General features: G+C 41.2%; 1 protein-coding gene and 1 long non-coding RNA gene across 3 annotated transcripts; both read left to right on the forward strand.

Moving 5' to 3' along the window:
• Nucleotides 1-656: 656 nt before the first annotated feature.
• dipk1c (divergent protein kinase domain 1C) lies at nucleotides 657-125493 on the forward strand. 2 transcript variants are annotated; one of them, XM_078162594.1, is made up of 10 exons: nucleotides 657-2135; nucleotides 8333-9214; nucleotides 9567-9793; nucleotides 99428-99631; nucleotides 99716-99769; nucleotides 100677-100852; nucleotides 109791-110091; nucleotides 116061-116225; nucleotides 121722-121796; nucleotides 123533-125493. In XM_078162594.1, exons 2-10 carry the CDS (start codon nucleotides 9208-9210, stop codon nucleotides 123749-123751), a joined length of 1428 nt encoding a protein of 475 aa, XP_078018720.1. In that variant the 5' UTR covers nucleotides 657-2135; nucleotides 8333-9207; the 3' UTR covers nucleotides 123752-125493. The 2 variants fall into 2 exon arrangements, with proteins under 2 accessions (XP_078018720.1, XP_033494672.2); XM_033638781.2 differs by lacking the exons at nucleotides 8333-9214; nucleotides 9567-9793 and having other exon boundaries at nucleotides 2015-2135.
• LOC144458877 (uncharacterized) lies at nucleotides 63106-64757 on the forward strand. Its single transcript, XR_013488248.1, has 2 exons — nucleotides 63106-63239; nucleotides 63878-64757. It is a non-coding gene; the product is annotated as an uncharacterized LOC144458877 (long non-coding RNA).
• Nucleotides 125494-288358: the final 162865 nt, after the last annotated feature.

A 288358-nucleotide genomic window follows, 5' to 3' on the forward strand; every position in this document is an offset into this window, starting at 1 on the left:
AAAGGTGGAAAGGGGGGAAGAAAAGGAAAGAAGGAAGAAAAGGAAAGTGAGATAAATGGGGTGAGAGCTTTTAATTTGGCGAGACTCTGCAAAGCTGCATGCGGGGACTGAACCTCAGCAGAGATTTGCTGCTGTGGTAACTGAGTAAAGAGGGGGAGGGGGGTTGGGGGGATGTAAAGAAAGGGAGAGAGAGAGAGAGAGAGAGAGAGAGAGAGGTACAGTAGCATGCAAATATAAGAGAGGGGTGAAGGGGAGGAGAGAGGGGGGAGTCGCTTCAGTTTGAGAGGAGGGACGCCGGAGGAGCCGCCTCCATTCTCCCTGAAGACACACACGCACGCACGCACGCAAGCAAGCATGCACGCCCGCACACACACACGTACACACACTTTCAGAGTTCGTAAGAGAGAAAGGAAAAAGCTGGAGTGTAGCAGACTAAAGAGAGGAAGGAAGAGGAATGGGGGCTGAACGAACAAGCCTGAGCATGACACACACTCTCTTGCACACACATAGACACCCACATGGATTCTCACACACACACACACACACACACACACACACACACACACATGCACACATACACTCTCCCTTTCTCTCTCTCTCTCTCTCTGTCTCTCTCTCTCTCTCTCTCTCTCTCTCTGTTCCACTGTTCCAGCCAGTTAGGCGGAGAGAGAGCTAGGCAGAAGCAGCAGCAGCAGGAGAAACCAGAGCCGCCAAAACACCAGACGTCTGCCTGAGCCGCTGGGGCTGCCTTACAGTCCTGGACCAGGGCTAACAGGACTTTTGTACAGTTTATTTCCAGGAGCATCTTTAGGGACTGAGACCTGCTCCTCCAGCTGCTGTCAACGCCACGTTTGGAATTCATGTGAGGAACCTGCAGACAGCAGAGTTACACACAGTTCCATCATTTATTTGTTACAAGGGGAAGAAGTTTAGTTTTCTGGAAAACATCTGCAGACCTTGTGACAATCCTTCAGCTACTTTAAGCAGGTTTCAAAGACTTAAACATCTGAGTTACTGCAACCAAAGGACCCACACACTGCCGGATTACAAACAGTTTAATGACCTTTTTTTTGGCACACTTGAAGAAGTTCTGGATTTTGCAAACTACCAACAATCATATAAGTGATTTCCATAGTTTTAAGTTGGAGTTGTGGAGCACCTTTTCATCACTTAACAGTCAACAGTTTTTTAAGGTTATGAAAGAGAAGTGATCTGAACACCTGCTGATAACTCTTTAGTTTGTTTCAGGAGCCGATCTGGAGTTCAATCCTGTTTTTTTTTTCCTAAGGAGCACTTCGAGGTAAAAAAAAAAGTGGTTTTCAAGAAAAATCAGACAACTAAAGGATGCACAAGTAGCAGGATTACAAACAGTTTTATCAATCTTCCTCACAAAGGAGGAAGGGAAGTTTAGTCATCCATTCACATTATTTAATGAGCTAAAAGGTCATCACTTTAAGGGAAAAAAAAACAGAATACTAACCGTGGTTCTATCCAGTTTTATTTTGCAAAGGAGGAAGTTTGGGTTTAAGGACATATTGCATTGTCTCATGGACTTTCTGCAGCCAGAATTTGTTAAACAGTGAGCAAAAATGTTACCTATTTGGAGTTATTTGTGTAAATTACTACTTCCAAGGAGAATCAAGTACCTTTCAAATTTCACCTGAAAAACCTAAAGGATACAAATTCCTTTAGGTTTTAACTTCACATTAAGAGAGAATTATAGTTTGTTCCTTTAGCTGGTAAGGACATAAACTTGACTGTTTGGGGTTTGATGTTTCGAGGACCTTTATGTGACTTAAAGTTTTTACCTTTAAGTAAGAACCCTTTGGATCCTGGTCTCTCCAGCATCCCGTGAGATTTCCACTGTCTGCTGAATCATCATCTAAGACTGCGAGGAGTTAACAGTAACTGTTAGAGTCCTGCAGTGGCTCATCAGACTCCCCTCTTTCATATTTCAGAGATGCAGGACGGCTCTAACAGCCGCCGCTGCAGCTCAAGGACTACGACTGTCTGCTGTAAATTTGTGAGAAGATAAAAGGTGACAGTGAGGAGGTGACTGCGGGATTTGGGGTTGTTCTGCACTCCCTCGTAAAGACGCTGTAAAGACCAGCTTCAAGAGCCACTAAAAGGAGTTGGTGAGTGAAACAAACTGCTAGATGCTTTCCTTAGCAGGAGGAGATCTGGAGGGTTTCAGGGGGATTTTGGCACCTGTTGCATCTGAGCGACTGTTGGCAGCTACTGTTTGACTTGACTCCTAACTCATCAGAGTTTATGATCATTTACAGTTGAAGCATGTTTTTTCCTCCTCCTTGCGTTTGCTCTGTCACATCTGTCACAATGAGAGAATAAAAGCATCAAATAGCAAATGCACACTGAAAGACAGAGTGAATCCTCGTTTAGGAGTTTTTGATCGTCACTTTGAAATAAACCAGACAGCTAACAAAACTTGTTCATCTGCTGAGGAAAAACTTAAGATTTTAGGATCTGAGAGACACATTTTGATTGTCACATTGGACTGTCTTCAGCTTAAATTTGTTGTAATTAATGAGGTAGTTGCAGTCCTCTATCTTCACGTAGTCTTCAGCAATTTCAGGCCAAGGACCCCTTAGCTGAAAGGGAGGCAGAGCAGGGATCCCCTGCTAAATATGGTATGTAAAACTAAGCTGCATATTAAACTGGGCCTACAATAATGTCTAGAGCGGCTTAAATTGGCATGTGTAATCATACCCTTTTATGGCGTATACAATACCATGCTATTAAAATAATAACTAGTCGTGGATTTATATATTTATACGAGGGTTGCAATGTTATACTGGTTTCAAGGTACATCGTTATATTAAATTTGACGGTTATTGTACCAAGTACATTTGCTTATCTACAATATTGAAAAAAAAAAAAAAAGGTTTCAAGTGTCAAATATAGTAGAAAAACATTTGTTTAACCAAAAATAACCCTTCCATTTTAATTCATTTAAGGGTCATCCTGCCAGATAATAATAGTAATACTTTTGTAATACCATGATACTATGAAACCACGATATTTTCTGAGATGGCTATTGTACTGAAAAAAATACCCTTACCCTTGCAAACCTAATTTATTTATCATGTTTGTTTCTGTGGATGGAAGTCTCTTGCTAGAAAAATTACAAAAGGATCCACTGTAGCTCACAAGAATGCCCATTTACTTAAAATAATAATACTACAGCTAATTAGCCAGTATGCTTAAATAGTACCTAACTCTTAGTTAACAAAACTTAAATCAAATTACCAAACAATGTTTTGGCGGCCCCCCAGTCACTCTGGGGACCCTCGAGGGGTTGCCAACCCCCTGGTGAAGACCCCGGCTGTAGACAAGTTTATATGCAACTAATGTGCAACAATGAATACGTTTTGAAGGAAACCTATTCTTGTTTTCTATCAACATGTCGATAAAATTATTTTCTGCCAAAGCATTGTTCATTTTGACAAGATTTCAAAATGTTTCGGTCTTCTTTGCTTACTGAAAATTATAGGTATTCAGTTTGTTTTTTTTAAGTCAAGTTTTAGTCAGTGTTTTAATTTTAGTCACTTTTTTTGGACATTTTTAGACCGTTTCATGATACTATAATGGGTATTTCTCCTGGCTGTAAAAAATTCAAGTAAGACATACCTTGAACTATTCAGTCATCTGGGAATGTGTTACTGACACACCGTCTTCTTTCATATCATATAAAAATGTATATTTCTATATATTATAATGAGGTCTCCTGCTAATTAGCATCATGTTTACTCAGTAGAACTTTGATTTAATAAATCAGCAGTTATAAATATGTGTGTAAACTGTGTCATTAAGGCAGACAAGCGGAGCATTATCTGGGAAACATCATAAATTCACCTTACATGGAGCTAAAATTTGTAGTGAATTATGTAGGCTAATGTCTTCTGGATGTGTTACTGTCTGTTTAAGTTAAAAGAAATCATATATCATTTTTTAGAAGTAGGCTAAATTTTACCACAGCAATAATTTAACTGAGATGTCAGTTCTAGTAAATTTTGCTCTTGATAGCCTGACACTCATTAATGGGTAGGCTAACTAAGAGGTTAATTTTAAAGAAGAAAAACACAAAATAATGTGTAAGACAAGAGGCCTTTCCTTTTCATCCGATGCTCCATTGATTCAGCGAGTATTAGCGCTAAGTGCTATCCATTTAGAGGTGGTAATATTTTTAATGTTTTGTGATGTAAATGTTTTGACTTCTATTTCATTTTCTGTCTGCTTTGCTGACAGAAAGCCAGCTAGATGTGTTAACATGCAAAAATCTAGGGTATGCACACTCTGGCATAAACTGGACCATTCGTAAATTCAGAGCACTCTCAGAGAGGTGCGGAGCACACTCTGGGCAGTCTGTTTGGGGAGATGAATGTGTGATTGAGTTAACTGTTAACTGTTAACTTATTTCAGTGGACGTTGTCAGATTGGATTTATAAACACATCCATAGATCCCACTGCCTAACCTCCAGTCTCCACTAGTAAGCTGACTACCTTGCATTGCTCACTGGCAGAACAGGAGCTAGCTAGCATCGCTGCTCATTTGCTGATGACTGTGGAAACATTGTGCTCACCCTCCAGTCTCCCCCAGCTAGCCCGTCAAGTGAGTGGCTTAATCTTGAGCTGCAAAACCCCTTTAGCATTAATGTTAGCAATGTTAGCTGTGCTGATGCTGCTAATCTTGCTAACAGAGCTAACAGTGATAGCTAACAATGCTAAAGGGGTTTTGTTGCTAAAAATTAAGCCACTTACTCACGTGACGTGAGGGTAGACTGGAAGGTGGCAATAATAGGGTCTTCCTTTTTTTTTTCAATGTGTTTTTAGTTAGATGCCTGAAATAAGGTCTGTGGTTAACACGAGACTTTCATGTTTTGTTCTACAACATAAAAATACATCAGTTATCACCCCAACATGAATTCTCAAGCTTTTATGTGTCTTTTAAAAGGCGGTTGCTAACAAGTGGTGTAATGAGACTCCATAATGTCACCATGCAGAACACAACTTTACAGCCTTATTATGGTGAAGACATTAAGTCATGTGACTGTGGTGTCGTTGTTTTATAGCCTAACATTAGCTTTTCACTTTTGATGATTGCATTTACACTTCAAAAATTATAAAAGTGGTGTTCATCTATGAAGATTATCTTGCTGAACAACATGTGTAAGCATCATAAAGTTTTGTTTGTCACAGAGCTTATTTCTGCAATAATTCGAAATCCAATCGAAAAATCCCATAGGGTTTTTGACAAAACTAGGGCAATGCTAACTTCCATGTCAATCTACAAAATAACCATTATCCCTGCAGCTCTCTGTGTTTCTGCAGCAACACCGTCCCTCTACCATGGGTTAGGACAGTGTTAAGAGCGATATGCGAATACCCACCTAAACAGAATCCAACTGTTTGATCTCGACTTTACTCGTCAGGGCATAATAAACAGTTGTTTTTGTTGCAAATATTTTCTTCATTTATGTTGTTACAATTTAGTCATGAAAGAAAAAATTGTGCCAAAATATGAAATCTTGCAAAACAATATCCGCTTGAATCAACTGCAGCATTATTTAACTATTTTATTGTTATTTTCACAAACACGCAGCAGTGGGTTAAGATAAAAAAAAGTCTGCAGGGTTTCTGGTGTCATGGTCCTCTGGTTTTAGTAAACACTACCCACCCCCCGACCTCCACCCTTTGTGCTTATAAATGTGCAGTTTCATTGACAAAATAAAGTTCCCTTTGAGTGTAATCCCGCCAGGAAAAGCAATTTACTAGAGACTGGGCTGCAACTACAGATGCCGCATGAATCAAACCTGTGAGATCATATAAATAGCAGCTAATATGTGGCTTTATCTCCTGGGACAAGAATGAGAACAGCTGCACTGCCTCTCCGCCACCCACATTCCCATCAACAAGAAACAAACGGATATTCTAAGAGGCAGGCAATGACCAACCTTCTGCTGGTTTTCTGTCCTTTAAGATTTGGAGAGATTCTGAAGGAGTCTCTGTGCGACAGGCGATGGCAACAAGAACTTCTGGCAAGTCTCTGTGTGTTTTCCAATGTGGTAATTGAGTTCTTTTCTCAGTTCATGGTTTGGATGCCTCAGTGAGAGGAGCCACAACCACATCAGGAACTTGTAATAAGGGCTAAATAATTGGACAGCAGAGTTTCTAGATGTGTCAGCCAAATTCTTTATAGCTGCAGAGGACAGAAAACAGAAACATCTCTCCACTGGGCTGATAAAGGCTACCAAAGTGGCTTGTTTGAGAATTAATTTTTTCTTTAGATTTAGAAACAGTAGACAGATAAAAACCAGAGAGAGTGACTGATGAGTTTTCTCTTAAAGTCTAAAGCTTAAATCCCACTGTGAGAAACCCTTAACTGACCCTGCAAATGTAAGAGATAATTAGCTTTTTATACAAGAACATCAGAGGAGAAATCAGACAGCTTTCAGACCCGTTGTCCTTGCCTGAACCCTTAATCAACTTTGGGAAAAAGACAAGTTTTATTAGTTTGGTTGCCTTCGACTTTCCACAGGCCCAATTCTAAATTGCTTTGAATAGGGAGGCAGTAAAGGTTAATTTATACTCCCTTTACGTAGGAAAATAGAAACGGAAAGGCCACTGCCCCCCTACTTCCATGCATCCCTTTCTGTTGGCATAGATAAAACCACTAGATGGCACTAAAGGGCAAAGTCAGAAGTTTCACATAACAAAAATGAGGTGATGGTGGAGGAGGTCGTAACATTGTTACCTTTTGTTGTGGTCTGCAATGCCAGTAAATGCATCACTACATGTGGACAGAGAATTCTTTTCATTTTGTTACCAATCCATTCCATTCCACCTAATTTATATTTGATATGATCTCTGATGGTACAGCTCTGTGTCGCCTGTATCTGTAAGCGTTTAGGAAACGTGCACAAATACAGACGAAATGAACAAAGAGTACAGACAGAAGGCTCTGTCCTTTTCTGTATCTAACGTACTTGTCGTCGTCCTCCACTTATCTGGGTCTGGGTCGCGGGGGCAGCTGCCTCAGCAAAGAAGCCCAGACAGTGCTCTCCCCAGCTACTTCTGTCAACTTTTCCGAGGGAACCCCGAGGCGTTCCCAGGCCCGCCGGGCGATGTAATCCTTCCAGCGTGTCCTGGGGCGGCCCCGAGGTCTCCTCCCGATTGGACATGCCCGAAACACCTCCCAAGGAAGGCATCTGGAAGGCATCCTTACTAGATGCCCGAACCACCTCAACTGGCTCCTCTCGATGTGGAGGAGCAGCGGCTCTACTCTGAGCTCCTCACCCTATCTCTAAGGCTGAGCCCAGCCGCTTGTACTCGCAATCTTGTTCTTTCGGTCACTACCCAGAGCTCGTGACCATAGGTGAGGGTTGGAACATAGATCAACCGGTAAATTGAGAGCTTCGCTTTCTGGCTAAGCTCCCTCGCGCCTGCATCACTGCTGACGCCGCCCCAGTCTGCCTGTCAGTCTCCTGCTCCATCCTACTCTCACTCATGAACAAGATCCCGACTTATACTCCTCCACCTGAGGCAGGACCCTGATCAGTCTGATCAGTCTGATCCCCATCACACCTCTGAATCCGGAACACCTGCATGCTATGTAAAAGCACACACAGAGGCACATTTATGTCGGTGGGGGGACTTTTTATTCATTAGATTAAAATGTGCTATATCGGGATAGGTATCGTTATCGGGATTTTGGTCATATCTCCCAGCCCTATAAGATGCCATAGGTTTATGCTAAAAATGTTTGTATGTTGTATTTGTTTAGAAAATGTGCTTAGTATAAGACAGTTGTTTTGTCGGTGAACCTTGTGAGCTGTAATTGAGACCATTTTTGGAACGTTACCTTTGTTAAAAGTTGCTGTTGTTCCCGGCTTCATATGAGTAGAGGAAAACTCCACTAGCTGCTCGGCTAATTCATGCAATGCAAAATGTCATAGGCTTATGTTAATAACGTTAGCATGTTGCATTGCAGAAAAGCCTCGACTAAGGCTGTGCGAAGTGATCAGAAATCACAGTTAGTTTCCCACAGTTCTGCAGGGGAAAGAATTTCAACGTTGTAAAACATCCTTTTACAATTTCAGAGCTTGAGTTGAGTTAAAAATTTACGCCAGAGTTTGGAAAGTTCATGAAAGAAAAACTTTGATCACCAAAGTTTCTCTGGATGTTAATTGCTGTTCCTCTTTGGGCTAAATCATTTGATGAATAATAATAATAATTATAAGAGTTTTGGATAATTATTTTTTAGAGAGCTGACTAAAGATCTAAAGCATTGACGTCTCTTTTTCTCTTGTCACAGATCTCTCTGTCAAACATCAAGGACGTCTTTTTCCACTGTTCAGAGATCAGAGCAGCAAAAAACTCCACTGACACCAACAAAGTATTTTTCTATTTTCTGACATCAATGAAACTTTTATGTGTCTAATTTTCCTCATTAGGTGCTCATTAAGGAAATCCTCTCCAATACCAGGGACATTTTCCAGCTTGCAGAGCTCCCCTTCTGAGGGATACTTTAAGTTTCCTTCTTTCTTTCTTCTGAGCTTGATGGCAAGACAACTACAGAAACTACAGATGCCATGAGGAGGTGGCGTGAAGACGGCGTAGCAGAAAAGTCTGCTGGGAGTGTGTAAAAGTGTGTGTGCATGCTGTAGATAATGTGCATGAGAGAGTGTGTGTGGTGCTCATGTACGTATCCGTGCATGTGTGTGTGCAGCTGACTGTGTATTTGAGTTGTACAAAAGGGCCCAGACGCCCACATCACACAGTGCGACAGCTACTCGGCTGCTTCTGAGTTATTTCCTGTTGCTCAATACTTGTTGACTCGCTGTGAGGAAAAATACATCAACCAGTCGGATATGAGAAGGAAAAATTTCAGCATGAACAAACAAAATTTTCAAATATTACTGGTGGGGAAACTGCAGAGCAAAGCTGGAGGTCGGACCAGTCGACTGGAACGTGCTGCTCTGATTGGATGATTACTGCTCTCTCTTTTTTGTTTCTTTTTTGTCCTGAACTATTTAGGCTTTTCTGTTTTGGCAACACATCAGTTGTCTTTTTGAGTTTTCACAGAGACACATCAACCAGGCCTTGATGATGTGGATATTTATCATTATTGAACTCAGATTCTTGGATCTTGGATTACAGCTGTTCCACCTTAACTGACTGCAGAGCATCATGGGAGGTAAGAAAAAAAAATCTGGTTCCTAACTGGTGTAGCAGAATATGATGACGATATAATTCTCTTTTTAAAAATTTACTTTTTTACATTTTAATTAATAAAACATGACAATTAATAATTAACAAATAGTAGTGTCAAAAGAAAATACAGTTTTAATCATCGACTCACTGAATGTGAGCTCAGAAGTATTTCTCCTCCTTTTTTTTTTACTACTTTTCTTGAAGCCATAGATTTTTTGGGGGGGGAGGGGGCAAACTTTTATTTCTCCACCAAACTTTTCAGAATCTGGTGCTCTGCAGTTAGTTGGACCACTTTTAGCACTATTCTGCAACTATTCAGAAGACTTTTTGTGCAGCCATGCTTCCTGGAGGACTGGTGTCAGGTGGAGGGGGTCGTGGCGGCAGCAGGCTGTGCCTGCTCCGGTGGCTGGGCCTCAGGCTGTGGTCCCGTCGAGGGACCCTGGTGTTTGCTCTGCTCTGGTTCGGCTCCTGGTTGTTCTTGAACGGCCTGGTCCTGGTCCACAGGAGTATCCTGTCCGACTACTGCACCGACGACAAGAGCAAGAGGATTCTGCAGAGGCTGGTGAGTGACATGGTTAGCTGTGTTTGATCATTATTATGTGCACTTTAGTCAAAGGATGATTCTGGAGATTATGGTCTTACAGCTCAACAAAAATCTATTAAGTCATTTTGTTATTAGAGAGTGAGACTGTCATTGTGGCTATACTTGTGGTGTGGAGTCTGTCTTCCTCTTGCGTTAGAATGATTTTCAAAACTACATATTTATAGTAGGGCTGTCAAACTATTAATTTTTAACTCACAAGAAATTGCAGAATTTTAGGAGATAATTGCAATTAATCACACTTTTTAATCACAGGTTTAAAATTCCATTATTTTGCAGCTCAAAACAGTTTTAAAGTTCATATCACCAAGGTAAAGCAAGTATTTTGATTGGGAATCAAATAAATTCATAGAAATTGACTTCATGATCTTGACTTTTAGATTTATTTATTTCAAATCAGCGCTGCACTGCTAAAACAGTGTGGTTGAAGAGACAAAATAACAGCATGCAATTAACCCTCTGAGAACCACATACTGTAGACCCATCTTTGTCTTTTTTTTGGGGAAAGACAGCGGATCTTCTGGGGGAGATAGCAGATCAAAAGTATATGCTATGTAGAAGTGGTATATATCACCTGAAAGCTGGAAACCTGATGCTTAATTTGAGATGCATCTCATCACTGTGTGTCAAGTTTTTGTAGTCATAAATCTGTATTAAACACTGCATGCAAAGAAGCGGATAGTTTGTGCCCTAAACTGCACGGGACTAACATAAAGTTGACATGTCTGTAAACCCATTTTAATTCTGATTTCTTGAGGTCAAAGGACCTCTGTGAAAATGACCATGCCGTTTTCGCTCACCAAAATTTAGCCTAAATGTGTTATTTAGCCCCCTCCCTGAGAAGCTAGCATGACATGGTTGGTACCGCTGGATTCCCTAAGTTTTCTAGTTTCATATGATATCTATATCATCACTCTAGCTTCAAATAGCAGCACACAATTAAAAAAAAAAATGTAAGCATTGTGGTTGAGTGATTAACGTGTTAACACTAAGTGAAGGTTGCATTTTCTTGTTGACTGTCTGATTGATGATTCATACAAATCTGTTATGACATAAATCCAGGTGATGACAGCCTGTTTGTTTAAAGGATGAATTATGATTTTTTTGACTCTTCGTATCTACGACTGCATCACTGCTAGATGAATGAGTTATGTGGGTGGATGTGTGTACATGTGTTGGTGACAGCTATGTATTTACACATCATCTTGTTGCTGGGTTAGTGAATTGGTTTATTGCTGATACAAACTGGATTACTGAGGAAATGCTCTGATGCTCTTTTCTTTTTTAAGAGAATTTCTGTGTCAAAGTTTCACCTTCCTTTGACCACCTACAGTGAATGTGTTTGCCTTCAGTCCTTCAGTCTCTGTTAAATAGGTTCATGCACTGTACAGAGAAAAGGGTTGGCTTTTGACGATTACCTATGCCATGAAAACAGAACCTTTCAATGTGTAATCATTATCTCCAGGGCTTTTTAATACTGTTAACAACTTTTTAAAGCGACAATGGAAAGAAAAGGTGAATGATATTAAGAAGTCATTAGAAAACCACATAGGTTTTAGTGTTTCAGTTACAGTTCACAGATGGTGAAATCATCCAGTCAGTTGTTTTGGCTGAACTGCAGCATGCAAGGCCAGCCCTATAAACACTAAAGTTTGTCCATGAGTGAGTGATGAAGTTACAGAGTGAATAATGATGAAAGTGTTGGTGTTCCCCCATTGGCTGTTGTTCTTTAAATATAAATAGGCACAGCTAGGCCTGTATTATTGTATTCCTCATTTTCCGTAGCCACTGCCATATAGCATGGTTGAATTTCCAAGCTTTAACTTAATGCTTCATTCACAAACTCTTGTCACAGAGTAGGAAAGCACATTGCTATTATCAGATGAGTGACAGTTTCATTCAGCTCATCCTCTGTAGCCACTGTAAGGTTAGCAAGCTAGCTGTGTTCAAAATAGCACTTTTGTATAAAAGAGAGGATCACTGCAACAGTTTTTTTTTTTTTTTTTTATGAGGAACGCCTGTGTATGTATGACACAAGCTTTAAATTTATTTAAACGTTGTTGACTATTATGTGGTACAGTGTCAGAACAAGTGCCACCACCGTGCTAGGGGTGTACGATCCATTGATCTGGATCAATATATATGTGTGTATGTATATATATATATATATATATATATATATATATATATATATATGTATATATATGTATATATATATTGATTCAGTGATCAACAATCCAATGTCATCAATGCAAAGTGAAAACATTGATCCATATCATCTCTAGGATACGCTTTATTTTTTTTAATTCACTGTCAAACAGCAGCAGGCAGATGGCAAACAGCCAAGAGAAAGGCGATGACGATAATGTTATTCAAATCAGCAGTGTGGAAATATTATCAATTACTGTGAAAATAGGGGTCAATAGACTAAGCACGTCATATGTAAACAATGCCACTATGAGAAAAAACATTACATAACGTTAGATGCCTGGCCAGCATCTCACTCCACTAACTTCTGACAGTAACATTAGCTGCTATGAGTAGAAGAAAACTCGGAGCGCCCGTCATGGGCAGCCCACTCTGACATCTCTCCACTTAGTGCATGTATAGGTCCAGTTTGTGCATGTGTGTGTTCGGACCTGTGTGTAACTGACAGAGTGAAAAAAAAAAAAATTTGAATTTCCCCTCGGGGATTAATAAAGTATATAAAATTTAAAAAAAAATAAATATATGTATCGATTGCAGGCCCCTCAATCTCATCGAATCAAAATTGTATCATGGCAGACTTTGTGATATCTGCAAGTACAGTTGTATAGTTGTCCAAAGAGTCGATATAATATCACATCATGATGAAACTAGTGATATATACCCCCACACTGTTCTGAGGAGAAACTAGAAATAAGACACTGATTAAAATTGAAATGAATATTAGATGGTAGAACGTCACAAAAGGTGCCGCCATAATGACTACATTGACCTTTTGGTAATTAGCACCGATAGGATGTTTTATAAACTTCACCATTAAAGGCATAACTTGGCTCTGATAATGGTAAATAGCTGTGCAGCCTCCACTGTCCTACAGAGATGGACAGCCTCGACCAAAGCTAAAGAGGGGGGTGTTGGGTTAAATGATCAGTGGGTAGAGCACCAGAGAAATCAGCTCCCTTCTGCTGTGTGACTGTGTCTGAGTGTACCAACTTCAGTTTAAGGCTGAGCACAACAGCAGGACCGGCACCGTATGCGAAAGTCATGGCAAAAGTCCTTGACTGAGTAGGCCTATATGCTGCCCCTTCCTGTTTCAACTTAGAAGTTGTCATTTCAAATGAAAAGCCCTCTAGCGTTTCATACATGGTCCAGCCTTATACTAGGTTTTTACCTTGTCTTGTTGGATTAAGTTCCTGTTTTGTACTGTAAACAGTATTGAAAACTCTGCCTGGTTATTTAAGGATTTGGTTTTTCAACATCAAGGCTTGTCAGTGCAATGTGACTGTCAGTTACCTACTTTTGTACTACTACTTTTCTCTGTAAATCCGCAGCAGGTTTAAAGTCTCTGTTAGCTGATTTTCTACCTGGAGGGAATACGGGAAGTCAATCTAAAAAACTGATTGACTAGAGGAATGTGAAATTACTGCAGTTTCCATTCACCACTGTCCTCCTCTCACCCGTGTTTTTAAAGATTTTCTTCAGTATATATATATGGTCTGGAGGACAAACCGCGGCTCCCATCAACTGTGTTTGTGAATCCTGCTGCCGTCCATCAGTCAGAAGCTTACAGTAAACAGGCAGGCGGGTGGAGATAAACGGCTAGAGGTCAATAGCTCTTAATGGCCTGCTGTCTTATCCACTGCAGCATCTGTTGGTGCACTGTGGGTAAACACTGATAACAACAGTGTTCGTTCTCACAGTCCTCACAGCCTCCACCCTTTCCTTCTCTCTGCCTCTTTGGATTTACCTATTCTCTTCTTCAGGTTCGTCTCTCTGGTTCCATTATATTGGCAAGTGAATTTTAAGCAAACTTTATAAATGTTGTGAAAAAATAAATCTGAGTGAGGCGCATTTCCATCAACCAGTTTGGACAGAATGAACATGATATCTCAAGAATGCCTTGAGGGAATTCCTTAAATTTGACACACATGTCCCCTTGAACTTAACGAACTGATTTGAATTTAGTGGTGAAAGGTCACTATAAACTTACAAAACATGTTTTTGTCCCAAACCTAAGAATTTCTATTCAAATTTTGACAATATTTCACACAAATGTCTAATAGGGTAAAATGATAACGTAATTAAAGGGCCAGTGTGTAATATTTGGCATGGTTTATTGTCAATCTGAATCTGAATCTGAATCTGAATATTCTACCCATTAATATGATTATACAAGTGTATGATCGCTATAAAATAAAATTCGTTTGGTTTTCGTAGCCTTATAATTATGCTTTTATATATATACAGTACAGGCCAAAAGTTTGGACACACCTTCTCATTCAATGCGTTTTCTTTATTTTCATGACTATTTACATTATAGATTCTCACTGAAGGCATCAAAACTATGAATGAATACATGTGGAGTTATGTACTTAACAAAAAAAGGTGAAATAACTGAAAACATGTTTTATATTCTAGTTTCTTCAAAATAGCCACCCTTTGCTCTGATTACTGCTTTGCACACTCTTGGCATTCTCTCCATGAGCTTCAAGAGGTAGTCACCTGAAATGGTTTCCACTTCACAGGTGTGCCTTATCAGGGTTAATTAGTGGAATTTCTTGCTTTATCAATGGGGTTGGGACCATCAGTTGTGTTGTGCAGAAGTCAGGTTAATACACAGCCGACAGCCCTATTGGATAACTGTTAAAATTCATATTATGGCAAGAACCAATCAGCTAACTAAAGAAAAACGAGTGGCCATCATTACTTTAAGAAATGAAGGTCAGTCAGTCCGGAAAATTGCAAAAACTTTAAATGTGTCCCCAAGTGGAGTCGCAAAAACCATCAAGCGCTACAACGAAACTGGCACACATGAGGACCGACCCAGGAAAGGAAGACCAAGAGTCACCTCTGCTTCTGAGGATAAGTTCATCCGAGTCACCAGCCTCAGAAATCGCAAGTTAACAGCAGCTCAGATCAGAGACCAGATGAATGCCACACAGAGTTCTAGCAGCAGACCCATCTCTAGAACAACTGTTAAGAGGAGACTGCGCCAATCAGGCCTTCATGGTCAAATAGCTGCTAGGAAACCACTGCTAAGGAGAGGCAACAAGCAGAAGAGATTTGTTTGGGCCAAGAAACACAAGGAATGGACATTAGACCAGTGGAAATCTGTGCTTTGGTCTGATGAGTCCAAATTTGAGATCTTTGGTTCCAACCGCCGTGTCTTTGTGAGACGCAGAAAAGGTGAACGGATGGATTCCACATGCCTGGTTCCCACTGTGAAGCATGGAGGAGGAGGTGTGATGGTGTGGGGGTGTTTTGCTGGTGACACTGTTGGGGATTTATTCAAAATTGAAGGCACACTGAACCAGCATGGCTACCACAGCATCCTGCAGCGACATGCCATCCCATCCGGTTTGCGTTTAGTTGGACGATCATTTATTTTTCAACAGGACAATGACCCCAAACACACCTCCGGGCTGTGTAAGGGCTATTTGACCAAGAAGGAGAGTGATGGAGTGCTGCGGCAGATGACCTGGCCTCCACAGTCACCGGACCTGAACCCAATCGAGATGGTTTGGGGTGAGCTGGACTGCAGAGTGAAGGCAAAGGGGCCAACAAGTGCTAAACACCTCTGGGAACTCCTTCAAGACTGTTGGAAAACCATTTCAGGTGACTACCTCTTGAAGCTCATGGAGAGAATGCCAAGAGTGTGCAAAGCAGTAATCAGAGCAAAGGGTGGCTATTTTGAAGAAACTAGAATATAAAACATGTTTTCAGTTATTTCACCTTTTTTTGTTAAGTACATAACTCCACATGTGTTCATTCATAGTTTTGATGCCTTCAGTGAGAATCTACAATGTAAATAGTCATGAAAATAAAGAAAACGCATTGAATGAGAAGGTGTGTCCAAACTTTTGGCCTGTACTGTATATATATAATCTGTTTTACCATTTCATATATAATGTTGCATTGTTGTGGCTGCACAGGTCTGTACGCCTCCTTCATTATGTGCAACAATCTAAAGATTTAAGTTGCACAAATATACAATTATCAACACACACAGTTTTCATTGGTCAAAAATGTATTTCTGCTAATATGATTATGAACAAAGCGGTCTGTTTTATACCAGTATTAAGTTAGTTTGACATTGGACATTCACATTCGTTTGACATTCAAAAGACAACAACAAACAACAATAATAAAATAAGTAATGATAATAATAAATACTAGTACTGTTAAAACAAATGATGATTAAGTTTGGCATAATGAAAGTACATCATGGCAGAGCAATTTTATTGGATGTCATTGTACTGTGTGAGGTGACAGGTGTTCAAAGTGACTCAGCCTACACACATGACAAAATGTGCTGTGGAAATGCTGTATCTAGATATTGATATTCAATGAACTAATCACTTGATTGACACATGATGTTAGCGTTGTGAAACTTATGAGAAGTGATGATGGTTGTCATCACCATAAGAGAGGAGAGAAAACAAGATGGCGGCACCGAGTGACGGCAGGTTCGCTGCTCTGAGAGAGTTTGGAGAAACTGAAGAAAATACGGACGATTTTAATAAAAGTATTCAAGAATCGATAGCTGATGCAGTTACCAAGGCAGTTGCTGACGGAACGAGTGCTTTGGCTGACGGATTGAGTAAGAAGAAGCCGACTACGTGCGGCACTCACAACACAAGGCAGTCAGCATCAAAGGAAGGTGCTGGCAAGGACCTAAGCGTGGGCGACTTAATTAAAGAAATCGTCCCGAAAGTTATAGATGCGCTGACTCCGTTAATAAGTTCCGTAGTGACGGCGGCTGTAAATGAATCTACTAAACTCGTGCTCCAAGAGTGGGGAAAACACATGGACATGATCAGAAGAGGACAAGAGTCAGCTGTGAAAGTAGCGACCAAAGCTGCGATGGAGATAAGTAAATTGAAGTTTGAGTGTGACAAAGTTGAGCAAACTACTCGCAAGACAAACATTATCATTAGAGGAATCCCGTTAACAAACGGTGAGAACACAAAGAAAGTAGTAGTTGATCTGGCAGCCGAGATGGGAGTGGAGATGAAAGAGCAGGACATCAGCGTAAGCTACCGTCTGCCAGGGAAACGTGGAAGAGTGCACAAGGCTGAAGATCAACACCGCAGCAGAAACATTTTTGTCAAGTTTGTCAGGTATGAAACCAAACTTCAAATCATGAGAAACAAAAAACGTCTAAGGAGTATTGATGGGAAAAACAGAGTCTTTATTGAGGAAGACCTTACGCCTTTGAGAGGAAAGATCCTGAGACAAGTGAGGATGGATCCAGAGATTAAAAGAGCCTGGATAATGGACGGTAACATCTGTTGCATCATTAAGGACAACGATCAAGATGTGAAGAAAACCATCTACTCCGGTGATGAGCTAATGTCCAAACTGGGATGGTCTGCAGAAAAAGCCCAAAGTGTCGGGATTTATGTAGACTTCCCCTAGGCTAGTGCTGACCCCTCACTATATGCAACTTGTATCAAGGATGTAACTTGTAAAAATTCTTCCGGTAGATTTAAGACTAAACAGGAGACAGATATCAAACTCCTTGGACTAAATGTGTGTGGATTACGTGCTAAATTTCAACTTGGGATTCTTAAAGAATACATTAAAGACTATGACTTTATTTGTTTAACAGAGACCAAAACAGATAATATCTGTAAATCAGACTGTGATGAATTTACTCCTTTAGTGCTAGAAAAGAAGAAATCAAGTTATAAGCATGGTGGTATACATGGGGTATGTCTATTAGTTAAAAATGAGTTTGCAAATTATGTTCAGGAGATAAAAGACACTACTTCTGACGCCATGCTGTGGACTAAAGTGGCCAAAGCAGCTTTTGGGTTTGAATTCATCTTGGGAACAGTTTATGTGCCACATGAAGGATCTATTTTTTTCAACAAGGACTATTTTGGAAATGTTTCCCAAGATATTTCATTTATGAACAGTAAATACAGTTTACCAATAGTGATGTTGGGTGATTTCAATTCGAGAACTGGTACTCCTTAAATGTAGGTGACGTAGGAATGAATATTAGAAATGGGCTGTCTTTTGATGGCGAAATGCTTTTAAACAGTGACATAAATGATTTTTCTTTGATGGATCTACAGAGGGTCAGTGAAGATTTAATGACTAATAATAACCGTCACAGCCTAATTGACTTATGTCAAAGTTCAGAGTTGAAGATTGTAAATGGAAGATTTGGGTCTGATAAAGGCATTGGGCGTTACACCTGTTTTAACTATAATGGTAACAGCGTTATTGACTATGCCATAGTGTCAGCTTGTTTGTTAGCACAGATTATTTATTTTTGTGTTGATCCCTTGGACAAATGTTTGTCAGATGTCCATTGCCCTATTAGTTTAACTATAAGAGCTAATAACTTGGGTACTCATAAGTGTGAAACTCTTACAGATACTGCTTATTATGATCCCGAAAAAGAGAATAGACACATGGCCCATTTAATGTTTAAACACTGATGGAAATCTGAGCTAAAAGCCACATACCAAGAATCCTTTAATTTAGAAGTTATAAAAATGTATGATTCAATGACTGATGCGATTAATATTTCCAATACAAATCTGGCTGAAATAAATAACATTAGTAAAGGTATATGTGACATTATGGTAGGTCCTGCTAAAAGTTTGGGTTTATGTAAGGCATATGGTCAGGATCTGTACAAATTTGGTAGAACGTCAAAAAAACTACAAAAGAGAAAACCCTGGTTTAATGCTGAATGTGTTGAGGCCCATAGAAAATATTTTAAATCCATGAATATATTTAAATTTAACCGCTCTGCTCAATGTAAAGTTGAAATAAAATGTATAGCTAGAAAGTATAAATCCATCATAAGGAAATGTTCAAAGCAGTTCTATGATTCTTTACATAGGAAACTTTGTGCACTTAAGAAATCTAATAGTAATGAATATTGGTCTATTCTAAATGCAGGTAAACCATCTGGAAGATTAGGAAATGTATCTATAGAAACCTTTGCTGAATATTTTAAGAAACTCAGCCAAAAATCGAGTGATAATTGTACACCAGAAGACCAGCAATTTGACCTCAGACAAGTCACCTCTACAAATGAATGCATAAATGATTTGTTTACTTTGGAAGAAATACAGCGAATGGTAAAAAATTAAAAAATAAAAAAGCAAATGGTATTGATGAAGTTATAAATGACTATATAAAGAACTCCCCTTTGGAAATGCTGAACATTTTAGTAAAATTCTTTAATTTGGTACTGATAACAGGTATAGTCCCCACTGACTGGTGTTTAGGAGTGATAAAACCATTATACAAAAACAAGGGACCAGTAGATGATCCTGAAAATTACAGAGGTATTACTTTATTTAGTTGTACTGGTAAGCTTTTTATGGCTGTAATAAATTATAGACTAACTGCTTATATAGAGTCTGAAAGAATTCTTGGAGAAGAGCAGGCAAGGTTTAGGAAAGGCTTTTCAACCCTTGACCATATTTTTGTTCTTCACTCACTGGCTGAATGGTACTTGTATAAGAAAAAAAGACTGTATTGTGCTTTTGTTGATTATAAAAAAGCGTTTGATTTGGTAGATAGGTCATCACTATGGTTTAAATTAGTTGCACTGGGTATAAACGGAAGACTATTAAATGTGATACATAATATTTATGAGAATGCCAAATCTTGTGTTAGAGCTGGTTATGATTTATCTGAACAATTTGTATGTAATGTAGAAGTGCGTCAGGGGGATAATTTATCACCGCTATTGTTTGTACTATATTTAAATGACTTTGAAAAATATGTGAGTCAATGGTACAACGGACTTCAACTTTTTTCAACTGAATGCCGCAATGTGATGAATGGTGAAATAGGAATATATTTGAAATTATATGTCCTGCTTTACGCTTTATACGATTGTACTGGCAGAGACTCCTTCAGAATTACAGGCCGCATTAAATGCAGTTGCTTCTTATTGTAAAAACTGGTATTTAACTGTCAACACAGACAAAACAAAGGTTGTTATTTTCTCTAGGGGGAAATTACGGATACTCCCAGAATTTAACTTTGGTTCAGATAAATTAGAAGTTACTTTTGAGTATGACTATCTTGGAACATTATTTAATTTTAATGGACAATTTGATAAAGCAATAGCTAAGTAAGTTAAACTAGCTAAAAGAGCTTTATTCTCCTTGGAAAACAGAGTTACTAGATTACAGTTACCTGTTGATATACAATGTGAGTTATTTGACCAGCTTATAGTGCCTATTCTTTTATATGGAAGTGAAGTCTGGGGATTTCATAAACTTGACCAAATTGAAATGCTTCACAGATCTTTCTTGAAACGTTTACTTAATGTTAATAAACGCACAGCAAATTGTATTATTTATGGAGAGTTTGGTCGAAATAGTTTAGATTTAAAGGTAAACATGAGAATGATTAACTTTTGGGTACATTTAATTAGTCATAATACAGCAAAAATCTCTTTGACTGTGTTTATTGTTTTCAAGATTTTGTATGATGACAGTATTTTTCAGTGTAAATGGATTTCCAAAGTTAAAAATATTCTTGATGATTGTGGTTTATCGTACTTATGACATGACGCTCGACGGATGAACCCTAAATATTTAAAATTAATGATTGAACGTAGATTATCTGATATGGAACTACAGAGATGGCATGAGAAATTACAAAGTAACCCTTTATGTGATAGTTATAAATTGTTTAAAACTGATTTCACTTTTGAACCTTATCTGATTATGTTAAGACCTGCCGAAAGAGTTTGTTTGTCTAAGTTTCGGTGTGGAAATCATAAGTTACCTATCTCTGAGCTCAGGTATGATCGTGAAAATGTCCCCCGGAAATGTACTCTTTGTTTGACTGGCAATCGAGGAGACGAATATCATTATGTACTTGTGTGTTCTTTTTTTGATAAAGAGAGAAGAGAGTTGGTCGGACAATTCTACAGAGCAAATCCGAATATTTATAAGTTTCAAAAGTTATTGTCATCTCGAAAAGTAAAGGTCTTGTCAAATTTGTTGAAATTTTTAAAGAAAATCTTGAATAGTTTCTCTTGATTTGCTTTGACTTGTATGTATGTACACAAATTCTGTTTTATTTATTTTGCTGTGCATTGGCTGCCGCCTGTTCTGATTTGTTAATGTTATTTTTTGTTGTCTGCCCCTTATACCCCAGGGAGGGGTCAAAAGGAATAAATGAAATGAAATGAAATAACAGGTTGGATTATTTCAAAAACAATATAAAGGATCTTCAAAGTGCAAAGTTTAAGTTTTTGAGTGTGGCATGTCATGTCATTGCTTACTGTGGCAGTGAATTACACTGAACAAAAATATAAATGCAACACTTTTGTTTTTGCTCCCATTTTTCATGAGCTGAACTCAAAGATCTAAAACATTTTCTATACATACAAAAGCCCATTTCTCACAAATATTGTTCACAAATCTGTCTAAATCTGTGTTAGTGAGCACGTCTCCTTTGCTGAGATAATCCATCCCACCTCACAAGTGTGGCATATCAAGATGCTGATTAGACAGCATGAATATTGCACAGGTGTGCCTTAGGCTGGCCACAATAAAAGGCCACTCTAAAATGTTCAGTTTTATCACACAGCACAATGCCACAGATGTCGCAAGTTTTGAGGGAGCATGCAATTGGCATGCTGACTGCAGGAATGTTCACCAGAGCTGTTGCCCGTGAATTTAATGTTCATTTCTCTACCATAAGCCGTCTCCAAAGGCGTTTCAGACAATTTGGCAGTACATCCAACCAGCCTCACAAACCATGTGTAACCACACCAGCCCAGGACCTCCACATCCAGCATGTTCACCTCCAAGATCATCTGAGACCAGCCACCCGGACAGCTGCTGCAACAATCGGTTTGCATAACCAAAGAATTTCTGCACAAACTGGCAGAAACCGTCTCAGGGAAGCTCATCTGCATGCTCGTCATCCTCATCGGGGTCTCGACCTGACTGCAGTTCGTTGTCGTAACTGACTTGAGTGGGCAAATGCTCACATTCGATGGCGTCTGGCATGTTGGAGAGGTGTTCTCTTCACAGATGAATCCCGGTTTTCACTGTTCAGGGCAGATGGCAGACAGCGTGTGTGGTGTCGTGTGGGTGAGCGGTTTGCTGATGTCAACGTTGTGGATCGAGTGGCCCATGGTGGGGTTATGGTATGGGCAGGCGTATGTTATGGACAACAAACACAGGTGCATTTTATTGATGGCATTTTGAATGCACAGAGATACCGTGACGAGATCCTGAGGCCCATTGTTGTGCCATTCATCCACGACCATCACCTCATGTTGCAGCATGATAATGCACGGCCCCATGTTGCAAGGATCTGTACACAATTCCTGGAAGCTGAAAACAACCCAGTTCTTGTATGGCCAGCATACTCACCGGACATGTCACCCATTGAGCATGTTTGGGATGCTCTGGATCAGCGTATACGACAGCTTGTTCCAGTTCCTGCCAATATCCAGCAACTTCGCACAACCATTGAAGAGGAGTGGACCAACATTCCACAGGCCACAATCAACAACCTGATCAACTCGATGCGAAGGAGATGTGTTGCACTGCCTGAGGCAAATGGTGGTCACACCAGATACTGACTGGTTTTCTGACCCCCCCAGACCCCCCCAATAAAGCAAAACTGCACATTTCAGAGTGGCCTTTTATTGTGGCCAGCCTAAGGCACACCTGTACAATATTCATGCTGTCTAATCAGCATCTTGATATGCCACACCTGTGAGGTGGGATGGATTATCTCGGCAAAGGAGAAGTGCTCACTAACACAGATTTAGATGTTTAGATGTTTTAGATCTTTGAGTTCAGCTCATGAAAAATGGGAGCAAAAACAAAAGTGTTGCGTTTATATTTTTGTTCAGTGTAATTATTATATGCAAAAGGAGGCGTCTGAGAGCTCTGGCTCGCCTACGCCTCCCATTTTGCATGTTGAGAAGCATGAGAGAGCTTGCAGACATGTTGCTGGTGGGTAAAGAGTGGCCAGCTTCATTTTTGGGCAATTTCAATAGTCACAGGTGCGCTCACATTTTGGTGCAGTACCTCAGCCAAGCCAGCAGATGGAGTGTTTTCCCACCAATCTTTAAGTATGTCTGAATGGACCCAACTTGTTTAGTAGGTAGGAGTAGTATCTAGTGGTAGTACGTAGTAGTAGTATGCAGTATGCCAGTGGGTCTTTTGGACGCAGCCCCCCTGTGAAGATGGGTGTCACCGAGGCTCTCTTTGTTTGAAGACAAAGAGCATGCAGAGGAAAAAGCCTTTAAATGTCCAGTGATTATTTTACCAAATGATAAATCATCTGTGGTCCTGTGAATCCCAACAACTTCAACAGTCTGCAACGTGACTGGTGTGCGGATGCATAACAGTGAGGTGGTAATTTTTTATTTTTTTTTATCCCTTTAACAAATGTTATGGGCGCATTTCAGTGTCATGATGAAATATGGCAACATGCAAACACTGTTGTTGTTAGAGTAAGCACTTAATCAAACTTCAAATTCAGAGAGAAATCCATTTTCCATCACACAGCATGTGACGTTACCCTCCCTCCTGATATTAAAGCTCTCACAGATCCAAAGTGGAAACTGATGAAATCCCAAATAAACTCAGAGATCCAAAGTCAACAAACTGTGCATGTGTGCTGAACTAACGCTCCTCCATCCATCACATTGTTTGAAATATTTCAGCTCTTGGAGGTTCAGAGAATGGCTCCACTAACATGCTGACAGAGACCAACAAGAAGTTTTGTGTTTCCAGAAGCTAATTTGGCTCATGAGAGGGCAGTAATGCAGGACAGATGCAGTTCTGCTGCATGAAGGACTTCTCCAAAAACCACCGCACAGCTTAGATTTCTGCAAATCTGTTAAAAAAAACACAGAGTTTTACAAAGCTGATGGGCAATCCTGCTGTCGAGTTACCAGATTATTATGCAGTCGCAGTTCAGGCTTGTCCTAACTGCTTCAGGTGTTGTAGTTACCTGAACAAAAGTCTGTCTTCTTTTCTTTCCATGGCCTCATTCCTCCATTCTCAAACCTTTCAGTCTGCCTTTGAAGCTGCAGATTAAACAGCAAGTGTGTTGAAACTCTATTTCAGCTCAGCACTTGAGGCTCTTTGGTGCAAACATGCCGAAGGTTGAGTGAAAGGTTTGACTCTGTTTGCATTTACCCACAAGGGATAAATCATGTGGAGATGGACAAAAGAGACATCTGAGGTGACGCAAAGACTTATTGAAACATTTCTTCCTATATTAAAAAAAAACATTTGAAGGAAACAGAGTGAAGTGAAGAGAAAGGCCATGAAATAAATGAGCAGGTAAACTCTCTGGTAGCGAGCCAGATACTCCTTGGGTTTTATGAGGACTGCGCAAGGATAATTGGCTTCATTTGGACTCAAATTCTGCAGGCATATCGTTGACTAAGATCTCTAATCTGAGCAACATGTTGAATGTGATGAGCTAACCTGTACTGGATCACTGTTTCCTGCAGCCCAGCACAAAATTCCCTGACAGCTAACATTTTTTCAATATAAACCTGAAATTTAAAGCCCCAGTTTTAATGTGAGAACTGGTTTACAGTCACACAAACACCAGTGGATTGTTCAGAGTCTAATAATGCATTCAGTGCTTCCAGACCTTTGTGTCAGCACCTGCATCTTCACTGATTCGTTGATTGGTGTTGTGCTCATTGACCCTTTTTCCCTCAGTAAGAGAAACAACTGACCAATCAGAGCTTTGTCATCTTCTTACATAGCTAGCCTGCTATGTAGATAGGCTATGCAACCCAATTGCTGAAATAAATATTGGCGTTATACCTTTCCTTCAAACCACATATAGATTATATTTGTATGTTATTACGTAGTAGATACATTGAAACTTATGGGCACAAAGGCCATAGGCCACAAACTCAGTCCATATACTACGTCACTTTAGAAACATTGATGTGATACTTATGAAACATAAAAATGTGATGTATCTGTAGTTTGCAAAAACATACAATACCAACATTTGTTTTGTCACTGTGCTGCGTTACATAATTGTACACTTTTACCTTTTAAGCTGAAATGAACAAATGCTTTGTTGCCTTTTCATCTTTACAAGATAACTTACTAGTAAGCAAGCTACAGAGTGGGAAACTGTGCCACTCAAAGGCTTCCATCAGCAGCTATTTCTAAGGCAGAATGTTTTTTTGCATGTTACTCAGGGATGCATAATTAACACACCTTAAATGTCTTTATGACAGCTTTGACCATCCCATTTGTTGTTAATGGCTTTCTTGAAGGACATGCAAATTACGAATATTCTGCTATTCACTTGGAGAGAAAAAGTGCCGGATCGACATTCCACACTTCACTCTGGTAGCACTACACCTATGTTAGCAGTGTCACACAATTTCTACCTCCATTGTCATAATTCCTCTATAACGGAGATTAAAGTAACTGCTTATACCCATAGTTGGGTATAAGCAGTAATCAAAGTAATCAAAAGTAATCAAAGTACTCTGTACTTTGTTTTCTTTTTGCAGTAATGAGTAACCTAACGCGTTAGTTTGCTGTTTGAGTAATCAAATACTTAAGTACATTTTCAAACAAGACATCAGTTACTTCTGTTACTTTTAGAACGCTGGTCCTTCAGCTCCGAAACAACAACGGCTGTCGTTTGGTTCTAATAACGGAAATAACGTTAAACCTATCAGTCTGAAAGAAGCCACAGAGCTTGTGGCTCGCTACGTGGTCGGAGAAATGCTGCCGTTGTCTACGGTGGAGTCTAAGTAGGTGGAGTAGGACTCGCTGACAGACATATTTCAGACTCAGGACTTGCATTATGCCTGGTACACGCTACACACTGGTACTCACCAATTATCCCCGGTCGTCTTTCACGGTGTGTGTGATGTCATCTGGTTATTCTTGTCCTATTTTTATTACTTTCACTATTATCTGAGTCAGAACTGTGTCTGTTCATGTGCCAGCCGACATGTTGTTGTAGTCACCTAAAAGCGTCAGCAGATGGCAGGAGCTACATTTGAAGCGCCATAAGTAAACTGTCAAGCTACTGTATCTTCCACAGGAAGTTCTGACAAATGTTTCAGAATAAAAGCCTATTTAGAAAATGGAGGGATTCTCTAGCCGAGGTTATAAGGGGCTTTTAATTTGAAACAAGTGTTGAGTTTGAAATGACGGTGCGATATGTTAACTTTATAAAGACAACGGAGCGGATAAAAAGTAAATATATAAACACACAGAGGGATTAATAAATAACGGACTGTCTATAATGTAGTTTGTTTCAAATGAAGCTGGGAGCCTCTGCAGTTGTGGTGAGTAAAAGCCCCGTCACTATTTGTTAATGTTATTACTTTATGTCTGACCGTGAGGATGTACCATTGTTTGCTAGCTTGATGCTAATGACAGTAACGTTAACTCAGCGGGCTGACAAAGTGCCTCTGCTGTTTCACACCATCATTTCCCCCTTTTACTCTGTGTGGTAACATCCCTAGAGGAAATATTAAAAATGCTGGGGTGTTGTTGTCATACAGTTGTCTACGGCAGCAGATCGTTCTGTGTTTCTACTGGTCAAAGTGACGGCTGTAATGGGAGAATTGGATCTCAGTGAAGGGCAAGTGGTCCATAACTTTAATTTTGGAGACAAAAAAATGTAGGCTTAGTGCCCTGTGGTCCATTGCCCAATAGGAAATGTAGAATACTCAAAAGTACTTTAAAAGTACTTTTCTCAGGGAGTAACATTGGAAGTACTTTTTAAAAGTAATTGAGTTACTTTACTCAGGGAGTAACGCAGTAAAGTAACTGGTTATTTTCTTTAAAAAAGTAACGCAGTAACATACTAAAGTAACCCTTATCCAACACTGCTTATACCACAGCTTCAGCTACAAATGGCAGGATGGCTACCTTGCTCTCTGCTGATTGGCTGAATATGATTTGGATTTTAATATGGGAGAGGATTGATTATGATGTTGTGTAGTAACATTGGTTTGGTGCAGATGGATCAGTTTATGAATCTCAAGGAAAACTGGTGTAAAATGTCCCAAAAATGCTGAGTATTTTGAATTTATATTGTAATTATGCTGGAATAAGTTTTAATTAAATGATCATTAAATAACAGTTGTGTATTATTACAGCTTGTGTCTTATAGCAGAGAGGTCAGTGTAGTTCATGATTAAATGACAGATACATTTATATCCAATGTGTGCAGGACTATGATGTCGTGGGACAAAGATAAAAATACACTCTTGGGAAACTCATTAATCTCAGAGACATGAACTCTGGGCTGTCAGCTGCTCCACATGAGGTCTCAATATGAAAACAAACAGTTTATTTTAGGCTGGGGCAGAGAAAATCGTCTGTGAAGTTGTAGATTTGTCTTATTGCCTAAATCAAACTCTGCTGTCTGCTGTAGAGTTCTTTGACCTCTCTGTCCATATTCTACAAAGAAATGCGTTTCCACTGATGTAACAGAGAACTTGTCATTCTAAAGATAAATTATTTATCACAAACACACCTTTCTTTCCTCCATTCCGTCCTGCAGAATAACCCACTAAAAGCTTTTTCCTTTGTTAGGAAACACATCAAAGAGGAGCTGTGTTCTCTCCCCTCATGTCAATATTACAACATCAAACAGAGTTATAATGTAAAATTCCCTCTCATGTCTTTCTCTATCCTGCATATGTCTTATTCATGTCTGAGAGACAGATATTGATTTTATATTGTTTTTGGAGCAAGAGCTATTCTTGCTGGTTGATTTAAATTTAATGAGCACAGAAAAGAACCACAGTTTGTCAGGGTAGCTAACAGCGTGAGCTTTGATCGTAAATAAAGAGCTCTGTTCACAATAGAAACTAAACCAGAAAAAAATATACACTGATTCTGAATTTATTTTAAAGCTCCAGTGTGTAGGATTGAGGGGGATATATTGGCAGAATGTATTATATGTGTGTTTTCTTTAGTGTATAATCACCTGAAAATAAGAATTGTTGTGTTTCCATTACCTTTGAATGAGCCGTTTATATCTACATAGGAAGCAGGTCCTTGTCTACGGAGGTCACCGTGTTGCTGCTCCACTAGAAGTTGACTGAAATGTAATGTTTTTTTGATGACTAAAACTGGACTAAAACGTTTGAGTTGTTGTCGACCAAAATGAGAGGAAAACTATGAGGGATAAAAATGACTAAAATGTGAGTAAAGCTAATTAGCATTTTTGTCCAAAAACTAACACTATGAGTAAATCTAAAAATAATCGCAAAAATTAACACTGATGCACAACTATTTACACTAAACTTTTGCTAAATTTCCAAATGATCCTTCTGTGAAGGAATTTGTTGTGCACACATGTGCTTGCTTGGATTGTATGACTGGATACAGCACGCTTAGATAATGCTGAACAGGAAGTTCCAGGAAGTTTTTTGGATGTTTTATAACCTTTTTTGCTGACTTTTTTTTTTGGCCATTTATCTATTTGCACTCATATGCTTTCATTTCTGTGCGCTGTGCTCCCCTTACAGATATAAAATGAAACTTTTCTGTATTAAAATATCTAATAGACCAATGTTACATATTTTGTTGAGTTATGTTCTTACATTATTCCAAACACTTCCAATACTAGTCAAACTCAGAGAAATCTGTCATTTTAATCAAGGACAGATTTCTGCAAATCTGTTAAAAAAACACAGAGCTTTACAAAGCTGATGGGCAATCCTGCTGTCGAGTTACCAGATTATTATGCGGTCGCAGTTCAGGCTTGTCCTAACTGCTTCAGGTGTTGTAGTTACCTGAACAAAAGTCTGTCTTCTTTTCTTCCTGTGGCCTCATTCCTCCATTCTTAAACCTTTCAGCCAACCATCTAGAGGACCCCAAAGCCTATGCTAGAGTTTTATTTGCCGATTTTACTTTGGCTTTTTACACAGTCCAACCCGACCTGATCATGCAGAAGTTAAAGCTATAGTTGGTAATGTTGGAGAGCTAGCAAGATTTGAAAGTGGCACCTCTTCTAAGCTCCACCGCGCTCCTCCCCCTCCTGTCAGTGCTCCATCCAAAGCCACGCCCCCACAAACTTTAACGCGCATCCTGTAGTACACTGACAGAGAAGCTAATGTTAGCATTGGGCTAATACGAGCTACAAAAGTAGCTAAGTTGGCTAATGTTACATATTTCATGAAAATAACAAATCCCCCCGAAGCAAAACAAATAATTACCTGTCTAACAGAAAGACAGCAACCTCTGCATCACTCTTCAGGCCCTTCAGCTCCCTCAGTTGTCTCCACCGTTCAAAAGCTGCAATGTTGGTTGACTCTGGTTTGTCTTCTCGCTTTATCCAAAGCCTTTTTTGTCGCAGCCTTTTCTTAGCCTGTTTAGCGGGGTGAGCCGTTACAACTAACGCTGGAAATGGTATTTTTGGCTGCATTTTCTCTGCCATTGTTCAGCAAACTTATTCTCCTGCTAACTCGGTATTTCTGCTGAGGAGTGTGCTGAATATTTCTGGCAACGGTGACACGTGATGAGTGCACGCAGGGAGGAGGGAGGGACAGAGGGGGGCTTGGGCAGAACGAGACATGAAGGCATCTGAGTGGTTCTTTCCACTCGCACCGAAAGGCAGGGATTGGTCAGAGTTTTCACAGGCCTGCAGCTGCCACAGCGGTTGGATGTTTTTCGTTCCTTTTTCTGAACACATTATGTACTGACTACTAGGGCTGTCAACGAATATTCTAAATTTGAATTTAAATTCAAATTTGAAAAAAAAAAATGGACCTTCGAATGTAAAAATTGATATTCGATTGTGGAGAGAACAAAAAAAAACACCACCGCAGCTGTCCTCTTTGCGAGTGGGCGTTGGCCTGGGCCGCTGCACTGAACGCGCTGGACAAGCGGTTCTGCTCCCAGCTGTTGTCTCCGTCACCTAGCTTGACACATCCGCTCGTGGCTCACACAGAAAGTAGACCAGAGCCGGCCACGGAGCCGCATGGCGCTTCGAGGCTCTTCGCAGCGCTTCCGTGAGCGGTGTGGCCTGACGGGTCAGAGAGGGGGGGCGAGCGAGAGGTCTGCGATTGTTTCTAACATTATGTTATAGATAATTGTTTTGTTGTGTTTTAATGTGTAGGTATGTAAATGTTTTCAAAGACGTTTATGTTGAAATAAAAATACCTACAAGTAGTTATGTTTCCTTGTATTAATACATATACAAGTATGTTTCCTTGTATTAGTTTGCCCTCTCGTGGACATAATGCGAAAAAAAAAAAATTGAATAGTTCGATCCTATGAGTTATTTTTAGAAGGAATATTCGAATGTCATTTTTGAGCAATTTTGACAGCCCTACTGACTACTATCAGGATGGAAGGACCATTTCACCCAGTATAACAAAAAGTGTTTCTGAACAGGATTACCAACTATAGCTTTAATCAACATGAAGGTGAACTCTTTTATCATTAATGGTTTTATTCTTTTTTAATGAATAGGACCCAACAAGTCAACTTTATTGACTATGCAAAGGCTTTCAACAGTGTGCACAGAGAGACTGTTTGGAAGCTATTAAGACATCATGGAGTGCCTATGAAGCTCGTGAACATCATCAAAAGCAGCTATGCAGGAATGACCTGCAGGGTCAGTCACGAAGGACAACTAACTAACCAGTTTGAAATCAAGACTGGGGTTAGACAGGGGTGCCTGCTATCCCCTTTCCCGTTTCTACTATCGACTGGATAATGAAGACCACAACTGAAGTAGGGTTGGGTACCGAAACTCAGTGCTTTTTGTACTTGGTACCGATTCACGTCGGTACTACCGAGTACCAATTCACTTAAAATGAATCGGTGCCAAATTTCGGTACCTTGGGTGGAGGCGGAGCGAGAGCGCATGACTCAGCAACAATGGCGACAAAAAAAAAAAGTGCAGACAAAAGTTAAAGAATAACTTCGGTATTTTTCAACCTGGGCTCTATTTCCCCATGTGTATGTGTGCGTATGATTCATGGGTACCACTCGTTCTAAAATTGGTTCAGTATTGAGGCGCGAAACGAGATAAAACGGTAACGGGGGCAAATGCGTCCTGTTTAAAATTGCTTTTTTTCGCCACTGACCGGTTCAGATCGCCAGTGCTATCTCTGTAGATAGCATATTGTAGCGGCCCTGGGGCAGTGGTTAGTGTGAATGAGTGGAGTCAGCTGTCAGTCAGTGTTGGAGCAGAGAGGGGGAGGGCGGCCCCGCTGGGTACTGTAAGTGAGTATGTGTGTATGAAGTGTGTGTGTTACGCTAGAAGAGTCAGAGTTTGGGACGGAGTCTTTTACGTGCTACCCCCTGGAGTGTTACTGGAGTTTTTGGAGTGCTCAAATAAACGGGCCTTTTTCCCAAACGCAAGAACAGAATGTCGCACAACACCCCGTACAGCTTTCATAGGCTTCCTTTGTCGGATGGTGAGTTAGTTGTGCTACAAATGGATAGTAACACTGCTCTCCAGACACTGCACCTTGCAGACCATCGGGTCTGCAGTGCTCACTTGTCCCAAGATGACTACTGCCAGCCAAAGAAGAGAAGACATCCAATCCCGAAACACCTCTTCCTCAAGAAAACGGCTGTCCCACGAGTAGAGAGAGCTACAGACACAGTGGAGCAAAGCTCGTGACATCACACAGCCCAGAGGTAAGGGAAAGGCTAGTATGCTATTTGCAGAGATAGCACTGGTAATCTGAACCGGTCAGTGGCGAAAAAACACACACTTCATACACACATACTCACTTACAGTACCCAGTGGGGCCGCCCTCCCCCTCTCTGCTCCAACACTGACTGACAGCTGACTCCACTCATAGCACTCATAGCACTGGCGATCTGAACTGGTCAGTGGCAAAAAAAACACTTTTAATGCGCATTTGCCCCCATTACCATTTTAGCTCGTTTCGCGGCGCCTGTTGCATCCGCCTCCCTCAATACTGAACCAATTTTAGAACAAGTTGTACCCATGAATCATACGCACACATACACATGGGGAAATAGGGCCCAGGTTGAAAAATACTGAAGTTGTCCTTTAAGGTGCAGCACTGTTCCTAAATGTTCTCAATAAAATGTTGAAACTGAGAAGTTTAGACTATGGGCCCGAACGACGCACAGTGCGTCCAAATTCACACCCGTTCTTCTCTGTGGATTTTCTCGTGCGTCATAGCGAGAAGCCATGCATATCAGACAGAGTCTCTGTCTCTTTCTGTCTCATTGTGTCATACGGATTACTGTTAATTTATCATTTTGATCTGTTCTGTACGACATCTATTGCACGTCTGTCCATCCTGGAAGAGGGATCCCTCCTCAGTTGCTCTTCCTGAGGTTTCTACCATTTTTTTCCCCATTAAAGGGTTTTTTGGTGAGTTTTTCCTTATCCACTGTGAGGGTCCAAAGGACAGAAGGATGTCGTATGCTGTAAAGCCCTCTGAGGCAAATTGTGATTTGTGATATTGGGCTTTATAAATAAAATTGATTGATTGATTGATTGATTGATTGATGTGAATGTTTGCCCCTCTGTGTAATTCAGTGAGATAGCCACTTTTAAGACCTGCTGTGATAACAACTATCTTGTATTAAACACAAAAAAAAACTAAAGAGATGATCCTCGACCTTAAGGGAATTGCTCATGACCCCTATGATCATTTATTACAGCGAAATTGAACAGATGTCCTCATACAAATACCTGGTACTAATGTTGGCTAATAATCTGAGCTGGAGTGTTCATGTCGACCACTTGTGTAACAGATAAGCACAGAGGCTCCACTTTTTTCGTAGGCTGCAGCTGTTTAGGGTCCGAACTGAGATCATGTTAACATTTTACAATGCCATATTAACAAGCATTATAAGAAATGGTATGGCAGTGTGGTTCGGCTCCCTTACAGTCCAGTGTAAGGCTAGGCTTCAAAAAATGGTGACAACAGCCAGGAAGTTAATGAGGAAACATGACCAACTCCAGTCTCTCCAGTTAGTATATGAGGGTGTAGTAGTCAGACAAGCCAAAAAAAATCCTGAGTGACCCCTCACATGTTCGTTTTTTTTTTGAAAATCTTTGTTCCTGCTGTACTGCATGGTTGTTTGCTGTGTGTCTTGTTTGTATATGTGCCCAAAACAAATTTCCCGTTTGGGACAATAAAGTTTCTCTTATCTTATCTTGAATTGACTGCAATGATGGTATTGCTGTGTCTGTTGTTACTGTTTTGACTGAGAGACTCCAAGCAACAGGAAATTACACATTGCACATTTAACACAATTTGAAAGAAAACTTTTCTGGGACTACAGACAGTCTGAGGAGCTAAATACAATATACACTTTATATAGTTTGTGGATGAACATTTATAGCATTTACCCCAGTTACATGATTGATGCAGATGATGCTGCATTTCTTTTGTGGAGCTCTTTATACTCTGGCTGCGGTAGTTTATTACAGCAGATATAATTTTTCTACTGTGCTGGCCGTGAATCTGCTGATCTTCATTCTTTTCTTTCAGTCCTACAGTTTAGGGTATTAAATGCTGGTGTAGCCCAACAAGCAGTCAACATGATGCATGATGTCTCTGATGTTCAGGGCTTCAGTCTGAAATAAACTGTGGTGTATGTAAGCTTTAGTTATTCATTGACTCACATCAGGTCAGTTAGCTCTGCACACATGTTTCTGTTGAAGCAGAAATGTGTATGTGATCCTCTGACTATTTATGGTTGACCGGCTGATCTGTTGCATGTTCTGACCCTGTCTCTACATGTCTCTGGCATTCCTCTGTGTATTTATGGCCTGACTGGTGCTACATTTTTTATGGCCCACCTCTGTTTTTAAATGTTGCTTTACAGGCACATACATGAGAGGAAACAGTAGGGTTATCTTCTCAGTCTCTGTGTGGCTCTGCTTTTCTTCAAGAATCTATCATGGTGCATTTATGACCTGTGAAATCTGGTCCTCTCAAACCCAAACTCCTCTCTGCAGGTGAAGAATTTGTCCATTAAAGCTGGAAAACCAAAAAACAAATCACGGTAAAGGAACACAAACTGACCTGAGACCTTTATCAACCTCTGAAACTCAACATTTACACAAGTTTTCTCCCAAAGACAGAAGCGTCTCTTCGGGTTGTTTGTCTGTGCCTCCTGTGTGCACATATGAGAACATGCATGATTTTTCTGAGAGAAGTCTGTGTGGTTTTCTTTTAAATTTGTATATATGTGTATACAACTTGTAAAACCATAACATGTGTCAGTCAGATTTCAAAGTGCTTCCCTTCTAATTTGTACAACCTGAGCAGGCGTCTGATGAACAACCGAACACACCTTTAGGTACGTGCAGGGCCTTTAAACTGATATATTATACTGCTGCTGCAATATCTGTAGGAACTAAAAACTCTCTGACACTAAAAATCTAATTTATTGCTTCTTTTTAAAGTGAACTAAACCGTGACAGGGAAGGTCAGGCCACACTTCATTACCTTTGTCACGCAGGTTGGAGGTTTGTAGAGAACCTGACACTTAAAACAAACATGCTGACATTTTACTGAGGTGGCAGCGACCTGACAAACCCATATGTGATCCTCTCTTTGTCCCCTCTGGCAGGAAGACTTCCTTCCTGTTTCTGAGGAACAACACAAACACAGTGCTTAGACGCTGGAGGTTGACAGAGCATAACCCTGCCGACGGGTTAACAAAAAAAATAAATAAATAAAATAAACTCCCTGATGAATTCAAAGTTTACACTAAGTTTCATGACCCTCAGACTGTTACAGAGTGACATGTCTTTACATGCACAAACAATCTTTGTGCAGCTGCAGAGAGCGAAGTTACTGAATTAATGTTAATTATCTGCAGCTCATCCAATCTGCTTCTGGCTTTCTATCTGTTCAGTGTGTTTTCCATTGCACTTTGCTAAAACAGAGTGAGAAGAGATAAAAGGTTAAAAGTATTTTGTTATCAAGGACTGTCTGAGCTCTTACCGAGGCAGAAGACAGAAAATGTACCATGGTGCAAATGGTATATAGAAGGATCAAATAAACACAGGACTTTGACCCAGGAGACCACTGTTCATGTCCCGTGTGAAACCATAAAGTCAACAGTGAGTTATTTTAAGTCAGCTAATGTTAATGTTGTGTCAGTTATGTAACAAGCATACCTACTTTAAAGCTGGTCACCTGAAGAATACCAGGAGCAAATGGCAGGAGTTGAGGTTTCATTAAAACTAAATTACGACTGGTGCGTTAGCTGCACGCCAAATTCAACAGACCACACAAACTGTCTGCTAAGTTACCATATGACTCTTTTTTTACAAGTAGCATTTAAATTAAATTTTTTAAACGGAGTTCCATGCAGTGCTCTCTCCTCATAAAACACGCCACTGGAGCTACATTACATCACTTTCAGCAAACTGAAAGTGAAACAGCATCACTGATCTTTTTTGACTGAAGACTGCGGTCTAACTCAGCTACAAACACAAAAACACAGAATCCGGCAGCACATTAGCATATCTTATACTAGTTAGCCTGTTTGAAACCATATCAACAACATTTTATCCTCTTCAGCTGTTCATCTGACTTGATCCAACACATTCTCATAGAACAGTTCGTATGATACTCTACGAATTTGCACCCCACGAATGACGTTGAGTTCTTGTACAGTTACGTAATTAACGTAAAGCTACTCAGGTTAAGTTAAGGAAAAAAAATACAGTGAGGACATACCTTAAAATGGCTCAAAGTTCACTCAAAGCTCACACAGCTCCAAACACCAGGGGTAAGTCTCGGGCAAAAGTCTGCTTTTTTGTGACTCATCCAGCACCCCAACCTGCCTCCTTACAAGCACTTGGGACTGCTTCCTTGTTTGCTGCTGTCACTACATTGGTCACATGATCACAGCCTTTCAAAGTAGAACAACAAACAAAAAATTTGTGACAACAGTCTGCTTTAGCAGTTTAAGTCAGTGGTTCCCAACCTTTTTCCTGAAGGGCTCCCTTTTCTTTCATTTCTTTGAGCAGATTATATCCAGTGAATATTACATTAGAGATGAGTTTTCATGATATTTTTAGGAACTTTTTATATGTCTGTATTATGTATTATTAAAATGCCTCTTTTTTAAAAAGAGTGTGCTCATCTGTGTGTGCGTGTGTGTGTGTGTGTGCGTGTGGGGGCACGCGCGTGCATGTGTGTGTGTGTGTGTGTGTGTGTGTGTGTGTGTGTGTGTGTGTGCATCGGTGCGGAACTCTGCCATCTTGGACCATCGTGTAGTCTGTCATGTCTGTCAGGACAATTCGCAGCACAATTTTATGACTACACAATCACCTCATCTGGCACAGTAACTGTCGGAACAGACAAAAATGTCGTGTAGGGTGAACCCAGCATAAGTTAGCTAACTGATTAGTAAGACAAACCAACAGAGCAACTGACTGGTAAAATACAAGATAAATTGACTGGCTAGCTCACGACGATGTGTATGATGTTTATGACAGTGAACCTGCGCAAGCTTGGAGGATGATGTATGACTTTCACAGTCTGAGCTGGGTCTGCGTAGCCTCGACGTGTAGTTACATTTTTGGGGAGGTGCACGTCAGGCTACGCCGGGGGCTACGGCGACGTAGCAACGTTGTTGATTTAACGCAGGACCATAAATCAGGCTTAACCACAGACACTTCTTTTGTTAATGCACTCAACTCAACACACAGGAACCACTGGAATGCATTTACAGCGCTACACACCGCATACAAAATTGACGTTAAAGTACTGTTACTCACTGTACTGTATGAGAGTCCGGTTTTGAGGTAGTGGTTCTCCAGCAGTGGCTGATGGATGGAGTAGTTGCTTCATCAGTGACTCTGATCTTGATAGATTTACACCATTTGCTGGATGTCTACTGTTGAGTCTGAGCAGATGTTAATGTCAGCAGCAGCTGTGAGCTGAATGGAGGATGAAGCTCAGGTAAATCCTGGATCTGTGTTCTTTCAGCTGATTCACAGCCGCAGGTCACAGCTTTGATTTCTGTCAGAGGAGAATGAAAAGATTTATTCAGAGTGAAATCTACAGAAAGACATGAACGTTGTGCTTGCTGAATGACTCTAACAGCAGGAGAGAAATATTCCATCCATTCAAAACAGGGATGGAGCAAAAACATGTGCAAGTTACAATTCCACTTCCTGTGATTTTTCTTTAAACTGCTCCAGAAAGGGTGGATATTATGATTGCCATATTATTCTTTACTGTTCATTATTTTATCCTATTAGACATTTGTGTGAAGTTTTGTCATATTAAGCATAGAATTCTAAAGTTATGGTCAAAAGCATGATTTTATGAGGTCAGAGTGACCCTCACTTTTGACCTTCTGACCACCAAATTTAAATACTTTAGTCCAAGTGTATGTTTGAGCCAAATGTGAGGAAATTCCTTCAAGGCTTTCTTAAGATATCGTGTTCACGAGAATGGAATGGATCCAAGGTCACAGAGACCTTTGACCTTTCAACCAAAATCTAATCAGTTCATTCTTTTGTCCAAGTGGACGTTTGTGCCAGATCTGAAATAATTCTCTGAAGGTGTTTTTTAGATTTTGTACGTTCACGAGAATGCGATTGAGGAGGTCGCAGTGACTTTACCCTTTCATCTTTGCCTACTAAATTTCAATCAGTTCATCCATGACTCAGAGTGGATGTCCATGCCAAATTTGAAGAAATTCCCTCAAGGTGTACTTGAGATTCTGCATTCACCAGAATAAGACAGTGGAGGTCACAGTGACCTTTACCTTTGACCAGCAAAATCTAAGTGGTTCACAGTTGAGTCCAAGTGGACGTTTTGGCCAAATTTGAAGAAATCTCCTTAAGGTATTCTTGAGATATCATGTTCATGAGAATGGGACGGACAACCTGAAAACATTATGCCTCTGGCCACAGCTATCACACTATCACACAAAAAAACACTCTGAACCAAGTTTACAGAAAAAAGAGAAAAGTAAAATTACAGCAGGAGTTCCAGATTCAGTTAACTTTGCAACACAAATTGTAACCAAAGAACAATAGCGACATAATAAATACAAGAATACCAACACTAGCAGACTCACACCAACATTGAATTGATCTATCAATTTTTGTCACACATGGAAAAGTCATTATTAATCTGGTGACAAGTTGCTTCTGGCCAAAAAAAAAAAATAAAGAAAAAAGAATAAAGTAGAAACTGAATGCATTAAAAAGGAAACTAAATGGGCCAGAGACACTGGTGTTGGCAGGTCCTGTCTTTCTCTCTCCTGCAGCCAAATCCTTAAATGTTTCTGTTCATAAATCAATGAAAGACCTCCAAAACTGATTTGTTATTCAGAAAATAACCGCTCATCAGTCTGCTCACATTTCCACCGCACTAAATCCTTTCTCCAAAATCACAACGCAGACACACACACACACACACACACACACACACACACACACACACATATCCCGTTTTTCTGTACTTGTGAGGACCCACATTCACATAATAGAAAAAGCCTCTAGGAGAACTGAACACCAACAAAGATGTCCACAACTTAAACTGGCCCTCACAATGCAGGCTGTTCTTATGCACTGTTTGTATGTTTTTCTATGACAAAAACTAGACTATTTTGTTTTCTTAAATCTAAATTATTATCAAGATTTAAACTAAAAAAAAAATCACATGATAAGGGCATAGTGAACACCCAAACACAAGCTCAGAGCCTTTAGGCCCCATGGCCACCAAAGCATTTTTCTCATGGCTGAAAATGTCAGGTGCTCCTCTGGAAATGCTCAGCTGGGAGCGTTTTGAGAGCGCTTTGGAGGCATGGCTACTTTTCAGCTGAGATGGTTGCATCCGGTTGCCATGATACGGAATATCCGCAGAAGTAAACATGTCTGCACAAGGCAGAGTAGTTGCTTTGGATGAGGGGAGAGAGGATGGATCCACCAGTCTGTGTGGGTTCATGAGAGGAAACATAATATAAATACAGTATATTAACAGATTTCTCCTCCATTGTTGTTGTCATTCAGCACTTGTACATATAAGATGTGATGGTTTGTCTCTCTTCCACTGTGACTGAATGGCTGAAGTGACAGTCAGTACATTTACATGACATCAAAGAAAATCGTTTTATTGTGTAGGCCAACTGAAACCAGACTTTTTAAATACATGTTAACATGCTATTCTGACTAAAATTGTACTAAACTGAATTTCCTAAAGTCAGACTAACACGCCCAGATAATGCCATTGCATGTGTACAGTCAGTTGGACCTAAACTAGCCTAGGTGCTCTGTGCATGCTCCACAGTTTCCACCCTGGGCTTTGACCTGGAAGTCAAATAGCATTAAATGCGTAACAGAAAAAGCAGAGTAACAACATGGAGTGATCTACATCCAGAGTTGTGCATTTTTAGATGGATTTAATGTACAGAGCTGTATAGTTCTCCACCATGGTACCAGTTTGCTGCTAGCTACCACTGGGTAACTCGTTTGTTGATTGTTTCATCTGTGAAGTAATAGGTCAACCGGAAAAAGGTCCAATACTAAAAAGCTGGAAGGGGGCATATCGCCACTTATCGTAGTAGAGTCAGGCATACTTCAGTCCGAAATCAAGTCCCCTCCCATACTTGTATACTGGGACATGGACAGTTCAATCAGGAGAGACAGAAGAGTGAAGTAAATATATAATTTTATACAGAATATGAGTGTACAGATTAACAGATGAGTTTTGCTGATTTAACAGAAGTCTTTGGGGCTTGGTCTCCAGAAGGAGATATTTTGTGATCAAGCGACATCTAAGCAGCGGCAAGATAAATCCCTCCATGGAGTCCAGACACTGGTGGTGGTGGTGCCTGCTGACTCTGAGGCTGCTGACTGCTTAGGCGTATGAGGCTGATGAATCCATAAAGAGTCAGTGGTGATGGGGAAGTGGACAGTGTGCATGACGGTAGCAAGAAAGACCTATGGCAGATAAACGACCATATTTAAAATGAGGAGCAGTAAAATGATAGGCTGACAGAGAAGGTGTGTCGCTGTGCTATTGGTTGATTGTGAATCAGGTGATGACTAAACTGACCTACCCAGACAATGTTACATAACAATAGTGAGTGAGCATACCTACAAAGAGTGCATGGCAGGGTGAGAAAGAAACTTGCAGCCTGAGCATGAAAAGTATTGTCTTCCTGACTGAACTTTCGCTAGAGCTTCATTAGTCCAATTAAATGGCCCAGTCGAGCTATAATCGTAGCTCGACTTAACTGTATATGTACTGAGTGACAAGTGCAGCGTTTCAGCGCCCATGCCCAGCATTTGTAGCGCAGCATAAATACCAGGTGCTCCCATTGCAAAGCATTATTAAAAATATGCTGGCCTCAGAAAAAAAACATTTTGGTGGACATGGCCCCTTACTCTGCTTAACAGCCTCATCCTGCATTAAAAAAGTCCACAGTTAAAACAGTCAAGGGGCTCATAGAACAATGGCCAAAAACTATATGACACAGATAGAGAATGGTATAAAAAGTTTCTAAATATGGCAAGAAAACTGATCTCTGATGGAATATTTTAAGAAAATAATTTGCTTAAATTTCATCCAAATCGTTCATTTCACACAATATTCCTGCAGTTATTGTGTTTATTATTTGGGTTAATTGTACTGTCCATTAGCTTCTTAAGCCCAGTTCAGACCAAAGGTTTGCGATGAGACGAGTTGAAACAGGCAACTACTTGCAATGCGTCGTTCTGCAACATTCTAAAAACTGGCCAGTTCACACCAATGTAACTAGATGAGACGGTGTATCATCTCTGTGCAACAACTCTCTGTACTTCTATTCTGTTTTCCAGCTTTTCAGGCGTATTTTGTGGCTGAATATAATTTGTATCTTCTTAAAATATGAATGAAGATAGTGATAGTGAGGCTACTGGCTACAGTTGCATTTGTAGTAGTAATGAAGCATTGAAAAACAGTTCAATTTGTTGAGGGCACAAAGGCCAAAAGCCAGGGCAACAAGGCCATAAAATAAAACAATGATTTTAAGTCCACGTCCATAATGAATTTAATTCAAGGTCTAAGGATGTATAACTATCTGTGAAATGAATAAATAAAACAAGCTCAAGCAAAAAACTATTGATTAATTCATGCATTTAATTATTTGCACAAAGGTCCAGTCCTATCCCAGATTGTCTCAGCTGCAAACACAAGCCAATAGGCCTGATGGTGGCGCTACAGCAAGCATCTAAAGTTTAAAACCTTGAAAATTCATAACAAATCAACCATATGTGGTACAGCTTCACAACTTTAACCAAAGTGTAGCCCCAATGCTGAATAATCTTTTGTACATTTAAACCTATTGTAAATTATAAAGTCCATTACTCTGTTTTTTTCAAAATCTGTAAAATTTATTAAAACTACTGCAGTTTTTAGCCGCATCTTCAAAGCTTTTTTAAAGGGACCTCTCCCTCTGTTGCTGGGACAACCAGTGCCACTCGGAGCGGTGCTCTGCATGGCTCCTCTGTTTTCTTCCGGCAACAAGCAAAGCTCTCACGAGGTGATGTCACAGCCCAGAGCAAGTGAAGGGTAAGGGAAACGTTTAGTATGCTATTCACAGAGATAGCACTGGCTATCTGAACCGGTCAGTGGCAAAAAAAAGCACTTTTAACGCGCAAACTTATAAGGGACGCATTTGCCCCCGTTACCGTTTTAGCTCGTTTCGCGGCTGCATCCGCCTCCCTCAATACTGAACCAATTTTAGAACGAGTTGTACCCATGAATCATACGCACACATACACATGGGGAAATAGGGCCCAGGTTGAAAAATACCGAAGTTATCCTTTAAACACTGGGACAATGTTGTAGCAATATTCCTATCTTATTCATTTGCTAATTTATCACACTGTCTTACCTCAGCTCTGACGACTTTTTCACTCTCTTCAGCCTCAAACCCAACATCACAGCCTCGCGGACGCAAACACACGGGGTTGGGGTACAAGGGCATAAGTCCAAATTGCGAGGGCACGAGGGCCATGAGGCCATTCCTGCCCTGCACACTATCAGTCAATGAGAATGTGTGTGTGTGTGGGGAGCATAAGCACTTACAGCAAGCAGCAGTGACCCACCGTCTGACACTGACACCACTGCAACTTTTTTCTGCAACTTACTGAAACGGTTTCATCTTGTCGGAAGTCTTTGGTCTGAGCTGGGCTTAACTATTTTGATATTATAACAAGAACACCTCCAGAGAAACTGTTCAGCTCTCTCTCTGTTTTGTTCTTTATGAGCTAGTTACAGCCCCTCAGGGATGTTGTCAGTCCTGCATGACCTTGGAATTTTGTCCAATCCTTGCAGTTTTCCCACAAGGAATCAGAGTCAGTTCTTTGTTTGTGGTTGTGAAGATGGTTGCAACATAAACATCTCAGATTTGCCAACAAAAATTTCTGCTAAAGACTGTGCAAGGCAACTCCCTGATGTTCTAGACAAACATGGGGATAAACTGTTTAAACTGATAAACATTTCTACCACAAAATACACTGAACAGAATGTCTGAAACATGTGAAAAACATACAAATCACCATGAAAGAGGCTGATCCATTCCACATGCTGAAAGAAGAGTTTAAATATGCAGGATAGCGGTACCATTAGTGTTGTAAACCACAAACTCATAAAAGAGTGGTTTTTAGTCTCACTGGAACAAGTTGCAATTATTTTTAATTAATGAAAAAATAATTGCAGCTATTTTTCACTGCAAAAAAAACAACAACAAACAAACATCAACAACAACAACAACAAGAAAAAAAACAAAAACAACAACTAATAAAAACATTGCATCATCATTTTAGGGCACCTCCCAACCCCCAGCCCTCAAGTCTTGGAGGGACTGAATAACAAGAGCACAGCAAGCCAAGTACCTGAGTGTGTGATGATGGAATGATGTTTTATTTTAATAGCCCATAATTATGATTCAACTTTTTTTAATGTGTCGTTATCTAAACAAAAAACATTTTAGTGCATTCTTCAAACTTTTACTTTAACTACTAAAAGTACATTTTGCAAATTGCATACTTTTACTATAGTAAGGTTTTAAATGCGGGACTTTTACAAGTAAAGGAGTATTATTGGCTATTCCTTTAAGACAACAAAACACCCCCTGAATTCAGCACTTGAGTTGTTGTGTTTAAATGGGTTATACTGTTGTATTCTTTATTTGTCAATCTGCACAATCACAGACAACTGGCAGTTGAAATGCAGCCTCGGCATATCCCTCTTTTAACACAACACAAGTGCAATTAAGGGGGTTAGCACAGGGCCAGCCATGTTAAGGTGCCCCTAGAACAGTGGTGGGTTCAGTACCTTGCTCAAGGGCACCTCAGCAGTACCCAGGACGCAAACTGGCACCTCTCTGGCTGCTAGTCCATATTTCATACTTGGTCGTGAACCATACACACACACACACACACACACACACTCTTCACCTCAGACGATTTACATCCCGTCCAGACAAATTTATCACAGCTACATTTCCTCTATTTAATTACAGCAGCATCGATCACTGTCCTCTCCTGTAATATCTGCACTTCACTCTGCGTTTCTGAGGCACCATCAGTCTTAACGTGACTTGTGATAATTAAAGTGTCAGCTGACGTGACAACTCTCTGCTCTGTTAGCAGCTGCTGGAGCAGGAAATGACTGTTTAACCTTCAGTTAACATCGCGGCAGGAGTTTAATCAGCTCCACTCTCCATTAGGTTTCTTAGTCTCAGGTGATGAGTTTGAGTTTTAGAAATTATCTCAGCATTTGAGTTCATCCTCACTTCAACCAAGCCACCCTCACTGTTTTTAGTCCAGCTGTATTATTTTATCATCTGTATTTATGTATCTGTATTTTATTAAGCCCTGACCTGCAGGCCCCTGACTCACTGAGCTCACAATCAGCAAGAAGTCTTTGGACCATAATTGAACATCACTGACTATTTGAGTTGGGTTAGTGTGCTGTCTTTAAAAAGTTAAGTGAATAATTCAAATAAGTTAGTGGCTGAATAAGTTAAATAAGTTAGTTAAAAAAAGGGTTAAAAAACTAAAAGCAAGCTATTTTCTGTTGGATTTTGAAAACAGCGTCAGAGTGAGCACTCTGTGCTCTGGTTAGTTTTTAGTAACAGCATCAGAGTGAGCGCTCTTACTGATCAGGTGTATTACATCATGTTAAAGCATTTGGGGAAAGGAGCATTAGTGAAGTTGCTGCATCTTTATAACAGAGTGTGGGAGGAGGGAAGGTTACCAGGAGCCTGGAAAGAAGCAGTAGTGATTCCGATAAGAAAACCTGGCAAGGATCCATCCAAACCCACTAGTTACAGGCCAATAGCGTTGACATCAAATATATGCAAGATAATGGAAAGGATGATAACGAAAAGGTTGTCATATGAACTTGAGAAGAGACAAGTTATCAGAGTGGTTTCAGGAAAGGCAGGAATACCATGGACTCGGTGATAAGGTTAGAATCTGAAATAAGGAAGGCCCAGGCAAATAAAGAATCAGATATTGCAGTGTTTTTTGATGTTAAAAAGGCTATGACATGATGTGGAAGGAGGGGTTGTTAATCAGAATACACAAGATGGGTGTCGATGGGAGAGTTTTCAACTGGATAAAGGATTTTCTATTTGGAAGGAAAATCCAAGTATGCATTGGGTCAGAATTGTCAAATCAGTATACAGTTGGAAATGGTACACCTCAAGGGAGTGTGATAAGCCTCTTTATTATCATGATCAATGATGTATTTTCAAAAGTGCCGGCATATATAGGCAGATCACTTTTTGCAGATGATGGGGCCTTGTGGAAAAGAGGAAGGAACATGGAGCATGCAATAAGGAAAGTTCAAGGTGCAATTGATGAGGTGGTGGAGTGGGGGTATGATTGGGGGTGCAGGTTCTCAGTGGAAAAAACACAAACAGTATTTTTCACCAGGGAAAGAACTGAGGAAGGGATGAAGCTGGAGATGTATGGAAAAGCTTTAAGAAGGGTTAGAACGTTTAAATTTCTGGGAGTTCTTTTTGATTCACGGCTAACATGGGCAGATCATATCAGGAGAATAGAAGGAAAATGCAAAAAAGTAATAAATGTGATGAGATGTTTGACTGGAAGGGAATGGGGGGCAAGCTGCTCAGCACTGAAAAGGCTATATGTAGCATTGATGAGGTCTGTGGTTGACTACGGCAGTGTAGCATATGGGTCAGCAGCTAAGTCTCTCTTGAGGAAGTTGGATGTGATTCAGGCACAGGCTCTGAGAGTGTGTAGTGGGGCTATTAAGACTTCACCAGTACCTACCCTACAGGTAGAATTGGGTGAAATGCCTCTAGAAGTAAGAAGGATGCAACTGATGACTAATTACTGGGCTAATTTGCAGGGGCACAATGAATCTCATCCCACGAAAGGAGTTTTGCAGGAGTGCTGGGAGAATGGGAGGAGCCAGAGGCAAAACTTTGCTCGAGTAGCGAATGACGTGGCAAAAGAATTTGGAGTTTTCAATTTGAATATAAGCCCGACAGTGGTTTATCCAGAGGTGGCTCCATGGATGCTTGTGTGGCCTGAGATTGACTGATATTTGTTAGAGGCTAAAAGGAAGGAAAAAGGTATAATTGATTTGGTGAGTGCATTCAGATTTCATGTAACGAAAGAATATAGTGATTTTACACAGATTTACACAGATGGTGCTAAACAACCTGAGACAGAAGTGACAGGATTTGGGGTGGCAGTACCAGCAAAAGGAATTGGAATCAATAGAGGGACATCTAATAATGGTGGGTGGAGAAAGCTGGTCTGGATAAGGCGTTGATATTCAGATTCATCTTCAGTACTAGCAAGCTTAAGGTCTTTCCATTCAAACAGCCGTCAAGACATACTGGGCTCTAGTTTCGCAGACCGGGCGAGGCGGGGGCGCAGCGCACCTGCGCTTCGCCAACTGGGTGTGGCCAAGCGGATTTTGCAAGTTTGGCACACCGTGCGCCTGGCGCAGCTACTCCTCTTTTCCACCTCCGTCCCTCCTACCTGCGCAAGTCGGAAAGAAGGAGGAGAGAAGGCGTGGAGTGGGTTTTACACACATCACACCAATCAAATGAGCCCCTCTCCTCGCCCTTAAATGCACCGCGCAAAGGCGTAATGAGAGTTTACTCAATTCGCCATGGCAGAAGAGAGCAGCAGCGTCAGACAGCCAAACTTCTCCCAGGAGGAAACTGATGTTTTGGTCCGGGAGGTCCAAGCTCGCAGTGTCCGAATATACGGAACTGCGAGCAGACCTCCACGGGCTGATGATGCAAAGGTAGCCTGGGAGGAGGTCACCACAATTGTAAATCAATGTTGCGTCTCCCTCGTGCGCGCGCGCTCTCTCTTTCTCTCTCGCAGTCTCACTCTGCTTCTTTTCTACTGACTTTTCTGAGATGACAGATGCTGAATATGTACTCCCTATCTGATGCTGTGGCTGTTTGTGGTTGGCTGAGAGGGATGTGAACTCCTTTTTTGCAGCTGTGTTAATCAAATCAGGTTGGGTTTCCATTACGCGTGCCAAACGTGCCAAACGGTGCCAATCCCCTTTGATCTGACATCAGATGTGACGGGACAGTCGATATAGAGATACATTTATGTGCTGATTGCAGATAGTTGCATTGCATAGTGTTTTTTTGGGTATTTATTGCATTGTTAATGTGCCTGATATTCTGGAAACCTGCCTGTGAGGTTTTGGTGACGTGTGTGCACTGTCTGCCGGTCAGCCAAACTTTGGCTTACACCGACTGTGCTCCCCCTGCGCTGACAGTAGACCTGGTTTCAGCTGGCGAGCTTTTAGCGCACCTTTGGCGAAGCCTTTTGGCAAGAAACTGTCACTGCGCCAAGCTGGATCTGTCGACACCTCCCCCTGCTGTGCCGCCACACCCATCTCAGCACACCTCGGTCTGCCAAACTACCAAACTGAGCGTGCCTCGGGTTGCGCTGCTTGAAACTAGCTCTGCGCGGGGTCCGCCACCCTGCGCCACCCTGCGCTGCGCCGGGAAACTAGAGCCCACTGTATTCAGTCCTTCAGTCAATTACAAGAATAGTTAATCAGGGAGGTCAGGTAAAGTTTCTGTGGGTTCCAGCGCATGTAGGGGTGAGGGGGAATGAGAGGGCGGATGAGTTGGCTAAGAGGGCTTTAAAGAAAGAAATGTAGACATGCAGCTCAGTATCAGCAAAGCAGAAGTTAAATGTGCAATCTGGGAAAAGACCAATCTAATGTGGCAAGAAAGGTGGGATAGAGAGGAGAAAGGGAGGCATCTTTATCAAATCCAAAAGAGTGTTAGAGGTGGAAGGATGAGCAGTGGACACAGGAGAAAGGAGATGTGTTGACAAGGTTAAGGTTGGGGCATAGTGCATTAAATAAAATGTTGAAACTGATAGGGAAGCACCAGACAGGCCTGAGTGAGGGGTGTCCGGAGGAGGAGTCAGTGGAGCACGTACGTTCTTAAGGGATACAGGTGTTCATTATAGAATCTGATGCATAAGCAGGGGTAGAAGAATAGGGTGGCTGTTGTTGACATGGGTGTGGGGAGTTTATAGTAGGATAAGGTTGTTGTTGTTGTTGTTGTTGTTGTTGTTTTTTTTAATATATCATGTGTATAATATTGTTTTGGATCTGGTCAGGTAAAGGAATAAGACTGTAAGTCTACTGTTTGGTCCACACTCCGGAACAGAAGGTGGCGGTAATGCACCAATAAGCTGGATGCCAACCACCGTTAAACAAAAAGAAGAAGAAGAAGAAGAAGAGCGCTCTTACTGCTCTGTTCTCTGTCAACTTATCTGTGTTTTTGCTCTGTTTGCTTGCCAGCGTAGCCTCTATTCAGTCGAGCACAGACAGTCAAGGACAGCTGATTTCGTGAATTTGCTGTTTTTCTAATACACTTCTGCCTTGAAGATTATTTGTCTGTAAGTACTATGTGTGCACAAGCATAAACCATCTTTATGGAAGGTCATGAACTTGTCTGTTGGTTGTTGTTATATTGCAGTTAGCTTGCAGTGGTAGCTTTTCGCAGTTAGCTTGTGACAGTAGCTAATTTTTTTTTCCTTATCCACTGTGAGGGTCCAAAGGACAGAGGGTTATATGCTGTAAAGCCCTCTGAGGCAAATTGTTATTTGTGATATTGGGCTTTATAAATAAAATTGATTGATTGATTGATTGACTTTGATAGGCTATGTGAATTTGCTGTTAAGTTTCTCACTGACAGCCAGTGAGGATGCCTCTTTCGTCTGCTCCTAATCCATAATGTAGCCGTATTGGTGCAACTTTGGTTATCTTGAGAGACTCAAGGCCTTAATGCACACAGTCAGTCTATTTTTTCATATGTGTTTTTTAATCCGTCACCCCCCCCCCCCCCCCCCAAAAAAGTTACTCAGAGAAACCTTGCAGACTTAATCCGATACACTTTTTTGTTCTGTTCATGCGGTCCCCATCCTCGTCCTCATCATCATCATCCACCTGAAAATTGTTATCTGACTTGCTAAAAGAAGGCTATCTGAGTTATGAAAGGAAAATGTGCAACCTATTCCTTTCGATCAGCAGCAGTGATAGCAAGACAACAGTCTGCTGGCAGCACCTAATGAAGAGGAGGAAAAAGAAATGTGGACAGAGGAGCAGCAGCAGGCTGGTAACAGCAGAGTAATGTCACAGGGCAGGGGCAAGAAGAGGTCGCTGCCCTCCACTGGGGGAGGTAATGGGGTTGGTCCACATGAAAATTTGCCAGTGCCGAATTTTGTTCCAAGTCCAACACTGGATCAGGTGATGATAGCAGTAAAAACACTGAATAAAGCAGATTAACATTAAACATTAATGTTCCTCTTATGCTGTTCCATTTGGCGGAGACTGGCTGCTAGCACAGCATCTGCTAATGTGTGCTCACCTTTTTCTGATCCAGACATTCAGGGGGATTTAAGTAAGAACTTACTTATCACAGAGGTCTCTTCTCTCTTCTTCAAAACAGACCAGGGCCCGTATTCACAAAGATTCTCAGAGTCCTCTCAGAGAGCTCCTAACTTAGCCTAAAAATTCCTAGCAAGGAATCTTAGCTTAAGAGTGATTCAGGAAGTTTCTGAGAGCAACTCTGAGCAAGGAGGGAACAGAAACTTTTATCTTAGTGAGGAGGTGTGGTTGACCCCGTTGCTAGGTATGACGCAGTCTTCTAAAAGCTGTGATTGGTTGTTACAAAAAGGAAAAAAGAAAAAAAACAAATGCGCTCCTAGTAATGAATGGACAGTGAAATCAACCATCATAGAACTTAGACTGTATTAAGAAATGTGTAATCGTGAAAATAATTTTATGTCATGATGATGAAACTCAGCAAAATTAAATTAATTGTTACACAGCTTCAAAATGTTTGAACGTACCTCATTCACATGCTGACTATTATATTGATTTGTTTATTGTTATGTTTACTCGCCATGCTGGTAATTTTACTACTTAATCTATTTGATATTGATGGTGGACGCAGACTCAGCTGTCAGCAATTACTGTGATTGCTGGCCTCCTTGTAAAAAGCGGTTTGATTTGGCAGAATGACCAAAACAACAAATGAAATGGAGAAAAAAAGAACGAGAAAGCCGAACTGGACAGAAGAGCAGTGCTTGCTGTTGGCGCAGCTTGTGGAGGAGAACAAAGGAGTTTTAAGAGGGAAATTTGGTCCCGGGATCACAGCACAAGGGAAGAGGTAGACTTGGGAGCACATTGCCCGACAAATCAATGCGTCGTTCCCTCTCCTTTTACGCACAAGCGATGAGTTTGAGAAGCGCTGGTACGTGCTGCAATCCAAAGCGGGCATTATTGCATTACTATGCTGGGTGGGAAAAGTAAGCTCATCCCTGATGAGGTCAACCACAAACATTATCCCTGCACGATCAAGCCAGTAGCGTCTTATTAAATCACTGTCGTTCAATATACGGAGAATATCTCTCCTTCCTCTCTGTCTTTCCGCCATCTTCTCTGTCTAAGACACTCTTAGGCTTCTTAAAAGTCCTCCTCCCTCCTCTTAACAGTTTTTCACCTTAGGAGCTCTCTTAAGGCCTAAGATGCTTTGCGAATAACTTTTATCTTACCAAGGGAAAATTCTAAGAAAAATCTTAGAATTCCTCGAATTCTAAGATTTTTCTTAGAATGAAGTCACTAAGAGCTACTTTTAGTCTTAGGATTCTTTGTGAATACGGGCCCAGGTGTTTTAAACTGGTAAAAACACAGAATAAAGCACACTGAAAAATCAGTGTTTCTCTGACCCTCTCATTGTGGAGGGTAATCATCAATGGTCTTATTTCGAGCCAGGGTTTAGTTTGTCAGTTCCAGATTGCTGTAGAAACATGGCTGTGCAACATGGCAATCTCCATAAACAAGGACCTGCTCACATGTAGATATAAATGGCTCATTCTAAGGAAACAAAAAACACAATGATTCTTATTTTCAGGTGATTATACACTAAAAAAAAATCATATGTGTTACGTTTCATTTCTGTTAATATATCCCCCTAAATACTACACACTGGAGCTTAAAGCACTTGAGTAAAAGTATATCATGACATTCTATGGCTCAGCAGTGGCCACGGACAGCTCTGAAATATTCACAGGTTGTCGGTAGTTTAAAGGCACTCTAACTGGATCTCATTGTGATCTCTGTTCTGCAGCTGAACAGTTTCAGCTTCACCATCACTGTGTCAGGCCGTTGCTGCAGCTTCTGTCAAACACTGACCCCTCCACCTGCTTGCTCGCTGTCATTTCTTCCAATAAAACAGCTGAGTGCTGAAAAATCTGTCATCTCCCAACTCCTGCTGCTTGTCAAACTGCTGCTTGTTGCCAAGCAACAACAGAAATTTAGACTGGAGTGCACACCTTCTGCTGAAGTAAAAATGAGTTATACATTTAGTGGCAGATTTTCAGCACAGGGGACAGAAAGACATATGAAGCCCCAAAGTGTTCACAAACGACTTCATGTATAGCTATTCATTTGTTTTTGAAGAAGTCAACATGAATCAAATCACAACTAAGACACAAGCAAACAACAGCGACAAAGTGTGCCATTTTGAATGGAACTTTTGTCAGACGCACTTTTACTTTTTACTCCTGTCATTTGCTTTGATTTGTGAAGTTGAAATGAAGATTTATCCTTAGCAGTGGTTGTTATGCTGTGGTGGGAGGCATTATGTTTTTGGGTTGTCTGTCCGCCCATACGTGCTATTCTTGTCAAGGTGACATCTCAAGAATTGAGATAGCGCACCATATTTTTACGTGAATGTCCTTTGACAAAACAGCAGTATTTGACTAGTTGAGATTACTTCTTTACAAATGGAGATGAAGTGGATTTATGAGGTTTTGCCAGTAGTTTAAGGATCCAATGGAGTGACCAGATTTAGTCACAAGCTCTTTCTAATACTTTTCACTGGTAAAAAAAAAAGTGTAAAACCACATACAGATGTAAAGGGTGACCAATAGCACTGATTTTTGAAAAACTAGAATTACTGCCTGGTAGTTGCCTTCACGAACCGGTCAAGTTTTAGGTACAGTTTATATCCATGTCTGTCCAGACTTAGACGTAGCAATGACAGTTGACAGTTCTTCAAATATGGATGTTACAGCAAAGAAGCTATATGAGGGTCCAAGGACAGGGGGATGTCATATGTTGTAAAGCCCTCCAAGGCAATTTGTGATGTGTGATATTGGACCTTATAAATAAAACGGAATTGAATTGAATATTCGAAAACACGAATGCTTCACATACATCTTCAACCCGCCAGCTCAGAAGATGTACACAGTCAGCACAGTTTCAAGATAACAGTCACCAAATTCAGTGTCTGACCAAATGTCTCCCCTTCTGTTTCTGAGATATGATGATGATGTAGAGAACATAAATTAGGGCGTCACATGGAGGGACCAATTATGTAGGGATCAACATTTCTAGGCGTCACACGGATGCACCAATTATGTTGGGAACAACAATATTAGGCCTCACCAAGGGGACACCATTAATGTTGTAAACTGGCTATCGTAAATAATTAATAATAATAATTAATAATTATGTTAAATAATGTGACTTAATTAACATTAAATCACCTCGTGGGGCATCATTCCTGGAAAGAGAAGATGATAGCGAGAGAGAGAGAGAGAGAGAGAGAGAGAGAGAGAGAAAGGCAAAGGCGGGTGTGGTGATCAAAGGGCTGTTTGGCCTACAAAACAAAATGGCTGATAACAGAGAACTACAAGATGGCCGAATCAAAGCTGGCTTCAGATTGGGAGAGGTCTTGTCTGACCGTCTGGTCAGGACAAACACAAAGGAAAAAAAGCGGGAACTTTGAGATGCCTGTTTGGGTGTAGCTCTGTTGAAAGCCTGTTTGCTAATGAGTCTATGTGGATGTGTCTGTGAACAGCATTAGTAAACTAAACACTTAGCTTTGGCGAAGCCAACTAACCAATGACCTAAGTGCAAACAATCACAACAATAACTCAATGACAGCATTAAATCACATACAACAAGTTACACAGTCTTGCTTAGCCTTTAAAGCTGTGATAAAGCTATGCCCAGTTGTTATGTTACCGATCCGTGAATGGATGGAAGAAAAAGTTATTTGGTGGTGTGCTGCTTTTGATAGCTGGCAGAAGAAGGATGGAAAGAGCTGTGAAGTTTTCTTGTGTCCTTGTTCCAAAGGTGAAACTCCAAGGAAGCTGGTCGCTCAGGGTCTTTGCAGAGTTAGACACTGTGTGCCAACTCACTTGGTTCTCCTTGTTGCTAGAAAGCTAGTTGCAAACCTTGCGCTTATAAATCTAACTTCTCTAGTTCAGGTTTAGAGAGTCTGTGATCAATTGCCCTCCCTTTAGTGGTTTGGGGCAATGGCTTCTGAGTTTGTCAGAGATGGTGTGTGCTGCTCGGCATCTCACGAGCAAGAGAACATCTGGGCTGGTCCAGGCCCAGCCGAAAAGAGGTGTGAACTGCTCGGTGCTCCAGAGTAAGAGAGCATCTGGGCTGGTCCAGGCCCAGCCGAAAAGAGGTGTGAACTGCTCTGCAGCTCCAGAGTAAGAGAGCATCAGGGCTGGTCCAGGCCCAGCCGGAAAGAGAGTCTGAAGGGAGCAGACCCTCTAAAGATGCCTGCGACATCACAGAGTCACATGTCACTGTAAAAGTCCTGTCCAATCAAGTTTTGAGACTTGTGTCTCACTGAGGTGTGAGGTGAGACATCCTGGAGATGAGTGTCAAATAGCTCTCTTTGTTTGAAGAACAAAGAGCATGCAGAGAAGAAAAGCCTTCACATGTCCAGTTTAGATTTTAACAAATGACAAATCATCTGTGCTCCTGTGAATCCCAACAATGAATAATGGCCAGAAAAGTGTTTCTGCAGAAAATATGATGTCACAATGATGTTGACCTTTGACCTTTTTGATATTAAATGTCACCACTTCATCATTTTATCCTATTAGACATTTGTGTAAAATTTTGTCATAACAAGCATATCAATTCTTGAGTTATGGCCAAAAGCATGTTTTGTGATGGTCACACTCACCTTTGATCACTAAGTTCTAATCAGTTCATCCTTGAGTGCAAGTGGATTTTTGTACCAAATTGGAGGAAACCCCTCAGGGACTTGAGATATTGCATTCACATGAATGAGATGGATGCAAGCATGGGTGCAGATCCTAGGGGGGGACGGGGGGGGACATATCTCCCCCCAATTTCTGAAAAACACAAATTGTCCCCCCCAATTCTAAATAGCCTAAATGATTGAAATTGAACAAATGTATTTTCCAACTCCACATTCCCAATTCTAAGATAAATGAAAATTGTGGAACAAATATTTTTATAAATATATTTTCCAACTCCACATTCCATCTCTAGCCTACTAGGCCTCCCTCCCTGCTCCGGCTCATTCATCTTCTAACCGCTTCATCCTCTTGAGGGTCGCAGGGGGGCTGGAGCCTATCCCAGCTGACATCGGGCGAGAGGCAGGGTACACCCTGGACAGGTCGCCAGACTATCGCAGGGCTGACACATAGAGACAAACAACCATTCACGCTCACATTCACACCTACGCACAATTTAGAGTTATCAATTAACCTAGTCCCCAATGTGCATGTCTTTGGACTGTGGGAGGAAGCCGGAGTGCCCGGAGAGAACCCACGCTGACACGGGGAGAACATGCAAACTCCGCACAGAAGGGCTCCCACGCCCGGGATCGAACCGGCAACCCTCTTGCTGTGAGGCGAGAGTGCTAACCACCACACCACCGTGCCACCCCTGCTCCAGCTCATATTCTGATAATCATCCATATCCACTGATGTCTACAGTAGTCCCATATACTGGGAGAAAGGGAAGATGATGAGGAGAATTGGGGTCTGTGAGAGGCGAGAGATGAGAACGTGAGTGGGCATAACATGCCTGAGACCCTGAAACTAGAAGTAGCATTAACTAACAGCGAAGCAGTGAAAAGGAGGGTGATGGCTGGCTACATGTACTATTGGCTGTTTAAAAGAAATAAACAGTAAAGGTAAGCATATGATTCTCTGTGTAGTGTTTTTTGAATGACTTGGTGATGGTGATGAGCGTCTATGAAATCGTTAAATATGCTGGCAATCTCAAGCGCTCTGTGGGCATGATTTGCATGCGTGCAATTAAAAAAAAATCACAACTGATTGTGTCCCCCCCAAACTTGTCATCAGATCTGCACCCATGGATGCAAGGTCATAGTAACCTTTGACACTGACCAATAAATTGTAATCAGTCTATCCCTGAGTCCAAGTGGATGTTTGTGCCAAATCTGAGGAAATTCTCTTGAGGTATTCTTTAAAAATTGCTTTCAAGAGAACTTTGGTGGACCAGTTCACAGTGATCTTTGACCGCCAAAGTCTAATCAATTTATCCTTATGTCTAAGTGGATGTTTGTGCCAAATCCAAAGAATTCCCTCAAAGCTTTCTTGACATATTGCAGTCAAAAGAATTAGATGCATATATTGGCTGAACAACCCAAAAAATAATGCCTCTGGCCATGACTATAGCTGGCATGAAAGCGTAAAAAAAAAAAGGTTTAAATAAAGAAATATGAGGTTTCTGCCCGACAGTGAGGATATGCAGATATCTGTAGAGATTAGGACAGACTAAACCAAACAACAGGCGTGATAGAGACCTGAATGCTGCAGGTGCACACGTTGTTTATTGACAGTTTTAAGTCAAGCAGTGCATCATATTTCATTAACTCACTGTTGCTGCAAAGTAAAAGTCTGACGAAGTAAAACTACTCCAGTAAAGTGAAGACAAAACTTTAAATTGGACTTATTACTGTACACAACTGGAGTACATGTACTCTCGTCTATTAGCTCCACTGCTCGCCACAGCTGAAGGAAAACTGTTATCAGTAGTTCAAATACCGTCATGGTTTCTTGATCTGTATTCAGCCATGTCTGTCGCACAGAGAGCAGAAGTAAAGGGAGGGAGAACAGAAGGTCAGAGAGGGACAGAGAGGACAGATAAGAAAAGAACAGAGACACTTAAAAGAGAGAGCAGCGGTGTTTGAGATGAGAGCTGCATACGAATGAGGAGGCCTGCAGGGTCACAACAAAGCTGCCCGAACAGCGTCAACAAGGCCTCGTCTCTGCTATTCTCTCTGAAGCCACTACTGACCCCAAAACAGTTTCTAAAGACGCTGGCTTCGAGCTGCACATTTAAACTGCAGCGCTGCTTCTGAAGTTCACACTTAGATCATGCCAGAAATTACCTACAATAACAAGGTTAAATCTACAGCTACTGGTTAAAGCTACACTGTGAAGAGTGAGGCTAGTATGGTACATTACAGTTTAATTAGAGTTTAGAACAAGCTGCCATTGAAGATGGCACACATGGTCATTATTCTTTTTTTTCTTTTTTTTAGATTGTATTGAATCTGGATCTTATTGAGTCCTTGACCTTTGATCTCTGACCACTTCAATCTAATTAGTTCACTGATGAGTCCAAGTGGGCGTGTGAGCCAAATTTGAAGGTATTCTCTCAAGACATTCTTGAGATATTGCACTCACAAGAATGGGAGGGAAGAATGGACAGCCTGAAAACATAATGCTTGAGGCCATGGCTATTGCCGGCATGGAGGCATATTTTTTCCGGCAAATAACTTCACAAGTTGAATATTATCTATTTTTCCATGTGCTTCTCTGGATATATAAAAGGCTGAATTCTTAGAGCTTCCACAGGAAATGTTGAGTCATGTTAGACTGCCTGTCTTCCTTCGGCTAATATTCCATTTACTGTCATATTACTGTATTTTGTAAAGCTCAGTCACATTTTGGAACGCTTAAAGTTTGTGTATTTTGTTTCTTTGTGTTTTCTTTGTCTGGGTATCATGAATATTTGCACCAAATTTTATGTCAGTCCATCAGATGGTTGTGGATATATTTCAGTCCGGACAAATTTTATGTTGTGACAACGCTGGGGTTAACGTGTGGCCAAGTTTAGGCACAAAAAACACTTGGTTGGAAAATATCATTTTTGGCTTTAAAGACCTGATTAGGTCACTGCAAACGCAGCTGTACATGTCCTAAACTCTCGTTAAAAAAAAATATCTGCATTTGTTGCTACAAACATGCCTGGACATGTCCCTAACCATCGCTAAAACATGGCTGGACTTGTCCTGAACTGTCACTACTTACACATGCTTTTGTCACTACAAACATGCCTGGAACTATTGCACACTCTCATTAATGAATACCTATTTTTGTTGCCACAAACACAGCCCTATGTCTTCAAAATATACTCACTTTTATCACTACAAACACAGCTAGACATGTCCCAAACTCTCATTAAAAAATATTTACTTTTATTGCTACAAACACAACTAAACATGTCCCAAACTCTTACTAAAAAACATGGCAGGACATGTCCCAAACTTTCATTAAAAAGTATACACTTTTATTGCCACAACTACAACTGTGTTGTCACAAACTTTTGTATAGTAGGCTACCTGCTTTTGTCACTACAAACAAGGCTTGACATGTCCTGAACACTCACTAAAAAGTACCTGCTTTTGTCGTTACAAACACAGCTGGAAATGTTCCAAACCCTCCCTAAAACGTACCCACCTTTTTTGCAACATCTCATTAGAAACACAGCTGAAAATATCAGAAATTCTGGTTAAAAAACACCTTCGTTCTGACTCTACAAACATGCCTGTAAATCTGCTGAACTCTCCCAAACTCTTGCCAAAAAGTACCTGCTTTTGCTGCTACAAGCATGGCTGAATACGTCCCATACTCATATTAAATGATACTCACTTTTGTTGCTATAAACACAGCTGGGAATGTCCAGACCTGTTATTAAAAACACCCCCATTTGTCTTTACAAACATGACAGGAAATTTCCCAAACTAGAAGTACCCACTTTTATCTTTATAGACATAAGAGATAAGATAAGATAAGATAAGATAAGATACACCTTTATTGATCCCACAATTGAGAAATTCCAGTGTTACAGCAGCAAGGGGAAAGAGTCAGATTAAAAATTTCAAAATTTAAAAATGTAAAACAAACTAGGCATGCAAAAAGAGTACAAAAATACAAGAAACAGCAATAATAATAATAATAATGATGAGCAGTGAATAAAAAGTGAGCAATGGATTAAAGTGAACATATTTAGTGCAAAGTTAATATTGTATGTGCAAATAACAACAACATGGGGGACAGTTATGCTTATTATGGTGTCCATAAAGTGTCCATAGTGTCCCTAAAGTGTCCATGGTGCAGTTTACTGTGAGCAGTGCTGGTTATGTAGCCTGACAGCAGCAGGCAGGAAGGACCTGCGATAGCATTCCTTCACACACTTTGGGTGAATCAATCACTGAAGGAGCTCTCCAGAGCTTTTATCGCCTCCTGCAGAGGATGGGAGTGATTAGTCCTCAGAGATGACAGCTTGGCTGTCATCCTCCTTTCTCCCACCACCTGCACAGAGTCCAAAGAGCATCCCACGACAGAGCTGGCCTTCTTGATCAGCTTGTCCAGTCTCTTCCTATCTGCAGCCGAGACGCTGCTGCCCCAGCAGACTACTCCGTAAAAGATGGCTGATGCCACCACAGTGTCAAAGAAGGTCTTCAGGAGCGCCCCCTGCACTCCAAAAGACCTGAGCCGCCTCAGCAGGTAGAGTCTGCTTTGGCCTTTCCTGTACAGTGCTGTTATGTGATCAGTCCAGTGCAGTTTATTGTTAAGATGAACACCCAGGTACTTATAAGATGTCACCATCTCAATGTCCTTTCCCTGGATGTTCACCGGTGTTGGGGGGAGGAGTCTGCGCCTGCGGAAATCCACCACCAGCTCTTCGGTTTTCCCCGCGTTGATCTGAAGGTGGTTCCTCAGACACCAGTCAACAAAGTCCTGGTTCAGTTCTCTGTACTCCCTGCCATTCCCATCTGTGATGAGGCCGACTATGGCAGAGTCATCAGAGAACTTCTGCAGATGACAGGTGGGGGTGTTGTATGAAAAGTCTGCAGTGTAGAGGGTGAAGAGGAACGGTGCCAGCACCGTCCCCTGCGGGGCCCCCGTACTGCAGACAACCAAGTCCGATACACAATCCTGGGTCCTGACATACTGCGGCCAGTCCGTGAGGTAGTCCAGGATCCAGGATGTGAGGTGATTAGCCACCCCTATGTAGTCCATAATGCATGATGTCATACTGTCAATGTCCTCCCCATGGGAATCGCTGAGTACGTCCCACACAGTGGCCTCAAAGCAGTCTTTCAGGGCCTCCTCGGCCTCCTCAGACCATCTTTTCACAGTGCGGGTGGTTGCTGGTTCTCTCTGCACCAGAGGTTTGTAGACAGGCAGAAGATGAACCAGGTTGTGATCAGCTTTTCCCAGGGGGGGCAGGGGGGATGAGTGGTATGCCTCCTTGGTGTTGGCATAAAATAAATCAGTGTTTTATTGTCTCTGGTGTGGCAGGAAACATACTGGGTGAAGGTGGGCAGGGTGGTGGATGGACAGGCGTGATTGAAGTCCCCAGAGATCAGAAGGAGGGCCTGAGTGTGCTGAGTTTGCAGCCTACTTGTAACAGAGTGGAGAATGTCACAAGCAGACTCAGCCTTTGCAGGTGGGGGTACATACACTGCTACCATAATGACATTAGAAAACTCCCTGGGTAGAAAATATGGTCTCATGCCAACAGCCAGCAGCTCAATGTCCCTGCAGCAATGCTGTTCCTTGATAGTGATGTGCCCAGAGTTACACCATCTATCATTCACAAACACAGTCAGCCCCCCTCCTTTCCTCTTACCGCTGTCCGCTGTCCGCTGTCCTGTCGTGTCTGATGAGTTGGAATCCATCCAGCGCGGTGATCGTGTCCGGTACTTCTGCGTTCAGCCATGTCTCGGTAAACACCAGCACGCTGCTCTGCCGGTACTCCCTCAGATGGCGAGTCAGCGCCGACAGCTCGTCCATGTTGTTGGGTAGCGATCTTATGTTCCCCATGACGACGGACAGGAGGACGGGTTTGTACCGTCTCCTCCAGCTCGCGGGGAATATCGTGCCTCTCCTCGGGCCGCACCGCGGTGTGTTGTAGCGCTAACAGCTGGTCCCGGGTGTAAACAATGGAGCCACGGCTGGGCACCAGATCCCCTCACACGATCATATCCAACGAAAAATGGGAGAAAGACCGCTATGAAGAGAGCGGTCTTCGCCTCCATAACAAAGCAAAACATAAGTGCTAGCTAGCTAAACTGAAAAAAAACTCAAAGTAAGAAAGTTAAAGAGAAAAAATAGAGAAAAAGCTCGGCGGTGAGCAGGAGCTGCTGTAACAGACGTCCGCACTGGGGGCGCCATCTTGAGTTATTTTTGTCAGGAGATGTCCCAAACTCTTGCTAAAAAGCACTCGCATTAACTGCTCCCAAACTCTCAAGCAGTGATTTCCTACTGTCTGCTACTTGGCAGCAAATTGAGTCATCCATCATCCATCATCCCCTCCTCCAAATTGTGAGAAACTCAGCTCACTTGTGATCTGAACTATGCCAATTCTTTATTCTGATAAGTGGGCTAAGCTGGAACAACATGATAGATAAGATATGCACTGAGGAATATAATTTTAACAATTTGTCAGTGACAATTCTCAGTCATCCAGGTCATGGTAATCGTAAGTGCTATATCGCATGCAACTGGTCTTGCTTGCGTTTCTTGAAGACGTTTTGCTTCTCATCCAAGAAGCTTCTTCAGTTTTAAATGACTGGTACGAAGTTGCAGGCTATACCCCCCCCCCACAGGGTTTATAGCCTGCAACTTCGTACCAGTCATTTAGAACTGAAGAAGCTTCGGTAACACTTCATAAGTCAGCCCGCGTTTTAGAGTGTACCTCTCGCCCACTTTCCCGGGAGTTAGCGTGTAACTCCCGGGAACTTACATGTACTTTCCCAGGAGTTAGAGCATAATTTCTCCCGGTCACTTACCACATACTTTCCCAGGAGTTAGAGTATCCCTTGCGGTCACATACTTTCCAGGGAGTTAGTGTATAACGACGCAGTCACTTGGCATATACTTCCACGGGAGTTAGAGTATCCCTCGCGGTCACTTAGCACATACTTTCCCGGGAGTTAGAGTATAACTCGTCACTTATGTAATTTCCCAAAACTTATGGTTTAATTTCCTTATATGAATCTGTATATGTATGTATGAAGTGCAACAAATGCTTTTGCCCTTTGCTCATGGCAGTTGATTCAGTCACTTTTATGTAGCCTATGTGTCATCAGGCAATTTCACCCACACTCCAGGGTTTTAATATTTATGTTTTGTTTACATTTCATTGAATGAGTTGGAATATGAATATGTCAAGAAATGGGTCTCTATTCTGCAAATTGCCTAATTAACGGGCAGGCTGGAGTACAAAGCAAACTTACCTCTCTCAAGTGCACATCTCTGGAAGTCTTGTAGTGCCATCTGAGGACGAAACACAAACAATACAGTAATGTAATAATATAGCCTATATATATCTTAAAATACACAATAATGAGTCATGACAAGTTATAAAATGTTTTTATTATTTAATTACACAGAAACCACATGGTACTGCTGTTCTCACATCTACAATGTACTTTCACCAAAACTTACAGGGAAACTAGGCAGTACTTTCCACCTAAGTATATACTAACAAAAGAGACTGGGCTGGATTATGAAGTTTGCACTGTTTGCCTGTCCTTAGTCTGAAAGTACTGGGTAATTTCCCCAAAACTTACAGGGAAACTAGGCAGTACTTTCCATCTAAGTATATACCAACAAGAGAGACTGGGCTGGATTATGAAGTTTGCACTGTTTGCCCATCCTTAGTCTGAAAGTACTGGGTAACTTCCCCAAAACTTACAGGGAAACTAGGCAGTACTTTCCACCTAAGTATATACCAACAAAAGAGACCGGGCTGGATTATGAAGTTTGCATTGTTTGCCTGTCCTTAGTCTGTAGCGTGGCACTCAGATGTTAACCTTTTAAAAACAGTTAGTTCAATGCTTTACAAGGTAACAATATTAAAAGAAAATAATACAAAGATGAATCAAAGTGTCCCTGACAAAAAATAACAGAGTTCCACTGGTTGTCTTATTCAAGTTCAGTTTTGTTCCTTCTGTTATAAACTGTTCAGTTTAGTTTTAATCCTTTATTGTGACAAATGCACTTTTTAAGTCACAAGTCAAGTGGAAAAGGTTGTTGTGATACTACTACCACACTGAAGTGTGATGCTCAAGTGATGGAGATAGAAGAATGGATGGGCTCCTGCAGATAATAGGTGATCTTGATCCAACTCCTTGGGTCAAGGCAGAGATCAGGTTCATAGGTGGTATGCCATCTCTCTCGTCAGGTAGAATCTCAAATCCACATGTAATTTTCCATGGGATCTCAAAAACCTCACCTGTGTAGAAACAGAGCTATTACTATTTTGCATCATCAACTTCAATTGTTTTATGGCCATAATCAATATCACATAAATACATCACAGTAACACAAAGTGAGCAGATGAATAACTTTTAACTGTATAGTTTTTCTCAGCATGGAATACTTTATCCTGTCTTTACATTTCACAACATGAATTATTAGCCTATTAATCCGTAACTTGTGATTATTAAGCATATTAATCAATTACAAATAATACGTATTTCCTTTGTACTACAAAGTTAATGTTTTTAACCATTTGTTTAACATTTTTCAACTGAACTATGAATAACAAAATCATGTATGCTATTAACACATATTTCGAAACTGTGGGCTACACCAGTACACACACTGTGTTATGCTTGACTATTCATCGTTAATAACATCCATAACCAACTGTAATAGTGCAAATGTATACAGTACACTACTAACACAAATACAAACGGCAACGACCTCGAGGCAAAACAACTGTAGCACTTTACTGTTAGGAGTAGGTCGCAACGCCAAGTTAGTGTGGTGTAACAGTTGGAGGGAAGCACACACTTTACATGGCGGCGGGCGCCGATGTCATCTGCAGCACGAGCTAACATCGCTACCTGCGTTAGCATTAACTCACCAAGACATCCATAAACGCGGTAAAACTCTCATCGCACAGGTCTTTGGTTCCTCCCTCACGTCTCCTGCGAGTATCTCGGAGCGTTAGCTTTGTGTTTACATCAACATTTCTCACCGTAGACATTGTGTAATTTCACTCGTTTCTCTTTGTCATCTGCTCGTGTCATTCCTGCGCCTATGAGTACAAGGTCCTCGCTGAGAGGTGGTACTTTCTACCTTTAACCAATGGGAAGTGTGCACCTCCCTGTTTGACCAATGACAGCTGGTCTAAGCACAGTGACCATGATTGACACCTTGTTTGATCAATAAGACTATGCCAGAGTGATGAAGTTAGATTGACAGGTAAAAACAAACAAACAAACAAACATTCAAGCAACTTGAAGACAACTGAGGGATGATACAGGAATATTGTAAGAAATAAACTCTACTTCTCTGTAAGTAGAAATAACGGTGTCAATCACGGTCACTGTGCTTAGACCAGTTGTCATTGGTCAAACAGGGAGGTGCACACTTCCCATTGATCATAGGTAGAAAGTCCAACCTCTCAGCGAGGAGCTTGTACTCATAGGCACTGGAATGACACGAGCAGACGACAAAGAGAAACGGGTGAAATTAGACAATGTCTACGGTGTGAAATGTTGATGTAAACACAAAGCTAACACTCCAAGATGCTCGCAGGAGACGTGAGGGAGGAACAGAGGACCTGTGCGATGGGAGTTTTACCGCGTTTATCAACGTCTTGGTGAGTTAATGCTAACGCAGGTATTGATGTTAGCTCATGCTGCAGATGATATTGGCGCCCGCCGCCATGTAAAGTGTGTGCTTCCCTCTAACTGTTACACCACACTAACTTGGCGTTGCAACCTACTCCTAACAGTAAAGTGCTACAGTTGTTTTGCCTCGAGGTCGTTGCCGTTTGTATTTGTGTTAGTAGTGTACTGTATACATTTGCACTATTACAGTTGGTTATGGATGTTATTAACGATGAATAGTCAAGCGTAACACAGTGTGTGTGTACAGGTGTAGCCCACAGTTTCGAAATATGTGTGTTAATAGCATACATGATTTTGTTATTCAGTTAAGTTGAAAAATGTTAAACAAATGGTTAAAAACATTAACTTTGTAGTACAAAGGAAATACGTATTATTTGTAATTGATTAATATGCTTAATAATCACAAGTTACGGATTAATAGGCTAATAATTCATGTTGTGAAATGTAAAGACAGGATAAAGTATTCCATGCTGAGAAAAACTGTATAGTTAAAAGTTATTCATCTGCTCACTTTGTGTTACTGTGATGTATTTATGTGATATTGATTATGGCCATAAAACAATTGAAGTTGATGATGCGAAATAGTAATAGCTCTGTTTCTACACAGGTGAGGTTTTTGAGATCCTATGGAAAATTACATGTGGATTTGAGATTCTACCTGACGAGAGAGATGGCGAGCCACCCATGAACCTGATCTCTGCCTTGACCCAAGGAGTTGGATCAAGATCACCTATTATCCGCAGGAGCCCATCCATTCTTCTATCTCCATCACTTGAGCATCACACTCCAGTGTGGTAGTAGTATCACAACGACCTTTTCCACTTGACTTGTGACTTAAAAAGTGCATTTGTCACAATAAAGGATTAAAACTAAACTGAACAGTTTATAACAGAAGGAACAAAACTGAACTTGAATAAGACAACCAGTGGAACTCTGTTATTTTTTGTCAGGGACACTTTGATTCATCTTTGTATTATTTTCTTTTAATATTGTTACCTTGTGAAGCATTGAACTAACTGTTCTTAAAGGGTTAACATCTGAGTGCCACGCTACAGACTAAGGACAGGCAAACAGTGCAAACTTCATAATCCAGCCCGGTCTCTTTTGTTGGTATATACTTAGGTGGAAAGTACTGCCTAGTTTCCCTGTAAGTTTTGGGGAAGTTACCCAGTACTTTCAGACTAAGGATGGGCAAACAGTGCAAACCTCATAATCCAGCCTGGTCTCTTTTGTTAGTATACACTTAGATGGAAAGTACTGCCTAGTTTCCCTGTAAATTTTGAGGAAATTACCCAGTACTTTCAGACTAAGGACAGGCAAACAATGCAAACTTCATAATCCAGCCCAGTCTCTTTTGTTAGTATATACTCAGGTGGAAAGTACTGCCTAGTTTCCCTGTAAGTTTTGGTGAAAGTACATTGTAGATGTGAGAACAGCACCTACCATGTGGTTTCTGTGTAATTAAATAATAAAAACATTTTATAACTTTCCATGACTCATTCTTGTGTATTTTAAGATATATGTAGGCTATATTATTACATTACTGTATTGTTTGTGTTTCGTCCTCAGATGGCACTACAAGACTTCCAGAGATGTGCACTTGAGAGAGGTAAGTTTGCTTTGTACTCCAGCCTGCCCGTTAATTAGGCAATTTGCAGAATGTAGACCCATTTCTTGACATATTCATATTCCAACTCATTCAATGAAATGTAAACAAAACATAAATATTAAAACCTGGAGTGTGGGTAAAATTGCCTGATGACACATAGGCTACATAAAAGTGACTGAATCAACTGCCATGAGCAAAGGGCAAAAGCATTTGTTTTTATTGCACTTCATACATGTACAGATTCATATAAGGAAATTAAACCATAAGTTTTGGGAAATTACATAAGTGACAAGTTATACTCTAACTCCCGGGAAAGTATGTGCTAAGTGACCATGAGGGATACTCTAACTCCTGGGGAAGTATATGCCAAGTGACCACGTCGTTATACACTAACTCCCTGGAAAGTATGTGGTAAGTGACCGGAAGGAGTTATACTCTAACTCCTGGGAAAGTATGTGCTAAGTGACCACGAGGGATACTCTAACTCCTGGGAAAGTATGTGGTAAGTGACTGGGAGGAATTATGCTCTAACTCCCGGGAAAGTACATGTAAGTTCCTGGGAGTTATACGCTAACTCCCGGGAAAGTGGGCGAGAGGTACACTCTAAAACACGGGTTGACTTATGAAGTGTTACCGAAGCTTCTTGGATGAGAGGCTAAACGTCTTCAAGAAACGCAAGCAAGTCTAGTTGCCTACGATATAGCACTTACAATTTTAACAATGTTACATAATGGAAATGAAAGAAAACTCAATGACCAATAAGAATCTGATATTTGATGCCAGCTTGTAATACTTGACAGTTTTGATACTCGGTACACCAGAGCCGTACTACCAGTGTTGTGTGTTTGTATATTTGCATGAACCTCGTAGATCAAAATCAGCTTGTGGGTTTTAAAGGATATGTTGCATGCCACCATCAGCTGAAACTCTGTTGTGAGTTAACCACAGAGCAGATACACATCATGCTCTCCTCAGAATCAGCCTATTGTCTGCAGTCACTGTAGGTATGTGTGTGTATTTGCATGCATCACGCTCTCTCACAGCTCCATCTCTGTGAGAATGAATGTGAGTTTTGACAGGATTTAAAGCCCGCAGCCAAAACACGACTTAGCACAAAGCAGCTTCAGCTCTCTAACTGCATCACTGTGTCAAACTATTATACGACTCATCAAATATTCAGTTGCGCTGTAGGACGCTAAAACTACGACCTGCAGCTGTGTGATGAGCAGCTGGTCTGTGTGAGACAGCTTTAACTTCTTACAGGAAGTCTTTTAAAACAGTCTATAAATGTTCCTGTCATTCCTGTTTTTAAAGCACTAAACCAGTGAAACCATCAACATTTTATATCACATTACCTTTCTGTGCATTTCTATAAGAAACAATCTGCAGAGACTTTAAGACGCATTTTCAAAGGTCTCAGTAGCCCCCTTTACACTGTCTGTTCAGGGTGGGAATATCACGCCATTATTTTGCCTTGCCGTGTGGTATATAAGGTACAATTGCGATATGGGGGATAGACTTGTCCCACCTTTAATCCACCACAAGAGGTAGTAACAGAGGGGGTGAGGGGGTCTGTGGGGTATCTGGTGGGGATGGAGGGGCTCTGTTTTTAACATGTAAAGCACTTTGTGCTACATTTTATTGTATGATAAGTCCTCTATAAATAAAGATTGATTGATTGATTGATAATACTCCAGAAATCCCGTCTTCATCCTGTTTATATTGCCATTGTACAAGATTTGATGCGCGTGCACACACACACACACACACACACACACACACACACACACACACACACACACTCACAATCAAACAATCTTTTCTTAATTTCTTAACAGAGATAGTGGCGTTTGGATTTGGTTGCGGCAGACGGACGGTAATTTGAAATGGAATGATGCCCACAGACAACAGACAGTACAAAACAGTAGTCGAACGCGCCACATCACCCCACAGCACAATGCTCTTATAGCCCTACGCTATCAAAAGCTGGCAAAATACTTTTTTTTTATGGCCTTGATATTAACCTATCATACTGTTGAGTTATCAAGGACACTTCCGTGTTTTTGTGTGTATACAGAAATGTTAAAGGTATCATTGAGGAAAACGAGGTTGACGTCATGTTGTTGAATCAGGGAATCTGTGTGTCCACCACGACAGTGGATCCTAATTGACTTTACATTGGCATTGTTTCCATGGTACCAGCACGTAATTTCAACCCATTAAGTGCTGCCAACACGGAATGCGGTCTTAAGAGGTAGTGGTCATTTCACATATTTCTGTGAGATCAGGTCCATTACATATGTTCTGCTCATCCATTCTGTACACAAGTTTTCTTTGTTTCTGAAGTTTAATTGGCAGCAGCATCCCAAAGTCACAGTTTGATTGTAATGTAATGTGTAATGTGTCGTATAAAAAGGTAAACATATATGGATGTTGACTAAATGAAGAAAACAGTATATCATAAAGACTACTACAGAGTACATACTGTAGAGTCATTCTACAGTTTTTTAGAGCTCAGTCACTGCTTAGAGAGGCTCATGATGTTCTTCTGTTAATCTGTAACTACGTAGGTGCTGGTAAGAAAAGTTGTTTTTACAGGTGACCAGGCTGTACATATATATATATATATATATATATACAGTACAGGCCAAAAGTTTGGACACACCTTCTCATTCAATGCGTTTTCTTTATTTTCATGACTATTTACATTGTAGATTCTCACTGAAGGCATCAAAACTATGAATGAACACATGTGGAGTTATGTACTTAACAAAAAAAGGTGAAATAACTGAAAACATGTTTTATATTCTAGTTTCTTCAAAATAGCCACCCTTTGCTCTGATTACTGCTTTGCACACTCTTGGCATTCTCTCCATGAGCTTCAGGAGGTAGTCACCTGAAATGGTTTTCCAACAGTCTTGAAGGAGTTCCCAGAGGTGTTTAGCACTTGTTGGCCCCTTTGCCTTCACTCTGCGGTCCAGCTCACCCCAAACCATCTCGATTGGGTTCAGGTCCGGTGACTGTGGAGGCCAGGTCATCTGCCGCAGCACTCCATCACTCTCCTTCTTGGTCAAATAGCCCTTACACAGCCTGGAGATGTGTTTGGGGTCATTGTCCTGGTGGAAAATAAATGATCGTCCAACTAAACGCAAACCAGATGGGATGGCATGTCGCTGCAGGATGCTGTGGTAGCCATGCTGGTTCAGTGTGCCTTCAATTTTGAATAAATCCCCAACAGTGTCACCAGCAAAACACCCCCACACCATCACACCTCCTCCTCCATGCTTCACAGTGGGAACCAGGCATGTGGAATCCATCCGTTCACCTTTTCTGCGTCTCACAAAGACACAGCGGTTGGAACCAAAGATCTCAAATTTGGACTCATCAGACCAAAGCACAGATTTCCACTGGTCTAATGTCCATTCCTTGTGTTTCTTGGCCCAAACAAATCTCTTCTGCTTGTTGCCTCTCCTTAGCAGTGGTTTCCTAGCAGCTATTTGACCATGAAGGCCTGATTCGCGCAGTCTCCTCTTAACAGTTGTTCTAGAGATGGGTCTGCTGCTAGAACTCTGTGTGGCATTCATCTGGTCTCTGATCTGAGCTGCTGTTAACTTGTGATTTCTGAGGCTGGTGACTCGGATGAACTTATCCTCAGAAGCAGAGGTGACTCTTGGTCTTCCTTTCCTGGGTCGGTCCTCATGTGTGCCAGTTTCGTTGTAGCGCTTGATGGTTTTTGCGACTCCACTTGGGGACACATTTAAAGTTTTTGCAATTTTCCGGACTGACTGACCTTCATTTCTTAAAGTGATGATGGCCACTCGTTTTTCTTTAGTTAGCTGATTGGTTCTTGCCATAATATGAATTTTAACAGTTGTCCAATAGGGCTGTCGGCTGTGTATTAACCTGACTTCTGCACAACACAACTCCACATGTGTTCATTCATAGTTTTGATGCCTTCAGTGAGAATCTACAATGTAAATAGTCATGAAAATAAAGAAAACGCATTGAATGAGAAGGTGTGTCCAAACTTTTGGCCTGTACTGTATATACATATATTTTATACATTTCTATATATATAAACAGTACATATATATATATATATATATATATATATGGTGCATCCTGGTCATGATTATTAACCCTTTGCAAACAGGTGTATTAAAAAAGTACTGTCGTTTACTGCCTTTGAATTAAGAACTGGTAACATCAAAGCTAAATAATGCTATGGTCTTTAATTATTTAGCCCTAGGGCCTGTTTAATACCGGTTTCGGGAAACATCACCTCTGGGCCTTTGTTAGCAGTAAAAATAAACAGACTGTAATGGAACAAGTCATACATTTTTTATGGTAATCTGTCTGTAGACGGAGCTCCCCTATCAGAGCACCCATGAAATTCTAAACTAAAAACTAGACTTACCACCCTGAGGTTGTATGCCTCCACGAACCAGTCAAGTTGCAGTTGCAGATTACATCCATGTCTGTGAAAACATGGATGCCTCTGCACCAGCTCACCAGTTGTTGTACCTCCTCTCTGTATGATGTTAAATTGTTATTGCTGATGAGGCCCACATCAGAAGATTAAATATGATACCTGATTACCAATCATCAGCAGATTTAATAATGTGATTGGAGTTTGTTTTGGTAGAGTAGTCATGAGTTAGCAGCGTGAACAGCAGTGGGCTGAGAACACAGCCTTGGGGGGTGCCTGTTGCGCAGTGTGATGGTGCCTGATGTCCTGTTGCCAGTGCACACTGACTGCATTCTCTGTGTCAGAAAGTCCAAAATCCAATTATGGAAAGTGAATAAATAGCATTCTGGCATAGGTGTTCTTGTTGTCCAGCTGAGACAGTACAGAATGCATGGTGTAGAAAATGGCGTCGTCTGTGGAGCCATTCGTGCAGTATGCAAATTGGAGAGGGTCCAGTGAAGATTTGCTATGTCCCATGACTAGCCGCTCAAAGCGCTTCATCATAATGGGAGTGAGTGCAATAGGGCAGTAGTCTTCGAGACATGTCACAATCTGCTTTTTTGGTACTGGAATGATGGTGACCTTTTTGAAGCCTGTGGGCACAATAGCCTGGATCAGGGAGATGTTGAAGATGTCTGATAGGACATCAGTTAGCTGGTTAGTGCAGTCTCTGAGCACACGGTGGTATGTTGTCTGGTCCTGAAGCTTTGTGTGGGTTTACTCTGGATAGGGTCCTCCTCTCCTCGCCTCAGTCCAGACAGAGTGTCTGCTGTCCAGGTAGTCACAGGTTCTTGCATGCCAGTGTGTCATTCTGGAATTCAAATCGTACATAGAAGCTTTTTAATGTGGCAGGGAGATGCACTTCACTGTTGTTAACCTGTTGAGTGGTTTTGTAGTCTGTTACGGTTTGAATGCCTTGCCACATATGCCTGGTGTCCTTAGTATCACAGAAGTGATTCTGGATCTTATGTGCATACTGGCATTTTGCTTGTCTGATGACCTGGGATAGCTCAGCTCTCGATGATCTGAGAGTCTCTCCATCCCCTGATCAGAAGGCAGCATCCTGTGCCCTCAGCAGTTTACTGACCTCAGCTGTAAACCATGGCTTCTGGTTGGCTCGTGCAGTTGCAGGCTTTAAACAAGTGATATTCTCAGTACACCTCTCTATGTATCCAGTCAGCATCTCTGGAGCATCCCAGAAGCGCCCAGGTCTATTTTTCAGTGACTGCACGTCCATAGCACGTCAAGCCACTTAGCTCAGAACGCACCAAACCGGAAAATTTCAAACTACAACACAATGCATGAACTACGGATTGTAAACTCTCATTTAAAAAAGAATCACATCACATCCTGTCGCACAAGTTGTCAGTCAGTGCGAGGGTCCGAGGAAAGATGGACGAGGAGGAACTCATAGTTGAAATGGAAACCATAGTATTTTGTATGACACCACACATCCTTGGTGCTTTTTATCGCGTGATATCACAGTTCCCAGGTGAGCTTGTGACTCTGCTACATGGCGCGGCGCTCCAGAAACACATCCAGTAGGCGAGGGTGCGCGCTGTCGGTCGCTCCAGATCCATGGCGCTGCGCAGCGCGGTGCAGATAGAGTATGTGGAAATTGCGGGTTAGTGTGGGCTGTTTGTTGCTCACTGATGCCACTGTAGAGCTCCCTTAGTACCTCATTAGCATTAGTGCTGGGAGGCATATACATTGCCACAACAGTAAAAGCGGTGAATTCCCTTGGTAAATAGAATGGCCTGCACCTCACCACTAAAAACTCCAGCTGCAGTGAACAAAGGGCAGGGACTGTCGTTGAATTCACACACCAGTATTTATTGATGTGAACACAAAGCCCACCACCGCGGGTCTTATTGGAGGTTGCGGGCAGAGTTGGGTATAATGCGTTACAAAGTAACGTGTTAGAGTACTTTGATTACTTTTTGCAGTAACAAGTTAGTTTGCTGTCTGAGTAATCAAATACTTTTAGAACGCTGGTCCTTCAGCTCCGAAAAAAGCAACAGCTGTCGTTTGGTTCTAATAACGGAGATAACGTTAAACCTATCAGTCTGAAAGAAGCCACAGAGCTTGTGGCTCGCTACGTGGTCGAGAAATGCTGCCGTTGTCTATACAGTGGAGTCTAAATAGGTGGAGCAGGACTCGCTGACAGACATATTTCAGACTCAGGACTTGCATTATGCCTGGTACATGCTACATGCTGGTACTCACCAATTATCCCCAGTCGTCTTTCACGGCATGTGTGATGTCATCGGGTTATTCTTGTCCTATTTTTATTTCACTATTATTTGAGTCAGAACTGTGTTCATGTGCCAGCCGACATGTTGTTGTAGTCACCTAAAAGCATCAGCAGATGGCAGGAGCTACATTTGAAGCGCCATACGTAAACTATCAAGCTATTGTATCTTCCACAGGAAGTTCTGACAAATGTTTCAGAATAAAAGCCTATTTAGAGGTTATAAGGGGCTTTTAATTTGAAACAAGTGTTGAGTTTGAAATGACGGTGCGATATGTTAACTTTACAAAGACAACGGAACGGATAAAAAGTAAATATATAAACACACAGAGGGATTAATAAATAACGGACCATCTATAATGTAGTTTGTTTCAAATGAAGCTGGTAGCCTCTGCAGTTGTGGTGAGTAAAAGCCCCGCCGCTATTTGTTAATGTTATTACTTTATGTCCGACTGTGAGGATGTACCATTGTTTGCTAGCTTGATGCTAATGACAGTAACGTTAACTCAGCGGGTTGACAAAGTGCCTCTGCTGTTTCACACCATCATTTCCCCCTTTTACTCTGTGTGGTAACATCCCTAGAGGAAATATTTAAAACGCTGGGGTGTTGTTGTCATACAGTTGTCTACGGCAGCAGATGGTTCTGTGTTTCTACTGGTCAAAGTGACGGCTGTGATGGGAGAATTGGATCTCAGTGAAGGGCAAGTGGTCCATAACTTTAATTTTGGAGACAAAAAAATGTACATTGCCCAATAGGAAATGTAGAATACTCAAAAGTACTTTAAAAGTGCTTGAGTTACTTTTCTCAGGGAGTAACGTTGGAAGTACTTTTAAAGTCATTGAGTTACTTTACTCAGGGAGTAACGCAGTAAAGTAACTGGTTACTTTTTTAAAAAGTAATGCAGTAACATACTTTGATTACTTTTAAAGTAACCCTTACCCAACACTGGTTGCAGGATTCCTGTTCATTCCAAACAGTGTTAGCCTATGTAGCTGGATCACGGTGTCCTGGATGTCATGCAGCCATGTTTCAGTGAAACGCACACAATCCCTGGTATCAGGCTGGGTGGTTAGTTTAAAGCTCAGGTAATCCAGTTTGTTGTTAAGATAGCAAACATTGGCTAGTGATGGACTAGGGGCTCATCCTACTCTCCAATGTGCTATGTGTGAGCTCAGTCCTGCGTGTTCTTTAATGAAGCAATAGGAGAAGATATTCGGTCTCAGTTAATGTAGTTTATTAAGCAGTAAAGGAATAAAATTACAGAGCTCTGGGTCTCAACTTCACGTCCCTGACGAACAACAAAGGTGTGTCAGTTCACGAAGTCTGACCTCCTGTCCTTTCCCTGACCCAGTATATTTGAGCGTAACAGAGTGTCATTGTGCACGCAAGGCGTTGTCCTCTTCTCATTGGCAGTTCCACTTCCTCCTTCACCACACCACGCCCCTGCCTCGTGTTAATCTGACTCCTTCCCGCTGGCGGTGGGGGCGTGGTTCCTGTTTTGAAAGACAAGAGAACAACACAACTCCCTACACGTGCTGTACCTTACTATCTGTACATCACTTTCTATTCTTTTTACCATATATGAAACTAATTATCTAAGCATTGCGGTATGTGCTCCTCAGACTTCATGTCTCTTTCTCTCCTGTACTTCTCCACTTCTGCAAAACAAACACATTCAGATCAGCTGAAATCATCTCAGTATTCTCATTGTTCACACATCTAAAACGTATATAGGCCTAGTGAAACACAACTTATAGTAAAACACATAAAATCATTCTATTCCCAACACTAGCAAGACTGATGAGAGCGCTGGTCGGCTGGGGTTAGCCTTTAGCCTAGCTAGGATCCTTGACCACTTGCCCCGCTTCCCCCTCCTTGCACACAGCTTACAGCACCTCCTCCCCCAGGCTGCTGTGACAGGCTCGAGGGTGGTGGTAACAGGGCCTTGCAGTAATCCTACACTCTGCAGGTCTTTTGCTAGCTCTGTCTATAGTTGTGTTTTATTCCCAGCCGGATGTGTAAAGGGTCTCATGATTGTATGTCAGATGTGTACAATCACAACTAACATTAACTCAAAAACTAGCACTGTTAACAGGACCTGGAGAAGCTGCTGCATCTGTGTGCACCGACATCCTCATGCATGACCTTATAGTAATAGAGCTTCAGGAGGTTTTAACTGGGAGTCGAATTATCCAGAGAGGTCTCCTCTTCTGCAAAACAAACAGACCACCTGATTTAAACTGCGGAAAAAAACTGAAAAAGCACTTTCATGTTGAAAAATGTTTCTTTTCGATGCTCTTGTCGTGGAAGGACTTCTAGCTACGGGTGGCCAACACAAAAATGTGAATGTACCTGTCTGGAGCCAGTGTTTGGTTTGTCCATTCTGGGTTACTGTAGAGACATGGCGGTGCAACATGGCAATCTCTGTAGACAAGGACCCGCTCCCTATGTACACATAAGCGGCTCACTCTACGGTAACAAAAACACAACGATTCTTATTTTCATTTGATTATACACAAAAAAATAATTATTATTTTCAGTTTCTGCTCATATATCCCTCTAAGTCCTACACACTGGACACTGAACACAAAAAAACTGCTAATATTGGGAAGCAGGACCTTCAGCAGCCTTTTCACAAGAAAGTACAGTTTCCAAAACAGTCACAGCTCACAGCTACATCACAACAATAAATGTGACAATTAAGAAGACAATTGACTGAAGAAATCAGTAGAAAATTCTGCATCTTGCTTTTCATAGAAATGAATGAACTGAATCCAGCTGCTGACTGGAGGAAAGAAAGTTCTGAAAACTGTCAGCAGTTTTTAATTGACTGTGAGTTATGCAAAACCACCTCAGTGTTCAGAGATGGTTAATTTTGAGTTTGATCAATGAGTTAATATCTTATTGGCATTTTATCTTGGTAGATAAACTTCTGAAACAACATCACTGGGCTCATAACTTTGCATGCACTACTTCTGTGAATATAAATCTACTAACATTTTGATTCTGCAGCTGTATTTTATTTCTATTTTCACTGCCAGAGAAACAGCCTTCAAACATGCTTCTTTAATCACTGTTATTATGCTTTTTTTTAACTCTAAATATGAACCCTGCAGGGAGAAATGGCAGCTGATAAATATCTGTGTGTGTGTTTGACTGCAGGTTTGTTGGCACTAGACAGTTTGGTTTTTATTGGATTTTTTTTACCATTTTGCACAGTGTGAGGAGTTTGTACCTTCAGGGACAAGATAAGCGTCCTGACACTCTGCGTCTCAGTATTATGCTGTTTCTGTTCAACCACAGTGCCTCTCAGAGCTCTTCACTGTGACGGTGTCAGGGCCCAGTGTCATGCTTTAACCAGGAGTCTGTTGGTTGAGCAACACAGTGATTGTTAACTCTGTTGCCACTAAATGGTTTGGAGCCTGCAGCAGAGGCAGCTTTAAAGGTGCAATATTCACCATCAGAAAATGAATTACAAAATAATAAGCTGCTGTAGGCTGTGGGAATTATCCAGGAAACTTTATTGGGGGGCAGCTCTCTACATTTTGAGGTCATGATCTTACATTTGGTAGGGGGAAGTTTCCTGTATTGATAAACCTGTTTTATGGGGAACACTCTCCTTTAAGAATGTAGCTGGTGAGTGCAACCTGGGGTCAGAGCTTCAATTTGGTATAAAAGTCTGTACATTCTGAAGGTTGTCAGAGAACATTTGGGTCTTCTCTCCATGCTGCACACATCAGAGACTTGAGTCCTCACATCGAATCCGTCATTTCTTCAGAGAGGAGAATTTCCCTCACAAGGCATAAATGTTGATTGTCATGAATTCTGTTTAACTTTCTAATCACATGGAAGGAGCTTAGTGTTTGTAGGTCTTTTATTGTTTATTTGGCAGCAACTCCTGTCCAAAGTGATGAATGTTTCCACTTCATCTGCTGGCAAATAAGAAAACTACCAAAGTTAAACTTCATTGGTTCTGTTGTGTAAATTGAAAGTGAAACGTTAAAGTTAGTTATAGATTGATGATGGGTATTTTAGGCCAAACATGATCTTTTCCCAACCATAACCAAGTGGTTTTGTGCCTAAACATAACCACACATTAACCACAAAGTTGTTGAAACTTAAAGCTTCAATGTATCAGCTACATCATAACAAATGTATTGTATCCTTGTGTGCAGGCAATGGCAGATTGGCCATCAGGAACGTTCGGGAAGAATCCCGATGGGCCGGTGGGGCCAGCCCAGTGGTCAAAGAAAGAAAGAAAAAAAATGACTAGTGAATGAATGTTAAGCTAGTTACTAGCTGTCAGTAGGCCTACTGCAATGCACGTCCCTCCCATGATGTTTGTTTGCTGTGAGATGTTCAGAGGGAAAGTAGGTGTCAGTCTTATGTTTTGGTGCTTGAGGAAGAGCGGCCTCTTCCAATACAAAAGAGGCCCTCGTTTTTCTTGAAATCTGATTGGCTCAGCCGCAGTCATCAGTCATTACTCATGGCAGACCAAGCTAGTTTGACCGTTAGTGCTAGCTACTGAGACAGGAAAAAGACAGAAAACATGGATAAAGCCAGTAAAAAAGAAAGGGTGGCGCGGAAAATACTCAAATAAAATTTTTAAAATCTTTACAAGAAGAGGCAGCAAAGTGCTCCAAAATAACCGACCTGTTTGGCCGCGGCGTTGGTCGATGGGCTAAGGCTGCTGGTGTTGCTAACGATGGAGATGGAGCTTGAGCCAACAGCGCCATAGCAGGGGCATTAACGTTAGCTAACGTTCGAGTGTGCAATGTGCAAGGTTGGTTCTGTGTTTCCCGGGTTCTATGTTGCCCGTTCAACCAAGCGGGATACATAGAACCCTTTTTGTGTAAGCGGGGAACATAGAACCTTTTTTGCAGGGTTAAGTGGGGAACATAGAACCCAGGAAACATAGAACCCTGGAAACATAGGGATGACCCCCTCTGTACATCATAAATTTTGTCATATTGAAGCGAGGCAGTAACTTATAAAAGCAACATTTAATTGAAGCCATTTTTCAACAACACTCATGCCATAGAACCACAGCAAAACACACCTCAAACATTTTCAGATGGGTTTAAACAACTGAACTGATTTTCTCTCAAAATAAGTTTCCCTGAAAGGAGCAGCACCTTAACACTGGCACAGGTAACAAACGTAACAAATTTCTGAAACACACATTTATTTATGTATGAATTCTGCCCTCCGCTCCTTTTGCAGAAAATGGTCTGTGACCCTGTCATACCAACTGCACACATACAACACAACTACAGCTTTGTGATTCAACAAACAAATAAACTAACTAACGACACTAAACAGGGTACAAACTCAATAACGTAACATTTATGTCTTTATTTACAGTGTGTGTTATGTGTGTACTGTACAAACAGTGAAAATGAGCTATATGGCTTATGGAAATAAGGAACTCCAGACAGCACTCTGTCAGAAGACTCCACTCGCAAATATCCGCATGGGACTGAGCTCGAAATGCAACAATGCCGGTGTGTATTTCCAAAGTGCTGTCAATCGCATCTCCTCCAATCATCATGCATACACCGAGCGTTCGCTCCCACCTACGGCTCCATTAGGTCCCAGAGAAGCTGAGCCTCCCTGGAAGTGACGATTTTGTCTCATTTATCCAATGACCGTCTCACTTTGAAAAAACCTGCTCAGGGCTGTCTCATAGGAATGCTTGGAGACTCCGTGTCCACCCTGCTGACATGAGAATGTACAAAACCCAAAACCAGTGAAGTTGGCACGTTATGTAAATCGTAGATAAAAACAGAATACAATGATTTGCAAATCCTTTTCAACCTATATTCAATTGAATACACTGCAAAGACAAGATGTTTAATGTTCAAACTGAGAAACTTTTTTTTTTTTTTTGCAAATAATCATTAACTTAGAATTTAAAGGCAGCAACACATTGCAAAAAAGTTGGCACAGGGGCCTTTTTACCACTGTGTTACATTGCCTTTCCTTTTAACGACACTCAGTAAACGTTTGGGAACTGAGGAGACCAATTTTTGAAGCTTTTCAGGTGGAACTCTTTCCCATTCTTGCTTGATGTACAGCTTAAGTTGTTCAACAGTCCGGGGTCTCCGTTGTCGTATTTTACGCTTCATAATGCGCCACACATTTTCAATGGGAGACAGGTCTGGACTACAGGCAGGCCAGTCTAGTACCCGCACTCTTTTACTATGGAGCCATGGAGCCATGCTGTTGTAACACGTGCAGAATGTGGCTTGGCATTGTCTTGCTGAAATAAGCAGGGGCGTCCATGAAAAAGACGTTGCTTGGATGGCAACATATGTTGCTCCAAAACCTGTATGTACCTTTCAGCATTAATGGTGCCTTCACATATGTGTAAGTTGCCCATGCCTTGGGCACTAATACACCCCCATACCATCACAGATGCTGGCTTTTGAACTTTGCGCCTATAACAGTCCGGATGGTTCTTTTCCTCTTTGGTCCGGAGGACACGACGTCCACAGTTTCCAAAAACAATTTGAAATGTGGACTCGTCAGACCACAGAACACTTTTCCACTTTGCATCAGTCCATCTTAGATGAGCTCGGGCCCAGCGAAGCCGGCGGCGTTTCTGGGTGCTGTTGATGAATGGCTTTCGCTTTGCATTGTAGAGTTTTAACTTGCACTTGCAGATGTAGCGACGAACTGTAGTTACTGACAGTGGTTTTCTGAAGTGTTCCTGAGCCCATGTGGTGATGTCCTTTACACACTGATGTCGGTTTTTGATGCAGTACCGCCTGAGGGATCGAAGGTCACGGGCATTCAATGTTGGTTTTCGGCCTTGTCGCTTACGTGCAGTGATTTCTCCAGATTCTCTGAACCTTTTGACGATATTACGGACCGTAGATGATGAAATCCCTAAATTTCTTGCAATAGCTCGTTGAGGAATGTTGTTCTTAAACTGTTCGACAATCAGCTCACGCATTTGTTCACTAAGTGGTGACCCTCGCCCCATCCTTGTTTGTGAATGACTGAGCATTTCAGGGAAGCTGCTTTTATACCCAATCATGGTACCCACCTGTTCCCAATTAGCCCGTTCACCTGTGGGATGTTCCAAATAAGTGTTTGATGAGCATTCCTCAACTTTCTCAGTCTTTTTTGCCACTTGTGCCAGCTTTTTTGAAACATGTTGCAGGCATCAAATTCCAAATGAGCTAATATTTGCAAAAAATTACAAAGTTTACCTGTTCGAACATTAAGTAACTTGTCTTTGCAGTGTATTCAATTGAATATAGGTTGAAAAGGATTTGCAAATCATTGTATTCTGTTTTTATTTACGGTTTACACAACGTGCCAACTTCACTGGTTTTGGGTTTTGTATGACAGAGAGGTTGCTTTTGAAAACTGGTGATAAACAGCTGACGTTTGAACATCATAATCATGATGTTAAAAGCATCCTAGCGCACGTTTGATGCAATGTAAATTCTTATTTTGATATAAATTCAATAGTGCATATTTGACCATTTCTTCTATGATATTTTAGGGGTTAGTTCAGCCTCCTTTGTTGTCTCAGTGCAATCGCCCCTGTGCTCCACCTTCATGTTCCAACACAATGAAACAGACTGAAGCCTGTGTGAGCTGCTGACAGTGCGGTCGCCCACTAACTGGCCTTGTTCAGTGTTCAGTGCTTCAGTGAGTCCACAGCTATAAAACAGCAGTCACCTGCTTGTTGGCTAGTTATGAAGGATAACAAGAGTTTATGTGTGTTTAGTGGAAGAGGGTATGTATTTATATGTGTATGTGTACATTAGCAGGGAAACAGTGATATGTAGCTTTGGACTCACCAGCTGTGTGATCAGCCTACACTTCCAGTGAACCGACCCTGAGGTCAACTGGTCCACCCACACTGTGTGTATGTATGTGTGTGCAGTCATGCAGCGGTGAATACAAGCCATTCAGCCCACACCTCATCCATCCCACAGCTTGTAAAAATCACACTATTGTTCTTGGAGCTCTGCAGCGGCTCTGCACAACAGGAACACTGCTGGAGTGTTGATCTACACTGCAGGCTTGTGGGCACACTGTACGTTACTGCACTTGACCTCTGACCTCCTGTCACCAGTGATAAATCACTTGCTGACGCCTGTTAAAGAACTGCTGATAATTTTCTCATTATTGAAACTTCTTGTTCTTTTGCCCTGAGTTTGTGTCATAAAGTTCACAGGTTGGGGTTGGCTACAGAACAGCAGCTCTATAGATGATTGGAGTTCAGTCAGTGTGTTGCTCAAAGACTCTTCAGCAGCTTTTTAGTGTAAGTGTAATGGCAGCATGAGTGCAGTGTTTCCAGTCCAGTCTCACTCTGTCTCAAAAATTGCTGCTTTGTCAATGGACTTTGGCTCTGATGCACAGAAGCACCTTTGCGCCAGCAGAATGGAGGTGGATGAGTCAAGCAGACTCCGGACTTTCACCTGGGAGGCCATTGTTTATTTCCCACGTGAAACCGAAATTCAGTGGCGTTACTTTAATAACAATGTAGTGTGCTAATATTAGCATGACATGTTAAACATGTCATGTCACACAACATGACATTTCATTATTTGCTTCACTTGTAGCCAAGTTGCGGCAAGACACACTTCCAAGAACCATAAAAGATAAGAGAAAAAACAAAAGCTGTCAGAAATACTTAAGCTGTTTGAAATAGACGAACATCATCAATGTGGCAGCAGAGGCAGAAACATCAGACACTACCTCTGGACCACCACAGAAGGATATTAGGAAAGATTTAATTATTCTGCCAAATTTTCTTAAACTTTATCTAACTTATTAGTGATTATTGAATTAAAATATTTTCCATGTAACCCTTCCATCCATGCACTGCATCCTGTTTCAGACTTACTATCACAAAGACATTAAAGTAGCATCTACTCTCTCTGTAGCTGTGTGTCTGCTGAGATATGAAGTTGATTAATTATCTAACTACTGTGAAAGAGAGCCAGTTCACCTCCTGGGCACTGCCGAGGTGCCCTTGAGCAAGGCACCGAACCCCCCAACCGCTTGGGGCACCTCACCAAGGGCAGCCCCCTCACTCTGACATCTCTCCACTTTGTCCATGTATAGGTCCTGTTTGTGCATGTGTGTGTCTTTCGGACTTGTGTGTAATTGACAAGCAAGAGTAAAAACATTGAATTTACCCTCAGGGGGATTAATAAAGTAAAATAAACTAACTAAACTAAACATAAACTACTTGAGTCACAGAAATTATAGTTCATATCCTTTGATATCAGCTTTTCTCCGTCTATATAGGCTACCGCAGCTTTTGAGGAATGAATCTACAATAGTAAAACCAGAAAAATTTAGCCTCTAAAAGTCATTTCAGTGACTCAAGGCCGCACCCAGTGTGCTTCAAATATCAGCATCAGTTGCTTTTCATTAAAAGAGAATCCTCCTTCAGATGCCATAAAATGCTTTGCTGCACCTCCAGAAAATATTTTTAATTTGCTCCAATAGTTCTAGTAAAACGCTTCAGGCTACTAATTCCTGAAAACCCTTCACAAACTCAGCAAGTTCAGACACAACGTTTTCTCTCCCCCTCTGCTGCTGTGCTGCTTGCTCACTTGGCCAGCTGAGGTCTCAAGCACACACAGGAATGTCATTAAGACTTTTTCATGTTCCTTGTGTGTTTGAGCTTTTACTTTATGGAATGTAACACTGAGAGCGGAACAACAAAGACCGCCTTTCACTGCAAACGAGACGGCTCAGCTTTCTCTGGCCACTCGCTGAAGAAAAACTCACATTGATGACTGAAGTTAAAGTATCAGTACATCACAGTACTGATAACAGATGTTAAAGTACTGCATTCACATTTTTACTGAAGTAGAATGAAGGATCAGCAGATAAAAGTACTCAGGTATCAGCTGTCAAAGTACTTTGGTTTCAAAAGAAGGGAATAAAGATGGGAGGACAAATGTAAGAAGGAAACAAAAGATGGGAACATGAAAGAAGGGAAAGAGAAATAATGATGGGACATAAGAGGAAGGGAAACAATGGGAGGAAGTCAGGAAAAAAGGTCAAAAGGAAGAATAACAGTAAAATTACAGAAGGCAAAAAACAAGGAAACTTGGAAGAAACAAAAAAGGAAGAGGTAAAGAGGCTGAAAGTAGGAGAGCAGAGACCAAGAAGAGAAGGGAAAACTAAAGGAAGATAGAAAAGAAAGAAATAGAAGGAAAAGGAGGGATGTGAGAAGGGGGTAAGAAAGAAGATGGGGGGGGGGGGGGGTTGGGGGGGATGGTAGAAACCTTAGGAAGAGCAATTGAGGAGGGATCCCTCTTCCAGGACGGACAGACTCGCAATAGATGTTGTATAGAACAGATCAACATAATAAATTAACAGTAATCCGTTGACAAAATGATACATAAAGAGAGAGAGATACAGAGAGAGATGCAGGACAGACGGTAATGATAATAGCTTACAACATTAATTTAAGCAATAATATTATAATAATAATTACGGCTATTGTGGTATGGTATGTTGTAGGTATATGTTGATATATGATAGTATATGTATGTGACAATAATCATATGTGTATAATGACAGTAGAAAAATGACTAATAATAAAAGCAGCAGTAGGAGGCATCAGGCAGGACCACGGCAGAAGCACAACCACACACGTCACACCATCCAGTTACCGCTGCGATATGAGTTAACCTGCGAGACAGTGGAGCACAAAGGCTCCAGGGAAGAAGCCAAGTTAGTGACATGCAGTAGAGATGCAGTAATAGGATATGAGTGTTGGCAAAGATGAGAGAGAGGAGAGAAAGTGATCGGTGTGGGGAGGTGTATTACAGGAGGTCCCCCGGCAGACTAGGCGTAGGTCAGTCTAACTAGGGGCTGGTCCAAGGCAAGCCTGAGTCAGCCCTAACTATAAGCTTTATCAAAAAGGAAGTCTTAAGTCTAGTCTTAAACACCCCATAATGACAATGTGATAAAAGTTTTTTTTAGATTTTTGCAAAGTTATTAAAAATAAAAAAACTAAGTAATCACATGTACGTAAGTATTCACAGCCTTTGCCATGAAGCTCAAAATTGAGCTCAGGTGCATCCTGTTTCCACTGATCATCCTTGAGATGTTTCTACAGCTTAACTGGAGTCCACCTGTGGTAAATTCAGTTGATTGGACATGATTTGGAAAGGCACACACCTGTCTATATAAGGTCCCACAGTTGACAGTGCATGTCAGAGCACAAACCAAGCATTAAGTCAAAGGAATTATCTGTACCTTTTTTCACGTTGTCATTATGGGGTGTTGTGTGTAGAATTTTGAGGAAAAAAAATGAATATAATCCATTTTGGAATAAGGCTGAAACATAACAAAATGTGGAAAAAGTGAAGCGCTGTGAATACTTTCCGGATGCACTGTAAATAAGATTTAAACCAGCTTTGTGCAGAACCTTTTAGACCAATTAAGTGATCCAGTCTCTGTAGCAGAATTTGATGGCCAATTGTGTCAAATGCCGCACTGAGATCTAATAAAACAAGTACAGACATGAGTCCTTTGCCTGAAACAATAAGAGGATCATTTGTAATTTTAACTAGAGCTGTCTCAGTGCTATGATGCACTCTAAATCCTGACTGAAATTCCTCAAATAAATTATCACGGAGAAAGTCACACAGCTGTTCTGTGACTACTTTCTCAAGATTAGAAATTGATCTATAGTTGGCTAACACCTCTGAATCCACGGTAGGAAAAGCTCATAAAATCATTACTTCTAAGGGCTAAAGGAATACAAGGCTCAATAGAGCTGTGACTCTCAGTCAGCCTGGCTACAGTGTTGAAAAGAAACCTGGGGTTGGGGGGTTATTTTCTTCTTCTATTAATGCTGAGTAATAGTTTGCTCTGGCATTGCGGAGGGCCCTCTTATACGTTTTGAGACTGTCTTCCCAGACTAAACGAGATTCTTCCAGTTTGGTTGATCGCCAATTCCTTTCAAATTTTCGCGATATTTGCTTTAATTTTCGGGTTTGAGAGTTGTACCAAGGAGCAAACTTTCTTTGCTTTGTTAACTTCTTTTTAAGAGGTGTTACAGAGTTGAGGGTTGTTTGCAGTGAGCCTACAGCGCTATCGACAAGATGATCAATTCGGAAGAGTTTAAAGTCGGTACAGGAAACCTCTGTTACAGAAGGACTATTAAATTTAACATCGATGAAATCATTTCCTTAAATTTTGCGACAGCATCTCATAAACACCTAGTATGGTAACTGTTGCTGAGTGGCATGTAATCGAGTAGAAAGCAGTCAAAAGTTATTAAATAATGTGATAGGGAAGGATTCTGCAGAAAGACTGTTAGGTTATCAATTTCAATCCCATACGTCAGAACTAGATCGAGGATGTGGTTAAAACAGTGAGTGGGTTTATGTACACCCTGACTGAAACCAATGGAGTCTAATGTGATAAACCCAGTAGCGAGGGAGTCATCATTATCAACATCAACATGAATGTTAAAATCACCTACAATAATTACTTTGTCTGACTTAAGAACTAAACTGGATAAAAACTGTGAGAATTCAGATACAAATTCAGAATACGGGCCAGGAGCACGGTACACTATAACAAATAAAAGTGGCTGTGAGGTTTTCCAGGTTGCATGTAAAAGACTAAGGGCCTGTCCAAATACCCACACTTCTCCTAGAAATACCCACTTGCACTTGGTTGTATGTGTTCACGTTTAGGCTAGTGGTGTCCCAAAACAGCAATGAGGTCGTGGAAGTGGTTTCCAACACTTAAAACCCTCCCTAGATTCCAAGGAAGCCCCGACCCACACTTACAACGAGGTGGAAGATGAAATACCTTGCAAAGTCAGCAACATCAGCAAGTTTTGGAAAATTTGTTACTGTATGATGTAAGCTATATAAACAACAGATGGTTGGACTAACGTAAACTCATCAGCAACTCGGTTGAACACAGCGTCAAAATATTTAAACAAATCGACTTACCCGAACAAAATCGTTCAGAACTAGAAGACGTCGTAGGCACCTACTGTTTTCAGCATTTCTTCTCCGTTGATTCATCAGATGGAGAAGAATAAACATAGCACACGCCACAACACAAGCTCTGGAGCCGGCATTTTCAAACCTGAATGACTAACGGTATCTTGCGTTGCTACTACGTGTGACATATGCCTGCACATTGGCCACACCGATTTGCATGAAGTGGTGTCTCATTTCTTAAGGAAAGATCTCTACCCTAATATTTCTCACTTCCCTCATCAAGGGTTATCTTGCAAATGAGGGCACTCAATACCAAGTGGAAGATTTAAGTGGTAGAAATGGGATTGGGCCTAAGAACAAGGCTTTCAAAGGAGTTGTAATCTATGTATAAAAAAGAAGAAGGACTGTCCTATTCGTAAACAGAGGTATCAAAATGTAAGAAAAGGTAGTCCAAACTAAGAGTCCGAGGCACTCTGGGGTAGTGTAAAAATCCTTTAATAAAACAGTGATGTCAATGCGTATACAAGTCTTCATCAGGATATGAAGATATGATTCATATCCTGATGAAGACTTGTCACAAATAGGACAGTCTGTCTTCTTTGTTATACATCAGTTTTTTCCTTGTCCACAAAGAGCACCTGTAGGTTTTTTTTTTTTATTCCTTTTATTCTGACCCAGGGCAGCACTCACTTTTTTGTTTTGGAGTTATAATCTAGTTTAGGTTTAGGGCTGATTAATAGACTAGAATTAAGAATGTCTGCAACTCCCTCCTCGGCCACTGGCTCAAGGAATGTGGGTATTATTGTGACTGGGAGGAGTAGATTCATTTAGACTGACATATTCATCTTGACACAGCCAGGTTTCAGTGAGGCTGAGTAAATCAATATGATTATGACCTGACATTTAACAGTCCACATTTAATTCTCCTGTTTTGTCTTTCTGTCACAGAAGAGGTTTTAATTTTTATTAGGTTTTTATGCACAACTCCACTTTGTGTAACTTAAGATTTAGATCATTTAGGCGATTGGGGGACAGACACCGTTTGTTTAACTCTGTGGGTGGGTAACTGCATTAGAAGCTCAAAGAAGCATGTAAGACAGCAACTCTGATTCCTGGTCTCAACTCTTGGTTGTCAGGGTTTTGAATTGCTAATAAACATGGCCAGGTTTCTAGATATGAGAGCAGCTCCATCCAAAGTGGGATGAATGCCGTCTCTCCTAATCAGACCAGTTTGAATGAAGGACAAAAGAAAGAGAAAGAAAGTAGGAACTAAAGACAGGAAGAAAGAAAAACAAAGGGCGGTAGTAGCTCAGTCCATAGGGACTTGGGTTTGGAACCGGAGGGTTGCCTGTTCAAGTCCCTGGCCGGACCAAAATATGGAGCGTGGACTGGTAGCTGGAGAGGTGCCATTTCACCTCCTGGGCACTGCTGAGGTGCCCTTGAGCAAGGCACCGAACCCCCCAACTGCTTGGAGCGCCTGTCATGGGCATCCCCACTCTGACATCTCTCCACTTTGTGCATGTATAGGTCCTGTTTGTGCATGTGTGTGTTCGGACCTGTGTGAAAAACAGAGTGAAAAAAATCCTTCTGGGATGAATAAAATTAAAATAAAATAAAATAATATATAAAAGAAAGTAGGGAAGAAAAACAAAAAAGAAAGGAAGGAAGAAAGAAAGGTAATAACGCAGAAAAGTAGAAAGAAAGTGAGAAATAACAAAGGAAAGACAGATGGAACGAATCGAAGATGAAGAAAATGGGGAAGTAAGAAAAACAGGAGGAAGGATGGTAAGAGAAACAAAACAACGAACAGCTGTATGTCTCATGTTGAATGTAAACTCTGAATTTGTTGATATCCTCTGGCTGAAGGGCAGAAAAACTTAAATGTCTCCTCCATGAAACACTGAAGTTAAAAAGATCTTATTAGACCACGGTGATGTGTAACTCCATATTTGTTCCCTCTGCGCTCACATTGGCAGACAGAGCAGAAGGTCATTAGCAGATCTTAATGTTTCAGTCTGGAGCTCATTTGTCTCTTTTGTCAGCTGGAGGAGAGTCAGCCAAATCAACACATCAGCAGCTCTGAAACACTGACATAATTAGGGACCAGATTCCGACGACAGCGGCAAAAACACCCTGCACAGAATCTATGCTGGTCATATGGACTGTTCATCAGATCCACAGACAGACAGACAGACAGACAGGCAGTATTTACTCTCAGCACTGGAAGCTTCCTAAACAGCCGCTGGGTGAATGTGAACATCTGCACACATGTAGACGAACAAACTAGGAGCTGGATCCTCCTAAATTTACATTTATACAGATCAATACGTCATAATGGGGCGGGCAGACAACACCCGAGCATACAAAACAACCCAACAAATGCAAACCTTTAACTTTAACTGATGATATTTAACTCCCTGATGAATCCGACGTAACACCTGGAACATAATTGGAGACAGCAAGCCGGCCTGTCTTATACTCAGACTTCCTTCTCAACCAGGATTACAGCCACAAGTTAAATTAGTACCCAATGTAACTAAAAATGTCACCTCTCCATATTAATTACTAGATACGATGAAATGTGCAGCTGACTACAACAACAAAATACTGCTCATATCAGCCACAGAAAACATTTCTCTCTACATCTTACATGAGAAAGATGATTATAAAGTAGGGATGTCATGATACCAAAAATTCAGTAGTCGGTGCCGATACCAGTAAAATTACATGATACTCGATACCAAAGTCCATACCACGGTAAAAAAAAAAAAAAAAAAGTACAAGAAATACTTTATTAAAATATTTGCATATAAAATAACATTTTCTTCAACAGATTGATATTACTTACATTTTTTCTTTTTCTCTTTTCCTCTTTACCTATTTTTTGTTGTAAAAAACATTGATCAACATCTGTAAGAAACTCAATAAACTATTTAAATGTTTACTATTTAAATGACGCTGACAGCATTTGAGCCAGCCACAAGAATGCGTGGAATTTCATTGGTTTCATTAATTGTTTGTCCTGTCCCAGTGCAAACTGTCCTGGTTGTTGAAATTAAACAAAATAACATGGATCATATCTGCATATTATGCTACTGATTTTAATTGGGATATTTTTGATGAACTGAATGACATTTAACGGAGTGTTGCGCGTCTCGAAGGCTGGGCTCATCGAAGACCACCGTAGTCTCTCCCAGGGGAGGGGCTGTGGGAGAGAGGGAGATGTCCGGAGTCCAGACAAAGCTCCACACGGGGCACGGACGGTTCAGAAGCAAGCTTGCAGATCTATTTTCTGGCCTAAAGTGCGGCCATGAGTGGTTTGGAATGTGGGCTTTAGCAAGCAGCCGTTCTCTCCTCTTTCTCATCACCCCCTCGTTCTGAATGTAGGCATGGGCTGTAACGCTATATGGCTTATACTGCCCCCATCAGTTCTGGAAGAGTCATAGCACCGATTCTTACGCTGGTATTGGTTCTTCCGTTTTGTTTTGTTTTTGTTTGTTTGTTTTTTTCAAAAAATTAGTATCGCCGGGTTTTTTTCATCATGGTATTGAAAAGTATCGCGAGTATCGGTTCTCATGACATCACTACTATAAAGTCAAGTCACTACCATAAAGCCATGTGGCTAAGTGACACCATGTACCCAGATTAGCTATTGAAGCTAGCATTAGTTAGCTGCCTTACTTTCTAACGTAAACCTGCAGTGTGTGGTTAGGTTTCGGCACAAAAACCATTTGGTTATAATTAGGAAAAGGTCATGTTTTGGCTTAAATTACCTGGTTTGGGGTATACCCTGCTAGAAAAGAAGCAATGTCTCAGTAAAAAACAGTCTTAAAAATCTGGATAAATACAATCGAGAGAAGCCTCTTTGTTACACATAACATTCCAACACAAAGACTTCTACAAAGTAAATACATGGAGAATCTTTATATAGCTTATGCACGCACACACATGCATGCAGATATCCTCAATACACACATTTCTCTCTCTCTCTCTCTCTCTCTCTCTCTCTCTCTCTCTCTCACTCACTCACACTCACACTCACACACACACACACACACACACACACACACACACACACACACACACAGAGCAGTAAGTGGAAGCTGATCCTCTCCAAGCAGCACTGTGGGAAAGTTTACAGGCTGCAGGGTCGAGGAAGGAGGAAGCAGCTGGAAAGAGTGATGTGATGCAAGACGGAGGAAATCCAGGGAATTAGAGCGGATATGCAACGGCTGCAGAGCTCTCGGCACAGAATCTGCAGATGTCCAAGTCAACAGGGAGGATTCCTCCTCTTAGAAAAAAGAGTCAGTGTTGTGAGTTCCCAATGGACCAGGAGCTTCAAGATGTATTTGAAGATATTTCAAGTTGAAGCAACAGAGCGGGTTTCAAATAGGCTTTCAAAGATATTGTTGCACAAGTAAACGTCACAATCATCAGTTTGAACCCTGAAAAGATCCAGTACAGAGATGTGAGTTGAAATGCAGACATAAAGTGGGCATCCAAGTTTAAAGCATGTCTAAAAACAATTGGTCCAGAGGTGTCTGTGTTTGTGTTTTTTAAGGGTGGGGGTTTAGCCAAAGATAAACCCATGCAGACTGAATATTTGGCTGGACCGCTGAATGTGAGGCCAGCTCTATAAATGCAAAAGTCTGTCCATGAGTGAGTGAGTGAGTGAGTGAGTGATGAAGTTACAGCATTGGTTAGAGTGATTGATGATGTGAATGTTAGAGTTTCCCCGTCAGCAATTGCTCTTTCGAAATGAATAGGTGCTGACCATACACTGGCGCTGATTTCACCCTCAGTGAAAACAAAGCTTTTATTTACTTTTATTTCACAGACAAGAAGCAATCAATTTTGAGGACAATAAAGCTCCCACAAAAGAGCAATTTAAGTTCTGTGTGGGATTTATCCTGGTTTCATGGGTAGAGGAAAACTCAGCTAGCTGCTAGGCCAATTAATGCAATGTAAAACCCATAGGCTTGTGCTAATGTTAGCATGTTATATTTGTGGAGAAAACAGGTCTAGTATAAAACAACTGTTTTGTTGATGGAACCTTGTGAGTTATAATTGAGCTGGATTTTGTAGTGTTACCTTTGTTAAATGTTGCTGTTGTTCCTGGTTTGGTATGAGTAGATCATATGAGTAGGAAAACTCTGCTAGCCGCTCGGCAATGCAATGCAAAAATGTCATGGATTGTGTTAGATTTAGTCTGTATCACCAGATGTAGCCTGTCATTGGCTGGTTATGTAGGCTGGCACTCTCCCTCTCTTCTGCTATCTGTGTGTAACAGTTTTCAATCCCCTTTGCTACAAAGAACAGCAACAACCTCCAAGCTAACAGCTTACATGCTGAAAATGGCACGTTTGATGATGATGATTTGGAAAGTTCAATAAGGCATGCCTGCTTTGTTCTTTCAGTTAATTGTTGTAAAGATCTTCAAGGAATAAAACAACTTATGAACGCAGCTCAGAAAAGTCCAGACTTCGTCTCAAAGGACTCTCATGCCCAATGTCCATTTGTTTTGTCCACATCTTTTAACTCCGGCAGCTCTAGTGACAGTGACTTCACTAATGTACTGATCCAATTTGTGGGGCCATTTTTATGACCATGCTTGCATCCCTGTGTGCAAATGTTCCACCAAAACAGGTTCACCTCTAACACTATTTTGCAAGAGCCCTGTGGCTGCATCCTGGACTTACTGCCTCCCAACATGAATGTGACTGCTTTAAAAAAATACACAGAAGTCAAAGCATTTTTTCCCTGGCTGTAGCAGAAAGATAATCAGTGATTCCAGACCTTTTTCTGGCGCTGACTGAGAGCTGTGAAGATCAGTGGCGGCTGTCTTTCAAACAGGGAAGACTCACTTTAAGTTTACATTATAAAATTTGTCATATTGTAGCGAGGCAGTAACTTATAAAAATAACATTTAATTGAAGGCATTTTTCAACCACACTCATGCCATAGAACCACAGCAAAACACACCTCAAAAATTTTCAGATGGGTTTAAACACCTGAACTGTACTGCACAAATGGTGAAAATGAGCTATATCGCTTATGGATATAAGGAACTCCGGACAGCACTCTATCATAAGACTCCACTCGCAAATATCTGCATAGGACTGATCTTGAAATGCAAAGCGCTGTCACAAAGTGGTTCAGCCTTTTAGAGAATTCCTCCAATCATCATGCATACACCGAGCGTCCTCTGCCGCCTAACACTCCATTAGGTCCCATGGAAGCTGAGCCTCCCTGGAAGTGATGATTTTGTCGCATTTATCCAATGACTGTCTCGCTTTGCTGCATGAAAAAAACCTGCTCAGGGCTGTCTCATAGGAATGCTTGGAGGCTCCACATTCACCGCGCTGACACGAGAATGTATGACAGGGAGGTCGCGTTTGAAAACTGGTGATAAACAGCTGACATTTGAACATCATAGTCATGATGTTAAATGCATCCTAGCGCACATTTAATGCAATGTAAATTCTTATTTTAATGTAAATTCAATAGTGCAATCGCCCCTGGTGAAGATATAGGTCTGGCTAAAAGCACCTCGAACAGTGGGTAATATCACAGCTCCTGAGAAAGCAGGTCCCTTCTTCTGTGCAGGTTGTTTTTTGCCTGATCTGCAAAAGCAAGTACAGCACTGTAAGCAAAAGTCCTTGACTCAGTGAATGCCGCCACTTCCTGTTTCAAATTAAAAGCACTCTAGGGTTTCATATATGGCCCAGCCATATTTTCAGTTTTGACCTAGTCTTGTTAAACCTTAATGATACGAATGGAAAGCAAAATGTTGCTCAGCTTTATCTGTATACAGTTTATGAAAATACACACACACATACACAGCAGTGGCTATCATTAACTGCGATGAGAGACAGCAGGAACTATTATAAACTCAAAAGGGAGGAGGGGGGACGGTAATTGCAGAGTCTCCTTTGACTCTCAGCACCTCTCCTCCCACTCTTGTCGAGTCCATCAACACACACACACACACACACACACACACACACACACACACACTCACAGCCTGAGACAAGAGAAAAACTTCCAGGTTTTATCTGAGGGAGGAGAATGACCCAATGAGAAACCAAAGTAGACACCAGACAGAGAAAGGTGGAGGAGACAGGTGGAACAGGAGGATAGATAGGGGACAGGTAAGCAGGAGAACAGGCAGAGGAAATGAGAGCAGGAGAAAAGGTAGAAGACAGGTGGAGAAGGAGGACAGGTGAGCGGGAGAACAGATAGAGGACGTGTGAGCAGAAAGAATGGTAGAGGACAGGTAGAGCAGGAGGTCAGGTAAAGAACAGGTGAGCTGGAGGACAGGTACGAGACTAGTGAGCAGGAGGACAGGTGAGCAGAAGAACAGGTAGAGGACAGGAGGACAGGTAATGGACAGGTGGTGCTAGAGGACAGGTGAACAGGAGGTCAGGTAGAGAACAGGTGAGCTGGAGGACAGGTACAGGACTAGTGAGCAGGAGGACAGGTACAAGACAGATGAGAAGGACAGGTAGAGGACAGGTAGTGGACAGGTGAGCAGGAAGACAGGTGGGCAGCATGAAAAGCATTTGCTGAAAAGGATTTTTGATTTGCACATAGCAGTTTTCTGCCTTCACCAAACTACATAAGAAATACAGTAGAATTAAGATACAATAACAGTTTGTATTAATTTCACTATTTGAAATATAAGTTTGATTGGTGATTTAAAAATTTCATCAAAAAGAACGATGATGATGATGATGATGATGATTTTGCAACTTCAGTTATAAAGCAGTAAATCTCAAACTTAAGGCTACAACAGGATTATGCTTTCAGGCAGGCTGTGACTATCAAACAGCATTAACAATAAATGTCTAAAGTGTCTTTGTAAACTGGCCAAGATTAAAGAAAGAAAAGAAATCTGTTGGTGTAATGTGTAAAATGTGGAAGCAGCTGATTGGACCCAGCTGGCAGAATCTTGTCAGTTTGAGAAATGCAGCACTTTGTAATGTTAACATTTGCTCTTTATCCAGATTTACACACCATCTGCAGGTGTTTACATCTCTGGAAACAGATGAAGGCCTGAATATCCACATTATCTAAACTCTTCTCTTCAACATGTTAACTGTGTGATGCTGAAAAGATGGAGGATCATCCATCATCAGTCTGCTTTCATCAGAGTCTCTGTTTCTTAGGCCAATTAACCCTGTCTGCATACCTGTCCCACTCTTATCTGCCTGCTCTTCTTCTCTTTCTCAGTGTACATTCACCTGTCTGTCCATCTGTCACACTTCCTGCCTCTTTAACCATGACTCATATTACCTCGTTGGCTCAGCCACTGATCTAGATTTAAATCCTGAGCTTTCCATAATGAGTTTTGAGTAAAACCAAGTCTTTATGATATGATATCTATTGTATATTTTCATATATTTAAAACAGCTGCACAGAGCACACACACTTTTGGTTTCTGTGATTTTCCCTTGAACCCACCCAATGCAGTGGAGTTAAAAAATGACATTTACTAAATTCAGTGTCTACTATCAAAAGGTCTAAAGGGCTTTACACACAGGATGTTTTTTTTCTTCAATTAATTTGCATGTCAAAATATTGCTCCAAACTTATTTTTTTCTATAGAAATTAGGTTGATTTTTCTGAGCTTTTGCACTGCAAAAGAAGGCATCAAACAATTTCAGCAGATGTCACAACAGATGTCACAAAGTATTAATAGTTTTGATACAAAATATTCACACATTTTTCTGCCATTAATTTGTCACTCTCCTGTTGTGGAACAATGTGTTGTCATGAAACGGTTTGTATGACATCTAACCAATTAGCGCCCCTGTGAGCAGGTTGAGTTTTGGTAAAGAATCATGGTTGTGCATCGTCACGTTACGTACCTAACATAAAGTCATGTACTTAGCACAAAGTTTTGCAAGTTAGGTTTAAGAAAAAAAAGTGTTCCATGTTGTCACATTACATAGACCTACTTAACATAAAGTTATGTAGGTCAGGTTTAGGAAAAGAAATATGGTTGGGCACTGTCACGCTACATACTTAACATTAAGTTAAATATGGTTTGGCTTAGGAAAGTTAAGTTGCATAGGCTAAGTTTAGAAAAAGAAACATCTCAGCTGTTGTCACACTACACACTTAACGTAAAGTTATGTGGATTAGGTGTAGAAAAGAAACATTGTTGGATGTAGTCATGTTATATACTTAACGTAAAGTTACTTCACAAAAAGTTATGTAGGTTAGGTTTAGGAAAAGAATCATGATTGGGCATCATCATATTACGTATCCAACTAAAAGTTATCTACTTAACACAAAGTCATGTAGGATATGTTTAGGAAAAGAAACGTTGTTCCACAGCATCATGTTACATACTTAACAGTAACTAATGTAACTCAGGTTTAGGAAAAGAAACATGGTTTGGCATTGTCACATTCCATACCGTAAAGTTGCGTAGGTTACGTTTAGAAAACTAAAGTTAAGTATGTTAGATTTAGCAAAGTAGAGTACATAGGTTAGGTTTAAAAAAGTAAAGTTACATGGTTTAGGTACAGGAAAAGAATTGTTGGCTATCATCACGTTATGTATTTATTGTAGGGTTAGGGGTGTTGGTTCGGTTTAGGAAAGTAGAGTTACAGAGTTGAGGTTTAGAAAAGGCTCATGGTTGGGCTTTGTCACATCATGCACATCATGCACGTTCAGTATGTAGGATCTCTTGCAATGAGTGGTGAGGTTCCAGATTGCGTAAAGGAGAACTACAGTAGCAAACACAAAAACACAACTACCTGAAATGACAGAAACTACTTTGAGAAAAAGTTATTTATGGTTTACTTTTAGTTTTTTGTTTGGCCCATGTTCCATCCACGAACATGAAGGGGGCGGGGTTTATACTGCAGCCAGCCAAGCCTCCAGGGGGCGATCAAGATGTTTTGGCTTCACTTCTGGGGAGCTGTCACGTTGACCATCTTTGATATATAAGTCTATGATTCAGCGCTAATGAAGAGCAACATGGTAGACTCCATAGAAGATGTCCTGTTCCCTATGTAAATATAAACAGCTCATTCTAAGGTAAAGAAAACTCAAAGATTATTATTATCAGCTAAATATAAACTAATGAAAACATAGTTATGAATATTATATATGACTTCTGCCAGTAGATTTCCCTAAATCCTACACACTGGACTTTTAGAGTTACATACAACATAAAGTCACATAGGTTAGGTATTGGAAAAGAAACATGGCTGGATGACAGTGCACCTTAATGTTTTGAAATGGTCATGGTTACTTTAGGTTTAGGCACCAAACTTTGTGAGGTTGTGGAAAAAATCATGGTATGGGTCAAAAGTATGTTTGTAAGTTAACTTACGTTACATACACAACTTAAGTACAATGTGTACATGTTGTGTGAATGAGTGAATGAATGAATGAATTATTAATTATTAATTAATTAATTTTTATTTCTGTCCTGTCCAAAGACCCATCCCTTATGGCATTATAAAACACCATAACAATTACTGACTGTATCACATTCACTTCCTATGGTTTGAAAGCTACACAGTGTAGACCAAAATAGATAAACAATTCCACATAGTGCCCACCTGGAAAACAGAATAAATACATCATCTATATGTACTTCTTGATCGTTTGTCCCAAGCTTTCTCTAAATATTCAGCAAGTGCAAATACCTTATAGTCAAAAATCCATTTTAGTCTCTCTACATCAGTCAACCACATCAAATCAATATTTTTACACCTATCAAATAACTTTTGGCGCAACTCATGATACAAGGGACAATAAAACACAAAATGGAACTCATTCTCAATGTCAATGTTACAATAAGTACAAATTCGTTCTTCTTCTGTGACTTCCCAGTAACGTCCAGTCTCAAGGTGCAGGGGCAAGATCCCAGAGTGGAGTTGGGTGCATAGTGATCTTTGTCTCTTAGACAATGGAGCATAAACATATTTTTCATTTCCATAAAAACTTTATATCATACAAAGAGTTCTTAATTTTGGTTTATATAGTATGTCCTGTGACCATTTACTCTGATATGTGTTAGACAAAACTTCCTTCACCAAGGAGATGTTTACAGTATACATTTTGATAAAGGTCAGATGCTCCAATTTCTCTAAATATATCGTCCATCTCACTTGCCCATGCACCCTTTACAGTCACATCTCAGTTGAATATTTTCCTAGCAACTGGACTCTCTGGCATTTTTAGTAATCTGTTCCATAGAGCTAGCATGCTATCTTTCCATCTCACTTTGCATGGCTCCCATCCCATATCTCCAGTTATTGCCAAGGCAGGGGTGAATTTATGGACTCCTAGAAAATACCGTACTGCTCTATTCTGTACCATTTCCCCTTTCACTCTTACCTTTGAGCTCCACACCCCTGCCATATAGTCCATAACAGGGCAAACACATGTATGAAATAATTTCGAGTAGGTAACATATCCCAGATCCCCCAGCTGTTTCGATTTTGCTATTACACCACCAAGTGCCCTACTAGCAGATTCAGCCAAGACAGGTGTTCCATGTTCAAAGTTTAAATGTTCATCCAAAATAAAACCCAAGTATTTATAATTTGCAGCATACTCCAACTTTTGATCTCCAAGATAAAACTGAAAATTGCTCCTTCTAATCCCTGTATGTCTGAAATGCATGATCTGAGTTTTACTGTAATTAACTGTGAGTCTCTGCACATTCTAACATTTTTTGCAGATCTTTTTCATTTTCAGCTACCAGGATTATATCATCTGCATACAGTAACATGTCCAATTCATTACTACTGTCATAATTTAGACCCAGTCCTAAATATTTTATTTCCTTAGCTAAATTGTTAATAAATATAGCAAACAGAGTGGGAGAAAGACAATCGCCTTGCTTGACCCCAGATGGTGTAGGGAACCAGCCTGAGCAGTATTCATTAACTTTAACACAGGCCTGAGGGTCTTTGTATAATGACTGTATGGCCCAGTAGAATTTTCCTCCTATTCCTTCTTCAAGAAGACGATAGACTAGTAGGTCTCTGTTGACAAAATCAAAAGCTTTTTGGAAATCTATATAACAAGCAAATGATGGTTTGTTTTGCATTATCCTACTTCTAACTACAGCGGTAATAGAGTATACATGATCAATACAGAATCTAGCCTTTCTGAAACCATTCTGCTCTTCCACTAAACAATTATTTTCTTCCAGATAGGCCATGAGCCTGTTGTTAAGGATGGAGGTATACAATTTATATGCAGTACTCAATAGACTAATGCCACAGTAATTTGAAGGTATCCTAGGGTCATTTTTCAAAGATTTCGGTATTGGGCTAACAATAGATTTGTACCATATTGAAGGAATAGTCCCATTTTCAATACAAAAATTCAATAAAAACATAGAAGAGCTTTGTAAACAAGGGACATTTCAGTATTTCATTTGTCAGTTCATCAAATCCTGAAGCTTTTCCAACTTTCAGGGTAGCAATAGCTTTCTTCACTTCCTCAACATTAATAGCTTTATTAAGAGCATTTTCATGAGTGATGGTATGAGGCAGTTGGTTCTCTAGCTGGAATTTGAGATGACAAATTGCGTCCAAGAAGGCTGAAACAAAACAATCACTCTTGATTCCCTGAAAACAAGTATGCAAAACACTTTTCCCATTCATGTAATACTTGTGAAATGTCTGAAGTTAATTGGCCCTTGATATCATATACTTCTAGTGGTATTTTACTCTGTCTTTTTGGCACAAGTTTATTAATACGCTGAGGATTGGATGCATGAGTTTCCTCCAGTTGCAAAATATAACCCGTATTGTATTATCTTTTTAAGTATCATAACCGTTTATCAAACAAATTTTGCCCCAACTTAAAATCAACTCTGTACTGTTCTTTCTATTCTTTTTCACCTTTATATTTTAAATAAATACGTTCTGCTTTACGCATTGCCTTCCACAAATCCCCTAACTCCTCATTCCAAAATGGTTTATTAGGCCTGTGAATTTTCTGAGGCGACTTTGGTCTTGTGACTGCTCCACCTAGCTCACTGTTTGTTGCCGCACAATGAATTCAAGAAATAACAGTGAGTGATCTGGGACTCAACAACTATCACTAATCAAATCATAGCATTGGCAGTCTGAAATAAGTTGAGATGAAGGTAATACTTTAAAGTTCAGACAAGTTTCTAGACAGTCAAAAGGTACAGCTATATAATCTACGACAGCCCTCCCTTTGGTTGAGACTGAGGTAAAGTTATTGCTAAGTGGGCTCAGCCATCCATTTAGAACACACATTTTAGAGTCCAGTAGAAATTCCAAGAAGGCCTCTCCATATAGCGGTTCACACAGTCATCAACTGCAGTACGTACAGGAATATTGTCCACTTCACTTCAATAATCTAACTGGTCACCAATACTACTGTTGAAGTCACTGCAAAAATAAACAGCGTCCAAATTTGAAAATAGGTAAACCTGGCTCAGTAAATGAGCAAAAAAAAAAAGAAGATACGTCCCTTCCCCAATGAGACAGTTAGGGTGGTAAATAGCATGAATAAAAAACTATAGTCTGAACGCCTATGTGTAAGACAGATCCCTATAATTCCATCCACTATTTTATCAACTATTTCTATTTCAAATTCACTGAAAAGATGGGATTTAACAAATGGGATTTAACAAATATCCCTATTTCTGTAAATTAGACATGTTCTCAGTATTTACTTTGGTTTCATATGGGACATGAACAGCGGCCTCCTGGGTCAAATTCCTGTGTTTGTTTGACTCTCTAGTGGCCGTACTGGATACGGCACCCCCTCACTACCCTGACTTTGTTCACTTTACTTCCTCTTTTGCTCCCGTCGTAATAAGTATGGCCACTAGAGGTCGCTGCCTAACAGTAAACGTAAATATGAGTCATGATAAGCTTCTTTACAGACGACCTAGGGCATCACCTTTGGGTAGAACATGTGTCTGCATTATCATATGTCCTGAAATTCGTTCTTCAAAGCACAGAGTGTGTAGTCAAAGGGTTAAAACATGCTTTACTGCAGATCTGAACCAACAGAGCTCATCTAGCAGGTGTTTGTGAAGCTGGAGGTGTGTGATGTCTTGGATTTTTGTCTCTGAGCTCCTTACTGACGGATGTTTGTGTTGGAATGTGGGCAGAGCGAGGATTAGCTGGGTAATCCCTGACCAGAACAACGCTAATCCTCAACCTCATCCCTCACACCTCTGGACACTGAGCTATTCAGATGCTACACAGGAGACATGGAGTGTGTTTCTGTAGTGTGTGCCCACTGAAAACTAGAATCCCTTCTGTTAGGTAAAGACAAAGACAAACAGTGTAAGAATAAAGGTCAGGATGAAGACAGATTTATGTACAGACAGATCCCGCTGTGTTATCATCTTATAAAAGAAGTGGTCATGCAACAGAGGCATTGGTTCAAAACAACAGACTTTATAGAATAATAGACGACGACACCGTGAAGTCACTCATTGGTTTGTGGACTCCCATTTTGCCACTTGAGGTTGGCATTTGGCCATCACAGTCTTGGATGTTTGGGTCCAGAAGTGAGCTAGCTAGCTTGGTTCGCATAATGCATCTACAGCTGTGGTTAAATGTGATAATGCTAATGCTAATGCTAATTTTCATTTGCGACAAACAGACCTAAAACTATTGAAATAAAATGCCAGAAAACTGCACGTCTGGTTCCTTAGAGCGTCTTTTAGTCAACCAAATGCTGAATAAGACTTTTTAGGTGACCAAAATGTTATAATGAACTTACACAAATTTGAAGTACACTGAAATAGTGACAGCTATGGCTACACCTATCCTCTGTGAATCTGGTTACATTACTTAATTGCGCTACACTTCTGCTCTATGTGTCCCCCCGCTCTACCGTACAGTGCCTGGAGTTTGGCGAGGGCTCGGTGACAGGGGACATGTGTGAGGACCTGTGTGTGCTTGGCCTGGTTGAGTACAAGCGCTGCCTCTACTATGAGAATGGGAAGAAGGTGATTGAAGCACGCTGGAGAGGAAACCCCGTCATCCTCAAGTCCAAACTGGAAAACTTTTCATCCTACGAACCACTGGGAATCCTGGACTATCAGGTAACATCTCTTGTTATTGATCCAGGGAGGCTCAACCTTGATCACAATACACTGAAAATGATTTACAGTAATTCCCTCTCACAGGACACAGCAGAGGAGCTCTCCCCGCTTGATGTGGTTTTCTACGCCACTCTTGAAGTAAGTCAGATCATTTGTTGATAATAAAGCTTCTTATCAGACAAAAACATGGCGGGAACCTGAAGTTGTACAAAGAATTTACACTAGCTGTGTTTCCATCAACACATTTTGAAGGATCACGTCAGAAGTACTGTATGGAGACTGCAATTTTTGTATAAAAATTAGTACTGTGCAAAAAATTTTGAACGCTTGCTTAAGGCGGTTTTTGTCTTGTCAAAAAAAAGTTGCCAGAAAACTGTTGGCATTTTATGTTTATGAAAGCCACAGATACATTTCATTTGTTTGTTATTATGTAGTGATTCATTCAAACTTGACATTTCAACAGTGCTGTGGTTAACGTGTGGTTAGGTTTAAGCACAAAACCCACTTGGTTATGGTTTGGAAAAGATCATGTTTTGGCCCAAAATACTTTTTGTGGCACCATCCCGGCAGAAAAGTGAGTGATATCTTGGTGAAAAACAACTTCTTTTTGGGGCACTATCCCAGCAGGAAATATGGCAGTATCTTGGTTAAAACAACCGCTTTTTGTGGCATTATCCTGGCAGGAACCACAGCGATGTCTTGGTAAAAAGCAACTTCTGTTCATGGCACTATCCTTTTGAAAAACAAAACAAAAACAAAACACGGGTTGCTATAAAGCACCCACATTTGGTGACTATAAAGCTTCTAAAAACAGCAATGACTTGGTTAAAAACAACCAGTGTTGTTGTTTGTTGATATGAACAGTGGTCTGCAGTGGTCTGCAGCTCTATAGAAGTGTGCCTAATTCCCTTTTTCTTTGTTGTGACATTTCAGAAACTTGTAATTTGCTTTGCATGACTGTAGATAGGACTGCTGATTTGCTGTGTGTAAAGTAACAAAATCACAACTTTTCTATGAGTGCATCCTCTTTTTCCTCTGATCTCAGATACGAAACTCTCTGGGGCTGGCTGAAGAGAATGAGGATGAAGAGGGAGGAGGAAGTAACAGCTCTCTGGCCAGACTTTGGGGGAAGAAGCTGAAAAACAGAGATAAGAGTTACTCCAGAGCAGAGCTGGCCTCACTCTGGTCTCTGCTGCAGCAGGAAGAGTATACCTTTCTCAGGTAAAAAACACAGGGAATAACTACCCCTCAAATATCCTGAAAGTATTTCACAGCTTTCAAATGTCAGTTTTCAGCAAGTGCTGAAAATTCTGGGGTCTGGTTTCGGGGATATAAGGTCTATGCTTCCGAGAAATTTGTTTGTATGAAAAGTGACAGAAATATTTGTGTGACACACACTGATTATTTTGTTATTTCCAGTTAAAGTTCGGTTTCTATTGAAATTATTTCAACAATGAAAAGCAAAGATGAAATATAATGAAATAAGGTATAAATTGTCCATAGGTTGCAATACAAAGTGGGAAAGAGTGCAAATAAAACTAGATTTAAACAATAAAAATTATCACTGATGTGCAAAAATTAGGCCATTATTTTCTTAAATCACTGAAATCAATGGGCCTATATTTGGGACAGGCATTTATATGGGACAGGCCTTTAATTTCTTTCACACAAAACTGTTTCTCAGCAAAGATCGGGAAATACAATCAAATTGTTTACTCAAACCAGTATGAATATTACTTGTTTAAAAATGAGGCTTTAGATAACATATCAATTATGAATCATTCACATAATCAAGCTCCGACAGACAGTGCATTAGAGAGACAGAGGGAGGGAGAGAGAGAGAGAGAGAGTTACAGCACTTGAGGTTTACAGCATGTAGCCGCACCGGGCTAGTAAAAGGAACTAGGCTTTTAACTGGGACTAGGCTAGGCTTGAAGTTTTACGATAAGTGTCATAAATATAATCAGTCTAAGTAGCAAAAATAGTTGATGTAAGTGATTTAACTTGCCTTATATGTGTGTAAATATTTGTAATATTTCATCCTCTGGAAAGCATGAAGCAACTCAGGAATCCCCACCTTGGTCTGACCACTGGATTTTTGGGCCTCTGCACGATTATAGCCGTGACTGGAGGCATTATGTTATGAGGCTGTCCATCCATTGGTCTCATCTAAAATGCAATAACTCAAGAACGCCTTGATGGCACAAATGTCCACTGGACTAAATGATGAACTGGTTAGATATTAGTGGTTAAAGGTCAAGGTCACTGTGACCTTGTGTCTGTCTTATTCTCGTGTTGGCCCAAACCTCCACTTGGACTCAAGAATGAACTGATTAGATTTTGGTGATCAAAGGTCACTGTGACCTCACAAAAATGTTTTTGGCAGTAACTCAAGAATTCTTACGCTAATTATGACAAAACCTCACACAAATGTCTAAAAGGATAAAATGACTAAGTGATCACATTTCATATCCAAAAGGTCAAAGGTCAGCTTCCCTGACATCATGATGTTTTCTGGCCATAATTTAATGCCATATCTCAGCAACAGAAAGGGAGGCATTTGGTCAGATACAGAATTGGTGACTCATCTCAAAACTGTGCTGACTGTACACATCTGTGCTGCAGAAGGGAAATGTATGTGAAGCATCCATGTTGAAGCCTCTTTGCAGCAGCATTGATATTCGAAGCATTATCTGCTGTCATGGCTACACATAAGTCTGGACAGTCATGGATGTAAACTGTTACTGCAACTTGACTGGTTCATAGATGCACACAACTGTGAGGCAGTAATTCTAGTTTAAATTTCTTGTGACGTGTCAATTTGGCCTCATGTTGGTGCTAAAAGTTTAAAAGGTTAGGATGACATCAAAATGATTAGGATATATCTTTGAGATCATAATAATTACAACTAGTCTAATGATAATTGGGCTGGGAGTTCTTTAAACAGGCTCACTATCATCATTTTTTTTAGTGTTTACCAAAAAGGAAAAAAAAAGCCATAAAACCATGTTTCTGCTATCTTCTTCCAAAAACTCAACTAAGTCAAGTAAGCTCATGTCATCCTTGAAAATGAGAAATTTTGTCTGCAGAGCTGGAGGACAAAAAGAGAAAGACGTCAGCTTGTTTTCAGGGCTCAGACAACCCACCAGGCTGGAAGCCAAAAATAAAAGCGGGGAGGCGAGGTGACCTGTGCTGCTGCTTATCTGGAGGCAGAGCTGCAGTGACACATGGAGTTCAGGATATAAAAAAAGAACAGTGTTTGTGTTTGTGTGTGTGTGTGTGTGTGTGTGTGAGAGAGAGAGAGAGAGAGAGAGAGAGAGAGAGAGAGAAAGAGAGGTACTTGGGAGGGTGTTTGGATGTAGGGATGGAAACAACAGAGAGGAGGGGGATAACACACTCCTGTGGATTTGTCTAACTAAAGGGTGTGATATTAGCTCATACACAGGCATGTTTCCTTGTTATCAGAATCAGAAACAGGTTTTGACACGCAAGGGATTTGCTTTGTGTTTGGTGCATTATGGTCACAAAAAAACTAAATAAGATAAACAAATAAATATATAACAATATAAACAACAATATAAACAAAATAAGAGAAAAGACCAAAGAAGTCCTGAAAAAGTCAAGAATCACAAACATGAAATAGAAATTTGCCATAAAAAATATGTAAGATATATCCCCACTGAAATGAGGCTTATGACCCTGCATCACTAGCTCACCCGCTAAGACAGCGGAATTTTTAACCTATGTACTACTTGCTCTGCCCAGCTGATTGAAAGGATGACTTTTGCAGCAATAGGCTACTATTTTAATTTAGCTGCTAACATAAAGTACTCTTTGCTGCAATTTTTTTTAGCATTTTTAACATTTACAAAGCTCTCCAAATGCCTTTACATGCTCTCCTAACACATATAAGAAAGTAAATGTATTTTTTTTTTTTAAGATTATTTTTGGGGGCTTTTTCACCTTTAATGGATAGGACAGAGTGAAATGGGGGGAGAGAGAGTGAGGAAATGGCATGCAGTAAAAGGTTGCAATCCAGATTCAAACCCATGACCGTTGTAGCGAGGCATCCCCTCTATATAAGGAGCACCAGCACTATCCACTATGCTACCAGCAATCCTAATTGTAAAGTTTAAAAGTTAAACTCTAACTACTTCACAACACACATGCCACCATACATGGAAATGAGGAATGCAAGACTTGAAATATTTCTTCTAGTTATGTAAGGTGGCTCCACCTTACATAACTAGGCTACTACTACCAGGAGGGCATCATTTGTCATTGTAGGTAGTAGTAGCCTAGTTATGTAAGGTGGCACCACCTACCGTACAGGAGTGGGACGACTACCAGCCCTTTTTTTTTTCCGAGTGAGAAATTGGAGGTGTGGCGTGTGAAAACAACCAATTGCGTGACTCTCAGGGCGAATGCGTGAGAGTTGGCAGCTTTGCTAATTAGCATTAAACACAAACTGCAGCTGAAGTCGATGTAACTGTCATTAGGTCTGAAGATATTTTGTCATAAACAAGTGGCAGTCTCTCAGGTTAAAATATGAAGCCAATGCTGAAGTGTCATAAACTGCTCCTCTAATGTCCACTTGAGGCTGGCTCCAAGAGCAAGTCATTCCCCATAGACCTCCATGTTAAAATGCCCAACTTTACAGCAGACATAAACATGTTTACAGCCTGGTACAAAAACACGTTTGGTCTCTATAGCTAAGTTCAACAACAAGGCTGAATTTTTATATAACTAACCCATTAGGTAACGTAACCATGGTGTAACCCTAGCTTTACAGTGTATAGGTGTATCTGTAGCTGTCACTATTTCAGTGTATTTTCATTCATGAAAGTTAATTGTAACATTGTGGTCACCTAAGAAAATCTTGCTCAGCATTTGGTTGCACTAAAAGTCCCTCTAAGGAGTTGTATGTTCAGTTTTTCAGCCACATTATTTTGTTTTTAATAGTTTTAGTCTGTGTCACTAGTGAAAATTAGCATCAGCATTATCTCAGGGAGCACTGTGGCGAGATATTACAGCATAACCATAGCTGTAAATGCACCGTGTTAACCAAGCTGGCAGCTAGCATTAGGGTTATCTCCACTCTCAACCCTCTTGTCCAAATATGGTTTCTTCTGGCTCCAAAAATCCAAGATGTTGACAACCAGAATGTCAAACATGAGCCTCTAAAATGGGAGTCCACAAACCTGTTGGTGATGTCACAGTGGCTACGTCCATTATTTTATACACAGGGTTCCTACAGCTTAAGGCAAGTTAGATTTAAGACTTCCTAAGACTTTTTTATTGCCTCTTGCAACAAATTTTTAGACCAATTTCACAATAGCCCAAAACTGAAGTAAAAAACATGAACCATCATCAGTAATGAAGGGCTACGGCCAATTTTGCCCAAACATTGTGACATAAAACGTAACCATTTTGATCAAGTTAAAAAATTCGATGATCTTCTTGGAATGCTGAAAAAAAAATTAAACCTTTTAGAGTGGAACACATGGAATACAATGAACATACTATATTACCAGACAAGTATCCATCTGGTTCGCCTTGAATAATGTTTGTTCATTCTGGTCACTGTATGTGGGCAACAACTAAAGCTTACAACCTCACACCTTAATACAAATTACATGTGAGCAAAATATTGATGTAGAAGTTTTTTACCTGCAACCAAAATATTTACTTTCATCCGGCATCAAAGTCCACACCCCATGTAGCAACATTTTTGCCATCTTTCCAAGTTGTTCCAACTTGAGGGAGCATTCACTTGAATTTTCCCAGTTGACAGCTAATTTTTCCAATTATTCTGACAACATTTGAATGCGCTATGCATTTTGACATCAGCCAGTCTGAAGCTCTCTGACTGGATGTTTTTCACTGCAGTGCTCCTTGAGAATTATAGTTGCCTTCACTCCAGTAGTGTTACAGACAGTCTTCTACTGCTCATGATCAGGACTGCTCTTGTGATGCTTTAGTGAAAACCACACGTTCTCATACCTAAATGACAGAAAAAGTCTTTGCCAAAAACAATGCTAATGACTGTTGTACTTAAGTTAACTTAAACACAGAAGTTAAAATGACTCTCTGTTGGCTTATGGATTTACTCTGGATACAAACAGTGGTCTCATTGGTTCAAGTCCTGTGTTTGTTTGAACCATCCATCCACCCCGATGCGCCATATGTCTGTGTATATGATGTCAAAGTTGGCACTTATGCACCAACACTTTCACAGACTTTCTGAGTTGTTGTTTGGACTTGAGGTGGCGCTCATGTGAATCTTCCAAGTTGGGAACAAATTTTTCCAATTATTCCGACACCACGTGAATGCTCTGTGCATTCTGACATTAGCCACTTGGCAACAAAATCTGAAGCTCAGATGTTTCTCACCACAGTGCTCCCTGAGTCTTATACTTGACTTCTCTCCAGTAGTGTTGTAGACACAGTCTTCGACTGTTCACCTTTAATCAGTATACCCAGAACAGTTTGATAATCAGGTAAACATGACCAGGATGTAAATTTGTGTTTCCTAAGATAGCAAAGCAATTACCCACCCCACTCTGTCTTACTCTGCCTCTGATAACCCCTTACCCTGACATTCTTACTTTAACCCTAACAGTCCCATTACCGCCAGGCTCTCTCTGCGAGGGATATCGGTATGCAGTGACTCTTGTTGGAGCACCCAGCTGCGCACAGCGAGTTAGATTTTTAGGGTGATTTTATCTTAGCCAATCCAGAATTTGTGTAAGGAGTTTTAAAAGTCCTTACCTTTTGTTTGGTGCGCCTGTCCCGCCGCGCAGGGAGGATACTCCTCCGAGTCACCACTGACTGCCGTCTTTCCTTCAGAGACGACTGTTCATGACGCCAATTATGTAAGGAAATTGCTCAACTTCAGCAAATACTGAAATGAAGAGACTCAGAGAACCACGGAACAAAGTTACAGCCAACGGGATTACTTTAATTGCAAAATACAACTCAGCACACTCAGGTTGTAGATCGTAACAGAGAACTGCAGAATACAGCAGAAACAGCCCTGCTTATCCAACTTTCAGATGCCTTTATACTGTTGAGTGTGGGCGTCTGTTCGTTTGTGTGCATGTGTGTGTGTCTATGTGTGTGTGTGCAGACAGGTCTGGGATTATGATCTCATTGTCCCAATAGGTTTGATTCCTTGGGAAACCTAAGTGTTTTCTGTTCCGTTTGATTTCCGAGAATTGGAACTGCGCACGAACCTCAATTTATCAAAACAACTCCTTTATCTGAGTTTCCCTAGCATTCCGAACGTCACTTAACTCAAAAACAACTTATAAGGATTCTTTCCTATTGCGAAACCTAACCTATCTGTTCCAACGGTCAGGTCACTCTGACCCAGAAATGTTCTGCCCCATTTGATTTTCCAGGACTTGTCTCGTCTCGTCTCGTCTCGTCTTGTCGTCCTCCGCTTATCCGGGTCCGGGTCGCGGTGTCAGCAGCCTCAGCAAAGAAGCCCAGACAGTCCTCTCCCCAGCCACCTCTGTCAGCTCTTCCGAGGGAACCCCGAGGCATTCCCAGGCCAGCCGGGCGATGTAATCCCTCCAGCGTGTCCTGGGGCGGCCCCGAGGTCTCCTCCCGGTTGGACATGCCCGAAATACCTCCCAAGGGAGGCGTCCGGGAGGCATCCTTACCAGATGCCCAAACCACCTCAACTGGCTCCTCTCGATGTGGAGGAGCAGCGGCTCTACTCCGAGTCCCTCCCGGATGTCTGAGCTCCTCACCCTATCTCTAAGGCTGAGCCCAGCCACCCTGCGAAGGAAACTCATTTCGGCCGCTTGTACTCGCGATCTCGTTCTTTCGGTCACTACCCAGAGCTCATGACCATAGGTGAGGGTTGGAACATAGATCAACCGGTAAATCGAGAGCTTCACTTTCTGGCTAAGCTCCCTTTTCACCACAATGGACCGGTCAAGCGTCCGCATCACTGCTGACGCCGCCCCAGTCCGCCTGTCAATCTCCCGCTCCATCCTACCCTCACTCATGAACAAGATCCCGAGGTACTTAAACTCCACCACCTGAGGCAGGACCTCCCCCCGACCTGGAGTGGGGAATCCACCCTTTTCCGGCTGAGGACCATGGCCTCAGACTTGGAGGTGCTGATTCTCATCCCAGCCGCTTCACACTCGGCTGCGAATCATCCCAGCGAGAGCTGGAGGTCACTGTTCGATGGAGCTAGGAGGACCACGTCATCCGCAAATAGCAGGGACGAGATCCTCCTGTCACCAAACCTGACACCCTCCACCCCTCGGCTGCGCCTAGAAATTCTGTCCATGAAAGTTATGAACAGAACCGGTGACAAAGGGCAGCCCTGGCAGAGTCCAACCCTCACCGGGAACAGGTCCGACTTACTGCCAGCCACGCAAACCAGACTCGTGCTCCTTCGGTACAGGGACTGGATGGCCCTTAGCAAAGGGCCACCAACCCCATACTCCTGGAGCACCCCCCACAGGATGCCCCTGGGGACACGGTCGTAAGCCTTCTCCAAATCCACAAAACACATGTGGATTGGTGGGGCAAACTCCCATGCCCCCTCCAGCACCCTGGCGAGAGTAAAGAGCTGGTCCACGGTTCCGCGTCCAGGACGAAAACCACATTGCTCCTCCTCAATCCGAGGTTCAACTATCGACCGGACCCTCTTCTCCAGCACCCTGGCGTAGACCTTACCGGGTAGGCTGAGGAGTGTGATCCCCCTGTAGTTGGAACACACCCTCTGGTCCCCTTTCTTGAAGATGGGGACCACCACCCCGGTCTGCCACTCCAGAGGCACTGCCCCCGATGTCCACGCAATGTTGCAGAGGCGTGTCAGCCAGGACAGCCCTACAACATCCAGAGCCTTGAGATATCCAGGGCGAATCTCGTCCACCCCCGGGGCCCCGCCGCCATGCAGTTCCTTCAGTACCTCGGCGACTTCTGCCCCCGAAATTGGACGACCCGCCCCTGAGACCCCCGGCTCTGTTTCCTCACTGGAATACGTGTTGGTGGGATTGAGGAGCTCCTCAAAGTATTCCTTCCACCACCCAACAATGTCCCCAGTTGACATCAGCAGCTCCCCGCCCCCACTGTAAACAGTGTGAGCAAGTTGCCGCCTCCCCCCCCTGAGGCGCCGGACGGTTTTCCAGAACCTCTTTGCAGCCGATTGATAGTCCTTCTCCATGGCCTCACCGAACTCCTCCCATGCCCGAGTTTTTGCCTCCGTGACTGCCACTGCTGCGCTCCGCTTGGCCCGCCGGTACCCGTCAGCTGCTTCTGGAGACCCACAGACCAACCATGCCCTGTAGGCCTCCTTCTTCAGCCTGACGGCTCCCCTCACCTCAGGACTTGACTACGCAATAACTACTCAATTTACCAAAACTCCTCTAAGGAGTCTTTCTTATTGCCATATCTGATATTTGATCAACTGCTTCCAAGACCTTGTGCAACTGACATTATTTTCACCTTTGATATAGAATGATACATTATCTGCCTCTACAGTCTACACCTGACCAATCCAACCAACAAACGCAACAAGTAATAACAAATGTTGGGGAGAGTAGAGCGGGTCATGCCTTCGTCATCCTAGGAAATACAAATTTGCAATCGGGACTGCTCTTACACGGCTTTATAACAGTCAGTAAAAAAACAACACATCCTCGTATCTGAACAGCAGACAAGCACGTTTGCCAGTGACTACCAAAATAGCATATATGAGAATTGGAGAGTACCAGTGACACAAGCAAGATATTGATTGAACTAGAGTTATGTCTAGTAACTACTATTTAACGTGAAATTGTTTGAGTTTGGTTAGGTTTAGGAAGTGATCATGGTTAGGGTTTAAATAAGTACGTTTGTGAGTATAAGTACGACTTACGGTTTCACTCAGGAGAACAGCAGTCTCCTGGGTGAAAGTCCTGCATTTGTTTGACCTATGTATCTACTCATGCAGACCTTGTCTCATTATACTACACCACCTGACTTCCTCCAGTTCTCTCATCATAATTATTATAGCCACTAGAGTTTACCCCCTAACAATAAACTTGAATATGAGTCATAAGATGTCTGCACTGACAACCTATACAGTGTTTTTTTGGGGATGGATGGTCTGGTAAAGTCTCTGATGTGTCTTATATATATTAATGTTCTCCAGAGTCCTGCAGGACCTCAGCACCCACGTTGCTAAGGTGCTGGGCTCCTGCGGTCATTTCTACGCAGTGGAGTACCTGTCTGCTGGGCACGCCTGGGACCAGAACATCTTCTCCCTGGAGGAGGTGGCTGTGTCTGGGCTGCAGGATCCCGGAGCCCGCGGGAGGTGGACTGCCAGGGAGATGGTGCACCACATCGCACTGAGTTTCCTGGACATGGTGTGGCACTTTGACAACGACTTCACCCACAAGCTGCATCTGTGTGACATCAAACCAGAGAACTTTGCCATTAGGAAGGACCTGACGGTGAGTTTTCAGCTGCGTTTAAATTCATAGCTTGGTGACCTTCTCCTCCAGAAACAACTCACAGTGAAAACAACCAAATGGCTTTAATGTTTCCTGAAAATGTAATGAACATTAACAGAATAAAAGCCAAGCAGGGAGCTGGAAGAAAAAGATAAAAGGGATGTTATTTAAAAAGCTATTAGAGAGAGTAGAGATGGAAATCAGAGAGCAGGCGGTAGATTACGTGAGATGTTTTTTCTTAGGGTTTTTCTTAGTCTACAGCAGAAAATGTGACCCTGCTGCTGGTAAAGAGAAGGTCATTATGCATCAACTGCACAGACACACACACACACACACACACACACACACACACACACACACGCACACACGCACACACCTAGGCAAGATGCCTGCTAAGCTGCAGACCATTGTTCAAGACCAACAAATGACAAAACCCATTGTTTTTAGTTGGTCATCGCTGCATTTCCATCAGCTATTTAGCCAAAAAGTAAAAAATGCAAGTGTTATTGAGGGACCTGTCACTCTTTTCCAGCAGCTTTCTAGACAATAAACAGATGTGTTTTTATAGACCTGTAGCTCTTGTACAGGAGGCTTTGTAACCTCCAAACATGAGTGCTTTTAGGGATTTGTTACTCTTTTTCCAGTGGCTTTTAAGGCACCAAATGTGGGTATTGTTTCGGGACACATAAATCCAAACATGGGTATTATTTTGGGACTTGTTGCTCTTTTTCTGGCTGCTTTTTAGGCACCAAATGTGTTCTTTAGGGACCTGTTGCTCTTTTCCAGCAACTTTTTGGGCACTAAATATGGGTGGTTTAAGGAATGAATGAATGAATGAATGAATGAATCAATAGTTTATTTCGGTTACAATATACAATACTTAAATTGTGTGCAATCAACTGACAAAACATTTACATACATGTTTGCACTACACATTTTCTCACAACAAAATTTAACAAGCTCTGCAACCGAAAAAGGAATAGGCTGAAGCTGAGGCTCATTTTTGCCTATCCTGTACAATCCATAAGATAACCCAGAATATCAGTAATACAAAGAAAAAAACACAACAAAATTTAGTCTAAATTCTTCTTCTTAATCATTTCACAATTCAATCAATTTTACATTGTAATCCTTAATTATTTTACCTTTCAATGTTTTTTTGAAACTCAACAGAGATCTACACAATTTCAACTCATCACTAACCCCATTCCATAATTTAACTCCCAAAAATGAAACACATCTGTATTTAACATTAGTTCTCACATTACTAATTTCAAAGACACTCAACCCTCTTAAATTATACTTTTTTTTCTCTTAATTTAAAAAATTGTTGAATACAGGTGGGAAGACTTTTATTCTTTACTCGAAATAGTATTTCTAATGTTTTCAAGTATACAATACCTAAGAATTTTAAGATGCGAGACTCTAAATAATTTGTTAGTGGTTTCACGATAGGAAGCTTTATTTATTTATTATTCTGATAACTCTTTTCTGGAGTTTAATTATAGGGTCTATATATGTTCTGTATGTATGTATTTGTATCAAGATTTGTCTTTTAATTCTCATTTAAAACAAATCTCACGGACTGCATTTTTTCATCTGCGTAATATTGCGAAAATTAGGCCTATCCTGATCCGAAAAGATGCAGAAAAATTGGTCCACGCTTTTGTTACCTCAAGGCTGGATTACTGTAACTCTCTATTATCAGGTAGCTCTAGTAAGTCCTTAAAAACTCTCCAGCTAATTCAGAATGCAGCAACACGTGTACTAACAGGAACTAAGAAACGAGATCATATTTCTCCTGTTTTAGCTTCGCTGCACTGGCTCCCTGTAAAATCCAGAATTGAATTTAAAATCCTACTGTTAACTTATAAAGCTCTAAATGGTCAAGCTCCATCATATCTTAGAGAGCTCATAGTGCCATATTATCCCACCAGAACACTGCGCTCTGAGAACGCAGGGTTACTCGTGGTCCCCAAAGTCTCCAAAAGTAGATCAGGAGCCAGAGCCTTCAGCTATCAGGCTCCTCTCCTGTGGAATCATCTTCCTGTTACGGTCCGGGAGGCAGACACCGTCTCCACATTTAAGACTAGACTTAAGACTTTCCTCTTTGATAAAGCTTATAGTTAGGGCTGGCTCAGGCTTGCCCTGTACCAGCCCCTAGTTAGGCTGACTTAGGCCTAGTCTGCCGGAGGACCCCCCTATAATACACCGGGCACCTTCTCTCCTTCTCTCTCTCTCTCTCTCTCTCTCTCTCTCGTATTCTATTACTGCATCTTGCTAACTCGGCCATTCTGGATGTCACTAACTCGGCTTCTTCTCCGAAGCCTTTGTGCTCCACTGTCTCTCAGATTAACTCATATGGCAGCGGTGCCTGGACAGCGTGACGTGTGTGGTTGTGCTGCTGCCGTGGTCCTGCCAGATGCCGCCTGCTGCTGCTGCCATCATTAGTCATTAGTCATACTTCTACTGTTATTATACACATGACTATTGTCACACATGTATACTGCCAGATATTAATACATACTTTCAACATATTGTACCACAGTAGCCAGAACTATAACTATAATATTATTACCTGCATCTCTCTCTCTCTCTCTCTCTCTCTCTGTCTCATTGTGTCATGCGGATTATTGTTAATTTATTATGCTGATCTGTTCTGTACGACATCTATTGCACGTCTGTCCGTCCTGGAAGAGGGATCCCTCCTCAGTTGCTCTTCCTGAGGTTTCTACCGTTTTTTTTCCCCGTTAAAGGGTTGTTTTGGGGAGTTTTTCCTTATCCGCTGCGAGGGTCATAAGGACAGAGGGATGTCGTATGCTGTAAAGCCCTGTGAGGCAAATTGTGATTTGTGATATTGGGCTTTATAAATAAAATTGATTTATTGATTGATTGATTTCCCCAAGCCTCAACACAATATGACATATATGGCATTATAAGTGAAAAATATAATATACGCAGACATTCCTTGTTCAACAAATCCCTAGTTTTATAAATAATACCAATAGATTTAGATAATTTCTGTTTAATATATTCTATATGTGGCTTCCAACTGAATTTATGATCTAAAATTACTCCCAAGAATTTAGTTTCATTAACTCTTTCAATTTCAACTCCATTTAGGATTAATTTCATTTCACAATTAGGCCCAACACCACCAAAGACCATAAATTTTGTTTTATTTTCATTTAATGATAACTTATTGATATCAAACCATTCTTTTAACATGATCAACTCCTTTTCTACAGTTGTCAGCAATTCTTTAATGTCTTGTCCTGAACAAAATAAATTTGTATCATCCGCAAATGTAATAAATTTCAACTTATTAAATACAGTACAAATATCATTCAAATAAAGTATAAATAACTTAGGTCCCAATACCGAACCTTGTGGAACACCACAAGTTACTTTTCTAAAATGTGATGCAGTATTATTAATTTTTACATACTGAAACCTATTAGGGATCCTTCACTCTTTTTCCAGTGGCTTTTAAGGCACCAAATGTGGGTGTTTTGTTGGGGACCTGTCGCTCTTTTCAAGGCAAATTTACCAAAATTACATGGGTTTTTTTGTTTGATTGTTCATTTGTTTTTTAGAGAGAGACCTAAAAGAAAAAAACATGTTTCGTATTTTTTTGGCCATAAACAGGTATGTTTTTACAGACCTGTAGCTCTTGTACCAGAGGCTTTGTAACCTCCATACATGGGTGGTTTTCGGGATATGTCACTCCTTTTTCAGTGGTTTTATAAGCACCAAACATGGGTGTATTTTAGAGACTCATCATTTTTTGCAGCACCTTTTTAGGCAGCAAATGTGGGTGTGTTTCTCTTTCTGCGGCTTTTTTGGGCCAAATGTGGGTATTTTTTTGGGACATGGTGCTCTTTTTTTCATGCTTTTTAGGCACCAAACATGTGATTTTAGGGACCTGTCACTCTTTTTCCAGCAGCTTTTTCGCCAAAACCTATTTGTGTTTTTAGGTACCCATTGTTCTTTTTCCAGCAGGAATAGTACTATGAAAAGCAGTTGTTTTCACAGAGATATTAATGCTTTTCCTACCAGGATTGTACTCCCAAAACAGGGTAATTTAAGCCAAAAACATGATCTTTTATAACCATGTGGTTTTTGTGTCTAAACCCAACCACATATTATCCACAGCATTGTTGAAAAGGAAAGTTTCAACGTATCTGCTACATAATAACGTACAAATGTAACATCTCCATGGTTTGCAGAAACATACAATGCCAAGATTTATTCTGTCTCCATCAATCAATCACATTATAATCAACCTTCTCAAACTGACATATTCATCCTTTAATATTCATCTGTAATATAAAATCAAAAGTTAAAGTTTGCCTATTTAAGTAAGGAGCCTGAGCCTCTTCCCTTCATGTGAAATTCAAAGCAGAGTTTAAATGCCTCACAAGCAGCGGTGAGAAAACAAAACAAATGTCAGCAGTTGTTTTCTCAGCATTATCAGATGGTTTTATGGTTTATGCAGCAGACTGAGCCAGACTGTCATTAATTCAACACCATGTCAGCTCTGTGCTGGGCTCCAGCCAACCATCACAACTGAATCTAAACTATTTTATCTATTAGACTTCTGGCTCAGGATTACAGGAAAATGAGCAGTCCAAGGCCAAAAGTGGCTCCAACAAATGTTGCTAGAGGCTCATTATTGCTCTTATACGAATAGCAGGATTTAGGTTTTCCCTACAAAAGTGTTGGCATGGAACAGATTTAACAACTCACAGCTTACAATGCCAACACTGTAAAATGCTGCATATAAAACAAGAACTGCCATCATGTTCAAATCAGCAGCTTCTATGTTCATTTAATGTGTTTTATAGGAAAATGTATGATTTAATGACTTTCCTGATAGTAGAAATCAGTAGAAACAGCTTCCACAAAGATGTGACTGTAATGAATAAAATGAGTAATTTCATCTTATTCATGGTGATCCTACTAACATGTATGGTGTGTGTATCTACAGTCTGATATATCTTCATCCTCCACAGTTGTAAAAACACACCAGTGAGTCACACTGTTGTTCCTCCATCACCATAAACACACACACTGAAGTTATTTTGACTCAATCCCACACATGCCATCCTGCTGACAAAAATACACACTAGAGCTCTAAATGTGGATTAATCCACCACAAAAAATAGTCCTTAACAACAACCATTTTTTTGCCCATTTGTTTTATAAAAACTACAGTGAGCAGCTGTTTGACGAAATCACTGATAAAAGTATATATTTGTGTTTTTAAAGATTTACATCTTCAGCGGGAACCAATGGGTTTGGGGCTGAGAGCCACAACAGAGCAGTCGCCAGAGAAAAATGTTGGCATTTTACATTTCTGCAAACCATGACCATACGTGATATTTTCAAGTTTCCACGTGTCATAGCAGCGTTTCAAAAGTGATGTAGCATATGAGCTAACTATGTCATCCGAAGGTGGAGGGGATGGTGGATGGTGCTATCACCTAGGTGAGATGTGGTGCAGACCACTGTTCAAGACCAACAAACAACAATGCCAGTTGTGTTTTGTGTTTTTCGCTGTGTTTCCAGCAGCGTCCTAGGTGTGGGTGTATTTAGCGACCTGTTTTTCCAGCTGGGATTTTTTTTTTTTTTTTTTTTTTTTTTACTTTATTAATCCCCCTGAGGGGAAATTAAATTTTTCACTCTTTTTGTCATTAACACACAGGTCCGAAAGAGGACCTATACAATACATGCACAAAGTGGAGAGATGTCAGAGTGAGGGGGCTGCCCTCGAAACTTCGTTGCTCTTCCTGCAGGGACTGTGCCCCCAAAACAAATCAAAGCAAATCATTATCTTTTTTGATTGTCGCTTTAATGAAATTTGTTTGTTTGCATCTTTGAATACTTTATGAATTATAAATGATAATAAAATTGACCAGGATGAACCTGAACACAGTTGAGGTTTTGTCTCTGTTTGTCTCCTGTAGGTGGTGGCGATTGACGTGGACATGGCATTCTTTGAGCCAAAGATGAGGGACATCCTAGACCAGAACTGCAGCAGCGATGATGACTGTAACTTCTTCGACTGCTCGTCCTGGTGCAACCTGAACAAACGCAGGTGCAGCCCCCGCCGTCGCAACAGCAACCTGCAGGTGAGACTGAGACCGACAGGTTTGTCCTGTGAGGTGGCACACTAAGAAACTGGTGTGTGGTAGGATATCATGGCAGAATGATCAAGCTTTCTGACTGATGTTTGTTGATGATGAAATGAAACAAACTCTGACTCTGAAACTCTGAGTCACAGTAAACAGCCCCCATAACATGACTTGATCATTTATGTTTTTTAGTTTTATTTAAAAAACTGTCAAACTTTTAAGAGTTACTAAAAATGATTACTCAGTCCAAGGCAGCACTGTTGTGGTTTATGTCTTGTATGAAATGACTTTATTAGTATTCAGTACATTAACATATTTTTATTTCTGGGATTTATATAAATTTCTATGTTGAGAGACAATGTTCACACAATAAATAAATGACTTAGTATTTTTAATCAAAATAATTCTATTATTGTAAAGAACATTTGTTTGAACTGTGGTCAAATATCTAATTATTATTTTAGGAAAGTGACTCAAAATTGTTATTAATTATTATTATTTCAGATCATTAGTTTAATTTAATTAATTAAAACTTAGAAAACCATTTTTTACTGTAATTGATCTGTTTTAAAAGTGTATTTATTGTTTAAATTCAGAGGCAGGTGTCTTTAAGAATTTGAAATAATCAAAACACACTGATGCAAACATCTTCGAAAAATAAAAACCTTTGAGATTTAAAAACACAAGAAAACAAAAGCTGCATAATTCGGATTTTAATTAATCAATTTTAGGATTTCTGTAATATCTTAGACTTTTAATATCTGCACTTTTGCCATTAGCACTAGAAATGCTGCACAAATATTTATTGTTTAAATAACGATTAATCTTATTTTGTCTGAATTAATTCCCAAACGTTCTTTTTTTTTTTTTTTTTGCTTTTTGCTTTTCTGTGTATTCAGTACACATCCTGTTAGAATCTTCTCTTTTATATCATTGGTAACCCATACAGAAGTGTTTTCTCCTGACAGAAAACTTAAACCGAGGCCTCAACACCCGCTTGCTGCCGTGCGTCCTCCTTGGCCCTAAAGAAGCTGCCTGATAAATGACAGGGTTGTGTTTTCTCAAGAATTCTGGGTAATCCATCTTTCAAAACATTTAATTATAGGTGTGGAGCAAAGCGGCGTGTGGAATGATAATTACTGATCTGAGAACGGGAGGTTTGAACCCACTGGTATATTCTGTTTAAATCCTGCATGCAGAAATATTTTATTAGAAATGTGCTTTTAATTCACATTTTTTTTCACACACTTTAAGAGTTGTATTTTCCTATTGAACATGTGTGAATGTTTTTCTGAAGGTTCAGTGTCCAGAGGAAATAAATTAATCTGTGAAATGTTGTTTGTTAAAATGTTAACATTATTACTATGAGCAGTACATATTGAAAGAGGTGATAAAATTGTTTAAATAACGATTAATCTTATTTTGTCTGAATTAATTCCCAAACGTTCTTTTTTTTTTTTTTTTTTTTTTTTTGCTTTTTGCTTTTCTGTGTATTCAGTACACATCCTGTTAGAATCTTCTCTTTTATATCATTGGTAACCCATACAGAAGTGTTTTCTCCTGACAGAAAACTTAAACCGAGGCCTCAACACCCGCTTGCTGCCGTGCGTCCTCCTTGGCCCTAAAGAAGCTGCCTGATAAATGACAGGGTTGTGTTTTCTCAAGAATTCTGGGTAATCCATCTTTCAAAACATTTAATTATAGGTGTGGAGCAAAGCGGCGTGTGGAATGATAATTACTGATCTGAGAACGGGAGGTTTGAACCCACTGATATATTCTGTTTAAATCCTGCATGCAGAAATATTTTATTAGAAATGTGCTTTTAATTCACATTTTTTTTCACACACTTTAAGAGTTGTATTTTCCTATTGAACATGTGTGAATGTTTTTCTTAAGGTTCAGTGTCCAGAGGAAATAAATTAATCTGTGAAATGTTGTTTGTTAAAATGTTAACATTATTACTATGAGCAGTACATATTGAAAGAGGTGATAAAAATAATTAACAGTTTATGTTACTATTTTATCTCGTCCTTGTTTTCAGTAAATTTCAGTGTTGACTGACCAATAAAACATTGTGGAAATAATCATTTAAAAGCACAAATTTGTTAAAGGTATAAAATCCCAATTTTAATAATAGAAAAGAAAAACCTTTATGAATAAATGTGAATGACTGTAATTAATCCAGACTCATTCACTTTATATCACAAAGATTGATCCCAAATGCTCCTTTTATTTATTTATTGCTTTCTGTATTGTATGTCTTTTAAATACTTCAAATATTAAAGAAAATGTTGATGTTCCCCTCACTGTTGGCACCGATGATATTAGAGATGCAACATCTGGGTCATCAGGAGGCAATGTGTACAGGTATTTCACTGTTTTTATTTTGCTTGATTTCATTTTTATGCACCTGCTGCTTTACACAATTCTTATATTCATTCTGTAAATACATAAACCTATAATCTAAACAATGTTTGTTTCTTCACAAATTACACTTCAAAGAATGCACAACATTTTGTAAATTTGTATTTTTATTCCAAAACATCTAAGATTAAAATTAAAAAGTCTGAATTTGTAAAAGCAGGAAACCATGATTTGGTTTTTGTCTTTTTTTCTTTCTCTCAGTACAGTTTACTTGTTAAAATTGTTCTGATCAGTGTCTGAATTTTTCTTTTTATGTTTAGCTTTGTTGTTTTGTTGCAGTTCTTATTATTCTAACTATTAGCTTGCATTAGGTGATACTGCAGAAACTGTTGAGAGGTTTTGTGTAAATAAAGTTAAAAACAACATTATCACATTTTAACATCTTGTATTTTTGGTAATTACCTGGAGCAAAAACTTTAGTTTCATGAAAGTTCATGATAGCAGAATGGCATTTTAGTCACATTATTATTGTAATTATTATTTTCATCATTATTATTATTATTAGTAGTAGTAGTAGCAGTAGTAGTAGTAGTACTATCATGGTGGCTGTAGCAGCATCACATTGAATATATGTTACCAATAAAATTATATGTTACACAATTATATGTTACATCACATTATTATAAGTTGCTTTCCTTTTCTTTAAGCAGGAGTTGTATTATTAGCAGTATTAATATGAAATTATTTCCATCTGTAGAGATGGGATTTAACTTATATAGTAATTTACTTATATTGTATATTTAAAGAAGGCATTTAGTCAGTGTAATTCTGAAAGCAACATAATGTCTCATCAAATTATTAAATAATTACATACATTATTGGGACTTTCCACTAATTCACATTGTATTCAGAATACTTTAATTTATACAATAACAAGAATACTACTACTACTACTACTATTACTACTACTAATAATAATAATGATAACAACCTATATTTTGCCTCCACATCAGCAGTAACTTGAAGCCATTTTGAAGCATCGGCCCGTCACACTTGGAAGAAGCATCAGGGACACAAAGCAGGACATCACCATCATCACCATGACAACGCCGGGACAGACTCTCATCACCCTGCCGACTCCTGTATCACATGTCATATGATAAGAGATACCTGCATTCATCAGAGGAGAATATGTGTGAATATGAGACGGATGGAAAATATTTTTGTGAGAGCAAAGACTTTGATGTGATGCACAAACATGAAAGCATCTGACGGAGGGGAGGAGCGAGAATGCAGACTCTAGGAATTTTTACTTCTTATACAAACCAGAAGAAAAACAGATCTGTAACAGTCGCTAGTCATAATTAAAGGCTGTTACAAAAAATAGAAATTAGAAAGAAAAAAAAAGAAAACTAGGAAAGAAAACAATTTTAAAAAGGGCAAGTGGGAAAAAATTTAGTAAGGACGGAGTTAAAGGAGTTAAAACAATCTACAGAAAACTGACAAGAGATGTTAAAATATATATGAACAGAAAAAATTAAAAATAGGAAAAATAACCAAAGATGAGAGGTGAGGAGAAAACACAAATTAGAGAAACTACAATTAAAAGAAGTTGAAATGCAAAAATGAAGAGAAAACATAAGAGATTATTGGAAAATAAAATTTAAAAGGTTCGAAAAAATATGTGATTTAAAGGAATAAAAGAATGAAATAAATCTAGGAGAGAAAAAAGGAGAGGAGAAAGAAAGTGTAAAAGAGAAAGAAGGAATGAAATATAGATGAAAAGCTAAAATAATTGAAGAGAAAAAATCAAAGAGAAGTAATCTAAATCCACAAAAAAAAATAATCTAAATAACCAGGATAAACAAATCTAGATAATCAAAGACAAAACAAAATGGTCGATAACAAAAATCCTAAATAACAAAAAAGGAAGTCAAAAAAATGTGCTGAATGGAGAAATGAAGAGTTGAGCAGGAAAAAAGATAAGATGGGAAAAGTGTAAAATGATGAACAAAGGACAGGGAGAACACAGAAGAAAGATGTTATGAGCAGACTAGACACTAGACAGAAGGTGCTGATGACACAGTGATGACACGCTGCTATCCGATTGGTCCACCTGAGACTCCACAGGTGTCTCCTGAGCACGACCTCTGACGACCCTGTCTGTCAATCGTCTCCTCACAGAAAGGAGCCATTGTCTTTTGAACTGTGTGTGATGACTGATTGATAATGAAAAGTGAGGCATCATCTGCATAATGACGTAGAAACAAAAAGCATTTAGGATCACTCAGCTTTTGTCTTTTCTTTTGTCTTCTTGCCCTCTTTACCTTTCCTTCCCTGCCCTCTTTCTCTAAATGTTCCTTTATTTTTCCACTTGGCTACTGTCCTCCTCTTTCCTCACCTCATTTCCTTTTCTCTTTTCCTTTCACTTTCATTCTTTCCCTTTTCCCCCGTCTCTGTCCTTTCTTTGCATTTTTATTTTCTCCCACATTTTTTGCCCCTCACTTCTTTTCATCTCTCATCTTTACTGTTGTCCTTCTCTTTCATTCCCACTCCTCTTCTTTATCCCCTATTTCTACCTCTTGTCCACTCGTCTCTTTGCTGTCCTTTATTTTCTCTTCACAGTATTTTCATACTTCACCATTTTCATGCTGCTTTCTACTTTTCTGTTCCCGTCTCGTCTCCTTCATCTCTTCTTTACTGCTTTATAACTTCCTTTCCCCTTGTCCTTGTCATTACCTACTAACTTTCCCTTTCATCTCCTCTCTCTTATCTTTTTCATTTCATCTAATCTTTTGTCTTTTATTATGTTTCCTCTTAACTTCCCCTCCTCTCTCCACTTGGTCTCATCTCGTTTGTTTTGCCTCTTTTCTTTTCTCTAACTTTCCTTTCATCGTCACCTTCATCCCTCCTTTTCTTTCCACTTTTCTTTTACTTTTTCTCATAATCCATAATTCTGCTATATTTTCGCTCCTCTCCTTTCCTCTCTCCTCTCTTCTCTGCTTCTTATCTTCCTTTTTTTCACTCCAAGCATCTTCACTCTTAGTCTTCCGATGATCTCATCTCTCTCCCTTCTTTTTCTTATCTTTACTCCACATCTTCACACCTTTCTTCTTCTTTTCTCTTCAGGTAATTTGTGAGAAGATCTTCAGGCCATGGTTTTCTCCCACACTGCTCGGGGCCAAAGCTGGTCTCCCTCTGCAGGTAGGATTGTTTTTTATTTACTTTTATATTTATATTATTTATTTACATTCATTTTTTGTACAGAGATTTATCTAAAATTATGCTTATAGTATTCATTAATATACTTTATTTTCTATCTTTATTTTTATTGTCTTTTTTTTTTTTTTAGATAAATGCAGCAGCAACACACTGAACCAATCATTATCTAATGTTCTCTATATTTATATTCATGTATATATTCAATCATCTTTGGTGGCTGGTCAAATGGAGACAATAAAAATGATTCAAATGTAAGACTTGCCATATATAAAAATATCTTTAAAGAACTTCTTGATATTTATTTTTACAGAATTAAATGAGCAACTTATTTCAGGCATGCTTCATCAGGCTTACTTATCGCCTTTTACTTTAAGTCAAGTCAGCTTTATTTCTACATCCTAAAATTCCAATTTTGTCTTAGAGGGATTCCCAACCAGCACAACATACTGTATGAAGGGTTCTGTTGTTAGACCTTCAACTCAGAAAACAGCCCAGTCACCAGAATAAAACATTGGCATTGTACATTTCTGCAAACCATGGATACAAATTTGTATGTTTCATAGCAGAGTTTCTAAAATGAAGTAGTATATGAGCTGACTTTGTCATCAGGAAGTGGAGAGGATGGTGGATGGTGTGACACCTTGGCGAGATACCTGTAAGACATGTGGGCGATGCCTGCCAAGCTGCAGACCACTGTTCAAGACCAACAAACAACAAAAATGGTTGTTTTTAGCATCCTATTTCCGCTTCTCCAGCAGCTTTTGTGCTACCAAATGCGGGTATTTTAAACCAACTGAGCTCAGTCCATAGGGACTTGGGTTGGGAACTGGAGGGTTGCTGGTTTGAGTCCCTCAAGTCCAAGTACGGTAGCTGGGGAGGTGCCAGTTCACCTCCCAGCCACTGCTAAGGTGCCCTTGAGCAAGGCACTGAACCCCCAACTGCTCAGGGTGCCTGTCCAAGGCAGCCCCCTCACCCTGACATCTCTCCATTTAATGCATGTATAGGTCCTGTCTGTGCATATGTGTGTATTTCGGGCCTGTGTGTATTTGAGAACAAAGTGAAAAAAATTTGTATTTCATCTCAGGGATTAATAAAGTTCTTCTTCTTTTTTTTCTTCTTCTTCCAAATCATGTGCTTTTCCTAACCATAACTAAGTGGTTTATGTGCCTAAACACACATTAACCACAGCGTTGTTAAAATATAAAGTTTAAACGTATCTGCTTAATAATATCAACTTACAAACGTAACATATTTGTGGTTTTCAGAAACGTACGATACAAACATATTTTCTGGTGACTGAGCTGCAGAAAAAGGAAAATCATCACAAAAAACTGGAACTGCAGGAAGACACGAAAGCAGGTATCACTCCTGCAGAGCAGAAAGACATGCATTAGATGTCATGTGAACAGAATAAAGTGAAATGACAAGAGCAATAGTGCAATATGAAGAAACAAAATGACAACAATAATAATGATAATAATACTTTTTATTTCACCTTTCATCTTTACCTTTCAAAAAACCCAAGGTCACCTTGCAGAGCATAAAATACTGATGTTAGGCTGACAAACTACAAACTTATTATATTAAATTCAAAAAAGTGTAGTGGGTTAGAGAGAAACTTTTAGCTGCTTTGATGCTAAAACAGTTTTTAGGTTTAAGAATTTCATGGGTCTTTTTCAGAAAATCCAAATTTAAAATCATCTTCTGTGTCTTTTCAGGTGGAGTTGCAGCGAGCGGTGCAGGAGTGTTCAGAAACAGATGGAGGTGTGGATGAGAAGGAGGAGGATGGAGGAGGAGGAGAGGCAGATCAGAGCAGGGACGTCCATCAGCGCCTCTTCAGCATCCTGACGCGCCTCCTCAAGGAAGGAGGGGCCTCGGGTGAGAGGACAAGGGTCTGGGAGGAGAAGGGCCACGTCCACACTGCACTCAACTTCTGAGGAGATGAAGTGGAGACTGTAAGGGACCTATGAATGGCCCTAGTGATAACAGGTCCCCACTAAAGGGAGAGCCTCAGACATACACATGTGCACTCTTTCTACAGGAGGAAAATCAGTTTCTTCTTTGGGAAGTTTTGAACAAAAAAAAGGTGGGGACAGAGATGTTGAAACACTCATCCTGGAAACTAATTACCCTCATGGAGAAAACACAGATGTTTGTTTACACATTTGCTGATAGAAAAGTATGAAATCAGAGCTGCAGTTTTAGCCACCAGCATGATGTTTCAATCCAGACTGATTTTTAACAAATATGGCCCATTTCTGTCATTATTACATTATATCTGGTCAAAACATGAACTATAAATATATACTATATAGCTAAAAGTATACGCTTGTCTATTTGGTTTGTTTCTTCTGGTTTTGGCCTCTTTGTTCCCCTAAAGGGAAATCTTAATGCTGAGGCAAACAACAATATTTTAGACAATAATGTTCTTCCATTCTGGGATGAGATGAACTGTGATTCAGACCTCATCACCAACACCAGTGTTGGAATTCATGTGTCTGAATGGGATCAAATCCTTGCAGCAGGTTCAACATCTGGTCGAAAGACTGAAACCAGGAGAGCGGAGGCTGGCATACTTTTGTGTACATCTTTGGGTAATATACACAAACCAGATTTTGCATCTCAGTTTCAACTGTTTCTTTATTGTCAATGTGCCTCCAGATTTTTTTCTGGATGTAAAAATGTTTAATAATGTTGTGATTGCAGAAAATCACATTGGATTTTGTCAACGTCTTGACCAGGACTGTAATGCTGAGTAAGTGAGCTCAGCAATGCCTTAAGTGTCACCTCATCAGAGGAACATTTTATGGATCCTCTCAGGGGTGAATTCACAGAGGATTTTTGCGGCTGCTGATAAAATCATGAATTGAGCAATGTAACCACTATCTGCCCCGTCTCGGGGTCTGATTCACCAAAGATATTACACTAATTATATTGCAGCACAAACACAGCCATAAAGTGTTTGCAGCTGACTGAAATTATCTAGGTGGTGAAGTATAAATGTTACCTTTGCAGAACAGGCAGAACAATGGCAGAGTGAAAAAAAGTGATCAATGTTCAGATGACGTGCTACAGGTGCAGAGGAATTTCTCAAAACTTTATGCAGGAATTTAAATGTGACAGAGAGAAACTGTATTTATGATTTGTTGTCTGTTAGTACGCTTCAGATCCGACCAACTCTCTTAAGACACTAAAAATTTTACTGTAACTGTGTGGCTGGTAGCGCTGATCTTTGTGAACTGGACTGTATTTGCAGTGAAGCTCACTTGCATAGAAAGGGGCCAATTTTGCACCAAATGTATGCATATTACCTGATTTAAATATGTGAAAATAAGCACAGGAGCATCAAGACACTGTTTGCTTGACAGCGCAGTTCTGGTGCATTTTGTCCTTTGTGGGTGCATTTGAAAATTACATGGTTTCCATTTGTGCAGGTTTAGCAGCTGTAAAAATTACAATATCCTTTGTGAATTCACCCATCAAAGTTTTTTCCTCCTTTATGTATCCTGTTAGTCTCAGTGAGATTTTTAAAAAAAATCTCTCGTTTGAAGAGAGACTGCAGTAAGAAAACAACTGTGTAGATAAATGTAAGCTGCAGACAAGCTGTAACAATGTACTAATTGTATTAACTACTAATTAATAAGTAAGTAAGTAAATAAATGACTAATAGCTGTCTTGGTCATTTTTAGGCTTTCAGTTTGGGTTTTTAAAAGTAGATAACTATTATTTGTTTGGTTGTAACCGCTGCAGTTTCAACAGTTTATTCAAAACTGTAGCAAACAACGTACCCCAAACTTACATATCTGTCATATTACAACATCATCTCATCGCTACTCATCATATACTGCCACTTAGGTAGGACCCCGGCATTACTATAATGACGCAGGGGCCAGAGCCTTTTTTGTTCTATCTTGACGCAGAAGGGGTCGGTGGTCAGATTTAGGCAACAATACTACTTGGTTATGGTTTGGGTAAGATAGCTGATGGCACTTAATGTTATCCAGCTTTGTGTGGCACAAATGCGGTGGTGAGAAGGGGTAGGCAGTGAGCTTTAGGCAGCAATACTACTTGGTTATGATTAGAAAACAATTGCAGATGTCACTAAAAACATACATGTCTTTAAATAGCGCAAACACGGCTATAAGTAGGTGATCAGCGGTTAGGTTTAGGCAAAAACACTGCTTGGTTATGGTCAGGGAAAGATACCAGATGTCGCTAAAAAAACTCCTGGCTTTGTGTGGCACAAATGCGGCAGTCAGTATGGGTCACCTGTTGGGTTTAGGCAAAAACACTACTTAGTTATGGTTAGGAAAAAAGTATGCATCACAGTAAAAAAACACCCAGCTTTGTGTGGTACAAATATGTCTGTGAGAAGGCATCGGTGGTTAGGTTTAGGCAACGCTACTTGGTTATGGTTATGGTTATGGAAAAGACTGCCGATGTTGCTTAAAAAAAAGCAAGCTTTGAGTGGCATGAATGCAGCTGGAAAGGCAGCAGTGTGTCGCTAAAAAAACATCCAGCTGTAATTGGCACAAGCGCTGCAACTGATGTTATTTGTTGGTCTCGAACACTTGCTCTCCTGGGTCAAAGTCCAGTGCTTGTTGGAATCACTATTATGACATCTGGGACGCTGTCCAAGCCATGTATTTTGAGGCAATGGGAGTGAGACCAGGCTGGATATTAATTGTGAGCAGAATTAATAATTCCTCCCTCAAGGTGTTCTTGAGATATTGTGTTTATGAGGAAGAGACTGACCGGGTCACACTGACTTTGCCCTTTGACCACCAACATCAAATCAGTTCATCACTGAGTCCAAGTGGACGTTTGTGCCAAATTTAAGGAAATTTTCATCATTGTATCCTATTAGTGTAAAATAATTTTGCCATAATTAGCAAATTATGAGTTATGGCCAAAAAAATGTTTTGTGAGGTCACAGTGACCTTCGACCCCCAAAATCGAATTAGTTCACAGTTGAGTAAATATTTGTGCAAAATTTTAAAAAATGTCCTCATGGTGTTCTTGAGATGTTGCGTTCACAAGAATAGGATGGACAGATACACCTACATTCATACATAGGTATAGACAGAAAACCCAAAAACATAATACCTCTGGCTATGTCTATCGGTGGTAGGGAAGCATAAAATTGGAATCTGTCACTAACATACATACCTAAAGTATGGCTGGGTGATTAATCAAATTCTATTTTTGATAACGACTTTGGCTCCAAATACTATAAAAACAAGATAGTTGAAATTAAATGATTATTTGGCGCATTCTGTTTTGTAATGATGGTCCTGTTTTGACTTGTGTTATGAATCCACCACTTTCATTTATTTATCTATTTTTTTTTTTACTTTTATTTTTTTATCAAATTATATTGAAAAGTTCAAATTAATCTGCTATCATAAAGTTTTCTCTTAAATTCAAGAAATGCATGATGTTTCCAAAGTCAATAAGTAATCATGTTGAATAATTCGGATCTTAAAGTTGACCAAAATAATCCTGTTTGTTTGTTTTTGTTTTTTTCCCAAAATTAAGCAGCCCTACTTACAAAGCCCTTTCGTTGCCCGACTGATTCATTTGTGTTTTGGTGTTCATGTCTGAGGTCAGACTGGATCACATGGATTCAGTCAGCTTTATTGCCATGATTTGTGAAGACTAACGGTCTCTCAGGTACCAGGCTTCTGTAAATAGAAATATTCATATGTAAAGCTGAGTTGAATAATAAAATGTGTGCTGATGTTCTACTGCGTGTCACCAAGAGTCCGGACCCACAGCTGGGGCCTGTATCACAAAGCAGGATTAATGTCTTAGCGAGGTAACTTCAGGGTTAACCCTGGGTTTTCGGTCTCACAAAGCCGGTTCAGTTCTTATCGGGGTAGATCACCATGGTAACTTACTCTGAACGGCTATCCTGCTCCGGAGCAGGGTAAGTTCAGGGTTGAATCTGATCCTATAAAAAGCACCACCCACTGGCCAATCAGCTGTTCGGAAAAAAATGACTCCGCTGACAGAAATGCAGCCCAGTCATGATGGGAAGTTTAATTCATTTGATTGATTTTGATTTGAAAGTTTATTTTGAACATTAAAAAAGAAAAGAAAGCAACAACAACAGACAATGAAAAGATTGTTCAAAAAGGAGTGGAAAGAAGTCAAAATTTCATCTCACCCCTTCATAAGAAAGAAACTGATCATTTGCGGACACTTAATATATTAGTGCCAACATTTTGTTTTGTTGGAGGAAATGATCCCTGTTAAAGATAATGGGCCTAACTGACAGCTTTGCTGCTGGAAATGTGGAAAGTAGCCTATCATGTCTACACTTCATGGTGTTTGAGGGATTTTCCTTTTTGTTTTTTAAAGAGGGAGACTAGGTATATTTTTGCACAGCTGTTAATTTCTAACACAGCTCAATATCAGGATGATTTTATTCAGACTATCAATTTGGTGTTGGTATGATTTAATTGTGGTGTCAGCTTTAAGCTTTATTGTAGCATATATAACGTTATGACAAAGAAGACCAATTTATCAGACGCAATGATGTTAGACGATAATTGTAATACACGCAATTCATCTGCGCAGCATTGATTTCATGGGATTCAAGGATGTGATCAGTGTCAGATGTACAGGTACAGGTACTGTAGCTACTTGAACCAGTGATGAGTAATTTAACCTACACATCATTTTATTTGCTACCTTGTTTTGTCTTGATTTTTCCCTCTCTCCTCCTCTATTTCTTCTTTCCTGACCCGTTTCTTTTTCTTCTCTATCATGTGATTTCATTGATGTTTTGACAGGGGAATTTCTTTGATAAGCTTTTAGTGGCTTCTAACCTCTCCGGTACTTTTCTTTTTTTAATCTTGTAAATTTTATACTGTCTGTTTTTAACATTATGTGCAAATAATCTAAACTAAAAAAACATTATTCATCCTGTTATGCGTTGCCACACGTTTCCTCCTCCTGCAGCTGCCACGGTGTTGGCCTTTTCTGTAATGTTGCTTTTCTTCTCCTCATATTTTAGTAGAATTAATCTCTGATCCTCACGAGAAATACTTTTTTCTCCCTCACATACGGCGCTCTGTGAGGACGCTCAGTGACGCTCAGTGACACTGCGCTTCTCCCATGATTGTGATTGGTCCGCTGCGTGCACGTTCACAGCTCTTGATAAAGCAACCCTGGGTTGAGTTACCGAGTTGATATCCAGCGTCGTGATACCGATTATCCTGATTGCCATTGTTAGGGTTAGTCAACCCAGGATAGGTTTGGGTAACCCAGGAAAGGTTGATCTTGCTTCGTGATACAGGCCCCTGCTGCATGTTTGTCATTAATATCTTCCAGAGGGATGCTGGGAAAAGGTAGACCGACTCTTTTCATTAAACCAAAAATTTGTTGATGATGGCGAGAAACTAAAAGGTTTTCAGATGAGAAACTCTAAGGTTTTTTTAATTTTAAGTTTTTCCTGCACAGTGTCAACAGAACTTCAACACAGCACTTAAAGCTGCAGACAGATCTGGTACCTCTGTGTTAACAGAGTGAGACTTGCCCCACCCGTCTGACATAATTCAAACATAGTTTTAGCTAACTAGCATATGTGTATGGAGAGATGGAATATGGGGAGAAAATGAGGAACCGTACACGATGGTAAACAAAACGTAACAAATTTATGCATATTAGAGTCATGTTACGTCAACAGCTACAAAAATAAATTCACTGTTACATTATAGGTTATATACAGAAGATTACTTTAACAATTACTTTCATCACACACACACAACTTTTTTCCTTAATTTTCAAGGATTTTACTGATTCCATGATTTTTCCAGGTTTTCCATGACCATGGAAAAACTATTTTCTCTGAAATCAAGTAGAGGTACTCTGCTACATTTATCTGAGAGTCTCAGTTACTGTACATATTAAGATTCTTCCACTTAAGACATATAAAGACTTTTTAAAATATGTTTCAGGGTTTCCCACACATTCATTTAATGAAGCTCAGCGTAAGTTCAATCAGGTAGACCTTTCTGTGCTCATTCATTCACAGTTCCCTCTCTCTCTCACTCCCACTACTTCCTCCAATCAGCTGCCTCCGGAAATGCACTCTTCTAGCTGTCCTTTCGTAATTAGCCACGACCTCCATCAGCCAATCAGGTTGTCACTACGAGATTTTAAATCTGTTCTCTCCTCTGGTGTTTTCAGCTGTCATTCTAAGCAGAATCGCCGCAGACAATTGCTTACCTTACCTTTTCCCTGCAGTCTCTTGTTGATTGTACAGCCTTGTGCGATTCCCCAGTAGCAGCGGAATCATCTCTCATTCATCAAGTCCTCCAGTTCAGGTTATTTCACCTGTTTATAAGCAGTGTTGGGTAAGGGTTACTTTAAAAGTAATCAAAGTATGTTACTGCATTACTTTCTAAAAAAGTAACCACTTACTTTACTGCGTTACTCTCTGAGTAAAGTAACTCAATTACTTTAAAAGTACTTCCAACATTACTCCCTGAGAAAAGTAACTCAAGCACTTTTAAAGTACTTTTGAGTATTCTACATTTCCTATTGGGCAATGGACCACAGGGCGCTAAGCCTACATTTTTTTGTCTCCAAAATTAAAGTTATGGACCACTTGCCCTTCACTGAGATCCAATTCTCCCATCACAGCCGTCACTTTGACCAGTAGAAACACAGAACGATCTGCTGCTGACAACTGTATGACAACAACACCCCAGCATTTTTAATATTTCCTCTAGGGATGTTACCACACAGAGTAAAAGGGGGAAATGATGGTGTGAAACAGCAGAGGCACTTTGTCAACCCGCTGAGTTAACGTTACTGTCATTAGCATCAAGCTAGCAAACAATGGTACATCCTCACGGTCGGACATAAAGTAATAACATTAACGAATAGCGGCGGGGCTTTTACTCACCACAACTGCAGAGGCTACCAGCTTCATTTGAAACAGACTACATTATAGATGGTCCGTTATTTATTAATCCCTCTGTGTGTTTATATATTTACTTTTTATCCGCTCCCGTTGTCTTTGTAAAGTTAACATATCGCATCGTCATTTCAAACTCAACACTTGTTTCAGATTAAAAGCCCCTTATAACCTCGGCTGAGAGAATCCCTCCATTTTCTAAATAGGCTTTTATTCTGAAACATTTGTCAGAACTTCCTGTGGAACATACAGTAGCTTGATAGTTTACATATGGCGTTTCAAATGTAGCTCCTGCCATCTGCTGACGCTTTTAGATGACCATTTAGCGACTTTTCAGACCCCTCTAGCGACTCTTTTTCAAAAAAGCGACTAGCAACAAATCTAGCGACTTTTTCTGATGTTATTGAAGACTTCAGGAGACTGTTGTGAGAGCACGTATCATTCTTATTCTTCCCAACGAGCAGCGGATGCTGTTGTGGGCTCCTCTCTCGCCCCAAAGCACTCACAGATGGCCCAGTCCTCCCTCCTAGCAGCAGTCAGAGCAGGAGACGTTAACCCCTCCACGTCCAGACTGCAAGTGAATCGCGCATGCGCGGAACCGCCGCTGGCTGATCCTGACCTGGTTTACAGTCAGGGCGGGATGTAAATGTAAAATTTTCTTTGTCTAATATAAATCACTGAAAGAAGGTTCATTTGTAGTTCTAAACATATTCAGGGTGTTTTTTTACTCAGTTTTTGTCTCTCCCACGACGTTATTCCTCTCTCCTACAGCAGCCATTACAATTACATGCATATGGACAATTATGCAAATTAGGTGATGACGTCATTTAGCGACTTCTAGCGACTTTTAGGACAGCCAATAGCTACTTTTCTTACTGAGGAGTTGGCAACAGTGATTAGCTGTGGCTTGCCATCTAACGTTAGCTTACAACAAAGGCTAACCTAACAATCTCACATTCAGTGTTAGTAAGAGACAAACCGTGTTAGGTTATTACCTGTCTTCTGGAACGTAATTGCGTCCATACAAATCTTGTCGAGCAGCACAAATACGATGTATCTGCCGTGTTTGGATGGCAATGAAGCCTCATAGAGCCAGGAGTAACAGCCGCACTAATACGTGGTCTGCCATTGTTGTTGTTGTTGTTCCTTCAAGCTTGGCACCAGTGGGAAAGCAACGATGTAACTGACGTATACAGTGACGCAATGACGTGGCACCCTAACCACCTCGAGCCGTGGAAAAGCAATTTGGTTTTCAGCTGGTTCGCAAGTAAGCCAACTGAGAACCAGCACCAGCACCAGCACCAGCTCAGCACCAGCACTGGAACTGCTTTGATGGAAAAGGGGTATGTTACCCCTTTTCCACACACTCAGTTTTTTTACTCAGTTTTTGTCTCTCCCACGACGTTATTCCTCTCTCCTACAGCAGCCATTACAATTACATGCATTTGGACAATTATGCAAATTAGGTGATGATGACTTTTAGGACAGCCAGTAGCTACTTTTCTTACTGAGGAGTTGGCAAGAGTGTAGATGACTATAACAACATTTCTGCTGGCACACGAACAGACACAGTTCTGACTCAAATAATAGTCAAAGTAATAAAAACAGGACAAGAATAACCCGATGACATTACACACGCCGTGAAAGACAACCAGGGATAATTGGTGAGTACCAGCGTGTAGCGTGTACCAGGCATAATGCAAGTCCTGAGTCTGAAATATGTCTGTCAGTGAGTCCTACTCCACCTATTTAGACTCCACCGTAGACAACGGCAGCATTTCTCCGACCACGTAGCGAGCCACAAGCTCCGTGGGTTCTTTCAGACTGATAGGTTTAATGTTATCTCCGTTATTAGAACCAAACGACAGCCGTTGCTGTTTCGGAGCTGAAGGACCAGCGTTCTAAAAGTAACGGAAGTAACTGATTTGGGATGGGAATTGATAGGATTTTATTGATATCAATGCCATTATCGATTCTGCTTATCGATCCGATTCTTTATCGATTCCCTTATCGATTCCTCCTGTGAATTAATGATATCACCTCCTGTTGTTTGTAACCCAAGACATCTGCTTTCATAATGTTTTATTATGAACCTTAAAGCCATGGTCTAGTTTAGAAAGACGATGAGAAAGATTTGAAAAAAAGCACACACCCCCCCTCCCCTCTGAGCTTGTGTCCCTCTCCCCTTGGAGCCTCCTAACGACACACCTCCTCCCGTATAGAAATGTTTCGACGTCGTCTAACCACACAAAAAACTAACGGCAGCTTTCACAGTCATAAACCATCATTGGCATACACTTATCTATGTCACAACAACAGCCACAATGAGTTGTCATTAATGTTACTCCTAGCTGGTGATCTAGAGATAAATCCCGGCCCACAGCCTGAGTGTGTCAACACCACACAGCTAGTGCAGCTAACTCAGGTGAGGCAGCTAACGCAGCTAGCCCAGCATATTATAACAACAAATGGCGTGCAAATCAACTCAACTGCCCTCATCTTACCATCCTTGGTGTTCCCATGAAATCCGACAACAGGAGCGGGGACGTGCCGAGGCTCCACAGCGGGCTAGCAGCTCCAGTGAGGCTAACAACAACAGCGTCCTGCCGCCATGTACCTGGAGCGGGGATGCGCAAGGCTCCACAGCGGGCTAGCAGCTCCAGGGAGGCTAACAACAACAGCGTCCTGCCGCCGTCTACCTGGAGCGGGGATGCACCGAAGTTCCACAGCGGGCGAGCAGCTCCAGTGAGGCTAACAACAACAGCGTCCTGCCGCCGTCTACCTGGAGTGGGGATGCACCGAAGTTCCACAGCGGGCTAGCAGCTCCAGTGAGGCTAACAACAACAGCGTCCTGCCGCCATGTACCTGGAGCGGGGATGCGCGAGGCTCCACAGTGGGCTAGCAGCTTCAGGGAGGCTATTAACAGCGTGAAGTGAAGCCACGGCTTTGACCGCTTCTGTCTCTCCGCCATTACGTCTTCTTTGTTGTTGAACGTGCTGCTGACTGACGAGCATTGATTCGGCGTAATGAAAAGAATCGATAAGGGAATTGTTAAGCATAAAGGCTAATGATGTCGATGAATTGAACCAGTTGGAACCGGTTCTTAACAGGAACCGGTTCTTGATTCCCATCCCTATAACTGATGTCTTGTTTGAAAATGTACTTAAGTATTTGATTACTCAAACAGCAAACTAACGCGTTAGGTTACTCGTTACTGCAAAAAGTAATCAAAGTACTCTAACACGTTACTTTCTTTCTCGAGCTCAGCGTCATGTACGGATTCAAGATGTGGGCCCAAGCTACACGTAACATGATTTGTTTCTCCGGGACACGTTGCATACATACACCCGGATTGCCACGCGCCGTCCCCCGTTACTCCGGCCAAGCTCCCCGCACACCTTGCTTCAGTCCCTGGACATGCTTCACCTCTGCCTCGTCATCGTCATCATCACCGCAGGCCTCCACATGTAGCGGCAACCACTCTCAGCCAGTCGGTCTCCACTCACAGCTGGCGTCCACCCCGAACCAGTGCTTCATTCTGTCTCCAGCCTCTCCAGCCCCGGGGCTCCCGAATCCCTCACAGCAAGAGAGCCGGTGTCCTGACAAATAGACCTACCACTCAGAATGACCTACCAACACGATGTGCGCATGTGCAGAGCAAAAAATAAAAATTCCAGAGGACACGCCCAAAATTTTAAACTATCCGGGATCTTCGCAGGTAGGAAATATCTATCAGAATGGACTGTTAACTCTATAAATGGTATTAAAAATATGGTAGCTCATTCTGTCAGGTAGGAAATATCTATCAGAATGGACTGTTACCTCTATAAATGGTATTAAAAATATGGTAGCTCATTCTGTCAGGTAGGAAATATCTATCAGAATGGACTGTTACCTCTATAAATGGTATTAAAAATATGGTAGCTCATTCTGTCAGGTAGGAAATATCTATCAGAATGGACTATTACCTCTATAAATGGTATTAAAAATATGGTAGCTCATTCTGTCAGGTAGGAAATATCTATCAGAATGGACTATTACCTCTATAAATTCTGATAGATATTTCCTACCTGACAGAATGAGCTACTCTACTTATAATTACATTTATATAGGCTGTATGTCTACTTCTTACAAATATCTGACCTAGAGAGTAGCTACTAAACAATGTTTTTGCCAGGGTAGGTCATTACGAGTGAGAGGCTTAGTTCATCCCACTCAGTGGGTAGCGCAAACTTTCAGAACACCGGCGGTTTAAGCCATCCGATCATCAGCCTCCCTCACTGGCTACGGTTACATGATGGCTTCTCATTCGGAATGAAATAAATCTGAATGAAATCATTCGGAATTAAAGTCTTTCCAGGTAGTTTACATGGGAAATATTCATTCCGAATGAGGGTTTACATGGGAGATCAGTTCAATCACCTTTGTTCAGGTCTGTGCAAGGTTTGTGCCAGGGAACGTTTCTGATTGGATAGGGGGCGGGGCGGATGTTACGTGTTTACGTTTGCCGGAAGAAAACACTGTAGTCCTCGCTCCGGATAACAAGATGTTTGATGACGCCGTTCTTAGTGCCTTTTTCGGGCATGTTTTGCTTATATTCTTGAAGCAGCAGTACGACAACAACCTTGTTCTGCTAATGCTTCATCTGTTGAGGAGGAGAAGGGAGGTAGAAGTTTGAAGAAGGGAGATAGAAGACCGTGCTGTGGCGAATGGAAACCGGTGAGTGCAACAAGTCCGACTGCTCTATCTCAGCCCGTTGCTATGCAGCCCGTTGCTATGCGCGCTATATACGTCATCGCGCCAGAAGGGCAAGGAAACGAGCATGCGCAGAAAGACCGGAATGAACTTAAAGAGGAATGAGTGTATACATGCACACAAAATTCTTTCATTCGGAATGACGAACGGAATAAACCACCCCCTTTAATCGGATTTAATTTTCAATTGGAATGACCATTTTTCAATCGGAATGACCGTTTACATGACCACTTTTAATCGGAATGGCCTTTCATTCCGATTAAAAGTGGAATTAAACTGTGCATGTAAACGTACTGACTGTTAAGCGTCTCATTTGATCAGCCTACTACTCCATTCAGTGCTGCAGACAATATTATCACTGCATCATTAATATGAAGTGATTTATTTAATTCTCCCGTCACCCTCGTTTAAATGGGAAAACAATTACCGTAATACTGTAATAGCAGCGGGCCTCGATTTTCGGCTCACTGGGTTTCATCAAAGCAAGCATATTGTAACGTCCCTCAATAACCACACGCCGAGACGTTAGCCGGTTTAGCTGGCGATTTATTTCTGATTGTAACACAGGCTACTGTGGGCTGTAGCCTCGCCAATACAACAAGAGCCTAACAGAAAAGTTCACTAGCCGCGCGAGGGCCACCGTCTTGTTTTCAGAGGAGAAACACACACCTACCCGCTCGCTGCAGCGTCTCACTCACGAGGCGCGTTCACAGACTCTCAGGAAAACCAGCACTTGAACTTAACATTGACAAACACTCGGAAATATCAGTACTTCAACTTAACAGTTCAGAATCTGGGCTAAATCTTCCTTATTTATAACACACATAACAATAACGTGGTCCAGTTAATTACACTATTAAGGAGGCACACTATGCCCTCCGTTCTCAATGGTATTCGCTTTAAGATAAGCAACTTTTCCTCTTCGTCTTCATTCATAAAAATAAATAAACTCGCGTGCATCATGCTGCTATCTTACCACACTTCCTGTATCATTTCTATCATAAGCCCTTCAGTAATTCTCCTGTGTGGGTTGTGCCTGTGACCTTGGGTGTCTTAGGCACCTCCAAATACAATGTATTATTATTTTTATTATCATTATATGCACAGTAATACAGAAGTAGCCATTGGCACATCTTGGGCTCCCTCCACCATGGTTGATTAACATGCACATTAAGAAAGGGGCAGTAAGCCTGCACCTGCAGGACTTTTATTTAGTGAGATTTATTTCACCTAGTAGTGACGATGTTTTGAACCACCATTCTGACACACTTTGTGGTCATGACAGCCGGGTCTCAATTATCTGGTTCGCTCTATTCTATTCTATTCTATTCTATTCTATTAAGAGGTCCTCGCAAGCAGCTCCTTCCTGGTGCCCCTCCAGGACGTTTTCTCGACCCTTGTGCTATTTTTTTAATTGCTATGTTTCCAGTCTGTCTACAGTTCAGTGGTATGCACACTGATCAGTTCCGGTAATCAGTTCCCAGTCGTAAATGGTCTAACGTAATTCGCTGTCTTTCACAATTATATCCTTCACAGATTCACCATTCACGATGTCATCCATGAATTGGGCCGGAACATCCCTCAATCCCCGTCATGCAGCAGTATGCAGGGCAGCCTCTAATCAGCCAGCTCTTTTCCTGTTTTCACGCACTTTAAGGACATGCATAGTGGTCGTCAACTTATTTGAGCTCAGCATGAAGCTGTGCGATTGCCCTCTCATGCACATGGCATCATTGCACCATGACGCTCCGTTCGTATTTAGCAGTGATCCAGAGCATCATTCGTCGACTGCCTGCAGGGAAATGTAGCCGGTCAGCATACACTCGAAGATGCCCATGCAATCTCTAATCCTTTTAGTGACACTCGTCCAGTTCAGTGGTAGGGCTTTTATCATAGGACCCATTACATCTAATTGGGCAATAATCTTGATCCACTTATTGTTGAGATAGATGCATCTAGCTTTGCACTTCCCAATCAGTTTGGTAGTTTGGTATCTATTAAGGCCGAGCAATATAGGGAGGAAGAAAATAAATTCATCTCTTTAAAAAATAAATAAATAAATAAATAAAATAATAATAAACAAATAAATAAATAATAATAATAATAATAACAATAACAATAAATAAAAATAATTAAATAAAAAGTGATCAAATAATATACACGGTCAGGGATCTTATCCTCTTTTGAAAACATGCAGCACTCCTCAAACACGCTGTCAGCAGTGGGCCCCTTGGAGTGCTACTAAGCATGTTTGGTTCAAGACACACCTGAAACACACATTGGTTATGGCTAAGTGGCGATGATTTCAAATGTAAGTACACAATCAGCTTCACTATCACTCGCAGCATTCTCAGACATAGCCGGTCTTTTCTGGACACAGGGATGAACCCGGTTAAAGAGTACCTGCCCGGACTGGACGCTCTAATACTAAAGCGAGCGCGCCCACATTTTCCCCACAAATGCATCATGCTAACGTTTTAGCCAAACTATGGCATTTTAAATTGCATAAAGTAGCCTTGCGGCTAGCAGACTCTCCCCTACTCACGCTAAACCAGGGCAATCAATTCAATTCAATTCAAATCAGAAACACCTAACTATATAAATTCTACCAAATAAAACCAGTAGCATGGCCACCTGACCTTTTCAAGCTGTTCTGGCCATTGGTGACCTTATGTCAATCATCATAATCCCAACTGCCATGATAATTGCCAGGGCAGAATTTTGAGCGGGTAGCAAGTACCCACTGGTTTTTGGGGGGAGCTAGGTATGGCTCCATTTTAGCTCTGATTCATAAATCAAATTTCTGCTCCCCAAATTCATTCATATAGTTGGTGGTGGTCTTCCGTAGTTTTCTCATCCGCTACCTTCAGTCAAATCCCAGTTATGGTTTGTCCTATTGCCCACCTTCAGATTCGATGGAGTCACAGCCATGCATCAGCCATTTGCCAATTCTGTTTGGTTATCATATTGCTATCGCATCATTGCTGACCTGAAATTTGCTCGTTGTTCAGTCCTATTTTCCTTGCATTTGTTTATATGTTTCCAATTCCGTCTGCCTCAGTTCGGTTAGGATGGCTGTCATTTATCACACGTTCCCTCAATACCCATGCTCTACGTGTTCTCATGCTGTTGCTCAGTCATCCTTGGCCCTCTAACTACATGCTGCATGCACGAACACCCGCTCATCCGCTAACTGCTCACCTATTGTTTTATAATCCTCAATCATACATCACCCATGAATATTCCATTTTGGTTATATAATCACAATTTCTATCTGCTGATTCTCTATCTGCTGGTCCTGGGACATAGTCTCTGTATTCATTTATTCAAGTTGGCCGTGAATTAATGCAATTTTAGTGGTTCATTTCCTTTCACCTTGTTCGCCTTCTAATGCTGCTTACTCATTTACATGGTCTTCGGGACGCAAATGCTCAATCAAGGTTCGTGGACCTCATGCTTTATGCACTAACAACCTCGGTCTTCAGACCTCATGCAATTGCTCTATCATGATCTGCAGGACCTCATCCTGTATGCACTAACAACCTTGGTCTGCAGACCTCATGCAAATGCTCTATCATGTTCTGTGGGACCTCACGCTGCGTGCTCTAACACCCCTGGTCTTCGGGTCCTCATGCCAATGCCCCATCATGGTTTGCGGGACCTCATGCTGCATGCTCTAACACCCCTGGTCTTCGGGACCTCATGCTGTATGCTCTGCCTCCCTTCATCTTCAGGACCTCATGCAAATGCCCCATTATGGCAGTGAGACCTCATGTTGTATGCCTCAACACCCTCGGTCTTCGGACCTCATGCAATGCCCCATCATGATCTGTGGACCTCATGCTGTATGCCTCAACACCCTCGGTCTTCGGACCTCATGCAAATGCCCTCATGGTCTGTGGGACCTCATGCAAATGTATGGAGCTTTATCCCTATCTTTATTCAAGAGAGTGGTCTATCAGTTTGAGAGCATTATTTATTGATTTCACGCTCAAAAACCCTGCCCTCGCACTCAAATAGCCTCTGCTTGCGCTTGGATCGAATCTGTTTCTGCTCAAACTGTGTGCTCGCACTCAGATACAATGTTGCTTGCACAGATTTCCTGCTCGAGCTTCAGCTTTTCTCCTCGCGCTCAAACTCTTTCTGTGCCCTCACAGAATTTCTGCTCTCAGATTTCTGCCCTGCGCTTGGATTTTTTTGTGTAACAACCCTGTCAAAATCCCCCAGCCAATAGAATGCCAGATTTACTGTTGACCAATGAAATGATCCCTGCCTCCTTGTGGGCGCGCTCGCTTTAGTATTAGAGCGTCCCGTCCGGACGGTTACTCTTTAACCGGGTTCATCCACTCCCACCCTCCAGGGCTTTATTAAATGTTCTTCCCTTGCTTTCTTTACCACTTTTGGAATAAAGGGACTGTTAATTTACATATGTGCGCCATATATATACAGTACAGGCCAAAAGTTTGGACACACCTTCTCCTTCAATGCGTTTTCTTTATTTTCATGACTATTTACATTGTAGATTCTCACTGAAGGCATCAAAACTATGAATGAACACGTGGAGTTATGTACTTAACAAAAAAAGGTGAAATAACTGAAAACATGTTTTATATTCTAGTTTCTTCAAAATAGCTACCCTTTGCTCTGATTACTGCTTTGCACACTCTTGGCATTCTCTCCATGAGCTTCAAGAGGTAGTCACCTGAAATGGTTTCCACTTCACAGGTGTGCCTTATCAGGGTTAATTAGTGGAATTTCTTGCTTTATCAATGGGGTTGGGACCATCAGTTGTGTTGTGCAGAAGTCAGGTTAATACACAGCCGACAGCCCTATTGGACAACTGTTAAAATTCATATTATGGCAAGAACCAATCAGCTAACTAAAGAAAAACGAGTGGCCATCATTACTTTAAGAAATGAAGGTCAGTCAGTCCGGAAAATTGCAAAAACTTTAAATGTGTCCCCAAACCATCAAGCGCTGCAACCAAACTGGCACACATGAGGACCGACCCAGGAAAGAAAGACCAAGAGTCATCTCTGCTTCTGAGGATAAGTTCATCCGAGTCACCAGCCTCAGAAATCGCAAGTTAACAGCAGCTCAGATCAGAGACCAGATGAATGCCACACAGAGTTCTAGCAGCAGACCCATCTCTAGAACAACTGTTAAGAGGAGACTGCGTGAATCAGGCCTTCATGGTCAAATAGCTGCTAGGAAACCACTGCTAAGGAGAGGCAACAAGCAGAAGAGATTTGTTTGGGCCAAGAAACACAAGGAATGGACAGTAGCTGATTGGTTCTTGCCATAATATGAATTTTAACAGTTGTCCAATAGGGCTGTCGGCTGTGTATTAACCTGACTTCTGCACAACACAACTGATGGTCCCAACCCCATTGATAAAGCAAGAAATTCCACTAATTAACCCTGATAAGGCACACCTGTGAAGTGGAAACCATTTCAGGTGACTACCTCTTGAAGCTCATGGAGAGAATGCCAAGAGTGTGCAAAGCAGTAATCAGAGCAAAGGGTGGCTATTTTGAAGAAACTAGAATATAAAACATGTTTTCAGTTATTTCACCTTTTTTTGTTAAGTACATAACTCCACGTGTTCATTCATAGTTTTGATGCCTTCAGTGAGAATCTACAATGTAAATAGTCATGAAAATAAAGAAAACGCATTGAATGAGAAGGTGTGTCCAAACTTTTGGCCTGTACTGTATATATATACTGTATATGTATGTATTATACAACAGTTAGTTCCGACTGAGTAATTTGATTTGATTGGATGAGAGGCATTCCGTGAGTGCTGATATAGAGTATAACATCACTGGGATATGTAACAGTAAAATAACTCCGCTCACAGGTGTTATAAATATAAATACAACCGTTAATTAACCAGCTGTCACACTGGTTACATTGACGCAAACCGACACTATAGCATTACACCAAGAAGATGGATATTTTCCCCCAAATTACATTTGAATTAAATTATGAGTGATCATCAGGAGAGGACGAGGAAAAGGAAAGCTAATTAGGACTCTTCTGTGCAGACTTCCAGGTGTGTTTGAATCCGTGTCAACATCCAGGTTTGCCAACATTTCATCAGCCGAACTGGATGAAGTTACACAATTGCAGATCAATGTAAATACAAAGTAGCTTGTGAGTTCCTGGCGTGTGTGCTGCATTGCCTGGCAACAGACCGGGGTAACTGTTTTTTTTTTTTTCCCGGAGCTACATAACATACTTAAATAATTTATTTCATCATCTTTTGTTAACATTTCCTTACTCAGCATTGCTGTTTAAGCTGTTGTTGAACTGTTGCATAAAAGCAATATCACACTCTAGGTCGTGACGTTATACAGTACAACGTCACTCCCTCTCGTGAGATATTGCTTATATATATAAATATATATATATTTAAGGGATAATGTATAGTGAGCCGGTGACTGTTGAAAAATAACTCCCAACAGGGGAAGAGGGTGGGAGTGGATGAACCCGGTTAAAGAGTATCTGCCCGGACTGGACGCTCTAATACTAAAGCGAGCGCACCCACAAGGAGGCAGGGATCATTTCATTGGTCAACAGTAAATCTGGCATTCTATTGGTTGGGGGATTTTGACAGGGTTGTTACACAAAAAATCCAAGCGCAGGGCAGAAATCTGAGAGCAGAAATTCTGTGAGCGCACAGAAACAGTTTGAGCGCGAGGAGAAAAGCTGAAGCTCGAGCAGGAAATCTGTGCAAGCAACACTGTATCTGAGTGCGAGCAACATGGTATCTGAGTGCAAGCACACAGTTTGAGCAGAAACAGATTCGATCCAAGCGCAAGCAGAGGCTATTTGAGTGCGAGGGCAGCGTGAAATCAATAATTAATGCTCTCAAACTGATAGACCACTCTCTTGAATAAAGATAGGGATAAAGCTCCATACAAATGCTCCATCATGGTCTGTGGGACCTCATGCCACATGCACCAACACCAAGGTCATTGGACCGCCTCTGAATGCTCATCTGTGCAACACTTAATTTTCTTTGGTCAGAGGGACCCACTTAATTTTGTCATATCGGACGTAATTTATGTTTGGTCGTCAGACCTTATTTTAATTTATCCATTTTATTTAAGTTGGTCTTCCAACCTTAATTTCTGTTTGGTCAAGAGACCTTTTATTTCGTTTCAGCCTTCCGACCTTTTATTTTGTTCTACTGATGGTCTTTAGGACTCCAGCTTGTGCACCCAGGTCTACAGGACCTCATGCTTGAAATACATGAAATAGTGCCAAAATGCTCGTCTGGATGGAAACTTAGTTTTAAAGCGCTGCTTTTAAAAATACCCGTGTATGTGTGGACTAGGCTTCAAATAGATGAGTAGATGTTCTGAAAAAGGCATAGCCTCATTTATAATATAATACTTGCTGGAGGTAAAATTATTATGGCAATACTTTTTATATTACAATGTCATTTATTTACCTTTATATGAGATAAAACACTTTCTGCACCGTGGTGAAGGATAACTAACAACGTACTCCTTACGAGCAACCGCTAAGGGACAGTTTGGGAAACACTCGTAGGAAAAGAAGCCCCTTAGCTAAGGTATATCTTAGAGACCTCCGTACAGCACTAAGGTACATCAAAACTGGGAAACGGGGCCCTGTAGAGTCCAAGTATATGGAAGAAACAAAGCAGCAGGATTTGAGTGTGGCTTCCCTTCAGCAGCAGCAGACATGTGTGTCTATTCCTTCTCCAGACCTATGCCTTCAGGCAGATCAAGTTTCAGTGTTCCTGTAGGAATGAAGAAGAAAACTGAGATGAAGCAGAAAATAGAGAAGAAGGAGCAGCAGGAGACTAAATGTAGTCACAACATGTCAGAGACAGCCTCCATCCACCTGGACTGAGAATTCAAAATATAAACTAAAGCTTCTATTTAACAGTAACACATATAGATGGGAGAAATCTAACATCCACTCAGCTCCAAACAACTCTCTGTGGGCCTCAGAGGGCCTCATTTGTTTGGAAACTATCAGTTCTGTCATAGTCTGTGCCTTTCCTTCATTCCTCACTTGTCAGCTGTTTTCCCCCTCCCCTTTGTTTCTTGTGGTTCCTTGTTTGTCTCTCTGTGTCTGGGTGTGGCTCATCAGTCCTGCTGCCAATCAACTCCTCTTGCCAATCTGCCTGCTCACCTGAAAGCCATCCACCAATCAACTCCAGCAGTACAAATACCCCGGCTCTGCAGTCCAGTCTCTGCCAGATCGTTCAGTCTGCCTTGCGGTACTAACCAGGGCCTACCTGTTGCTGATTGCTTTTTCCCTCATGGATTTTTTGCTGAAAACTTGTGTTTTTTTTTTCTGCCTCAGATCGACACTCACTGATTACCCGTGTGCCTGCCACTTCAGCCTACCACCTGCTTCCAGCCTTGCTCTGCCTGCCTGCCTGCCTGCCTGCCTGTCTGCCTCGCTCTGCCTGCCTGCTTCATATCCACATCCAGTAGTTACCCATTCGCCTGTCCTGTTTCTCCTGAGACCCAGCTTCAACCCAAGACATCCATTCCTGATTTTTTTTTTTTTGTGAATAAAACCACTCAAAACTGAACAGCTGTCTGGGTCTCACTTTTTGGTCCAGTTCTCTCCATTTCATACAATTCTGTATGATATGCCTGTATTTGTATTAAAATGAGACCATCAGATGTTTGCTGGACTTTTGTGATTTTTTTCATAGTTTTGTCGATGTTTCCATCAGTAAGAACAGAGCCAAGGAGACACTGGTTCCACAAATAATTTTCCTGACATTAACACTTGTTTTTATGCCATTTTTGATTTACACTTAAAAGAAATGGAAACACAGGAAATTTAAAGGTCCAGTGTGTAGGATTTAGGGGGGATATATTGGCAGAAATTGAAGATAATAAGTGTTTTCTTGAGTGTATAAGAAGATATACTTTATTAATCCCAAAGGGAAATTCATAATTTTTCACTATGTCATATACACACAGGCCCAAAATACACACACATGCACAAACAGGACTGCCCATGGACAGGCGTCCTGAGCAGTTGGGGGTTTGGTGCCTTCCTGGCCAGGAGGTGAACAGGTTCCTCTCCAGATGCCAGTCCACGCTCCAAGTTTGGTGCAGACGGGGGCTTTGGTTTGCAACCCTCCGGTTCCCAACCCAAGTCCCTATGGACTGAGTTACTGCCACCCCTCAGCAATCACCTGAAAATAAGAATCACTGTGTTTTCATAACCTTACAAAGAGCCGTTTATATCTACATAGGGAGCAGGTCCTCGTCTACGGAGATCACCATGTTGCACCACCATATTTCTACAATAGCCTCGAACAGACAAACCAAACACAAGCTCTAGACAGGGATATTCGCCATACCCCATTTTCTTGTTGGTCACAGTGGTTAGCAGCCCCTCTGCAATAAGCAGTGTCAGAAAAAACACTGCTTGTTCAATGTGAAACAGCTTTATTCAGTGTGTTTACTGGTTCAAATCACCTGGGGTCTCATTTATAAACATTGTGTACACACAAAATTTGCACACCTGTAGGGAAACTCTGACCAATGCATATGAACATTTTGGAGACAGGAGAATTTGGCGGCGCAGATGTGAAGGTGTTGAATTGAAGCCAAATTGTAGAATTTAATGTGTGAGACATCATTATGATGGCTGACAGAGGACAGGCAGCTGTCTATCAGGTCTGGGCTCTCTCTATTCAGGCTGGGGGCCGGGGTCACATGGAGGCAGTGTCTCTGCCTTCTGGGCCTGTTGGCGTCCTCAGTCCAAGCAGTCCCTTTGGCTCTCCTACACATGCGGCCGGTGCAGAGATGCATCCTGGGTCTGGGTTTGGGTCCCAGGAGTCACCTGGATACCATGGTGCTTGTAACCAGGCGGTTGCGGGTGGCTCCCCATTGGTGGGAGGACAGCAGGAATCTCGCCAAAGGCAGGGTGCTGGGTCCAGTAACACACCGTCAATTGGTGACGACAGATGCATCACTGACAGGCTGGGGTGCAGTGTTCAGGGGGAGTGGGGTCAGCGGTCACTGGAGTGGTCCTCAGATCACTTACAACATCAACATGTTGGAACTGTTGGCCATCCATCTCGCCCTGCGACATTTTCTGCCCTAACTTCAGGGTCAGCACGTGCTGGTGAAGACGGACAGTGTGACAGCAGCAGCTTATATCAATGGGCAAGGCAGGTTGGTTTCTTCTCACCTTTGCAAGCTGGCGCACCGCCTGTGGCTTTGGGCAGACCCCAGGGTTCTGTCCCTGAGAGCGGTCCATGTGCTGGTGGTGGAAAACCGAGTTGCGGATCTGCTGTCCAAAGGAGGTCCAAACCCAGGGGGGTGGAGACTACACCCTCAGGTGGTAATGGAGATTTGGCTCCGCTATGGACGTGCAAAGATCGACCTGTTCGCATCACAGGAGTTGACCCATTGCGTCCTCTTCTTCTCCCTGGGGGGAGACAATCCTCCCCATGGCCGAGCGTCCTTTTGTACGCCTTTCCCCTCTTTGTCCTTCTTCCATCCCTCCTATGAAGGGTATGGATGGAAGGACTGAGGCAGATTCTAGTGGCCCCATATTGGCCACACATGACCTGGTTCTCGTATCATGCTGGACGGTACTCTGTGGGAGCTCCCAGTACGTCGGGACCTGCTGTCCCAGGCTTGGGGGATTCTGGTTCATCCCTTTCCCCAGGGGCTCAGGTTGTGGGCATGGCCCCTGAGGGGTCTGCATTGTTAACTATGGGGTTATCTCCTTCAGTGGTCTGTACGCTGCAGGAGGCTTGTGCTCCATCTACAAGATGGCTCTACACGTACAGTTGGAGGGCCTTTGCAGCCTGTTGACCCAGTAACTTGCTCAGCCCCTACTATCCTGCAGTTCCTTCAGGGTCTTTTGGATGCCGGGAAGTCGCCTTCAACACTCAAGGGTATGGTGGTGGCGATTAAGGCAGCTCGGATGGAACGCTGCCAGTTGCCTGAAGAGGCAGACAAACTGGTTTCCCAGTTCCTTAAGGGTGCTAGGCAAAGTGATGGCCTGTGTTCCACACCGTCTCTCCCACCCTGGGATTTGGAGCTGGTCTTAAGGGCTCTTGAGGTACCTCTGTTTGAGCTGTTGGAGTCATTGGACCTAAAATGGTTGTCCTTTAAGTTTGCTCTTTTATTGGTGCTGGCAACAGCCAAGAGGGTGGGGGAGCTCCATGCTCTCTCTGTGCATGAGCATCTGTGCAGGCTCTTGCTAGAGGGGGCAGGGGTGGTCCTACGTCCAAACCTTGCTTTCCTTCCTAAGGTTCTGTCTCCTTCTCAGACGAGCCAAGACATGGTGGTACGGTCTCTCTTCTCTGACTCAACAGAGGAAGGTGATCGTAGGCACTCACTTGTGTGCCCAGTTAGGGCACTCAGGGTGTATTTGCAACGAACACGTTGCCATAGGCAGACAGATCAACTCTGTTTTAGGCCAGACCTCTGGGGTCGGCTGCTGTCCAAGGCCCGTCTTTCTCACTGGATTGTGGGAACTATCCAGCAGCCATATGTGGGGGCAGGGGTGCCCTTCCCATCTGGGGTGCAGGCACATTCAACCCGGGGCATGGCTACTTCTTGGGCGTCATGGCGTGGTGCAGCTACCTGGTCTGCCCCATCCACATTTGCAAGATTCTACCAGTTCAGTGTGGCTGCAGGCACATCGTTCGGTGAGCGGGTGCTTGGCTTGGCCCAGCGGTAGTGACATATTGTTTCCTTGTCAGGCCAGCCTGTGTGGCTTGCCTGAGAGGCCTCTTAATCAGGCCTCTGCATCTTGCGGGGCCGTGTAGCCTTGGTAGCGGCTGGCACCAGGGCTTGTGGCAACAGCATCTTGCGTCTTGCGGAGCTGGCTAGCCTGGGGTGTGTGTGTGTATATAGTGTACATTTGTATGTAGTTCATTGGGCACACAGTGTATTTTGTGGAGCACTTTGGTGGCAGGGGCGTCTCATTCGAAAGTTGCTGCTCTAACCCCTTGCGGTGTGTCTTACAGATCTCCAATAGAGATATATACAATATATCTCTGGGTGGAAAGGAAGCCTAGAATGATAGAGAATGGGAGGTTACATGTGTAACCCTGGTGCTCTGAGTGAAGAGGTTTCCCCTCCACCTCGAGGCTGCTCCAGGATTCGTTCCATCAGATCTAGATCACTGGGGGCGTGGTTGACAGGGGTTTATATAGGCTGTCAGCCACGACCACAGGTGGATTGTCTTAAAGAAATTATCCACGTCACCTGACCCAAGGGTTCAGGTCTCCAATAGAGATATACAATATATCTCTGGGTGGAAGGGAAGCCTCTTCACTCAGAGGACCAGGGTTACACATGCAACCTCACGTCTGGCTGATGGCTGGTGTTTATTGTGTGCTCTGGTCTGAGACAAACATTTTTAAATGGGACATTTGACCTCTGATGCTTTGTATCTCAGAGGGCCTTGATGAGAACATATACAAAGAAAATGTCCAATGAAATGCCTAAAAGTATCACTTTAAAGTGCAATAGCTGCAAGTACCATAAAGTGCAATAAGTACCATAAAGTGCAATAACTGCAAAAAACATGAAGTGCAATCAGTAAAATGTCACTTTCTTTTAGGTATTTTAAAGGTAACTCCAAAAATTGTATGTAAAGATTCACAATGTGGTTTATCACCCCAACCTGCAATGCTTCCATGTGCCAGTTACCATAACAGAATATACAAGCATGTAACCATACAAACTGGGCTCAGGCTCAACATTTGGAACAAGCCATTTCTTTAACTAGTTTTTCTTACTAGCCACCAAGTATTTCCTTCAAACCACAAGTTAAACAATGCAACTGGTTCAGAAACTTGCATGGAAACACTCGTGATAGAAGTTTGTTGTGCAAACTACTTTGGGAGACATCTTCAGGATGTCAAGCTCAAGAAAGAGCTTCTGAAACACTTTGAATGTGTATTTCAACTTTGGTGGGTAACTCAAGTTCATTGCATAGATAAAGCCCATGAGCAGAAGGCAAGCCTTTGCCACACTTTTACAATCATCAAGAACCTCTTTTCCCTCGATGATGATCGACACATGGGCAGGGGTGTGGCCTTCCTGTGCAGCATTTCCATGGATGACAAAGATCTTCAAGACATGATGAGCATGGTCATCTCTGATGGCTTCTTTACTGACATCCTGTCAAAAACATGTGAATCAGTGCTCAGAAGTCAATATACTATGGATATTTTCTTTAAAGGGAAATTTTGGTTGATTTCAACTCGACTCCTATCGTCCTAAATTTGTTTCAAGTGACTAGTGACATAGAAATAATAGTTAGCATGTTAGCTGTTAGCCTAGATACAGCCGGGGCGCATAGTAGCGTCAGACCTGTTAAAATGTAAGAGAATGGGCAACCTTCAAGTGCAAAGTTAGTCCACTAAACAAGCTTTTTTCCCCACAAAGACCGCCTCATATCGTTAGGATAAATGTCAGAGAACATATAGAAAATGACATGTAAACGTGTTGTCTTACCTTACCAGTGTGCTGCCATGTTTCTTTACCATCTAGCTCTGCTTTCCAAAGCGCGGCCGAAATATCGCGAGAACAAGCAGCGATCTCATAGCGTGCCTGAACAAGCAGCAACAGCTGGAAGGCAGAACCGGACAGTAGCCTGAAAATTTCATTCATTTATTTAATGAAAGATTTATAGAATAATGGCTGACTTTTTGCCAGACTTCGACTTTGTGGAGGAGGAATTTGATTTTGCAGAGTTTGATGGCCGCCCTTATTTATTTGAGCCAGAATACAATGACGAAGAGCTTCGTGAAACTGAAGAATGGAGGAGGAGGAGGGGAGAGAGAGAGAGAGAGAGAGAGAGAGAGAGAGAGAGGAGAAATGGCTGCTGCAAGGCTGCGTAGCTCTGGAGATTGGTGGTGTAACTATGAATGCTGTGCCCCAGTGCCCACAGAAGAGGAATGCCTCTGTTACAAGGAATGAGACCGGTTGCAGCCTTATTTTCAAGGTCTGGATGTGACCGAGGATGGGACACCTCCACCTGGAGTAACATTAGTATCCAGCTGGGCTTTATCTAGAGCTGGCGAGATATATTTTGGCCGCGCTTTGGAAAGCAGAGCTAAAGGGGTAAACAAACATGGCAGCACACCGGTAAGGTAAGACAACACGTTTACATGTCGTTTTCTATATGTTCTCTGACATTTATCCTAATGATATGAGGCGGTCTTTGTGGGAAAAAAAGCTTGTTTAGTGGACTAACTTTGCACTTGAAGGTATGCCCGTTCTCTTACGTTTTAACAGGTCTGACGCTACTATGCGCCCCGGCTGTATCTAGGCTAACGGCTAACATGCTAACTATTATTTCTATGTCACTAGTCACTTGAAACAAATTTAGGACGATAGGAGACGGGTTGAAATCAACCAAAATTTCCCTTTAAAGTTCCTGAATATGCAAGAGTTGATTCACTGGGTTGGCTAATTAAAATGGCCATTTAATACTTACACAATAATGCAACAGATATAAGATGCTCAGAGCAAGACATTGGTTAAATGCTGGGTAAGTATTTACACAAGTGCTGATTTTACTTAATTTACTTTTACATAGATAAAGACTAAGTTATTATGTAGTAAATTTCGTTTCACATCTTTCTCAGTTCAAGTTAAAGGATAACTTTGGTATTTTTCAACCTGGGCTGTATTTCCACATGTGTAGGTGTGCGTATGATTCATAGGTACAACTTGTTTTAAATTTGATTCAGTATTGAGGGAGGCGGATGCAGCCGGCAGCCGCGAGGCAGATATGGGGGCAAATGCGTCCCGTATAAGTTTGTGCATTAAAAGTGTTTTTTTTCACCACTGACCAGTTCAGATCGCCAGTGCTATCTCTGTAAATAGCATACTAAGCGTTTGCCTGACCCTTCACCTCCTCCCGGCTGTGACGTCATCTCGCGAGAGCTTTGCTTGTTGCCGGAAGAAAACAGGGTATGATATATACAAGGGCAAAGTATGCAACAGTAAATGTGCGTCTCAGAGACAATTCTAGGTATCAGTATTACATGCATAAAGACATATTAGTTATACTTACTGGATGGATAGTTGACCATTTGGTCCCTGTGGTTTTGGCCGCCTCCTCCAATTTATTTTGGGCACATGAAAAAAGGTATCCAGCACTGCCCTGTTGATCAGAGGGGGGAAATCCTCTAACGTAGTTACACAGCGTTTGGTAGTTTCTGTATCATCCCAGGACACATCGAGACCATGAATATTGAGGTCCCGTTGGAACACAGACATTCTTCCTCTGTGGGCATGGAGTCACAGCAACCACAGGAGCACCACCAGTCCTCAGAGATTCGCGTTCGTGCAACCGCTGCTTCACCCTCGTCTGCTCGTTGGCCCTCTCTCTCTCTATCCTCGTCTACGCTTCAATTTGTAGGAGCTCCTTGTCCGTATACTTGGGCTCAAATAAGTATGGGCGGCCATCGTAATATAAGGGCTCATCCTCATTCTCGAAATCGGGTAAATATGCAGCCATGATACCGATGCAATAAAACTCTCAACTGTACTCCAGGACAACCAGTGCCACTCTGAGCGGCGCTCAGCATGGCTCCTCTGTTTTCTTCCGGCAACAAGCAAAGCTCGCGCAAGATGACGTCACAGCCGGGAGGAGGTGAAGGGTCAGGGAAACGCTTAGTATGATATTTACAGAGATAGCACTGGCGATCTATAAAAGGAAATTGTGTAGGCTATTTGCAGGTGTACACAGTTTTATAAATCTGAATATTTTGCACACAGGAGAAGTTTTCTTTGTAAGATTATTCCAAAAAAAAGCCCTTTCTGAAAGAAATCTATTCATTTTAACCCAAAACACAACTTTTTTTCCCAACCTTATCCAAGAGAACTCTTTCTGGTAGAAAGCCCTTGAGGAAGTAGGGATACTATGCACTGTTTTATGAATGAGACTCCTGGTCTGTTTTTTTTTGGGGGGGGGGGCAGAAAGAGACCTCTCTGGATCATTTGGCTCTGACTAAAAACCTCTTTAGTCTGTTTGCTCTGGATGTCCAAAAGTCAAACCATCTTGTCTTAAATGCTTTATTATAGACAACTGGACTTGCTGCATTTTTGAAGACGTTTCGCCTCTCATCCAAGAAGCTTCTTTAGTTCTAAATGACTGGTACGGAGTTGCAGGCTATAAACTCTGTGTGGGAGTGAACCCTTACAGAGTCGTTGGGGTCACATGTGACCTCTTAGTTTCAGAGTCGTTATAGTCACAGTGTGAGTCGTTGACCCACCTGGCCATCATGTGTGTCGTTAGGGTCAGGTGGGGCCAGATCTTAATGGGTGTGAAGTCGTCTGGGGAGGGATCCCAAGACTGCATTGTAGGTGAGTGATAAGTGGTGTGGTAATCCACCTCCTCTGTTTAACGATGGTTGTTCCAGTTTGACGTAGATGGCTTCTTTCACGCCTCTTTCAAACCAAGATGTGCACATTGCTGTCCTCAAAAGAGTGTCCCTTCTCCTTTAGATGTAAGTGGACAGCTGAGCCTTGACCTGAGGAGCTGGCTCTCCTGTGCTGTGCCACATGTTTCTGGAGTGATTTTGTTTCACCAATGTACAAATCTGTGCGTTAATCTGAGTTTCTCAGATACTCCTGCGACATAAGGAATGATAATGTTGTTACATATTACATGTTACATGTCTCTTCCTCTCTGTCTGCTCTGGGTCTTTTAGAGGTTTTTGCAAAGGCCCAGTTAGGGTAGCCACAGGTTTTAAGTGCTTCCCTGATGTGTTTCTGTTCCTTCACCTTCCCCTCTGTCCTGGTGGGCATGTTTTCGGCCCAATGATTCAGTGTTCTGATGACTCCCAACTTGTGCTCCAGTGGGTGGTGAGGACAGGAACTTAAGACACGATAAAACTAAATCTATCTTCAGGGGAATTGCTGAACCTTCTTACTGTTTTTTTCTTAGTAATAGAGAGAGAAACCAAATGAGAACATGGAACAGAACAAGTCTGCAGGAGTTTGTGATTTCAGATCCTGTCTGAAGGACTGGGTGAGTTATAACCTTTAATGTCTCAGTGCTCGGTGTCTCTCTTCTCTTCTTCATCACAGCTCAGAGAGTTTATTGCTGCCGGTTCAGACTTAACACAGTGTGAAATTAGTTTCTAAAGAACAGAACTGACGTGCTGTTTTATCATCTTTTATCTCATCTTCTTAATTGAACTGGAGCAGTGGAGCTCAGACTGTGAACGAACCGGACTCCAGGATCAATTAATTACAAAGTCAGAGTTTAATAACACTGCAGCTCACTCAGTGGAAAACACTGCACAAAGACTTGGTAACAGATTTGACCAGAACATTGTGTTCTGTTCATTATCCACAGGAACAGGGACACTGCTGAATTATTTAAATTCCCTGTTTCAGTACAGTTAGGAGAAATCCATAGAGCTGTATCTCCAAAAATCTAAAAGTATCTGCATGCAGACAGAACCACTATAAAATTTGTGCTCTAATTTTGGTAGATCTTAATGTGTCAGTAAACAGTGAATCTTCATTATGAATCTTTTTTCTCAGAGATTGTGTGTGTATGAGGGGTCAACCGTATCAGCGAACACACACACACTGCATTCACTGCGTACTTGATACGTGTAAATTGCGTGTGCAACCATCACCGTGTACTTGCTTCATGTGCACTGCGCGTGCATTCACCGTGTACTTGTTACACATGCAATGCGCGTGCAATGCCTGCACACGCCTAGACGTGTGGTTATTAGACATGCGTGCGTAGACACGTCATGTAATCAGAGGGGTCAAAAGTGTCAGCTGTTGAAGCAACAACGCGTCGTGTTACGGACATGTGATACGTAGCATCGCTATGCTAACTAGCTTGCTATGCTAATCAGATGTGCGTGTGTAGACACGTCATGTAATCAGAGGGGTCAAAAGTGTCAGCTGTTTAAGCAACAACACGTCATGTTACAGACGTGTGACATGTAGCATCGCTATGCTAACTCTGCTAATCAGACGTGCGTGCGTAGACATGCATGTGTAGTGTATGTGTAGCGCTTGTAACGCACTGTGCACGCGTACTGATAAGACGTGTGAGCGCGTTGTGTGAGTGGAGTGCACAACGCCTGCGCATCATAGCGGGCGTGTGTGTAACACTCGTGTCTCCATAGTAACCCTATGTAAAATGTAGGCGTGCGCTCACGCGGTTTGATTAGATCTGATGTGTCCTAAGTAGGCGCAAGTGACGCGGTTTAGTGTGGTTGGGTGAAACGTTTGACCCCTCATAGTGTGTGTGTGTGTGTGTGTGTGTGTGTCTGTGTTTTCAGACTGTAGGAGTTTCTAAGTTGTGTCACATTACTAAGTATCTGCCATTTTTTGTGAGAGGCTGTGACTTTATTATCATGAATTTGTAGATTAGTACATGATGTTCTTATTTCTATTTATTTTAAATCCTAAGTACTCTGATATTTTACTGCAATGAAAGCACTAATACCACACTGTGGAAATACTCTGTCACAAGTTAAAGTCCTCCTTCAGCAAAAGTATGTAAGTATAATCAGTAAAATGTAGTTAAATTAGAAGTATCCCCTGTGACTGTTATACTGTCCTATATAATCTCATTAGATGATTCTCACTCATACAATAATGTGAAAGCAAGATTTTACTGTTGTAGTTGGTTGAGGTGGAGCTCATCTTGAACTAATTACTGATGATAATTTCATAATGGATTAATCCGCTGACTATTTTTTCCATTCATCGACTAATTTTTTGGATGTAAAAATATTGACAATAGTGAGAAGTGTTGGTCACAATGACACAGAGCCCAAAGTGACACCTTCACAATGTTTGATTTGTCCCACCAACAATTCAAACTTAAACATTGTTACTAATACAGTATAATGAATAAAATCATGATACCAACTTGACATTAATCAGGATGACATTACCAGAAGATGTCTTTGTCATAACAACTTGACATTAACAAGAAATGCACCTCTTTTTGTGTTCATGACAAGTTGACATAATGATTATTATTGTTATGACAAAGACATCTTCTGGTAATGTCATCCTGGTTAATGTCAAGTTGTCATCATAAGGACATCCCAAACAAATTTAATGTCAACTTGTCATGACAAAGACAACTTATGGTAATTGCACTTTAATTAATGTCAAGTTGTCATAATCAAGACAACCCAAACAATGTCAACTTGTCATTACAAAAACCGAATGACACCTAATGACAGCAGTCATAAACGTTTATGGCATGCACATAATGTTTATGACAAGTTCATGACAGTGTCATGTCATAGTTATGACAGTGTCATGTCACCCTTATGCCGATACCTTCGAGTAAAATGTTACCAAAATTTGTAAAGTAAAAAGTCCACTTCAACTTGCCATATTTCTCAAAACACAGAGACATCATGTGATAATAACATTCCTGTGTGAGTTGGCATCTTGGGGTTTGGGGTTGTATTTAGGTTTTCTGTTTTCTCCGCTCCTTGTTTCTGCCTCTTTTCCAGTCAAGAATTAAGAAGACTGCATTGGGGATTATAAATGACAGTTGTGATGGCAATCTGGATGCAGGTGGCTCCTCTGGCTACACAGTGTGGAGGCCTGTTCACAGAAAGAACTCAAATCAAGGTAATGAGAACATGCAGCAAGTGGTAAGGAACATTTTTCTAACTCTATCTTTATATCTTTCAACAGGATCAACAATTATCATGGTTACATATTTGAGATAATTTCACAAAGTTGGTCCACCAGAGTTTAAGACATGTTTCTGTTTCAGCTTCTTTTCTGAGTGACTCCCTCACAGTCTTTCCTCCTCTGCTGTCTACTCTGTCCACTTCAATTTTCCTCTGTCGTGCAACTAAACTGAAGTGATTTTGTTTATGTAGGAGGAGGTGTGGCTCCCAGCAGACCTCTCCTCCTGGGGATAATGAAGATCAGCTTCACTTGGCTCCTGCAGTGGCCGCTGGAAACATTAGATATCAAGAAATTAGATGCAGATGAAAAATACAGCAGTGATTTCCAAACCACGAAATCCTCTTTATTTGTTTTGAGCCAAACTGGCTTTAGTTTAGTTTGATTTCCACAGCAGTGAAGTCACGTGTTGAGGGTGCAAAAACAGGATGTGGAATGACTGAATTTCTGCAGTAATAGATAAAAACAGAATCAAATATCATTAATCACAACCAGAAATGTCAAAAATGTTTTAACCCTTTGAAAGCAGACATCCTGGTGACGGCTGCAAGAGATCGTTGTTTACATAATCCTGTTTATTCATCACTCTGAATTAAGAACTATAATAGCTAGAACATTCATTCTTTTGTTATTTCTTCTGTCTTCCCATCATGACCTTACATTACCTTACTTTATGTGCCATGCAAATGTGGTATTTCCCTGTAATTGTGCCAGAATTTCCCAGTAATGGCAAGAGATTGTTGCTTGCATAATCCTGTATACATAATCAATCTCAATAAAGCTATAACAGCTTGAGCATTCATTCTTTTTGCAGCAGAAAGCTAAGGCTTCTCTCTTCCTCGTCATCACATCATAACCTTACATTACCTTATGTGTGGTGAAAAAAAAGTATTTTGCTGTAATTACACCGGAATTTCCCTTTAAGGGCTGCAGGAGGTTGTTGTCTGCATAATCCTGTATATATCGATCTAAACTAAAAAAAAACAAAAACATAATAGCAAGAACATTCACTGTTTTTGCAGCAGAAAGCCGAGGCTTCTGCCTTCTGTGTCATTGTGTTGTATGGTTGTAATGACATCATGCAAAACCCCCCCAAAGGAATGAATGATGAATCTATCACAATAACTCTGAGCTCTGCTAATAAAAATGAACATATCTAAAAAAAAAAAAAGAAATAATATACATAGGTCAAATAACTAATGAAATGTTGAGAAATATTTTGTTTATCGTTCTACATTTTAATTTTTTTGGATCAATATGTTTTGTGTTTTTATTTTTCTAAAATCTGATGAAAACCCTGATTTTTGTATTATTTGATTCATGACACAATCATAATACTTTTATTAATTTTTTTTGTTGACTTACATAACTTGTTAGCTCAGGTTGTACAGACTGTAGGGATATGATGTATTTGAAGATACTCCCAAGAAATGACATCACAATAAGCAAAAATACCAATGCAGGCACTGTTGGACCATCTCCATTGCAGAATTCGAAGGGTTAAAGAGTCACCAAGTCTTCAAACTAAGAGAGGGTTGAACTCATTAAAAGCCAGTTTGCAAGCTTTTAAACACACAGTGACAGACAGCTCTGTAAATAAACCCAGAGGGTTGAAGTGAAACTGGCAGCATTTCATCACCATTAACAATCATGACAGGCTGAACTAACCCTGCAGCTGGGTGTTTTTATACAACAGTTACCAACACAACCAGATCATTTATCTCCTCTAAAAAAAACAGAGTGGGACTTGCAAGCATTCAACACATCTTTGATTCAGCCGATTTTTCTGGCTGAAAAAGCAGACATCATGCAGATCTTTAATGATCTCATCCTAGAGAAGAATAAAGAAAGATTTAATCTTAATGACCATCTTTTGGCAAACAGGAAGAATTCCAGCAACAGCGACTGAACTTGTCTCCTCCTGCATGGTGGGCTAAGAGTTTGGACTGGAAATCTCACAGTCCCATGGAGAAAGGGTTCACTGTCAGATACATTTGGCTCATTTCGTGCCATAATGCAACTAAATCTGAACTGACTCACAAAAAGCAGGAAACGCATTAATTGTTGATGTGAGACATTAAACTTTTTAGTGGAGATTCAGCTCATGAGAGAGCTCGTAAACAGAAATGCTGCTGTTGTAAAAGTATCCTGAGCTGTCTGTGTATCTCTGCACTGTAAGATATGTCCAACCTGAAGTCTTCACTTTAAATGCTAACTTTGGTATTTTTCAACCCCGTTTCCCCACGTTTTTGTGTTGAGGGGAACGGGAGAGAGCACTGCAACAGTCAAACAGGCTGTAATGTAACCACTCTGGGCATGTTTGCACCATCAGTTTACGTCCACTAAAAGTGTTTGAGTCTGACACTATTATTGAACAGATCCCTACAGAGAAAGACCTTTGGAAAATAGTAAGATCCTTTTTGTTTAACCAGAAACAGCCCCAATATTGCCATCACTAACTCCACCAGACGCCATTTAAATAAACAGTACTTTTATCATTGTAAAACACACTTAATTCAAAGTCAACAGTAACAAATTAAATCTTGCAGAAACCATCTTGGTTATTTTTCCACTGTTCCAATAACCACCAACTCTGGTTTGGTTGAAATAAACTCTTAATTCACCCAGTTAGATGTAAAAAACATATGCTGGCTCTATATGCACTATAATTAGAGTTTGATGAAGTGGGCAGTTGCGATTTTGGGTCTGTTTCTGGTTAAACAAAAAGCATCTTACTCCACTTTTGGTGGACATACACTGACAGTGGGAACATACCCCGAGTTGTTACATTGCAGCCTGTTTCACTGCTGCCAGCTGCAGGGCACTTGCTCAGTATGTCAAAACTTACTGTTTTATCCATTATTCACTCTGACAGAAAAACAAGGGAAAATAGAGTCCAGGTTGGAAAATACAGAAGTCACTCTCTAATCATCTGCTCAGTGTTTTAATGAGGTTGTGTTCAGGCTGCCATTTGTTCCTCACTTATTTTAATCAGACCACTGTATTGGTACGAGGGTTAAATTTTTTAATTTTTTTTTAGATATTTTTTGGGCATTTTTGCCTTTAATTGATAGGAAAGCTGAGTGTGAAAGGGTGAGAGAGAGAGAGAGGGAATGACATGCAGCAAAGGGCAACAGGCTGGAGTTGAACCCGGGCCGCTGTGGCAACATTGTTGTACATGGGGCTTCTGCTCTATCCACTAAGCCACCGATGCCCCGCGAGGGTTAAATATTGCAGGAACATTTAAGGTGGAAAGTTTTCAGGGGAATTCACTTGAAGTAACAGGGATAAAATGGAACGAACTGCTTATTTGCTCAGGCTGTATTTACCATGACATTTAGTATGCAGATAGAAACAAACCTTTCACCATCACGGGCAGGTACAACCCAACTTCAGATATGTCTAAACTTTCCATTTCAACAGTGCTTTGGTTAACATATTGTTATGTTTAGGCACAAAATCATATGGTAGTTATTCGTAAAAGATCATGTTTTGGCTTAAAATACCCATTTTTGGGGACACAATCCCAGCAGGAATAGTAGCAATGAAAAACAACCACTTGTCATGGCATTATGTCCAGGTAAAAAACAGCGATAGGTTACTACAAAACAGCCATGTTTGGTGCCTCAAAAACTGCTGGAAACACAACAAAGACATGCTAAATCACAACTGGTTTTGTTTTTTGTTGGTATTGAACAGTGATCTGCAGCTGATTGTAAACCCTAATAATAAATATGAAAAAAAAAAAATCAACAATTTCGTTGAGTTGAACTTTGACTTTTTTTAAAATCTAGGATCCAGCAGGATCCTCGTCTGATGTTGAGCCACCTCAAATGGCCCCCTTTTGATGTGAATGAGCAGCAGCAGCTCTTCTCGGAATGCCCAGTGAATGTCTTAGCTGCTCACCCTGTCTCTGAGGGTCCCAGCCTCCTAAGAAAACAAAGTAAGTCCCCTGCATGAAAGTCAAACGTGCTTTGTGCATCCACTACCTGGACCATGGCACTCTTACTTTCCACCTGTCTTTAAACATGACGCTCTACTTCCTGCACTTAAATTGGACATGAATTGTCCAATTCCTGCAAACCTGTCTGATATAAATGTAGTTTCTGCTGTAGAGATACTGGTCTGAGAAAGACACAGGATGACCTCACACAACTTTTGCTGTATTGCAACATCATCTGTAAACACACAAAATTGCCAATCAAATTTGTGCATGTGCCATTTCCTAGTTATTACCTGCTTGCATGAGCAGTGCGTAACGGCTACATTGCTAAACTGCTGTGGCTGGCACGTGTGCGGTGTTCACAAAGACACTGTTGCTGCTGCAGAGCTGACTGCTGCTGTAACTACTGTATTTCCACAATTAAAAGTTGGTACTCCATTCATTTATAGAGCTATGCAAGAGACTGCAATGTCAACAACACTGCCATGCAATTAGTTTACAATAAAAAGCCTTGTGTTAATAAAATGAAGGGATTTTGTCCACAGAAACATTATTAGGGGACTTTTATTTTGAAAGGAAAACAGGAAAGGCTGATCATCAAATAATCATCATTATGATCATCAAAAGACACATTCACAGTCTATTTTTGCTGAAAACTGCACACATGAGGGGCGTCGGTAGTGTAGTGGATAGTGCTGGCACTCCATGTATAGAAGCGATGACTCGCTGCAGCAGTCGCAGGCTCAACTCCGGTTTGCAACCCTTTGCTGCATGACAACCCCCACTCTCTCTCTCGCCCCATTTCACTCTGTCCTGTTCATTAAAGGAAAAAAAGCCCCAAAAAAATAATCTTTAAAAAAAAAAAAAAATGCACGCATCATGCGTGCTATTCTCTAGATGCTCAGCAGCTGTGCGGCACTGCTCACATGGACAGTGTGGCCCCAGTGAAAGCAACAGGCTGTACTGATATGCAGGATCACTGAAGCTGGATGAAACACAGATAAATGAGCTTCATCGAGGAGACGACAGATAAAACGATTGTCGCTATAATAACTATGTAAAGTAGAAGCAGCTGTGTGCTGTATGCTCTGGTGTCTGATAAACCGTCAGACTCTTTGCATGTTGGCAGCAGAAACATAGCATGAGGCCATTGTTGGAGAACTCAAATACCCAGAAGTCTGATGTCAAGTTTTTTTATGATCCTCCAAGAAGGTTTGTGGTGTTTTATATCACAAGAAACTAAGATCATTTACAGAGAATCTCTGAGTCTATAGAGTCCCAGTTTGTGGCAGATTTAAAGTCCTGTCTTCTTTTTCCTGCTCTGTGTCATGATGGAAATAAAACCAGTGGAAAGATGCCAGGCTGTGTTCCACACAGTGCCAGCAGAGCTTTGCATGATTTCCATGTAAATCATTTCCACAGAACTGATGTGGTTAGACCAGTTTGTCTCTGTTTCTTTCTTGGACGTTTTGGAAAATGTCTGAGTGGAATTAGTGCACATCAGGGACACATCAGGACCTCGTGCGCATTTCTGCACCACTGATGAGGCCTCAACAGAATAACTTACACAAATAAAGTCTCAATCTGCCAATTTTAGTTTTCTTTTTAAATATGAAATTCCCTCTCTGGGTTCGAACAGAGTTTCCCAGCTGAGCTAAGGTGAAGGGAAAGTGACACCAAGAGGGAGTTTAATGGAAAAAACAGAAGAACTTGATTTGTGTAACTCAGACTGCTGAAGCCTATTATCGTCAGCTGGACTTTAGAAGTCATTTACTGTGGATTTTGTATCCTGTCAAAAAGGGATACCTTCACAGCCAGCTTATATCAATCATTTGTGTAACTGCTGTTTCAAAGGGCTTAAAATGGACAGTTTATGTAGTTAGTTCTTTATTTTAGAAGTTTGTTTTGTTGTCCAAATAAATTTTCTCTAGCACATTGGTTCATTTTCAATCTGTCGGACTGTCTAATAGCATGTGCTTCTTGATCTGTAAGAGTACAGTGCTATACAGTACTTTTACAGTAACAGAAGGTGTGAGTACTTCAAGCACAGACTGGCCAGCAGGAAGTTCATTAATATTCCCAGTGAGCTGGTCTTGTGAAGGCCAGTCTTTTTTCCACAACGACAACATTACAAAACATTACAAACACTACAAAAAAACAGTTACAAACACTAACACTTTATTTTGAAAAGGATAACCTGGCTCTGGTGTGGAGTCCAGTGTGATCCAGCTGGATCAGACCACACCCTGAGCTGTATTGCCCTCTACCAATCACAGACCTGTACTGTGGCCTGATGGAGCTCAAACCAGAGTCGCCTCCACCTTCTAAGACCCAAACTTTCAAGGTGTGGGATTTGTCCTCTGATGAGCTGCTCCTGTCCATCCTGTTTGACATGGAGATCACATTTCAATCAATCAATCAATTTTATTTATAAAGCCCAATATCACAAATCACAATTTGCCTCACAGGGCTTTACAGCATACGACATCCCTCTGTCCTTTGGACCCTCACAGCGGATAAGGAAAAACTCCCCAAAAAAAAAAAAATGGTAGAAACCTCAGGAAGAGCAACTGAGGAGGGATCCCTCTTCCAGGACGGACAGATGTGCAATAGATGTCGTACGGAACAGATCAGCATAATAAATTAGCAGTAATCCGTATGACACAATGAGACAGAGAGAGAGACAGAGAGAGAGAGAGAGAGAGAGAGAGAGAGAGAGAGAGAGAGAGAGAGAGAGAGAGAGAGAGAGATGCAGGACAGACGGTAATGACAGTAGCTTACAACAACATTAATGAAAGTAATAATATTATAATTATAGTTCTGGCTACTGTGATACAATATGTTGAAAGTATATATTAATATCTGATAGTATACATATGTGACAATAATCATATGTGTATAATAACAGTAGAAGTATGACTAATGATGGCAGCAGCAGCAAGAGGCATCTGGCAGGACCACAGTAGCAGCACAACCACACACGTCACACTATCCAGGCACAGTGGAGCACAAAGGCTCCAGAGAAGAAGCCGAGTTAGTGACATCCAGAATGGCCGAGTTAGCAAGATGCAGTAATAGGATACGAGAGAGAGAGAGACAAGGAGAGAAGGTGCCTGGTGTATTATAGGGGGTCCTCCAGCAGACTAGGCCTAAGTCAGCCTAACTAGGGGCTGGTACAGGGCAAGCCTGAGCCAGCCCTAACTATAAGCTTTATCAAAGAGGAAAGTCTTAAGTCTAGTCTTAAATGTGGAGATGGTGTCTGCCTCCCGGACCTTAACAGGAAGATGATTCCACAGGAGAGGAGCCTGATAGCTGAAGGCTCTGGCTCCTGATCTACTTTTGGAGACTTTAGGGACCACGAGTAACCCTGCGTTCTCAGAGCGCAGAGTTCTGGTGGGATAATAAGGCACTATGAGCTCTCTAAGATATGACGGAGCTTGACCATTTAGAACTTTATAAGTTAACAGTAGGATTTTAAATTCAATTCTGAATTTTACAGGGAGCCAGTGCAGAGAAGCTAAAACAGGAGAAATATGATCTCGTTTCTTAGTTCCTGTTAGTACACGTGTTGCTGCATTCTGAATTAGCTGGAGAGTTTTTAAGGACTTACTAGAGCTACCTGATAATAGAGAGTTACAGTACTCCAGCCTTGAGGTAACAAAAGCATGGACCAATTTTTCTGCATCTTTTCGGGTCAAGATAGGCCCAATTTTTGCAATATTAAGCAGATGAAAAAATGCAGTCCGTGAGGTTTGTTTTAAATGAGAATTAAAAGACAAATCTTGATCAAATGTTACTCCAAGGTTTCTTACGGTAGTGCTAGAGGCCAGAGCAATGCCATCTAGAGACACTATGTCATCAGATAAAGAGTCTCTGAGTTGTTTCAGGCCAAGAACAATAACTTCAGTTTTGTCTGAATTTAACATCAGGAAATTGGTGCTCATCCAGGTTTTTATGTCTTTAAGGCAGTTATGGAGTTTAGTTAATTGATTACTTTCTTCTGGCTTCATAGATAAATACAACTGTGTATCATTGGCATAACAATGGAAATTTACAGAGTGATTTCTAATGATGTTACCTAAAGGAAGCATATATAGAGTAAATGGGATTGGTCCGAGTACAGAACCTTGCGGAACTCCAAAACAAACTTTAGTACGTAAGGATGATTCATTACGAACATGAACAAACTGAAAACGATCAGATAAGTAAGATTTAAACCAGCTTAGCGCAGAACCTTTTAGGCCAATTAAATGTTCCAGTCTCTGTAGCAGAATTTGATGGTCAGTAGTGTCAAACGCTGCACTAAGATCTAATAAAACAAGTACAGAGATGAGTCCTTTGTCTGAAGCAATCAGAAGGTCATTTGTAATTTTAACTAGTGCAGTCTCAGTGCTATGATGCACTCTAAATCCTGACTGAAATTCCTCAAATAAATTATTATCATGGAGAAAATCACTCAGCTGGTCTGTGACTACTTTCTCAAGGATCTTTGAAAGAAAGGGAAGATTAGATATTGGTCTATAGTTGGCTAGCACCTCTGGATCCAGGGTGGGCTTTTTTAGTAGAGGTTTAATTACAGCTACCTTAAAAGACTGTGGTACATAGCCTGTTAATAAGGATATATTGATCATATCCAATATATGAGTGTTAACTGAAGGTAAGACCTCCTTAAGTAGCCTAGTTGGGATGGGGTCTAAGAGACACGTTGGTGATTTAGATGAAGAAATCACTGCTTCTTGAAGAGAAATTGGGGAGAAGCAATCTAAATATATATTAGGTCTTACAGCTGTGTTTGAGGGCAGATAGGTACTATCTGAGGACAGGAGGTCATGAATTTTGCCTCTAATAGTTACAATTTTGTCATTAAAAAAGCTCATAAAATCATTACTGCTAAGGGTTAAAGGAATACAAGGCTCAATAGAGCTCTGACTCTCAGTCAGCCTGGCTACAGTGCTGAAAAGAAACCTGGGGTTGTTCTTGTTTTCTTCTATTAATGCTGAGTAATAGTTTCCTCTGGCATTGGGGAGGCCCCTCTTATACGTTTTGAGACTGTCTGCCCAGATTAAACGAGATTCTTCCAGTTTGGTTAATCGCCAATTCCTTTCAAATTTTTGCGATATTTGTTTTAACTTACGGGTTTGAGAGTTATACCAAGGAGCGAATTTTCTTTGCTTTGTTAACTTATTTTTAAGAGGAGCTACAGAGTCGAGTGTTGTTCACAGCGAGCCTACGGTGCTATCGACAAGATGATCAATTCGGGAGAGGTTAAATTCGGTACGGGAAACCTCTGTTACTGAAGGACATGGTATTGAATTTAACGACGGAGTAATCATTTCCTTAAATTTTGCGACAGCACTATCTGATAAACATCTAGTATAGTAACTGTTGCTGAGTGGCGTGTAATCGAGTAAAAAGAAATCAGAAGTAATCAGATAATGATCCGATAGTGAGGGATTCTGTGGAAAGACTGTTAGGTTATCAATTTCAATTCCATATGTCAGAACTAGATCGAGGGTATGGTTAAAACAATGAGTGGGATTATGTACACTCTGACTGAAGCCAGTGGAGTCTAGTAATGAGATAAACGCAGTAGCCAGGGAGTCATTATCAACATCGACATGAATGTTAAAATTGCCTACAATAATAACTTTATCTGATTTAAGAACTAAACTGGATAAAAACTCATTCAGATACAAATTCAGAATATGGGCCAGGAGCATGGTACACTATAACAAATAAAAGTGGCTGTGAGGTTTTCCAGGTCGGATGTAAAAGACTAAGAACAAGACTTTCAAATGAATTATAATCTAGTTTAGGTTTAGGGCTGATTAACGACTAGAGTTAAAAATGGCTGCAACTCCCCCTCCTCGGCCGCTGCCTTGAGGAATGTGGGTATTATTATGACTGGGAGGAGTGGATTCATTTAGACTAACATATTCATCTGGACACAGCCAGGTTTCAGTGAGACTGAGTAAATCAATATGATTATCTGAAATTAATTCGTTTACTAACACTGCTTTAGACGATAGAGACCTGGGGTCCGTTTCACAAAGCAGGTTTAGTGAAAACTCAGAGTCTGTTAACCCTGAAATGAGGGAAACTCTGAGTTTTCCGTTTCAAAAAGGGAGGTAACTCAAACCAGAGAAAGAGGGGTAACTCTAGCCTGTTTCAGAGAGAGAGGTAACTTAAGCTCTCGGTCAGTTACCGTAGTAACAGACTCTATGAACCTAACCTGGTCGGGACCAGGTTTTTCTCAATGAACCTCGAGTTTCTCTCTGTCTCCGCCCTCTTTCAGAGCCACACACTCCATTTGATTTCCTCATTCATTCAGTCAGCAGGCGAGTTTTGGCGTAGCCTAGTACTGCCGTCTGTCATTTAAAAAAATCATTTAAAAAATCAGAGACAGTATATTAGAAGTCCATTAGGCACAGTAGGTGGCGACTTTTTTCACTAACATGGCATGTCCTTTTGATAACGATCCCGTGGATGAAGGTGCAGCATTACTGCACAGAAAATTAAATATTTCCAGACAATTAGCCTATCTTTTTGAGCTGTACCGTTTCATGTCACAGTCCATCATCCACATACACAACCTAATCCGTCCTTACATTTGCAACATTACCAATCGTAGTCATCCTCTCACATCCCAGCAAATATTTTGTGTTGCGCTGCGTTTCTTTGCAAATGGAAGTTTTTTGTACAACGTCGGAGATGCTGAGCACTTGAGTAAGGCAACTGTATGCAGAGCGGTCAGAAAAGTGTACTCGTTTTACAGGCATCTGCCTTCTTTCTGTTGGCTGAGTAGAAGTCTGTGTTAGTTTAAATAGGCTTAATTAGCCTATTTAACAGAACATGATATAGATGAGAAGACATTTATGTGTGTGAAAACAGCATTATGTTGGGGATAAAACAACTGCACAGTCAAACAGCCACTTAATATTTAGCTACTTTACAATGTATAGCGTGATCAAAATGAGGCACCCCCATGAGATTATGCCGAGGTCTTACCTGTTTGAACAATGTTTTAATATTTCATCCTAAACTGCTGCCAAGTGCACTTCTCCCCCGCGGGATTGCACCTAAATGAAATAAATTAATAGGCTACCATTCAAGCAGTTTTCCCCTGTAATATTATTGTGATTGCAAAGGACTCCTTACCTAAACTTACGCATTGACCCGAGCAGCAATGTTCTCCCACGCCGTCTCCCTCTCTTTTGCAGCTGCAGCGTGTTTAAAACGTGTTTAAACTCGCCATATGAGCGCATTAAGATTTCTAATTCTAGTGGGGTGAAAAACGCAGCCCTCCTCTTCCCCGTTGCCATGATGACTCATCGAATCGGGGCTCCATTGATGCTGGCTTTTTATAGTTGTGGTGCACGCGCTTGACTCCAGGTGAAACTACTCCGGGTTGATTAAACTGATTCAAATCAGCTGTTCTGGAACCGGAAACTCAGAGTTTCCTATCTCAGAGTAGATCAACTCAGAGTTCAGGATTAGACTCAGAGTTTGTTGAACCTGCTTTGTGAAACTGACCCCTGATATTTAACAGTCCGCATTTAATTCTCCTGTTTTGTCTTTCTGTCACAGAAGAGGTTTTAATTTTTATGAGGTTGTTATGCACAACTCCTCTTTGTTTAATTTTGGATTTAAATAATTTAGGTGGTCGGGGGACAGACACTGTTCGTATAAAACCATGAAAACTATGGCTGGGTAACTGAACTAGAAGCTCAGAGAGGCGTATAGGACTGCGACTCTGAGTCCTGATCTCAACTCTGACCTTTGACCCCAGAAAGTACTTCCTGTTCTGTGGAGGCAGGGATGGAAACATTTTCCTCTTGTGTCTATGCAGCCAGAGTCTCAGTCAGGATAAATCCTTCCAGTCCGACAATGACGGAAACCAGGACTTAAAAGTACACAGCAACTTTTTGACATGTCCCTCAGTGTCAGTGGAGAGGACTCCCCTCCTTTCTGGGTCACATGACAAGATGGTTCATGTCAGTGAAGATTCTCAGTCATCCAGGTCATGGTAATCATAAGTGCTATATCATAGGCAACTGGACAGGCTTGCATTTCTTGAAGATGTTTTGCCTCTCATCCAAGATGCTTCTTCAGTTCTAAATGACTGGTACGGAGTTGCAGGCTTTAAACTCTGTGTGGGTGTGAACGCTTACAGAGTCGTTGGGGTCACATGTGAGCTCTTAGTTTCAGTGTCATTAAGGTCACAATGTGAGTCATTGACCCACCTGGCCATCATGTGTGTCGTTAGGGTCAGGTGGGGCCAGATCTTAATGGGTGTAAAGTCGTCTGGGGAGGGATCCCAAGATGAGTCGAACAGCAGGTATTGGTCCGTGTGTATAGGTTTTCTGTACACCTAAATGTTTAAGTATAGATAAAAAACATTGATAAAAAAGATGAACACCTAGAATAAAGAAGATGAAGTTCCTGATGTGTAGTTCCTTTTCATCCTCATTTAAAATTTGAAACAACAGAAAAACAAAAGATGTTTTTGCCCTACATGGATGATAATTTAATTTATTTCTGAATTATCCTTACAATCTCTACAGTCACACGGTTCTAATGTTATCAGCCCATTAAATGGCTCATTGGAAGCAAAACTCTTTAGGTATTATGGCCCACTCTACCTCCTGCATATATGTTTATTGTCAGGCAGTGAACTGTAGTGGCTGTAATACTTATGCAAGGAGGATGTCAGGTAGATGGATGGGTTAAACAAATACAAGACTATGACCCAACAGACTGGGGTTCGTGTCCCATGTGGAACCAAAGCTCAAAGTTGACTTTATGTAAGGTAAGTACAAACTTAGTTATTTTAACTCAAACCATTATCTTTCTGTAACCTAACCAAGAAGTTTGGTTGGTTGTACCTCACCAAACTGTGACTGTTTCAAAATGTTAACCACGATTAAAACATATGATACAAATAATATGCACCTTCTGGCCTACTGGTACAACCCAGTCACCAGATAAAATGTTGGACTCTATCTGCTGGTTTCTAACATGTGATCATGCAGCCATCTGGCTGCAGTGTTTTGCAGCTTCTCTGATCACAGAGCAGCAGAGTTCAAAGATTAGCTGTAGCCCGAAGGAGGCTCAGAAATGTAGGACAGAGGTACACTTGTGTGTGTGTGTGTGTGTGTGTGTGTGTGTGTGTGTGTGCGTGTGTGTGTGTGTGTGTGTGTGTATATCATGTACAGACCAACATTTACAGACAAGCTATGTAGAAGTAAATGTATCAGAAATACATCTATGAAAGCATGAGTGTGTTATCAAGCAGGCTTACTGGGCCAAGATCCTGGGGCCCAGAGGCTCAGGGGCCCCCAAAGCCAGAGCCTCTCTCTGTGTGGAAAAGGGGTAACATACCCCTTTTCCATCAAAGCAGTTCCAGTGCTGGTGCTGAGCTGGTGCTGGTGCTGGTGCTGGTTCTCAGTTGGCTTACTTGCGAACCAGCTGAAAACCAAATTGCTTTTCCACGGCTCGAGGTGGTTAGGGTGCCACGTCATTGCGTCACTGTATACGTCAGTTACATCGTTGCTTTCCCACTGGCGCCAAGCTTGAAGGAACAACAACAACAACAATGGCAGACCACGTATTAGTGCGGCTGTTACTCCTGGCTCCATGAGGCTTCATTGCCATCCAAACACAGCAGATACATCGTATTTGTGCTGCTCGACAAGATTTGTATGGACGCGATTACGTTCCAGAAGACAGGTAATAACCTAACACGGTTTGTCTCTTACTAACACTGAATGTGAGATTGTTAGGTTAGCCTTTGTTGTAAGCTAACGTTAGATGGCAAGCCACAGCTAATCACTGTTGCCAACTCCTCAGTAAGAAAAGTAGCTATTGGCTGTCCTAAAAGTCGCTAGAAGTCGCTAAATGACGTCATCACCTAATTTGCATAATTGTCCATATGCATGTAATTGTAATGGCTGCTGTAGGAGAGAGGAATAACGTCGTGGGAGAGACAAAAACTGAGTAAAAAAACACCCTGAATATGTTTAGAACTACAAATGAACCTTCTTTCAGTGATTTATATTAGACAAAGAAAATTTTACATTTACATCCCGCCCTGACTGTAAACCAGGTCGGGATCAGAGCAATATATGTATATATGTCTATGGATAGATCAGCCATGCGCAATTCACTTGCAGTCTGGACATGGAGGGGTTAACGTCTCCTGCTCTGACTGCAGGTGGGAGGGAGGACTGGGCCGTCTGTGAGTGATTTGGGGCGAGAGAGGAGCCAATGGCAGCATCAGCTGCTCGTTGAGAAGAATAAGAATGATACGTGCTCTCACAACAGAGTCTCCAGAAGTCTTCAATAACATCAGAAAAAGTCGCTAGATTTGTCGCTAGTCGCTTTTTTGAAAAAGAGTCGCTAGAGGGGTCTGAAAAGTTGCTAAATATAGCGACAAAGTCACTAAGTTGGCAACACTGCAGCTAATTCACAACGCAAATGTGTATGTGTACTTATTTAGACATCTGAGGGCTAGTTTATTGTAGTTTCAGCTGGACAAAAGAGGTTGCTTAGCTCTTTGAAATGAACTTTACTATTTGAAATGCATGTAAACAAAGTGTATGAAAATACAAGTCAGTGATTTATGTTTAACCTCATTTTCCTAACCCATATGCCTCACTAAGAACATTTGTCACTTAATTTTCTTGATAATTTTGGCTGCGTTCATATATATATGGCATCAATAGAACGTAATAAACTCAATAGAATGATATATTACACTTCAAATGTGCTGTACATTTCCTCATACATTAAGCACATTCACATGCTATGAATGCAGATCTGCAAGACCCTTTTTGTATCTGCACATACACACATTTATGTACAGACACTCATACGCATACATATTTATTTTTCAATACAAGCAAAACTTTATTAAGTGAGGCATAAGGGTTAAATAGCATGATGGATATTCATTTTAGTATTGATCACATACATTTTTGTCCTACCCCATGCAGAGCTGGCTCATGAAGCCCTTTGCGGACAGTGGCAGATAGACCCCTGAACAACACACTTACAACTACAGATTAAGCAGTGCACGGTCGTTTGTGGAAATGGCTTTAGGGAGACTGAAAGGACGGTGGAGGTGCCTCCTAAAAGGAAATTACTGCAAGCTTGACCTGAGCAAGAAAATGGCACTGACCTGCTGTGTTCTTCATAACATTTGTGAGGAACATGGTGACAATTTCACTGAGGAGCACCAGGACAGACAGGCCAACATTCAGCCTCCTCTTCAGGCATTACCAGAGCATGCCAACCAAGAAGGGGCTGACATTAGAGCTGCTGAGAGAGTGAACAATTGAAAATGCCATTCAAATGTTTGTTTTATTTAGTTCTGCTTGTGTATGCTGCACGTTTTGGCTGCTACTCTCCATTGTTTTTGCTGTTTTGTTGCTGCTTACCTGACTACTTTTACCTGTGTTTGCTGGACTACTTCATGTCACCAATATTGTTTCATCCTTCAGTTCAAGAAATGACTATGGCTGTCATGGTCTCATTTCTTTATAAACACAGTGACTGAAGACATCTTCATAAATGGGTAATCTGTTGAGTTCTTGACTAGTTTTTACTAGCTTTACTTGACCTTATTACACAGTTAAATTGTACATCATTAAGTGAAAACATACAGAAGCAGACATGTCTCTTTAGAAAACAAATTTATTTAAATACAAAAAGCAAGCTAATGATAAAAGTGATGAGTGTGCATTGAGTGTGCAAAACTAAAACTTCCCATGAAACAGAACTGCTCATTTCTGGGTTTGGGCCTCCATCACAGATACCATGCGCCCCATCAGTCCAAGAAATGCACTGGTGTCAGTCTCCAGCTTCTGCAGCCGGGCATCATTCTCTCCAGGAATTCCAGCTGCTCTGTGTTGCTGTCTCTCTTCCTCTTCCCTGTGTACAAGAATAGAAGAATCAGTTTAAAAGTTTTTTATTAAGTCATAAGTAGGTAAACACAGGTTCAGCAGTACAATGTAACAAACATGTCAGCTCAACAATCAGCACTAGTCTTACGACACAGTATACAGACCTCACACCATATGGAAATGAGGATGTGGGTATAAAAGTAACAGTGACGATTGTGCATAGTATTGCTGATTGGAGTATGTAGCTGCCCTGGTTCAATGGCAGCAGTCATGGGTGGTAGGGGACTGTGTATGAATGATTGTTCATTTATCACAGCACATACAGTACAGGCCAAAAGTTTGGACACACCTTCTCATTCAATGCGTTTTCTTTATTTTCATGACTATTTACATTGTAGATTCTCACTGAAGGCATCAAAACTATGAATGAACACATGTGGAGTTATGTACTTAACAAAAAAAGGTGAAATAACTGAAAACATGTTTTATATTCTAGTTTCTTCAAAATAGCCACCCTTTGCTCTGATTACTGCTTTGCACACTCTTGGCATTCTCTCCATGAGCTTCAAGAGGTAGTCACCTGAAATGGTTTTCCAACAGTCTTGAAGGAGTTCCCAGAGGTGTTTAGCACTTGTTGGCCCCTTTGCCTTCACTCTGCGGTCCAGCTCACCCCAAACCATCTCGACTGGGTTCAGGTCCGGTGACTGTGGAGGCCAGGTCATCTGCCGCAGCACTCCATCACTCTCCTTCTTGGTCAAATAGCCCTTACACAGCCTGGAGGTGTGTTTGGGGTCATTGTCCTGTTGAAAAATAAATGATCGTCCAACTAAACGCAAACCGGATGGGATGGTATGTCGCTGCAGGATGCTGTGGTAGCCATGCTGGTTCAGTGTGCCTTCAATTTTGAATAAATCCCCAACAGTGTCACCAGCAAAACACCCCCACACCATCACACCTCCTCCTCCATGCTTCACAGTGGGAACCAGGCATGTGGAATCCATCCGTTCACCTTTTCTGCGTCTCACAAAGACACAGCGGTTGGAACCAAAGATCTCAAATTTGGACTCATCAGACCAAAGCACAGATTTCCACTGGTCTAATGTCCATTCCTTGTGTTTCTTGGCCCAAACAAATCCCTTCTGCTTGTTGCCTCTCCTTAGCAGTGGTTTCCTAGCAGCTGTTTGACCATGAAGGCCTGATTCGCGCAGTCTCCTCTTAACAGTTGTTCTAGAGATGGGTCTGCTGCTAGAACTCTGTGTGGCATTCATCTGGTCTCTGATCTGAGCTGCTGTTAACTTGCGATTTCTGAGGCTGGTGACTCGGATGAACTTATCCTCAGAAGCAGAGGTGACTCTTGGGCTTCCTTTCCTGGGTCGGTCCTCATGTGTGCCAGTTTCGTTGTAGCGCTTGATGGTTTTTGCGACTCCACTTGGGGACACATTTAAAGTTTTTGCAATTTTCCGGACTGACTGACCTTCATTTCTTAAAGTAATGATGGCCACTCGTTTTTCTTTAGTTAGCTGATTGGTTCTTGCCATAATATGAATTTTAACAGTTGTCCAATAGGGCTGTCGGCTGTGTATTAACCTGACTTCTGCACAACACAACTGATGGTCCCAACCCCATTGATAAAGCAAGAAATTCCACTAATTAACCCTGATAAGGCACACCTGTGAAGTGGAAACCATTTCAGGTGACTACCTCTTGAAGCTCATGGAGAGAATGCCAAGAGTGTGCAAAGCAGTAATCAGAGCAAAGGGTGGCTATTTTGAAGAAACTAGAATATAAAACATGTTTTCAGTTATTTCACCTTTTTTTACATAACTCCACATGTGTTCATTCATAGTTTTGATGCCTTCAGTGAGAATCTACAATGTAAATAGTCATGAAAATAAAGAAAACGCATTGAATGAGAAGGTGTGTCCAAACTTTTGGCCTGTACTGTATTTATATTATCAAGTCATACTTTTAGGTATATCTCCATGTTTGCATAGTGTCTGGTGAGACAAACTACTGGATAAACAGCACAGCAACTCTTACCTGGTCTGGACTAGTCTGGTGTTGGCAAGCTGCAGTGGAGTGGTGACATTAGCTCCAAGTTAGCATTGTATTGTTCGATGGCAGGTAACTCTATAGACCACATGAAAAACAACTCTTTAAACAGTGACTCATCCACTACACATTACACAATGTTTAGTCAACTGGGAGTGGGGCTGGAAGGTGAGCCCATTGCCCAGTAAATCCTAAGGTTAGCTAATGTTACCACGGCTAACCTGTTGATCAGTTAACATTAACCCAAGCAGACATCACAAACAATAGCTGTGTCCCAATTCAGGGGATCCTAAATTGGGACACAGCTGTTATCTGAAGAAACTGGTAACACTAAACAACTGTATGCAAGGCGAAAATGTTCAAAAAGAAACTTACCAGGTTCCATTTGTGGCAGCGTTACGCTTTCGTCCACCATCGCCTCCAGCATTGCAGTGGCTGAGTTTAGAGCTCCGGTCACTTGGCACGCCGGTCTGTCGCCAAGGACCAAGTCCAGGACATTGAAATGCGGATTTCTCCTTGACTGCCCATTGCCACTTCGGCCAAGGTCCTTCTTTTGGTCCCGGTAATCTTTTTTTAACTTTTCAAGCTTGTTGCTTATCTGCTAGCTTCGCGCGGTCTCGTTTATTGTTGTTGGTTTCAATAACCCCGCCCGCTTCCCCGTGACGTATGTGGTTCGTTCTTCTAGTCCAGCAAAGAACTGGTGCCACTCTGGAACCCGTTTTTCTGGCCCAGAGCCAGTTCTTTTGTCTGTCAAAACAGGAAAACCGGTTCCAAATTAAGCACTGGAACTGCTTTGGTGGAAAAAGGGTATGTGTAGAGTCACTAGCCCCTTTTACACTGCCTGTTCAACATGCATCAGCACACCGAAGCAGAGAACAGGAGAGTCTCTGGTGTCTGCTGGATGCACACAAACAACAAACTGTTCAGTAATGTGCAGCAACACCACGAGGAAGTAAATAGGAGGTGATGTCAGAAGAGCAGATCTGATCTAATACCAGCTATACAAACAAGGAAAACCAATACACCTGTGAAGAGCTCAGTGTAGATGTGTCAGAACTGGCAAGGAGTTGAGAAACCAGCAGTGATAATGAGTGGATGCTGTGGTGCACACACAAAGGCAGAATAGGCAGCCACCTGACGCAGTAATCCTTATCTGCTGTGAGGGTCCAAAGGACAGAGGGATGTCGTATGCTGTATAGGCCTCTGAGGCAAATTGTGATTTGTGATATTAGGCTTTATAAATAAAATTGAATTGAATTGAATTTAAATTTACTAGGTTAACTGAGAGAGTGGCATGTATGGCAGGTCAGAAGTGCACACTGTGACAGTCTATATGCAAACTGTGAAAACAGAAGTGCATTTCAAAAACAGACTATGCATGTAACAGGCTTAAGTTGACACAGCATCTCAGAACATCAACAACCAAAACACTCAGGGTACACTGCATGTCATTTCTTGATGTGGAAAGTCCATGTTATGTGTGTGATCCACTGCCTGGAGATTTAAAAGAAACTAGAAACAGTTAGCAGCTAACTCAAAGAAGAAAAACAGCAGCTGAAAATGTCAACAGCTGCAGACCACTGTTCAAAACCAACAAAGAACAAAACTGGTTGGTTTTTAGCGAGTCATCACTGCAATTCCAGCATTTTTTTAGCCCCAAAAACCAGGTATTTTAAGCCAAAATGTGATCTTCTTTTAACCACAACCAAGTGGTTTTTGTGCCTTTAAGAAAACTGAAATTTAAAGTTTTGACAGATATAATAAATGTATGTTTGTATATCTATGTAATAAATGTAACATATCTGTGGTTAGCAGATATGTACAGTGCCAACATATTTTTCTGCAGATTGAGTTTAACTGAACACATGTCCGGATCTGTAGCACAAACTTTTCTCTTGTAATATTCATAAATGTTTGCAGACATCCTTCCTGTTTAAATTAGTTGAATGACTCAGAGGATGCACCACAGACATAAATGTATAAACTACAACTTATCATTGTGACTTTAATCATTGTCGGAGCCACGGTCAGGTGAGAAACTGTAAGTACTGATCTGGTTTGAGCCTGGTGGTTTATCTGCTGGTTCTCATGTGGAGCAATCTGGAAGTCACCACCAGAGAAAGTGTGCGTGTGGTTGAATGTAACCTGGATGTATTATTGAGCCGCCGACATGACCCAGAGGCCCTCATGTGTGCATGGATGTGTGGGAGTTCTCATGATCTCTGTAAACTGTTTCACATGTTCAGAGCTGAACTGATCACAGCTCCAGATATGATTTCACCCCACACATCGGTCACATCCGAGCATTTCTGATCCATTCGAGCAACTGATTGTGTTACTTTGACTGTAAAAAAAAAAAAAAACTCTTGGAGGCAGATTTTAAATCCTGGTTTGGAGTTTTGACTTCAAAATCAGTTTCCTACTATACTGCCTTTATGCTGAAACCCTGAGAGCTGCTGTCAGTATGCAGCTGAGGGGCGATTTCCTTTTTGGCAGGACACACACACCACACTGACACGTTAGCATGCAACATGCATGAACAGAAACATACGTCATTTTCTCTGTCTCTAATCTATTTTCCTGCAGCTGATTCAGGAAACTTGTTCTGCTGCGTGACTTCACCCTCAGTATGTGAACACACATCACTGATCATTTTTTCAAACTTTCCTTCTGCCATGAAAACTGGGGACCACTGGAATCCAGTCTGACCACAGTTACTGCTCTCTGTGAAGAAACTAATCATAAACTATCTTCTGCCACCTTTCATAGTAGGGCAGATAGTTTGAAAATAATCAAGTCAGAACAATAATTTTTGCACCTGTAGTAGTTTAAAGTGTAGGATGTCTCCTAAAATGAGTGACCAGAAATAATACTAAATAATAACCACACAAGCTACATATGATAAAAACATTTGGACTTTGTTCAGGCCAGTCATGAATGTGAAAATGAAACTAAGCATTTAAACTTATTACGATAACAAGCTTCTTTGGTACCATCCACAGGAAATTCAACCATATTTTAACTTTTCTACATTGCACCCTTGGAATAACAAGTCTGTGTCCAGTGTGTAGAGTTTAATGAGGGTTTATTATGGTAAAAACAACTATTGTGTGAGAAGCTTGAATTTTCAAAGGAATGCACAAAATGTGAATATTCATGACAGACTTTGTGGGAAAGTTTTAAATGCAAACTAGAATTACCATCCCCCGGTTGTATGCCTCTGTGAACCAGTCAAGTCTCACTTACAGTTTACATCCATGTCTGTGAAACATGGATGCTTCAAACACATCTTCCCCCCGACAGCACAGAAGATCTATATACAATCAGCGCAGTCTCAAGATTAGTGTCACCAATTCAGTATCTGACCAAATGTTTCCCCTTGTGTTCCTGAGATATGACATTGAATAGTGGCCAGAAAAGTGTTCTATGTAGATCATTTTGATGTCACTGTGAAGCTGACCTTTGACCTTTTGGATATAAAATGTCATCACTTCATCATTTTATTTTATTAGACATTTGTGGGAAGTTTTGTCATAATTAGCGTAAGAATTCTTGAGTTACAGCCAAAAACATGTTTTATGAGGTTGCAGTGACCTTAGACCTTTGACCACCAAATCCTAATAGTTTATTCTTCAGTCAAAGGTCCATCCTCAAGGTGTTCTTGAGATATCATGTTCACAAGAAGGGGACAAGCAAGGTCACAGTAACCTTGACCTTTGACCAACAGATTAAAATTAGTTCATCGCTGAGTCCAAGTGGACATTTGTGCCAAATTTGCAGAAATTCCCTCATGGTGTTCTTGAGATATTGCTTTAATGTGAATGGGATGGAGGAATCTCTGAAAACATAATGCCTCCAGTTATGGCTATCACCGGCTTGGTGGCATAAAAATTGTTAACAAATGTATTTTTGTTTCATCCCTGGTGTAAAAAGGCCTAAATGCAGCACATACTAGATCTACTCTTTCAGCTCTTACCTTTCACAATAAAAGCCTGAGACACTATGTAACTGCTTACCAGAGGGAACTTAAAAATCACTCAAAGTCACTTGGAACAAGTCTATTTTAATGTCTATTTCAATGTCTTTTTGCATTGCAGGCGAGTATTTTGTATTTTTGTGTTGGTCATACTCCCCAGTGTGCACAGGCCTTAACTTCTACAGTTACATGAACATTTGTATAGGCACATTCTGTACTATATATACAGCTACTGGTCATCACTATTTTGATGTGAAACCAGGTCCAGGTTTAAATTTCTAACCTAAAAATACAGAAAAATATTAAAAATGTTGAGATGAGAACAAAAATTAAAATAAGAACAAAACTTGCAGTTTGAGTTCTGTCTTCTGGTTAACACCTGATATAGATCTACCTAATCAGACCCTGTTCCTTCAAATTGTTTCTGAATAAATCTTCAAACCACCGATCAACAATGATGTCTCCAGATGTTTCCGCTGGGAGGTCTGCTCTGCTAAACATCTGGAATCAAATGATTAACAGACACCACAGGGCGTCCTGGTGCTAATAAAGACTTCCTCCTGAATAAATACAGTCTTCGGGTTGATGCTTTTTGATGGTTTTACAGATGTTTGCAGTTTGCAGCTGTAAAGAAGAATTTAGAACACTTAGCAGGCACCTCATAGATTCAGATACTTGTTTTATTTCCCCTTCATTTCTAATCAATCCAGATTTTTAAACTCATTAATGTCAGTCATCTGGTCCTTTAAAGTTCCCACAGTCCTTTGGAAGCCAGAGAAGCGTAGCGAGATGATTACCAGCAGGACTCCTGACCCTGACAGGTCAGAAGGTCAAACTAACCGTTGGTGTAACATTACAGTCACCCCAGGCTCCAGTTTACCTCAGTGACATGCGCTGATGCCTCGACACATTGGACAGAGTTGCATTTCACAACGCTGAACCCCTCCCAAGGACAGATAGAGAAGTTCTTCATTATAACTTTTTACATAAGAAATGCGAACTTTCTTAAATTAAAATTTAAGTTTTTAAATTAAAAAAAAAAGTGGATAAGTATAAAAAATTAAACATTGCCTTTTACCTCAATAAAGATAGTAAAGTCCTAACGTCCTCAAACAAGATAATAATAATAAAGTCCTAATGTCCTCAAACAAGACAATGGTAAAGTACAAACATCCCCAAACAAGACAATAATGAAATTCCAATGTCCTCACAGAGAGGATAATAAAGTCCAAAGATGACAGTAAAGTTCCAGTGTCCTCAGACAAGATGATAGTAAAGTCCCAACATCCTGAAACATGTACTAATAATAAAGTCCCAATGTCTTTAAATGAGACAATTGTAAAGTCCAAATGTCCTCAAACAAGTACTCCCTGATAAACAGCATCTTAGCTTGTTATTATCACTAACATTAGTTAAATCTGTATGTCAAATCAAACTACAAATGTTTTGGAATATAAACAAATTTGAATGTGTTATAACGTGCGGACAACGACTGTGTGCTCCTTGTGTCTTTATTTACATCAGCTGCCATTCATACACTGATCACAACTGACTCCACTTTACGGCAATGACGTCACGCTGTCGTAACTCCGCTATATTATGGCCTACGGCCGTATCCTACTATATCATTTGATCAGGGTTTGCACCCTCTCCACTTTTGATTCAGAATCATCTGCAGACTGATTTGGCAGAGATGGCACTCGTTTTTCCATGGATTGGTGTATTGTGCTTTTGCTACCACTAGGTGGCACAAAAGCATCCATGAATGAGGACAACAGGTCTAAGTTAAGAAGAATGAAGTATAAGGTGCAGCAACCCCAAAGTGTAATGTCCCCATATAAGGACGCAGGGTTGCAGGAGCAGTGGTTTAGTGGTAGTTGATGAGGTATGTGTACTACTTGGTAGATGGGTAGGTTATTGAGAAGGAAGCGAGTATACTCTCATATATTCCCGTGGCTTTTTGGCTGATAGGTGGGTATACTGTAAATAGCCAGAAAAAGAGGTGGGTATGCCCCATATACCTGCATATACCCTCCACTAAAGGCTAAATCTTATTTAGTATAAATACAGGTGTCTAGTTCTGAAAAAGCCCCCAACAATGCTTGGGCCAACTACACCAACTTACATCTGAAGAGTAAGGGCCACACCAGATCTAAACCAACTGATGTGACATTTTCAGGTATATTTACTTGCCAATTAATAAACTGTGGCTTAGCAGCTGGTTAGTATTTTAGCCTGCACACTGAAGTTTGCTGTGCACCTTTGAATGTTTGTGTGGTGGCTCTTTCAAACAGCTAAGGTGCAGGACATGATGTGTGTTCGTGTTTGTTAGTTAGATAAGAGGGAAAAAAGAGTGAAAATGAAGCCATTTACACAGATGGAGAATAAACAGTTTTCTCACCCCAGATAGCACACATACATCTGGCCGAAGTCGGCCCGATATATCAAGTTTAGATCGTTAAGACGTAGCAGGGAGAGTGTTTGCTCATTACCAATACGTCGCTGAGAAGTCGGCCTTTAATCGAAAATGACCACCACACGACATTCAAACAATCAATAAAAGAAGCTGCACTCAGTGGGCGCTCCTTCTATATTAATATTCATATGCTTCGTTAACTACAACCTTTATTCATTTAGGTCGGACCTTTTAAACTACAAACATTTCACCATCCAATGTGAGAAATCAGTGCTAACATTCAAAAATAGCTAACTGTTAACCTATTTCATGTGTAAGTGTGCACAATGAAGAGACAAAAGTCAATTTGAGAAACTTTATTTTCAAATTTCCACAAACAATATCTGATGGCCAGTCCACTTCTCCTGGCAGCCTGCAAGAGACAGAAAAGACAATAAGCACATACACTGAACAAAAATATAAACGCAACGCTTTTGTTTTTGCTCCCATTTTTCATGAGCTGAACTCAAAGATCTAAAACATTTTCTATACACACAAAAGACCATTTCTCACAAATATTGTTCACAAATCTGTCTAAATCTGTGTTAGTGAGCACTTCTCCTTTGCCAAGATAATCCATCCCACCTCACAGGTGTGGCATATCAAGATGCTGATTAGACAGCATGATTATTGCACAGGTGTGCCTTAGACTGGCCACAATAAAAGGCCACTCTAAAATGTTCAGTTTTATCACACAGCACAATGCCACAGATGTCGCAAGTTTTGAGGGAGCATGCAATTGGCATGCTGACTGCAGGAATGTCCACCAGAGCTGTTGCCCGTGAATTGTATGTTCATTTCTCTACCATAAGCCGTCTCCAAAGGCGTTTCAGACAATTTGGCAGTACATCCAACCGGCCTCACAACCGCAGACCACGTGTAACCACACCAGCCCAGGACCTCCGCATCCAGCATGTTCACCTCCAAGATCATCTGAGACCAGCCACCCAGACAGCTGCTGCAACAATCGGTTTGCATAACCAAAGAATTTCTGCACAAACTGTCAGAAACCGTCTCAGGGAAGCTCATCTGCATGCTTGTCGTCCTCATCGGGGTCTCGACCTGACTGCAGTTCGTCATCGTAACCGACTTGAGTGGGCAAATGCTCACATTTGATGGCGTCTGGCACGTTGGAGAGGTGTTCTCTTCATGGATGAATCCCGGTTTTCACTGTTCAGGGCAGATGGCAGACAGCGTGTGTGGCGTTGTGTGGGTGAGCGGTTTGCTGATGTCAACGTTGTGGATCGAGTGGCCCATGGTGGCGATGGGGTTATGGTATGGGCAGGCGTATATTATGGACAACGAACACAGGTGCATTTTATTGATGGCATTTTGAATGAGATACCGTGATGAGATCCTGAGGCCCATTGTTGTGCCATTCATCCACGACCATCACCTCATGTTGCAGCATGATAATGCATGGCCCCACGTTGCAAGGATCTGTACACAATTCCTGGAAGCTGAAAACATCCCAGTTCTTGCATGGCCAGCATACTCACCGGACATGTCACCCACTGAGCATGTTTGGGATGCTCTGGATCGGCGTATACGATGGCGTGTTCCAGTTCCTGCCAATATCCAGCAACTTCACACAGCCATTGAAGAGGAGTGGACCAACATTCCACAGCCCACAATCAACAACCTGATCAACTCGATGCGAAGGAGATGTGTTGCACTGCGTGAGGCAAATGGTGGTCACACCAGATACTGACTGGTTTTCTGACCCCCCCAGACCCCCTCCAATAAAGCAAAACTGCACATTTCAGAGTGGCCTTTTATTGTGGCCAGTCTAAGGCACACCTGTGCAATATTCATGCTGTCTAATCAGCATCTTGATATGCCACACCTGTGAGGTGGGATGGATTATCTCGGCAAAGGAGAAGTGCTCACTAACACAGATTTTAGACAGATTTGTGAACAATATTTGTGAGAAATGGTCTTTTGTGTGTATAGAAAATGTTTTAGATCTTTGAGTTCAGCTCATGAAAAATGGGAGCAAAAACAAAAGTGTTGCGTTTATATTTTTGTTCAGTGTAACTTCAAGAAACAAATCCCAACTTCACCACTGTATTTTTTTTTTTTTTAGCATTTTAGCTGTCTTTTAGCCAGATTGAAGGCTTTGGGTCTGTCACTCTGCTTAATTAAGTGTTGAAACTGTTAAATAGGGGAATCAGTTAACTCCGTTAACTGTTAACAGCAGCTCAACAATCAGTCCTTCATCTTGGAAAAACAGTGGTTTCAAAACTGCGCTATTACCTGTAGCCACCGGGTCAGTTTGCTTTGCAGAGGAGGAGACCTCGACTGATTAATTGTCCATAAAATCAACAAGAGAATAACATACTGAATGTATCCTTAAACTTCACTATTATGGCCCTATTTAGACAACAACGGTTTCTCTAAAAACGGAAAAGTCTGTCCTTTGCGTTTTAGAAAACGTTAGCGTTTATATGACGACGTTATTGAAACAATCTCCGTTCACACGGAGCCGCAACATCGAGTAAGGTAAAGCTGCGTTGGGCGGTGGGTGAGCGGGCCTTCCTGCCCCGCCCATCTGGGGTGTGTCTCTGGCTCTCTGGGGGTGCTGGCCATTGCCACCCTGGGTCCTTGGACCTGCATGGTGTCCCGCAGCCTCTGCGGCTCCCTGGGCGTGGGGTCTGGGCGCTCCTGAGGCCTTGGGGTGCCTTCCCCCGCTGGGCTGGGACATTGACCCTGGACCCTGGTGATGGTTCTCATAAACACATTGGGAGGGTTCAAATACACGCATGCATGTTCGATACTCAGCTCCGTGACGCATCGCAAAGAACCGATGGGATCATTCAAAAGGGGCTCAGTTGCTTCTCAAACCTACCACACTGCTCTGGCAACTCTTCTCCACAATCGGGCTTTCCTCCACCACCAGGACTCTCACATTTCTGGTGTTCAGTATAGACTTCTCTTTTGTTTGTTTTTTTGTTGTGTTTTTTTTTTTCGTCTTTTCTTTTATACATTTATTTGTTTATTTTTGGTAATCTGTATGGAGCACAACAACCTCAAGGCCACAATACATCAGCTACACTGCCTGTTTCTCCTCTGTTTTTTTTTTTTTTTCCTTCCTCTCCGCATGCACTGTCGCTATATAACTCAGGACTTAAGCACCTGTCCCTCAATCCCCCCTGCTTGTCCCTTACTTTCCCCTTGACACACTATGGTGTATCACGGCCCTCTCTGGCTCATAATTGGTGAGTACCAGCGTGTAGCGTGTACCAGGCATAATGCAAGTCCTGAGTCTGAAACATGTCTGTCAGCGAGTCCTAGGAAGTTAGGAAGTTTTTCCAATAAAGGCTGATAGGTTAGTCTCCAGGGAGGGTGGGTGACGGTCACAATTATGCACAGTATGGGTTTAAAATACTTGACTGCAAGACTAACAGTGCATCAATCTTCATAAAAAGCTTTCACCCTTTTGTGGTGCTAAGCTACGAAGACTAATGCAGACAGGTATAAAAAAAAAAAAACAAAAACAAAGAGTAAGGTAAAGCTGCAGTACCGGAGGCTGCAGTTTCAGGACCACAGTTTTAGGACTGTTTAATTTTCCAAGCGGAGGCTGCAACCTGAAGTTTATTTTCATTTTTTGCTATACCTACATACTACTTTCTTATTTAATAGTTATAATCAGTGTTGGGCAGTAACGCGTAATTTGATTGATGAAGCCCAGGTAACTATACATTATCATTGCCAGTCCTCTCCACTCCTCTCACCCAAACCTAAACACCCGTTCTGGGATACAGTGTCGGCCCACTTTGCCTGACCTCTGCGGTCCTCTCTGTTCCTCTCCCCCACACTTGAGCATCCGTCCAGGGAGGGCCGCGGAGGTCAGGCCGGGTGGGCCGACGCTGTGTATCCCAGAACGGGTGCTCAAGGGGAGTGAGAAGAGCGGAGAGGACCACGACGAGGTGGAGTTGCTACAGTAGATCTACACTTTGCTGGAGAAGCGTTGATAATTCAACAGGGGGAGCAGCACAAACAGAGCTCGGGGTTGTTGTTGTGATGGTCAACTTTCTCGCGTCTAGTGACTGGAACCGTAATGCGCATGTGCGAAAAGTCTCCGTTTTCAGAGGGACGGCATATTGCAAGTTTACATGACAATGGAGACAGTGCCATTTCAAAAAAATTGTACTCTGGAACCCGTTTTCAAAAGGCGCTGTCGTGTAAACGATCAGCCAAAACACAACTAAAGTTTACCGTTTTCAGTTGAAATCGTCCTATAAACGGGACCTATGAGTGGATCCCAAGTCTCGAACCCTGCCTGGGACCAGAGTTGGGTATAACGCGTTACAAAGTAACGCATTAGAGTACTTTGATTACTTTTTGCAGTAACGAGTAACCTAACGCGTTAGTTTGCTGTTTGAGAAATCAAATACTTAAGTACATTTTCAAACAAGACATCAGTTACTTCCGTTACTTTTAGAACGCTGGTCCTTCAGCTCCGAAACAGCAACGGCTGTCGTTTGGTTCTAATAACGGAGATAACATTAAACCTATCAGTCTGAAAGAAGCCACGGAGCTTGTGGCTCGCTACGTGGTCGGAGAAATGCTGCCGTTGTCTACAGTGGAGTCTAAATAGGTGGAGTAGGACTCGCTGACAGACATGTTTCAGACTCAGGGCTTGCATTATGCCTGGTACACGCTACACGCTGGTACTCACCAATTATCCCCGGTCGTCTTTCATGGCATGTGTGATGTCATTGGGTTATTCTGTTTTTATTACTTTCACTATTATTTGAGTCACTGCCAGAACTGTGTCTGTTCATGTCCCAGCCGACATGTTGTTGTAGTCACCTAAAAGCATCAGCAGATGGCAGGACCTACATTTGAAGCGCCATATGTAAACTGTCAAGCTACTGTATCTTCCACACGAAGTTCTGACAAATGTTTCAGAATAAAAGCCTATTTAGAAAATGGAGGGATTCTCTAGCCGAGGTTATAAGGGGCTTTTAATTTGAAACAAGTGTTGAGTTTGAAATGACGGTGCGATATGTTAACTTTACAAAGACAAAAGTAAAAAAAAAAGTAAATATATACACACACAGAAGGATTAATAAATAATGGACCGTCTATAATGTAGTTTGTTTCAAATGAAGCTGGGAGCCTCTGCAGTTGTGGTGAGTAAAAGCCCCGCCGCTATTTGTTAATGTTATTACTTTATGTCCGACCGTGAGGATGTACCATTGTTTGCTAGCTTGATGCTAATGACAGTAAGGTTAACTCAGAGGGTTGACAAAGTGCCTCTGCTGTTTCACATCATCATTTCCCCCTTTTACTCTGTGTGGTAACATCCCTAGAGGAAATATTAAAAATGCTGGGGTGCTGTTGTCATACAGTTGTCTACGGCAGCAGATCGTTCTGTGTTTCTACTGGTCAAAGTGGCGGCTGTGATGGGAGAACTGGATCTCAGTGAAGGGCAAGTGGTCCATAACTTTAATTTTGGAGACAAAAAATGTAGGCTTAGCGCCCTGTGGGCCATTGCCCAATAGGAAATGTAGAATACTCAAAAGTACTTTAAAAGTGCTTAAGTTACTTTTCTCAGGGAGTAACGTTGGAAGTACTTTTAAAGTAATTGAGTTACTTTACTCAGGGAGTAATGCAGTAAAGTAACTGGTTACTTTTTTACAAAAAGTAACGCAGTAACGTACTTTGATTACTTTTAAAGTAACTCTTAACCAACACTGCCTGGGACCATGGGTGGGAGCTCCAGGCACTTCCACTTTAACCCAAAACGAGTGCTCACGATAACCAGATAAGCAGTCAACTAGGGAAAATAAAATGAAAACACCACAGTTGTAGCCTGTTAGCTAACATGAGCTAAACTAGCTAACAGCTAACAAAAGATAACGTTAGCTGGTGGGGACCTGTGCTAAGCTATATACACCCAGTTGTGTCTCACCACTCACCAGGAACCTCTTTTAACGGTCACAGAATAAACAACAAAGCTATTTTCTGCCAATTTATTCCAATTAGCTTATCTGAAACCAACTGCGATGAGATGCTGCGACCTGCGAGCTCAGTTCCAAACAAAGACCTCGGAGATGAAATTCCGCCTTCCGTGGCGACTTCCGTATGTGGGCAGGTATGGGCCAACCCAAAGCCGACGTAACAGAGACGTTTGATAAGCTGGGACAAAAGAGTATTAAATTTAAAGATATCCGCCCATGTGGCCAACGCTTGTCAGACGTTAAATTATGGGAGCGATGTGTCATCCTTAGGCTGACATCGGCCAGATGTATGTGTGCTATCCGGGAAGATTAGTGTAAAAATATAGTGTCTTTGGTGTCTCAAAATTAGAGACTTTGATACTGGAGACAGCGGTCTGCATTGCAAGTTTGTGTCCTACCTCAGCCTGGTATACCTGAACTATACTGAAGTTGCCATGTGCAGATGTTGTTAAAAAAAAAGACTTTTAAAAGCATTGACATGGAATATAATTTTGCAAAATCAACATCCTTCTTTGGTGATACAGTAAAGTTGCCAACCTGCAGCAAATGGTATGCTTTGATCATAAATTAGATCTTTTCTGAACAACCTCTTGGCGCTACAGGCAATCCAACATGTGTGATATTATAAATGAAGAATACTGTAGAGGCTGTCTCAGGTTGTGCAGCATGACAAATGTCCTCAATTTTTCTCATCAGTCAGGTGGATGTAACAAATGTTTCCCAGTAAAGGTGATTAATTAAAAACCCTGCAGGAAGCTGAACTCTTCTGCTTGAGTTGTGATTAATTAAGAAGAGCAGCAGATGAAAGTTGCACCCTGAGGCTTCCTCCGGATCATCTGTGAAAAAACTCTGTGTGGACCAGAGGAACTACGTCTCTCAAATTTAACCCTTCACACCAAACAGGAAACACTGTTTTATTGGCAGAAAGCACATCATTGTCTGAGGTCTCTATACTTAACTCACATATAGAATTCAGTGTTCTGATGCAGGATGATACTTTCTAAAAAGAGAAGATGAAATTCAAATGATCTAAATTTATTCATATTTTAATACCACCAACAACATGCTGTCTGCCTATGACATGTAAGCTACAGCACAAATTTGTTTACTATGTCTCTCATTCCCTTGGGTGTAACTTCTGCACTCTCTTCTGACTACAGTGAAACACTGGGACTTCTGTTTCTGAAACCTCAACACTCTCTCATTCCCTGCAGTTAAAGCACTCATCAGCACTTTCTCATTACCTACTTTGTAACACAGCAACTCGTTCCCTACAGAGTCACAATAGCACTTCCTTGTTCCCTTGGTTGTAACACCGTCACTCTTAGAGTTGGGATCCGGATCTGGTTCTTTTTTGGAACCGGGTCCAAAGTTCCGGTTCCGGAACCGGTTCCATCACATTTGGCGTAACGGTTCCTGCAAACGGTTCCTAGATTGTACAAAAAAAAAATTTAAATAAATAAACCGTCACGTGCATTTCCATTAGAGTGCGGCACAGGCATATTTCTGTCCAAACCCGACCGAGTCCGACATTATCTAATCACTAAAGCACTGAGTTTGTGTCACACAGTTGTCGTGGTTACAGGCTATTTAACAGGCCGGGCGTGCGCCAGGTGCTCAACGGAGAGAGACCTCCGTGTTTGAGACGGGAGCGGGCAACGGGAGCGGGCGGCGGGAGGTCCGACGCTTCCAGCGAGGGGAGTGGTAGAAATATAACAAAATAAGATAAAATAGGAGACACCTATCTCCCTCTTTTATTTAATTTTCAGCGAATAATCAAGGCGGAGGCTGGCAGCGGGAGGTCCGCTTCCAGCGAGGGAAGAGGTAGAAACAAACTGCCAATGTGTGTCTGTGTGTGTTATGTTCAGGTGTTGTCAAGTAAATAACAGTGCCCAAGCATGAATGCATATAAGTATTTTGTATTACATTGTTGTGGTTAATTTTAATAGTGTTACTGTAGAAATCAGAGAATCACTTTTTGTTGTTATTTATTCTCAGGGAAATGATACAAGCTCTAAATCTGAAATACCCACCACACACAAATGTGTATTTTCATCTAATTGTACTTTGCAACAGTTAGAATAAAGTTTTTGTATTTGTATGATTGCATTTGTGTTTATTATATACTTGTTTAAGTATAGCAAGTATAATGAATATAATGTAGAAATCGGTAAGAGGAATCGGTAAGGAATTGGACCGTTAAGAAGGAATCGGTAAGGATTCAGAATTGTTAAAATCCTAACGAGTCCCAACCCTAGTCACTCTCTTGTTCCCACCAGAGTAACATCAGCATTCTCTTTTCCCCTACTTTGTAATGATGGCACTCTCTCTTCACATACACTGTAACATTGGAATTCTCTTGTCCACCATCGTCCCCTTTGTTGTAACATCGGCACTCTCTCGTCCCCCTACATTGTAATATCGGCACCCTCTCCACCCCTACATTGTAACATCGGCACTCTCTCATTCCCCATTGTCCCTTACTTTGTAACATCTGCATTCTCTTGTCCCCCATTGTCCCCTGTGTTGTAACATCGGCACTCTCTTGTCCCGTACATTGTAATATCAGCACCCTCTCCACCCCTACATTGTAACATCAGCACTCTCTCATCCCCCATTGTCCCTTATGTTGTACCATCGGCACTCTCTTGTCCCCAACTTTGTAAAAATGGCACTCTCTCTTCCCATACATTGTAACATCGGCATTATCTTGTCCCCCATCGTCCCCTGTGTTGTAACATTGGCGCGATCTCGTCCCCTGCATTGTAACATCGACACTCTCTCGTCCCCTACGTTGTAACATCAGCACCCTTTACTCCCCCACATTGTAACATCAGCACCCTTTACTCCCCCACATTGTAACATCAGCACCCTCTCCTCCCCTATGTTGTAACATTGGCCCTCTCTCATCCCCCCTCGTCCCCTATATGATCAAATTAACACTCTCTTGTCCCCTATGTTGTAACATCAGCACTTTCTCGTCCTCTATGTTGTAACATCGGAACTTTATTGTCCCCTGTGCTGTAACATTGGCACTCTCCTGTCACCTGTGTGGTAACATCGGCACTCTCTCGTCCCCCACGTTGTAACATCAGCATTCTCTCTTCCCTTACGTTGTAACACTGGCATTGTTTTGTCCTGTACATTGAAATATTGGCATTGTCTCATCCCCTATGTTGTAATATTGACCGTCTAGCTGAACAGAGAAGGAGCATGTCTGATTTTTTTTCCCCCAAAGACCTTCTTTCCTCCCTATTGATCATAAAAAAAACTATTTCCAAAAAAGGGGGAAAAAATTATTGTTGTTTTTTGTGCAAAGAGGGATTACCAACTGTTTTTCCCATGATATTTCCTTTTATTTTCCTGATTAGTGTTTTATCTTTTTGGATTCCCAAAATGGACGGAAAATTCATTTTTCATTCCTGCTCAGCCTAAAAGCATAAAAACACTCTGGCTTTGCTGTGAAACTCCACATAGTTAGGTCGGGTTGATATCAGAGCTGAAAAACATCACTGCCAAAGAAAATCCACAAAACAGAAAATGAAGTACTGAAATGTGCGTGTGTGTGTGTGTGTGTGTGTGTGTGTGTGTGTGACCTACATAATGTAGTATCTGACGCTCTTATTGGCCAGCAGCCGTCTTCGCATTCCAAACTGATGGATGTATGAAGGAAAGTGACCTCTTCCATCTGATAACACCACCTGCAGACATGTAACACTGCTGCTCACTGCACGCGCTCAGACTGAACCTTCTTATTTGTTTTTTCAAAGTCCTGATGTGCTTCGTATGTACAGAACTGAGGTTTTCTACGGAAGCGTATTGCATTCACTGGATAAAAAAAAATTAGACACCACGTCTTGTAATTACGAGATCCCGATCTCATAATTATGAGAAAAGATTGATCTCGTAAGTACGAGATAAGATAAAGAAAAAGTTCTTGTCACCTGTAAATCCTCGATAATCAGTGGGCAATGATGGCGCTATCGCAGTTAATCTGCTATTACTACCTTCTCAGTTGAGACAATGGGAAATACTGATGTTTCTTAAAAATGAGGATGGTATTAAGTATGTCAACACTGCGCAGGCATCTCAAGTCATTGGGATTGTTCAGACGGAAAGCCCAGTCTGATGTGTTGGATGTCGCTCTCTTTCTGCAGGAGCAGTTGAACCAAAACGGGATGCTTCATGGATACAAATTCATACATTTGAAATGCATCCAAGCTGGTTTGATAGTGACTCAGAGAACTGTGCGGCACCTGCTAAAAATCCTAGATCCTCAAGGAGTACAGCTGAGTCAATGGAACCGTCTAGTCGTAAAGAAACCAAGTTGTTAATTTACCCATAGACATATATGAATTTACTTCTTCATAAAATAAGATAAGATACGATAAAACTTTATTAATCCCACGCTTCGGAAATTCACAAGTCACAGCAGCTCAAAGCACAGACAGGAAAAGGAGGGTGAAAATGTAGCTTGAATAAAAGAAAATTAAAGATTAAAAAATATAAAATGTGTATACAGTATATGTATATATAAAAATGTACATTATATACTTTTATATATATATATATATATATATATATACACATAATGAATATAAATTAAAAAAAACCTTAGTAAAAGTAAGGCACTAAATTGAATTACTGTACATACACACAAGACTATTTACAATATATACACAGTATAATAAAGATATGGGATATAGTCAAGATGGCGCCGCCCGAGTGGCAGCTGGTTACAGTAGCTCTGACCCCCCTTCATGGATGTGCAGTATGTGGTTCTGAGCCAAGCAGTGGCCAATGTGGAACCTTTCCTGATCTCATAATTACGAGATCCTGTTGTCTCGTAATTATGAGATCTTTTCTCATAATTACGAGATAAGTTATCTAATTTTTTTCTATCCAGTGAATGCAATGCGCTTCCGTAGTTTTCTGACCTTCAGTCCACAGGAACAGAACCAGCTGGTGCTCAAAGGAGTTCTACCTACAAACCTTCAATATGCTAAAATAATTAAAGAAAGCTGAACGTCTCTGAAAAGTTTAGCTGTGAATACCTTTTCAGTTGTGCTTTAAACATCCTGAAAGAAAGAAGGTCACACTTTTTAGAAATTCAGTTCACTGAGTTTTTAAAATGTCACTTTTTTTGTTTTGTTTTGTTTTTTATTTGTGTATTTTTTTGTTTGTTTATTTTTTTACAGCCCGATAGGCTTATTTGCCATTCTGTGGAGACTTAGATGTACAGATTGTCACTATTTTCACATCTCTTAAATATGAAGCTACAAGCATCAGCCAGTTAGCTTAGCTTAGCACAAGGACTGGAAACAGAGGAAACAGCAAGCCTTCCTCTGTTTTAAGGTAAAAAAAAAAAAAAAAAAAATCTACCGAGCAGCTGCTCTACTGCTCACTTATTAACATGTTATATTCCACTGGTTAAATCCGACCAGCTGTTTCCAGTCTTTATGCTAAGATAAGCTAACTGGCTAGTTGGCTGCAGCTTCATATACCATAAAGACATGTGTAACATCAAAAGCCAGTTTTAGACTGCCCATTCACGGCACAAATATTCTGCCTGGAACGGGCAGCGGAGGTAGTAACAGTGCCAAATTGATGTCTGTGTAAAAGGGACAGCTGGCAGAGTAGGATCACAGACGGGATCGGTGTGACCTTTTGTAGTTGTGTTACGGGCAGAGGACGAGATCAGATGCCGTATAGCAGGGATGGAAAATGACTGTTATTGTTTATAACGTCACACCACTCATGACATCTTTTGCTTCCAGAACGCCAGTATACTATTGAGAATCACACACTGGAGTGGCATGATGCCACTGTTGTTTTGTTCTGTGTTAAACTAAAAACACAACATAAAGAAGGGACTTGGTATCGGCTCTATAGCACCATCTCTGTGTAAAAAGGGCTCATCTTAACATCTCACTCTCCGCTGAAAAGCGAATAGGATAAACATATTTCTCAAAATGACGAGCTTTTGCTTAAAAGCTTTGGCTTCACAACACGGACTTAGTTAACCTTTTAATACTGAAAAAACAACTTTTACAGAGGATGACTTTCATTGAGTTCTACATGGGCTATAAATACTGCTGACATTATGGGTAACTGGAACTGTTTCAGAATGTGTTGTTAGTGTTCAGGACCAGCCTGATTCAGCCTATATGTAATGTAATATAAGTAGGAGTCTAATAATCCACTGATTTTGTTCAATTTATGGATTCAATGACCAACAATCTAGTTTTACCCAGGCAAAGGGAAACCATCGATCCATCTCATCATCTTTAGGATATGCCTTTATTTTGAAATTCTGTGTCAGGCAGATGGCAAGCAGCCGAGAGACAGGCGAGAGACAGACTTCAATTATGACTAGTCAAAATGACGTTGTAGATATCTGCAACTGAATTATAGATATCTCCAATTCAGTTGCAGATATCCGCAACTACATTGGAGATATCTATAATGAGAAACCCCATTAATTATGGCAAAAGTAGTTTGAATCTTACTAGACAAAACTGAATTACAGATATCTTAAATTAGAGTTTTGACTAGTCAAAATCTAATTACAGATATCTGTAACTGTAGTTTTGACTAGTCAGAATGACGTCATAGATATCTTCAATTAAAATGCATACTAGTCACAATGACATTACGACTAGTCGAAATGGTGTTGATATCTATAATGGTAATTCCGGATAGTCAAACTTAGCAATTAAATGTTAAAACAGCTTGCCAAAGAGCAGTCCACTGGCACACAGCGATAATTGGTTTGGGACGGCCCTTAATATGGCGGAGCTCTGCGTGACCGCACAAACAGAGGGGGAGTGAATAAGGCGAGGGGATAGGGGCTGGTTTGGGATTGGGCCGTTGTGTTGTGTTCAAATGAATCCGGGCGAACATGACGGGCTTTAGGTTCCGGCCCCACAACAGCGTTCTGCTGACTCTGATTGGTTTACAGTGCTGCCAATCTCATTTTGGTAGGTATAGCCTCATTCTATTGGCTCTAATGAGTCAAATGAGGTGTCAATCACTAAACTCGACCAATCCGTTGCAGAGATAGAGCCTCCAAAGCAGAGCCCTTGAATAGAGAGTTGCGTCATCTCCGTTCACTCTAATGGGCCATTTTTTTCACAGCAATGGCGGTTCGCAGAGCCTCTCAATAGTTCCCGGAAGTAAGCAGCACATGCTAGCAGTACAATGGAGTTACAGCAGAAAAGACTGGCTGTGATGTACTTTTCTCATCTCTGTGTCAATGAAGAAATTGTGTATGCGTACCTCTCTCTCTAAACGATTGGAACCTCCCCACACAGCACCATGGTGGAAACTGTACAAGAGGACAACACAGAAGGAAGGGCACAGACAAACTGCTTTACATCCAAGTCACTTTCTGAGTTTATTAGAAATTAATTTGTTATAGTAAATAAGTACATAGTAAAAAGACAAAGATACATAAAATATATAAATCTATAAACTGCTGCTGCTGCTGCTGCTAGCCCAGTGACCCATTGTGCTGTCACTTAGCAGTCATTGGTAGTCACCTGTCGTCGGTCTCCTTCTGTCCCACTGAAAGTAATTAAGATAACATTAGTTATAAATCATTACAATCATTACATTATCAATAAATGTTAGGATGTGATTACTCTTGACAACCATACAAGACTAACGACAGAATTGAAAACATAATTTAAAGCAATAAAAGCAACATGCTGTTTCACCAAGATAAGGAAAGACTAACATATTTAAACAAGGCAGACAACAATATATGTTATATACACATTACACATAGTTAGGCCTATACTGTGTAATAATACATTTCTATCATATAATTATGCTATGTCATTAATATACATATACTGGCCTGTATACATATATAAATACATACTATCCTTATCCACATCCCTTATATTTAAACTGTGCAGTGTGTACATACTGTGTAATATTCCTGTGTGCAATATTTTGCCACTTCCTGTGGGATATCTATACATTTCTATATTTTCACAGTAAAAATACTACACATATGTGTATTACACTCATCATGTGCAGCTATTAATCATGAGCATACAGTATCTGTTTCAGTGAAAGGTGTATATGGATTTTCTATTATTTTCATTATGTCTAATTTGTATTTAAAAAATATTTTATCCTTTTTCTATTACCTCTGCTCTGAGCTCTGAGCTGCTGTAATGTGAATTTCCAAGGTTGGGATTAATAGAGTCTTACCTAACCGTAGTAAACTAACACTAATCCTCAAATATTAGCACATTTTACTTTAAAAAACAACATAAAGATGTAACTGTTTATGGCGTGCTAGACATATATTATAAATCAATGTAGTTATTGACAGCTACTTACCAAAAATCTGAGTTCTGTCTTTCAGTATTATGTATTTAAACGGCCCGCCAGTAACTTCCAGGAACTATCCGAGGTCTACATGAGTCACGTGACGCACAAACATTTTGGACTTCCGTTGTCGCAACTCTGTTATATTCTACGGCACTGCTCCAAAGCACAGAAGAGAAAATCTGCTTCACATTTAGATGGTGTGTGTGTGGTCAGTTTGGAGTGGGAAATACATGACAAAAACAAAACGACCAGTTGCATGTGTACAAGACTAAGTAAAACGCGGCAACAAGGTGCTGGCCACCAGTATTCACAAGAAATACACTTGTAATACAGAGTGGCCTGCTGCCTCATGCGTGTCAGATTCAAGCTAACATTAGAACCTAGAAGGGGTGGGGCCCCTACTAAGGGGCAGAGTGATAGATAGGGGGTTTCAGAGCTGCGGAGCTGCGCAGGTGCCTTCTTCTTCTTCTTCTTCTTTTCCACTGCCCTCCACTGGACAAAGTCTTTTTATATTCTCACATACAGCCCTGCTTCACGCAGGAACTGTAAGGCTTCTCTTGTAATCATCTGATGATTCTCACCCTGTCCAAAAATAGATTTAACAGAAAATGTCTCAACTCCCAGCTCTGACAACCCTTTATACAAAGAGCTCCTCTCTGTTCTATACAGCTGATATTCCAAAAAACATGTTTAATTGTTTCTGAACACCCACATTCACATAATCCATCTGGATGCTTCCCCATAATGTGCAGATAATGATTTAATCCACAATGCCCAAGCCTCAGTCTGCAGATTTTAACAGAATCACTTCGAGTTCCAAAACTATAACTGGCTTTTCTAACCAGGGGCTGTAAAGAAAAATAATACCTTCCGCTAGTCTCCTTTTCCCACAATTCCTGCCATTCTTTTTCAACACTCTTTGATTCTTTCTCTCAGTTCCACTCTTCCTAGAGATATATTTAAATCTATTACTTCTTTCTGCAGGGTTGCCTTTGCTATAGAATCTGCAATTTCATTTCTCTCAACTCCAGCATGTCCAGGAACCCAACAAAACTTGACTTCACACCCAGTCTTTCCAACTCGAAACAGAACAGACAATATTTCTTTAACAAGATCAGGCCGAGCTTTCGATTTACCTCCTCTTAAAGCCATCAGAGCAGCTGCTGAGTCAGAACAAATGAGAACTGATTTTGGTTTTATATTGTAAGGCAGATCACAAACGTTAAGTTTGACCCTCCATTATCCTGTCATAAGATGTGTTATGTGTTGCTAAATATAGCATGTTGATTGGTTAGTGAGAGTCACGTGAGCATGCATGAGAATGTAACGAGATTACCATGTTTTCAGTTTGTTATTGGATGTTGAACGGTGCTCACGGCTCACTGCATGGACAGCCTAGCTTGCTGTTCTGTGCCCGAGCTAGAGGCCACAACCCAACCTAAAAAGCTGTCATTGAGATGTATGTTCTGTACTTACCGGCTGAAGTCTAAAGTCTACAAACGAAGATTCCTTGTTGTGTGAAGTACTTTCCACCCACGCACAAAGGATTACAACTCATCAAAAGGTCCGAGCACAGCAATTGGTGTCAGAAGTGGGATTCCTGCAAAACTTTTCCAACCGTGAGTACATCCATCTGACAGAGAAGGGAGCTAGTGAAAGCTAATTAAAGCTAACGGATGCTAACCGGAGCTAACGGAAGCTAACTGGGGCTTGCATGAGCCAGCGAGTGATAACAGGAGCCACTGTCACAACACTGCTGCTTGCTAGCTGTGGTTTTCCATCATAGAGGACTGTTAATGTGCCCAAATCACCAAGCTAAACTGCGCACAGCACGATGAGGGCAACTACTGCCCTGCCGTCATGAACTCGTCAGCTGTGGAGCAACACCACCACCTGCAGGAGGTTACTAGTACATAACCCCAGGTACTGTGATAACAACAATAATAAAGCCAGAGCAAAGACTGTCATACATTAAAGACATTGCATGTCCATTATTGCACAGAAAAGAAGATAAGTTAAAAAAGAGACAATTACAAAAAAAAGAGAAGAAAATAAGGTGAATAATTAAAATAAATAGAATAGGACAAAAGAGACAAGAAAATAACATTCAAGAATGACTGAAGAAGGAGCTACAGCGGGCCCTTCTGAGCCTGATCGAACCCTGTCATGGTTGCAAGCTTTGTTGGATCACCAAAATCAAAGCCTGCAAGTGATGCTGGCTCCAGTCCTCCCACACATAACTGGAGGAAATTCAGCTGCACGGCAAGCCTTACCACCACCTGCTGTTTCCAGTGGAGATAGGGGTGAGATCTTACAGCGGCCTTCACAGGACAGGCATGATGCAGCACCTTTAGCCTCTTGGGAGATACCAGTAAGACCAAGAGATCGCGCTGGTGGGCCCTTTGCAGCTGACTTGGAAGTCATCAACAGGCGGGCCCACAGCCCTGGCCTCACCAGGAGGAGTGCCAATCCTAAACCTGATGTCAGACGGAGAGACAATAGAGAGACTGAGCGTGAAACCTCGCGTTTGGTGTCCTACCATGACGAGTAGAGGCTAAATAGCACAGTCCACAACAGTCAGCTGGCCATGCAGGAGGTGCATAGACCTAAACTTGCCATATTTGATGGAAATGATGACTGGGACTCTTTCTTGCTGCCATTTGAGCGCCAAGCTAGGAAGCATGGATGGACTGCTGCAGAAAGAGTGGACAGGCTGCATGAGTGTTTGAGAGGAGCAGCAATACGATATGTCTGCTCACTGCCAGAACGTACCAGGGAGGATTATGTTCTCTTGGTGGAGCAGCTCACTCAGCGTTTTGGTAGAAAAGACCCTCCTACCACAGTAAGGAGAAAGCTGGGGGAACTCAGACAAGGAAAGAGACATCTGCTGAATTTGCAGAAGAGGTGCGGCGCATTATTACGCTTGCATACCCAGGCGTGGATCTCCAGCTGCAAGACCAACTGGCAACTGATGCTTTCCTGAAGGGTCTAAGAAACCAAAAGGTGGCCTATGAAGTCATAAACAGAGATCCACACTCCCTTACAGAGGCTCAACAGCGTGTAGAGGCCCACGAACATAATTTCAGAGCCACCATGGGGCATGAAACTGAAACAAAGAACAGAGCCAGGCGTGTTTCTTGGGCCAGCGATGGGGACACCTGTGATGATGTCACTGCTACTGCTCGGAGGGTGCAGACCCCACAGTATGTGACTACAGATCAGTTCACTGCACTGACAGACCAAGTTAAGACCCTTGTTCATACAGTAGAGAAGCTACAGCTGCAGTTTGAACACTTCCAGTCCACCCATATGGAACACCAGCAGACTAGAGCAACAACACAACCTCCCTTCGGGCTGGAGAGGAAGCAGAGCTATCCTCAAATGCAGCCCAGCCGAATGCGCTCCCAGTCACCAAGCCCAACCCGTGGAGCAGTTGGCCCATGTTTCAAACGTGGAGAATCAGGACATTTCAGGAGGGACTGCATGAGGTCACCAAGTCCGATAAATGTATGTGACCATAGTGACAAAGACCTAGGCCAACGGTTGCAGTCGGGAGTAACACTAAATCGAGATAACCAACCACAAGGACTACAGATTGGCTGCACCAAAAACAAGGGCGAGAGTCTGCAGATTCCTGTGACTGTGAACGACATCCCTACACAGGCCGTGGTGGACACTGGGGCTCAGACCACTGTCATCTCTGAGGAGCTGTATCAGAGTCTCTCGGGGATCAGCCCGAACAACCTACCTGAGATGTACCTTCTCAGTGCAGGAGTAGGAGATGAAGGCAAAATGCGGGCTGAAGGTCACCTTTAAAATTGCATCCAAATTGATCGACTGGGATGTACATGTGGCCCCCATACGTGACTCTGTTCTCCTAGAATATGATCTGATGAAGGCTCACGATGTTGTTGTCTATGCCCGTGGCAAAGTTTTTATTGGCGACGAACTTGTACCTTCCAAGGTGGTAACAGATGGAACAGACTATTGTGTCGCCAGAGTGACCCTAGGAGAGACCACCACCATACCACCTACATCTGAGTGCGTGGTGTTGGGTGAGGTGGAGAACCCAAGGACAGGTGTTCCAGCTGTACTAAAGCCCTTGACCATCACAGAAGCTGTAGCCTCTGGAAGTGTTGCCGTCACCATGGAGAAGCGGGTGCCAGTCAGGCTATGCAACTTCTCTACCAGCAAAGCAGCGCTGCCAAAAGGAGCATGTCTTGGGCTCTTAGTTGAAGCTTATCGTGAGGAGCCATCATGCTCACCTGAGCAGAGTGCAGGGTTCTGCGTAGAGAAAGAATCAGAGAGTGCACCATCACTGAGGGTAGGAAGAGTAGCAACCATTTCTGATCTTCCTGACCATCTCCGAGGGTTGTTTGGTGCTACTAGTGAGGTGCTCAGTGAGGAGCAGCACCAGCATTTTCTCCAGCTGCTACTAACTTACCAATCTGTCTTTGCAAAGAGTGACTCTGAGCTGGGCTACATGTCAGCCATCACGCACAAGATTGACACAGGATCGGCCAAGCCTGTGCGCCAGCCAATGAGAAGGACACCCCTTGGTTTCCAAGGTGAAGAGGAAAAGCATTTTCAGGCCATGCTCAAAGCAGGTGTTATTACCCCATCTACATCAGCGTGGGCTGCTCCAGTTGTTTTAGTGCGCAAAAAGGATGGAGGAATGCGGTGGTGTGTGGATTACTGCTGCTTAAACAGCCTGAGAGCCAAGGATGCATATCGCTTGCCTAAGATTGAGGAATGTCTTGATGTTCTCGGAGGAGCTACTATGTTTTTGACACTCGACCTTCAGTCTGGCTATTGGCAAATAGCAGTGGATGACAAAGACCGCGAGAAGACAGCATTTATCACCAAATGGGGCCTCTATGAGTACATGCGCATGCCATTTGGGCTCTGCAACGCCCCAAGTACGTTTCAGAGGGCGATGGAGCTCGTCCTTAGGGGACTTCAGTGGGAAACGTTGCTAATCTATCTGGACGATATCATTGTCCTTGGCAGAGGAGTGGATGAAAGCCTGGATCGGCTCGCACAGGTCTTCAGCTGTCTCTATAGCTACGGGTTGAAGTTGAAACCCTCAAAGTGTCACTTGCTTCAAGAGGAAGTCCTCTTCTTGGGCCACATTGTGGGCAGCAACGGGATCCGTCCAAACCCCGCTCTGGTCAGGTATGTACAGCTCTGGAAGCCCCCTAGCAATGTGCAGGAACTGCAGGCTTTCCTTGGGCTGTGTAATTACTACTGCAAGTTTGTCCAAGCATTTGCAGAACTGGGAAGCCCACTCCACCACCTTCTAAAGAAGGGTGCCACATTCCTGTGGACAGATGAGCACCAGGATGCTTTTACTCAGCTAAAGGAAAAACTAACTACTGCCTCGAGCCACAGTGTTGGGGCTGTCTTGTTGCAACTGCAGTGGGGGGGGAGAGCGGGTTCTCACGTACGCTAGCAGCCACCTTACACCAGCTCAGCAGAGGTACTGTGTCACCAGACGTGAGTTGCTTGCTGTTGTGCGCTTCACCCGACAGTTCCGCCATTACCTTCTGGGCAGGAAATTCTTGCTGAGAACAGATCATGGCAGCCTCACCTGGCTTTCTCGGTTCAAGTGCCCAGAAAGTCAGTTAGCTTGCTGGTTGGAAGAGTTGAGCCAATACGACTTCAACACTGAGCATCGAGCAGGCCGCCAACACTCAAATGCTGATGCCATGTTTAGGCGAACCACAGAACCTTTAAATGAATGTGACTGCTACCAAGCTGGAAAAAACTTGTCCGACCTGCCATGTCAAGGATGCAAGTATTGCCAGAGACTTCATGAGCAGTGGGCGAGGTTTGAAGATGACGTGGATGATGTGCTGCCGCTAGCAGTGAGATGTATCCAGACTGATGGTGAGTGTTAACATTCGGCCGATGGAGACAGGTCAGTCACCTGCACCTGTGCTGGAGACTCCAGTAGTTAACTGGCTGCAGTCAATCAGCTCAGAAGAGCTAGCTGAACTCCAGAAAGCTGACCCTGTCCTCTCCTCTCTTCACATGTGGAAAGAGTCTGGGACACTTCCTACTAAAGATCAGGTGGCGCTGGAGAGTCCTGCAGTGAAGAAATTCTGGCTCTGCTGGCCCCAGGTCTTGTTGCGGCAAGGAGTTCTCTACTATTCTTGGGAGAGAGTAGGAGCCCAACGCCCAGCTCTGCTGCTACTAGTCCCAGCGTCCATGCAACAAGAGGTTCTGCAAGCTTGCCACGACCCTCCTCACTCTGGTCATCTGGGAGAGGCAAAGACCCTCAACCGCCTACGTCAGAGCTACCACTGGTATGGAATGGGTGAGGATATCCGTCTGTTCATAAAGAGATGTCAGCACTGCAATGCATGCAAAGCGAAAGGACCACTGAAGGGACTCAGTACTCCTGGAGGGGGTTAGTGTAAGGCAGATCACAAACGTTAAGTTTGACCCTCCATTACCCTGTCATAAGATGTGTTATGTGTTGCTAAATATAGCATGTTGATTGGTTAGTGAGAGTCACGTGAGCGTGCATGAGAACGTAACGAGATTACCATGTTTTCAGTTTGTTGTTGGATGTTGAACGGTGCTCACGACTCACTGCATGGACAGCCTAGCTTGCTGTTCTGTGCCCGAGCTAGAGGTCACAACCCAACCTAAAAGCGTGCCATTGAGATGTACAGTTAGGTCCATAATTATTTGGACAATGATACAGTTGTCGTCATTTTGGCTCTGTACACCACCACAATGGGTTTTAAATGAAACAATGAATACCTGCTTAAAGTGCAGACTCTCAGCTTTCATTTAAGGCTTTTTTCAAAAATGTAATATGAACCGTGTAGGAATAACAACCATTTCTTCACACAGTCCCCCAACTTTAAGGGCTCATAAGTATTTGGACAAACTAACATAATCATCAATTAAACAGTCAGTTTTAATACTTGGTTGCAAATCCTTTACAGTCAATGACTGCCTGAAGTGTTGGACACATAGGCATCATCAGATGCTGGGTTTCTTCCCTGGTGATGCTCTGCCAGCCCTTTACTGCAGCCGTCTGCACTTCCTGCTTGTGTTTTGGGTGTTTTGCCCTCAGTTTTGGCTTCAGCAAGAGAAACGCATGCTCAGTTGGATTCAGGTCAGATGATATGACTTGGCCGTTGCAGAACATTCCACTTCTTTGCCTTAAAAATGTCTTTTGGTTGCTTTTGCAGTATGCTTCAGGTCATTGTCCAACTGCACTGTGAAGCATCGTCCAATGAGTTTTGAAGCATTTGGTTGAATCTGAGCAGATAATGGTGCCCCAAACACTTCAGCTTTCATCCTGCTGCTCTTGTCAGCAGTCACATCATCAATAAATACAAGAGAACCAGTTCCACTGGCAGCCACACATGGCCATGACATAACAGTACCTCCACCATGCTTCACTGATAAGGTGGTGTGCGTTGGATCATGAGCAGTTCCTTCCCTTCTTCCTTCTCTTGTCTTCCCATCATTCTGGTAGTTGATCTTTGTTTTATCTGGCCATAGTATGCTGTTCCACAACTGTACAGGCTTTTTAGATGGTTTTTGACAAACTCTAATCTGGCCTTCCATTTTTAAGGCTAACCAATGGTTTGCATCTTGTGATAAACCCTCTGTATTTATTCTAGTGAAGTCTTGTCTTGCTTACAAGAGCAGCAGGATGAAAGCTGAAGTGTTTGGGGCACCATTATCTGCTCAGATTCAACCAAATGCTTCAAAACTCATTGGACGATGCTTCACAGTGCAGTTGGACATTGACCTGAAGCATACTGCAAAAGCAACCAAAGACATTTTTAAGGCAAAGAAGTGGAATGTTCTGCAATGGCCAAGTCATATCATCTGACCTGAATCCAATTGAACATGTGTTTCTCTTGCTGAAGCCAAAACTGAGGGCAAAACACCCAAAACACAAGCAGGAAGTGCAGACGGCTGCAGTAAAGGGCTGGCAGAGCATCACCAGGGAAGAAACCCAGCATCTGATGATGCCTATGTGTCCAACACTTCAGGCAGTCATTGACTGTAAAGGATTTGCAACCAAGTATTAAAACTGACTGTTTAATTAATGATTATGTTAGTTTGTCCAAATACTTATGAGCCCTTAAAGTTGGGGGACTGTGTGAAGAAATGGTTGTAATTCCTACACGGTTCATACTACATTTTTGAAAAAAGCCTTAAATGAAAGCTGAGAGTCTGCACTTTAAGCAGGTATTCATTGTTTCATTTAAAACCCATTGTGGTGGTGTACAGAGCCAAAATGACGACAACTGTATCATTGTCCAAATAATTATGGACCTGACTGTATGTTCTGTACTTACCGGCTGAAGTCCAGTAAAGTCTACAAACGAAGATTCCTTGTTGTGTGAAGTACTTTCCACCCACGCACAAAGGATTACAACTCATCAAAAGGTCTGAGCACAACAATATCCTCAGTCCACCACAGAGCCCAAAGAATCGCCAATAATTCTGTAGTGAAAACAGAACTTCCATCTGTGATACGCTGATCAAACTTGAGTCCCAGCTGAGCTACATACACCCCAAATCCTGCTTTCCCACTCTCTGGATCCTTAGAACCATCTGTGAAGATTTTCAAGTAATATTCCATAACGCTGTTAAAATATTGATCTATTTGTGGAGCTATCACAGTCTTACCTTTTTCTTGCAAAAAAGTGAGATCAACATCCGGCTCCCTGCGCAGGTGCCCTTGCACTGGGAGGTTTAAGATGGTTGTCATTGCAAATCTGCCACTGAATCACTGAAAATACTTTCGGGGCTAGAGTCAAAACATCTGGGGCTGAACATGAATACTTTATTTGCAGTATAAAAACAATCTAATGATATTAAAACCCTATGGGCCCTAGGCCTTTTTTGGGGTATTTTTACTGCCTTTACTTTTAAGCTCATATCAATCATTATAAAGGCTACATACACATGCTATATCTTGTTTTTTTTTCAGGACAATCTGGGCTATCCAGATTTGCCATCATTCCATGTCCTCCCAAGTGCCTGTATTTTATATTATTTTTTATATCAATGAAAAAACAAATCTGTGTTACTAAATTCTTACATTTTTACCTGCATCCCACCATAGCAAGTTGGAAGTAGACATATTCTGCCATATATGAAGAGGGGAGACTCTCTGGAATCTGGCAATATAAGAACCATGATGCTGGGACATTCTGGACACGCTGGTCTTGTCATACAATGTTTGATGGAGTGTCAACTGGACAATATAGAGATATTTGCATCTTGAAAGCTGGACTACAAATGTGGATAGACAGGGAGAAACACACGCAAGCCTAAGACGTGGTAAGATACGATATTCCTCAGATCTGTATAATGGATTGTAAAGAAATTTGTCAGGTTTTTATTTTGTAGACAATTGATCTGTATTTATAGCGTGATGGGATGACAGCACAATGATGTGTGTGGTATCACTGGAAAGCTCTGGTCCTGTGGTTTCATGTGATATAGGTGGCATTTCTGTGTGAGCCTGTATTCGCGAGTAATCCATCCAAGAGTAATGTGTGTGCAAAGCTGTATGAAAGCTCTGTTATTCGTGATTTTAGTGTAACTTTATCGTTGTTTTTCGCTGTGAAAACTGTGGTCTTGTCTGGAAAGCTAAGGTTCCGCTGTTTCATGTGATATGCGTGGCTTCTCGCTATGACGCACGGTCGCGGAGAAAATCCATAGAGAAGAACAGGTGTGAATTTGGACGCACTATGCGTCTGCTAACTTACCCTGCTCCTCTTTCTTTTTTTTCTTTTTTTTTCAACAGGAAAACGACAGTTTAATGACTGAGCGGCTGAGCCAATCACATTTCAATAGAAACAAGGATCAGCTCAAATTGGGAGGGGCCGCTCGTATCTCCCCTTAATATGCAAAATATTAGATTGACCCAGTCTGGCGTTCCACTCTGTGCAACCTGCGGCTGCAAGGGCAGGCTGCTGTGGTCAACCGTGGCTGCGTTTTATGGGGTAAAAAAAACGTTCCGACCACCGGCCGGTTCAGCCTAGAACAGACTGGCCGTTCGGGAATACTCCCGAACCTCCCTATGGCCAGTCCACCCCTGGTGACGCCACTGGACTCAATCATTTCCCTCAACAACATTCTCCAGCCACACATATCAAATCTGACCCACCGCAGACGTGCGCTCTCATCAGAGCAAATGTTGTGCATCACGCTACGCTTTTTTTGACAAAGGTAGCTTTTATATGATATTGGTGATGTTTTGCGGGCCTCTGCCTTCTTTCTGTTGGCTGAGTAGAACTCAAATGTTACTAAGCAGGATATTAGGCAAGAGGACATAAAAGTTGAGACAGCATTTTTGGGGGGATTAAATTACTAGTGGCCTACAGTACATAATGCAATGGCCACTGAATGAGAAGTTATCTAAGCTACTTTAAGCTACTGTTTGATAAATCAAATATGAATAAAACTAAAGAAACGTACAATCATGGCCAAGTCAAATATGCCTTGCCTGTTTGAATGATGTTTTTATATTTCATTATAAGCTGCTTCCAAATGCGTTTTTCCCCTGTGAGATTGCACCTAAATGAAAATCAGATTTTATCTAAAACCACTCCACCACTTTTTCATCTGCATGTTACGATTTTAATTAGGGCTAAGTGTGGTTAAATGTTACATTAATGGACTAGTGCATTCAAACGTATGCATTGACTCAGGCAGCAAATTTCTCCCATGCCACCTCTCTCTCCTTGGCAGCTTTAGTGTTACTTTTTTTTTTACAAAATATATGTTCATATTCGCTGTAGGCATTCATGAGCACCTCCAATTCCACAGGTGTAAAATAAGTTGATCGCTTTTTCTCTCCGGTTGCCATGGTGAATCGAGATATCGGGGCTCCATTGATGATGGCTTTTTATTGTGGTTGTGCAAGCAATTCACTCAAGGTGTACCTACTCAGAGTTGATTGAACTAATTAAAATCAGCTGTTCGGGAACCGGATACTCAGAGTTCCCCATCTCAGGGTAAGTCAACTCAGAGTTCAGGATTAGACTCAGAGGGCCAAATTCACAAAGAATGAACTGCGGTCACTGATAGCACCTTGAATTGCACTTCACTTGCACCCGCAGTTTGCTCCGTCTTAACGTCCTATTCACAAAGGATATTGCGCTAATGATATACCAACGCAAACACGCCCACAAAGTTTGGCAGCTGAGTGCAGTTTGCCCCTGATTTGCCCCTGATTGCAATTAGCCACATGGCTAAGTATAAATGCTGGCTTTGCGCCAAGAACACCGTGGCAGAACAATGGCAGACTTTGTTTGGCAAAGTAGTGAATACTGTATACCCTCATGTAGTGATGTCTGCTGGTGAGTCAGTCTAACAGTGTCGGATGGGTTGAGGCTGTGGATTTGACCAAGTTTGACCACTTTATCACTATTCCCTCTCACTTGTAGCTGTTTTTTCGTTATCTTTTGAATTTAATATGAATTATGGAACCGTTTTTGTTCACGTTTGTTTCCCCCGTTTCATAAAATAAATTATTGAAAGTTGCTCTTGAAGTGCGTGACAGAAGTGCGTTTTGAGAACGACCGCAGACTGTCACCTGTTCAACGCATCAATATCTTTGGATGCCATTAAAGTAATAATGATTATAATAATAATAATGTCAAAATATTATTTACAGACTGATTTAACAGACGATCACTGCTGCCACGATCACTGGAAAGTCTGGGCGAGAGGCTTCCACAGAGGAGTGCCCAGTTTGCACCAGCTTTCTAAAGACGTTATTTACTTCACTCAAACTGCGTGTGGCTATTAGCGCTGGTGTTAGTGAATTAGGCGTTGTTTATCAATGAGGCTCATTTACATAGAAAGGGGCAATTTTTGCGCCAAATATATGCATATTACCTCATTTAAATACGTGCAAATAACACCAGAGCACTGAGACGCAATCTGCTTGGCAGCGCAGTTAGTGGAGCATTTCAACCTCTGCGCATGCTTTGTGAATTAAACGATATCTGTTTGCTCCATTTTTACCGGTTTAGCGGCCGCAAAAGCCACTCAGTCCTTTTGTGAATTCGGCCCAGAGTTTGTTGAACCTCCTACCCGGAATACCCCTCTGACGTCAGTGTAATCAGCCGTGCAAACCTAACCTGTATTGTCATTGGGTTTTAACAAACTAACAGCCAATCCAAGCCATTCCCTCGATTAGGGGCGGGACAAGTGGCCCAGGGTAGTGTTGGGCCCCGCTCGATGAAAAACAGATGTACTGTTGTCCAGAGAACAGAGAGAAAGGCAGCATGTTGTGGAGAGCAAGTTTTATCTTCCAGGTCGACTTCTCGTGGTCCTGATAATAACTTGTTTGTAATCTGAATAAAGGTAAATAAGAATGTGTGCTTCCTTTTCTGTGCTGTAACTAATTGTTGTAGTAATAAGACATGGCGTGTGATGCTATTTAGCGGCCTGCTAGGTAGCTTAGCATACCATGTTAATGTGTTAATGATATCATACAGCTAGCGTAGCATTGTAATGCTTCCCAGTTAAAACAGACTTCATGTTAATTCGCCATGAAATAGTGTTTGGTATTGTGGCTCAACTGAGTTAATATGCTTAAAGGAGATGGATGCTGTGGAGAGAGAGAGGTCGGAGTGGTTTTCCCGGTCTTCCCAGTAGACAGACCCAGCTGTTTTCTTCCTGTGATTCTCCGCGGCTGTTTACTAACTGCTCAACTGTGAATGCCATTGCTCTTGTTACTGCTATCACTCTATTTCCGCTGCTATCCGCCAATAACAACTCATTTTGGATTTGTGAGTACTAACGTAACTGAACTAACTGAACTTGTCTGCACATGCTTTTTGTTTCTGCTCATTTGGAGTGAACAGGTGAAAAAGTGGTGGAGTGGTTTTGAATAAAACCTGATTTTCATGTAGGTACAATCTCACAGGCGAAAAACACACTTGAAAGCAGCTTAAAATGAAATATAAAAACATCATTCAAACAGGTAAGGCATATTTTACTTGGCCATGACTGTACCTTTCTTTAGTTATATTCATATTTGATTTATTAAACAAAGTAGCTTAAATAACCTGTCATTCAGTGGCTATGTCATTATGTACTGTAGGCCACCAATAACATATAAAAAGCTACGGTTCACAAAAAAAAAACATAGCGCGATGCACATTTGCTCTGATGAGAGCGCATGTCCGTAGAGTGTCAGATTTGATATGTGTGGCAGGTAAATGATTGAGCCTTATGAAAAAACAGTACCGATCAAACAGATATTCATTGGGGAACGACAGCACATCTAAACGGGGTCTAAAGATCCTCTCCCAGTGTAAAGCATTGTGAATTAATTCTGCCTCGATATCGATCAGATTTCCTACATATGGACAACCCATGTCTGTCTACCATTTTGCTTCAGGCTCGGCAGTAGGGAGGAGACAGGGTGAACTCAGGGTGTCTTATAGAAAACCTGCCAGCGAGCAGGTTAGGTTCACAGAGTCAGTTGCCATGGTGATTGACTCAGAGTTTGACTTACCTCTCTTTCTGGAACTGAAAACCCAGAGTTTCCCTCATTTCAGGGTTAACATACTCAGGGCCGGATCTACTAAAGGTTTGCGTGTATAAAAACGTGTGCAAACTCATTGCACGCACAAAAATTGTACAAACTGATTTACTAACAGTGCGCACTAAGGGTTGCGTCTTTCAAAGGTGCAAAATAGCGTATCTGCATCCAGTTAGTACATTTGCTGCAATGAATATGCAATATGGGGCGTTTACACGCAATTGTACGTGTGCTGGGAAGAGAAAATGTAAATATAGAAATTTAGCACACGCAACGTGATTTACCAAACCTGAAAGCAATTTTGCTCATAGAAACTGCGTCTATATTTAACTCTTTCCAAAGGGAGGTGCAAACGGTTTGTATGTGTAATTGCGCACACATGCTGCGGTTATTGTTGCAAGAAGGAGACATTGAAACGATGAAAGAAGACACAGAGAACGTAGCCTATGTTTCACCCTCGTATGAACATTTTTGGAATGAATGAGCAAACAATCACTCTGACGGGCAGTCTGACAGACCGTTTGTTTAATGGACCGTTTTCCTAAAAATGTGTCTTCTATGTTTTCTGAAGCCTATAAGTTACAAAAATGAAACACACTAGACTTATGAGCATTTATACCTCCGACCGTGGCAGTGACCGCTGCTGAAAATTATACATTTTGATACATACAGGTAGGCTATACATATTGCAAAACTCTGTAAAAGTACACCAAAGCATACATTTTTGTTTCCAAATATTTATTTGAAAACAAAACCATTCATACAGTCAATAAAAAAACATTTTGTTAATAATAAAAAACGAATGTAATCTCAACAGTGACCACGCCAGCCGGCGGGACTGCGGCTGAACCGCTTCCAATGTTCATTCATTCATTCATTCATTCATTCATTCATTCATTCTATCGCGTGTTCAATGTGTGTGTGTGTGTGTGTGTGTGTGTGTGTGTGTGTGTTGTTAGTATGTCAGAGAGGAGGAGTATCAATAAAAAAAAAGTTTCCACTAATTATTTTGGTGTTTATTTATTTTATTCTTAAGTTTTTTTTCTTAAAATGCGTAATATAACCAACAATATTGTAGACCAAACGTTAATCTAATTTATTATTGTAGAATGTATTTAGCAAAGCTATAAATCCAGATTAATTGTCTACAAAATATTAATTGTCTACAAAATAAAAACCTGACGAATTTCTTTACAATCCATCATACAGATCTTGTTATCAGTCACTTCATATAGTGAGGAATATCGTATCTTACCACGTCTTAGGCTTGCGTGTGTTTCTCCCTGTCTATCCACATTTGTAGTCCGGCTTTCAAGATGCAAATATCTCTATATTGTCCAACTGACACTCCATCAAACTTTGTATGACAAGACCAGCCACTTCACCTTTGTGCACCCAGACAACGGCAGCCTAATTATGCATGCATGACAGGGCCGTAGTCACCATATGGATTGAGGGGGACATGTTTCCCCCCCAGTGCCCAAAATGTCCCCCCAATATATAACTGAAACTGAAAAACAACAACAAACTTTGTTTACTGCAAACAAAGTGGCAAATATTATCTTGGAGGACATCGTTGCACTTGGTTGACTATTTTTCTATTATCTTAGATGTAAATATTGCATGTTTCTTTCAGATAAAACACATTTTTGACTTGTGAATGAGTCAATGGAATTTCTTGCAATAATGAAAAAATACTGGCAATCATGTCCGTCTGGCACAAACCACATGTTTTGGACAGCTGTGAAGTGACAGAATGTCTCAGCATCATGGTTCTTATATTGCCAGATTCCAGAGAGTCTCCCCTCTTCATATATGGCAGAATATGTCAACTTCCAACTTGCTATGGTGAGATACATGTAAACATGTAAGAATTTAGTAACACAGATTTGTTTTTTTCATTGATATAAAAATTAATATAAAATAAAGGCACATAGTAGGACATGGAATGATGGCAAATCTGGATAGTCCACATTGTCCTGAAAAAAAGATATAGCATGTGTATGTAACCTTTATAACAACTGTGATATGAGCTTAAAAGTAAAGGCAGTAAAAATACCCCAAAAACGCCTAGGGCCCATAGGGTTAAAGTTAAACATTTCTTCCAGAAAGGCCTTTCTAACAAAGAGATGCTAACTTATCCCATTTACTGTTTTTTTGTGTGTTAGTGGAGTCAATTTAAAGTAAACCTACTGCACTTAACTGGTTACAGTTATTTACAAATTTTACGTGTTGTTTTTATCTTTTATGGCCAAAAGCAAAAAAGAACTTTTGTTTGTTTGAAGTTTGTGTTGTTATGAGTCTGTTTCTGTTCTGTGACCAATCGACACATCTAAAGTTTAAACTAGTGTCTTGTTGTGTATTTCTAGACTGGTGACTGAGGTAAGCAGATTTTCTTAGAAGGTTTCTAAAATAATGTGTCTCAACAACGAAGTCAGAGTGAGAACTGAAGAATTCAGTATGGATAAAAAGTTTCTAATGAAAACACACACTGCAGACAGAAAGCACGACTGACAGATGATCTAATCTGATCTGTGTTTGTTTGATGTGCAGATCCTGCAGTTACAGATTTCATCTTTCAGGAAGGATGAAATGTCAGTTTAGATTTACCTCTCACCTTACAGAGTTTTCATCAGCACATAAACATCCTGAAACCAGGTCATTTAATAAGAAGAAGTCAGAGAGGGCATGTTGGAGGCTGGATGCACAAGGAGAAAAGGGTTTGTCTTCTGCCTTTTAATGGAGAAAATCTGATTTCGAACCAGCAACCTTCAGGTTTTTACACTCCTGTCATTTTGTCACCACTGAGGGAGAGTGTGTGACTGCAGGAAATCTTCCCTGCTGAGGAGAGATAAATTTAGCTATCATTTCATCACTTAACACAAGATGAAATGGATTATTTTTGCTCAAAGCCTCATCTGCAGATTAATGATGAGAAAGATGAATACCTCTGCGGTGAGGCAGACAAAGATTTCATGGGAAATATTCTGATTCTTTTCTCACCTGGACATGATGAATTATTGGGCCAGGAACAAAATGATCTACTGACTGATAAAAAAAAGTCCTCTCTGTGACCGAGGCAGCTTATAAGAAGCTGTTCTCTGAGTCCTCCATGTGTGTTGAGAGTTCCTCTTTTTTTGTAGTTCACAGATACAATATCTCATTTCTCTTAATGCTCATCTGATGGTGCCACTGGAGAGACAGTTTTTCTTGTAACATCTTGAGAAATCAATTCAAGGGTACTTCAGTATGTAGTTATGCACCCCTTTAAGTCACTAGGTGTGAGTCAAACTCCAAAAAGCTGGATCCTACATTTCCCACAATGCAACTGGATGCCATCTTACATTAGACCCTCTGTGCCTGGTAAATGCCAAGATCTGTCAAATTCCACAGCTTCAGTTTGCAACGTTTGCAATGCTTTAATTCCCCAAGCCCAAACCCTAATGACATCATCAGGGTTATTTTGTCACACCTCTTCAGAGCTGCTGAAGACATTATACAATGGTTTTCACAGGCTGAGTCATAAAAAATTATGTGTTAGCTTCCCCCTTTAGAGTTCCAGTTATCAAATTATATTGAGCAGAGCCATTTTAATGACAGCGCTTGCTTTTCCACGAGTAAATATTACAACAAAACAAGTTCACCCCCAACACCAAGACGACTGTGATTGGTTTAAAGAAATACAAACAGAGTGTTTTCTTCCCTAAACGCAGAAAGAGAAATGGTGTTTTCAGACATTTCAGCCTGTTCTCATTCCAAAGTCGTCAAATACGGCCACTTCGTCAGTGATTTCAGTGTCAGACAATGTTAAGTTAAATAGTTTTTATTTCCATGTTATTCCGAACTGTGCCAAACTAAAAATAAATTAATAAATATTTCTACTGCAGAACATTTTAAATTCACTGTGTTCAGACAAGATGTAATTTTCAACCTGTTCTAAACTCCATCCAATTCACGGAGTGTGGAAAGTTTCTGGAATGTTCCCACCCTAATCAGAGCTTATTCTGTGCGGAATGTTTTCTGAGAGCGCTGCTCGAGATAAAGAAAAAGGTTGATGAGAAGAAATGTTTGAAGATCAGACAAAAAAGCTGAGACCAGATTAAACAGCAGATCTGAGGAAGGAAGAGGAAGCCACAAAGTATTAAAACTGTTCTCACAGTCTGTACTGTTGTCAGTATATCAATCATCATACAGTATATATACTACAGATCTCTGGTCCTGTCACTGCATACACATTACAGTTATTATCTCAGACCAGAAGACACACATTTCCAATTAGTCTCATTAGTTATTTAATGTCCAACATGGTCATCATCCTACTTTAGTTCCATGATATTGTTCCCTCAGCCCATTATTCTGACATATAACATAATAACACTGAAAACTGTCCAACTGAACCAAAATCCCATCTGTCTGATAGGCCAGTCACCACAAGAAAATGTTGGCATTGTATGTTTCTGCAAACCAAAAACACCATACGTATCATATCAACATTTCTAAAGCATTGTATTATATGAGCTGACTTCATCATCAGGAGGTGGAGGGGATGGAATGACACTGAGGAGAGACACCTGCCAAGCTGCAGACCACTGTTCAAGACCAACAAACAACAAAAACGGTTGTTTTTCAGTGAGCCATTGCTGCATCTTCCAGAGGCTTTTTAGCTCCCAACTGTGTGACCTACTGCTGTTTCTTACCCCAGACAGCGCTGCGCTTCCTGCTGGGACTGTGCCACAAAAAGCGGTTGTTTTTAGCAAGAAATCGCTGTCTTTTCAGCCAGGATTGTGGCACAAAAAGCAGTTGATTTTTAGTGAGGCATTGCTGTGTTTCCTGCCAGGATTGTGCTACAAAAAGCATTTCCTGTTAGCAAGACACTGCTGAGTTTCCTGCTGGGATAGTGGCAAGAAAAGTGTCTCTTTTATCGCTGCATCTTTAGTAGCTTTTTAGCCCCCTGTCGAAGGTGTTTTAAACTGACCTATTGCTGTTTTTCCACTGTAGATAGTGCACCAAATAGTGGTTGTTGTTTAACCAAGACAACTGCATTTCCACCCAGGATTGTGCCACAGACACTGGGTATTTTAAGTTAAAATATGATCTTTTTCTAATCATAACCAAGTGGTTTTTGTGCCAAAACTTAACCATACATTAACCACAGCGTTGTTGAAACATAGAGTTTCAATGTGTCTGCGGTATAATAACTTAAAATTGTAACATATCCACGGTTTGCAGCGTACAATGCCAACATCTATTCTGGCGACTGGGTTGGTCCAACAGCCTGTTTTCCCCAAAACTATGCCCATTGTTTCGACAATACATACTCTCTCTGCAGTTAGAAAGATTCATGGTCTGCAATCACTCAACACTGCCTCATAATGTTTTACACCTTCCCAGTTGATAGGGAGCATCTGTATAGCAGGCTAAACATGGCTGTCAGAACTGGCATCCAGAAACCCAGGGATCCAATGATATCATTCTGCATAACAGTTAGCCATGTGCCTCTCTTTTAGAGAGTGTGTATTTTCCGAGCAATAGGCGTTTGCTTTCGGGATGACTGGCTGTAGGACAAATGGGCTTTTGGTCCAATGGGACATTTTTTTGGACTATTAGGGTTTGAGAGCTATGAGCCATCGGAACAATAGGGTGGCCCCCTTTCTTTATGGTGCATTTGCTAATTGGCACTAAATAAGTCTTAAAACAATTGAAAAATTCTATTTTTGAATATGTGGTTGAGGTGGAGTATTATGCATCATCTACAGTTCATTTCTGGAATCTGGTTTAATTTTTCTGTGCCCAAAACAGACGAAAAAACGAACTGTTCTCAGATGCTTCCTCTCCAGGAAACTCAGAAAACCAACAGAGAATCTCTTTGATATAATAAAAATCTTTTCAGTCTCAAATCCACAGAGAGGCTTTGATGTTATAAACTGAAATCTTTTTAGTAACTTTCTAACAGACAGTGACTTTAAATGAGAAGAATGGGGTGTTCCTCATTGTTTGTTTGGAATCTGATCTAGTTTGGTTTAAATGAGGCTGTGGACATTAATGGACTTCATCTATAAAAGCTAGTTTATAATTGTTTGTTTTGCTCCTGTTGTTTTATAGCTGTGTCGCTTTAAATTGAGCCCTATGCACGGTGGTCCCTGAGGACAAACATTGAGAAATATTACATCTAAAACATGAAGTGCAGCAAAAACCCAAACCTGCAAACAACTGCAACAGAAATGTGTTGCAGAAAACATTATAAGACCTCTTCTCTCCTCGTTTGTAGCAGCTTCTGGTCTCTAAAAAACATCCCTGTGAGATAAAGATTGCCGAGCAGAAATCAATACAAGGACTCACATGAATAATAAAGAGTTGAATGCTCATTAGTTGTGTTTCCCTGCTTCATCCTGCTGTGAAAACACTGTTAATAACTCAGTAAAACATGCAAACGTCAGTTAGCGCATGCATCTATTAAAATGCATTTTAATGAGTCTTTCTCTGCTTTAATTCCTGGAAGGCGAGCAGCGACAAAGTCAATCGATGTGATTGAATCCATTTTAAACAGGTTTAGCCTCAGATCCACAGGTCAGCCTTGCCACAATTAAACTTCTTCATCTTCATGCCAGACGCTTTGCAGGTCAAGGCCACAGGGTGGAGACCAGAGTGAGCACGCTCTGTTCATTCCTTTCTACAGGTATACATACTGGGAGCTGCCCAGTAAAACCACAGTGTGCTACCAGGAGTGTATTAGCATCAGCAGGATCTATGCATTACATCGCACAGCTGCAACAGCGGAGAAGCAACTTGTGTATTTCCAGTGTGTTGTAGCATGTCTGTGACAAACAGGGAATAGTAAAAAGAAATGCTTAATGATCCTTCCATTCTATAGGACACAAGACGTTCTGCCTCATTGTCATGAAAACTACGTTTCCACTTGCTGAAACACAAGTCGAAATGCCACATGGCACGAACACGAACACTCATACTTAACCTCCAAGCCCAATGTCAGCCTCCTGGGTTACAGCTAAAAGTGGTGACATCAATGTTGGTGATTCTAGCCTTGGTACTATCAAACATCACATTGAAAGCAAAGTCTGTACTATTAGCCACCCAAACTGAAGCTGAAAGATCAGATTCATCTGAGAAAGAAATCAAGACTTGACATTCATCATTAAATACAATTTATTTAACATCAAGCAAGTTAAAGTGGATTCTGATGCATTTTGTCCTTGAACTTGAATGATGCTCTAGCTGAGGATCCTGTGAACTTTTTATCATATTTTATTACAAGCTTTAAGGCAGCAAAAGCCATAGTTAAGTTTTGGAAAAGGTTGCAGTGATTGTAAAGCTCTAGTTAGTTAATTGACTTCAAAATAAGAAACATCAACAACAACTTTGAGTTATTGAATAAAAACATGTCTATACAATATTTTGAAACAGTAATGTCACTGTCTCGCTACGTTCGTGAGTGTCCCCCAGCACAAACACACAGATCCTCCGTCAGGTTTACAGACTTTTATTCCTGTCGTCTGCTCCGAACAACAATCATTACAACAAATAATAAACACGTGCTTGCAGCAGCCCAGCTCCTGCAGCACGTACTCTTCCGTACACTAACTGAAACAACGCACAGGCAGAATCTCCTTCTCTGTATAGAGAGCAGACGTCTCTCCCCAGGACCAGCACACTGTGCATAAAAAAGGGAGAAGGAGCAGTCAGATTAATCAGCTGTCCCAATCATCTCACCTGCCACTACTCTCCTGAGCCTCACTCCGACACCTCACTCTCTCTCTCTCTCTTGCAGCGGACTGCTAACCACACAGCCCTCCACAGACACCACATATTCCTGAAATGAATATGGTATGAATGTGGATCCTCAGATCGGGTATAGGGTGACCAGGTCACAATAAACCAAATGTGGGACAAGGAGTAGGTTTGTAAGGGACACTGTGGGACACCCGTCCCCAGCGCGAAGTTTAGTCATCAGAAACTAAATACATTCATCATAAACTATACAGAGTCTACTGTATATTAACACTGGACTGTTTTAATTACTGAAGTATTTAGCAACACAGAGACTTGTGGTCAGTGGGATTTGAGGATTCTTAAAATAACATCTGTAGCCTACAGATGTGAAGCCCTGACTGTATCTGACTGAGCCTTAATGAAAGCTGTTGTCTTGTATTTTTTTTCCTGAAAATATGAACCTTATAGTCAAGCACTGTTTATTTAGCCTGTGTAGTTGAGGGGACAGGTCAAAGTGATATGATGCTGATTTACAGGAGAATTCATATCAAATGGAGGATAAACCATGAACATAAACAACAGATCACCTGTAAAGCATTTTAATAAATTAATCTATCATAATTAAAACAACTGGAGACTGAAAACAAACTGATATATGGGTCTGATCACTTTTTTAATGAATGGACATCATTCCAGACAGGATGTAAGTTAGGGTGACCATATTTTGATTTCCAAAAAAGAGGACACTCGCCCTGGCCACGAGATAGCCTACTTAAATGACACTTGCAGTTTACTCAAAGATGCCTTATAATTTCAGTATATTTAAAGTTTATATGTATGGATAGAAAATTCAGTTATATTACAAAATGATATCTCTCAAAGACAGAAATTTAGATTAGCTGCTCAGAGGTTACTCAACTTGCTTTTATTATGCCTAAAATACTAATCTTTTTACAAGTTTCAATTGTACAAAAATAATATAGATGTAAAATAAATGTAAAATCTCTGGAATGAAATAATGATAGAAATAATGTCTCTTCTGTATTAGAAAAATCAACTTGTAAAATAATAGCTATCTTTTTAAGTCTTACTGGACAAATAAATAAATAAATAATATGAAATAATGTTCTAAATAATGTCTCTTCTGTATTAGAAAAATCAACTTGTAAAATAATAGCTATCTTTTTAAGTCTTACTGGACAAATAAATAAATAAATAATATGAAATAATGTTCTAAATAATACCTCTTCTGTATTAGAAAATCCAACTTTGAGGTCCCTGGCACCTTTATTAGACACAGAATCATATGTGCCAGCTTTGCACACGGTCCACTCAGCCTCCCATATATCCCGACCAGGTCGGGACGGTAAGTTGGTAAATTTTTTCTGCAGTTCATTTCTGAAGCTGCACTTGCGCTTCGGCATCTTGGAAGCTTAGAATAATGCTGCGCCGCGGGTGTCTGCTGCTTCCTCGTTGTGAGTGTTGGAGATCCGCTGATAAGGCAGCCTCTCGGGGATTATGCGCGCGCACACACACACGGACACCCCGGACAGGACGTGAAAAGTGGACATGTCCAGGCAAAAGAGGACGTTTGGTCAGTGTGTCTGTGACTTCCTGTAGCCTACGGACTGAAGGCTGCTGGAAACTGTCCGACTTGCCGCGGCTTTTTGTCACCGCCCTGCGCTGCGGCCGCCTGCTTTTGTCTACTTTCCAGGCGAGGCACAGTTCATCTCGAACGAGCCTATCGACACTCGCGCGGCACGAGTGTCATTAGCTAAGGAGTGTCACCTGCTGCTATCAAGGAGGTTGAAATAGTTGCTATATGGGGCGGGCCCTAGCGCCTAAACGCACGTGCGGCGCTACTATGACAATAAACCAATAAACAGAGAGCCTGCATGCAGCTTCTTCTCATTGGCCAGGGGGAATGCAAGCTCGGGTGACAACCAATCATGCGGGACATGTTCTCAATTTGCGTGGCACGTGAAAAGAGACAGAAATGCTGTGCAGTCGCGCACAATGCGGGACATCTGGTCACCCTAATCGGGTATCGGCGCCGATCACATTATTTTTACAAAATCTTAATCTGTAATAAAAGATCAGAGGAATGAAAACAACAACAATGGCCAGGTTTTTCATTTATGTTTTTTCATTGTTGCCTCCGCTTTCCAATGTATAAAGTGTGGTGATCCTATATATTTTATAAATATATCTTTTTTTTTTTTTTTTTTATAAGAAAGTCAGCTGATGGCTTGCTCACCTCCAGACACTGAGGTACCTCCAGATGCACCCACCGGTGCTCTCGCCAGTGGGATGGCTCAATCAGCTGAGCCCAGGTAGACCGGCCCCTACATTATGCCGCGCTGGCAGTATGGCAAGAGACGCAGGCGAGTGAGCCAGAAGTGAGTCAGAAGTCCTCTGCGTATTCGGCCTACCACGGCACTTTACACCACTCAAAGTCCGCGAAATAGGTGCGCTTCCCTGTGGAATATCATCCATCCAGCCACCGGCCTCACCTCAGATTCCCCGCCACAGATATCAAGTGATCCTAAGGAGCCTCCACGCCCAAAACAACACCGGAGCGTTACAGCATTCACCCACGGTCCCGTGAGTTGGCAAAAGCCGGGGTTTACCTTTCATTTCATCATTCCTTATTTGGAACCTTCGGGCCAGGTTGATTTATTGTTTTGAAACTGAACTGAGTCAGAGCAAACAGTGGATTTTCTTTACCTCCTTGTTTGCGGGAAAACCTGGGGTGGAGTTTTCTTTTGTTTAGCGAACTGTGTGGATTGAACTAAATTGAACTGTGATATGTTATTTGGAAATCCCAGAGTGGAGTTTTTTGTTTGAACTGGATTGAACTAGATTGAACTGACTGAACGGAACGGAACATTTCTTTTCTTTGGTGAAAAAAATATATACTTTCTTGAAATTGATTACTGTTGTATATGAATTTTTGTATAGTATAGTTTTTATTCTTTTGTTCTACAGAAACCAGGTAAAAACAATTTAATTTTGGTGTTAAGGGACTTGTTTTAAGGGTTTCATGGTTTCTTTGTGGGGTTTGACTGAGTAAAAGAAAAATTAAATACAAAAGATATAGGCCTATTTTGTTTGCTGAAGACAAGAAGAAGATATTGAATTCATTTACATTATGTGCTGCTGAACCACCGATAAGCTTTTTGGATACTATTTAAATAAAAAAACAACCTTATGGGACAACTTGGATGCATTCTTTTTTTTTTCTTTCTTTCTTTCTTTCTTAATGCTTTGCAAAGTATCGGATTAGACTCGGTTTCAAAATAAAGGACTCGAATGGGATCAGATGCAAAAAAAAAAAATGTGATCGGGACATCCCTAATGGTAATCTCAAATAATTTAGGCAAGTAAAAACAGAACTGAGACTTTCTTCTCAATGCTTTTAAATAACGCAAGTCATGATCATAAGCTTACATTTGACACACATTGCAAACAGTCTGGTACATCTCTTAAACTAAATCATGGGTCGACAACCTGCAGCTCTGGAGCCACATGCAGCTCTTTAGCCCCTCTTAAGCATCTCCCTGTGGCTTTGCCAAAAACATCATATAGAAATAATTAACTTATTTTTTTAACATTTGAATGATAATTTATCAGTGTCCATGTCATGATCCTCATCATGGCAGCCCCTCCCTCTCCCTCATGTGTGTGTGTGTCATTCCCTGTCTGTATTACTCCCCCTGTCTGTTCTGTGTGTGTGCATGTGGGCGTGGCTTCCTTCCACAGGCAGTGCCAGGTGAATCCACTCCAGTAATCAACCTCTCCATAAAGCCTCTGGATTCCTCCCTACTCGTCGCCAGATCGTTTCATCAGTCTGCGCGGTAGTTTGTATCCTGGCTCCTCTGTATTTTTGCCCTCGTGCTTTGTTAGCTTGTGTAGCTAATGCCTCTGTGTTTCTTCCGCCTCAACTCAGATTGCTGTGTTTGCCTCGTGATCTCGTGTGTGCTACTTCACTGCCTGCCTGTGGACCTTCCTGCCGCCGTCAGCTCTCCTGTGTTTCCCCTCGGAGTGAGTACGCTCGAGAAGATGGAACCTACTGCGCTGTGCCGCAGCACCGCCGCCATTACCACGTGGCGGACACCACACCACGGACACTCTCACTCTCCTCCTCACCGGTGCCTTCACCGAACACGTCGGGATCCTGGGACCACGCTCCACCCCTCCCCCTTGCACTAATCTGCACATTTGAACATTAAAGACTTGTTATTCACTGTGTACCTGTTTCCTGAGTCATGCTTTTGGGTCCAGGCTTTAAACCAAATCATAACAGAACGATCTGGCCATGTTGGACCCAGACGACTCAGACTCAGGTTCACCGGTGATGAATCTGAGACATGCTGTTTCATCCCAAGGGATAATGCTCGGACATCATGACCAGACGCTGCAGGAGATCATGGACTCCCTCTCCAATCTTATCTCCGGTCTCGCTCGAGTTGAGAACCAGCTGCAAACAAATAATCCACCTGTGTTTAATCTCTCCCCAGCAGTACCAGTTGGCACATTGCAACCCCGTGAACCGTACGTTCCTGCCCCTGAATGTTACGACGGAGCCTTAGGTGACTGTAAGTCTTTTCTTTTCCAGTGTTCCCTAGTGTTTGAGTTACAACCACAGACTTACAGTTCTGACAGATCCAAGATTGCCTATGTGTTGGGTTTGCTCACGGGGAGGGCTAGAGCCGGGGAACAGCCTTTTGGCATAATCCACTCACTGCTCAAGCTACTTTTGAACGGTTTTCCAACGAGATGATGTCTGTTTTTGACCATCCCATTACCAGTCATGACACCAGTAACCAACTGTTGAGCCTGTGCCAGGGTTCTCTTAGCGCAGCCAATTATTCAGTCGAGTTCCGTACTCTGGCGGCTGAACTTGGGTGGGATGACAAAGCACTCCAGAGCATTTTTTTGAGAGGACTTAATGAAACTGTTAAAGACTGTCTCGTGGGTAGGGCAGAGCCCAAGAGTTTACAGGAGCTAATCGCGTTAGCCATTAAAGTGGACAATAGGCTAAGAGAGCGACGCAGAGACAGAGCACAGGTTGTGAGATCCCCTGGTACTGCTGCTTCACCTATTGCTCCACGTTGGCCTGTTGAAACTACTCCTGCAACTAATAACCAGTCTGTTGCTCCCACAAGACAAGAGGAACCCATGCAGTTGGGTCATAACCGGCTAACCCCAGCCGAGCGCAGTCGGCGCTTCAAAGAGAGACTGTGTATCTACTGTGGACAGCCTGGACATCAACTCGCCGCATGCCCTCAACGTTTAAACCCAAGTCCTCACCAGTCGCAGCCGGGGTTCTGGTGAGTAGCACTGTGGTCCCTATGTTACCCCGTAAACGCATTAACATTGAAGCCTGTATTTTGCTAAACGGTGAAACCTTTAAACTGGAGGCTCTAGTTGATTCTGGCTCTGATTCCAATTTGCTTGATTCCCAGTTTGTTGAACAAACCCTGATTAATACTTTCCCCATTGACACACCTCTCGTGGCTAATGCATTAAATGGGGAGTTACTGGCTCACATCTCCCATCAAACAGAGACACTATCACTGTTGCTGGCCGGTAATCATCGAGAACAAATATCATGCCATCCTCTCATGCCCCTCTAGTACTCGGGTTACCCTGGCTCCAAAAACATAATCCAGTCATCGATTGGGCAGCCGGTAAAATTACAGGTTGGAGTTCATTCTGTCACACCTCATGTCTCAAGTCTGCTCTTCCTCCAAGCTCAAGTAAACCCAGTGCAACCCCACCAGAACCTCCGGACCTCTCCTCTGTACCATCCGTGTATCATGACCTGGCTGAGGTGTTCAGCAAACAGCGGGCTCAACCATTACCACCTCACAGACCTTACGACTGCGCCATTGAGCTGCTGCCCGGAGCCCCCCTTCCCACCAGCAGGCTCTACAACCTCTCCGCACCTGAGTGAGAAAGCATGGAAACCTACATAACAGACTCCCTGAACTCAGGTATCATACGACCTTCCTCTTCTCCACTGGGTGCCGGTTTCTTTTTTGTGGGAAAGAAAGATAAAACCCTGAGACCCTGCATTGATTATCGGGGCTTAAACATCACTGTCAAAAATAAATACCCATTACCCCACATTAACTCTGCGTTTGAACCTCTCCATGGTGCAACTATCTTCACGAAGCTGGACCTGCGTAACGCCTACCACCTGGTGCATATAAAAGAGGGTGATGAGTGGAAAACGGCATTCAACACACCCCTGGGACATTTCGAGTACCTTGTGATGCCATTTGGGATAACTAATGCTCCAGCCGTTTTCCAAGCATTAGTTAATGATGTTCTGAGAGACTTCCTGAATCATTCTGTGTTCGTTTATCTGGATGACGTTTTGATTTTCTCCCGCAACCTCGAGGAGCACATTGTGCATGTGCAACAGGTTCTGCAGAGGTTGCTGGAGAATAAGCTGTTTGTGAAGGGGGAGAAGTGTGAGTTTCATGTGACCTGTTTCCTTCCTGGGGTACATCCTGGAGAGCGGGCAGGTGAGACCAGATCCCACGAAGATCCAGGCAGTGACGGACTGGCCCCAACCCAAGTCTCGCAAGCAGCTCCAGAGGTTCCTGGGCTTCGCGAATTTCTACCGGCGCTTCATCAGGAATTACAGTCAGGTATTTGCACCTTTAACCCAACTCACTTCTTCTTCTGTGCCTTTTGTCTGGTCTCCTGTGGCTGAGGATGCCTTCAGGGAGCTGAAGAAGCGCTTCATCTCGGCTCCCGTCCTGGTTCAGCCAGATCCTGCCCGCCAGTTCGTGGTTGAGGTCGACGCTTCTGACGTCAGGGTGGGCGCTGTGTTATCCCAAAGAGCTGCGGAGTGAAATTATGACGTGGGAAACCGGGAGCTGCTGGCTGTCAAGTTGGCTCTGGAGGAGTGGAGACACTGGCTGGAGGGAGCGGAATCACCTTTTACGGTATGGACTGATCATAAAAATTTGGCATTCATTCAAAGCGCTAAACGATTGAACTCTCGCCAAGCCCAGTGGGCTTTGTTTTTTGGCCAGTTCAACTTTAACCTCACTTACCGGCCAGGGAGCAAGAATGTTAAGCCTGACGCCTTATCTAGGCAATTTCACGATGACGGGGGCAGCCCACCTGTGTCAGACACCATTCTTCCCCCATCCTGTCTTGTTGGTTCTCTGACCTGGGAAATTGAGTCTGTGGTTAGGACTGCTCTCCATACTGAACCAGATCCTGGTGGTGGTCCCCAGGGTCGTTTGTTTGTGCCTGTCTCTGTCCGTCCTCAGGTCCTCCAGTGGGGGCACACATCCCAGTTCGTCTGCCATCCTGGAGCCTTCCGCACCCTGACGCTCCTACAACGCCACTTCTGGTGGCCCACCATGTCTTCAGACACCCGTGAATATGTCAAGGCCTGTACTGTGTGTGCCCGCGGTAAAGCGACCCATCGGCCACCTGCTGGACTCCTCCGTCCCCTCCCAGTGCCCGGCCGTCCATGGTCCCACATAGCCCTGGATTTTGTGGCCGGATTACCTCCATCCCAAGGTAAAGACACCATTCTAACGATTGTGGATCGTTTTTCCAAGTCTGTTCATTTTGTGGGTCTTCCTAAACTGCCCTCTGCTGCTGAAACTGCTGAACTGTTGGTGGATCATGTGTTCCGCATTCATGGAATTCCAGCCGACATTGTGTCAGACAGAGGCCCCCAGTTTACTTCTCAGGTATGGAAGGAGTTTTGCCAAGCACTGGGTGCTACAGTGAGCCTGTCATCGGGTTACCACCCCCAGTCTAATGGTCAGAAAGAGAGGGCCAACCAGGACCTGGAGACCATCCTCCGCTGCATGTGTGCCCGGAACCCAGCTTCATGGAGCACTCACCTCGCCTGGGTGGAGTATGCACACAACTCCCTGATGTCAGCAGCTACGGGTATGACACCATTTGAAGCCTCTTTGGGTTACTTACCACCTCTGTTTCCCTCCCAGGAGCAAGAGATTGCCGTGCCATTGGTCCAGCTCAACCTCCGCAGGATCCGCAGAGTCTGGAGGGAGACCAGAGCGGCTCTCCTGCGCACCCAGGACCAGAACCGGAGGTTGGCTGACCGGCGGCGTACTCCTGCTCCGGAGTACAAACCAGGACAAAAGGTTTGGTTGAATGCGAAGGACATTCCCCTCAGTGTGGCTTCTAAGAAACTGTCTCCCAGATTCATTGGTCTGTTTGAAGTTGAGTCAGTTGTTAATCCCTCTGCTGTTCGCCTCAAACTCCCTGCCTCTTTAAAGATCCACCCTACCTTCCATGTTTCCCAGTTAAAACCGGTCTCCACCAGTACCTTGTGCCCTCCTACCGTCGCCCCTCCACCCCCCGTCTCATTGAAGGACACCCGGCGTTCACTGTCAGCCGCATACTGGATGTCCGCCGCAGGGGGCGTGGCTACCAATACCTGGTGGACTGGGAGGGATATGGACCCGAGGAAAGGAGCTGGATTGTTCGGGGACTGATCCTGGACCCTTCTCTCCTCGCTGACTTCTACCGGAGACACCCCAACAAGCCTGGTAGACCGCCTGGAGTCGGTCATTGGGGGGGTACTGTCATGATCCTCATCATGGCAGCCCCTCCCTCTCCCTCGTGTGTGTGTGTCATTCCCTGTCTGTATTACTCCTCCTGTGTTTCTCCCCCTGTCTGTTCTGTGTGTGTGCATGTGGGCGTGGATTCCTTCCACAGGCAGTGCCAGGTGAATCCACTCCAGTAATCAACCTCTCCATAAAGCCTCTGGATTCCTCCCTACTCGTCGCCAGATCGTTTCATCAGTCTGCGTGGTAGTTTGTATCCTGGCTCCTCTGTATTTTTGCCCTCGTGCTTTGTTAGCTTGTGTAGCTAATGCCTCTGTGTTTCTTCCGCCTCAACTCAGATTGCTGTGCTTGCCTCGTGATCTCGTGTGTGCTACTTCACTGCCTGCCTGTGGACTTTCCTTCCGCCATCAGCTCTCCTGTGTTTCCCCTCGTAGTGAGTACGCTGGAGAAGACGGAACCTACTGCGCCGTGCCGCAGCACCGCCGCCATTACCACGTGGCGGACACCACACCACGGACACTCTCACTCTCCTCCTCACCGGTGCCTTCACGGAACACGTCGGGATCCTGGGACCACACTCCACCCCTCCCCCTTGCACTAATCTGCACATTTGAACATTGAAGACTTGTTATTCACTGTGTACCTGTTTCCTGAGTCGTGCTTTTGGGTCCAGGCTTTAAACCAAATCATAACAGTCCAGGCTCAAAGAAATTCCTACATTCCCCACTTATAAAAATGATATTAAAAAAAACAAACATTTTTTTAATAATTTAACAACTAAAATGTGCATCATACATCTACAGTCTGGCACCTTTTTTCTCTAAATTTTGCTGAACCTTGGCAGTGGTGGCTATGGTGGTCTTGAGTCTCCTTAGAGAGGCTATTGATTTCAAATCCAAACAAGTAACGTCTCGGAGGAAAATAAAGAATAATAGTGCATGAACAGATTTTTTTGCTTTCACCACCAATTCTGCCAAGCAAAAGTACCAAATAATAAATAGCCCACTGCAGAGGAGCCACCTTTTGGTAAAACCTTAGACTGTAAAAATACTGGACTGGCATGATGTCATTCATTGGTTTGTGGACTCCAGTCCAGGCATTTGGGCCATCGGTATCTTGGTTTTTTTTAGAGCCTGAAGTGACTATATTTGGGCGAGAGGGTGGAGTTGTGAAGGAGCAAGGAGTAGATCTGACTGAGAAGCAGAGGACACTATCAGCTGACAGCCTGTCACTCAAATCCCCCCCATCATTAATTATGTGTAATTTTAACCCTTTATAAAATGTAAACAGGTGACTTAAAAAAAATTCAGCCCCTATACTGTTGTCATGAATGTTGACATTAGCTATAGAGACCAAAGCTGTTTTTTGTACCTGGCTGTTAACATGTTTATTTCTGCTGTAATGTTAGGGATATTAACATGGGGGTCTACAGGGATTGACTTGATCTTGGAGCCAGCCTCAAGTGGACTGGAACTGCAAGACTTCAGTGTTGTCCTCATTTTTCAGCCCTTGAAGTTGACGCTTAGTCATTTTAATGAATGCTCATTTAGACCTATTAGTTTGTTGACAGATTTTTTAAAAATAATTTTTGGTTAAAAATGGCTGTTGTGATAGTAAAGGGTGCTGACCCCTGTCCTTAACAGTGGTAGGCAAAGTACACAACTCTATTACTTGAGGCAAAGTATAGATACTCCTGGTCAAATATTACTCCAATACAAGTGAGTCAAATTATTACTTGAGTTAAAGTACTGTAGTACTTAAGCAATCAAAGTAATTTAAAGAAAATCTAAACACACTGGATATTGTCACAATACATTTAGTGAACCTAATGACTCTAAAACAACACACTGAATGCCCTGACTTGCTTGTAGAACCTGTAAAATAAAAAGATTGTTGAATATGCTGTAATGATTATAGAAAAGTCCACTGAAACACAAACTGACAAGAGGACAAAAATAGGAATCTTCATCTCTATCTACTGTTGTAGTAATAGCCTCTCCACCAATGAGCTGGCCAATGTGAGTAGCACATGTGCGAGGTAGAGGTATAGGAACACCACTTTGACAGACAAACCACACACAGAACTGCATGATCACAGTTTATAGACTTTTGCATTAAGTGACTGACTTCAGTGCAAATGTAAGAAGTAATGAGAGCCTTCATAGAATTGTAGTGGAGTAAAAGTAATATGTTTCCAAAAAGTAATACTCAAGTAAAGTACAGATACTGAAAAACTGTACTCAAGTACTGTACTTAAGTAAATGTACTTCATTACTGTCCACCACTGGTCCTAAACTAGGGTTGCCACCTTGGATTTGTGAAAAAAAGGGACACTCGACCAAACGTTTGAGGTGAAGGGCTCGGCCATTATTACCAGTTCAGACTGACCAGTGAACATGAAATTCGGACATAGGAGACCAGATTTGCCATCATTCCATGTCCTTCTATGTGCCTGTATTTTATATTAATTTTTATATCAATGAAAAAAACAAATCCGTGTTACTAAATTCTTACATGTTTACATGTATCTCACCATACCAAGTTGGAAGTTGACATATTCTGCCATATATGAAGAGGGGAGACTCTCTGGAATCTGGCAATATAAGAACCATGATGCTGGGACATTCTGTCACTTCACAGTTGTCCAAAACATGTGGTTTGTGCCAGGCGGACATGATTGCCAGTATTTTCTCATTATTGCAAGAAATTCCATTGACTCATTCACAAGTCAAAAATGTGTTTTATCTGAAAGAAACATGCAATATTTACATCTAAGATCATAGAAAAATAGTCAACCAAGTGCAATGATGTCCTCCAAGATAATATTTGCCACTTTGATTGCAGTAAAAAAAATAATTGGGCTTTGGGGGGGGGGGGGGGGGGGGGGCCGCCAGCCTGCGCTCGAATTGAACATTTTTTTAATTTCACCGCAATGCGCTGTGACCACGCCTCGGCGCATCCAATAGCAGAGAAGAGTCTGAAGTAGACCCGGAAGCGGTCACCATGGAGCTGTAGCTCCTGAACGAGCCTGTACTCCCCCAAATCCTGTCTTGCGCACCTTGCTCTCCGCTTGCTCTGCGCCCTACCCCGCGGTGGGCGCCGCGAAAATCGCGCTCTGTGTGAAAGAGGCTTTAGGCTGCAGTTGTCTGGGTGCACAAAGGTGAAGTGGCTGGTCTTGTCATACAAAGTTTGATGAGTGTCAACTGGACAATATGAAGATATTTGCATCTTGAAAGCCAGACTACAAGTGTGGATAGACAGGGAGAAACACACGCAAGCCTAAGACGTGGTAAGATACGATATTCCTCACTATATGAAGTGACTGATAACAAGATCTGTATAATGGATTGTAAAGAAATTCGACAGGATTTTATTTTGTAGACAATTGATCTGGATTTATAGCATGATGGGATGACAGCACAATGATGTGTGTGGTATCTCTGGAAAGCTCTGCTCCTGCACTTTCATGTGATATGTGTGGCATTTCTGTGTGACCCTGCATTCCTGAGTAATCCATCCAAGAGTAATGTGTGTGCAAAGCTGTATGAAAGCTCTGTTATACATCATTTTAGTGTAACTTTATAATTTTTTTTCGCTGTGAAAACATTCTGAAAGCTACGATTCCGCTGTTTCACGTGATATGCGTGGCTTCTCACTATGACGCACGGTCGCGGAGAAAAACCATAGAGAAGAACAGGTGTGAATTTGGATGCACTATGCGTCGTTCGGGCCCGTAGGGTTAAATATAAATGGAAAAAATACAAATTAAAACATGATTGGATGTGCAAATATACTAAGTGAACTGTTAGGACTTCCCACAGCTCTTCTTACTTTGCTGTCTCTCTGACACAGATGTTCTTGAGCCTGTTGCACTGATTCTGGATGGACTCCTTGGCCTGCTGCTGCTGCATTTTCCCCAAAAAACAGGACAAATTGTGTCCCGGGAGAGATTTTTTTTTCCCGGGACAGCTGATGAAAAAAGAGAACAATTCTGGGAAAAACGGGACGGGTGGCAACTCTATCCTAAACAGTGCTATAACTCCCCCAATACCAAAATTTTACACAGAGCTGTGTTGCAAGACTTCAGCAACTACTGCAAAAACAATTATAATTCAAAGAATATAGGAACAGACCAAAGACATAAAAAGGTGCAGACGTAAATGTTTTCAGTGTTATCCCTGCATAACTAGAGATAAACCAGAGGTCAGTAAAATTTAAGGCTTATTTATACTTCCTTTACATATGAACATTACACCCTTACACCCCCTTCAAGTGTTGTAAATGTCTGCTTTTATACTTCCATGTGTCCTATATTTTGGCATAGATACAGCCAATAGATGGCACTGGAGGGCAGAGTCAAAGTTTCACACAACGACAAACAAGGCAGGTGGAGGAGGTTGTTATTGTACTTTTAAACAGAGGCAGGAAGTCTGTGAGGCCATTACATACATCCCGATGTGGATGGAGAATTCTTTTCACTATAATACAATTCGTTCCCCTCTGTCATAATTTCTGCGTCATCTCCTATGGTCATATCTCACTTGAACTATGTTACAATGCCTCCACAATCTCCGGTTGTACTACTCTATTGCATCTGTATCCACAAGCTTTCAGAAAATGTGCACAAATGTGGCCAAAATGAAGACAGACAGAAGGTACTTGTAAAAACTGGTGAACCAGGAGAGAATGGACTCAAAACGCACGACTAAGGAGGCAGTTCAGGTAAGTAAATTGAGTCTTTACTGGTCAAAAGATAGGTTCGGTAAACACAGGACGATCAGTAGAGGCAAACAAATCCAAAGGGACAAAGCAGAGGCAGAGTCAAAAAACAGGCTAAGTCCAAAAAACTAAGAAACAGGCACAGGGAAACAAAAGGCCGGAACATTAGACACACAAGGAGCTAAGACAAACTGGCACAGAGAGAAAACAAGACACACACTAAATATTGTGGTGAGGGGAAGGATAACAAGGCACAGGTGACGCTAATCAGGCAGACAATCAGATACAGGTGAAGCCATCAAAAGGGAGGGAAAACACACAGGGGCAGGAAGTGAAGTGATCTGAAATGAGAGGAGATGTGAGTTTCAAAGTAAAACAGGAAACAACATGAATGAATGAATGAATGAATGAATGAAAACACAACCTAAGAAACTTGAGCTGTGACAGTACTGAGTCTGAGTACAGACAGAAGGCTCCAACCATCCCCATATCCGTTGAGCATAAATGAGTCCTCACTATCAAAAGCATCCAAGACTTCAGTTGTTTGGATTTGGAATCCACAGTTAGCGAGGAAGACTCAGGACTACTGCAGCTACCATCGCTGAGGTTCAGCAAAATATAGAGGAAAAGTTGCCAGGCTGTAGAAGTATGACGCACATTTTAGTTGTTAAATCGTTACAAATATTTTTTTTTAATTCAGTACATAGGCTTTGCATTTTTACAATTGGATTATGTTTAAATTTTTTGGGCCCTTGACACAAGCACATGAAAATAAAAATGTCAAAACAATGAGACACCACTGGGTTTAGTTTCATAAGAAGGTGGAGTCCAAGGACACACATAAGGTGCAGTTTTATAAGCAACACACGGAGCTTTCTCTCTTTGTCCTTGGCTGTCAGTAGGCCTTTTGTCCTCTTGTTTGCCTTTTGTTCGTCTGCATAAACAGAAAGGGAAAAGGACAGAGAGGAAGAAAAGAGGAGAATGAATCTATTTCAGACCTGGGGGGACAGCTCAATTGTCTCGGCAAAAAGAAAAACTGCAGCATGGATAAAAGAAGGAGCTAAGTCATCGCCTGGAGGAAGGACTGAAATGTCTCAGAGTGAAATGTCAGCAGACAAAAGCGGCAGATTGGCACAGCGAGGAAAACCTGTGCGTCTGCCAGGACCTGCTAAGACCACCTCGGTCCTGTTTCTGGGTCAGGACAGCAGAGGACACACATGATACTTTCTGTGGTCTCATTAATGTTTTCACTGGGTCTCTCATTACAATTTTACGCTGCAGGATGATGTCTGAACCAAAAGATTGAAGTTTCTTTACTTCTTTGTGGTCGTTGTGTGTCTCTGTGTGGTTGTTTTTCTGCCTTTTGGTCAATTTGTGTTTATTTTTGTGTCTCCTTCTTGTCAGGTATCTTCTTTGTGGTGATTTTATGTTTCTTTTCAGTTGTTGCACTCCTCTATGGACACTTTGCATGTCTTTGTAGTAGTTTTGCTTCATTGTGGTCATTTGCATCTATTTGCCATTGTTTTGATTCTCTATTGTGCTTGTTTTGTGTCTCCTTATGGTCATTTATCTTCTTTGTGGTGATTTTGTGTCTCTTTGTGGTCATTTTGCGTCTTTGTGGTAATTCTGTGTCTGGTCCTTTTGCAACTTTTGCAGTTTTTTGCTTCTTTTTGTATTTGCTTTGCTTCTTCGTGATTGTTTGTGGCTGCAACTTTTGCGATCTCTTCGCAGTCGTTTCACTTCTTTGTGATGATTTTGCATACCTTAGCTGTTGTCTTGGAAGTTTTGCGTATGTGTTGTCGTTTTGAATGTCTTTGCATTTGTCTTGTATCTCTTTGTGCTAGTTTTGCCTCTCTATGGTCGTTTTGCTTTTTTGTTTGGTTTTACATATCTTTGGAGTTGTCTTGTATCTCTTTGTTCTTGTTTTGCTTCTCTTTGGACATTTTCTGTCTCTTTTTGATCATTTTGCTTCTTTGTTGTGGTTTTGCATCTTTTTGTGTTGATTTTGTGTGTCTCTCTGTGCTTTGTGGTTGTGGCATATCTTTCTGGTTGTTTTCCATCTGGTCTAAGGGTAGGTACCCAGTATGTTTGTGAAGTAATCCATCCATGATACAAACAAATCAACTACTTCTCAGCTCTGACTCTGGTAGGGGGGCCTTTAGGGGGCCCATGCCACCCCTCATGGCCCTGCCTCTGGTCTCTGGTGTTTAAGGCACATTTCTATTAGATTTTATAGTAAGAAGCTTCAAAGTTAGATTTTTTTTTCACAGTGTACAAACTTATGTTCATATTCTGTCTGCTTCGTCCAGCACTTCAGTTAAGTAATGCTGCACGCTTATATTTAATGAAATGTTTAAAATGCAAATAAAAATGAAAGCGAGCAGAAGGTGTGGTGACAGTAAAGTAACAAGTGCCACATAACAGCAGAAATAAAAAGCAGAAAGCAGACAAAGAGATGGCAGTCTGGGGGAGAAACTAAGGAGCAGAGAGAGGATGAAAGAGATGATAACTGCTGGAGTGTGACGGAGGTCAGACTAATCAGCTCCACATCACAGGAAACGAGGGATGAGAGATGAAACGACAGGAAGCGGTCCTCTCAGGCCCTTGAAGCTGAAGCAGCTTTTTCATCAAAGATGCTGTTACACATGATATGTTGTTGTGGTGTGTTGCATTACACATGAGGGCTCTGCACAGTCTCCACGTCAATATGAGTGCCACAAACTCAATCCATAACCATTTATGTGAAAATATTCATGCTGTCATTCATTCAGTAATTGCCATTGGACTGTGTAGATTTCTCTGTGGCCCAATCTACAGCAGGGAGTTGTTCAGGAAGTCAAGGTAAAACTAGGACTACCTGTGGAGGTGATGTTTAATGAGCCGTAAGGAGCTGCTGGCTGGTCAGCATACACAAGCACATCAACAGTATTTTTGTAATTACTCTCACTGCCAGAAGGGGTCATCCATGGGTCGAGCAGCGGTGGGGTCAGTTGGTTAGTTGGTGGTGTGGTCGATTTTTCCTACAAAAGTTCAACACATTTTAATAATGTGCTAAGAGGATGCAAGAGGGAGGATAAAGGCCTTTACATACTCCGCAAGAACAGAGAAATTGGTTTTCTCTTTTTTTTATGCCGTGTTTTTGAGTGTTTTTTGCTGAGTTTTTGCCGTGTTTTCACCATAGTTCGTAGTTTTGCCACTGTTCGTCTTTTTTTTTTTTTTTTACAATAGTTGGTGTTTTTATAGTTCATAGATAGTTATAGTCAGTTATAGTTTTGTAAATACTGGAGGAGAAATGTCGAGGAGGTTGACGAGGGACAGGAGAGTCCTGTTGAGATTTGTGGATGAGGAGGATGGACCGGAGGAGACCGGTGGATTGTAGTCATCTCAACCACAGTAAGTAATACAGTTTGTATGCACTGGATATGTATTCCTAGCTTTATTACAATAATGTTTTTCAATATATAGTGTAAATTTTCTTATTGGCTCGCTTTATAGTCGAGAATCGTTTTATAATTGAAGTCGTTGTCCTCAGAATCGGAATTGAATCGAATTGCGAGGTGCCTAGAGATTCCCACCCCTAGTGGGCATGGTTAATGTGGAAAATCGCTTGTGACGTATGCAGCAGAAGGAGGGGCCTATGAGGACTTCCCAGGAGTTCTGCACTTGAGTTTCTTGTGAAGTATGAAATGTCCTGGCCAGAAAGAACTCTGTTCTTGTTCTTACCACCTCGAGAAAAAGAACAAATTTCTCTGTTCTTGTGGAGTATGTACAGGGCTTAAGAGAGGAAGGATGTCAAGAATGTAGGTGAGGACAATAAGACATGGGTGATGAGGATAGGATGTAGGTGAAAATGACAAGATGTACGTGGTAATGACAGAAAGTAGGTGGTATCGACAGTACCATAGATAATGAGCAATAAAGACAGAATGTAGGGGATGACAGCTGGAAGCAGGTGACAACAATAGTACGTAGTTGGAAAAACTCACAAAGATTCAACACTTTATAGGACGTCGATGATAACAGCAAGATGTAGGTCACAACAACAAATTGCATGCGTTATCGACAGAATAGGTGACAAGGATAGGACATGCAGGGCCCCCACGGTCATGAAATTCCTGGAAAAGTTATGGAATTTGAAAAACTCATTTTCCAGGCTTGAAATGTTATGGAATTAACTGATGTGGAAATGTTTTAAAATATATTGTAGTGTACAATATTCATTAAAATCCTCAAAAGATATCTAGCATTACTGAAAAATTGTAAGCTATTAATTAAATCGAAAGGTGAACCAATTAGGCTCATGACCACTGAAACAAATATGACGTGATGTGATGCATAGACGTAGGCTACGTATGTAGCTAGTTTGCTAGCTAGCAGTCGTTTTCGTTTAATTTTTTAATTTAATTTTATTTATTTATTTATTTTTAATTTTATATACTTTATTAATCCCCAAGGAGAAATTCAATTTTTCACTCTGTCATTAACACACAGGTCTGAACACACATGCACAAACAGGACCTATACATGCACTAAGTGGAGAGATGTCAGAGTGGGCTGCCCATGACAGGCGCTCCGAGCGGTTGGGGGGTTCGGTGCCTTGCTCAGGGGCACCTTGGCAGTGGCCAGGAGGTGAACTGGCATCTCTCCAGCTACCAGTCCACGCTCCATATTTAGGTCCGGACGCGGACTTGAACAAGTCACCCTCCGGTTCCCAACCCAAGTCCCTATGAACTGAGCTACTGCCGCAGCAGAGTTAGCAGTCGCTTCCGAAAAAATGTCTGGAAAATGCTCCTTCAATAATGTATGGCTTTCGAATTTGAAATATAAATTATGGTTCAAGAGAGAGGAAGACCCTGGTTGTGCTGGATGTAAGCTCTGTGTCAAATCATTTGATGTTAGCAACATGGGGCAAGCAGTGCTCGTTAGCCATGCCAAAGGAAAGAAACATTTAGACAACCAAAAGGCAGCTGAACAAACCACCAGCATCAGAACCTTCTTCACCCCTCAGCCTGCTGCAGCCACAGCCAGGCCTTCAGCTTCACCTTCGACTACGGCGAGCACATCAACACAACTGACGCTCAATCAGTATGCTGCCTCAAACGATGTGCTATCGGCTGAAGTGAATTGTAGTAAAACTAAAAGAAATAAAGAATGAACAGACACAGTTTAAGACTGTTCAAAGCAAACACTTATGCTCTTTTTTTAAAATATATTTTTTATCTTTATTTATTTTTTATTTTTTATGAAGCATAGTGCACTGTGATATTAGATTTTACTCTCAAAATGTTGTATCGCCTAATGTTGTGAGGCCTTGATTGCCATTTATCTTGTGGTGCTCTTGTACCAGAAACCCAGACGAATTTATTTATTTTATTGATTCCTTATTTAAACAGGGAAGCCAACCCTGAAGCACAGTGGCCTACTTAAGTTACACTTAATGCACAAATGGTTATTTGTAATTGTTGAATATCTGATTGTCTCAGAATAAATATCATTATTGGTTACCTCTTCAATGTTTGAGCATTTTAATACTGTAGCACTTGGTTAATTGTTGTTGTTACCGGTCAATGCTACATTCACTAGCCAATGCATGATTAATATGTAAAAATACAAGAATGCCTTAGGATAGGTGTGTGATGGACACAACATCCCTTCCATTCCCTATGCCACATTTTTACTACACTGCTTAGGCCATAGCACACTGGAGAGGCTCATTATTGCGCTCTATGGTCGCTATTATAGGTCTCATCTATTATAAACTAAGTCATGGAAATTTGGTAAAATATTATGGAAAAGTTATGAAAAGGTTTTGAAAAATCATTGGTAAAACGAAGTGTGGGAACCCTGGATGATGATAGGATGTAGATGATAACAACAGGATGTAGGTGATAACAACAGGATGTAGATGATAACAACAGGATGTAGGTGATAACAACAGGATAGAGGTGATGAGTTAGGGTGTAGGTGATGATGACAAGACAAAGGTCCTATACAGTTCTCCAGTGTGCTGGCATCATTGCAATGTGAAACTAAAACTATCTGGATCAAATATACAAAAAGCTACAAAAACCAACAACCTTGCTTCAGACTTACAAGTGCAAAAAGGCCTGAAAAGTTTTACCAAAGTTCTCTTTAAAACTAGAGGTGTGAACTAGAGCTTTGTGTGGGACTGTTTTCTTGATCCTTCTCTCTCCCATTCCTGCTACATTTCTGACCATTAATGCCCGCTCCCACAGTGCATGTGTCCCCCTTTCGCCCACACCTGTGGCCCGGAGGGAGCAGGGTGCTTGCTTAGGGTCAGTGAGGGCTGATTACATATGTACAGCAGTCAGTTACGGTTGCAAGACTAATCTACAAAAGAAATGCAAATGTTTATCACACTGTGTCATGTTTTAAGGTAATGGTTGTGACTGGCCAGTGAGCCCACATGCTCTCATGCACACCCTGAACAACAGGCACACAGAGAGGCCCGGTGAAGAGGCAGATTTGAAAAGCACTGATCGGGAGTAGCACTCCTAATTCATTGTAATCCCACAAATTACAGGACTCGCAGTTTATTTTTCGATCCTACAGGACCTGTGGGATCCTGATCCCAGTACTGTCCTCTAGTGTGGACATCTGTCATTGTCTTAACTGTCTTGGTGATTTGCAGCTCTCTCATCTATCAGAGTAACTTTTCAGGAGCAGCTTCACCTTCACAGAACACACCCACTTCTCACCATTAACCTTCACAAATATTTATGGTTTAAAGTGTTCAACCTTTGGAGTACAGGACATTCTCTCTGACCGCCAACTCTCAGCAAAAAGCAACACTCACACAGACACACATACATAGACTATAAAACACACAGTTAGCTGGTGCATATCCATCACTCTGACTTTGTCCTGGTTACACTCCCACAGAAACAAAAGAGTCTTTGTGTTGGATCTGGACTGGATCTCTCCTCTCTGCGGCCTTGCCAGCTTCCTGGATTTAGGAATTAGGCAATAAAAAAAGGAGGCAGTCGAGATGAATCCCACAGCTTATTTAACAACCCACTCACCACCACCACTGCTGCATCAACAGAACTCAAACTGGGGAACTGTTTTGCAGGTCTGCAGCGTGTAAATGAGGACTCAGGAAAGCAGTGGTGCAGTGGTAGTTGATGCGGTAGGTGTACTACGAGGTAGATGGGTATGTTAGTGAGGAAGAGGTGGGTATACTCTCCCATATATTCTATCAGCTTTTTGGCTGACAGGTGGGTATACTGTAAATGGTCAGAAAAGGAGGTGGATATACCCCTTATACCTGCGTATACCCTCCACAACACCAGTGCAGGAAAGTTAGTCCTCATCATGACCTGCAGTAGACAATCCAAAACCTGCAGGACAATTCAGGGTTGACCACTCCATACTGAGGTTTAAATTCTCCTCACATGATCAGTGCCAGAGCTGCTCTTTGTTTTCCACCCTGTCCACTGCAGTGTTCATTTTGACAAAAGCTTTGAATTTAGTTTTAGTCTCTTACTGAAAATGGCAGTTTAAGTCACATTTTAGTTGTTTTGTCTTAGTAAGATTCAGTTTTAATTCTAATCCAGTCTTCAACTTTCATTTGCAGCTCAATTCGCCAAACCGCTGCTTCTCATTGCTTTTGCAGCTCAAAACGCCTCTAGTTGCCACATGTCCATTGAAAATGAATTAGACCTGTTGCCTTTGCGGCTCTGGCAGCTTTTGGTGTGAACGTACAGTAAGTGGACATTAGTGCCAAATTTGAAGAAATTCCCTCATGGTGTTATATTGCGTTTGCAAGAATGAGACAGACAAGGTCACAGTAACCTTGACCTTTGCCCACCAAAAACCACTCAGTTCATTGTTGAGTCCTAGTAGACCTTTGTGCCAAATTTGAAGAAATCCTCTTGAGCCGTTCTTGAGATATCACATTCACAAGCATGGCACGTACATATGGAGAGACGGACAGGGCTATTGCCAACGCGGAGGCATAACAAATGTGTGCTAATCTAAACAACCTTTACACAACTTTGTGTGTGATGCGATCAATGTGCTGACCAACTAAAGCTCAGAAGTTTTTTGGTCTCATTATGTTCAGGTGAATGTTCTCATTAGATATTAATATAAAAAACATAAGATAAACAAAAAAAAAAAAAAAAAAGTTGCTATGAACCCAGTCACACACCAGTAAATGTTTTAGGAGAACTTGACCCATGAAAATAAAGGGTTGGAGGTCCGGGTATCATCGGATAATTCGTAATTCATTCGTAATTCAAAAACCAAAAACGGTAAATCTGTTATTTGATTCAAAACAAAAAAAAAAAGAGCCCAAGAAAAACGTTTTTTGGTGTCAGAATCAAATAACGAAAAACCAATCAAACCCGGCCCGTTTTTAATCCGTGTATCATTCATTCATTCGTTTTTCAAAATAAAACCAAATATGAAAAAACAAAATAATGACTTGTTTTTTCAGTATTTGTTTCCAGAACCAAAATAAAAAATGGATAACGACTCGTTTTCTGATTTCCGATTTTCTGTTTAAATGGAAAATGGAAAAAAACTGATAACGGGGCAAGATTCGGGCCTTTCATGCACTTTCAATATTTTCATCTCTCTGGAAGCCAAGTTTTTTTCTTTTGCAAGCACTGGTTTCTTGTCGGACCGGTTGGAGTGACAACTACATCCGGTTCATGGAAGCTAACGCTTTGGCTAACAATCGCTGCATGTGGAGGCTGCAAATTTGGAGAAATTGTTCAATATGAGGTAAGTTGTGCTAAGGTAACAATGCGTGCCAGCTTACCGTTTGCTTCTACAGCTGACATATTGGAATAGACTTCATGTGGCGAGTAATTTTTACGTTATTTGAAGATTTATGTTTGTCGCGACTCACGAATTCACCACATTCAGCCATAATAGCAGCACAGAAATAATGCTGTATTTAGGTGGATTTCAGCACTCACATGCATTTTCTTTGGGAAATGCCACTTTAGTTAATTTCTATAAATATTATAATTTATAATATAATAATAATTTATTGCTTAGATACTACTTAGCCTATTATTGTATTTACTTTTAGCATGTTCTACTTCTATCTACTGTGGGCTATATGTTTTAATTTATTTAATCATGAAAGTATTTTATGTTAGGCCTACATCTTAATATTTTATGTCATGTATCATAGTTTAGTTCTTAACTCCAGTGTTTCCTCAGTGGGAGCGTGTGCACCGGCGGAGGGGGGGGGGCTAAATTAAGTGGAGATTGTTATAGATTTATACATAGAATAGATATACATTTAGGTATGATACAAATTAGCAACAACAGGAATAAATGGGAAAAAATTGTATAAAAAAAACAACAACAACAACAACTAAAAAAATAATATTAAAACACATTTCCCGTCTCAGGTATGTAGATTTTATTGATGCCACACAATTATTTTCAATGTCCTGACTATAACACCAACTATTATAATCCAATGTAAAACAGAGCTCAAGCTTTTCACTTAGAACACTGGTGCTAGGAAGACCATCGTGATTTCCATCAGAGTCTTCATCACTGCTGCTCCTGTTGTCAGTACTAGCCTACTGCTGCTTTCATCACCTGGTGTAGAAAAAAGAAATCACTGTATAAGCGTGCAGACATTTTTATATTATATACACATCTTGTACACGTTTACATTCACAAACATATGGGCATGTGTAAACCGCAAAAAGCTGAAACTCTACATGAAATTATAAGCATTATTACTGCTGTTTTTTTTTAAATAAGATTATCTATTCGGCCTGTTGCTTTAGGACAGCATGAAGTGGGGAAATAGAGAATTGGGGAATGACACGGGCCGCAGGCCGGGATCGAGCCCGTGACCACTGCGGCGAGGCGGTGCCTCTGTGCATGCTGCGTACAGACTACACTCCTGACCAGGTGATGAAACCGGCAGCAATAGGAGCGTCGGTAGCTTTGTGGATAGTGCCGACGTGGTGTAGGAGTGTAGTCCTCATCACTATCCCCGCTGTCAAGGCAGCTGTCGTCACTTTCGACTGGTGGAACCCTGGTTTGAAGTCCACCTGGTCGCTTCCCATAGAACATTGGTGCATTCATTTTGTTCTGTGTTGTGGAAAAGTACAAACAATGCATTTATATCCCAGCATGCTACTTTTATAATGTTTATAGAAATTAACTTGAGTGGCATTTCCCAAAGAAAATGCATGTGAGTGCTGAAATCCACCTAAATACAGCATTATTTCTATGCTGCTGTTACGGCTGAATGTGGTGAATTCGTGAGTCGCGACAAACATAAATCTTCAAATAACTTAAAAATTACTCGCCACATGAAGTCTATTCCAATATGTCAGCTGTAGAAGAAAAAGGTAAGCTGGCACGTATTGTTACCTTAGCACAACTTACCTCATATTGAACAATTTCTCCAAATTTGCAGCCTCCACACGCAGCGGTTGTTAGCCAAAGCGTTAGCTTCCATGAACCGGATGTAGTTGTCACTCTGACCGGTCCGACAAGAAACTTGATTGCTTGCAAAAGAAAAAAACTTGGCTTCCAGAGAGATGAAAATATTGAAAGTGTATGAAAGGCCCGTTATCTGTTTTTTCCATTTAAACAGAAAATCGGTAAACGAGTCATTACCCGTTTTTTCATTTTGGTTCTGGAAACAAATACTGAAAAAACAAGTCATTATTTTGTTTTTTCATATTTGGTTTTATTTTGAAAAACGAATGAACGAATCATACACGGATTCGAATGTCCACAGACCTGTTCAATATTCAATCCAAAAAGGAATAACGGTAAAACAAATCGTCAAAAACCAAAAACGGGCCGGGTTTGATTGGTTTTTCATTATTTGATTCTGACACCAAAAGCGTTTTTCTTGGGTACTCTTGTTTTTTTGTTTTGAATCAAATAACAGATTTACCGTTTTTGGTTTTTGAATTACGAATGAATTACGAATTATCCGATGATACCCGGACCGTTGGACCCAAAAGCAGGCAATGCAGGCAAACAGTGATTCCCAAACAGGCAATGGAAGGAAATCCAGAAGACAATTTCAGGATGCAGGTTTCAGGTCACAGACAATAGTTTACAGGAGCTAGAAAACACAGCTAAGAAGCACATGGCAAACTGATGAGGAGGTTTGATTAAATGTCTGCAAAGCTGATGAGGAGAGTGGGAATAGGTGTGTAGATGGGAGGAGCAGAAAGTTCGAGGGCATCTGATGGATGGATGGAAAACTGATGGGGAGAGGGATGTGACTGGAATCAACTTCTCCTTCATTTTGCACATGAAACTAATTATTGTCATTAGTTGAAAAAGGAAACAGAAGCAGAAATCTGTCATGTGTTTCCTGCTCTGGACGGGAATTAATGGACCAGAGCTGAATTAATGTATCTCCCCAAAAAACAATGTGCAGCTGTAAAAACTGTAGTTCACTGTTGAACAATGTGTTGTATGATTGACTGCCATAATGCAATCCTCCCTGCTTTAAATTAATTAATCCCTGCAGATAAATTGCTTTCAAGGGCACAAAGGAATCTGAACTGAGCTGACTGAAGGACATTTTATTGTAAACACAAGAAAGGTTGTCTTCTTTTTCTTCAATAGGTTTAAATCTTGAAAAGGTTTCCTAGTAAACAAAGTCTGATAGAAGTGAGTCACTCCTGTTCTCAGAAGCCACCAGACACTCCTGCTGATGCTTAAAAGCTGAGTCATGTGGTTATTTCATCACTGAAGGACCGATTTCTAAATAAACATCCTTCACATAAAAGTAAGGCAAAAATCATGTATCCATTGGTGCTGCCACAATTGGGTGGGTTGCAAATTCCACCCACTCCTCGGGCACAAAAAAGACACTTCTTTACCTCACCTTAAATTTACCTCAAGATGGCGCTGTAACAATCACGTTTACATTTTTATGCCTCTGCACCAGCGATAGCCATGGCCAGAGGCATTATATTTTCGGGTTGTCTGCCCGTCCACCTGTCTGTCCATATGATTCTTGTGAAAGCGTTATCTGAAGAATGCCTCGTGGGAATTTCTTCATCCAATGAACTGATTTGATTATGGTAGTCAAAGGTCAAGGTAACAATGATCTTGCATCTGTCTAATTTTCGTGAATGCAATATCTCAAAAACACCATGAGGGAATTTCATCAAATTTGGCACAAACATCCATTTCAACTGATTAAATATTGGTCGTAGAAGGTCAAAGGCCACTGTGACCTCACCAAACATTTCTGGCCAAAACTCAAGAATTAATACGTTAATTATGGCAAATTTCACATAAATGTCTAGCAGGATAAAATGATGAAGTGATGACATTTTACATCAAAAAGGTCAAAGGTCAACTTCACTGCGACATCGTAACGTTTTCTGGCCATTACTCAGTGTCACATCTCAGGAACACAAGGGAAGACATTTGATCAGATACTGAATTGGTGACTCTAATCTTGAAACTGTGGTAATTGTACAGATTTTCTGTGCTGCCAAGGGAAAGATGTGTGTGAAGCATCCATGTTTTTACAGATAGATGTAAACTGTAAGAGAAATTTGACTGGTGCGTGGAGACTTACAATCATGAGGCAGTAATTCTGGTTTTATTTTGGTCTTCTTTCATGTTAGCGTATGGGCATGTGTATTCCAGTATGTGATTTAGAGGTCAGTTCTTGTTCAACTTGTAGAGTAATCTTCAGATATTCTGCCACTACAGGGCCACACAAATGCAAAAAGTTTATAGCTCATAATCAGCCATGGGGAATAATACAAAATTCTGTTTGCACCCTTTAGGGTCATGTCTCAGTCGATGCATAAAATTTGGAAATGATTGCTTCAAGAGGGTGTGGCTTATTTCAATAAATCTAAATTTGAAGAATTTCACATTCCAAACTTCAAAAATCATAATGCATCACCAGTACGTCCTACAGAGCCGATTCCGCTGAATTGGGACAGAAGTTTGTCTCAATGCAACCTATAGTCAATTCAGAAGTCCGTCACTCTATATTTTTAAGAATATGCTAAATTAATTATTATCTATAACTCATCAAGTCTTCATTCAAATGCAACCAAAATTGACAAAATTGAATCAGTTTAACGGGTAGCCCACAGTGATATTCAATATCTTGTGGTATTTGTACAGTATGCACAACATTTTTTTAATTTCATCTAATTTTTAACCAAATGTCACCAACATATTTGACAATATACCTGAAACCAGCAGAACATGTTGAGATTTTTTCAGAATCTTATCACCAACACTTTGACTGTTGGAATTGCTTTAAGACTAAATACACACACAAACACACACACACACACACACACAAAAAGGTTTGCACATGACATCATTGCCTCAAGTTCTCAGAAGGTGTGTGAGAAACCTTGCTCCTGGTGCAGTAAGTAAGTCATTTGCTTGGGGTTCACTGAGGTCTTCAACAATACACCAAAAACTAGCACTGTGATTTTTTTTTTCTTTTTCAGATTTGTATCCCCATCAATAAATTGTTTTGAAAATTGTAAATTTTGTGACCTCCCTATCTCTGCCCTCTGCTTCTGAGGCTGGTTTGGCTTTGTGGCCTTGGGGCTGGTGGGCAGGGTTGAAGAGGTCTTCATGTTTGTGTGTAAATTAAAAGACATGAAATGCATTCCAGATCTTGAACGCAATAAAAACCCAATGCAAATGTAGCCATGAGAAACATATTTTAACAGGTCATAAGCCACATCAAATGTCTCTACAAGTAGATGGATGTGATAACCAGCATGAATCATTTTAAAGAACATCAGGAGCTTTGCTTCTTGTCAGTTAAAAAAGAGACAAGCATTCAAATGCTTGCAAACTGCTTGGACCTTGTTTACTGTCACCGATTTAATTATTACTGATTATTTCAGCCTCTCTTTAAGTTTGTGTGTGTTTTAGACTCCAAGTCTGTCCAAACTCTTCAGTTTAGTTTAATTTCTCCACTTTAAGAGCCTCTTCACACAGGAGAGGTTTCTGTCACACAAACTGTCAACTGATACATACACAGAGGAGTGTGTGTGTGTGTGTGTGTGTGTGTGTGTGTGTGTGTGTGACGGACACACAGAGAATGTTTGGAATTCAGACCAAATATTTTGTCCGTGTGTCTCTGCTTGGGAAGCCTTTGTCACGCAAACACGAATCTGATCTCCACAGTGGAAGAAGTACTCAGACCCTTTACCCTTTACTTCAGTAAAAGTACTAATACCACAGGGTAGAAATACTCTGTTAACAGTAAAGGTCCTGCATTCCTATTTCATCAAATGGATAGTCTCTATATACAGACTCTACATTCAGTGAATGTAGAGTCTGTAGGCAAACCCCGGAGATCTTGCCTCCGGAAGAAGAGCGGAAGAGCCCTGGTTTCCGATTGTAGGCTGTTTGTAGTCCGTGTGATATTGACTAATCACGTTTGAGCCGGCTGCAGTTGTTGCCAGGTTAAACGGTCCGTGCAGTGAACTAACGAGGCGGAACATAATTGCCGTCACTGCAAACTCTGAATCCATCGCAATGGTTCAGCATATTTACTTATATATAAACGGAAGTCGGAAATGGAAATTCGCCTCCTCTGCCCAAATCAAACCAGAATGCGAAAAAATCGGGGGGGTGCCCTCAGAGGCTGTATCGCCATCTGCCGGAAGTCAGACTCCGAATACAGCCGATGGGTTCCGAGAATGTCAAATGGACAAAAGTATTAGCACCAAAGTATATGGGTAGAGGCAAAACTCACTTTGAACTACAGGATAAGCTTTAAACAAAAAAGGTTGAGGTTCACCTTTGACCTGTGTCTTTTTAAAAAACCTGTCAATGATAAAATATTTTCAGTGTTTCAGGCTAAAACAACAGAGGGAAGGACTCCAAACGCACTCCCTAACTGACTGTGTTTATGTCTCTAGTGAAGGTGGTCCAATTTTTACATTACCTGCATGTATATGGGTCATTTTTCACTGCAGTGATAACTGCTTTAGAATTAATAATTAATTAATACTTAATACTACTACATATCAGCTCAAATGGACGATTTTCAAAAAACGCACTACAAAACATGACTAATAAGATGTTATATTTGTGGTCACACTGATTGCAGAAACACTAACATCATAAGATACAGTCAGAGTTTTTTCAGTCACAGTCTCTCCTCTAAAATCTGATAAAACTGTGTTTTGTTCAGCAGCATCTCTGAAACAAATGCTGTCACTTTTCTCAAACCTTTGTGACAGCTTGGGGGAGGAAAGTTAGTCGCTGGCTATCGATCACATCATCTGACTCTCAGCATTCATTCTGAAATTAAATCTTACTGCAGCCATTACAATCTGCTGCAAGTATGTGTGTGTTGGATCTTTCAGAGGTTAAATGTGAGTCATGGGATTGAGCCAGATGCTGCACACTGTTGACGTCCAGAGAGTGAAAATGTTGAAACACCTGACAGCTAACAGTGACTTCACCTACAGGGAATCTGACTGAACACACACACACACACACACACACACACACACACACATACACAGAGAGAGAGAGAGAGAGAGAGAGACAGAGAGAGAGAGAGAGAGAGAGAGAAAGAGACACACACTCAGCGTGTCTAACACAATGGAATTCCCCAGCCTCCCATAGCTCAGGATTGAATTTCGTGATGGGGGGAAGCAATCAGAGTGCATTGTGGGAAACACATTAGACTTCATACACAGTATTGACTGATAACACAATAAAATAAGTTTATAAACCACAATGAATCAAGATTTCTGTATTTTTTGCAGGAAAAAAAATGAGCTGACTGACTTACGCAGAATATAGGAAGGCAATTCCAATCATTGAGCTCAAAGTGAAATCAACATTACGACGCCAAGGCCAGACATTCCTCAAGCAGCAGATAGCAGCTGAACACTGTTGAAGACTAACACATTTTTTAACAAGAGCTTGGGACATTTTCCAGGCTTGTTTGTAGTAAAGAAGGTAGGTGTTCAGGAAAAGGTAGGAACATTTGTAGGCATTTGTTGCAACAATTGTCGTGTTGTTGTTTTTTGTTTTTACTTCAATTTCAGATATTTCCAGGCGTGTTTGTAGTGATAAAAGCTGGTATTTTTAGACAAGAGTTTGGGACATTTCTGGGTGTGTTTGTAGTGATAAAAGCAGTTGTTTTTTTGTTTTTACAAGAGTTAGGGACATGTTAAGCTGTGATTAGCTACAAAAGCAGGTACTTTTTAGTGAGAGTTCAGGAAGTTACGTGTTTGTAGCATCAAAAGTGGGTATTTTTTAACAAATATTAGGGACACTTCCAGGCATTTTTGTGGTGACCAAAGTAGATATTTTTTAGCAAGAATTTGGAACTACAGGTAACTACAGGTAGGGACATTTACAGGCCTCTGTAGCAACAAAAGTGGGTGTTTTTTTTTTTTTTTTTAATGAGTTCTGGATATTTCCAGCAATGTGTGTAGTGACAAAACAGCTGTTTTTTGACAAGAGTTTGGAACAATTCCAGGTGTGTTTGTGGCGACAAATGCTGGTATTTTTTAATGGGAGTTTGGGACATTTTGCTAGGTATTTTTAGCCAAAACATTTTCCAAACCCTCACCAAGTGTTTTCTGTGCCTGTATCTAACCACAGCATTGTCACAACAAGAAATTGAAACATAAAGAAACATTAAGTTTCAAAAACTCCACTATGTATAAAACACACAACTGTAACATCCATGGACTGCAAAAACATACAATACAAATATTTATTCTGCTGACCTAGTTGAAAAGGAAGTCTGATTGTACAGAAGCCTTTGACCCTTCTTCTCACTTGATTAATTCCCTCAGTAAACATTTTCCTGATGGATGTATGGTCTTAATCATTGGTTTTATGTCTCCTTGAATACAATATGATGTTCATTTTCTGTATTATGGTCCCATTTACAGTAAAATAGACCATAAAGCAGGGTATGCCTCAGGGAGTGGCCACCTTGTGATCGACAGGTCTCTACTATGGTGGTAGATCCACCCCTTGCTCCTACCCAGCACCACCCCCTCATCCAAACATGGTCACTTCTGGCAAATAGGAGGCTTCATTACGGGAGTCCACAAACCAATGAATGACATCATAGTGGCTATGCCACTTCTTTAATACAGGCTATGGTCATTATGCACCGTCACTGTCTAAATAAATCCTACATGTATATAGGCACATACTGTACATATCCATCAAATCATTATTTATTCTTTGCACAATAAGTATTTTTCACCTCTTACAGAAACACTTGACTTGTAAACAGACATTTAATTTTTAGTCACTGGGGCTTTCTATATTCTTATACATATAAAAAAAATATTTTTTCACGTAAATGTGTACATCATAGTCCTATTTTCCAGTTTTGTTGTCCTTGTTTTAGGTGCTATGTTTATGTCTGTATGAGAGCAATACAAAAAAAAAAATCTTAGTCACATTCCTTGTATATGTTCACATACTTAGCCAGTAAAGCTGAATCTGATCCTTACAGAGAAGTCCACACAGAGCTAATTCACAGAGAAGGAGAGAACGAAAGAAAGAAAGAATTTAAAATCAACATCTGCTTCAGCACAGTTTAGACTTTCCTGTCAAGATGTTAGTGATTTAAAAGTACTTTCAGTGGACAAAACAGGAGCATTAAATGACTGAAGGAAAAGAGCTCTAACTCATCTGAGAGCCAAAAACCGACAAATGTAGAATTATTACAAACACGTGTGCTCTTGGAGTCACATCCCACAATCCAACTAATCCGATGACTCTTCCAGACAGACATTTATTTTGAAAATCCCCCTTTTGCTTCACATTTGGAAGCTGATATCTGAAACACAAACACACACAAATCCCACAAAAACTAGCGTTATCCTGTTCTATTGTTACAGTTATATTTAGTGCAGATTACATGTCTGTCATCAGGAGAAGAGCCTGGCTCATTAAGTGGAGCACCAAGATGTTTACACTGAGAAAATCTCTCACATATTATCTGAGCTCTGTATATTTTCATGGCGATGTTTTAGATTTGTTTTTGCCCTCATTCCGAGGAAGAGATGGAATTGTAGAGTAACCCCCCCCCCCGACACACACACACACATACACACACCAAGATAAGAGCTTTTCTTCCTTTTTTTTGGGTGGAATTGCATATATTATTAGCTAAATAATTATTCATTTTCATCAGTATCATTTAACTTTTACTCGTTTAACTTCTAATGGTAAGTGAATCAAGTACATATACCAATTAATCGGCTAAACATCTTTATCAGCCGTTTTCCCCTCGTGGGCTGCCATTGGCCTATCGTCAAATTAGATGACATCCACTGATGGTAGTAGCAGATGTTTTTCTGCTGTGTCACATCAGTTTTGAGCAGGCTAAAAAGCAGAGCTTGAAACTAATGGCATCCCATCGTCTTGGGACAATAGAAAACGTGTTTGAGACAACCAGAGATCTTCTCCGGGACACTGTCAAGAGAAAAGGATGCAAAATATTGTTTCCCTGATAATGTTATATATAATGTTATAATGAGAACAACAAATCTGCTTTGACATCAGCAGGAGGAGACCTAGCTAATGTTAGTTGCTAGCTGTTCGCAGCCACAACTAACTCCTAATAATGGAGGCTGGTGAAGGTGAACTGTAATGCTCTCATGAGGTGTTCAATGTAATCTCATAAAACGTAGTTTTTGGTGAAAAACTTGAATAAATACAGCTGTTTGAGGAAGAAATTTGATAATGTTCTCACAGCAAAATAAGATATCAGAGAAGGAATTATGATGTTTTAAATTCAACAAAAAAAGCTTTTGAAGCAAAATAATGTTTTTCATGTGAAAGAAGGTTATGGTAAAGGTTCATTTATCAATGTATATGATTGACTTTGTGCTCATTCGAAGGTAGTGTAATGAAGGACTGAATGACTTAGTCAAAAAAGGCAACAAAGGATTTTTAGGGAGATGGCAGGTCATCAGTAGACACCACACAGAAGTGGTACACATCACCTGAAAGCTGGAATCTGAAGATTAATTCAAGATGCAGCTCAGCACTGTGTGTCAAGTTTTTATAGTCATAAATTTGTAACAAACATTGTGTTTTGATCAGGGGGTCCTATAAAGACCTATAAAGTTTGTGTGGGGTTGGAACATTATGATGGAAGTATATGACCACTCCCATGATCCATCATGTCTCATAAGTTGTTGCAGCAAATTTTGGATTGTTACCATTTATTACACAGATTTGGTGCTAAATCTTACAACTTAAGAATAATCAATATTGTCATAAATCCCTCCAAAATCCAACATTAAGACACCAAGACCTAAAGGGAACACCACAGAAAAATCCAAGCTGTGATTTGGTATCAAAACTTTTAAATATAGAGATTTCTGTGAGAATTGCACTTTTCCATGATTGGGTGATGAGCACTTCTGCTCTGCAAACAGCTGAGAAACCTTCTTATTGTCAAACAAGGAGGAGAAAAAAAAAAAAAAAGGTCTCACTACAATGAAATGAAACCCGAGTGGTATTTTGTTATTGGACTTCTGTGCGAGTCATGGACTGGCCATAACGAACACCATGTTCGCGCACAGGGAGGTTCATAAGTGTACCTGGTACCAGAACACCCGAGGCCAAAGATCAATGATCCATCTTGTGGTCGTATCATCAGATCTGCGGCCGTGTGTCTTGGACACTCGGGTGAAGAGAGGAGCAGAGCTGTTAACTGATCACCACCTGGTGGTGAGTTGGATCAGATGGCGGGGGAGGCTGCCGGACAGACTTGGTAAACCCAAACGTGTAGTGAGGATGAACTGGGAACGTCTGGCTGAGGCCCCTGTAGGTGGGGTCTGGTTGCTCCCCCGGGACCACTTTGCCTTGGGAGACCCTACCAGGGGCTATTAGCCCCGGACAACACAGCTCCCAGGTTCACAGAGACACAGAAACCCCTCCACCATGTTAAGGTGGTGATTCTCTGAGGAGCCAACCCTCTCACATACTCAAACATACACACGCACATATATCTGGTCTGAGCTAAACCCCCCCAGACTGAAGCATGATGGGTAGGAGTCTGCTGAAATGTTCTGGATGTTAAACTGATTTACTTAGAGACACACCTGGCACATCTAAACTAATTCATGGACAACTGGACACATCTGTGTGTGTGTGTGTGTGTGTGTGTGTGTGTGTCAAACAGCTGTCCAAACACCCTGAAGAACACACACACACACACACACACACACACACCCAGGAGAGCAGCAGATATACAAAGAAGCTCAGTAAATGAATGTAATTGTACAATTGTACATCTATACAACAGGCAAACATCTGTTGTATAAATGTATCAGTGAGCAAATATTGATACAACATTTATACAACAGATGTTTAAATGTTGTATAAATGTTGTATCAATGAGCAAATATTGATTTTAGAATACAGAATATTTTCAATAGACAACATTCAGAAGAAGAGGAAAGCCCTTATTTACCTTATAACTTTAACTGTAATTTTACTGCCTGTATCTCTGAGAGGTAGATTACTCATTTTATGATCAGATGTTTGAGTTTACAAAAAGCAATTAATTAAAACAGAACACAAAAAAACTTCCTGTGTAAAGGAACTAAATCTGGAGTAGAACAGCAAAATATTTTGTTCGATAAATGATGGTTAAAGCTGCAAGAGAACAATTTCACACTGTGTTGATTTAAAACAGCAATGAGAAGAAACTGTTTTAAGAACGTAAACATCATAACCCAAAACTCCTGTCAGGTGATTTACACTGCTCACCATCCTGAACAATCTGATGTCTCACATCACATAAACTCAAAAAGAGACTTCTAACAGTTTGTATTTCACTCTGTGTGGACCCCACAGTGACTTTATCTGACACCAGAATTTTATTTTGGCAAATCTTCAGCATCTCAATTAGCAAAGATGAGACGCTCTCATCTGTTCCAGCTACTCTCTGATTCACACTGATAAAGACGGCCAGATTTTACATCAAATCCTAAAACGAGGAGCTCAGCACAGCGTTAATACTCCAGAGTACTGTAAGTCTATTAAGTAGATATGCTTTGTGTGTGTGTGTGTGTGTGTGTGTGTGTGTCTCAGGCCTCGTCTAGACAGCCCATGACCTTCAGTATCAGTTCCTCCTTCTTCTTTCTTCCACTGATGTGCACTCCTCTTTCTTTCAACCAGGCCAACAGAGTTGCACAGGTCAGCTTCGACAACTGGAGAGACACAGACAGACAGAGAAGGGTTAATATAAAAAGAAAGAAACAAAAGAAGAAAGAAGAGAAAATTAGAAAGTACCATAAAGAGATGCAGAATAATGCAAAACAAACAGACTGCAGCTGTTTTTAACCAGTAAAAACACTATATAAAAACATTTCATTTTAAACTAGAATTACCTCATCGCGGCTGTATGCCTCCATGCACCAGTCAAGATACACTTACGGTTTACATCCATGTCTGTGAAAACATGGATGCTTCACACACATCTTCCTCTCAGCAGCACAGAAGATCTATACAATCAGCACAGTTTCAAGATTAGAGTCACCAATTCAGTATCTGACCAAATGTCTCCCCTTCTGTTCCTGAGATATGATGTATGTATGTTTAGTAATGGCCAGAAAATTGTTTTATGCAGAACATTATGATGTCTAACTAAAGCTGACTTTTGATCTTTTAGATATAAAACGTCATCACTTCATCATTTTATCCTGTTAGACATTTGTGTGAAATTTTGTCATAATTAGTGTATGAATTCTTGAGTTTTGTAGGGATGTAGTCAACCAAAGAAAATCTTGGTCGACTGAAGTCGTACATAATCTTCAACTAATTCTTCAACGATTAGCCGTGGGGGGAAAAAAAAGTGCACGTTATTTTTACTTCTGCGGTGGTGTGTCTGTCACTGCAGTTACACCAACAAAACGCTAGTCGGTGGCGGAGGACTCTGTTAAGTGTTGTAAAGTTTAGTTGATTCAAAACACACATTAAATATGGCTTAATAGAGACAATTTCAAACACAAGTAAGCAAATTGGCTTGACTATAGCAGCACTGACAGACAAACACTTGTCTTTATCTGGACACATTTACCCCACCAATACAACATGCTAACATTATTAGCACAAGTCTGTGGCATTTTGCATTGTGTAAATTAGCCTAGCTACTGGCGATCTTTCCCTCTTCTCATATAAAACCAGGGACAACACCAACATTTAACAAAGGTAACGGCACATAAATTGGCTCCATTATAACTCACAAGGTTCACAGACAAAACAACTGTCACACTAAACACATTTTCCAAACAAATACAACATGCTAACGTTATTAGGGCCAGCCTATGGCATTTTACATTGTATTAATTAGCCTAGCGAAGAGCAGAGATTTCCTCTGTTCATATGAAGCCAGGATAAACCTTGAAGTATAAATCCCTAAAGGATAAATCACACACAAGACTTAAAATGGTATTTTAGCAGACACGTGCCTCGACAGTTTCAAGCGGCACCGTGCAGCAGTTAAGTTTAACTTTGTGTACTTTTCAGTTTGTCTTTGCTTGTTGTTGTCATTGAAACCGAACCTGATTCTCTGGCCGGAATCATTTACTCCATATTTGTCCTACCCAAACCAGTGTGTCCCTGAGGTCCCCATCCTCACATCGCCCAAGCCGTGAGTTGCCCATGTGTGTGTGTGCGCTCTGCTGATGTTACACGATGTCAATCATGTGGTGCAGTGGGATTGATCTGCGTTTTAAATCGGCATATTTTAGACTGACCGGCCGGTCGCAGGTCATGGCCGATCACGTGAAAATCGGCCCAGTTCCGAGCACTGCCGATTAATTGTTGCAAGTCTATTTCTTATCTGTGAAATACAAGTAAATAGAAGCTTTGTTTCCACTGAGGGAAATGGTGTCAGTATACAGAAACAGACAGGAGGTCTGCGTCACCGCAACACTGAGCGTGAGGGTGGGCGAGTTCAAAGTTGTGTGGTGTTTTGAAAACACCCCCATTTTCACAGGTAACTTAGCCTGTCCCTCCCGCCACAGGAAATAATGGATTAATCCTGGAAAGCTTGATGTAGCACTTTTCTCCTTATGAAAGTAACACAGCGATTGTTCGACCAATGAGAATTTGGTCGGACGAGAGCATATCGACCAAATAATCGGCCATTAACATGTTTTGTGAGGTCATAATGACCTTTGACCACCAAAATCTAACCAGTCAATTATTAAGTCCAAGTGGACGTTTGTGCCAAATTTAGAGAAATTCCCTCAAAGTGTTCTTGAGATATTGCATTCATAAGAATGAGACGGATGCAAGGTAACAGTGACCCTGACCTTTAACCACCAATGTCTAATCAGTACATTGTTGAGTCCCAGTGAATGCTTGTGCCAAATTTGAAAGAACTCCCTCAAGGTATTCTTGAGATATGACATTCACGAGATTGACAGGAGCGGATGGGCACCTGAAGGCGTAATACCTCCAGCCATAGCAGTTGCAGAATCACAGAAAGGAGTCAATGTTAAGAATATTTGATTACCTTCAGCACACATTTGAAATGAATGAAGGAAAATGTATTGTTGAGACTTCATACAGATAAATGGTGTGTGAGCAGCTCCCATATATAAAACATGTCTTAGTGTCTGTTAAAATACTACAGAACAATGTATTCAGAGGTGAGGCTGGGTAAATGTAAGTAAAAGAGTAACTGATGTATTGTTCTTGAAAAGTTGCAGGTTGGAGCTGTAAAACTGATGAATGTTGTTATTAATGTGCTCGGCTCCCTGCAGGCTCCCAGCTCCTGCTGAACATTCATCACTTTAACAGTCCTCCTCACCCTCCTCTGGAAGGTAGGCAGGCAGACAGAACAGTGTGTATGCTATTCATCACTTTAATACATCACGTTAATGCATGTCGCCCTCCTAAAGGATGTTTATGAGGACGCTGAAGCTGTACATACAGTACGAGTGGATACACTGGAAATCCACCACTCAAGTCTCTTCTCAACCAAAGCACCATCTCTCACACCTCGTTTCACTTCTATATTTTAAACCAGACAAACTGTACCGAGGCAAGCACCCCCTTGAGGCAGCACGGTTCATTGCTCACAAAAAACTAAATGGAACTGTCTGTTCTCAAGGTCTGGATGTACCCCAAAACGGACAAAAGAAGCATTCACCATTCTCTTTTTGTTAAACTGAGGCCCTGTCTATACATACAGAATATAGATAGACTGGTAAACTAATATTTTCCTCTACATTCAGGCCTCTTGTCCACATGAAAACAAAGTTTGAGGTCCCTATAACAGGGCTTTTGTAAAACACCAATGATGTAATCTTGTCAAAGTGTATATGCCCATTGTTTTTTGTGTAACAAGCATACACTAGAGACAACAACAATGATGCAGATTACTGGTGTGTGTGTGTGTGTGTGTGTGTGTGTGTGCTAAGTTTTGGATTGGTACTTACTGAATCAGCAGATGGTGGGGATGAGGAATGGAAGGAAAAGTTAAGCATTTCCAGAGCATCACTCATATGTTTAAGAGGGCTTCTTCATTCCTAAATAAAACAGGAGTTGGCGGTGATGAGATCTCTAGTAGGTGGTTTGAAAAAGGTAACATTAGCCTGTACACTTAACTACCTGTGTGATGAGGTAGACTGCTAATGACAGGCAACACACGGTGTTGGGCCATGCGGCTGATATAATGAAAAAAATAAAAGCCTATGCTAAAGATGACGATATAGATTGATGTTTTCACTTTGCATTGATGTGATTGGATTGTTGATCATTAAATCGATAAATCGATCCAGATCGATGGATCATTACACCCCTACTCAGCACGTCAGCCCAACGCAGCAGGGATTTGCATTTCCATATTAACAGGGCGACCTGCCTAAAGGTGTGTCTAGGATTACTATGACTGCTGTAGTCTCTCATCATTTTGCTTTTCCATCGAATAGCATGGCAGGTGAAGAAGTTTACCTGTTGGAGGTGAGCTGTTTGCAGAGGTGCAGTAAGAAAGCCCCACGTTATTTTGTTATCTAAAAGCCTTTTTGTGAAGTAGCAAAATGAGGAGATCTTAGAAGCTACAAAAGTGCTGAGAGCTGAGCAAACAGAGACTTTTAAAAATGTCTTTCTCTCTGGTCTCCTGCACAGACAGAGGTGAGCTGAGTCTCGCAACACACATGCTTGTTTCAGGGGAAGAAGGGGGATCATCAGCAGTTGGCTGTGGTTGGCAAGATGCCACCGCTACCCACTTTGAGGCAGTTGGGTGTTCCTTTGACCCTACTCCGTCCGGAGATGGTGCAACTCTGGTGCAGCTAAGCGCATCTTAATTGATAATGCAGAAACAAATCAGCGCGCCACTGTTTGAGTCGCGGCCAAAAATGGTTATGAAAAAGGGTACTAGAGAGCAGGAGCCTTGCCTGTTTGTTTTGCATGATGTGCGCTGATTTCAGCAAAATTCAGCAGTGAAAATGCCTTGAAGGGGCAGGCTCAGCTGGTAACACACAGCTGCAGTTTGGCTGTGGATGTGCTAACTGAGGTGGAGGAAGTATTCAGGTCCAATACTTAATAAAAGTACAAATACCCACTTTGACAATACCTACTACAAGTAAATTGTAGGCATTATAAATCTTACTAACCTAAAGTATTATAGCAAGATTTACTAAAGCACTGTTAGTGCAGTAAACTGTTCCATGCTGTCAGTGTTTTCCTATTCTATTGGATGTTTTTGGATTTATATTACTGCTGCTGCATTAATGTGTCATTTTACTGCTGTAGATGTTTAAAGTTGTACTGATTTTAACCCCTTTATGCACTGTTATACAGCAATGCAATCATATTCTGTAAGATCATCGTGTTTGTAGCGTTGCTGTCCTCTGAGATTGATGTATCTATAAAAGGTCTGGCCTCAGCCACTTTTTGAGATATATATGTATATAAATATATATATGCCATAAAGCCCTGCCCTAACTGTACAGTTCTAAAGTTTGGAAGCAGACGTCCACAAACAAACCTTTGTGACATGGGAAAATTACAAAATTTACGCTTGCTCAGGCAGCCATATGGACTAGGATATTATAACTCCTCTCCCACAAAATGTGAAAAATGTTTTTTTTTTTCAGTTTGTTGTGTACGATGGAGTATTAGGGCCACACTGAAGAGAAAAAAAATTAGGAGATTTCGAGAATAAAGTCGTAATATTAAGAGAAAAAACTAAGAGATAAAGTCATAATATTACGAGAATAAAGTTGTAATTTTATGTGAAAAAAGTCATAATATTACGAGAATAAAGTCATAGCCTAGGCTGCATGTTGTTTAGAGGTGAAATATCAGAAGACCAGCCTGCCACCTGTGTTAAAATGAGAACCATGGAGCATCTTGTGAAGTTATACTTTGGTATAGGTTTCACAAATAAGGAAATACTTCATCTTTTGGCACATCAGCACCAAGTTATCTTAAGTATTAGGACTTTGAAAATATTGTGCAAGAAACTGTGTCTATTCTGAAGAAAGAACCACATGGACTTGGAGGAAATTGCCTCTTTTGTGGAGGAAGAAATGGCTGGTAGTGGTGGACTGCAAGGCTATCGTTGGTTATATCTGCGTGCTATACAAAGGGGTTTCGTAGTTTCTCAAGAAATAATGAGACTGGTAATCAAGATTTTGGATCCAGAAGGAGTGGAACTCCGCCAAGCACGGCGTCTCTGACGTCAATAGTACAACAGCAGAGGGCCCAACGCTTCATGGCACATGGATTCATATGACAAACTGAAGCCATATGGCACTGCAATTAATGGTTACATTGACGGATTTAGTCGTTACATAACATGGATGGAGGCATACACCCCTAACAGTGATCCCAAGGTAATCGCCGACTACTTCATAAGCACAGTGATGCGCATTGGGCTGTCCACAACGGTTGCGGGCCGACCCAGGTACGGAAAATGGGCATGTCAGGGAAATGCAGCTGTTCCTGCGTAGAAATCATTCAGGCCATTATGCAGGAGAAGGAAGCTTCATTTATGGATGCAGTACGACAAATCAACGGATAGAGTCATGGTGGGGGGTCCTGCGGAAACAAAGTGTACAATTTTGGATGGACATTTTTCAGACACTCAAAGATGATGGACAATTCACTGGTGATTTCCTGGACAAAAACCTGACACAGTTCTGCTTCCTCAACCTTATTCAGGTAATGGCTAAATATATGTAATCTGAGTTATTGTATTACATTTATTTTGAGAGGTTGGTTTTGTATTTCCCTGTTTGAACATGACTGTTAGGGTCATTGTGGAGATAGTCATTGTTGTGGGATTGATGTATCATTACTATTGTTATAGGGTGATTTTGGTTCCTAACTGTGGGGTGTCTGGAGGGACGTTAATGTTATGGGGATGGAAGTTCTCGGGTGTGCCATGTAAACAACTGACGTGCTGAATTTATGCTACTGCTGTTGCCGTTTTGGCCGGAACAAAAGAAAAGAAATTAAAGACAACTGTAGCCGATTATTACCCGTAGCCCGTGAGAATGGAGTATTAAATTTTCAGGTTACATATATATAGAGCCAGATGATTAGGTTACAACAGGTAAAAATAATCCCACATTCACTTCTTCAGAAATCGTAGATTTAAATGCAATCCTGAAATCTGTAGCTTGTCTTTTCCATTTCACATCAGTCTGTGGATCTTTAAGATAGCCTACACAGTACACACTGTATTGTAGTGTGATAGACCGTGGTTCTGTTGTCTGCAACTACTTGAATAGGATATTTTTTTATCCCACAGGAAGAACTTGATGAAGTTGTGAGGACCCAGAATACACATCAAATAAGATCGAGGCCTGCCCATGGCTTGCGTGGAGGATGCCCCATTCTCCTGTTCTCTATGCCACAACTCTATGGAGCAGCAGAAGACAAACTCCAGTCTGTTCTCCCTGAGGAGGTTGCAGTTTGCAAGGAAGAGTGCACCCCAAAAGGGCAGTACCCCTGTGACGAGACTGTTTTTGAACTCTGCATTCTCCTAATAGGTGAAAATGGCTGGAGCCCTCCCGTGGATGCATATACTGCTGTGGAACTGTATGCTTGAAAATATTTAAATAGCCCTACACAATGTGCACTCTGCTTAATTGCAAAGCCGGGCATACACTGTATAGGTGATCAAACTGTCAATGTTTTTTCTGTGAATTCCTTGAAGCTAGTGCAAGGGTTAAAACAGTTGCTGTAACATTATTTATTGTTTATGGATTAACTGGTCAAAATAAGAGTGGTCAAAGAAATATTCAGATCCTTTACTTAAGTAAAAACAAACAAACAAAATGGTAGTAACTTGCTGTGGAAATACTCCATGACAAGTAAAAGTCCTGCATCAGCAAAAGTCCTTTAAGTATCAGAACTAAAGGTTATTATAATGCAGATAAATGCTCCTTGTGTTATACAATATTTTCCTGTGAATTGTAGTGGAGCAAAAGTATTAAATTGCATGAAATGGAAAGGCTCACATGAAGTACAAGTACCTCAACTTGTTAGTACAGTGCCTGAGTAATGTACTTATAATCCATCACTTAAGAATAAACATTTGAAATATTTCACAGATGCCTTTGATCATTAAGAAATGACAACACAATCACATGAAACATTTTTTAATAACTTTTGCAGTACCCAAACAATGTATATAAAACTCTGAATATTCACAATATGAATTCAGTATAAATTTTTTTTTCTTTATGCAAAGGAATTTAGAAATGACCCAAACAAAATCATTTTCTTTTAAATCCTTGTTTATAATCCATGATAATGAATGGAATCCAGCAGCTTCAACCATTAGCAATGTAACAATTTGATCACACTAATAGCAGTTTCTTTAGAAATATTACAGATGTGGATGCAATCCTGAGGTCACTGGTACCTCAGCTGGTGTAAGAATCTCAAAAACAGTGTGACATAGGCTAGGCTGTCTTTTCCATTTCATATCATAACATAACATTTGAACTCGTTAAAGCTAAATGCAAGAGCAAGGGCTATAACAGTGACTGATTTAGTATCTTAGGTTCAGTTGGCTGACACTTAGAGAAACACTGGAGTCGAATGGAATCTGGTACAATCGAGTTTAATGTGTTCACAAGCTTCAACACATACAACTCATGAGTCAGGCTCCGGAGCAAGACTGAAGTTTCACTTTCTGCGCTCTCTCTTTTATGCTGGTGAAGATTCGAGAGAATCTCCACCCTTTTCCTTTAGTCCTTCCTACCTGCATTCGAACCTATTGGTGGCAGGTCTTTTTCTTTTTAGCACTTTTCCATCTGGTCCAAATCTATTGGTGGCAGGCCCCTTGGGCCCTTGTCCAAACATGACCTAATGGTGTAATCCCTGGACCTGGAAATCCCCAAATTCTCCCACCATTAGGTTCACTTTATTTTTTAAAAAAAACATATGAAACCCGGGGACTTTCTCTATACAATCCCCTGTGCTTTCATGCAATGTGAACTCTTAAGTGTGTGTCATGCAATACAAACGTTAGAGTGTGTGTGTTATTGTTAGACAGTACATGGTGTGGTATATGTGTGCTCTTCAATATTTGAATACATTACCTTGTGTTATGAATACACTGACATGTATACCAGTGTTTTGTCACACATAAATGCACAACAAACAGTTTTATAGGAACTTATACATAAAACATTGTTATATGAACTTTACTCTTAATCAATTTTATGCAGTATAACACCTTTACCTGATTAACGATTAAATCTTACACTACAGTAATCAAAATACTATTGAACAGTGTCACAAAAAAATGTTCTATTAGACACAGTGTTTAAGGAGGTGTGTGAATTGTGTCAGTACAGTTTGAAGTGGAAACATCCAGCAACAACATTTGGCAATTCCTGCCTAAATGATATCCATTATCCAGATGTTGCTCTCTAGAATAGAATTGAACTTACTGCGGAAGTCAGGAAAATTATCGTAGCTGTCAGACAGTTGCAAGAACATCCCACATGTACGTCCTATTGGTCTCCTTGTGAAATTGGTCTGAACTCTAAACTCCACCTTGATACAACCAGACACCAACAAATCAGAGCCAGTGCAAAACCTCAAAAATCTTGCAAGCTTTTCCTCATTAAGTTCCTTGATGTATCTTTTAAAGTGCTGGGCCACCTCTGCTTCCTTCGATGTCATCCCTGTAGAAAAGTTTAAAATCCCTACCACTTTCTTTGGTGTTGGTTTGAGGTCACTGTACAGTTTGCTCAGTTCCTCAGAGTTGAGATGCATCTGTGACTGTGTGATCTCCCTCCAGCATTCAATGACATACATTGATTTTTGCACAAGTTCTTTGTGAGCTAGTTCCTCCAAGATTTCTGGCAGAGAAGCAGTGGTGACCCTCTTCCTACACTCATAACCATTAAGTAGTTCTAGGAGGTCATCAACATCAACAGAGGAAAAATCATCCAAAGCATGCCTGAGGACATCCTGCTCTTGGCAGCTCACAAACTGAAGAAAGCTTGTCTTCAGGTCACTGTGCACTGCCCCCAAAAGCATTTACTCAAGAAAAGGTGGAGCTAGCTTGATTGGCAAGTACTGGCAATCTTGAAATCCTTTCAGAAGAATTCGCCCTACTGCTTTCCATGTAGCAGCACAGAAATCATGCCTGAGAAAAGGCACTTTCAAAATTGTTCCAAGGGTGCATCACTCATAAAACTCCACCCAGAAGCTACTATAGACAACTCTGACTACACCAGACCCACTGCCTTTTTTCACTGTGTTGTCAGGCAGTAGACGTCTCACTTTCAATGTTTTGTTCATAATGTCAGGATCAGAAAATGCCTCTATCATTTCACTGAAACTGTTTGAGTGGTGTAAGACCAAAGCCATATCAGGCAAAGTATGAAGAGGGCTTTGAGGTAACTCATCAGGTTGATAGATCAGTGTGTCACTGAGAGAGTCATCATCTACTCTTTGCTGTGCACCAAAAATGATCTCAGGGTCAGAGGTTTCTGCTTCTATCACTTCTGGTACATCCTCTAAAACAGCATAGTTGGTATCCAAAGTCAAACTGATGGGATCATTGATTACGTTGTCAAATGTGATTGCTATATGACTGGCGCTTGCACTGATTACGGAAGACTCTGTGATGCTTTCTTCAGAAATAATGAACACGTCTTGAAGGGAGTTGTGATGTTCATCTCTAAGATCTAACTGCTATTTTCTGTCCATTGTGAACTCCTGTGTTGACCCTTCATCAGCTGGCACAAAATCAGACTCAGAGACATAACCATCATAGCCAGGGCCATCATCAGACTCCTCACTCAGAACGGGTTTTGGTTGAGCTGCTATGTAGAAGCGTTGGGAGTTTGACAGTACTGTATATCATTTCTATGGAAACATCTTTAGGAAGAGGATTTTGCTTGAAATCCCAAACTTCAAATTCAAAATCAGATACGTGACCTTTACTTGATTCTCATTCTGGAAAGAAGAGGGCCTTTCCTTGTTTTAGGATCTCACCAAAACCTGCCTGAATGTTAATTGCGACCTTCCTTGTCCCCCCACCGTGCTTTGCTCTGACCTGTTTTGTTCATTGTCAGTGTGAATCCATCCTATTTCAATATTTCTTATGGACTGTTTTGCTCTACTTCTTGTTTTGTTGGAAGTTTCTGGCACATCCTCCCCATTGTGGTTTTCCTTTCTAGGTTTGAGCTTTTCCCTTAGTTTCTCAAAAAGATCCTGTTATCGCTTTGATGAGTGTGTGTGATGCTTGCAAAAACTGTACAGAGCAATCCTGTCTCCATACGATGGAAGATAGTTTGCCAGTTGAGCATCTTCCATTAGCAGGATGACCTCTGTGTCAATCTGTGAATATGGCAGAGACATGTCCGTTAATTTTAGATGTAAGATGACAATAATATAACTTATACTGTACGTAAAGACAAAAAAGATGGAAAGTTATCTAAATAGGCCAGTTGTGATCACCAGCACTCCTGTGCTACACTTAATTGTATCAGGCAGAAGGTTTTACCTGGAGTAACAAATGGTAATGTAAACAAGCAGAGATGTTCAGTCAAAACATATTCCAACACACCGGCAGTTAAGAATATACTTAGACTAAGAATATACTTTTTTTTTTTTGTTTTTTGTTTTTAAATTGTATTACACTACCACACTGGAAAGGATAGAAACACTTAAAAGAGGGACTAATAATAATACATAATTTGTTGTGAAGAAAATTTAAAATGCAAATATCAACTGAAATATCTTACTATTACTAATAATGTTACTAGTTACTAGTACTAATAATGGCCAAGAACATTAAAATTTTTAAGATCCTTCTCAGAGTTACACAAGGAAATTGACTTCTTGTATATTCAGAACAGTACCTTTTGCTCTTCAATCAGGCTGAGTGTTTCCTCCAAGACACCTCGACCTCTCAAGAAAGTCACAGTAAAATAAACGAGAGTACAGTTTAAACTGAGTAAACCCAGGAGTCACAGATGATAAGAATGAGCAGGAAAGAACTATGAAAACTTTAACTGTATAAAAGGTCTGTATCACACAGACTTAAAATGTGAAAATGCAGAGACCACAATGCTGTTGACTTATAGACTATATTAAAAGATGAAACCGCATATCCATAGGAATTTTAGCTAATACGCTAGAAACAGCATTTTTGGGATGGTAGGTTTTTGCGGCTTGTAAAATAGGGTCGTAAAAAGACAGATCTACTGAATACAATATCTAGTAAAGCCGAACTAGTAATTACACTGCACCTAGATGAACTATGTTAAAGCCCCTACAAGGAACTTTCATTTTGAGTTGATTTTGGCGACCCTGTGGACAAAAGCGGTAGTGTTTTGCCGGAATGAAGCCTACATTTCCCATGAGCTCTAGCGCGTATTGTCGTAAAGACGCTTACTTGGCTCGCGCATGTGTTTGTTTTGGGGATGAATGAAACAACAAGAAGGGAAAACTTTGCCCCTGCTCCTATCGGGGATCTGCCGCGCCCCAGCTCCACCTCTCCGGCATAAGCGACACCACCACTGGGGTAAACGTAGCGGTCGGCTGGTAAGGCTGAAGGCCTGTTTGGCGAGCACTTCCACGGCTTCTTGGATTGAGTATGGAGCGGTGCCTTGCCTCTTTATTTCTCGGCACTCACTGGACCCTGTCGACGCCTGGCTGGTACCTGTCGTCGGCCTGGATGAGGTGTTCCAGCCCCGTGGCCCCTGCTCTCCTCGTCCCCGCTGGCGCGGGGTGAATCTGCGCAACCTGCGGCCTCTGTGTGTGGCTCCCCGGACAGCTAACGCCGTGGACCCGCCGGCTCCTGCCAGGATTGGGCTGGTAAATGCTAGCTCGCTAGCAAACAAAACGTTAATCCTGAAGGATTTCCTGACTTCCCGAGGATTGGATTTTCTCTGTGTGACTGAGACGTGGCTGACTGTTGGTGAGTCCAGTGCTTTCATAGAACTTTCACCCGATGATTGCTGCTATTTTAACTCCCTGCGGACGTCGGGCCGAGGAGGAGGAATAGCGACTATTTATAAGAGTCACTATAAATGTGAGCAGCTAGATGACGTGTGCCGTCTGAGTGCCGTAAATCGTTTCGTCCTGGAAATGACCTGGGGTGGACCCGGAGACAGTTTCCTAAAGGTATGGATATACACTATATAGAAATAGCTTATCTTCACACCAATGGTCTCATTTGCTGTTGTAGGTCACGCACAGACATCAGCAGAAACGAGAGACTTTTGCATATCCAGTTAAAAGTTCCTTGTAGCGGCTTTAAGAAAAAGCAAGGGTGTTGGCTAATTTTAGATATTTTAGATAGTACTCTAGAAACTGCGTTTTTGGGACGGTAGGTTTTTTGCGGCTTGTTGTAAAATAGAGTAGTAAAAAGATACATCTGCTGAATATATCTAATATCTAGTAAAGCTGAACTAGTAATGACACTGCACCTAGATGAACTACGTTAAGAAAAAGTAAGGATGTTGGTTAATTTCAGATATTTTAGCAAGTTCTCTAGAAACTGAGTTTTTGGGATTGTGATTGTTCCGGTTGTAGAGTTGTCAAATAGTGTCGTAAAAAAGTAAATCTACTGAATATATGAAATATCTAGTACAGCCAAACTATCATGTTATTATTATCATTATTATTATTATTATTATTATTATTATCATTGGTGGGAAATTATAACAGAGGAATATATTTGCCGTTTTAATGTCAAGAACACTTTCGTGTTTTTGTATGTATACAGGACGTTGATGAATCAGGGAATCCGTATGTCCACCACGACAAAGTATCCTAATTGACTTTACATTGGCATTGTTTCCGTGGTACGGGCACATAATTTCAACCCATTATGTGCTGCCACCACGGAATGCAGTGTTAAGAGGTCGTGGTCAATTCATTTTCTGTGAGATCAGGTTGCTCCCTCAGGCCAAGGAACCCCTGAAGCAGCACCAAGCAAGGATACCAGGAAAATAGCTAACTACCAGTTAAGAGTAAGATCCCATAGACCTGGACCGTTTTGCCTCCAGTTCTAGCTTGTTATTTATATACTTAGTTTTCAGCTTTGTTTTAAGTGTGTTTCTTGGCCAGTGTTATCAATGCAATTGATGTCTGTTCACAGGACAGTAATATTATACAAACTAATATCAAACTGAATCGCGGAATGCGGTATTAAGAGGACATGGTCATTTCATGTATTTCTGTGAGATCAGAAATAACCACTGCAGAGTCTGCAATAATTTCGCTTTTAGCCATGCTTCTTGTTGCCGTGGGTTACAGTATGACGTCAATATGTCAACAAGTCAAAATATCACAAATATCATGACATGACTTTTTCATATCATGTTTAAATTTATACTGGTATTATCGTGAACAATGTGATATGGCACACCCCTAATGAACAGTATAGTAATGACACATCTTTGAAAGTCTTGTAGTGTGAACTTAGCTTAGCTTTAGCTTCAGTACAGGTACTTCCCCTCTCCTTCTTTAAACTCCAAGTGTAACACTGATGACACACGTATTCATATGCAGCAACGTCATCATGCAGAAACCTGTGTCAGGTCATGTGGGAAAAAGTTTTTTAAAAAGGCTTGGGAAAAAAGCTTTTCAAAGCTTAAACAAACACACCTGGGCTAAAATTTAACTTTTCAGATTTGAATACAAAAGGAACACTACTGGGAAACTACAGAATGATGTAACAACTTAAAAATGTATAGTAATAATAATGGACCTGTCTTTTAAGTCTCGTGAAAATTCACCTTAACAGTGTGTTAACAAAAAAGACAATTACCAAGAGGACCAGTCTGTAATGGCAGTTATAATACTGCCATTAACCCAAAAAAAACAAGCTAAGCTCCCTCCAAACAAGAAATATAAAACATCTTAGTTCAGTCTATAGTTTAATAGACTTCAGCTTCTTGTACAGCAGTCTTATATGTAGCTGAAGTTAAAGAGTTTTCAGCTCACAGTCAGAAAAGAACTTCTCTCTCCGCTCTTGCAGATGGGAATGAACCCAGCTGAACACCATAAATATTTTAGCTTCACTCTGTGAGCACTGAATCGATCTGTGCAGAAGTTTCACCATGCAGAGTATTCTCACCATGATAAAATACACTTTATCTGCACCCTGTGAATAAGAGACGTGCTTCATTACAGCATCTGAATGGACAATTTATAGTTTCATCTATGGAAACTCTCAAGTGGATGAATACATTTATAAAACTAATAAAGACGATAACACCTTTTCATCTCCTGGGCAAAACATTCCCTTTTCCTGACTGACTTTCTCAGAACATTCATGAAAATAGTTTTTAATTGCCAGTTATCTCTAATTTCTCTGTTTGTATCTGCAGCATTTCATTAAAAATGAAGTCTAGACCACAGGAAACACATTTCCTCCGCCTTTCTCCTGACATCTGTTTTATGAAAACGAGTCTTCATGATGCAGAGATGAAATTTCCTCTCCACCTTTATGGTCATAAAACTGTCCATAAAGCAGGGGTGGGGCTAGGGGGTGACTACTTGGGCTCAAGCCCCGGATGTTTTCTAAAAAGCCCCGAATGTGAATTTTACTTTGGAAAAAAAAAAAAAGAAAAACGTCTTGTGAGTAACGTGCAGTACCGGAGTCCAACAGAGAGGCAGCAGCTGCGGGAAAGTAGCCTGTGTACTGTGTAGCCTGTGTGGGCCTGCCCTGAAGAAGAAGTGTTTCCTTGTTTATAATTCTCCAGGGTAAAAAAAATGACCATGGGTGAAAGTGGAGCACTTACTATGGTCACGGCAAGTATACGAAGGTTAAGGCTTTAGTTTGTTTCATTAGTCTGCTACATAGTTCAATATTCGATATTATGAATGCCATCATGAACAATGACAGGCACCCTCTCCATGCATTAGAGGTTTTTAGGAAGAGCACACATGGTGACAGGCTGATCCCATCAAAATGCAAGGAGGTACAGAAAGTCTTTTCTGCCTGCTGCCATAAGGCTTTTTAATGATCAATAGTTTGCAATAATCTGATCTTATGCCCTGATGTGCAATTATCTTAACATACTTTTAACTTATTTAACACTGATGCCTTCTTTATTTTATTCCTGTGATTTGTGACTGATTTGCTTTTATTAAGAGTGTTGTTTTTCGATCCAGTATGTGGCTGCAAGTGATGCTGCTGTTCCATTACAATTTCTTTTTATGGATTAATAAAGTATCTTGACTTGACTAAAGGGTATTATTTTATGTGTTCTCCAGTCCCTTTTTCCCGCTTTAAGGTGATGGTAATTTGAAAGTTGTGGTGTTGCAGCAATCATCAGTGCGCGCATTTCATTCACCATCTGGGCTAAGCCCCAGATGTCCTACAATCCTAAATCTGCCTCTGCCATAAAGGCTTTTTATAGGATAGGAAATGCTCCAGTAATCCCTTTTCCTCTCCTCACATCTACCTCCACAAATATTAACCTGCATGTAAGGTGTTTAAGAGTGTGTTTGTGTAAAAAGGAAAGAAAGAAAACATACAAACAGACAAAGAAGTTTAGATTTAAAAACAAAGTATGAGAGAAACATGGGGAAAGGGAAAGAAGAAGTCTTCCTGACCTGACTAGGCAGCACATACCCCTACAAGTGTTCTCATCTGCTGTTAAATGCCAAAGGAAGAAGAAGAACACCTACCAGTAAAGAAGAACAAGAATGCTCATCACTGTCACTTTTTACCCAGCTATCCAATCACAGTGCAGGAGGGGCGGGACAAATACCACAAAGAACAGCCATCACATTTTCAGTCCAGTTCAGACCAAAGATTCAAGACAAGATAAGCTGAAACTTGCAACTACTTGCAATGCATTGATCTGTGTGCACTGTTTCTAAAAAACCTGCCAGTTTACACCAACAAGCTGCTACACGAGACAGTGTATCATCTCCATAGCAACAACTCTCTGTAATTTAGTTCTAACTTCCTGCTTTTTTGGCTTATTTTATAGCTGAATATAATTTGTAGCTTCTGAAAATATAAATGAAGATAGTGATTATGAAAAACTAGTAGGATAGTGATGAAACAGCAAAAACATAGACAAAACAAGCTGAGCTTCAGATGGACTGCATTTATGATAATTGTGCCAAAATCATTATATAATCAGCACAGATTAATCATTCAATGTGTGGGCTGTGTGTGTGTGTAACACGAGCACATACGACGAGCAGCAGCAGCGACCCACCGTCTGACACCGACACACAGGACGGAGACCAACGTACGTGTCAACAGCCGCAGATGGCCATATAAATGAGATGGGCACAGGCCCGGCAGGGACTGAGGAACTTGCCACAGTGCCACAGCAAGCAAACACAGCATCTGCAGCCAGTTTGTAAGTGACTTGGCCAGCGGACTACAAGTCGATTGGCTGTTGAAACCAGTAACGTGTCTTACATTCTTAAACCAGCCTCTAGCCAACTGACGAGCTGAGGCACAGATAACACCATCAGCTGGCTGGAACTGAACTAAGACCGGCCTGGTCACACCGCTGCAACTTTTCCCTTTGACGTTCTAAAACAGTTTCATCTTGTTGCAAGTCTTTGGATTGAACTGGGCTTTACATGTACAAGTGTTGAACAGCAACAACAATGGAGGAGAAATATGTTAATATGTCGTGTTTAGTTTGTTTGTTATTGTGTGACTTTTATGAATCAGAATGAACTCTTTAAAAGTGTGTGTGTGTGTGTGTGTGTGTGTGTGTGTGTGTGTGTATGTGTGTACCTGCACTGTTGCAGCAGTGTTCAGACTGACTGTGGGGTGACAGATTTTTCTCATGAGGCACGCAGGGAAGCCACACACATTCTGCAGCCTGCAGAAAGGAAGGAGCCAAGCGCCCCCCTGCGGCTCAATCCAAGGGCAATGCTGCACTGGCTGCAGGTGGATACAACTCAAAGGGTAGCTGCACAGCATGAACGTTAAAGGAGCAATCTGCAGGTTTTGACACATCAACTGCCGATTATGGACACTGCACAACATCACTGAACATTTTGATTTCTGCCTACAAAAAAACAGTTATTTATTTTCTGCCAAATAATTTTTATATTGATAATTAAGAATGAGAATTCATTGACGACACTCTTTTGAATTCAAGGACAGCACAAGGACATAAGCTAAAGGAAATAAAATATTTGGGTAAATATACTGCTACTGCATGATGGAAGTCGAAAACTGACCCCATTTTGTGCTTTTGATTTGCCAGGTTTATGTTTAGGTGGCTCGTTAATCCAATGATTTCATAATGAGTGTTTTTAGGATACGTGAAAAGTCTCTCTCCCACTACTCTGAACTAGACCCTGCACTACACCACCTCTTCTTCTGCAAGCTCGGGGGAGTCTGTAACCATGCTGGAAAACACACACACACACACACACACAGACACACACACACACACACACACACACACAAACAAACAAACAAACACACACACTGAAACATCCTGTATGAGAATATAATTAGGACTTTCTTAAAAATGTAATATCTCAGTTTTGGTACTAATCACAACATAGAATATTGGAGAGTTTCATTAAACGAGCCATTTAAAACTTTTGACACATTATGCTAACTAGGGATGGGCATTTAAAGTCATCTCCTTAAACCAGTGCTCGCAATAAAAAGTCTAATGTAAGCTCAGGAATGTACACTGAACAAAAATATGAACGCAACACTTTTGTTTTTGCTCCCATTGTTCATGAGCTGAACTCAAAGATCCAAAACATTTTCTATTCACACAAAAGACCATTTCTCACAAATATTGTTCACAAATCTGTCTAAATCTGTGTTAGTGAGCACTTCTCCTTTGCCGAGATAATCCATCCCACCTCACAGGTGTGGCATATCAAGATGCTGATTAGACAGCATGAATATTGCACAGGTGTGCCTTAGGCTGGCCACAATAAAAGGCCACTCTGAAATGTGCAGTTTTGCTTTATTGGGGGGGTCTGGGGGGGTCAGAAAACCAGTCAGTATCTGGTGTGACCACCATTTGCCTCACGCAGTGCAACACATCTCCTTCGCATCGAGTTGATCAGGTTGTTGATTGTGGCTTGTGGAATGTTGGTCCACTCCTCTTCAATGGCTGTGCGAAGTTGCTGGATATTGGCAGGAACTAGAACACGCTGTCGTATACACCGATCCAGAGCATCCCAAACATGCTCAATGGGTGACATGTCCGGTGAGTATGCTGGCCATGCAAGAACTGGGATGTTTTCAGCTTCCAGGAATTGTGTACAGATCCTTACAACATGGGGCCGTGCATTATCATGCTGCAACATGAGGTGATGGTCGTGGATGAATGGCACAACAATGGGCCTCAGGATCTCGTCACAGTATCTCTGTGCATTCAAAATGCCATCAATAAAATGCACCTGTGTTCGTTGTCCATAACATACGCCTGCCCATACCATAACCCCACCGCCACCATGGGCCACTCGATCCACAACGTTGACATCAGCAAACCGCTCACCCACACGACGCCACACGCGCTGTCTGCCATCTGCCCTGAACAGTGAAAACCGGGATTCATCCATGAAGAGAACACCACTCCAACGTGCCAGACGCCATCGAATGTGAGCATTTGCCCACTCAAGTCGGTTACGACGACGAACTGCAGTTAGGTCGAGACCCCGATGAGGACGACGAGCATGCAGATGAGCTTCCCTGAGACGGTTTCTAACAGTTTGTGCAGAAATTCTTTGGTTATGCAAACCGATTGTTGCAGCAGCTGTCCGGGTGGCTGGTCTCAGACGATCTTGGAGGTGAACATGTTGGATGTGGAGGTCCTGGGCTGGTGTGGTTACATGTGGTCTGCGGTTGTGAGGCCGGTTGGATGCACTGCCAAATTGTCTGAAATGCCTTTGGAGATGGCTTATGGTAGAGAAATGAATATTTAATTTCACGGGCAACAGCTCTGGTGGACATTTCTGCAGTCAGCATGCCAATTGCACGCTCCCTGAAAACTTGTGACATCTGTGGCATTGTGCTGTGTGATAAAACTGAACATTTCAGAGTGACCTTTTATTGTGGTCAGCCTAAGGCACACCTGTGCGGTGGGATGGATTATCTCGGCAAAGGAGACGTGCTCACTAACAGATTTTAGACAGATTTGTGAACAATATTTGTGAGAAATGGTCTTTTGTGTGTATAGAAAATGTTTTAGATCTTTGAGTTCAGCTCGTGAAAAATGGGAGCAAAAACAAAAGTGTTGCGTTTATATTTTTGTTCATTGTAAATTGGCCAACAGCAGAAAACACATTTATTGAACAATCGGGCTTCAATTAGCCAATTAAACCATAAATTCAAAGTTTACATGAGAAAAATCAGCAAGTTTTCTGCTGCTCCCGTTACAGATGTTAGCTGCAGTGCTGAAGGACCGCCTCCAAGGCACTCTCTTCCCTGTAAGCATGAGCTAGCACAGCAGCAGCTAACAGTAACTAGCCAAAAAAGTTCTCAAACTCAAACCGTCATGCATCAACTCTATTGTTACACCCATAAAGCCTGATTTATCGTCAGGCTCTTGACACTTTTGAAGAGTGCCACTCAGCCCTGTCTCAAGATAACCAGAGACAGTAAGATTTTACCTGTTCTAAATAGTAAAAAAAAAAAAAAAATTTGAAAGTTATGTCCACATGTAGGAGGTAGGGCAGAGACTACTCTATAAGTTGACCAAGAACTAAATCACATACTGGAGTACACATGCCCATACCTCATGCTAACGTGCATTTACTGCCTCATGGTTTTAAGTCTCCAAGTTTACATCCATGTCTTTGAAAAAATGGATACTTTACACACAGAGGATCTTTACAGTCAGCACAGTTTCAAGATTAGAGTCGCCAATTCAGTTTCTGACCAAATGTCTCCCCTTCTGTTCCTGAGATATGACATTGAGTAATGGCCAGAATTCATGCAGAACATTATGATATCATAGTAAAGTTTACCTTTGACCTTTTTGATATGAAAGGTCATTACTTCATCATTATCTGTTTTTAGACTTTTGTGTGAAGGTTTGTCATAATTAGCATAAGAATTCTTAAGTTATGGCCAAAAACGTGTTTTGTGAGGTCACAGTGACCTTGACCGTTGAACTTCACTCATCCCATTCTAATCAGTTCATTTTTGAGTCCAAGTGGATGTTTTTGCCAAATTAGAGGAAATTCCCTCAGGGTGTTAGAGAGATATCGCATCCACAAGAATAAGACAAACTAGTCCATACCCACTGAGTGCATGGTTGCCCACATACAGTTTCACATGGTGTGTGTTTGGGATACAGGTCATAGGAAATTGCAGATTAAACAGTCAACTGAACCCATTAAGAAAAGCAATGTAGTCAGACAGAGTTTTTGTGAATTTGATAGCACGATTGCTTTATTGAAAGTACAGTAGTACTATTGCCAATAGTGGGATAGTTAGTGGGCTAAAACTGTACATTAGTAGTTGAGGTAGCATGCTGAAAGGCAGATAGTTGAAGTGTTTATATGTTGTATATCAAAAATAGACTTTACTGTGAATTTATTAAGAGCGGACAACGCGTTTTGCCTGTGGCTTCTTCAGGTTCACTCATCACCGTGATGAGTGAACCTGAAGAAGCCATTTTTGATATGTTACTTAAGACGTTCCTGCGATCGACCAGCACCTGATCCCCTATATCGGCTGTGCAGAGGGAGTTTTGTTTACTGTTTATATGTTGTATTGACTTAAAAGTGGGGGCACTGGTAGAATGACTGAGTGACTGACAGAATGACACACTGACAGTTTCCGTGATTATGTACAGCATACCATACCATGACTTAGTCATACCAAAAATTAGAAAGAAAAAAAAAACAAACATTCGGCCACAGGGGGAGCCACAGCGCTCGGTCGCATTTTAGCCATTTATAAGCATTTTTCTGTTGTTATAGCGCCACCCAGTTTCCAATTAGAGTTAAATTTCTCCAGTCACCTTGAGGCGTCCTGTTCTACATATGTACCAATTTTAGTAAAAATCGATATGGTGGTTAGGCCTAGATAAGAAATTAGCTCTCTAGCGCCCCCATTTTGTTTGATGGGGTCAGTAATGGAGGGGTCCCCTCAGATTATGTGTGGTCATACGCCTACAAAGTTGCGTGGTGATCGGTGAAACCCTTGAGATGTTATACACCTTTATGTGATGAGCCACGCCCTCCGCAATATTCATTGCCTTATAGAAGCTCAGTTTTAGTAAGTTTTCCAACTTTTGCCAAGAGGGAACTTTAGATATTGGTCCCTAGATTATGTTCACAGAGTTTCATGCAGATTGGTCAAACTTCCTAGGAAGAAATCGATTTTAAGTGTTTTTCAAAAAAATTCACAATGGCGGAAAATCCATATAACTGGAAGTTATGGGTTCTTGAGGCAAATTTGTTCCTCATGAGGAGAGGCATCTCTGTGCAAAGTTTCATGCCTCTACAACATACAAGGCATGAGATATGCCCATTCAAAGTTTGCAATTTCAATTATTTGCTATAGCACCCCCCTTTGGCCAATTGATGTAATATTGCTTCATTCACATCCTCCCATTACCCTCTACCACTGTGCCAAATTTCACATGGATTGACCAAGTCAGTGAGGAGAAAAATGTGGAAAAGATACACCCACAGACAGTTTTTGTCATTATATAGTAAGATAAGGTCACAGTGACTTTGACCTTTGACCACCAAATCAAATCAGTTTATAGTTCAGTCCAAGTGAACGTTTGTGCCAAATCTAAAGGAATTCCCTCAAGGTCTTCATGAAATATATTCAAAGGAACGAGACGGACGGACGGATCAATGGCCATGCATTCAGAGGGACGGTCAACCCAAAAACATAACACATAACCCGAAAACTCATAAAAAACATAAAATCTTGTATATGAAAGTCTCTGCACACTTATATTCAATGATTGTCAACTTGTGCATCTGGACGTTTGCAAACCCACGCACAAGTCCTTTTCACAGATGTCTTGTCTGCATTTAATACAATCCATCTCCTGATCCTGGCTGACAGACTGAGAAAGAACTGTGGACTGGACTCAGAACTGCTCACATGGATGTTACATTTCCTCACAGGGAGATCCCACTACAGAGGGAACGCAGCACTATGTCAGAGGTGTGTTTTACCTCCACTGGCACACCAAAGGGCAGCGCTCTGTCCCCACTGCTGTATATTTTATACACAGACAGACACCACAAATGATTCCCCGGACACCATATTATAAAGTTTGCACCTTTGGTCAGCCTGTTGGAGGAGCAAAACTTCAAACATGGATCATTGCTCAATGAGTTCATTAGCTGGTATGATCCATTACCACCCACTCTATCTAAGATCAGAGGAGGAGATGGAGGTGGTGAAGGAGTATATGAATCTGGGACTTACTATATACCACAAGCTTTCCTGGGATCAATGTGTCGATGTTACTTATAAAAACGGCAAAGAGCTCATGTAGTTTCTTAGAAAACTGTTGAGCTCCTTTAACACTGATTAAACATTTCTTAAACTGTTTTGTAAATCTTTTATTAGTAGCATCCTTTGTAAAGGTATTGTATGTTGGTATGGAAGTTCCAAAAGAGTTTAAAGACAGGGGCAAGTCCAATTCAAGGACTTTCAAGTACTTTTTTAAGCATTTACTTTTACTTTCAGTGATAAAACTATTTTCTCCACAAGCACTGACCTTACTGTAGAGAAGCAGAAAAAAATAACTTTATTTCAGCCTTAATCCTTGAAATCTGTCTAGTGGTTAAAAACTAAACTTTCAACTCTGTCAGAGAAAACTGCGCTGAGTTTAGACTGTTTGCTTCTAACACAGCTGCACTCACAGATAACTGAGTCTCCCACCTGCCTGTCAAAGAGCATCAAACCATAAATCTTCTAGATAGAGTCTGGATCTGTATGGAATCCTGTGGGGATAAACGCTGAGGTGGCTAATCACCCTGCTGCGGTTTACCGGCTAATAAGCTGAGCTAGCTGCTAATAGCCACCACTGAAAGTAACAAACTCTACAAATCAATTCAACAGCTTCACCATCCATAGTTAGACACACACCGCTGCTTATTTACTGCCAAATTTATTGCTCACAGCTTGCACCAACAACTGCACTGGGTGAGTGTTTTGCAGGTTAGCAAAACATCCTGGCACCAACTATTTACTGGAGTTAACAGCCTGACAGTGCTACGAGCTCACACCAAATTAGACAATTATTCCAAGCATGGCTGCTCCTAGTTTATTACATTCTTCTGATACCAGGGTTCCCACACATTTTACCAGTGAATTTTAAAAACTTCTCTGTCACATTTTACCCAATTTCCATGACTTTATCTAAGTAGTTTAAAATGAATAGGCCTGTACAGCAATACATACATTCATCATCAAGCATGTTCTTCCTAGGCATTTGCAGATAAGCAAACTACTTGCTTGCTAACTTCATTCACTCTTTAGATTCCTGCCACCAACTAGCTGCTTATGCCAATTAACAAGACTGGCACATACAGGTAAGTCACAAAATATCAAAGCCACGCCCCTTTTGGGGGATAGAAAACCAAGTGGCAACCTCCAGGGATGACAAGTGAAGCCAATGCGGAAGTGCCAAAAACTGTAGTTTGTGGAATGGCCACTTGAGGCAGGCTCCAAAAGCGAGTCAATCCCCATAGACCCCCATGTTAAAATGCTCAACTTTACAGCAGAAATAAACATGTTTACAGCCTGGTACAAAAAACGGTTTTGGTCTCTATAGCTAATTTCCCCTTTCATGACAACTGTACAGGGGTGAATTTTTTTTAACTCATCCATTTAAATGTTACTAAGGCTTAAAGTTGCGCATATTTAAGGGCGTGGTCACTTTGAGTGACAGGCGGCGCCATCATGGGTGGCTAATTAGCCGCTGGCTGTCTGCTAGGCGTCATCTCAGCTAGTCATTGAACCTGACCTCTCAGCCGTGTTTATGCCTTTTGGATATTTTGTTTCGTGAGGGAGCTGACACCAAGCGGGAGCATGAGCGGGAACAGCCAACACCACAAGGCTAGCCAAAGTAGCATAGCTTGTTAGCCTAGCTTGTTAGCCTTAGCTAACTTAGCAGCTTCAAGCGAGGTGGGCGTGTTTAAGCAACCAGGCTTCATTTGGCCCGCCTCTTTGCCCATTTTTGATTGGCCGGGAGTTGGGCGGAGCCAGGCACTGGCAAGATGGCGACAGCCAGAGCCAACTACTTTGAGTTTCAAACCCGCTCCTCAGAAACCAATGGGTGACGTCACGGTGACTACGTCCATATTTTTATACAGTCTATGTAGAAAACTAAAGATCATATAGATATCAATGCAATGTGGTGTGTTTGCATTACAATTTTGTGTGCATTCATTTCTTGCCAAAAAACATGTGTTTTATGGACCTGTCTATTATTTTCTGACCTTGCCTTGCTGGCTGTCATATCCTGTCAGTCCTCCATTGAAGTGGATCAATGACCCAACACAGTGGTTGGATGTTGCATATCTGGAAATCTGTACATCTATAGCTGTTGTGTATCATGAGGTTAAGTGATCTATAAATAACCAACCTGTTAATAACCAACTGTTTGATCTACAGGCTGAGATTTAGTTGGAGACGACAGCCTGATGCTCTCACCAAAGCTAACATCCATCTCCACATCTAACTCCATCTGTAGTAACTGTCACCAGCATCATTTAGAGATTTAACACACTGACATTGAATATTCATATATCTTATGTGGCTCAAATTTCAGTGTGAAAGTCTTGGTTAATCTGCTACACAGCAGCTTTCCTGTTTCTCCTGATGTGACAGCATGTTACTTTCCCCAAAAGGTGGCATGGACTTGGCGATGACACAATGCCAGTCTGGTCTATGTTATCACATGATGCTATGCTTATGGTTATACTTATGGTATGCTAACGGTAACACAACACTACCCTAGTTTTTAAATTAGTAATACATGGAACGTATTTTGCTTGATGTTGGATGTGTTTTGGGATTTTTTTACGAACATATTTTAAACAACAGCCATAACAATGTTTATGTAAAACTTTTTAAAAACATTATGTTAATTTTTAAACCATTTTCATGTTTTCATGTTTATCTAATTTCAATTCCCCAGGAATTTCATGACCATGGGAGCTCTGTAATGCATTTTATTAAATAATTTATCATTCCATTCTCCTCACAATTTTATTTAAGAATTTTTTCAAAGACCAAGTTTAAAAATGTCTGATTTTCAAGGTATGCCAGAACTTACATCTCCTGAGTGCCATATTCAACTACTTCAAGCAGCTCAAGTACCTTGTATAAACTTTATCCCAAAATAAGTCACAGAAATAAACCAATTAAACTACTGTATAACAAACAACAAAAAAAATGCCCCCTAGGTTTCCTGAAACAAACTAGGAAAAAAACACATACAGAAATCCTAAAGTTAGAACCAACTAAGTTTAAAAGACAGTTCTTTTTGTGACAATAATCCAACTTAACAAGCTGCAGCAGGGTGACTGCAACACAAGATCAGCAGGAGGTTATGTTAACTCATAGACAGGCTGGGTGCAATGTATAGGGGTGTGTAAAATACGCCTCCCTTTTTTTTTTGACACATCAGTCGTGTTCTGTGTTTTAACTGTGTCTACATTTTGTTTATTGTTTACTGTGTTGCACCACAAATTAAAGTTTTCTTAAGACAAACGCACCTGTGTTTGATGTCGTCTGGCACAAATAGCTGTATAAGAACTTTGCCTTATTAAGTGTTTAAAATTAACAAAAAAATCTGACAATAAACACTCAGTGCCAACTTTGAGATCTTCAGAGTTTTGTGTCTTGCTGCTACAGTAATAAATTATTGAGGTTTTGAGATGATAGATGGCGAGTTCTATTTTTATTTCAAATTATTTAACCGTTTCCATCTGATCTTACTGGTAAGTAAGTAAGTAGGCTAAGTAAAGTTTATTTATATAGCACCTTTCACAGAGAGAATTCACAAAGTGCTTACAGTAAAATTAGAAAACAGTAGGGTACATAGTATAAAAAAGGGACACAACCACACACATATAAACAAATTGTCATAAAACCCACACATAACTAAAGGCCTGTCTAAACAACAGGGTCTTCAACTGACTCAACAGAATTTAAACATCACCAGTTTTAACCAACAGGAGGCCCCGGTGAGAACAGTGAGGAAACGCTACCTAACTTCTGAAGTGGCTGCAAATTGTATCCAGATTTTACAGAGCACTCCTGCAGAGATTTTACCAGCACCCTGTGATTTTACTGTGGACAATTTTAACAACAAACTCAAGTCAACGCTGGACTCAGTGGCTCCACTTTTAATCAAAACAATTAGAACAAAACCTACACCCCCATGGAGAAATCAGGAAATCAAACAACTGAAAAGATACTGCAGGAGTGCTGAGAGAAGGTGGAGAAAATCAAACCTAACAGTCCACTACGAAATATTACGTCAACATCTCAAAACCTACAATAATGCAGTCAAACAGGCAAGAATTTCCCACTTCAAAAAACTAATCTCTGACAATAAAAACAATCCCAAATTCCTCTTCTCCACAATAGATATTTTAACAAACAGTAATTTTAACAGATCACCTAAGACAACAACCAATGCCCTCTGTGAGGACTTTGCAGACCACTTCAGAAATAAAATCAATGACATCAGATCCAGTCTCTTATCGCAACAGATTTTAACTGTCGACACACCTGGATCATTGCTTTTACCTGAGGAAACACTGGAGAGTTTTGCCCTGGTTGATGCGAGGACACTTGGTCGAGTTTTCTCCCAAGTAAAGCCCACAACCTGCCTTTTAGACCCAATTCCCACACCATTTTTTAAAACATTTTATGGATTCTTTGAGGAACAGCTACTGTACATGGTGAATTGCTCTCTTCAGACAGGTGTCTTCCCGGCCTCCTTGAAAACGGCGGTGGTGAGGCCCCTTCTGAAGAAGAGCAATTTAGACCCCAACATTCTTAATAATTATCGACCTGTATCCAACTTACCATTTTTAAGCAAAATTTTAGAAAAACTGTTTTTTAACCAAGTAAATGATTTTTTAAATACAAATAACACTTTAGAGAAGTATCAGTGGTTTTAGGATGAACCACAGTACCGAGACAGCCCTTTTAAAGATTTTAAACGACATCAGGTGCAATTTAGATAACCATAAACTCACAGTCTTGGTACTATTGGATCTAACTGCCGCCTTCGATACAGTAGACCATCACATTTTATTAAATAGACTGAGGCACCTGGTCGGCCTCTCTGGTACTGTTTTTAACTGGTTTGTCTCTTACCTTACTGATCGACACTTCTTTGTAAGTATGGATACATGTTCCTCAGGAACCCATGAGATAAAGTGTGGTGTCCCCCAGGGGTCAATTTTAGGTCCAACTCTTTTTAATCTCTACATGCTTCCTCTGGGGGACGTCATCAGGAGGCACGGCATCAGCTTTCATAGTTATGCTGATGATACGCAACTGTACATCGCCTTGTCTCCTGATGACACAGGGCCAATTGATGCCCTTTTAACTGCATTTTAGATATAAAGTCATGGATGGCAGCGAATTTCCTGCAGCTCAACCAGGACAAAACAAAGGTTTTAATCATTGGTCCTGAAGGCCAGAGAGAGAAACTTTTACCAGAACTACAGGATTTTAAACCAACACAATCTGTAAAAAATCTGGGTGTGATTTTTGACTCTGAGCTCTGTTTTATTACAAATATTAAAACCATAACAAAGGCAGGTTTCTACCACCTTAAGAATATAGCCAGAGTCCGCCCGTTTCTCTCTCAGGCCAGCACTGAGGTGCTGATGCATGCTTTTATTTCCTGTAGGTTAGATTATTGTAATGCCCTGCTCTCTGGTCTTCCCAAAAAGAGTATCTCAAATCTACAGTTATTACAGAATTCAGCTGCACAAGTGCTGACGAGGACCAGAGGGCAGGAGCACATTACACCAGTTTTAAAATTGCTGCATTGGCTCCCTGTGCGCTTCGGGATCGATTTTAAGGTTCTTTTATTAGTTTTTAAATGTCTTAACGGTCTTGGGCCTTCTTATTTATCTGACCTGCTTTTACCATATCAACCCTCGCGGACCCTGAGGTCCTCCGGCACCGGCCTTTTAACCATACCACAAGTTAGGACTAAAACACACGGGGAGGCGGCATTTAATTATTATGGCCCCCGATTGTGGAACAGCCTGCCGGAGAACCTCAGAGCTGCAGAGACTGTTGATGTTTTTAAAAAGAGGCTCAAGACTCATCTTTTTAATCAGGCTTTTAACTGATCTCTTTATTTATCTATTTTAAATTCCTCTTATAACCGATTTATCCATCTATTATCTATTTTTTATTTATTTTTTATATTCTTACCCTTCCTCTTTTTACGTTCTTATCTCATTTAACCTTTATCTTTTGTTATTTTAGTTAGCCTATAGGTTTTAGTTTTGATGTATTTTATGTCTCTGTTTTAGATCATTCTTACCTAGCTGCTAACTCAATTTTATGAGCTAAATAGCTTTTTGTTGGGTGGGAGGGTTGGGTTTTCTCTTTTCTTTTTGTTTTCTGTTTGGATCTTTGTTGTTTTTCACCTCTGTGAGGCACTTTGTGTTACTGTTGTATGAAAAGTGCCATATAAATAAAGTTGATTTGATTTGATTTAAAGTGTGAAGAGACAGTGGCAAAGCATTCCCCTCTAGTTTTAAAATGAGTGTGGGGGATGACCAGCAGGCATTGACTCGAGGATCTAAGAGAACATGTGGGATTATACAATTTCAATATCTCAGAAATGTAAGCAGGAGCTTGACTGTTTAAAGCTCTAAAAGTAAAAACTAAAATTTTAAAATGAATCCTGAGATGAACTGGGAGCCACAGCGGCCAGGCCAAACAGAGGCGCCTCTTACTCATGGTCAAGCTGTAAACTCAGCAAGCAGGTTGTTATGCCAACATTTTATAATACAAAGCAGCTAATCAAGGTCTGAATTTTGCTCTTATATATTTAATAATCTGTGTGTGTGTGTGTGTGTGTGTGTGTGTGTATGTGTTGTGTGCGTGTGTGCATGCATGCGTGCGTGCGTGCATGTGTGTGTACACCACTCGCTTCCAGTGGTTCTGCAGTTCTCTGTAGGTTCTAAATGGTCCATCTTTATGCAGCTGACGAATGATGGTGATGATCTGACCTTTCCTCATGCTGAAACACACACACACACACACACACACACATTGTAAAGTATAGTATATTATATATGAACATTATATATATACAGATATATATATATATATATATATATATATATATATATATATGATTACCTACTGAGTGAGAAATAAATGAAATAAACAATGAAAAGACTGAAGCAGAAGAGCTGCAGCTCCACCTGCTGCTCACAGTCAGTACAACACAACCTGCCTTCTCTCCTTCAGTCTGAATAAAGTATCTCTTTTATCCCTTTTCCACCAAAAGAGCTCTGGTTCTTGAATCAGTTCTGTTCAGGACTCTTGAAAGTTGGTGCTCTCTGGAGAGGCAGCCCACATTTCTACCAGTTTTGAGCAGAACCACTGTAATCAGGGATGCATCATGAGTGGAGGGCATTGCACAATGTACAACAAAGTACAACAGCGGCAGCAAGATGGCAGACTGCATTGATTACCTGCGAGCTTTTGTTCTGTTATTACAGATACATGATTTTATGTTAAAAACAATCACGAACCAACTATTAATGAGAAGCAGATGTAGAAGACTGTTGTGTGCAGGACTCCATCCTCTCTTTACAAACTGTAGAATGTGACACGCCACAGATTTCATCGCAGTTCGCACTCTAGTCAAGAAAAAACTCACCTGGGAACAGAAAAAAATATTTTTAGGCGAAATGCTCCAAACCATCTAATTGTAGGTGCTTGAACCAAAACGGTCATCACCAATACGTTAAACCATTTTATTTACCTGACTTTCACAATGGAACGGGACTTGTCTGACCTTCACAATTAAATAGGATGTTGAAATGAGTTAAATATTTCTCTTGTTTTCTCTTGTAGAAATGGGTTATGTACATTAATCTTTATTCATACTTTGTCTCTGGTTGGTGACCAGACAGTCTAAGTCCTTCTTTCTTTTGTTCTTGTTTTAGAAAATGTTAACTCAGGGTATATATTCAACTAAAACTATATCTTAACTACAATTAACTATAACTTTTCTTTTAGAAAAACAGTTATTCTAATGTCATTACCTATTCATTATACCTAGATTTTTACTTTAAATATTTATATTTTGATTATTTTTTACTTCGATTTTTTTCCATCACTATTACCATTTCTCTATTTTTTTTTCATTTTTATCTTTATTTTTTTGTTCTATTTTCTATTCTTTTTTATTTTCATAGTTATTAATTTGATAATTTATTAATTTATTTATCTTTATTATTATTCTTTTTTAGTTATTTATAATTACGTTTTATTTCCATTTTAATTTTTAATTATCACTATGACCATCTCTCTGTCCTTTTATGTATAGAGTTATGTATATTCACTTGTCCAGAAATAGCTTTGAAACTTACATACTGAACAATTGATTCAATCAATCAATCAATCAATCAATCAATCAATCAATCAATCAACCTTTTTATTTAGACTCCAGGTCCATTAAAAAAGACAGACAAACATACAATAATTCATGTATGATTCATGTGTGCCCTGAAAATTTCTATAAAAAACTGTAAGTTAAAAAAAAAAAGATAAATTGAAGCTTGAAAATGTATTGACCTGAACTCCAGCCTTCACCTCACCAGACAGAAGACTCTATTTGAATGTTAGATAGTTTATTTGTAATTATATGTTTGGTAATATAAAGCACAAGATACAGGACATATCATTATGTGGTAAGTTTTGAGACAGGAATTAAGAAAATCATGAAGCTACACACAAAAACCTGCAAAATATATTCAGGCTGAATAAAATCAAACAGTCTGATGTATAAGTCTCAACAGTACTGGTTAACCTGTGTGAAGGAAACAATTTACAATAGATTTATGAAGACATTACAGGTAGTGCTGAACGAAACAAGATGACTATTGTTTCTCTAATGACCAGATATTTGAACTAGTAGAAAAAGCAGCAGAGGTTTGGTTAGAGGTGCATCAGCCTTGAGCATAGGGCTCATTTATGCTTAACATCAGATACAGAAACAAAGACAGATGGAGCCTTCTGTTCATACTCTGCATTCACTTTGTCTGTGTTTGTGCATATTTTCTGAAAGCTTACGGATACAGATGAAATGGAGCAGTACCACTGGAGATCAAGCAAGATATGACCATAGGATATGACGAAGAAATTTGAAAAATGGCGGAATGAAACAAATCTGTAACATAGCTAAAAGAATTCTCCATCCACATGTTGTGATGTATTTAATGGCTTCACAGACAACCACCATCTACAACATTGCCTTTGTTTAAAGGTCCATTTTTACGACCTCCTCAACCATCGCCTTGTTTGTTGTTTTGTCACTTTTTTGGCTCTGCCTTCTAGTGCCATCTATTGGTTGTATCTATGCCAAAATAAAGGGTGCATGGAAGTATGAGGGTAGTGACGTTTACAACATGTGAAACAGATGTATCTATTTTTGTACTTAAAGGGTGTATAAATGATCACTCAGACTCTTTGGTGTTGTGTGTTTTGTGTCCAGCAGGTGGAGCTATCCTACCACGGCAGGACGTGACACCAGATTGCTCCTCCAGCGGTTGAGGGGTCAAAAAGGGGTCGAAAAATAAAGGGCACCTCCACTGTGACGTCATTATGTTCTGCAAAAACACTTGTCTTGTAATTACTCAACCTCATATCTCAGGAACAGAAGGGGAGACATTTGGTCAGATACGAATTGGTGAAGATGGGAAGATGTGTGTGAAGCATCCATGTTTTTGTAACTGGACAGGTTCGTGGAAGCACACAATCACCAGGTAGTAATTCTATTTTGCACTTTAACATCCAGCATCCCAGTGGAGCTTTTAGTCTCTCCACTATCTGTATTGTGTGGTGTTTCAGCCCCAATTTAGTCATTTTCTCTGGAGCTCTAGACTGGTTTACATCATTATTCTCTGGCAACTGCAACTTGGGTGATTTGTGGAGGCATACATCCACAGTGCGATAATTCTAGTTTTCTTGCATGAAAGTTTCAAGCCAAATCACACCAAATTCTGCTAGAACATGTTTACATGCTTTAATGCTCAAAAACCACTTTATTTTCCCCATATAGTTTGTGCTGGAACTCCTGTATGCACCCTCTGACTGAGAAACTCAATTTTAGCACCTGCCTCTTTAAGACCCCCTCCCGAAAAGCCCAGTCTGCTCTGACTGGTCAGTGTTTCTGGCTCTTTCATTTCTCAGCATATCTACACCATTATCTGAGTAATGACTGAGGCTCCAGAATGGAAGTCCGCAAACAGTGGGTAATGTCACTGCAGCTACGTCCATTCTTTTATACAGTCTATGGTTCAGACCAACACACACAACGTACCATGAATGAGATAGATTCCTGCTTTATTCCACCTGGGAGCCAGTCTGGTGAGCGAAGAGAAGGACAGACAACGCTGGAGGAGACCTGGAAAAAGACACTGAGGAGAGCCCAGCTATACACACACACACACACACACACACACACACACACACATATTTTTTTCCCATCAATCACTGTAGACAGAAACATTTGTTGAAAAATTGGAATTAAATGCAGGGTGAACAAAATGAGGCCTTTTTGGCTCAAAGTGAGACTAAAATGTCCACAGAGTAATCTCTGCTTCAACTAGAACACACAAGTATCAGTCCATCTGTCCACTTCATCCCACCTGCAGACTGTGTCTCTGTCCAAACGCCTGCAGGATCCCTCTCAGTTTCATCAGCTGGAATCAACGGGAAAAAAAGACTTTGTGAATGTGGAAAAAATAGCAAAAATATTCATTAGTCTGTTTTTCTTAATATTTTAAAATTATTTCTTTAGAGCAGTGATTCTCAGCCTGGGCGTCCTGACCCCCACGGGGGTCACAAGACAATTTCTGGGGGTCACCAAATGGTTTTGGAGAAAAATATATACATATATATGTTCAAAATAGGGCGGCACAGTGGTGTGGTGGTTAGCACTGTCGCCTCACAGCAAGAGGGTTCCTGGTTCAATCCCGGGCGTGGGAGCCCTTCTGTGCGGAGTTTGCATGTTCTCCCCGTGTCAGCGTGGGTTCTCTCCGGGCACTCCGGCTTCCTCCCACAGTCCAAAGACATGCAGGTTGGGGATAGGTTAAGTGGTGACTCTAAATTGTCCGTAGGTGTGAATGTGAGCGTGAATGGTTGTTTGTCTCTATGTGTCAGCCCTGTGATAGTCTGGTGACCTGTCCAGGGTGTACCCTGCCTCTCGCCCGATGTCAGCTGGGATAGGCTCCAGCCCCCCCGTGACCCTCAAGAGGATAAGCGGTTAGAAAATGGATGTTCAAAATAAGATTACATAATTTGGACTGGGAATTGTATTTACATTAAATTGTCTTTGCCAGTCTTTGCCATGTTATTGACTGTGTTTTTGAGAGTCACATGCACACGAGTTAGTGATTATGCAAAAAAATGAATAAATGAATAAATAAATAAATAAGAAATTGGCTTTATACGTCACCACAAAGCTTTCCTGAACATTGGCCTCTGAAGCCTAAACAGCCAGCAAGCTAGCTATGGAACGATAGCTTCTCAAAAAAAGTACTCAGGCTCAAGCCCTAAATTCAGAGCAACAGGAGGTTTCTCAAGGTGGGTGTCAGGACAGCCCAAGCAGCACCATCTGCTGGAAAATGCAAGGCACCGGTTCCTGCAGAGCCCAGAGCTCACTAGAACCGGAAATATCAGCCTGACTTTCTGAAATATGGATTTACATGCCAAACCCAAGACAACGTGGAATACCCACAGTGTGTTATTTGTTCAGAAGTTCTTGTAAATCAAAGTTTAAAACCAGTTAATTGAAGAGACATTTTGAAACAAAACACGCTGCTCACATCAACAAACCCTTGGAATTTTTTCGCCGGAAAGAACTGTTGCGCCAAAAGACAATGGTGAGTGAGCTAGAAACGGTCACTACCAAGGCTCTGACAGCTTTTTATGAAGTGGCATATCTGCTGGCTCAATCAAAGAAGCCTGTAGCACCCTATAATGTAATAATTTCCTGAAAATGTAATAACACCTGAAAATGTAATAAAATGTGCACGTAACTCGATCGAAAATGTAATAACATCACCAATAATGTAATAAAGTATCCTGACTGATATTGTAATAACATTTTTACCGATAATGAAATACCTTATTATATTATTGGGAATTTATTACATTTTCAGGAGGGTCTTTTTTTTCAAAACTGATAATGTAATACTTGACAGATAATATAATATATATGTTCATTTTCAGTCCACAGTTCTACATTTTGTGTTTTAAGAATCTAAGAATGTTATACACACAGGATTTGAAACAACAGAATGACTATTGGGTTAAATTGCAGACCTTGAGTACCATACAGCCATATGTACATGTGCAGATACTCAGGGACATGCAACTACACCCTGGTCGTACTGAGTGGGTGATGGACTTACCTCCTTGGGAGACCAGAATTCCAGCTCAGATAAGCTTCTGAGCAGCACTGGAGACCCCAGGTAACTCTTCCCTAAACATACCTCTTCACTTCACAGATTTCCAACAAATCACTACCTCATGAAAACAACCACAAACCAACAAAACAACTTTCAGTAGCACTTGATTTGAAGAGAGTATACATAAGCATTCATAACACCTACATACACATTACATGACACCCGACATAAATATAGGCCTACATATCCACTCATAAATGGTTATTATATCACTTTCAATGTCAAATTGACATCTTACTCTATGTCAAGTGACATAGTGGTCAGCTGACATACTGTCATACTTATAGTATATTATGAGATTTACCTGTATAAATAAAGATTAAATAAAAATCAAAATGACAGAACTTCATGACAATTGACATGGTCATTTTGCATAATCCTCATCTATATATATATAAAGGCAGGAATTTCTGACTGTCTGTATGTGGCTCAATTATCTTGAGAAGTGGGCACTGCTGTATGAAGTTGAAATTCAGCAGGTGATTGCACAGGAGAAACAATTCTAGAAATAGTCTAGTCACATAGTAAGGTGACCAGATTTCTTAAGTGCTGTGTTCACGGCCCCATAGTATAAAATTGGAAGCCCAAACCAGGATATCTTTTTGGAGGCAATCTCCATTTATTAACAAAAACATGATACACGTTAATGACTTATATAAAACAACGTTGTAATGTCTTTGGTAGCATCACACTAGTTAACAATGGTTCATTTAACTTACTGTAAACCTAATATAAATTCTAGAAGTTGGACATCCCACCAATAACAATTAATAACATAACCAGTTAGTCCAACAGTTTCAAAAGTAACATATGCAAGGTGGTGATTCATTCAAACAATATAAATCAACCTTTAGAAACCCAGCTTTGAAGTGTGAGCTTTTGGGAGACTAGTTAGAGTTCACATCACATCGCTTACACTTGCAGTGCTGAAACAGTCATTTAACAGTATCCACGTTCATCAACAATCTATTTCCAGTATATATCTTTCACTTGATATCTACCAAAACTCAGATTTTTAAGCACAAGCCATGCTTTCATCCAATCTGCGTGAGTAGAGAAGAGCTGTTTGATTTGAAGTGACAAGCCGCTAAAGCGACCAGATGATTTATACAGTTTCATCACACTGATGGTTGGTAAATCTGTGAAGTGAAGAGGTATGTTTAGGGAAGAGTTACCTGGGGTCTCCAGTGCTGCTCAGAAGCTTATCTGAGCTGGAATTCTGGTCTCCCAAGGAGGTAAGTCCATCACCCACTCAGTATGACCAGGGTGTAGTTGCATGTCCCTGAGTATCTGCACATGTACATATGGCTGTATGGTACTCAAGGTCTGCAATTTAACCCAATAGTCATTCTGTTGTTTCAAATCCTGTGTATATAACATTCTTAGATTCTTAAAACACAAAATGTAGAACTGTGGACTGAAAATGAACATATATATTACATTATCTGTCAAGTATTACATTATCAGTTTTGAAAAAAAAAAGACCCTCCTGAAAATGTAATAAATTCCCAATAATGTAATAACGTATTTCATTATCGGTAAAAATGTTATTACAATATCAGTCAGGATATTTTATTACATTATTGGTGAAGTTATTACATTATTGGGTTTTATTACATTTTCGATCGAGTTACATGCACATTTTATTACATTTTCAGGTGTTATTACATTTTCAGGAAATTATTACATTATAGGGTGCTACAAAGCCTCATACTATCAATGAAAGCTTCATCCGTCTAGCAGCCATTGCAATGACGAGAGCTAAGCATGGTGAAAAAATAGCTAACACACTTGAAACTATTCCGCTGTCAAATGACACACTGAGTCGGCGCATTAATTACATGGCAAATGACATTAAAAAATAGTTCAAGGAGAGTGGGAAGTTTTCACTGCAAATGGACGAATTGACAGATGTGTCTGGTGATGCGCAGCTGCTTGCGTTTGTGAGATACAGATATGAGGGGAAAATGTACAAGGATATGTTGTTTTGCTCGTCGCTGGAGGGAACATGCACAGGTCGCAACACTTTTAAAAAGCTGGACTGTAAAATGCACAAGGAGAGACTAAGTTGGGAGAGCTGCATGTCCCTGTGTACAGATGGAACTGGCACTATGCAGGGCACAAAAAAGGGACTGAAAGCCTGTGTTTTGGAAGCTGCTCCACATGTGAACTTTTCAGACTGCATTATCCACAGAGAAGCCCGGGCTTGCAAGAGCCTCGAGACAGAACTCAGCGGTGTTCTCCACTCCAACTGCTATTAAGCTGGTTAAAGGGCCAGTGTGCAATATTTGGCATGGTTTATTGTCAATCTGAATCTGAATCTGAATATTCTACCCATTAATATGTTTATACAAGTGTATGATCACTATAAAATAAAATTTGTTTGGTTTTCGTAGCCTTATAATTATGCTTTTATATATATATATATATATATATAGCAAGGGCCTTGCTTTAGAGAGATTGCCATCTTGCGCCGCCATGTATGTACGGCAGACCGAGTGGACAATCCAGCCAGCCAGAGAACGCGTTTTGCGTGTATAAATGAACCAATGAAGACAGTGGAAGGAAGGAAGAAGGAGGAGGAAACAGCAGAGTGTTAGTAGTTCGTCGATAGAGAGTAGTGAAAAGTTTTTTTGGTTATAAAGTTTGTGAATGGACCACACTTACCACGCAACAGGAGAGAATGAACCCGAACCGTCACCTGCGAGGAAAAGAAGACGCAACTTCACTCCTTGTGATGCACTCTCTGCGGTGCTTTTCCTCTTGATGATATATTTCCCCAACGATGGTAGCACCAAATCCCATTCTGTACATTCAGCCTCTCTTCTCACCCGCTCAGCATCAAACACATGGAGTTCCTCATCTGTATGCTCCGGCTCAAACAGGTATGACTCTAGGTCTGTGTCCGCTACAAGAAACTCTTCAAAATCGCGTTCAAAGTCGTCCATTGCAGCTACTATAGTCCGGAGATATCGCTAGGCTAAATAAACAGCTGAGCTCTGTTTACCGGCTACGCTGTCAGTCAGTGTGCGGGCTGGAGGTTGAGCAGAGAGGGGAGGGGGGTCCCCACTTAGTATCGTAAACGAGTATGTGTGTAAAGTTATTAAGTGTGTCTGTTACGCCAGAAGAGTCAGAGTTTGGGACGGAGTCTTTTACCCCCTGGAGTGTTACTGGAGTTTCTGGAGTGCTCAAATAAACGGGCCTTTTTCCCGAACGCTCCTCTGGTCTCTTGCTCGTGAGGGATTCATTACAATATCGTAACATGGTTTAGATTTCTAAATAAACATTCACCTCGTCGCTAGATAGACCTACTCCTGAAAAACTCGTGCTCAAGGCTTTTTGTCCCTACGAGGCCACCGTCATTTACCCAACGGGAGGGGTGAGCGAGTGAGCCCTGCAATCTAGAATATGGTCACTGATGTCACTGTTTCCAACGGTTTTCAACCCATTTTACACACTGGGCCTTTAACTTCATAAAATCCCAACCAGTGCAAAACAGATTATTCGCCTCACGGTGCCATGAAATGGGATCGGACCACAAATCATTACTATTTCACACCGAGGTCAGATGGCTTTCCCAGGGTAAAGTATCAACCAGACTGTTTGAGCTATGTGATGAGTTCCGCATCTTCCTCACAGACTGTGGTTCTTCCCTCACTAGCCACCTGACGGACCCAAAGTGGGTTGCTAGCCTTGCATATTTGGCAGGTATTTTTGACAAACGGAACTGTCTGAACATGTCCCTTCAGGGCCCAAACACAACCGTCCTTGCTCTTTCTTACAAGGTGACAGCATTTAAAGGCACAGTATGTAAGAATGTGGCCAAAACGGTTACTGC

The sequence above is a fragment of the Epinephelus lanceolatus genome, chromosome 20 (assembly GCF_041903045.1).
Source record: "Epinephelus lanceolatus isolate andai-2023 chromosome 20, ASM4190304v1, whole genome shotgun sequence".
Taxonomy (NCBI): Eukaryota; Metazoa; Chordata; class Actinopteri; order Perciformes; family Serranidae; genus Epinephelus; species Epinephelus lanceolatus.

Bases quoted from the DNA above. Each gene is read 5' to 3' on its own strand.
- dipk1c (XM_078162594.1), top strand. The intron at 99,770-100,676 runs GTAAGTCAGATC...CTCTGATCTCAG, and splicing joins TTTTCTACGCCACTCTTGAA to ATACGAAACTCTCTGGGGCT. The intron at 116,226-121,721 runs GTGAGACTGAGA...TTTTCTCTTCAG, and splicing joins GTCGCAACAGCAACCTGCAG to GTAATTTGTGAGAAGATCTT.